Source organism: Chanodichthys erythropterus, chromosome 11 (genome assembly GCF_024489055.1).
Source record: "Chanodichthys erythropterus isolate Z2021 chromosome 11, ASM2448905v1, whole genome shotgun sequence".
Lineage (NCBI taxonomy): Eukaryota > Metazoa > Chordata > Actinopteri > Cypriniformes > Xenocyprididae > Chanodichthys > Chanodichthys erythropterus.
In genome coordinates, this window is record NC_090231.1 from 36969577 (window position 1) to 37257934 (window position 288358).

The window sequence follows — 288358 nt, forward strand, 5'->3', positions numbered from 1 at the left end:
AATTGAGCGGCACTGCACAGCTGCCACCCAGTTCAGATTATCACAGGAACAGTCATAGCTGTGCTGTAATAAATGACTTTGTTAATGTGAAAAGACTAGGCAAAGAACTGTGTGATATAATACAGTCTATTCATTTAGTCTAAAAAATAAGCTATAAACAGCAAAAGTTGGTATTGGACGAATATGAAAATAACTAGTAAGATATTTGAAAGACATTTTGTTAGAATGCAGGGTTTGGCATGGTTAATGATCGAGAGATAATGTGGACAATCTGAACCAAAACACAAGCTTGGACAGAAAAAATGTGGGCCAAAGGTTCTTTTAAACTGTATGTCTCAGCTAGTTGTGCGGGCTGTGGTGTTGGACATGCTGATTCAGTACAGCTGTTTAAACAGCTTCAGTTCAGTCCTTTCCCTTACACTTTCCTTCCTGTTTCTCAAGCATAGTGCGCTTCATGCCCTCACTGGCTAGATACAACATATCAGAGCCCCGTCTACAGTTCAAGAGTCTCATTAGATCAACACATCTTAGATATTGTCTTAGTATGAAGGTGTGCAACAATCAGCAGACATGGATTTAGCTTAAAATATCTTTGAGACAAGATGAATTTGTGATATTGTAATTGCCTAATACCATTGCATCAAACAAAACTGAAGTGCTGTTAGTGATGTAGACACGGTGTAATGCTATTTCATGCATTCTGACTTATTTACACTGTTAAAGAATAGCATTCTCATGCTAAACATGGCCAAAGTTTCAAAACACGAGTTGGACGTATGACAAAGTATTTCTGTGCCAAATACACTACTTCCGGTTTCGGTGAGTTTTTTTTAGAGTATGGCCCTTTATCAAATAATAAAGGGCGGAATTTACAAGCAAGATCATGAGCACGCCCATCAACGCACTTAGTTCGGGTTACGGAGGCCAAGAGATTTTTCAGCAATGTCACCGAAGGAGTGTGTTTTTGGTTGTGAGGGAAAGATTACCTTTTTTCAGCTTCCCAAAGAACCCACCGTTAAGGGAACAGTGGATGAAGTTTGTTTTTCATTTAAAGGTCCCGTTTTTCATGTTTTTTTGAAGCTTTGATTGTGTTTATAGTGTGCAATATAACATGTGTTCATGTTTCGCGTGTAAAAAAACAGTATTTATCACATAATTTACTTATCTGTATACCGCTGTTTCCACTGTCATAAAAAAGGGCTGATAACTTCCTTGTTCTATGAAGTCCCTCCTTCAGAAATACGTAACGAGTTCTGATTGTGCCAGCGGTTCCTGTGTTGTGATTCGACAGCAGCTTAGCGCTCCTTGCCCGGAAAGGTCACGCCTCTTACCATAACGTGCGCTGCACATAGTTTTACATGTGGATTATTGTGGTGTTTTGCCGAATGAACACAAAAGACAAAAATTCCCGAGAGACTGAAATCTTTAATCTCCACAAGCAGCGACAGAAAATGTACAACGTTTGCACTCACTCAGGCTACGTCTACACTAATCCGGATATATTTGAAAACTGAGTTTTCGTCTAAAAACTCTCCGCGTCCACACTATCATTTTCAAACGTTTTCCAAAAGTTGCTCATCCACACAGAAACGTATGAAAACGCTTACATCCCCCTACTGCGCATGAGTAAAGATTCGACCTGCGTCATTCCCGCTAGGCGTTTATTTACTTTAAGGCTCTTTGAAACTTTGAGGCAATGTCGAGGAAAGGCACTGAGTTTTTTTAAATGGACCGACAGTGTGGTGGAATTGTTGCTGCGAGTAACACAGGAGTATAAAGTGGCCAAAGCAAGCGAGAATGTAGACTGGGAGATGTGTCTTGGCTGAATTGGTCATATGACTGCATCACATGACTAAAAATGCATCATCGTATTCAAAAGCCTCCGTTTTCACAGTCCACACTACGACGTGAAGACGGCGTTTTCAAATGTATCCGCTTTGGAGAGTGTTTTCCAAAAGCTATGTTTTCGTTGACTTAAAACGCTGTCTCAGGCCAAAACGGAGAGAAAAATATACGTTTTCAAACGAAAACGTATTAGTGTGGACATGGCCTCAGAAGAGTACCTCATACGGAAAACAGCCATATACATAAACATAGTCCCCACTTGTGGACATTATGTGCACTGCAGTCCAACATTAACTATTGCAGTAAGGTTACCACAATTATAATTTTCGGGAACCGAGTTAAACATAAATTGTAACCATTGATCTCTAAGTACAGTGTCCGTGGGAAGGCCAAACAAAAGTGATTGGAATGCGGGATGAAAATAACACCGTTTCGACGACATGGCGACAAACACACTCTACAAACGCAACTCTTACTCTTCTCCGTGGGAGCGCAACAAGACCACGCCCCCTTTTTTGTGTATTCCTGTGGGCGGAGGTTAGTCAAAAAACTGTTTTAGTGACGTCATTAAAGAAGGAAGTAGAGGGATGTAGTCCAAACTGGCCGTTCGATGTAGGCGACTTCTGTTAAATAAAATATCTCGCTTGGCATTGAACTTTGAGCTTTAAAATTTTACAGATTTTATTTACACTCTAACAACAACATTACACACTAACTAAAGTTTGAAACATGGGATCACGAAGAACGGGACCTTTACGTTTGTGCATGTATGTTTGTTTGTTCCTGGAATTTCGGTGATGAATGTCCCAGATGAAGTCCCAGTTCGAGGCTGGATTTGCAGATCATGGGCGGTGAGTAAAACTGTATTAAATGTCTGTGTTTTGTCGGCAAGTGCATAAAATGTAAACAACACAAATGTTTTTGTTCCCTTTTTATTTATAATGATGTCGCAGCTTGCAGACGATCTCTACACAAAAGCTGTGCGCACTTGTGACTCTTTAGCTCTGCCCACGGCAGGCACACCTCCAGGAGCACGGCTTTTTTCGGAAAGACTCTGTAGAGCGTATCTATCTTTTATAAATATGATAAATCGAAAGACTTTTCAGAGATATGAAGGATGCAGTACTGCTCTACAGGTACTCAAGATTAACATGAGATTGGTAGAAACTGTGTGTGTTATGTACCCTTTACGTTAATAAGAGAACCTTGCCAGAACATTAGCCAAAGTTCTGAGAACTTTCCCTGTTATCTGAGTATATTGATTAATCCTTAAGTTTAATTTATGGTATAATTGGCTTTTATATAAATTGGTGTTATTTTATACTATATCTTTCAGATAGTAGGTTCATTTTCTAAATACAATTTTAAATATCCAAACAGCAATTATAATGTTGAAATACATTATTAATACAACTCTGTTCAGATCTTTGGGTATTTAAATAATGTACTACATAAGATGACTCTGTCTCTATTAGGCTAATCTGTTTAGCTGGACCAGTGTCTTTTTTTCCATAAATGTCCAAACCGATGAGTTCCAGGAAGTCTTCAGCTTGTTAAGATCCAGGACATTCCTCTAAGAAATCAGAAACCCAAACATCTGGCTTTTAACTATAGGAAACAGAATTCCCTGGAATCTTGGAATCTCTGGAAAATTCAAAGGGCCCATTGACAATCATGAAAAGTTCTGTAATCATCTCTACAAGCCTGATAATACAACAAATACCAGCCAAACTGGATCGATATCACAGCAAAAGTAAACTGAAAAATCTACAATCATGTTCATGATCAAATACTGATACCACCCTGTCAGTATTGTGATTACTCAGTTTCTTCTGGAACCTGGTAAGAAAACCCTACAGTAGTTTACAGCACAATGATCCCAATAATATGCATAAGTCAGCAGTCAGTCCCAGTCTGTGAGTCTCCAGCTGCTGCCAAGAACAAGAAAAAGGGTCATGACCTACTGTGTAGGTGACCTCATTCAAAGGGCAAAGGAGTGGCAGGGCATCTTTGGTGCTGATCTCATTGCCGGATATGTTGTGCTGTTTTACTAGGACCAAATCATTTCCAGACAGGAAATTATTGTTATTTCATACATGCAGAGTGGAGGAGGTTATAATTGGTTGGTGGCCTGTCACAGGTTCAGTATTCCATTATTTGAAGGAGGCTGCGCTATCAAAGTAAATGGTATGTTAAAACATGTAGAATTTTTGGGAGAGTATGAAAACCAAGATTGAACACTTGCTGTATTCTGACTGGCAATGTGAGGGGAAAAAACACCTTGAACCTATGGTACATCACATTCCCTTTCCACAGACCATTTAGTTCCCTCAAACCTCCACATGTTTGTCTGTTAGAAAAAACATACCATGAGAACAGTGTTACGCAGCATAACACAGACAAAAGAGCCATGTGCGAAATGAATTGCGTTCATTAACATAAACAGAGGAATAAGCACATGTGTGGTATATGTACTACACTTCAAGGGTATAGCAAAGCTAACAAGGAACGTTCTCAGAACTTTGGCTAACATTCTAGCAAGAGTTATGACCAAATGTTCTTCCTGTAACGTTAATAGAATGTTCATTCAAAGGTCTTTAATAATGTTCTTAAAATGTTAACATAAAAAACATTATTTATACATCATTCATGGAACATTTTTCAATGAAACATTTTAGTTGGATGTTCATCTAACATTTTTTAAATGTTACTAGTTTCAGAATGTAAAGTTCCCATACTGTTTGCAAAATGATAAAAGGGAATGTTCACTTAACGTTTGCATATCGTAATAGCTTGTTCCTTATGTATTTGTATGTGAAATAGTAGATCAACAAAAAACTATGATAAAGTTCACTTTATGGATCAAACACAAGTCTTCTTAGCTCAGTCTACACTGACTACAGTTTACATAGAGAACCTTTGTCTAGATACCTCTGAAATTTCTTTGCTCTTGTGATATTTCCAGCTAAAGGCAAAGGTCCTAACAGGAGAAAAGGGTCCATCTGGCCTGGAGGAGGGGAACCATACACTGGCCTTGGGCCAGCCCAGCTTTATGTCCACCTAGATGAGTGTTCCAGACCTGCCAAGAGCGGTCCTTTACACCATCTTAAGGACATCTCATAGTAATGTATACCATTATAATTTTAGATGAATAACATGAATAACTTTAGAAGCTTAAAGTCACCACAAAATAAAACTGACCATTATTTTTTTTTATGGAATATTGCAGTAGCCTGTTTATTATAAATTATTTATTCGTGCTCATCATTATAATTTTCTATTTTTTTTTTTTATTCATGTGCCCTTTAATCAAAATAACAAAATAACTTCCCCTCCACTTGCAGCACCATCGAAGTTCCTTTAAGGCAAGTAATTTCACTTGGCGGCCATCTTTGAAATGCCTCTCAGGCAAGTGCATCTCCAATCCATTTGAATGGTGAAATATCAAATTCTCCAAAGCTGTTCACCAAGCTTACAATTAAATTTCTTATTTGAAATCATAAATTTAGCTTCTTATGCTCTCAAGTGTTAAAAAAGATTGTTTTTCAGGCTAGGCGAGCTAATGCGCATGTGCAGTCAGAACTCGGTTTCTTTGTTCTCTGTTTTGATAGCAACCAGAGCTTCTAACAACTGCAGTGATGCGATGACTTTACCTATTGGTGATTGGCTCTTTTATTTAGAAGGCAAGACTATTCCGCCATATAGAGTGCAACAATACCCGCAACCTGGTAATACCAGACTCTGCTACTTCACTTTGCTTCGTAGACAGAGTCTGGAATGGCATAATAGAGAAGTGTTTTCTCTATCGCCAGGGGGCGCTTGTCTGAAGTTTAAAATCATTGGTTACCCGTAAGCCAATCAGATACGTTTAGTTATGACGTATGTTATGTGCCTGTACAGCCGCATCGAAGCACAGACATCATGCATCGAACTCAAATCTATGATTGAACTTCCACTGTAAACCTGTTGTAAACACATGATAAAACAAATGTTTATCAAACACTCTTCTTGTTCTGGCTTCAGTTTGAAAAAGAGTTGAATGTTCTCCATAACAAAGCGAATTGCATCCCGTGTCTCGTTTCCCATTTCCACGGTCGTTTCGGTTTTCGATTTCTCTAACCTACAATGTAAAACTCGGCGCTTAGCATCTACGTCACGGCTCTCAGCCCGCCCTCTGTTCGTTGATTGGCCCGGCTGTTTCCAGACCGGTGGCAAACAGAAAGCTCTGACGCTGTATCAGACTGAGTACAGAAGCGAAATGAAATTGAGCGAAAGTAGGAAGTCTGACGTAGTCAGGCTACCAAACAGCTACAAGTTGAATCAAAACACTCTAAACTTACAACACTGTGTACTTGACAGCTTTAGTGATGGAAAGAACTACAATCGCATGAAGCATTGCAAACAGCATACTCGAATAAAAAAATTAAAAAAAACTATAGAAATATAAAAAGCTGAGAGAAATATAAAACTTGTTTACAAATGTTGAATATATATAGTGAGAAAGATAAAATCTATATTTTATTGTTATATAAGTTTATTGCAAAATATGCATAAATATGCAAACATTTAAGTATTTTGAAAGTGTAGAGAGATGATTATGCGTCGTCAGTGCCTCGGGAGTGGGTGGAGCTTAAGAGCTATTTTGGCATGTGTTGGTTTTTTTTTTTACTCTGATTGGTGTAATTTTCTATACAGCATCATGGATAATGTAGTTTTTCCACCAAGAATTCCTCTGTTAAACAATTATTTAAAGTTGCACTTTCTCCCATTCATAAGTAATATAAGTGCACCGTCTTTGTATATCTAAAGTCTTTTGTGAAAAGTATATTTGTAAAGCGCCTCAGGTTACACATATAACCATGGTTCCCTGAGAATAGGGAACGAGATGCTGAGTCCCCTAGAACAGGGGTGTCAAATCCAAACTCAGCAAGCGCCATGCTGAGGGTTGTGAATAAAATCAGAAATATAAGAAATATGAAGAAATATAAGTGTATTAATATATACAATATAGTTATATAATATAGTTATATAATATATATATATATATATATATATATATATATATATATATATATATATATATATATATATATATATATATATATATATATATATATATATATATAATATAGTTATTAATACACATATTTCAATTTTAAAAAATCCTCTAAATATATGTCCGGCCCCAGATTTTATTCACAACCCTCAGCGCATATATATATATATATATATATATATATATATATATATATATATATATATATATATATAACCTCACAAACTACTAACACTCCACACTAAGGTCAGTAGCCTAGGAGGCTCCCAGAGAGCCCAGCAACCTATCATACCACCTACCATCTAGCCAAGCTCTTGGAGCGGAGGTATGATGTCTCTCAGAAACAAGAGAAGACCTAACAATGCACCACGCTCAGGACATCTTGTAAGGAGGCTCACAGAGAGCCTACAACTCACAATTGCTATCCTAGCAGAGCTCTGGGGAGCAGAGACCTCAATAAATATAACTCTCTGAGTGAGAGGAGGCCTGACAACACTCACAGTAGCCTAGGAGGCTCACAGAGAGCCTAACAAATTAGAGAACTGCCTAGCTGAGCTCTAGGAGTGGAGGCTTCAGCATAATGTCTCTCTGAATTGAAAGGAGACCTAACTATGCCCCGTGCTTAGGACAACTAACAAGGAGACTCAAAGAGAGCCTACAATTCACAATTATTATCCTAGCGGAGCTCTAGGGAGCAGAGGCCTCAATGAAGATAACTCTCTGAAGCAAGAGGAGGCCTAGCAATGCTCACAGCAGCCAAGGAGGCAACAACTTAGCAGACAATAGCCGAGCTATAGGAGCAGAAGCCTCAGCATGACAACTCTCTAAAATGAGAGGCCTAACAACGCTTGCAGTAACCAAGAAGGCTCACAGAGAGCCTAAACTTAACAAACCTCCTGGCCGAGCTCTGTGAGCGGAGGTCTCAACATGACAATTCTCTTAATTGAGAGAAGACCTAGCTACACCACATCTTGCAAGGAGGCTCACGGATAATCTACAACTCGCAATTGCTATCCTAGCGGAGCTCTGGGGAGTGGAGGCCTCAATAAAGATAACTCTCTAAGAGAGAGGATGCCTAACCATGCTTTCAGTAGCTAATGGTGCTTACAGAGAGCCTAACAACTCAGCATACTGCCTGGCTGAGCTCAAGAAGTAGTGTCCTCATTCTCAACATAACGACTCTCAAATTTGAGAGGAGACCATAGTACCCCCCACGCTCAGGACATCTTGCAAGGAGGCTCACAGAGATCCTAACGCTCAGAACTTCTGTTGAGAGAAAGAGAACTCGGACTGACTGGCCCGCGAAGCTCTGCAGAGTGGAGAGAAGTAATGAGAGAAGGCCTACTAACACTCCACACTAAGCTCAGTAGCCAAGGAGGCTCACAGAGAGCCTAACAACTTAGCAAACTGTCTAGCTAACCTCTAGGAGCCAAAACAACTCACAAATGCTGCCCTAGCAGAGCTCAAGGGAATAGGCCTATAGCTGAGGTCATAGGAAGAAAACACCACATTCTATGCCTGTTAAAGATGATAAATAACAGGGCTAGCATTCTGACACAATAATGGGTGGAGCTCCGAGGAGCAGAAGCCTCTAATAGAACAACTCTTTAAGCGAGAGGAAGCCTAACAAGGCTCCAGTACAACAGCAGTGACCAAGGAGGCTCACAGAGACCCGACAACTTAGCCCTAGGCTGATCATGGAAGACAGAGGATTCATAATAATGACTCTCTGTAGAGAGGAGGCCTAGCTACATCCATGTTACAACAGCTGGAGCTCAGGGGAGCGAACAAAAATGGTTAAAAGTACTCCCAATCCAGTTACCGTGCGTTCACACCGCCGCCGGCGAGAGCGTCAACATTCGCCTTGGCCGCCCTGCCAACAACGCTGTACTGTTCGTTCAAACCGCCGCCAACGGGAGAGTCAAAGCAGAGCCAAAGTAAATGACAAGTTGCGTCAACCAATCGGAAGCCTCTCAAGCGAGGACCTCTACATTCTAATTGGTTGCCGCCGAGCCGCGTCATAGCTCATTACCATAAAGTTAACCTGATTTCAACTCTCCTCGACGCTCTCACCGTCCAAGACGCGCCGCGCCGCTCTCGCCGGAGCTCGCCGCCGGCTCTCATTGAAAATGAATGACTAGCGTCACTTTGACGCTCTCGCCACCGGCGGTGTGAACACACAGTTACACCAAGGAGGCTGAGAAAAGTAGCCTCAACTCAGTATTACTACCCAGTTCTGCTCTGAGAAAGGAGACCTCAATATGCTGACTCTCTAAAGTGAAAGGAGGACTAGCTACGTTATATATTCAGGGCAACTCCAAGGAGGCTCAAAGAGAGCCTACCACTCTGAACTGTGTCAAAAAGGCGGTGCAAAGAACGGCATAAAATGCTCCATAGAAGGCAGTAACTGAGGAGGCTCACTGAGAGCCTACTACTTGGTAAACTGTCTGACATATACATCACACTCGCAACCAGCCTCTGTCAAACCATTAGTAAGGCAGATGATGGAATAAAAACATGCTGCCGAAAACATCATAGGTCCAGCTTCAGGGTCAGATGTAAAAGCGCGTCAAAAGCCCCACCTGACCCCAGTCAGGGGATGGAAGTGGGGAAGGAGGCTGATGCTATTCAGTCTCTGGGACCCTAGAGCACTCAGAGCGATTACTCTGGATCATTTCCCTAAGATCTTTTCTTCTCCCTCTGTTTTCCACGCCTCGAAGTAGGGGGAGTGCATGAGGCGGTACTTGCCTTCTGGTCCCGCCTCCAGTCCTCAGACTGGAATGGGCTAGCCCCCTTTGTGGCTTGAGCCGTGGACCTGGACCAGCGTGGCATAAAGGTTTTAAAAGCCACAGAGTGCGCCTTCACTTCCCGCAAACCTCCCAATCACCGTCTGAACGGATGTGCCGAAAAGCTCCGGCACATCAAGAAGAACGTTTTTCTCCTTTTCCCCGATGTCGGCCAGGTTTACCTAGAGATGTACCAAGGCTGCCTTAGATCGACCTATTGTGGCAGCAGTTTGTTTTGTAGCATGGAGAGACAAATCTGTAGTATGGCGTAGCTCCTCCACCGCCTCAGGGGTCCAGGTCCTTCAGCAGGTCGGCCTGGTAGGCTTTCAGCACAGCCATCATGTGCAAAGCCATGTCAGCCTGACCCATTGCCGCATATGCTCTGCCATTCAGCCATGATGTAACACGCTGCAGTTGGAGATATCAAAGCATAACCATATTCCTGCATCCCCTCCACATTAATATAGTTTGCCTGTGTATGATGCATACAAGCAGAATATGGCTTTCCTCAAGGTCTCTGCACCTCAGTGTGAAGATCTGGGAGAAAGGGACGACTCATTCGAGCTGGCTGGTTATGTGCTGACAGGAAATGTTCATCTAGGTGGCTACGAGGGAGCTTGCACTTCTCGTGCTTCCATGGCAGATCTTATCTTTCCTGTGACATGAGACATGACATCCAGCAGCTCTTCATTGTGGGGCTGGCAGACTGCAAGTGCTCAGAGACATCCTTGATCTCAACAGCCTCTTCCTGCTCATCTTGATGCTCTTGCCAGACGCTGACGAATGAGAAATATTCATACCTTTCTCGAATTCGTCGGCAAGCTCCATCTGCGAACCCCACGAATGCAGTCTCCTACTCACCTCAGCTGCAGCGGGTTCTGAACCGTGGGGTACAGATGGCTATCCTGATTCCCTCGAGAAAAGGGACAGACAAGAGCGAAGCGTCCTCATGGGAAAGTGCTCACAATGCACACAAACAGCCTGAACAAACAGGACTGAACATGCATGCTTCTCACCCAGGGACACAATGCACATCATGTTATAAGGTATCACAGACACACACTTTCTGAAACTCATAGTAGTCATGCTAGCCATAGTTTGCCTATTTAGACACAGGCTGAAACAGATGGTCTCCTGAAGACAAGAAAGAGGATGACGTATTTCACAGGTGCCCTTTTATACTCACGGTCTCACCAGTGGTGACGTCATAGGCTGCCGCCTGCCAATGTCAAGTTCATTGTCGTGTTTAGACTCTTCATACACTGGTCATGCCCCATAGCACCCTCTTGGAGATGCAGTGCATGTTCCCTTTTGAAAGGGAATCATAATTACAATGCTTTAGTAATTCAGAGCTGATTTGACTTTTTGAACTTCCTTTTGGTTCTCTTATTATAAGTGGACTTTCTCTTCCCCTTCATTAGCCATCTCAGTGAAGTGAAATTAGATTAAATGAGGGTTAGCAGAGTATGACTCGGTCACAAGTGATGGTGTGTGTGTGAATGACAGCTCTGTCTTGTGTATGTGCAGTCATACATGTCTCTGTGGCTTCCTGTCAGCTGCTCTTTCTCATAGTGACCATGTTTGACTGTAAATATTACTTATAAAAAGCAGTTTCAAAATTACTTCATAAAAATGTCAGCATTCTACAGCAGTTTACAGCTACATGATGAAATCATTCTGCTGTCTATGAAAGCTATTACAGCAAATAGCAGCAGCTATTGTTATTGTTTGGCAGACTGGCAGTACATGATCAGAGCAATATTCCAGACTACCTTCTGACAAAAGACAGCTCAGCTCCAATGTCATCTCTACACTATTATAATTACAAGTGTAGCTCTGGAGACCTGGAACAGAGCATTACCGGAAGGATGGGAGAGGAAACCGACATCCTCTTTAAGCTGCATTACCAAAGATCAATGGAGACCCTAAATGCTCAGGTAAAAAAAGAACACACTGTACTGAAGGTTTTCAGCGTGAAAATCTATATGCTGCATTTATGTGGATTTTTTCTCTCTTTTTTTTTTTTTCCACATGTGTGACGCCTTTGCAAGACATAGTCATAGTCTTCTGAAAACAGGATGGGGCTTGGTGGGAAGGCCGGATATGAAGAGGGCGAGCAGGTGGCAATGAACCCTCTACTGTTGAGGGAGAAAGAAGAGTGGGTCATGTCATTTAACACCTCACATAAACAGAGTAACACAGACCACCATGACCCCTTGAGGAAGACCACCATCTGCTGCAGATGTAAACAAAAAGCACAAGCAATGTTAAGATATTTTATTAGTAGATTTTTATAATGCAGTTTACTTAAGTTTTGTTTATGGTGATTTAGTAATACAGGGTATATTTTTATTTACTTGCCTATTATGCAAATCATTCTAAATTATAGGTTGCGAGATGTTGACCACCACTTCCCAGTTCACATTTTTAAGTAGAACAAATGTGCTACTGCCACCTAGTGAGGATCTGGCGAAAGTACATGGTGGATAAAAACAATGAGGACAAATAGTTGTGGTGAGTCATTTATTGTAACACATTCAGCTTGAGAAAGGTACATGTCATTACAACTTTTATAATTACTTGGTAGGGGACTGTATTCCCTATATTAAAAAAAAAAAAAAACTTTTTTTGGAACATTAAAATAGTCAAATAAGTTTGTAACTTTTATTAAGAACTAAAGGTTGTATGTATTCAAAAGAACCATTACAGATGACAAAGAAAACACTGTTAGCATTTTTCCATTTATACTTGTCATAACAAGTATTCAATTAAAGGCATAGCGGTGCCAGAATAAATCAGTTAAATTAGGATCGATGCAATCAAAAATAAAATAAAATCAAGTCTGCAGTCAACTTTGGGGGCTAATCTTCATTTTGGTTCACATCATCAAGGAATAGCTTTATATTGTACTTCCTTACAAATACAGTATGCTCATACAAATATGCTCAACTTAAGCATGTAGAAAAAGACATAAAATTTATCATCTGTACAAAAAAAGGGAACATTTTGACTCCCAAGACTTGTCGAAATCAACATGCAAATGAAAGCTAAAAATATATACACACTAAAAAATATATAAACAAAAGCAACCTGAAACAACACTGATGTACAAACAAATGACAGACAATAAAACAGACAACTTTCTAATTTGGGACATGCCACTAGGGCAAGGTGGAGATTGTGTCAGTCTATGTACTTCAGATATTTAGCATGTGTTCGTTTTGTGGTATAAAGTAAAGTCCCTTGTTTCAACAAAAGCAGGCCTTCGTGGTTTTTCTGTTGTCTATAAAGCATAAACCGAAGTTTAATAGGCTGTTAACTCATACTTTGAGCAACTACAATAAAGAAATATCAAAGCAAATACGTTGTAGACAAGCCTGGGTGTTAAAGAGTGTTGTTGTATAAATAGACAATTGAGGGGCACCAGGACTCGTCATACGGTTTTCATTAAATTATGTGGGCAGCTTTCATGTTATACACTTCAGACTGTCATACAATGGGCTATTCAAACTGGACTAAAAAGATTTGATTATATATCACAGGGGATAGTGTTACTGACAAAGAGTGAAATCTTATGACTAAAAACAACCCTAAAGTTTCTCTTTTGAAAACACTGAATATACTGTAGAAAAAAAGGGAGATCTGTTGTTCCAAGAAAATAAGAAAGGACTGAATACATTTGTGTGTGAGTGTCCGTGTTTCCTCCTCAGTACTTTGGCACTTTGGTGTACTCTTCTTGGTGTACGCTCTTGCAAAGGCCCATAGAAAGTATCATACCAAGGAGCTGTAGGGTGAAAAAAAAGGCACCAAACTGAGTTCAAAATGGAAATGTGTAATCTGTTCAACAGAAAGTTGTCATGTTACATTTCAATGCAGCCTAAAAATACCTTCATTGATAATAAACACCCCACCGTTTCTTAGTAACACAAAGGCGTATTGTTCATGCTGTCCGGAGGACATACAACATACCTCAATGACAGCCACACCAAGGCAGATTCCTAAAATAATGGCATAATTTGTGAAGAGCCAGCTCCCCACATTATCCAGGCAGCCCTGATGAAGACAGAAAAACACCCTGTCATGACTCATGACATTATTCACCTGAACTAGACTTGTTTATTAAAATTATCCACCTTAAAATTAATAAAAATGATGAAAGAAACAGCTATTTTGAGATGCAATGGGTTAGCCATTTACCCTCCCAGGCATGTGTGATGACTTTGCCCTCAGTGTTTAGCAAAAGTATATCTATTTATCTACCATTTTAGACAACCTTAAAGGGATAGTCCACCTAAAAACGAACTTCCTTTTAACAACACAGAATTACATGAAAAAATAGGGAGACGTGGAGAGATTCGCTTAGCATGCAAAAATAACTAATGGATAACCAAAATTTCCCATACCGTCTCATAGATAGGCAAATCATTAGATGAGGACTGACAGAAGCCGCTATCTGCAACACTAAATGGTGGGAGGGAAGCATTGTGGCAGGAGCATGAGTACAAATCAAGTGAACTGTTCTTTATCATAGGGTTTGCTTTCCAGTCCTCACTTCCAAGCCAGCCACAACACTGCATCTGAGACACACAAACAAGAAACAACAGCGCATGAAGCATTTTATAATGTTGGCGTTACGATAAACCAGGATTATTCAACCCTCTAAAATCTCCATCATGAACAGTGAACTGTCATAATGTTGTGAAAGGTTAAACTCAGTCAACCCAACAAGCATTTCTACATTCCAGAGAATTAACCTCCCACAGAAAAAGAGTTTTTCATTGCAATACATTCAAATGACATTTGATACACGTCTCAAGCTTGAATTAAAGACAACATATGAGCTTTGGCCATTCTCAACTCACTGTTCTCTGGAGGTAGTCCCAGGCCTGCTCTGCGGTTTTGTTCTGTCCGGAGTAGTTTGCCACGGCTTGGGACACAATTTCTTGTGTCTCCTTCCTCAACTGCAATGAAAGTTAAAAGGGTCGGTGGTTTATTTTTCTAGACCTAGGTATTTGACATGAAACTCACATTGCTGACGGAGGAAAAAGTTACTAAGCTACTATAATGGAACAGAGTCTCTTGCCATGAGAAAAGCATGTGTTGCACTTGTATTGGAAGCAAATCTCCTGTATGCTGTATGCTCATCTCAGCCTCCAAACTGGTTTGAAATTATGTCCAAAATGAAAGATAAGCAAAAAAAGGCCAATGTCTATCATCTACCTGCTCCAAACACTTTATGATTTATTGCATATCCTGCTCAGATGCTTCCTATGGTGTCCTCAGAGATACTTGCTGCTGGCTGACCTATGTGGAGTGTACAGAAGTGTGATGAACTCTTCGCTCGTCCATATCATGTGATCCACATCATGGGTCATCATGGTGAAGGTCTGTTCAACAACAGTGATCCTCAAATGCCCTGCAAAGACTCTAAGTGTATTTTTTGGTGTGTGCGATAGGGGGCGCTATCTTTTCATTTTCAGCCACTGATTTTCTTGACCTCTTTTCCAGCTGTTCCAGAAATCTAAACAAAACCTTCACAATGAAATCTAGCTGGCAAATAGAACACATGGAATTTTGGCCTCAAGTGTTTTAACTGGACAGCACATGCAAGCCATAAGCGTATTGCACTCCAAAACCATTTTGATGCTAGGCTTTATGAGATCACCCAAAAAATGAAAATTCTGTCATAATTTACTCACCCTTATATTACTCACAACCTATATGACTTGTTTTCTTCTGTGGAACACAAAAGAAGGTATTTACCAAAACTATTTGGTTACCAACATTTTTCTAAATATCTTCTTTGGTTTGAAATGACATGAGGGCGAGTAAATGACGACAGAATTTTCATTTTTGCATGAGCTATCTCTTTACGGCAGCCACATTAGGGCGTTCACTAACTCACCGAATCACGCTGGACGTAGATGAGAATGGCAGCAGCCACTTGACCAAGGAGGATAAGCAATAGACAGGTGAAGTACTGTAGAGAAAGAAAGAAATATCACAGATCCATGTGTGACCCCACCGCATGTGTGACCCTGGACCATAAAACCAGTCATAAGTCGCACGGGTATAGTATTTGTAGCAATAGCCAACAGTACAATTGTATTGGTCAAAATTATTCATTTTTCTTTTATGCCAAAAATCATTAGGTTATTAAGTAAAGATCATGTTCCATGAAGATATTTTGTAAATTTCCTACCGTAAATATATCAAAAATGAGTGGATATGCATTGCTAAGGACTTCATTTTGACAACTTTAAAAGGTGATTTTCTCAATATTTTGCTTTTTTTGCACCCTCAGATTACAGATTTTGAAATAGTTGTATCTCTGCCAAATATTGTCCTATCCTAACAAACCATAAATCAATGGAAAGTTTATTTATTCAGCTTTCAGATTATGTATAAATCTCAATTTCAAAAAAATGACCCTTATGACTGGTTTTGTGGTCCTGGGTCACATGCGTCAGACTTGCGTGCAGTACTTCTGCAGTACATGTGTGCAACAGAAACGCAGCAGCTGGTTTTGTCCAGTCTACTCGGGTTGTGTGACATGAAACTCCTCAACACAGCAAATTTCCACAATAGCAGAAGTTCCACTGAGTTTACATAAAAAACAAAAATGAACATTAAAAAACATGATTTACAAAAAAAGCACCTCAATTAGGATAGAGGGTAAACAGTGCTGAACATTTAGTGCTGGTTCGTTTTTGTGTCTTACCAATCCGAGCAAACAGCGGATCTCATAGATGGCCCCCAGACAGCCCAGAAATCCCAGTACCATGGAGAATGAGCCCACACCAATCAGAATATAAGAGACCACCTTCAGGACCGTAGATGAATCCTCTGTTAGTGAGAAATACAAACACAATCCTGGTTACAAACTAATCATTTCATAATTGTGTTGATGAGCAGTGACTCAGTAAACAGTCCTTATTTTCTACACTTAATTCTACATTTTTCTAAATAACATTGGCTAATGCAAAAGTTACTAACATGAAATAACAATGAAAAATACCATTACAGCATTTATTGATCATAATTTATTTTCATTTCTACATATTAAGCAGTCTAGGGTCAGTACAATTTTTTTTTTTTAAAGAAACAAATAGTTTTATTCAGATTTAATTGAAGAAAAGTTAAGATTTTAAAGTCTTACAAAATAATCTATTTCAAATAAATACTTTTCTTTTGAACTTTCTATTCATCAAAGAATCCTAAAAAAAAAAAAAAAAAAAAAAAAGTTTCCACAAAAATACTTGTTTTAATGTTTTCAATATTAATAATAAAAAATGTTTCTTGAGCACCAACTCAGAATGATTTCTGAAGGATCATGTGACACTGAAGACTGGAGTAATGATGCTGAAAATTAAGCTGTGCCATCACAAGAATAAATTACATTTTAAAATATATTTAAAAATCACAATATTGCAGTTTTGTCTGTAATTAAAATCAAACAAATCAGCCCTTGGTAAGCATAAGAGACATTTTTTGAAAAACATTTTAAAAAAATCTTATCTTACCCACCCTAATCTTTTGAAGGGTAGTTTACATTTTTAACATTTCAAGTCTTATGATGAATAATATATTCATATATAAGTATTAACCAAGAACCTTATGGTAAAGTGTTATCAACACATTTTATATGGTTTGTTGATGTTTCATTTAGTGCGATCACTTCAGCTCTTCCTAATGAAATGCACTACTGCAGTTTAGATTGCACGTAACAAACTAATTTGGGTCTCAAATACTCCAAGCCAGTAAATACAGTCTCGGGTTGTCCTCATGAATATGCATTGTGTAATGTCGAGATGGGTTTGGCAGGTCTTCCTTGCAATCCTGACCAGGTCATGATGGCCTATACCGGGTGATGCTGAAAAGTTGGTTCAGACATTCCGTGGCTTTACCTCAAAGAAGCAGCACATTCTCCAACTGCGTTCTGTTCCTGCTTCAGTCAGGTTTTCATGCGTATTGTCAGAACGCCATACTGAGAAGCCTCAGTCATATCATCCAGCCTCAAAATACCTCAGTGGCTCCCCAGCAAAAACAACATTATCACAGACAGCCTTACAAACAATACCACAGTGTAGAGCAGAGCGCTGTGTGACTGCGGGTGCAGAGGATACAATGGCCTATCATGTGACCTGATGTAATCATCATTACAAAACCAAGCACTTACTAGATGAGATGACCAGCTCAACCCTGATGATTACAGCATGCCTCAAAGCACAAATAACAGAACGAGTTCATCGTTTCACATGGTTGAGAAGGCACAATCTACATCTTACATAATTTAGGCTATTTAATAATTAATGATTAAGAGAGAACTGGATACTGGGAAACCTAGGAGCTGGAAACTGTGAACCAGTGGATTGCAATTAGTTGCAAGCAAACAAATTTAGCAACTTCAGGAACAATGTGGAGTGAGTTACCTCAATTGGAATTCATTTCAGACCATTCTGCTCTTTAAGAAGAAATTCTCACAAGATTCACAGCAGTTGGTTGTTCTGAAATCTTTGACTTAACTATTGGCAAACAGCTGTTAATGCAATAAAAAAAAAAAAATGGCAGAGAGTTTTAAATTGGAAACAGCGAGACAAGGCTCTTTTGTGCCATGTGGTAAATATTATCAAAATTCTCTGTCACCATAACAATCCCACAAACAATAGCAGAATAAAGAACAAGAACTTTTTCCTTTAACAAAGCAAATGCCTTTGTAAGTTCGACCACTGTGCTCAGCAGAAACCAAGTTCAAAGCATTTGGCCGAGGAAACCAGTTGCAATGAACACAACGATTCTGTTTCAATTATTCCATCCAATTCCCAAACCCCAAGAATGGGCATTGACATTACAAATAAAGCATTAAACATGTTTGTCTGCACTTCAGCTTCATATGTGTGGGCCTTTCTAACTTCAGTACTGTAAATCTCAAACCACCCTATGCTGTTGAAGTGCCTAATGGTGTCTAACGGAAACAGGAAAATCCTCTAGGGATCAGTGAGCCGGTGAAGGCCACTGGCATCTGGATTAGAAAAACAATGATGGTCAGAAACCCCTTTTTTTCTTTTCTTTTTTATGATGGGTAAAGGGTTCACTGTGTTACATGCATGGCTAGGAGTCCCAACAAACACCCAGCGACCGCTGTGCACTGCAGGAATGTGTCTGTCAGATGAATTATGACGTAAAAAAGGGGGGTTCGAAAGGTTAACAGATTCACTGCTGTTGGTAAAATCAGTTTTCTGCTCTGAACAATCAATCAAACAAAAAACGTTTTATAGCCACTCAGACTGAGTTCAAGTCTCAGGTCAGACACACCACATTTTACAAGACAACCCTTGAAAACCTTTCCAGAGTCAACTACTGTAATCATTTTGTATATTTGGGGACTGTCAATGTGCTCTGAGCATTGTTCATTTTCAATGTGGTCTTTTCTTGTGGACTAAAATGGCCTCTAATTTTAGTTGATGAGAAAAAGCAAAATTAAGGTAAAGATTTAAGCATTTTATATTAATTTAAACCAGTATACATTCACTGTTCCATTTCAGCTCACACCACTCGAGCAAGTCAATCCACAACATTACTGACAAAGGATTTTTTTTAAACATTCATTCAACATTCAGATTTTTCCTTTTCAAAACATTGCCAGTGTACTATTAGAGGGTTAGTTCACCCAAAAATTAATTAATGTGTCATTCCACACCCGTAAGACCTTCGTTCATCTTCGGAACACAAATTAAGATATTTTCGATGAAATCCGAGGGATTTTTTATCCTGCACTGAAAGCAACGAAATTACCACATTCAATGTCAAGGAAAGTAGTAAAACCATTGTTAAAATATTGCAACGAAAATAGCATAGCAGAATGAAAGGGGAGAGACGAATGACGAATTGTTGAATAAAGTAGTTATTTTTGTTTTGTTTTTGCGCACAAAAAGAATTCGTCGCTTCATAACATTAAAGGTGCCCTAAAATCAGAATTTGAATTTACCTCGGCATAGTTGAATAGCAAGAGTTCAGTACATGGAAAAGATATACATTGAGTTTCAAACTCCATTGTTTCCTCCTTCTTATGTAAATCTCATTTGTTTAAAAGACTTCCGGAAAACACTCGGTTCTCAACATAACACAGACTGTTACGTAACAGTTGGGATCATCAATATGTATGACCCCAATATTTGCATAATGCCAGCCCATTCGACGCATTAGACAAGGAAAGGCAGTATTAACGTCTGGATCTGTGCACAGACAAGGTAAGCAAGCAAGAACAATAGCAAAAAATGGCAGATGGAGCGATAATAACTGACATGATTCATGATAACATGATATTTTTAGTGATATTTGTACATTTTCTTTCTAAATGTTTTGTTAGCATGTTGCTAATGTACTGTTAAATGTGGTTAAAGTTACCATCAATTCTTACTGTATTCACAGAGACGAGAGTCATTGCTATTTTCATTTTTAAACACGTGCAGTCTGTATAATTCATAAACATCTTTATTCTTTATAAATCTCTCCAACAGTGTAGAATTAGACGTTAGCCACAGAGCATAGCCTCAAACTCACACAGAATCAAACGTAACCATCTAAATAAATACTTTACTCACATAATTTGAAGCATGCATGCAGCATGCATGACGAACATCTTGTAAAGATCCATTAGAGGGTTATATTAGCTGTGTGAACTTTGTTTATGCAATGTATAGTCGAGAGCTCGTGGGGCAGAGGGAACGCATCTCTTAAAGGGGCCGTGCTGAAAAAAATCAGTGCATAGTTAATGATGCCCCAAAACAGGCAGTTAAAAAAATTAAAAAAAATCTATGGGGTATTTTGAGCTGAAACTTCACAGACAAATTCAGGGGACACCTAGGACTTATATTACATCTAGTAAAAAAAACTATCTAGGGCACCTTTAAGGTTGAACTACTGTAATCACGTTGACTATTTTAACAATGTCTTTACTACTTCTCTGGACATTGAATGTGGTAATTTTGTTGACTATTCAACAAATTCGTCTCTCCGGTCATTCTGCTACGCTATTTTTGTTGCAGTGCTTCCAGGTTCTACGTCAGAACGCTGGCTCCGTATTGGCCGACGCCCGTTCATGTGAGCTGCACGAGTTATGTGTGCGATGCTGACAAAGGAGCCAGCCAATAATGAGCCGGCGTTCGGACGTAAACACGGAAACTCCAATTGTGTAACAGACTGACAGAGAAGAAGAAAATTTGTTTAATAAAGTCATTATTTTTGTTTTGTTTTTGCGCACAAAAAGTATCTTGTCACTTCATAACATTAAGGTTGAACCACTGTAGTCATGTGGACTATTTTAACAATGTCTTTACTACTTTGAATGTGGTCATTTCATTGCTTTCAATGAAGGATAAAAAAAACTCTCGGATTTCATCAAAATATCATAATTTGTGTTCAGAAGATGAACAAAGTTCTTACGGGTGTGGAACGACAATGAAATTTCATTTTTGGGTGAACTAACCCTTTAACATATTGCAGTGTTATTTTTTTCTTCACCAGTATTTTTTACCTACAAGCATTTATCGATCTTTACAATGTGCATTTTTCTTGATAGAAAAAAACATTTGTTACTGACCAGCAAATCAGCATATTAGAATTATTTCTGAAGAATCATGTGATGATTACCATCGCAGGAATAATTTACATTTTAAAATAGAAAAAATGTAAAATTGTAATATTTCAGTTTTTCAACCTTGGTAAGCATAAGAGACTTCTTTCAAAAAGATTTAAAAAATCTTACCGACCCCAAACTTTTGAACTGAATTGTAGATTAAGACCAGAGGCAGATAGAGGCTCATTCTTTTCCCTCCTTGGATATACTTGCTCACCAGTGTTAATTTGTTCTTTCCAGTGACTAATGCAACGAGAGGCCTGATCTGAGCATTGACGTGATGCATGCTAATGAGGCAGCCGCTAAAAGAGCCCTGTGTGGCAGCGAGGGAGCACCTGCAGACTGCCTCAGACATGCTATGTCACACACAGGCCCTGCCTGGCTCGCGCACAGCGCAGTGAACTCAATAGTTGATCCGGAGCCAGCTGTGAACATGTAGCTCCTGCCTGCTTGACGGAGTCTGTAAGACCCAGACCCGGTGACCCAGAGCTCTCTGCAATGGCCTCTGGGATGGAAAATAGATCAGAAGTGTGTAGGGGGAGGGGTGATGAAAAATACAGAGCCCATCATGGACAATCATGCGCTTTAAGATGAGACTAATGGTTATCATCAAACGAGCAAAACGAGAGACAGATGGCCCTTGTAAAAGTGGGTCTGAGTCACTGGTACACAAGCCCAGGAGGTTTCATTCAAAGGTACGATGGGATAAAACTTCACTAATGAGAGCATAAAAAGACAAGATCAACGATTCTCACCACTTCCTCTGGATTTTACTACAACCAACTAATAGCAAAGGAACTAAATAGCCTTTTAGATTAATGTGAATGCATTTCAAACCATCCTAGAGAAAACGGCTGTGGTTATTAGGAGCATAATTTTCCTGCTTCTTCAACTATATGACATTTTATGGTCTTCTCTTCATTGCACACGTTTTATGCAGACACTTACGCAACACTGCAATGAGGCTCTGATTGTCTAGGAGGATCCACAGTCCAAATCCCATAATCGTAGCTCCGAAGATCTGTAGAGAGACAAAAAAGAAAAGACAGGGGGGCAGAGGAAGAGAGAGGAAAGAAAAAAGGAGGAGAGAATCAATCATATAGTGCAGGACAGGAGGGGAACAAGGGGCCCCACATTTGAGTTTACAAGCTGCAACTTGTTCACTCCAAATCTCTTGGACAGAGCTAAAGATGGAAACTCAAGTATTAATGTGTTCCCTGAAAGACAGGAAGGTTGTGTGCTTGTGTGTGAGAGTATGTAACAAACACACAAATCCTGGCCTGTAGGAAGCTATGAACTGTTGCCTGATCTCTAACTGTGGGGTTCCAGACTCTTTCTCTTTTCTTCTCAGCTCACATCTGGGACTGATTGGGTTGTGCTTCTGCGTGGCAGTGGTTGGAGGGGAGGGAAAGGGGAGCGCAGCGGATGTTGCCAGAGTTCAACAGCACCACAGCCTTTGCTAACAAGCGCTCCATCTTCTCTCCTCATTTCTAACACCAGGGCACATGCTGGTGCACTATAATTTCAAAATGCTGTTTTTAACTGATCTTGACTAAGGTTTAGTCAAGTCAAGTCAAGTCACCTTTATTTATATAGTGCTTTTTACAATGTAGATTGTGTCAAAGTAGCTTTACATTGATAACATTGATTTACATTGTTTACAGATTCATTTCGGCACACAGAAACTCTTTTTTAATAGAATGAAAAAAAATCGAACAAAATGAACAGACAAAAATATTAAAATAGTAAACATTACTTTAAATAACAACAATATTTTAACATTTTATATTATATTTAAAAAATATATATTTTAAATATTATTATTATTATTATTATTATTATTATTTTAAAAATCACATTTATGTGTGACATTGGACCACAAAACCAGTCATACGGGTCAATTTGTTGAAATTGAAATTGAGATTTATAAATAAGCTTTGATGTTGGTTTAGGACAATATTTGGCTGAGATACAACTATTTGAAAATCTGGAATCTGAGGGTGCAAAAAATTAAAACATTGAGAAAATCGCCTTTAAAGTTGTCCAAACGATGTCCTTTACAGTGCATATCCACTCACAAAAATGTTTTTTATATATATTTACGGTAGGAAATTTACAACATATCTTCATGAAACATGATCTTTACTTAATATCCTAATGATTTCTAAGCATTAAAGAAAAATTGATAATTTTGACCCATACAATGTATTGTTGGCTATTGCTACAAATACTATACCCATGCGACTTATGACTGGTTTTGTGGTCCAGGGTCACATATAAAAACAAAATAATTAAAGAAAATCCCTGTTTCTCTTTTCCTCTGCATTTCTAGTCTGTGAAAACTAAATCTAATCTAACATTTATTTAAAACTTTGAGCACTGCAAATTCTGTTGGCTCTTATAATAAATTGCTTATGACGTTCCTCATTTTTAAGTCACTGTGGATAAAAGCATCTTGTAATAGCAATATATTAATGATATTGTAACAAATAATTGAATACATGTAAACGTAATTATGAAAATATTTCAACTATCAATCAGAACACACCAAAACCACCAACCTGAGACCTTCCTCTCTTAATGTTGGTGTCATATTTTGCTTGGCTCATTTAAAAATGTATTTAAGTGTACTGGTTGTGTTCCAAATGGTTAGAATTAATCATTTGACTCTTCCTGTACTCTTTAGGCCTGAGCACCCTGGCCTGCAGAGAATAAACTTGGATCAGAGATTTCTTTTTTCCTACATGGAACAAGTCCAAGGATGACAAAGGAGAACGGGCTGTTTCTCTTTCTGAGATCAAGAAGAGTAAACTGTCTGGGTAACAAATGGCAAACACTTCATCTGGATGTTAACTAGAGTGCATTCCTGCGACACAGAGATTCAAGATTGCTATGATGCACCTACAACTAATAAACATGTGGCTTTGCCCATGAACTGAAAGGCCTTAAACAGTAATGACTTATTTATATTACAGTTAAAGATATCACAGGTTCAGTGAATGTCAGCGTTAAACTAATGTTAAGAAAACTGGGACATCAGCTATGAGTGATCTAAAAAGCATAATTTATAAAAAGAAACAGGCTGGGGAAAAGCTGTCCTTTAGAACATTTGGAAAACATGCCCAGAACAGAGTTCACCCCTAATACAGTAACATGTAACAATAAGGTTTAATTTCATTACTTTTGTTAGGTATTATGAACTATTTTTACTCATTTTTACATATTAGTGTTTTAGAAACTAACAAGTGAACAATAGTATATTTATAAATTAACAGTTCATTGTTAGTTCATAATACATAATGCATTAAATAATGTTAACAAATTATTATAAAATGTTAAATCTAATGCTAACATTCTATTATTAGTTCTAATCAAGGAACAATAAGAAAGCACAAAGCAGTTGACCAATTCAAATGATTCACCTAACTGAACTTTCACTTGTTCTTTAAATACTAGAAAGTGAGACTTACAAAGAAGATTAAGTTGAAGAGAAACAGGAAGTACTTGGTGGCAGTGATGCATCCTTTCCCCATTTTGCTGACCTGTAAATACCCAAAACAGGGAAACAGAAGTAAATTAAGGACCAGTTAATATGATGCATGCCACAGATGAAGAGACATGGCAAATGAGCAACAGAACATAACAGATAAAGAGATTGCTGTAATAACTTTTATTTTTTGCAGGATTAGTGATGTGAGCTAAATACAAAATAGAATGCAAACGTACACTTTCATCATGCACACAGTTTGCTATACATTTAAATATTAAATACTACATCCCCTTGCTTTCAGATACAGAATGCTGTCATCATCAGATCAATCTATGGAGTACACAGAACTAAATTCCACAGGATAAGTCAATATTCTCCTCTGGACTGGCTGTTGCCACACTTTTTTGATGACGACCCACATTCTGGCTATCATTAATAGGTTAGTATTATACAGGCTTCTCATGCTATTTGTGGACCTGTTGGTGTGCTGCATGGCACACTTCTGGTCCAATGACCTCAGAAGGGGCGAAAGAATTGTGAGAAATGATAAGCAGATATAGAGCAACAACACAAAGCCGATCAGGCCACAGATGAAGAAAACAGTATTGTTGGAGCCATTTATAGATAAACACAAGAGCTCATTCAAAGCTTTCTTACAGTGGAGATGAATGGATGGACTTTCATCCCACTCACTCAGAGACACTACAACGGAAGAACCACTTCAACCCTTGGTAAATGTTTTACAGTGATGTAAATTAAACCACTGAACATCACCTTTGACTGGGAGTGTCAATATAGAAGCAGCAGAGCGTTTTATGGTTAGTGTTTTATGCTTTTTCTTTTAAGGCGAGACACCCCAGGTGAATAGGGTAAAAAAATTAACTAATAGATATCACCATACTTCCCCAGCTGATTGATTACAACGTTATCTAATTAAATATGTGCTAATTTGCATACATTTCTAGAAGAAAAATCGGAATATTGGGTGATGTCAAGTTTTTGGACATAATAAATTCAAAAGTTTTTACGCAGGAAATTTTGGATATCTATTTTTATTTCTCCATAAATCTCCATAAAACAGCCACAATTTTTACCATTTTTTTTTAGGAATAAAATGTTGTATGAAATCAGGCAAATTATTTATCAACAAATCCCTCTGTAAAAACCTTCAGAAAATAGATAGGAATAAAACTGTAAAGTTTGGTGTGAATAAGTTCTGCTGAAGTGGAGATTTCTGACTCAGAGCAGGAGAAAAAACTCATTTTGAGAAAACTGCCTTTAAAGATATTTACTGTAATTGAAATCGACAGATGGTAAAAGATAAAGTGCTATAAAATATCCACTTAAAAGTGTATTTTGGATGTTTTCTTTGCACCAGTCTGAAAAAACACTTTATGAAAAGCCAAAAAGTGCAAAATCTCAAAATTGACAGGTGCCTGAAAAAACAGTGTTTTTGCCTGTAGTGTCCCCCCTTAAATAAATTAATAATTTTATTCAGTATTAAAGTAAAGATTTTTATAATGTTAAAAAAAGATTTATATTACAAGTAAATGTTGTTCTTTTGAACTTTCTTTCCATCAACTGTTATCAACATTGGTAATAATCAGAAATGTTTCTCAAGCACCAAATCAAAATATTATCATCATTTCTGAAGGATCATGTGACACTGAAGACTGGAGTAATGATGCTAAAAATTCAGCTTTGCCAACACAGGATCAAATTAAATTTTTAAATATGTTAACAAAGCAAACAATTATCTGTCCTTAGAGCATATTTATCTTTTTAGAAAGTTATGTTACAGTAAAAAAAAAAAACACTTCACAAGCAAACTTACATGAACTAGTTTTTATCAGTTCATGAGTAACTAACCTTGTGAGAAATAACCTTTAAACATACACTACCGTTCAAAAGTTTGGGGTCAGTAAGATTTTTTTAATGTTTTAAAAACAGTAATATTGTGAAATATTATTCCAATTTAAAACAGTTGTTTTCTATGTCAATATACAGTAAAGTGTCATTTATTTCTGTGATGGTAAAGCTGAATTTTCAGCATCGTTACTCCAGTCTTCAGTGTCACATGATCCTTCAGAAATCATTCTAATTTGATGCTCAAGAAACATTCATTATTATTATCAATGTTGAAAACAGTTCAAATTTTTCTCAAAATTCTTCGATGAATAGAAAGTTCAAAAGAACAGCATTTATTTAAAATAGAATATTTTCTAACATTATAATTGTCTTTACTGTAACTTTTGATCAGTTTAACTCATCCTTGATGAATAAAAGTATTGATTCATTTTATTTCAATCCCCCAAAAATAAAATTAAAATTCTTACTGACCCCACATTTTTGAACGGTAATGTTTAATGTTACAAAAGATTTAGATTTCAGACAAATACTGTTTTTTGAACTTTCTATTCATCATAGCATCATGAAATAAAAATGTAAACAACCATTTTCAACATTGATAATAATCATAAATGTTTCTTGAGCATCAAATCATCATATCAGATTGATTTCTGAAGGATCATGTGACACTGAAGACTGGAGTAATGATGCTGAAAATTCAGCTTTGATCACAGGAATAAATTACACTTTACTGTATATTGACATAGAAAACAGCCGTTTTAAATGGGAATAATATTCACAATATTACTGTTTTTGTTTGTATTTTTAATCAAATAAATGCAGGCTTGGTAAGCAGAAGATACTTCTTTTAAAACATTAAAAAATCTTACTGAACCCAAACTTTTAAACGGTTGTGTGTGTTCAACTTGCTTGCTTCAATTTAGTTTTGAAGACAGGAATCGCAGAGCTGCTGAGTTGAGGCCAACCAGCACAATTAAAAATCTCTTATATTTTTCCACCATGGGAGAGATCGTAATGTTTTTTTCAGACGCTGATATGTCCCGTGCGACAAAGTCCATGGAATCAAATTACCTGCACTTCCTCCTCGTTCTCCAGAGTGGAACAAGGCCTTATTTTTTACCTTACGTGAATTTCCCACGTCTTAGACGAGACATAAACATAAGAGGATGTAAACAAATTCAGCCTTGATAAGAGCACTGTTGTGCTTCTGATCAAGGTCAACATTGAGCTGATGTACCACATATGAGGGTCACAGTGCTATTATGCCAACACACATGTAACTTATCCAACTCAGTCAGACAGATTAAAAGTGTGTCACAATGCACTAAAATGTGAATCAGGCCAGCACACTACCACAGGGAGAAATCTGACCATATATTAACAGAAACTGCTTATCAGTAGAAGTTTATCTAGTATCTTTCACGGCAAAATCACCTGAAAAGCAATGCAATGCTTGCAAAATGAGCACAGCCACTCTGAGTAAGTATCCTTTGCAGAGAGGCAGGCTCAGCCCTCATTCTGAAGTTCATCAGCATTCAGCTCATCTACCCAGTGTACACTGAGGCTCTAGTCTAGTTCACACCCCGCTCTCCAACCACCCTCCCCCACGCCCACAGAGACAGGACCAGCTTTGATTTCCCACCACGACAATGGCAGCTTTCAGCCACGCTTTTCAAATCGAACAAAAGGAGAAACTCCACACACTCAGGAGCCCACTGTAGCTTTAAAGTTACCACCAAACCGATGACATCCTTACAGAGGTGGCAACTTTAACATCCAAACTGATATGGAATCTATTAAGAAAAGCACAAACATTTCTGATGACTGAGCAAGTGTGCTTTATATAATGTGACTGAGCTTACTTGCAAGTGACTAGGCAACAAAATGAAGCCTAAAGCTGATGATTCAACCCCTATCTGAAGGCCTTTCAGGCTTGGTCATTTCCACTGAAAATTAATTTAAACTTGCACATGCCAAACAGGTTGCTACTGCAACCATGATGAGGGCTGGCATAAAGGCCTGCACATAGTCCCCCTTCTTGAGAGACTAAACAGTCTCAGAGTCCTCACAGCATGCAGAAAAAAGAAAAGTGAAACCCCAAATAAGGGGAAGCCCAAAGGGGCCAATGTCCTTGTCTCTCCACAGTTACTTCAGCCAGAAACAAGGCTTACATTCATTAGGACGGTTAATCTCTCTCCACCTGAACACAAAGACCAACTTGATGCCACCAGTCATGTTAAATTGGGTACTAAAAGTACATACTAAAATGGCTCAGAGAAGTAATTAAAAGTTTTATGATTAATGATGACTATGGTTTAAAAAAGCAACAGGGAGGGACAGATGTTTCGGTCTGAAACATCACCTATCAATGGAATGCAGGCAAACTAGAAGCGTTTACTCAAAAGAAGGTGTTATTGTTTAGAGTTTACTCTCGCAAAGCTCAGATTCCTTTTGTTTTATTGGATAAACTTAACTCAACTGTCTCAAATGCTTGTCCTACAATTCTGAGAAATTAAAAATGAGACAAACGTTGACATACAGTAAGACCATAGCGCGATAAAAAATAACGTGGATATCACAGACCAGAGCTGTGTTTCCCAAAAGCATCGTAAGCCTAAGTTGATCGTAGAGACCATTGGTGGCAATTGGTCTACGATCAGCCAAGATCATTTGGTTTCAGGACAATTTGATGCAAAATGATTTAATTTAGCAGATTTTAATAGAATGTGTGCAAATGTTGAGAATAATTCTTCATTTGAGCTCCATATATTCTCATTGTTGTCAGGGAGATGCAAATGAGATAGTAAAAAGATCTCAGTTGTGATTTCTCTTTCCTACTGTTATGTTTGCAATCAGCTCATTCAAAAAAAGTCAATTGAATAAAAATGTAATGGATGCACACAGTTTGCTTGTACACAAAAACAGTTGACTAAAAAAATAAAACTTAAGTATAACTTGTTCCTGTTAAAAGACTATGGATGCATTATTTTGTAACTTAGGCTAGTTCAACTTAATCCAGCAATCAACATCTTACAAGTACCTAATTTGTAAGCAAAGACACAGACTCAAACTTCAACTTGTGTCAAATAAATTCCTATTTGCCTACAAACAGATCTTTTTTTTCTTCAACTGATGTGCCAAATCACTTACAGTTGTAAACCGACCTGACCTACATAGGACAGATCTCATATTACAGTTCATAACTAGTGCATTAAACATCCTCACTCAGAAATGAGAGATCCCTAAAAAGACTACTAAAGTGGAAAAAATTCAGACTTTGTGCAGGCAGGGAAAAATGGCTTTTTATAAACCACGAACAAAAATAACAAAAAATTGAGGACTATGAAGAATAGGCTACATTAGCCTACTACTTTATCTTAACTGATAACAGCTCTTCCCAGAATGTCATATTATTATAAAGTGAAAGCAAAAGCAGGACAATATATGGGAGAAACAACTTGACATAATGTTTTATATAAGTAACCTGTGAAGAGAAATTAATTAAATCCAAAAACCTGAAATAGAGTTATTGGACAAAACAATTGAACGGGGGATTGTTGTTAACTCCGTTCACTATTACAGTATTAATACACAAACTACTGACAGAAAAACTACTATACATGACACCAACACATTAAATCTCCCTGTGCTATTAAAACAATTGAAAAGAAATCTAATTTACCAACTCATGACCACTTACTATTTAAACTTTTCATTTCAGTCGCAAATTTTTCCATATTCAATTGTTTGAGATGTAAAGAACTACTAAGTATGAGGTATAAAAACATTTGTTTCACTAAATGTCAAGTTCTGAAAGCATACTCACGTATAGTGTCGGGATGGGAAAATGAGAAAAGCACAATAGATGTCAGCTGCGCGTCTGCTCCAGCGTTAATGAGTCTAGTGCGAGTGAGAAGACTGGAGTTGTAGATCATGAGCTGCTCACAGTCTCCCCCACGTGGACAATCTCCCCCTTGTTCTCAACCAGCGAGACGTAGTCCACTTGGGGGCCTCAGTGAACTGCTAAGAAATACACAAAACATCTTCAAAAATACATTAGGCTACGTTATATTTAAAGGATTAGATCACTTCTGAATGAAAATCCCCTGATATTTTACTCACCCACATGTCATCCAAGATGTTCATGTCTTTCTTTCTTCAGTCGAAAAGAAATTAAGGTTTTTGATGAAAACATTCCTGGATTATTCTCCTTATAGTGGACTTCAATGGTCTTACGCTGTATGTCCTATGCGTTCCCTATTCTACTTACGGAAAAAACGGAACTGGCGTCACGTTCGTACCGTAAGTAGAATAGGGAAGGCGTAGGACATACAGCGTAAGCTTTTTGAAGAATACGGAAAGCGGAATGGTGGAAGCACTGGCAAGGCGATCATTTGTGTTTGTAAAGCATATACAGTTGTTTTTTGTTTTTAGAAAATGACCGATCGTTTCGCTAGATAAGACCCTTATTCCCCGTCTGGTATCGTTTAAAGGCCTTTGAAGCTGCACTGAAACTGTAATTTTGACCTTCAACCGTTTGGAGTCCATTTCGACTGACGAAAGAAAGACATGAACATCTTGAATTACATGGGGATGAGTAAATTATCAGGAAAATTTTATTTGAAAGTGGACTAATCCTTTAAACGTTTAACAAACAAAATTGACAACTTTTTAAATGCTGACCCATGACAAATAGTTATATAGTAATAGCTGATGATTTTATATTTTAAGACCCCACTTAGAGTAAGTTATATTGCAGCATTTATAAAAAAAAAAAAAAAAAAAAAAAAAAGCTATCGAAATCACTTTCGCCTCTGTAGTTTAGCCTAAATCTGCTTTAGGACTTCCTGTTAGGATCAGGGCTATATGGTGCACTGACATAAAAAAAAAAATATGGGGGAAAGAAAAGTGAGAACCCCAACAAGGGAAAATCCACAGACTATAAAGCTGCATTCAGGACAAAAAATAAATCTCACCTCACTCAAAGCTGTCATCAACAGTGAATACTGAAAGTGAAAGCCGCAGTAACTTGAGACAGAATCAAGCGGTACTTTCAGGACAGTTTAATGTGCAGACTGCAGTAAAGCGATTTCTGGTAAATGCTGCTGATATCTGTAAGAAAACAAACACTCCCCAAAAATACCTACACAGTGAAATCTAAATCTAAGTCAACACTGTCTCGTCGTCAATGAGAAAGTGAAAGCAGAATTTATTCTGAATGTCATCTGCTGAAATAGGGATCCAATTATGTTGCAGCCTATAAATAACAGCATGTACATAAGAGAAAAATGAAAGCACCAACAAGGGGAAGCCCACAGTTATTGAACCAAACTATGAGCCGAACACATACCTAACAAAACTGCTCCTCACTCAAAGTCATTATAACACTAAATATTGAAGAGAAAGCAGCATTCACTTTGAGGGTTGATTAACTGAGTGATTTTTATTTATTTATTTTATTTTTTTTCCAGTAGAGTCTTGTTATGAAGATCACCATTGCTTATCAATTTATCATGACCAAGGCTTTGAAGGACTGCACTTCTGTGAGGCCAGTGGACATGTAGCCTACATGTCCTGTGAATGTTCAGACTTTTATGTTCAAACCAGAGTTGGATAATGATGGAGATACTCAAGAAGAAGTGACAACATTTTGAATGCAACAGGACGTTTCTGAATGGTTAGTTGATGAATTTATGTAGCTGATGTGGAGTTAACTATCTTAGGGCCCTATAATATAGTGCCCCAGGGATGACGCGTTTTTGTAGGCCAACCCAGAAGTTAGCAGCGCACGGGTTCCCTGGACTGAAAGCCTATGCACTTTTCCCATAGACTTTTGGAAAATCGCAGAAAATAAGCTCTGTGTTTAACAAAGGGTCATGACACTTACACGTTTTGTCTATCAAGATAATCTTTACAAGTTAACACAACATTTATAGATTTTGAAGCCTAAATAAAGTCGTCAGATATAAAAGGCTAACAGTAGGCTATAAACGGACTACAGCACACCATAGTCGCGGATCAACGTCGTCACCACCAAGCGTCCTCAAACTTTATTTAGAAAACAACTCTATTTAAAAACATGCTCACTGATTATGATCTGCGCTGTGTATGAATACTTATCCACTTTTTCATGAGAAATGCTGTCCAAGTGTGCTGTTTGTCATGATGACGTCTAAAGTCCCCGCCACAAAGGAAGTAGTCCCTTTTAGCAATTTGTTAGCAAACGCCGATTTTAAGACACATTAATTGTTTAAAAAAAATCACAAGTGGGTTATAACTGGTGTGTTTTATGTCATAGATCAAAACGTGAAAGTATTTAGAGGCTTTGTTAACCACAGACCTTATTTCAGGCGATTTAGCAAAAACCCATTCAAAAACCCATAGACTTTACGGCGTTGGAACCGGAAGTCCTAAAATGCTAACTCGTTTCCGGGTTTTGCCTACAAAAACGCGTCATCCCTGGGGCACTCTATTAACAATAGCATGGTTTAGCACTTACTGAATGAGTACAGCAACCGGCCCGTCTCTATGGCCAGACTGTGCTCAGGTAGTTTGCAATAGTGTATTCTCGATTTAGTGCCAAATAACATTCCAGTTTGTGTTGGTTTTTAATGGTGTTTGTCCAATGGGTGATGTACTTGTCTTTTTCAGTGTTTATAATTTGTGTAAGCCGAATGTGTGTGGGTCCTGAGGCTGGCAGATCTCAGCGGGTGTGAGGTCAGTCAGTCTCAGCACCAGCTGGCACAGGGGACTCTTACTTACGCTCAGCTCTTGGTGTTTTAGGGCTTTGTAATGGTATGTGTCGGGGTCACTTGTTTTTAGGTGTTTCCAGAATTTGATGGCTCTTTTTTGGATGTTTAGAAGGAGAGGGTATTGGCCTAATTCTGCCCTGCATCCATTGTTTGGCGTCTTTCTTTGGACTTTCAGTATTCGGATATATCGGATGTTTTTCCCAATTTAAGAAATCAAATTTTATAGAAGGACCCCACACTTCACTGCCATATAAAACAATAGGTTCAATTATAGATTTGAAAAGTTTGAGCCAAATTTGGATTGGGATGTCAATTTTAATTGATCTTTTAATGGCATAGAAAGCCCTTTGAGCTTTCTCTTTGAGTTCATTCACAGTCAAAATAAAGTTACCTGTTGGAGTAATTTTCAGTCCAAGGTAAGTGTATGTTTTTGTGCTTTCAATGGTTCTTTGTGCTAGTGTGAATGTGTGTGTTGGTCCCTGAGATCTGGAGCGTTTCTGGAACATCATGATTCTAGTTTTTTGGAGGTTGACTGTCAGGGCCCAGGACTGACAGTAATCCTCCAGCAGATTCAGGCTGTCCTGAAGCCCCTCTTTAGTGGGCGACAGGAGCACCAGGTCATCTGCATAGAGAAGACACTTTATATCTGTGTCATGTAGAGTGAGACCTTGAAAGGGAGCGTTTTCTATAATATTGGCCAATTGATTGATATAAATGTTAAAGAGGGTGGGGCTTAAACTGCAGCCCTGTCTCACTCCACGCCCCTGGGGGAAAAATTTGGTTCTCGTGTTTCCAATTTTAACCGCACATTGGCTGGCTGTGTACATTTATTTGATCAAATCATAGAATTTTCCCCCTATTCCACTATCAATAAGTTTTAGGTATAATCCTTCATGCCAGATTGAATCGAATGCTTTTTTGAAATCAACGAAACAAGCAAAAATTTGTCTTTTGTTTTGATGTACATATTTATCAATTAGTGTTTGTAATGTAAAAATGTGATCGGATGTGCGACATTTTGGGAGAAAGCCAATTTGACATTTACTCAAGGCATTGTGCTTCATAAGGAAGTCTAGGAGTCTGGTGTTCAAGATGCTGCAGAAAACCTTCCCCAGGTTACTGTTCACACAGATGCCTCGGTAGTTGTTGGGGTCTAATTTGTCGCCATTCTTGTGGATAGGGCTGATGAGGCCCTTGTTCCAGATCTCAGGGAAAAACCTGACACTCAGAACATCATTGAACAGTTTTAGCATGGCCAGTTTGAAGCTTTGGTCTGTGTGTTTCAGCATCTCATTCAGGATGCTGTCAACACCACAGGCTTTCTTGCACTCAAGGACCCGTAATTTGTCTTCCAATTCTTTTATTGTTATGGGGAAATCTAAGGGGTTTTGATTTGCTTTAACAGATCTTTCCAAATTGTCTAGTTTATTTATTATTTCATTTTGATTAGAATTTAGAATTTCAGTGGGGCTATACAATTCTTGGAAGTGGTTTTTCCACTTCTCCCCATCTTGGATTGCCAGAATGTCTTGATTTGGTTTGTATAGTAATCTCCATTTATCCCAAAATTTGTGTGAATTTATAGACTTTTCGATTTCTTCAAACTGGTTTTGCAAAAACTGTGCTTTTTTCCGACGGAGTGTGGCTTTATATTGTTTTAGTGCATCACAGTAATGAAGGCGGATGTCTGGATTATCTGGTTGTCTGTGTTTTTGATTTGATAAATTTCTGAGCCTTACAATCCAAATCAAACCATTTGTCAGTTTCTAAATATTTTTTCTTTGATTTAACAATTGTCAAATTACTTTTTCGTGCTGTTTTGTAGAATATGTTGTTTAGATCTTGTACTTCCTGATTGATGCCGAATTGATTTTTAGGGTATACCTGTATTTGGAATGAATGTAAGAGGGATTGAATTTCTGAAGATTCAACAGCATTGATGTAATTAGTGGCGCTGTTTTCTGTCCATTTAAATGATGTTATTTTGTTCATTTGATATGGTGTTTTAATTGGTTTGGGTGATGTTTCAGATTGCTTTATATTAAGGGTGATTTGGCTGTGGTCTGAGAAAGGTTTTAAGGGTTTGACTGTGAATGCTCTCAAAGAAGAAAGGTCAAGATCTGTGATTGCGTAATCTACAGTGCTGTTACCAAGAGCTGAGCTGTAGGTGTATCGGCCGAGCGAGTCCCCTCGCAGTCTTCCGTTGACGATGTACAGAGCCAGTCCTCGGCAGAGCTGCAGCAGCTGCCGTCCGTGAGCGTTCACTGTGTGATCACAATTTTGTCTGGTGGGGTAACAAGGGAATAGGTTATTACTGCCAGTGATAAATCTTGTACCATGTGATTCTAAGAAATCGAATTCTTCTGCAGTTCTGGCATTCAGATCACCCATAAGCAGCACATTTCCCTGGGCCTGGAAATGGCTGATTTCCCGTTCTATAGTTTGAAAGGTTTCCTCTTGGAAGTACGGAGACTCGAGGGGGGGTATATATGTGGCACAAAGGAAGACAGGCTGAGATGTTGATATTATTCCTTCTTTAATTTTCAGCCACAGGTGATATTGATCTTTTTTGACTGATTCTATGGATAGTTCAGATTTAGTCCAGATTATCATCCCCCCCGAGTCTCTCCCCTGTGTGACTGATGTGAGTTTGACTGATGGTAATATGATCTTTCTGTATCCTGAGGGACAACCAGTGAACACATCTCCTCTACACCAGGTTTCCTGCAAGATTATGACATCTATGTCTTGAATTTCTCTCATAAAGTCAGGATTTCTACTTTTTAGACCAAAGATTGAGGAGTTTAGACCTTGGATATTCCATGTAGAAAAGCTGAGTGATTTCATCACAAACTTTTAAATTAAACAATATGGTTTGTTTGCCATTTTGAGAAAAGAGATTGATAGAAAATATATATATGTGTAGTATATTGAGTGAAAAACAATGAATTGTGGAAAGTAATGTTAGGAACAACAATCAAATCTAGATTCACTTTTTTTTTTTTTTTTTTTACCATTGTCCACTATGTGTTAGTAAGTGAGAGCAGATGATACTCAGCATGTGTTGGATGTCGTGAAGTTCACCGTTAGCTCGGTTTGCTCCTTCGCTGACAGCCTGGGCGTAGCTCAGTCTGCCTGGCTGGGCCGGGCTCTGCTGTGGACGGGCTTCAGCTGTTGGAGCTGTTGGGCTGTTGTAGGACAGTCTCTGTCCGTATGGATCCGGTCTGTGTGTTGAAGCTCTGGGAGGTGCTCTGGCCAGGGCTTTGGATGAGGTGTTGGCTGTGATGTAGTTTCCTGAAGTGAGTCTCGTCGGATTGGCTGGTTTAGGGCTGGTTCTACTCCACCTGGGGATTGTCTGGTCACTCCTGTTCATAGTGACATCTTTGAGTCTCTTTGCAAAAATATGAACCAGGTTCTTGTAAAGGTGGACGTGGTCATATAGACAGTCTCTAGTGTCCAGGTCTGGATGGTGGGCCAAGTGGACGTTAGGCAAAAGGGCACAATGTCTGGAGATGCTGGAATTTATTTTATTGATTGTTTTGGGATGGAAATCTTTTCTTTGAAGTAAAGTGGACAGGATGATTTTTTAGTTAGGGAACGTTTTTCTAGCTTTTTCCATGACGGCTCTGAGGGAGTCAGACACTCTGTCCTGTTGGCTCCGCAGGTCGTTGGTACCCGTGTGGATTATGATGTGACTGGGCCGACCTAGTTGAGATTCTGTCAGGAGCTCCAAGGCTTTGTCAGTGGTGGGACACCAGAATTTAACAGCTTTGTGTCGAGGGAAAAGTTTTTTTGTGTCGATGAATTTGCCGTTTGAATCAATGAGGAGAGCTATTTCAGCTTCCTCTGTGCTGGTTGGTGCTGGTCTGCTGTGAGATGAGGGCTGATGCTGTTGTGCTGGGACAGGGGAGACTGACAGGGGGCGCTGTGATGGCTGTGAGCTGTCTGGATTGGGTCTCTCTGCACAGAGGGGTGGGTGTTGACTCCTTGTGTTAGAAAGCTTTGGGGTGGAGGGCATTGTTTGAGCTCTGTGTGTCTGCTCTGGTTCTTTTCTGGCCAGGAGAAGCTCTCTTAGTTGCTCTTTCAGGGCCTGAATCTCACTGTTCTCCATCTCTCTCTTCTCTTGTATCTCTCTCAGCTGCTCTTTCAGGGTCTGAATCTCATTGCTTTCTGTCTCTCTCTCCTCCTGTATCTCTCTCAGCTGCTCTTTCAGGGTCTGGATCTCAGTGCTTTCTGTCTCTCTCTCCTCCTGTATCTCTCTCAGCTGCTGCCTCATTTCTAGTGTGGACTGTTCTCTGTCCTGTAGCTGAAGTCTCAGTGCAGTCAGCTCACACTGATAACTGTCTTTCTCCTTCTGAAGCTTTCTCATTTGCTGTGTGAGGGCTGTCAGTCTCTGTGTTAAGTGTTCTGTGTTCTGCTTGAGCTCAGTATGACATGAGTCTGACTGCTCCTGTTTAAGCACAGTTTCTCTGAGCTGGACCATCTCCATCTCCAGCTTTGTGAACTGCTCCTGAAGTACAGGTATAGATTTGAGAGGAAGGGTGAGATGTTTTCACTTTTAGCAGTTTCTGCAGGATTGGGCCTGAGATCTGAGGTGTTTTTCTGTGCATTTTGCTCAGATGGCAGACTTTCAGAGAGTAAAGCCTTCTCATACTTCATAGTTCGCCTGGAATAATTTCAGGTTCCCCTGTACCATGACTGTGCCATTTTTTATAAATGTTCACAGTCATCACAGTGTTATCAGGGTCATGTGGTTCTCTAATTTTGACTTTCTAGCCATTACAGATGCCTTCTTTCTTTACAGAGGGGTAATGGTTGATGATGGCCTTATGCCAGGCATTGGGGTGATCAGAGAAGAAAATAAGGTTGCAGATTTCTCCAGTTTAACAAACGTGACTTTTACAGGAGAGAGAGCGGGGGCCGGTGAGAGGACTTTTCACGAGTGAAGATATTACTGCGCCAAGTCAAAGTGCTCCCGAGCACTTGCTATGGTATTCCGCCATACAATATAGTTATCCATTTTACACGCTTAGAAAAGCGCAACGTTTTGTTTTGTGTCACCGTCCTAGGTCGAGTTACACTACTCGAGTAACTGTATTTAAATAGGGAAAACGTGGAGGTGTTTGGTAGCTTCTCTGCTTGGCCCCTATTGAGTGAACAGGGCTAAGCTAAGTGCTAACAAAGTTTCGCCGCAAGACAGAGCGATTTAGTGCACGAACTGAGACGAGAGAGGTATGTATCAACTCGTCTTAGTTAAGGGAATAACGTAGTTTAATATGAAAAAACGGTGGAGTATCCCTTTAAAGTCATTGATTAGCATATACTGTCACTGTCATGATAATCTTTAAATCACTCATGTGGAAACAGGGTTTATGTTGTAAGACTGAACATTTCCAAAGATATTTAAAGATGAACAAAGACATTTGCTTTGCTGTTTCAACCCCCCTTCTCTTGCAACAAGGACATTTGGAAAGTTCAAAGATGTTGATAGTTATCAAGCCGTGTAGGCCAAGATGTGTGTACATCGGGGTCTAGGAATTGTCACACCTTTAGTACAATGGGGGAAGTTATAATCTTCTGATTGGTCAGTTTGAATGTCTCACATTTAGATTTCCATCACATGGTCAAGGAAGGGATAAAAGAAGATTGTGACTATTGCTCTGTCTCTTTTTACTCTCTGCTCTTTTATTCTCGACCTCTTTTCTTGGGCCCTCTCTCTCTAACTATCTTTCAGGTAACTTTTTACATACATGCTGGGTACGATTAATGGTATATGATTTTATCATCTCATCCAACTATTTCAAGTGTAACCATAAACAAATATTGTCATTAAACCCTTTCTATTACAAATGATGTGCTAACTACTTTTGATTTGGCATTAACTTTGAAGTGCTACCTATTGCAATACAATATCGTCACACTACAGCAACGCTCTCCAACATATTTTGCTATTATAACTGCGCTTATTTCCGTCATTGGTATAAGTTGCAGTGGGTGGTAATAAACAAGAAATGTACAGTTTTCTACCGTCTTGCTGATAACGTTTCTTTAGTCATTCGGCAACCCTACAGCCTGAACCCAACCTTACAATGTCAATTTTAGTGTTAGTGATGTCACTAACCCGGGAAGAAGCTTGTTGCAGTCCCTACCAGCTGTTTGTTGTAGTCCTTAAACAGAGAATTCTTTAAAAGAAAATATCTCTTTGCTTTGAACTTTGAGCGTCATAACTTTGCAGATGATATTTCTGCTCCAACAGCAACATCATAAAGTTAAAAAAGGTTGGAATCGTAATCAACCACCCCTTTAAAACTTTAAAAACTGCTTCTGGGCAAAGCTCTCAACACCTTTAGCTATGGAACAGAATCAATGCTCCTGTGGGTAGAAAGCAGACAAGGATTGAAGAATACTTTTTGCATTTGAAAAACTTTACAGATTTATTAATTAAGCACATTCACTGTACAAAAAGATACATAACTTCCAAAGCGTGTATAAGAAACTTAAGCAAAAAGATTCTAAATCTGACATCGTAATCATCCTTGTCCAAAACAAAAACAAAATACAAAAAAGTTGCACATTTACAAATGTTTAAGAAATGTTTCACATTCCTGAATCATTGAAATATTTACAAAAAAGAAAAAAGTGACCTAAAAAATCATTTACTGTGCTTTGACTTGACAATCAAAATATGGTCCATTATCTTGCTTGTTAACAGAGTATTACTAAACAGTTCATTAAAAGAGAGATGCACAATATAAATAAACAAATAGCAGTTTCCTACTGCAGTCAATATCAAATTATGAAATGGGATAATCAGACCACCTTAATAGACATCTAAAATACTACCAAACTTGCTATCTCCAAAGCATTTATTTATATAATCCTTAGATTTCCCTTTGGAACAAAGCCATTTGTGTTTAATGGAAGCAGCATCTGAGATCTATGGAAGGGCAACATGACTGTCTACGTCTCAAATGACAGTTCAGTGATGGAAGCATACTATTAGGAATGACACCCGCTATATCTGATTATAGAATAATCGTTTATATTATTATTAAACAATTCAATTTTGCTGATGTTGGCGCTATGATAAAAGAGCTGCAACAATGTAAATGATGGCTACATTAGAGTGACTATAAGAGGTGAATAAAAGTTCAGCATGCTAACATTGTTTTTAAATAAACACTTTATGTGGAAGTTTTTTAATGACATATTTTGTTTATAAAAGTGCTACATTTTAGAGCTACTGCTGATCTGCATCGTTGACTTCATGCAAGGATGACTAAAGGCATAAAGTATATCTTACTAAATACGGTTCTAATGTACTATTGTTGTGCATAATGGTAGTTTTTAAAAGAAGAGTTCACACAAAAAGTAAATTCTCTGAAGTCAATGACAAGACACACAGAAACCATCATATGAATTCAGACATGGAACACAGTGCACAAGTCGTATGGACTATTTTACGGTACTCCTTTTTTGCTCCACAGATGATAGACAATCATACATTTTGGAACAAAATTAAAATTTGGTGTGAACTGTCTCTTTAATACATACATTTAAGGTGAAAGTTAAACCATGAGTCAAAACATGAGAAAAAAAAACTGACTTGTTCTCTGTAATCTCTTAATCTGTAATATAAGAGGAATTGTCCTAAATTAATAAATTACACTACTTACTTTAGTACCTGTTATGTAAATATAAGTAGGTATATGTAAAGCAGAAAAAGGGTACAAATTAATTACGTATGTCTTACTTAGCAGGGGTAAAGTTTCTTTGTTTGAAGCCACAAATAGCTAGATTTGTCAAAGACAATAATAAATGTTCAACTACAGTTAATAATAAGTTAATAAGGTACTTTCTGAAATATACACTTTAAATACCATTTAATACTACATCCATTATTTTTACCATATCACAAGAAGTACTGTTGAGAGTCTTAATTCAAAAGGAATGTATTTGCAAAGTCTTCACTTTGCAATGTTTATCACTTTGGAATTTTAACTTGCAATTCATGTGAATTATGTAGATAAAACAATGAAATAAATGATTTAGAATGTTGGTAACTACATGTAAATGTAACAATTCTAGTTCTTCAACAATACATTCAAATTTTAATATAGGCCTATTTTAATTTTGTATGTATACTATTCTTTGTTTTACCCTTTGTCTTACATCAGGGGTGTCCAATCCTGCTCCTGGAGGGTCACTGTCCTGCAAAGTTTGGCTCCAACCCCAATTAAACACAACTGAACCAAATAGTAAAATTAATTAAATGAAATGAGTTCATTTCACTCAAATAATAATGCATGTTGATTGTACTTAATAGAAAAAAAGGTTGCGTGAACTCAACTCATTTTGATTGTTGAACTTAATATGATTGAGTTGGGTTGCAGCAGATTTCTAATTCCCAGCATGCTTTGCGTCAGACTGTATAAGGAAAATAAATGTTGAAATTAAGTGTTATTTTGTGTGTATTTGCACAAGATTAACAGGGAAACATAAGTTAGTGTTTATTGTTGTGTTATGTTGGGATTTACATGAGGGTTCTGTTATGTTAGTTTTGTAGAATTACCATTGTGGTGAAGAGTAGCGCCTGTTCAGGTTGAGGATGGACTAGAAAAACTTTTAAGACCACATGTACTGTATGTTGTTTGATTATTTATATATATATATATATATATATATGTATTATATATATTGTGATGAGTGGGGTGAGGCTGAGAACTGTGGGAATGAAGGGATGCCGGTGGCATGATTGTTAATGAGAGAATCTTGCTCCGCTTCCACAGCTCTCGGCCCCGTCCCACTTGTCACAAAATTTTAAGTTCTACTTAATTAAAAAAATGAGTGTGTTTACTTAAATGTTAAGCATTCTGAACTTATTGAGGTTTACAGTGCTCCTGTCATCATTGCTTTGTACCGATGTTAGTTTTTGCTGAGTTTGATAAACTTAAACCATTTGAGGCAATCGGTTTCCTCAAACAATTTAAGTATCTAGATAGTTCTTAAGACTTAGTTAGATTTGTTACCTGAATTGAAACTGAATTGAGTATGATTTACTAAACCAACACTAAAATATAAGTGTATTTAACTTAATGTATATGAGTTTACAGTACTCATACTTATTGGTTTTAATAAGGCAATCAGTTTCCTCAACTGATTTGAGTTATCGTAATTTATCGTGTTTTACATTGTAAGCATACTAGAAACTTCCAGGCAGGAGTGTTGAGGCAAGCTGGGGCTAAACTCTGCAGAATAGTGGCCCTCCAGGACCGACTTAGAACAGCCCTGTCTTACTTTATTGGCGCTTGTACTGAGGTGTTGTTGTACGCCTTTATAAAACTGCATTTTAACATTTGGGAGACAAGATTCCCAGACATGTATAAATGTGCCATAAATCTACCATCCATACAATATATACTCTCAGAAAATCTATTACAAACAGGTAAGCTGTCAAATAATTAAAGCCACTGTAGTGAATTTAATGTAACAAAAGTCATGATCTGATGCCCTGTGGATCTAATGAGAGTGCCGAGATACTATACATACATAAAATGGAAATTGCCCATAAACAGAGGTTGATTTTCAGTCAAGTGTAAATTCATTTGGTCCAGGCAGTGGTGCTACTGTATTCAAAGCATTCTCTGGTGCAAAGCCACCCATCTAACACAAGATTTTGTCAGATTGGTGAACACATTGTAGCTGGCCTCCCTCACATCTTTTTCGAGCGCCGACCAAGGTGATGATAGTAACTCAAGGTGATGAAGAGGAAGAAGGCTTCACTAACAAGAAGAACGATTGCACCGTTGCACAGTGTGCCCATCTCCAAGAGGGTGATGGACGTCACTGGAAAAAAAAATTTATATAGAGACTAATGTGCAAAGTCAGACAAAGAAGAAGTCTTATATAGACATTTATCAAAAGACAAAAGGGTGCCATACAGCATAACTTACAGCACTCAATTCACAAACCTATTTAACTCGTAAATATATGTACTGAGACAATGAAACGCTGCCCTCTTATGCAAATATAGCTTTAGCATAAACAATGCCATGAAGAGTAGGATGGAAAGGACTTAATATCAATCAATCAATTAAAAATATGAAACTAAAACTTACTCAAATTCCAAAATGTACCAGTAGATGAATGTACCATATATGTCACAAACACTGTAATCAGTTCTTTTGTAATTTGGTCTTTAAAAAAAAGGGAAAATAATAATCTTAATACTACTCCAGAATAACTTATTTTCTGGCAACAAATAGAACTGTTAGCTAGTTGTCTACAGGGAAGGCATAAAATTAATGAAAGTCAGACTTAATTACAGCTTCAGGTCAAAAACAAAAAAGAAAAAAAAGACCCAAAAGCAGACATGACCCATTGGCTTTTATTATGAGACAGTCTTAAATACAATAAGTGTAACCACTCTCGTTAACTTTATATATAGCACAAAGTGAGGAGTTTACTGGGTTGATTTGAAGCCTAAGCTTGGATTGTATATTTAAGAAAGCTGGTTGCCATAAGAGGGCAGTACAGCCTTAAGAACTAAGAGTATTCCAGACCTTCTCTGCTAACCAAGACTCAACAATAACAATGGCCTAATGGTCCAGGGCTAATATAAGAGTGTTTCAGAGCAGTTTTATCAGCTTTTGATAGGCTTGGAAGCTTCTGGAGAATGGGTTACAATTATAAACCAATCTGTAATGCTTTGCATTGTTTTTCAGCAAGTGTTTATAATTTGTTTCAGCTATTATGCAGCCACATAATTGCTGTATAATTTAATATTATTCATGCTAAAGAATGTCCTTGCTAAGAAATATAATATAAATACAAATAAAGAAAGCATAAAATATTAAGTAAATATTAAGAAATTTTCTGTCTGGCACATATAAAAAATACATGACATATCAATATACCATATTAAAAACCTTATTGTTGAGCCCTGTTAACCATTCTGAAGTGCCCTAAATCAATTTTCCTCAAGTCTAAATGTCCCTTAATTATGGGCAGAATAAAGATTAAATGTCAGTTTCCATTCTCACGTCCCGTAGCACTGTCTGCCCACTGTTTTCTCTCACCTAGAAATTGTACCCCGAAGTAACATGCTTCCGTAAGTAGCGTCCATTGAATGATGACCTTTTCCGCTGTGTACAAGCCATTCCACAGGATTAATGAGATACCTGTTGGGAAGAGGAAACACTCAGAGTCAGTTCTGAGATTATCCTAAGTCAGGTAGAAATAATAACGGGGGCTCATCAATCTCCTCAAAACAGCCAAGCACTTAGGCTCGGAATTAAAAAGCTTGAAATCTGGCCCAAGATCAGAGGACCGATGCTGCCGTGGGTTCTGATTCTGTTCAGGGAAAAGCGCAGAGAGTCCTTCTGATCTCCTCCCACACTGCGGATATGGATAACAAGGAGGGTAGCTGTTTCTTCAATCCTGCCAAGTGCCATCTGCCAGCACTATTTTTCCAGCCTTGGTTGAATAATTCCCACCACTGAACTGGCCATTGATCTGACAGAAGCACATTCACACCTTGCAACGCCACAGGGGTATGAATTGTTTGTGAGCCAAACCAGGTGTCACACTGTATAAAGACCACTGGAGCTCAATGAGAGGTCTAGACTGCAAAATACAGCCCTTTGCATACTGAAATGTGCATACTAACATCATGTGTACATACAGCAAAGCCTCAGGGGCTCTGCTGCAGCACTCTACTCCTGAGTACTCGGAGATAGATAACGTATGTAATCACATTAGCATAATATTCTATATTGGGGAGGGAAAGCTTGCTGAATTAGAGGTGGTGTTACACTATTATGGAAAAAAGACAAATAGGCTGCTGTTCATAATGAAATAAGGGCATAGGGAGGGAAGGGATTTTATTTCCACAAAACAGTCTCTTTCACACACCCATAAGCCACCCCTGCAATCTTTTATAATACAGGACCTCCTACGGCTGACTGTAAGCTCAAGCACGGGGTGTGCCTGGCATGTGCTGTTGTTGTGAGGTGTCCTGGGACCAGCAGGGGGTCATTACTAGTTCTAGTACAGAAGCACTGCCCAGCACTCTGAAAGCCCTGCCCTATATGTGGCTAAATGGAATTTGTAAGGACTCATCCATTTTTAAAACCAAGGCGTAAAATATTCATACCTCTTGAAATCATACACTAATCTGGCAGTGAAAAGCTCATCTAGTCATGAATATTTCCTGTGAGTGGGAGACAGACTTGCACAAATGTGTTTACATTATGCATTTGCTATGCATAAATTGAGAGCTTAAGTGTAAAGAAGTGCACAGATACGCTACATTGCCAATAGTACGTGGAGAAATGTGCATTTAAATATCCCTTTCCAAGCTGATGGGCATTAACATGGAGGTGGCCCATTTTACAAATTGTCAATATTTTATTTTTATGATAACCGCAATGCTTTTAAAGATGGCATACTTTTTCGGCAAATATTTGTCAAATTTGTCAAATACATTTTTTTACAATTAATTTGTCCTCATTATTTATAGACTTATTATAGTCAGATATTTACACATGTGTAATAGCAAAATTCACTATATGTAAAGGGTGCCTGCTCTCTTGTGGCTCTTGTGTAAGTCAGAACAGGCCACTTTTTAGTTGATATCATCCCTTATAGTGTTAAACGTAGCTTTAACCTTATCTCATTAAAGCTGAACATACATAGAAGGGCTCCGCCGTAGAGTCTGATGGAGATCCTGGTGGTGGTGAGCTCAAATATTAACTCGTAGAGCTGGTTGGGGAAAGCCAGGGCCTACAACACAGTAAAGAAGGTCACATAATGTCTGTAATGTTATGGGACCTCTAGGGAGAGGCATTCAAGCTGCAAAAATTCCCTCAAGATGAAAGCGAAATAAGAAATGTCATTTGTAAACTCAAAAATTAAAAGCATTTCAAACGTGTAGGGTCGGTACTATCACTTTTGATCAATTTAATGCATCCTTACTAAATAAAAGTATTAATTAATTTCTTAAAAATATATATTTTGTACAGTAGCTAATTATACAGAACACAATGAGCATTACTTCATTTTGGAGCATGAACTCTTAGATGAAGGCCAGAGCACCAGCCATTTTGATGTAACTGCTCACCATTAAAGATGTCGATGTGAACAGCACTGCAGAGATGAGGAGCCAAATCCTGCAGTGAGAGAATGAAAGACATTACACATCAAACCAACTAGCCTCTAATAAGACACAAATGAGCCACCATCAAAACTTTCAAGGACTGGCAAAAAAACAACACTGCAAAGAACACTGGAGCAATTAAATTAGTAGGGTGTCTGATGTCACACGTAAAGACAAGCTTGAAGTCTGATGTGAAGAGACTGATCGTGTCTAAAGTCTTACCGGAGACCAGTGGGCTCACGTACAGCAAACTTCATCTCATTACCCAACATCTGACTGATCTGCAAATTGAGAATTTACCAATATTAGCATGTAGCATTTAGTCAGTTTACTAACGTCTTTTTATAAATGTACTAATTATAAGACACATTAAGATTTTACAATCTTTAAGCAGAGCAAGGTGGCGTACTAAAATGCAGGCCCCTGGAAGGAAAATGTCAAATGTAGGAAAACAGGCCTGACTCAGAAAGTGGGATTATCAGATTTGCTGATAGCACAAGCCTGCCAAGACTGAATGGTCCATGCAGAGGGAAGAGGTTTTATTTTGTGAAAATGGAAACTTTTGTGTAGCATCTGGAGGGACTAATAGGAAAGTTTGAGCTTTATTTTGATTTAATAGGTGTATTTTGACAGCAGGCTATGTGGTTTCACAATGATGGCTTTGTGTTCGCAATCCAGGCTGTGGGCCACAGGGGAGCACAGCTCCTTCAGAAAGAATCAGACAAATACAGATAAGGATGTGGAAGGTGGTACAATATAATGCTTTGTTTGGGTAGCCTAACGCTCATCATTCTATAAGAGATTTTGCAAGAGAATCCTCTGTTTAAAAGCTTTAGAGGAAGCAACTCAAAATTATGCTCACCTAGGCTGCATTTATTTGATAGAAAATAAAGTAAAACGGTACTATTGTGAAATGTTATTACAATTTAAAATAACTGTTTTCTATTTTAATATATTTTAAAATGTAATTTATTCTGTGATGGCAAAGCTGAATTTTCAGCAGCCATTAATCCAGTCTACAGTGTCACATGATCCCTCAGAAATAATTTTAATATTCTGATTTGGTGCTCAGGAATTATTCTTATTATATTATCAATGCTGAAAACAGTTGTGCTGCTAAGTTAATGTGCTTGTGGAAACCATGCTAAAAAAAAAAATTCAGGATTCTTTGGAACAGCATTTGAAATCGAAATCTTTAGTAACATCATAAACTCTTTAAATTTTGATCAATTTAAAGGGTTAGTTCACCCAAAAATGAAATTTCTGTCATTAATTACTCACCCTCATGTCATTCCAAACCTGTAAGACCTTCATTCATCTTTACCACTGTGGTTACGTTGACTATTTTAACAATGTCTTTACTACTTTTCTGGACCTTGAATATGGGAACTATGTTGCTTTCTAAGGGGGATAAAAAAAAAAAACCTCTCGGGTTTCATCAAAAATATCTTAAATTGTGTTCCAAAGATGAACGAAGGTCTTATGGGTTTGGAACGACATGAGGGTGAGTAATAAATGACAGAATTTTCATTTTTGGATGAACTAACCCTTTAATGCATCTTTGCTGCATAAAAAGTACTAATTCAATATAAAAAAAAAATAAATCTTTCTGACCCCAACAGTAGTGTACATTTTGTGGGCAAAAAGAAACAGGTGGTTAAGATAAGAAGGGCAACGGACTTGCTGCTAAGCCTTGTCTTAAAGAAGTTAACTAGCCAATCCTACTCTGGAAATGCCATCTGGCATATTTACTAACAAACTTGTACTCTTGTCTAGCTTTAGTTCTGTGTATCTGGATAGTTAGCAGCATATGCCAGATGATGAATCCCGAAAGCAAACTGAAAAATGTTTTGGTAACTATATATAATTGTATATTTAAATTCATGGTTAATATAAATGTTATCAGCAGCAGTGATTGCACTAAAAGGAAATGTTGTCATATCCAGCAATACTGGGTGCAGGCTTAGCAAAGGGTCAAATGTGCAGTAGGAAATTAGTAGGCAAATTTTACAGTAGTAATGTCCATTTACCTATCTTTGAAACATATAAACAGGCATTTCCCTTACTTTGATGTGCTTATTAAATAAGCACAATAATGTTACCTCACTCCTTTCCATTTCCATCTCAAAATTATGTACATGGCTTCCAAGCCTAAAAAAAAAAACACACCCTAATGGCCATTAAACATGCAGGCTCTCTTTCTTCTCCCAACCTAAAAGAGAGAGATCTATCCATCTTCCTCTCTGCCTAAAAGCATCAGCAGCATGGGTAATTTAGTGTTGATGAAAACCTGATCTGTTTCTGATGGGAGGCTGAACTCTTGGCTAAAAGGTAATTTTTATAGGTGGAAGCAAGAAAGTGATGGAAGGTGAGCAGGAGATAATTTTTAAAATGGACTACTGTGGCCTGCAGAACATGGTCCTGATCAGTGCAAAATGTGGACTGCATGTAATTGTAATTTCTATAGTCCTAATGCATGTTTCTTGTTGTGGTAGGCCACTTTAAGGGGAAAAAAAGGAACATATCTGTGAACAGGGGCGTGTGTCACAGCGACTGTTTTAGCCTCTCAGAAGCACATACATAGTAATGGCTTAGAGTAAAACGGATGTCACAGATGAGCCATTTTTGTTTTGTAAAGGTTCCATTCTATAGGTTTCGCTTTTTGTAATATTTAGACCATTTTACACACCAGAACATTTACTACAATTCATTCAAATGAGATTGCCAAAACTGTATACTAGCCTTTGTGTAGACTTGATGAACAAATGCTGCTGTATTTACCCAGTAAACAGCAGTAGATAGTATGGCAGGTCATCGATTACTCTCAGGAGAAAAGTGCTCGCAGAGATATAGTGTTCAGAATGCATGTCACACTGAGAAACAAGAGCATGTCATATCTATTGAGACCACCGCTCAATCGACACCTCGCTCTGGTTGTTTCCGGGGGGATTAACACATCTCGACAACTGCTGGGAACAGGGAGTACTCTGTTTTCTCATAAGACCTGTAATGGCAGATGATACAACAGTAGGGGTGTAGCGGATCGTATTGATCCAGACCTGGCCACGCGTTTGGCACGCATGTGACTCATAGATTAATTGCAAAGTTCAGCCATCATAGAGTAAAAGTTTATCATCTGCACATTTTAAGTCTTGCCAATTTAATCATTCAAGAGATTTCAAACCATTCAAGTGTCAGTCTGGTTTTTAGATGAGAAAAAGATGAAATGTAGATTGAATATTCCAACTGTTTATGCATTTTCTACCCCTGAATGTAAAAACTAAAAGTCAAGCTGTATTCTTGTTTTTTTTGTTTGTTTTTTTCATTTTAAAAAAAGTTACAGTTTTCAGTTTTTTCCATTTTTAATATTACAGTTTTTCACAATTGCTTAGACACATTTCTTGAAACCTTCACCCATTTTCTCACAACATTAAACACAAAGCCAAATCTCCAAACTACATTCACAAAACCACTGACTCTTCTGGCAAAATCAAACAATCGGCTCAAAACCATTTCACCTGTTCTCAAAATCAAACAAAGCTTACACAAATCATATACACAGTCAATATATAAACACCACAAATTATTCATTAGACACTACAAAAAAAACAAAAAAAAAAACAAAACAAAAAAAACACAGCATCCAGAGCATGAGGTTACAGAAAAAAAAATGTAGCCTATATTGGATACAGCATAGGTAAAAAAGTATAGTACTGGTTTAGTAAAGTAAATATATTGTATAATGTATGTATTTTGCAAGTATAGTATTGTATAGAATATTGTATAGTACTGAATGTCTGTATATTCAGCGCTTGCATACTGTAAAAATACAGTAGCACAAATGCAAAAGCCCAAAAGGTTCAATAAAAAGCATGTTACAGTACACTCAAAAAAGTTGTAAATACAAAATCAAGGTCAATGAGAGATTCATTCAACCTCAGCATCACATCTTTGTATTGGGTCCAGCCTGAGGACTTTAAAACGTTGCACCCTTTCTACACAGTGTGTTCATCTGACCACAGGATCGCAGCCACTGCTTGTTTGAGTGACAAACTAATGGAGAAATTAAACAGAGTACTTCTAATACACCACGCCCCACATTAAGTTCTATGATAAACAGAAAAATCAATATCATGAGTGTGCAAGTCTTCAAAAAGTAATGGAAGAGCAAAATCATTTTCTACCACAAATGAATGTTTCAAGTTGTTCAGAAAAATATTACACCCAAAAGATCTACTTTGACTGGTGAAACTACTGATTTATTAATATAAAATCTCTTGAAAGCTAATGTGGAGCTGGATTCATGCATACATCTCCAGCCATTATGGTGCTAGCTGAGCCATCTCTGTTGAAACAGAGGGTGATGTGCGACTGCCCCTTAATGGATGTTCTCTTTGATCTTTCTCTGTGACCCTACCCAAGGTTTGATGCACATTGCAGGGGCGGAAAGGGCAGCTGTGTCTGAGTGCTGCCCATGTTTCATGTGGACTACCTCAAAGCCCCATGAGTTTTAATAGTGCTGAGCGTGAGACAGGCAGTCGTGCCAAAAAGCTCTCATTGTGGGTTATTCATGGTAGGGATGTACAAAACTAGTCGACTAATTGATTAAACAATACTGCTGCAGCTAGTCGACTTGGAAACACAAGTCATTTACGTTTTCTTTTTTCCACATTTAATGTTTTGCTTTATATTTTTACAAAGGCTACGTTTAAATTACCATTATGTTAATATTACATTTTAAAATTAATATATTATTTTAAATAGTGCATTTCTAGAGCAGAAAAAAATAATTAAATGCATTGGTTTTCCCAGTGGCACTCACAGCAGGTTCAGAGAAATATCCACTTATACAAGATAAACAAGGTGAGGGAGTATTTTGGTTTTGGTATTAAGGTTTCTGAGGAAAACATTCCAGGATTTTTCTACATATAGTGGAGCAATGGGTTGAAGGTCCAAATTGCAGTTTCAGTGCAGCTTCAAAGTGCTCTAAACAATCCCAGCCGAGGAATAAGGGACTTATTTAGCAAAATGATCGGTCATTTTCTAAAAAAATAAAAATGGATGTACTTTTTAACCACAAACGCTCATCTTGCACTAGCTCTGCATAATCACACAGGAAAGGTCATGCGTGATGTAGGCGGAAGTACCGCGGTAGGCTGAAAAATTCTGTCATTTTCTCCTCCAATTTCAAAATCGTCCGACATCGTTGTTTTACTTTTTATTGTAAGGGGCATTTGTCTTAGTCTTTGCATGTTCGCTTTTTAAACATTGGGTCGCTACTTCCATAAACATAAACATCTTAGAAGACATGAGGGTGAGTTAATCATCAGGAAATTTTAATTCTTAAGTGAACTAATCCTTTAAGTTTGCTTATAGGCTTGTTATACTAGTGGTTATGAGGGACAATAAAGAATTAAACTTTATATTGGATTAAAGGAGAAACATTACAAATTAAACTTATTTGACACTTGAACAGTTGCAAAATACTAACAAAGAGAATATATTTCAGTTCAGTTCAGTTTCACTTTATTGATTTATAAAGCACTACTAAAACAACAAAGTTTAATGACCAAAGTGCTGTACAATGAAGAAATTCTACATAAAATAAGACATAGCACCAAACAAACCTCTAAAACAGTACACACAAAAGCCGATGCCTCAACACACTGCAGACTCGAAAGCTAAACTAAAAAGATGAGCCTTCAAACGTCTTTTAAAAATGTTTAGAGTGGAAGATACTCTAATATGAGATGGCCCGATCACGCCTCCGCTTGTATCTTGTCCTCTGAAAAATTAAAACAGACTGATCAGAAGATCTGCACCTGTAAAGTCTCTGACAAGTATGAGGGAGCTAATCCATTCAGGCACTTATATACAAAAACCAGGAGCTTAAATTCAATCCTGTACTGGACAGGCAACCAGCCCAGAGAAGATAAAATAGGAGAAATATGGTTCCATTTGCGTGTCCTCGTCAAGAGCCTAGCAGCAGCATTTTGGACTAATTGCAACCGGTTTAATGCCTTTTGACAAACACCTACATAAAGAGAGTAGCAGTAGTCAAGCCGTGTAAACACAAAAGCATGGATCACCTTCTCACAGTCATTAAAAGAAAGAAAAGGTTTAACCTTCGCCAAAAGACGTAAATGAAAAAAACTTGTTTTAACGACTGAATTTATCTGTTTATCGAATTTTAGGGAACTGTCAAACAGTACCCCTAAATTTTTAACCACAGGTTTACAAAAAGGGGTCAGCTCACCTAAATTTGACAGTTCAGGAAGAGTAGGACCACCGGACCAAACAAGCTCCGTTTTTCTCTCATTGAAGTTTAAAAAATTTGCAGACAACCAGACTTTAACCTCCTTTAAACAGTTCACTAGGGAATCCAGAGCTTTTTCATTACTTTTCCTCAAGGGCAAGTAAATTTGCGTGTCATCCGCATAAAAATGAAAGGAAATTCCATACTTAAGAAAAATTGTCCCTAGAGGTAAAATATATAGAGAAAATAAAATAGGGGCAAGAATGGATCCTTGGGGGACACCGCAAGTCAACGGGGCAGAAGATGAATAGGCCTGGCCTATATTAACAGAGAGACTTCTATTCGATAAGAAAGACCTAAACCACTTAAGAGCAGTACCCTGAATACCCGCCACTTCCTCAAGGCGTGAAACGAGGATCCCATGATCAATCGTATCGAAAGCTGCAGTAAGGTCTAAAAGCAAAAGAACCACAGAATGACCAGAATCACTTAACAATAAAATATCATTAAGCACTTTTAGCAATGCAGACTCTGTACTGTGGTGGGCTTTAAACCCGGACTGAAAAACCTCAAACAGCATTTTGGTCCAAAAAACTCTGCAATTGGCTAAGAACAATTTTCTCTAAGACCTTAGATAAAAACGGAAGTTTTGATATTGGTCTAAAATTAGATAAATCAGAGCAATCCAAATTTGGCTTTTTAACAAGAGGTTGCACTACAGCATGTTTCAATGACAACGGGACCATACCAGAAATCAGACTACCATCAACAATAGACAAAATACTAGGGCCAATATGGTCAAAGACCTTTTTAAATAGCCATGACGGGATACTATCCAAAGGACAATTGGAGGGTTTCATCCGGCCTACAATCTCAGTCAATGTCACAATAGATACTGGCTCGAAGTGAGAAAAAGTAGCATATTTAAAAAGTAGAATATTTAAAGTTGACTAGTTGGTTGCAAAATTTCAGTTTAAATGTTAATAAAATTTGTTGTGGTGCACATCCTGAATTCATTGTGGTGCAACATGACTTAGTGCGGGCCACCCAGGTATATTAACGGCCACCCAATTACATTTGGTGGCACATTTTTGCTTTTATTCTTATTATCCTCTTATACTTTTTTTATCCGCCCGAGATAATGAAACCATCCGCGTTCGATTTAGAAGCCGTGTCTAAAAACGTGTGGAAAAAGCCAGCCACGCCACTCTCTCCTCTTTTCAAAAATGCTTGTTGCTGAACAATCATGAGCTGCATTCTCCATGAAGACGAATACGTTTCAGCAAAGGATAAATGGATTTCTAGACCTTGCAGTAGCTCTAATGCTAGATTATACTACTACTTATGGAGATGATAAATAAAAAACCCGCCCTGTACAGGTATGATTAGCTGTTCGTCCACCTTGGCAGAGCTTTTGATCTCGATTTGAGCACATTCGTCCCGCGTCTACATTTAAAATAAGACGCAAAAGACGCAACATGTGAACGGCCCCTAACTATTGGAAAGTCTCCCTTCTCTCTACGCGTTTCGTACCTGCTCATTTATTGTGTGCGAGAACTGTTCACTCCCATTGACAATTCCACATATGAGGCAAAGACCATCAGAGACGCAGTGGATATTTCACAGACAAAGACCTGGTAAACTTGTGCATTTATAAGAGTAGTTGGCCACACCCAGAAAAATGAATGGGTCCTCTGCTGGATGTATATGGTAACTACACTAAAAATTTATTTCCTACAGATTTCTCTATCCAGCAGATGACAGAATTCTGCCTCTAAAACCTAGATCAATATCCAGAAACAACTCCTATTTAATATTGATCTTCATTATCATCATCAACTCATTTCATATCCATACAAATGTTGTAGTTGAGAAATTTTGCGGTAAATGGATAAAAAAGTAGCCTACTTCATATCCCACACACACATATACACACACACACACATATACATATACACACACACACACATATATATATATATATATATATATATATATATATATATATATATATATATATATATATATATATATATAATTTATTTTATTTATTTATTTATATAATTTATTTTATTTATTTATTTATATAATTTATTTTATTTATTTATTTATATAATTTATTTTATTTATTTATTTATTTATTTTTTAAAGACACACATTATTTGTTGTTTGTCACATGTAGTAGATAATTTTTGTACCATAGGATTTTCCACCTGGCTACCACCGCAAGTATATTTCAAAACCTGTGGGAAGCACTGTGACTGCACATTCAGGATGAGTGTGTGGGGCCAATTAGTGTCCTAGAGCCAAGCTGGCGTTTCACACTGTGCCACAACTCATCTAGTCAGCCACCTCTCCCATAGCAGGTGTGTTCCTAATGCACAATGAATTTGTAGATTGTGTGTGATGTATTCTTACCTCCCATAAAGCAAGAGAGCTCTGTATGCAGTGTATTCTATTATTTATGTATTCCTTTCAACAGAAATATATGAATGATAAACAGCAGCTTCTCTATTCGATCAGAAAAAAACATACAGTCAGCTAGAATCTAACCATGCAAAAATAATATTTTTTATAATATTTCATTTATATATTAAGTAATAATAAAACATATTTAATAGAATATTATATTAATTATTATTATTATTATTAATAATAATAACACAATATATATTATTATTATTATTATTATTATTATTATTATTATTAAATGAATAAATCAATCAACCAATAAATTAAATACTTTTGATTGTGGTTGCTGTTGAATGAAGGAATATATGAATAAGTTATATATACAGTCAAACCAAAATTTATTCTGACGCATTTCATTCATTAACACAGTTTATTCACTATAGTTTAAAAAAAAAAAAAATATGAGGTCTCAGAGTTAAACTGTGTCTGAAAAAAATAATCTCAATTATGTCAGATAACTTAAGCCAAACATGGTCAGGTCAAAGTTTCTGGATAATTTTTGGTTCCAAATTTTCATAAATTTTACTGGAAGTCCACTGTATGAAGAATTTTTGGGTATATATATATATATATATATATATATATATATATATATATACCCAATTATTATCTGTTTTATATATATATATATATATATATATATATATATATACACACACACACACACACTTCATGTAGCACTAATAATTTGAAAACCCCTAAAAGGCATATGACTTAGACAACATACAAAAAACAAAACACTGCCTGGAGAAAAAAAAATAGAATTAAAAAGAAGCTTTCTTACATGAATAGCTGGTATTGAGGTCAATTATGAAAAAGACTGATGCAGGCAGGTGAGATTTTACCTTTGACCTGTGCACCTCTCCGTCATCATCCTCCCCGCCGACACCCAGAACCTTACGGGACTTGAGGCGACTCACAAGATCAGTCTGACTGTGCTTCTTCATAAGAGGTGGTGGTGTGGAGGCCATGGCAGCAGAGAAAAGCAGGCACTTGATTGAGCTGGCAGAAGGACTGAAGAAAAGATAAAACATCAGCAGGAGCACTTTGTCAGAACGGTTTGTGCCTAGCATTCCAGTTATGGGCAGAAAAAAAAAATGATCACAACCAGTAATATGCAGGGTTTGTGAAATTTAACAACAGCATGTCATTCTGTTCCACATCTGTGACTACAAGCTATCAGTAAGACTAAAAGAAACAAGACAGCAGTAGGAAAATATATAAACATTGCAATGTGTGACCTGAAACGAGTCTACATCCTCCCACACAGCTGCACACACAAAACATTCAGAGGAAACTGTGTTAGCTGAATAGGGATATACTTAAAACATTTTTAAAGATTGTATTGTATTGTTCTATACACTATCATTCAAAAGTTTGGGGTTGGTAAGAGCTTGTTTTTGGTTTAAAAATGTTTTTAAAATATTTTTTCTATGCTTACTAAGCCTTCATCAGTTTGATTAAAAATACACTAAAACTGCAACATTGTGAAATATTATTATAATTATTATCTGTTTTAATATGTTTAAAAACAATTTATTCCAGTGATGGCAAAGATGAGTTTTCAGCATCATTACTCCGGTCTTCAGTGTCAGGATCCTTCAGAAATCATTCTGATATGCTAATTTAGTGATCAAGTAACATTTATTATATTATCAATGTTGAAAACAGTTGTGCTTCTTAATATTTTTGTGAAAAACTGTAATACATTTTTGGCATTTATTTGAAATAGAAAAAATTTCTTTAATGTATCAATTTTAATGTTGCCTTAATAAATCAACTCCATTTAACACATTTTATCACATAAAAAATTAAATATTCAAACAACGGCCATAAATATAAGGTTATTTTTAGAAGCAAACAATAAAAAATGCAGCGATGACCTTGTGACATGACAGCATAAATGTTTACTGTCAATGAGCTCTGAACAGCTTTAAGGAATCCAGTTTTTAGGTGGGAAAAACAACACATAATATGTGTCATAAGTAATAGGAAATGTTATTATGTATATTTTATTATCCTTCTGTGTGGATAATTTAGACTTGAAATTATCTGACATGCCTCAGGGTAGAGGTCTTCACGGGTCCAAAAATTCATATCCCAACCCGAAGAGACCCGTAAATGTGCTACACCGAACAGACCCGGCCCCGACTATTATTTTGAAAGTTGGACCCGAACCCATGCAGAACCGAGAGATGCTATAAATGTACTACCCGGAACCAATGCGGACCCGTCTATTTGAAAGCTGGACCCGAACCCGACCGAGACCCGATTGGACCCGATCGGCACATGTCTATTCCACAGCAAATTGCTATTAATAAGTCAATAAACAAGTTGCGAAAATAAAACATCTTACCTAATGTTAGTAGGCTAAGTTAGCTTCCTCCCTTGTACCTGACTGTGATGCATTTCATCCGTTATTCTTCTCTTGCCGACTGAAATGCTTAATCCACTCATTAGGCCTATTCCAGCTTTAATAGTCCACTTGCTGTCATGATGACAAATGCGACTTTGCATTATTTTGTTGTATTTCGAGACTCGAGTCAATTCGTAATAAAATAACTTTGACTGTTTGCCCTTTCGAATAATAACGATTGCTTGTTCAGTGACATGGCAGCTGATGTCAGCATTAGCTACTTATTTGCGATCATTTCTGTGCTCTCTAAGCCGAGTCTGACCAAAACTCTATAACAAGATGGTTCATTCATAATATTATTATAAATATAGGAGAAAGAAAGCGTGCTCGCATGAGACTGCACATGCGTGTTAGCTGGAGCAACCTGAAACAAGCTTTTAAGCGTCATAGAAAACATTTGTGTGATAGTTAATCTCAGATTTTGTTAATGATTTGAAATATGTTATTTAAATGTGAGTTGCAAGGCTGCAAGCAGTTTTTGAGATTTAAGTTTGATTACATTACTGCACACAATATAGGAAAAACTCGATGATCACCGTTCGCTTGCTTTAACTCCGCCTGCTCTGCTTCTGATGGCTTCTCTTGTTTTTTCACCTTATTTCCCGGCTCATACTTTGCAAGTTACAAAACACACGCACAGCGCTGACTGACTCTCACGGCCGGGTGATCTCCGAATCAGATCGGCTCGGGTATACACACAATGTTAAACAGACCGGGTCCTCGGGTCCTCTTTGTAGTCCTCTACCTCAGGGCATGGAATACTCTTTCAAAGAGGTTCAAAGACAGCAAATTTTTTGCACAGAAGGGAATAGGACATGTTTCTCTGATATCTTGTGCAGACTGCTTATTGAACATCCCAAAGCCTGTCTAATCCAATTGATTAGCTTTGTGTTAATGAATAGTGCTTGATTCATGACAGCAGCTGCCTCATGTTGATCCTAGGTCTTCAGGCCTCGATCTAATGAGGACAGAAAGCACAAACTAAGGCTGCTCAACTTTATTGTGAGACACTAGACACTGCTTACTGATAAAAGATTAACTTATGTTGCCGAAGGAGAGCAGCCCCAAAGAGTCTGCAGGGTTTGAACTGATGTTCTATTCCATTACTCCACTCATTCCCATAAGACAACTGAGTAAGGCAGCTAATAAAAAAGAGAGAGAAAAACCGCAGGCACTTGCCAAAATGGACAAATTTACTTTATTGAGGCATTTAACCAACAGCTGCCAGTACTAAATAGATTTTTTTTTTAAATACAAAAAGCTAAATGCTGAAATCTAAACAGTGTATTAATGCTTTTTAAACCGTATTAACAAAGTCTCTAAAAAGATATAAAACCTTTAAAATACACTGACATCCTGAAAGTTAAACAGGCTTTTGGCTTTAGCTCTGTGAGAACATTTATACATTCACTCACATAACTGGTTCTAACTACATATTAAACAAAAGTACTATATTTGGTGGCATATTTTAATGTTTTGTAATAAACTTATTAAAAGCTCAATATGTAAGATTTTTGGATTAAAATATCCAAAAAACACCAGAACAGTGTTATATATTTTGTTGCCTGGTGTACTTAAATTATCCCAAATGTTTCCAAGAATGATTAAATCCAGAGAAATAAGCAATTTTAACCAGGACACGGATCATGTCTGCATTATCCTGTATTTCTGGTTTTATTTTGTAGAATCAATGAAAACACCAAGGACGCTTTAATTTATTATGTGTTTTATTAGACAGGTGAGCAACTGTTTGGATACATTTAACAGAAAACTAATCATTGTTATAAAGCTCAACACAGCAAGTCTTATTGTTTAAATCTCTCATCTTTTTTTTTTAATACAGAGAGTACCATGTTTTACCATGACTAATATTGATGTAGCTTACTGCAGTGTGCAGCAAGTGTCTCATAGCAGCCGCCGAACAAACGCACAGAGTAGCATTATAACAACTTACAACACATTCAAATGTATCTAATATGATAAAACAGCACTGCGTTACCCCACATACACATGACCAGAAGACGCGGAAGTAGTCGCCTGTGGCATAATAAAAGCTCCACTGCTCTCGAGCCGTGTCATGTGTCGCGCTTGTCTCTCACTAGCAATCGCTTCAGCTACCTCGTTCCACTCCAATGGTTTTCAGCCACACCCTGCTTCATACTACAGTAATGATAATAAATCTTTAATACATTAGCTTATCCATAAATATGATTTTTGCCAAAGTCCCGTCGGATTCTTTTCCTCTGGCTGTAGACGTGAAGACAACACCTCCCACGATTCCACGAAATCAAGGCGTCATCAAGCTACGCCTTTGTTTTGAATAAGCGACCTCTAGAGGTGAAAACTACATAGTGTGCCTTTAAATGGATCTAGTAAAAGTCTGTAATAGTCTTTCACATAGAATTACAACTCTGCAATGTTCCAGGACAGTACGCTAATACTAAACAATAGAACATAGTCATCAAGTCATCAAGCACACTGAAATATCAAATCATGTTCAGTAAGATACACATAAATGCAAACACGTTAAAGTTAATTCTGAGAACTGTTTCTAAACACATTATAAATATTACAAATTACAAAGTCAAATTACAATTTAGTCATTACAAAGACTGAATTGTGTAGTGCTGAATTGTTAAGTTAGAGCATTAAACAGTTTTTCACCAATTCTCTGTTCAGGATTTTTTGGGCGAAGCTAAAACGGGCGTTCAATGACGCACTGGAGCCCCCGAGCATGGCCCCGCCCCTAACGCTACAGCGGCTCACTCGCTCAATCCAGAGTGTCATTACCGTTAGTTATACACAGCCCTTTGCACATTTAGCTAGTAATGCCTTTGTCACGCAAATGCATATTACATGGTTGTTATAATATACAATAAAGCTTGATCTCCTTATTTAAATTTCCGAAAACGATGATATGAAAAAGGGGTGGATTAATTTTGTCTCTAAAGTGATCGCTCTACACCGGAGAGTTTTAGAAACTTTCATCAGACAACTGGGATTCACTGATAATCCGCTGTTTTTGGTGAATGGGGCTGAACAGACTATAACCCGCCTCGGCCTTCATCCTCCCATCCCACAGACAACCGATGAAACAGGGCCGGACAGAGTCTCTCCCGTCCCAGCCTTTATCCTCCCGTCTCACAGCGCCATCATTTGTCGACTCGACAACAGTCGTCAATATGTGCCCACCAATGAGTGTAAGTGGCCATGTGTGCGCTTATGTTATAATTAGTAGGTAATCCACAGTAACTCTACTAAAATTTGTAACCCTCTAATGTGATTCTTTTTATATGCATCAGTATTTGATACATTAGACAAATTAGTTGAGACGGCAGCTCTCGTGAGTGGGTGTGGTTTCAGCGCCGACATCCGACATGCCTCCAGCATTTAAGAGCAGAGAGCGCTGCCTATTTTTTCGAGATTTTGATGACTTATTTCATTTACTTGCCAATTTTTTTTTGGCTGGGTGGTTAATAAAATGTTTCTGCGGTGTGACAAACTCAGAACACATACTTTAAAATGACTTTACAGGGACTTTAATCATTCATGCCCCAGTGCATGCTGGAAAGAATACAGATGTTACTTAATAACAAGTATTTTTCAGAGTAGGCCATCATAATAGTAAAGCTGCATTATGATGCGATAATAAACCCAAAAACAATAATCATGTAAATCTTTCTTCTAAAAATATTTTTTAAAATGCAGAAATCAATCCACCAAAATATTGTCACAAATTAACACTGCTAGACACTATGCAGATTAATAATATCTGTTTCTCTAACTGTCATCATGCATCATCATTACACACATAATGATGACAATATGTTCATCCTTTCTATCAGTACCCTGTACTGAATCAGTATAGCCAACATTATAGTTCCACCTGCACAAGAAAACCAGAAATTACACCTACATTTCACCACCTGCTTATTTCACAGCAGTTATTATTTTGACATTTGGACCCTTCAGCCTGAGAACCCTAAACAGAGAAACTCAAAAACCCTCCAGGCTATACAACACAGCACTACTATAAATGCAGAACGTAAACTGTCTGCTCCATCCAGTTTTATTCACAATCTGCCATCCATGACAGCTCATCCAATTGTTCTTCAATCTCATATCATTATCTTCACAGCAAACATTAAGTTGCTTCAGTTGCCTAGTAACACAAATGGTACGAACTTTGGGCCATTCATATGATCATAAATATATTCAGGGATCATTCCTCTCTAATCATTAATCAGCTATTTGAGGTTGGCTGTTATTAATAATGTGCTCTCTATTCAAATGTTGAGCATCTCATTTCCTCTGTCATTGTCTTTACGTTCAAAGAGGGTTTTATGAAGTGCACTGAGGGCAAACATTTTAATTCTCCATTAGCCATGCGTTTACAATGTGTTGCTTAATCACGGCAACACATTTGCCAGCACATTAAAACTGTTTAAACTGAAAAAAAGCACTACGATCTTACTTCAATCAGACTGCGAATTTGTCAATTTAGACAAAATTTAGACATTAGAAAGATGATATGTATTTTGACTTATTCACTTGTACAATATGGCCCCACAAATCATTTGGGAAAGGAGATGGATTTGTAAGATAATTGCATAACAGATCTGAATGAGGGAGCAATAAACACTAAAATGTGCCCACAACAAACTTAATTATCTATCTTGCTGACAGCACCAGAATAACAGAAATGATGATGAATCAGCCTGAAGGATGAAGCTTACTGACCTGGTAATTTGGTGCAAAAACAACAAACAACCTCTCCCTAAAAATGAGGCTGCAGATCTTTTGTTTTCAATTAATGTGAGAAATTTAAAGTCTCACAGCAAAACCACAGCAAGCACAACCACAAAGTACATTTCCCATTCATTTTCTCAATAAACATTTTGAATAAAACCACGCACTATCGTTCAAAATTTTTTTAAATAATACATTATAATAGTAAACGGTTATTATAAATAATATTGTAAATTATTATACAATATTTCTTTTCAATGTGCATTGAATTGTTTTCACACTTTGTGTGTTTTGAAGCAGCAGAAATCTTCTAAAAAATAGATGAATTAATCATCAATTTTTGGTTCATGATCAAGTCTGATGATGTCATATGGAAAAATCATATCAGACTGTTCAAACATTCCATGATCCAATAAACTGCATCGAACATTCTGTGCAAAACATGAATAAAGAGCAACCCGTATATAAGCAATAAGGCTGTGCTGAATAAGTCGTGAATCGAATAATCGTCAATAAGTCACAGCTGAAGGGCGTTGTTAGGCATGACGTGAAGCAGAGTGCCTGCAACCCCTTCAGCCGGGTCTTATTTACGATACAGCACTAGCCTCGAGTACCTTATTGCTTTTATAAAATGGTTACCACACAATACAAATATATTAAAGCCAAAAAATATGTATCAATGCAACTTTCATGAAGTAAAATCACTAAAAGCCTTGAGGGAACGGTGCAACGTCTGCCGGCCACACAAACATTATAAAACATAAAAAATTATCCAGGCCTGGTCCTCTCTCGTCCTTCACTGTCGTCGCTCCTCCTTTTATGCTCCCGGAGCTCCTCCTTTGGAGACTCAAGGCCGGTGCGCCTCCCACTTGGAGCTCGCTAACTCTCGCGCCACCGGCCTTGAGTCTCTCAAGGAGGAGTTCCGGGAGCATAAAAGGAGGAGTGACAACAGTGAAGGACGAGAGAGGACCAGGCCTGCATATTATTTTATGTTTTAAACTTTAGCAAATTTATCAGACAAAATGCTGCATGACTGAATAACCATCCATCTCAGCCCTCATCCTCCACTTCCCCCCATGACCAATAAAATGTGTGGATTCTTAATGTACTGCCATTATCAAGAAGCCTTCTACCACTTCCATTACTATCCTCTCTGGAATACTTGAAACCCCATCTGCTCTATAACCTGCCTACACATACATCAATACTACACAACTACACAACTCAGCAACTATGACCAAATATGAATTTATGTCCATTCTATATATTTTTTAGTATTTAAATTAATTTACATCTCACTTTTTGGAATTATCACAGAGATGCAATCATTTAACAATAAAAATGATTCAGTCTACTGCTCCTTTATGAGTAAATATGAAATAATGAAATAAACTTCGGAACCTAATGAATCAGTGTATCGAATCATGATTCAGATCGCATGTCAAACTGCCAAAGACTTTGGCGCTCCGAACAGCAGATTCGATACACTGATTCATTTGTGCTCCGATGCTTCCTGAAGCAGTGTTTTGAAATCGGCCATCACTAAATAAGTCATTATTTAGTTTTTTTTTGGCACTCCAAAAATATTCTCGTCGCTTTATAATATTAATATTGAACCACTGTACTCACATGAACCGATTTAAATATTTTTTTTAGTACATGAATGGATCTTGAGAGAAGAAATGTCATTGCTCCCTATGCAGGCCTCACTGAGCCATCGGATTTCAACATAAATATCTTAATTTGGGTTCCGAAGATTAACAAATGTCTTACGGGTGTGAAACGGCAGTGAGTAATTAATGACAGAATTCTCATTTTTGGGTGAACTAACCCTTTAAAGGAATGGTTTGCCGAAATAATTCAAATTCTGTCATCACATACTGAAACTATTATGTCGTTCCAAACATTTAAGGCTAGAATACACCACGCAAATTTTAAAATCTGAACAGATTTTAAAACAATAAGCATCATACATTTGCCGACTTTGTAAATGGAAATAATATTGTATTGTATAATATTATAAAAACTATAAATCATACACTAAACCAATGAGGATCACAAGCTACCAGACTTTCAGGTCGTTCTAAACACAGCAAACATAATGTCCTAAAATCGTCTCAAAATATCAAACATGTTTGATATCCTCAGACTTGACGGATTAATAATCTGAAGCTAAAAAAAGAATCTGTGCCCATCATACACTGCACAATTTCTGTGAAATCAGTAAATTCCGGGTCCCCAAAATCTGCAGGCTTGGTCTGACTTTTGGTGAATATTGTCGACTCCTCCAGACTGCAAATTGGGGGAAAGATCTTGGAAAAAATTCCAGCATTTATTTTATTTTATGTGACACATAAAAGTAGTGCTGGGCGGTATACCGGTTCATACCGAATACCGGTATTTATTTTTGTTATGATATGAATTTTGATGATACCGCAATACCGGTATGTGTCGCTTAACCAACGTTCGGAATGCGGCGCAGCCCGTCACTGTTTGAGAGCGTCCCGTTTCACTGTTGCACTGTAGTGAGAGCACAGCTGAGATCGCATCACAGCCTATGGTAAGTCCGAAATCACCCCCTAATGCCTCATTCACTATTTCCTACGTTATCCACTTATATTGTTCACTTGAAAGAGTGAATGAAAACGAGTGAGTGAATTCGGACAGCCGTTGTACACTCATTACTGCAGTGCAATATGAGATTGAATGAGTCCACTCAATAACGTCCACTATGGTTTCAGACGCCACTACAAATGGCTGTCGCCTCAAATAATGCCCTTATTTGAGCTAACAGGTGGCGATTTCAGATTCAGCCCTTGACTACAGTGGAGAACTCAATCTACACACGGCGCACGCAAGAGAGTACGTTTCTGTGCGGAGCAACGTGATGAGATGAACAACGTTCTCCACATGGATCATATTAGACGGAGCGGGCGTGTTTAAGTTTTTTATGGACCCATTTATATACTCTAGTGCTCTAAATATGAACAAGCAGCGTATGCGCACATATTTCATCACGTCTTCTTCAAATGAAATGTAACGTTATGCAAAGGACACTGAACTGTACGTCTGATCACGACCGCGATGACACGATGGGTTATTCTGCTACACAGAAGACGATGTAAGTTAATAAATAGACTGACAATTCAAAGAAGAATGGGCAAAAATTTAACGGTTTCATTCTTTCTGTGTTAAACTTACGTGTCATTTGTTCAGAGACTGGTGCTCTTAAATGTACTGAAAATATCCTTAGACAGTTTAAATGTTCTTCCGCATTTATCCCTCGTTTTGGCAGTTTGTTGTTATATAGGGTTAGATTTTTAATTTTTAATTTTTTTTCTATCTCTATGGTCATATTTTAATATTCATGTGTCTGTAATGAGTGTTGCAGGTCTGTGTTTTATTGGTTGTTGTCTCCCCACAGCATAATTTTGTGGGGCTTTGTAAACCTGTATTAACTCTAGTGGGGAATTTTTCTACAATATTCACTCGTCGTTACAGTAAAACAGGGCATTCTAGTCAATCTACTGCAGTATTTCCTGTCTCAATCAGTAGAAAATGTGGTTAACGCCCGGTCATGCATTGGGGGAAAAAATACCGCCATATACCATGAAACCGATATAATTTTGAAATATACCGTGATATAAATTTTTGGTCATACCGCCCAGCACTACAATTTTTTTAGTTCATGAGATCTATGGATTTGAAACATCATGAAGAAGAGTAAATGATCAAACTTAAAGTAAGAGTAAACAAATGTGTTCATTCATAGACATAATAGCATTAAATATTTAAAGTACCAAAAATCGGGAAAATTACATAATTTAACATTATACATTTGAAGTGGTTCATCTTAAATTCTCAAATGGACTACAATAACTAATTTCATTAAAATACATTTTACATGTACATACTATCCAACAATGACAAAACATGTAGCTTTTTGGCCTGTTGCTCAGTAACCTTCTTGTGACAGAGCCCTCTTGATCCTAAACAAACTGCTTGACAGTAATCTAGTCATTAACTGCTTCCTGCTGCTTAAGAAAACATTGCATCCATGAGAAGTATGAAGAGGTTTGCGAAAATATCAGGGTTTAAATGTGGAGGACCCTTCACGACACAGACATTTCAAAGCCCAATCAGCAGAGATGAACATCTTGATCTCATGTCTACACATCAGTCAAGCCTTCACCATGACAACACACTCACATACTCAGCAGAAAAGAAAGGTCAGTGCAGATCTGGGTGGGATTTATAGTCATGCATATTACATGAATTGGGATCTGACAGATTAAACATTTCACCCCAAGCACAAATTTGGAGTGTAAAAGGTTCCTTAAAATGAGAAAAGTGCATCTAGAGTTCAGAGAAATGATGAGATGGAGGTGAAGTTGTGTTAAATATCTAATCTATGTGCTAGGCAATGCTTCACTGCGCTATATTATGTAGGTTCAATTTCAGTTGTCAAGGAAAGAAGTTTTATCACATTATTATGATGCAATGCCTTCAGCATAGTCATTATCTGTGAGCAGAACCAACACCTTTTAAGAGAATCTGAGAGTCTGATGCTTTAAGCTGTCAAGCCTGTTATATTGATTTGAAGAGCTCCGCATGACGCCTTCTGCAGCTGCATGATGTCTATAAGAAACACCTCCAGTATAAAGTTTAAGCACAGTTAAATAGCACACATTGAAATTAGCTGTTTTAAGCTGACTGCATTTATTATTTTGTATTAATGGAGCATAAACAGTTTCTACAATCAGTGCTCAAAATAAAACTGGCACTGCCATGTATTTATTTATCACTTAAAGTGTAATGTTGCATTTTGTGTATGTGTTTTCTTTTCACTCTTTCATTCATTCTTAACATTCATGATTCATAGGTTTTGCTATTGGTTGTTCATCACGTCAATCATTATGTTAGTTAGTAAGTTTAGTTGGCGTTTAGATGCTGAAGATTGTTTATTTTCTTTTTCTTTTCTTTTTTTTTGTTAGTTTAGTGCTTCAAATGATGCAAGTTAGCAGATGTTTTGTTTATTTCTTTACTCCGCTCCGCTCATTTTTTTTTATCATTTGTATATATTTTGCAAATAATTATTCCTTGTTTCACTATTGCACTGTAAAAATGATCAGGAATATTATCTTTAAGATTTTGTCGCTAAAAAGCAGTAATTCATATCTGTCTCTGGCTGATTTATTTCACCACACAAGTCATCAGTCATCACAAGTCATCATAACTGAACCTGTTTTTTATTTTATTTTATAATTCTCTTAATTTATTTAACCTTATAATTTATGTTACACACCCTAATACCCAGTGCTAAAAAATCCAGTGCTACTTTTCTGTAAATTTAGATTTAGAAATAATAATTCTGTGAATTGTGCCTCCTGGCAGCTGGCATGTGAAGGAAAGCTCTGCCTGCTGTGTGCAAGTCCAAGAGCTGCTCTGAGTCACCTAAGTGAAAATAATGTGAACAAGCAGTACAGTCCTGCTGAAGTAAAACAGAGCTGACATAATGCTCATATTCCAAACTAAGAGCTAATACATCAGCAGGAATAAACAATGAACACTTCAATTTCTCCACCAGAACACTAAAACAAAGGGTGAAAGGAAGACTGTTGTACAATATTTTATATTTTTACTTATACATGTATATTTCATACTACAACAATAGAAAATACATTTTTGTAAATGTTCTACATTGATTCTATATTTTAGTTCAAATGAGCACAAATGCAATTTAATATTTATTAAATTAATATTTTCATCTAGAAATTAAATTAAAACATAATACATAATTAATAGTTTTTTACAATCTGTCATGTATTGATCAGGGCTATTATCATTAACTAAAACTAAAACCATTAAAAAACATTTTTATTAACTGAAATAAACATTAACTGAAATAATCTAAAATATAAAAACTACTTTTATTCCAGCTAGTTGCCCAAGAAACTATTTCATTTTTGTTTAGTTTAGTGAATTACTAAAATGACAAACTGAATAAACTAAAAATAAATTAAATATAAAAATTAAAACTTAATAAAAACGAACAAATCAAAAACTACTAAAACGTTTTTTAATGTTTTACTAAAACATTAAATAAACATAAAATTAATATATAAATATATAAATAATATACGTATATAAATTAAATGTGTGTGTGTGTGTGTGTATGTAAGGAATATTTGACAGGCTGTTGAATTCTGCACACCCGAGGTGGTTACAAGAAGTCCAAGAAGCTTTGTGTCGTGCCTACAGCGCCCTTCAGCCATGACTTATTCACGATACAGCGCAGTCTCTTATTGCTTACTTATATGTACTCTGCCTGTGCAAAAAAAAGTTGCTTGGATTTAAATGCAAATACTTTAGGAGTCTATTGGCACTTTTCCACTGCATGTGATGGCTCAGTACGGAACAGTACAGCTTGCTTAAATAGTACCACCTCGGTTGAGGTTCCAAGCAAGCCGTACCGATACTAAATGTGACGTGTGAACACTGCAGATCACTGATTGGTCAGAGAGAATCATCACTACTAGAGTCATTGGATTTGAAACACAAGACACCAAACCCGCTAGATTTAAATAGTCACTAACAGCCACTGCAGTATCATTTGTTTGCGCAACTTTTTTAAACAACTTGCTTCAAACGACCATCACACGCAACTTGAAAAAAGAAATGGCTGTATCGTGGTCAGTAGACGAAGAGCGCATCCACGGCAGTAGAGATCGTCTGATGATTATGTAAAGGACAAAGCATCCGTCAATTGAACTGAAAACAAAATCGCGATATAGTTTAGTGCGCTTATCACACAGCAAAGGCTGATCTAATAAAATCGGTTGCTTGGGTATAAGAATGTTCACACGAGAAGCGCTTGATTCGCTTCACAAAGCTTTACTGCATGTGCTGTGAGTTTAACCTGCATTTTTCTGTAAATTGTATCCAATTTAAGTTCCGGTTCGGTTTAACTGCAGGTCCGGTTCCAGAATCAAATCATTGAGGGTGCCTCTGAAATAAGTGAGCGTGCTATAGTAATGTGTGATCAACGACTCCACCATAATAAGAATAGCAATGTATAGTTAGACATTTAGGATTTTAAGTCATTTTACAAATAATTGGAATAGAATTTAAAAAATATAGACACAAAAATTCTAATATTTTTTCTAGTCTGCATTTACATTTCTAATTATTATTCTTATTATTTCATATTTTTGTCCCATGTTTTGGTTATGGTAGCAATTTTTTGTGTGAGTCCTGCATTTATTTGTAGATATCATATCATTGTAGGTCCTCTCATAGCATGATAAACAAAACTTATATTAAAATTCTGAATGTATTATTTATAAAGCGTGCAAAGAGAGTCAGTGTGAGATATAGACTACATTTGAGTATTGTATCTTTTGATATAGTTTACAAAATAAAAATAAAAAGTTTTGAAATCATAATTGTAGTGCATTGCTTTGTTTTAAACCCCCAACAACCTAACATTCTTCATTAACAGTTATTCAGTTATTAGTAATAAGCTATGTCATTAAAAAAAAACAAAAAAAAACAAAGTAGTTTCAATGTAGCTAGCTACTTTTTGATAGTAACTTGTAGTGTAGCTAACTACTTTTTCAAAAGGGTACCTTGACTGTAGTTTAACTACTTTAATTTATGAGTAGCTTGTCAAACTACAGTTTCAGAGTAGCTTCCCCAACACTGATTATTCTTCATGTTCCCTTCCAACCATTCTTTCACAATTTGAGCCTGATGAATCTTGTCATCCTGGAATATGGCCATGATGTGTCTTTTAACATGGGTGTTTAAGAAATGAAAAGCTACACAATCAATTTTAACATTCATAAAACAACATCACATAGAAATACAATAGCTGTAATATGAAATTAATGACCCATGCCATGAAAACATAAGAACATTGAGTGACATCTCATGATGTTGGCAAAAAAGCTGACCAAACTAGAATTTTCAGTTATTGCAGCAATAATTTGATTCACCCACAATAAATTTGTCTCCCACTCTTCCTCTCTGATGGCTCAGAGCAATAACAAACTACGCCGTTTGCTTACACTAGCTGGATAACTTTAATAACCCATCTTTGAATATAAACAGGTTAACAAAAGAAATTGTTCAACCATTAAATTACAAGTCCGCTCCTCAATCAAATTTTGACAACATCAAAACAATATCAAATCATAGTCTGTGTGACCTTTTTTTCAGTGGTGACTTCAAAGCAAATCATCCTGCCCAATTCAACACATCAGGGCTAAAGTCTCCAGGACCAAAACCCCATGCCCATTTCTAAGCATTGTCCTATACAGTAAAGATTTTGCACACAGCCAACAAGCAACTAATTATCATGCATTCATAATCTTAAACTGATTCTGTGTGAACAGTTTGGCCAGATTCTCTCTTTCAGCGAATGTGTTTATTGTCATAAAGTTAAATAAATAAACACAGAACAGCATTTGCAGTCATTCCTAACTGACTGTAGTCCTTGTGAGAAAAAATACACATTTGAAATGTACTTGCAGCTGTAGAAGAATGCTCAGCATTTAGACAGTCTATGGTTATAAAAAGAAATTAGTACAGCTAAATATTTAAATGCTCTTGCCAAAGAGGTTCCTGACAAAGACGCCCAAAGCTAATTAGGCTGGAGGATGAAAAGCCCTCTTTGGTGGTGTGCAGTCATCGGTGTCAGACAGTGAAAGGGTTGAGGATGTTCTTTCCATGGCCATGTGTGGGGAAAAATCAATTTGGTTTATATTTAAAGGCCACAGCCATTCTGCACTTTGTTTCACAAAGGACTGCTATTATCCTAATTTCACATGGTTTTCCCATGCCAAAAGGAATCTTCATGTCTTATACACTGGAGAACATGTGTGGAGGGTCAATTGGCTATTTACAGAAAGATTAATACTTTATTGATCTGACGGGAAATGTATTAATTCAAATAATTGCCCTTCATAATGTGACAGGTGATCCGCCGATATTGAGAGAAATACTTCACCTTGCTCCTTTAAATGAAAACACACCATCTGCCACATCAAAGTCAAAATTATTTGCAAAACAGGAAGTTAACCGAGAAAAAAGAAAAAAAAAAACCCTCAAAAATGTATCTGTGAAGACTGTCAAAGCCTTTAAAAAAAAAGTAAACACAGGCAAAATGGAAACATTACAAACTAAGAATCGCATAAAACCATCATTTATCATTAACCTTAATCTATCCATCATCTACAACTATATAACTAACTATATACAACTATTACTTTACGATACCGGCCATAACAAACCAAATTTAAACAGATGATGTAACACACATTTTTAAAACTTGTTCAATAAACAAGATGAGTTCTATCTGGAAAGCTTGGATGCTTTTCTCTTTTTGTTTATACTTGTATGTCTTTTTACCAAATAGTCTTATAAGAAAGGTCACATGTTTATGACTACTTTGAGGTTACAATGTTTGAACAAAAACCGTGAGAGGAATTTACAGATTGCGACAGATGAGTGTTTTTATGTGGCGTGATGGGAGTGTTAGTCAGCCAGACAGATGCAGTGCCCTAGCTTGATGGGTGTGGTGGTTGGTTGTGAAGAAGATAAGACTGAATCATTGGCTTTAAACTTTAATCTGATTATGACAGCAATAGGAAGTCAAAAAGTGACACCTTTTATTTGCAGCTTCGGGTGCATTTTGTTCTAATAGTCCTGAAAACCTGCTGCATATTTCCTTCACCAGCAGCAGCCTTGAAATCAAATGACAGGCTGTACAGCACAATAGCAGACGAAAACGAAAATGTGCTCGCTCTACTTTAACAGAAATACAAAGCCTTCACACTCCTACTTTATACCTACAAATTTACAATGGAAACCACCTGGTGATTGGAACAAAGTTTCCTTCTGGCCCTTTTCTGGCCTTGGGTTATTAATGATCGGTCATTTGACTAAGCACAGCCACAGAGCCATTACCTCAATCAGAGCTGTTAATGTTTCACTTCATGAAGCACAGCATGCATCTTCCTCAGTGACTCAGTCCAAGGACTCACATAAGTGCCTTTTTACAGCAAAAGGACACAATGTCTGAAGAGGCTTTAGGAAGCATTTCATCCAATACTGTCTAATGGGTCCTGTTTTTATTGATCCATGTGCCTAAAATTATGGCATGTTAACATACTGCAATTAATTATAATGAAATGAATTAACTAAAACAATTACTACAATTAATCAGGCCCCTGACCTGTATGCCCATTCCATCATAGCAAATCAAGCTTGAAGTACCCCCTTTATGCTTTTGCGTGTTTTTTTTTTATATCAAAATATGGAACAAACACAACTGTAAACTACTTACTTCTTGTCAGTTGAGATGGACGCAGAATTCAGAATCCCACTCTCTGAACATCCAGCGTCTTCCGGTAAATACTCAGATACACATTCCACCATGCATCAGTGATCTGAAGATCAGAGAAAATTATTAATTTATGTGAAGCAGGTCAAACAAAGAAGTCAAACAGAGCACAGGAGACTGACCTCAAATTTTGTGCCAATTTAATTTATAAGCTACTGTAATACTGTTAAAGGTACTGAAAAGGAAATCAAATGAGCAATTTCTATTTTGTCCCTTTAACTGCAACACAGTAAAGCCTTCAGGTTCATGGGTAGGGCTGTTTTATCACTATGATCAGAAACATGTATATTATACTGTAAGAAACATATACTGCATATATAGTATAAACACACACATCACTTCTCAATATACTTGAGATTAAAATAAATAAAAATGAAGTTGCATTTTTACATTAGGGGCCAATACCCATCAGATGGCGCATCGGTGCAAAATGTATTAGAAATAACCCTTATCTTGTACAGCAGTGTTTTTCTATTACAAATCCAAAATTCTATTCTATTAGTTGAACAAAAAGCTCAATATCCTCCGCTTAAATCTTGATCTTGAACTTAATTAAATATGTCACTATGCATTACCTTAGGCCAAGCATTGTGGATGTTTTTAAAGGGATATTTTCACCCAAAAATGAAAATTATTCCATGATTTACTCACCCTCAAGCCATCTTCTTTAAGACAAACACAATCAGAGATATATTTAAAAAATACCCTTAGTCCTCCAAGATTTATAATGGTTGTGAATGGTTAATTCTGAAGACAAAAAAAGCATCCATCCATAAAAAATGAGTCCATACGACTCCAGGGGGTTAATAAAGGCCTTCTGAAGCGAATCGATGCGTTTGTGTAAGACAAGCATCCTTATTTAAAACTTATAATGTAAAATAACGAGCTTCCGGCCATACGCATTCGAAGTACGTTCAAAAAGCGTTAACTTCTGAGACATACACAATGCCATGACGTTCTATGTACAGCCATTTACCATTCACAACCATTATAAACCTTGGAGGACTAAGGAGGACTATTTTTTAAATATATATCTCTGATTGTGTTCGTCTCAAAGATGATAGTCAAATACACATGGCTTGAGAGTGAGTAAATCATGGGATAATTTTCATTTTCCCTTTAACACATTTTTCAACTCAAACTGAAATAAAAAAATATATATATATCAAGACATGCTCTTGTTTATCGTTTAACAGTTAGTGATAGCTATTCTTCGCTAGATGAGAGTGTCATTCAGTCATTAATTTAATTTAGTACAGCTTTTTTGGATCAAATAAAGTCCATTTAAACACAACTACACAATTATGTCAAACCACTGCAAGCAAAATAAAACCTTGTGACTAACGGTTATGCTGAACACTGTCCCTAACCACTGATGCATTGAGTGCTTTAGATACGAATCTCTGCTGCTGAATAATAGATTAGACTCTTAACACTGATTTCTATTGCCATACATAAAATGTAACAGTTAGACTGGATTTCAGTTGTCTGTGATCAACATTAATAGCACAGAAAGTAATTATGCCTGCATAACAGAAATATATACTCTAACCTAAAACACCCCAAAAAACCATGAAACAAAAGGAAAATTCAGTGTACTACACTGTGGAGATTGATAATACTGCAGTAAAAGAGACAGTAAATCCACTAAAAACTATGCTATTGTTAATATAAGATTTTAAAGCACTTTAAGTAACTTATGTACATATATAAAATGTCGATTTTTAGTAAATTTTTAGTAAAGATTTGACATCTCTCGAAGGGGGAGTGGCAACTGCAAGTGCATCTTCGATGTCTGGACTGGTACAATGTATAGCTACTATAGAAATTAATGTAGCCTATACTTAAACGTCAAAAAATGACTTCAACAGACATTTGTCTTCATTTTCGGGGTCCTTGGCTTTCAAAACAACGCCCCAAGACTGACAAACTGTCCATATCCAGTTTACACGATGTATTATGACGGATAACGCGGCGTTTGGATAAAGTTGATTTATTCGCTAACTTTTAAATAACAAACAGTTGTTCTAGTAAGACTAGAGCTAAAAAACACTTTAAGATAGTGTGTAACTTAATTACTCTAAGTTGTTTTCTTGGTTTCCATACGTTAATCGGACCAAAAAGAGAGAATATGACTAACTACTGGCACTTTCGCTGCATTCAAAAAGAAAATTGTCCTAATAACACTTTTGTTCCTTTTGAATAAATCCAACAACGCTCTATAATGCTTGACTTTAAATATAACAAGACACTTAATAGAAAAAGAGATGATTACAAATGTTACCTTTTCTCGCAGACTATCTGTTGTTCGCCGCCTTGAACGCAGTCCACGCGCGTGCTACAGCTGTGTGACAGTTGCAAAACCAACACAAGCCTCACGCTCTTACCGTAACGAACTGAAGAGAATCGCGCCAGCGACGGGAAACTACCGTAATGAACGTAGCTGACTGAACTTCCCTTTAAATTTACAGACTTGTGTCTTAGTTCTTCTATAAGGTAAAAAAGGTTGAAGGTGCCATGAATGTTTTTGTCAATAAAGCAGTCAATATGAGTCTGCTTTTGAGATTGATGACACAACCTTCTAAAATAGATATAAATGCTTAGCAAAAATGAATGATGTTTGTGATGTTCATAGACAGACAACTATATATTTGCTGTTTCTATATATTTGCTGTTTCTTGCCTGAAAAATAAGAGATTTTAGTCTAGAATGTTGAATGATGTCCCTGCTGGGGTGGAAAACAGCTTAAAAGGATAGCTCACCCAAAAAAAAAAAAAAAAAAATTAAAATAAAACAATTGTGCTAGATATTATTCCAAACCTGCATGCATTTCTTTTTCTTCAGTGTAACACAGATAATGACTTAGAGAACAATGACAGAATTTTCATTTTTGGGTGAACTATCCCTTTAAGCTGGTTCTTGGAACATGGGTTTCTGGTCAACGTGATGCATGTTAGTCATGTTCACTGTTTTACCCCTGAGCTATTACAAAAAATATGATGATATTGGAATTTTAGCTTGTGTAATTGAAGACTTCAGATGCAAAAGCCTCCAAGTCTGAAATTTTCTTCTAAAATGAGCATTTTATTAAGCTTGTATGTTTAGGTTCATTAACTTCACTTTAATGTCAATTAAGTCCTATTCAATAAAGTAAAATAACTGAACATAAACATACAAGCTTGATAAAACTGCTCATTTTATAAGAAAATTTCAGATAGCACTTAGAGGCTTTTGCATCTGAAGTCTTCAATTGTACATTTCACTCAAAACATCTCAGTTAATGAGATATAGCCAATCTGACCTGACAGAATTTTCCTCATTATTAAAGACAAAAATTAGACTAAGGCAGCCACCCTAAATCAGGCAACGTGACTCATGGGTCACATAGTTTTTATTGTCTTTTTTGGGGCATAAGAACAATTTTTTTATTAAATCCTTTTATCATTTATCAATGCCTGGTCTGTCTCAAGTATGCTGGTCACATGATTTGCTTCAAGTTTTCAGTGATCTATTAGTAAGCCTGATCTAAATCCAACATGGCTGCCAGTGGTGGAGAACATTCAGATTTTGAAGTAGATAATTATATATTAAACTTACTTTTCTTTTGGAAAAAAAAAATTATATTACTGCTAACATTAATTCTGAACATTGTCTTAGGGTGCTGAAGAAAAAAAAATTGTCATATGTTGTTTATGTTGTTATTTAGCACGTTTTGAAATGTATGTGACTCCTGAGTCACGTTGCCTGTTTTGGGTATAAAAAAGGGATTAACCCTAAGAGTGGAAAAGTCTAAGGTAACCATATTAAAAATGTTGCTCCCTTTTTTGAGAATATACGTAACACTACACTAAATTTAAATGGTTGTAATTTAAGAATGTTTTAGACATAAGTTTGGTCTTGTTTTTTTTTTTTTTAAAGAAAAAGTAACTTCAAAAAATGATTATATTTACTGTAAATCAAATCAAAAACTCTACAGTCCAGTCCAAAAGTTTGGAACCACTAAGATTTTTAATGTTTTTAAAGGAAGTTTCGTCTGCTCACCAAGGCTACATTTATTTAATTAAAAATACAGTAAAAACAGTAATATTGTGAAATATTATCACAATTTAAAATAACTGTTTTCTATTTGAATATATTTGACAAAGTAATTAATTCCTGTGATGCAAAGCTGAATTTTCAGCATCGTTACTCCAGTCTTCAGTGTCACATGATCCTTCAGAAATCATTCTAATAAGCTGATCTGCTGCTCAAGAAACATTTAATGTGTACAATTGTACATAATATTTGTGTACAATATTTTTTTTTCAGGATTATTTGATGAATAGAAAGTTCAAAAGAACAGTGTTTATCTGAAATCTAATCTTTTGTAACATTATAAATGTCTTTACTGCCACTTTTGATTGATTTAATGCATCCTTGCTGAAGGATCTTTAATTTCTTTTCAAAAAAATAAAAATAAAAATTCTTACTGACCCCAAGCTTTTGAACGGTAGTGTATAATGCTACAGAAGCTTTGTATTTCAGATAAATGCTGTTCTTTTGAACTTTCTATTCATCAAGGAATCCTGAAAAAAAGTACACAACTGTTTTCAACATTGAAAATATAAATCATAAATGTTTCTTGAGCAGCAGATCATCATATTAGAATGATTTCTGAAGGATCATGTGACACTGAAGACTGGAGTAATGATGCTGAAAATTCAGCTTTGCATCACAGGAATAAATTACTTTGTCAAATATATTTAAATAGTACAGTTATTTTAACTTGTAATAATATTTCACAATATTACTGTTTTTTACTGTATTTTTAATTAAATAAATGTAGCCTTGGTGAGCAGATGAAACTTCTTTTAAAAACATTAAAAATCTTAGTGGTTCCAAACTTTTGGACTGTACTGTAAATATTTTATATAAAATGTATATTTTACAAAATAATTTTTAGTCTAAAATTACTATCAAATCAAAGTCATATGTCTAACCAATTTGTGTTCTAAATTTTAATTTAATATCACAAAATGTAACTTCCCATGAGATTTTTAGGCGTTGTACCAAAAATAGCCACTGGGTGTTTTTTTAATGCATTCTCCTGTATCAAATTTATAAATTTCAGTCTCAATATCAAAAAACAGTTGGCAGATGGGACCGTGAGACTCAGAACTTTCCAATGATATGTGTTTTGTCAAGATTAGAATTTTTTTTTTTAATAAAGTAGTTCAAATAAATTGTGTAATACAAAACCTGACACCACCCACTAGGTGAGGAGCTTGCTAAAAGAAATTAAAGTACCATTTTTATGGTAAAGCAAGGTCCGATTTCAAAATGGTTTTCACAGGCTGAATCTTGAGTTCGTAAGCTTTTGAATGATATATAATTTGTCAACATTACATCAGGTAAAGTATAGGATATAATTGTTTTAAGCATGCAGTGGCAAGTAGGCCAGTAACAGTTAACAGATTAATGACTTGGTCCTTTTTTTATACCCTAATCAGGCAACGTGACCTGGGAGTCACAACTCATAAAATCCAAAATATATCAAATATTTAAAAAATTCTTTTGGATATGTTTTACTTAAGCTCAGATGATATAAAAAAATATCATGAAAATATTTATTGCTTATTTTCCACTCTTGCCTGTTTAAGGGTTAAACTAGATAGTGAACATGCTGTCCTCAGCATAAGTAGCTTTTGGGTTACTGTATTTTATTTTGAGTATCTATCTTATTGTGAAGGTATAAGCTGAAACACTCAGTCAGTGTATGTAAAATGATGAAGGGTGCTTTAATCTCTCTCATGAACATAAATTCTGCCTGCATCAGGCGAAGCCATTGATCAATGCTGACTGTAGTGAGCTAAATTAATCTGTAGATTTATCAGCACTTGGAAATTTCTCATTGCAGAATCTATTTATAATCTACCACAAGACAGACATTTATTTATATTTATAAAAGCATTTGTTAAGGAATAAAAAGAAAAATAAACCAGTCAGGTCAAACAAGATGTCTGTAAAGACATTTTAATTGATGATTTTATTAATATTAAAGTCATAATGCACGATATACTGTATGCAAATAAGGTTGGGAATGCTTTAAATGGATTACATGTTTATGCTTATATAGTTAAACTTATAGTTAAACTGTTTAAAGTGAAATATACTGCAAGGCAGATCCAGAACATACAGGCATAAATTAATTTCGAAAATCTGTCATTCCACAAATGAGAAAAAGGATGATATCCTTTATATCACAATCAATTCTTGACAACAAGGAGTCACGCCATTGGTTACAATATAAGCCAAAAAAAAAAGCAAAGCAGAGGCATAGAGCTTTTAAACTCATTTATAATTATTCATTCTGTTTGTAGCTAAGAAAACCAAGTGCATACTGTAAAAAAAAAAAAAAAAATCTGTACAAAATACCTGGACATTATGGTAATTTTACAGACATTTCCATTAACCCTAAAACACAACGCAATGAAGTTCAAAATTGAAAATACAGGTAAAATACCTGTAAAAAAAATTAAAATAAAAATAATAAATAAATAAAAACAGAAAATTCCATTAAATGAATACAGTACATTGTGGCCTATATTTACATATTTTCTTTTAGAGTGCAATAAACACTTGATTTTACAGCAGAGCTCAGTGAAAAGGCATGCCAAAAACCTCTCTCGTGGTGTTGAACTGGAGGCGATCATATTCTCACATCCTCAGTCGATTCTTGTCACACACCACAGGTAATATATTTGTTTGTCCAGCACCCCAGTGAAAGTCCTTATCATATTACTGAATGCTAGTTCCTCCATATATTCCTCAAATTTGATCTGCAAAGTAAACCTCACTGTGCCCATGCTCTGAACAGTATAAAAGACTAAACTTGTGCATAAGACCAAGCAATTTAACATTAAAGTAGGCTATGTTTTGTCATGCAGACTACAACTTGGAGCACATCACATACACCTCTGATAAAAGGCTCTTTACATGCTCTCCAACAGAACTGCTTTGGCCATGCTCCTGATTACCTCTGACCCTCATCAAATGCAGTCTGTAACCAGTACGCAATCAGTCTTGTGCATTAGAACATGCCTCTCAGGAAAGAGGAATTCTTTTAAAGATTACTCATGAATGGCATGTGAATATGCCAGAACGAATGATTAAAGGTGCTAAAGAGGATGTTTTGTTTTATACATTTTTGCAATATTACTTGAAACTGTCTTTACTAACTGATAAAAGACTATTTATTAGGTGCACTGAAAGGAATAATATTAATATACATGATCTGTGCACGAGGTAGGGCCTTAAAAACATCAGCCAATCCTTTACGCAATCATCGGTCTGACATAATGAATCCACTAACACGACACAGCGAATGCTGGTGGTAAACACTCCTGTTCCAATACTCGTGCACGAGTTTTGGGAGGCGTTCCCTCGAAATTCTTACGCATGCGCTCATTTCAAAAACTCAGTAACAGTCTTTGGTTTCTCAGTCGACGAAAAGATCCTCTTTAGCACCTTTAATCTGTTAAAGAAAATATAAATATACTACCAAAAGTAAAATGATTGAATGTATTGCATATGACCTCAGTTAAATTCTATAGCCATGAATGGAATCCCAAAGAGGAAAGTGCTCAGCCACTCCTCTAGCTTCCCATAACACTTCTAATGGATCATGATGAAGGCTTGAGATGTTAATATGACCAGAAGAAAAGAAACATCCTGCCACTGAAGGGGAAGGAGAACCACAGTTTATAACAGCAGTTAGTTAAATTGCAAAGCATGAGTAGATAACATGTAAAGTGAGCAAAGGAGAAGTGGCTGGAAAGGAAATAAATATAATTACATTCAGTCGTGACAACAGATGACACTTTAGAGAAGATGTTTAACAGGTTATGAGCTTTGGTTTGATTTCCATATTGTTTTGAATGGTATCTGTAAAAATTAAAAATTGATTCCTTTGTTTGATGTATTTGTTTTTTAATGTTAGTTTTTTACTGCTGGAAAATTCTTGAAAATATGATAAGAATGTTACAATATGTGATCTATCAGTCTTCCACATAACATTCATTAAAACCTTGTTTAGATTAGGTTTACTTTGTATTAAATTGGCAGATTTAAATTGACAGACTAGTGTACTGTAACATGTACACCTAAAGAGAATGAATTAAGAAATGAATTAAAATTTGTTTGTACAATATAATGTATTTAAATGCAGTGGTCATAAGAAACCAAAGGCATCACCATGGCAACAGAAACTCTTGCTGTGCAATTGTAGGGAGATGGGATGGCATAGGATTGGTCTCAACCAGACACTGAATATTTGAGGCCACTTAATAACGACTAAATGTAGATTTAATGTGATTTTTTTGTCATTTGCCGTCATTATAAACCTCATCACAACACTACATTTCCTGCTAGTCCATGTTATAATATCTTCCCTTCCAGGTATTTGAATAAATATTTAATTAAATCTGTGGGCATAATGCATGATGCTCTTTTTTTTTTCTTCATATCAGCTCTCATGCAGACAGACATTAAAGGTGCTAAAGAGGATCTTTTCGTCGACTGAGAAACCAAAGACTGTTACTGAGTTTTTTAAATGAGCGCATGCGTAAGAACAACCCCCCTCCTTCACAGCTCATTTCAAGGGAACGCCTCCCAAAACTCATGCACGAGTATTTGAACACGAGTGTTTACCACCGGCATTCGCTGTGTCGTGTTCGTGGATTCATTATGTCGGACTCACCGCAGGTAACTCATAATCTGCAGTTGTTACTCCTGTCTCCTGACAAAAACATTGCATGCAGCGTCTGTGGAGTGTGGAAAGTTACCGGAGCGCACAGCCGCGCTCGTCTCTCACAAAGAACGTCACGGCAGTGATTGACAAGCCAGAGGGCCAATCGCTTACGTGATGATCACGTAAACGATTGGCTGATGTTTTTAAGGCCCTACCTCGTGCACAGATGATGTATATTAATATTATTCCTTTCAGTGCACCTAATAAATAGTCTTTTAACAGTTAGTAAAGACAGTTTCAAGTAATATTGCAAAAATGTATAAAACAAAACATCCTCTTTAGCACCTTTAAACATCAAATGTAAAGAGTGAAAAGAGATTCCCTTCAAATCTGAAGGATGTGTAATGCTTTAGTATATATGAAGTGTAAAGCAAAAGGCTGAAGACTTTTGACATGTCTGGTTGTTGTTGTGATAAGGGCAAAATCCTGCTTAGAGACAGAGAGAGAAAGAAAGAAAGAAAATGTTCCACTTACAATCCAGAGGGGAAATACACCCCCCAGTTGAGGTATAAAATTACCTCTATCGAGTGTGTTGAGACTTTCAGCTTCGAGACAAAGAAGAAAATCTAATTTCCAACTCTTGAAAAACAACCCCTATTGCCCCTATTGTTGCAGAAACGCAAATATATTATCACAGAGATGCATATAAACATAATAACACCTTGGCAATGAGTATCTTTTGTCTCAGATGTCACAATCAGAAAGACACAAAACACCACATGGATTTACCTGGCTCAGTTTCTTTCTAAAAGAAATTCTGTAATTAAAAAAAAAAAAGGCTTGGGGCTACTTCCTGAAGGTATAATTTAGACAGAATCTTGCAATTAAATTAGCATTTATTGATAGCTAATGGATTCTTCCTGGTCAATTCTAACAATAATGAGACTGAATATACATCTTCAACAAGATTTCAAAGCGATACCACTGTAGGAGAAGATTGTTGGAAAAAATTTTCAATAACAAAATAGCTCCACCAAGTGGACATTACTGGTAATATTCACTCACAAGGCATGTCTTCATAAATTAAGGCTATATATCACATTTATGGCCCATAACTGTGATATACTGTATTGTTGACCTGACGATAGCTAGATAAATTTGATAAAGACACAATAAAGTTTCCAAACGCATAAAACAAATCAACAAATGTAAATGACCTCTAGCTAATAATGAACATTGTAACCTATATGAAATCATTAATTTATTGCAGTAATAAACTGATAAACCACAAACTTAACTTATTATCAGAAAAGATGCTTAATTTATTTCAAGTTTTCAAAACGTTTTTAAAAGACCAGGGCATGTGTTGGACAAGGATGAACATTTAAAATGTCTACATGAATAGAACCCCAAAAATAAAGCTCTCAGCTTCTTATCCAATAAGGCTTAGAGTGAAATGTGCCATTTCTGCACCACTAAACATACTAGAATTTTTTTTTTCAAACACTCGTACTGTCTGCCTTCAAATAGCACCATGTGCTATTTGAAGGAAGGACATTGTTTTTGTGTGATCTGTGCAAGTGTCACATCCACCAGCTGGAGTGTCCTTGATCTCCACCAGAGGGCACTCCTCACTAGTCCTTTGCCATTCCATCACAAACTGACATTCCTTCTAAATGTTGATGCCAGATACTGAGTTTGTCTGTCTTTGGTGTCCTGTAGCTTTTGGGGTTATGGTGAGAGTATGCTAAGATAAAGATAAAAAGATATGTAAATACCTTCTTCTAATAGCACATCTACAGCGGTTTGGCTGATCTGCTCCCATTGACACAATCATAGTAGTTAGCGAAGGTTTGGTCCAGTTAAAGGGTTAGTTCACCCAAAAATGAAAATTCTGTCATTTATTACTCACCCTCATGCCGTTCCACACTCGTAAGACCGTCGTTTATCTTCGGAACACAAATTAAGATATTTTAGTTGAAATCCGATGGCTCCATAGGGAGCAATGACACTTTCTCTCTCAAGATCCATAAAGGTACTAAAAACATATTTAAATCAGATCATGTGAGTACAGTGGTTCAATATTAATATTATAAAGCGACGAGAATATTTTTGGAGCGCCAAGAAAAACAAAATTTTAGTTATTTGGTGATGGCCGATTTCAGCATGGGAGCATAAATGAATCAGCGTGTCGAATCATGATTCAGATCGCGTGTCAAACTGCCAACGGCTGAAATCACGTGACTTTGGCGCTCCGAACAGCAGATTCGACACGCTGATTCATTATGCTCCGATGCTTCCTGAAGCAGTGTTTTGAAATCGGCCATCACTATATAAGTCCTTATTTAGTTGTTGTTTTTTGCGTTTCAAAAATATTCTCATCACTTTATAATATTAATATTGAACCACTGTACTCACATGAACCGATTTAAATATGTTTTTAGTACCTTTATGGATCTTGAGAGAGGAAGTGTCCATTGCTCCCTATGGAGGCCTCAGGGAGCCATCGGATTTCAACTAAAATATCTTAATTTGTGTTCTGAAGATTAATGAAGGTCTTACGGGTGTGGAACGGCATGAGGGTAAGTAATAAATTACAGAATTTTCATTTCCGGGTGAACTAACCCTTTAAAGGCACAATATGTAAATTTTTCACCGCTAGAGGTCGCCTATTCTAAACAAAGGCGTAGCTTGATGATGCCTAGATTAAGCACGGAATCATGAGAGATGTCATCTTTAAATGATGTTATAATGTTACTCTGAGCGTACGTTCGGCGGCTGCTATGAGACACTTAGTAAGGTAGTAACTAGTAAGATAGATCAATATTCGAATATCATTAATAAATGCTGGATGGCTTGTGTTGATAAATGGCATGCAATTAATTATAAAGCAGTTTTTCGACCTTAAAATAATGTCTCTAAAATTATTTCAGTGGTAGAACAACTCGAATTCTACTGCCGCTGCCACCTGAGCAGCCTCTTAGCGGCTACAACCACACTCTGCAAGTTTCATGTTTGGGTCGGTACACACAGACCCACCCATCCCCTGCCAGCAGAAGAATGCGACCTGCTTTACGGCATACATCACATATTTTACTTGTAGCCTGGCTGGAGTTAGCCAACAGCTAAATATAAGACAAATAGTGTAACACGGGCTATTTTACCTGGTCGGAAGACATGGTTTCCAAACGAGGTTTCTGCATCCGCCGGTTCCGTCAGCTTAGTCAACAAATTCACATGTATTGAACTGCCCACAGGGAAGCTTTTACAGTGACAGTATTTATGACACTGGAAACAGACAATTGCGCTTATCAACCACATGGGGGAACCGTGAGCAAATGTTCCATGGTGTTGCTTTAAATTAAAACATATTGTATGACAGAGAGAATGCTGTATTTCCGTTACTAAAATTAAAGCTGCATTTGATTATGCTATGTTAGCCACTTTACAAAATAGTGTTGTCTCTGAGGTATGATAAAAACATGGTTTGGGATATTTTAATCTAAACATATTACATATTGTGCCTTTAACCCCTGCTGGTAGATGTCATAACCACAACATCTTAAATACTTTGTCTATGAAATGCAAATCTATAAAAATAATATTTACACCACATGGCATTATTTAAATTACTTGCTATATGGTATTGGTTTTATAAAAAGACAAGTCCTTCAATACACCCCTGCCTATTTATTTTCTGTTTTAATAGAAAAGAAAAAGGCAATTATCAAGTCATTTCATGGTGTTTTTAATAATCAGCAAAACATGCAGGAACCACATGATTTCCCCCTGTCATTAGAATGAATAAATACAAAAGAAAGTTTTAATATCTGAATCTTTTGTCCAGAAATATAATTGTTACCCCTACAATATGTAATATAGTATGTAATACAGGCAAGCACCATTTTTAATGAATTACTTAAAAAAGAATTAATTCACATTTCATTTAAAAATTCTGATTCTGCAGTAGAAGGTCCTCACTGTGTTCCTTGGCAGTCTGAAATACAGAATAGAAATACGTAAGTCCATAAAAACAGCAACCTAACTAAAATCTACAAGTAAATTAGTTTTTTTGACTATGTATTAATGTGACTTTCTTTATATAGTGTGACACAAGCAGATGAATCCAAATGTAAAATACATGTTCTACTGCATCTTTAAAGGGGCGATAGCAACACCTCCACTTACTAAGATTGTGTTGGTCGTTGCCTTCAAGCTGTTCCAGAGGTTTCAGTGACTTTTATCTCCTCCTCTAACTCCTCCACACCTGCCTGAGTCATGAGATCAGAGATGTTCTTCTCCAGGTCATCGATTCGCGTACTCATCTCATCAAGTATCAGAATTAAGGCAAAATTGTTTTTGAATAACCATCATCTCATAATCAACCTAGGAAGCATGAATTAGGCTTTAACCTTCTACAAAACATAGCCAGTGCATTCCATTCCACACAATTCAGCTACAATTAAAGGATTCGTTCACTTTCAAATGAAAATTTCCTGATAATTTACTCACCCCCATGTCATCCAAGTTTTTTCATGTCTTTCTTTCTTCAGTTGAAAAGAAATTAAGATGATGAAAACATTCCAGGATTTTTCTCCATATAGTGGACTTCAATGGAGCCCAAACAGTTGAAGGTCAAAATTACAGCTTCAGTGCAGCTTCAAAGTGTTCTACATGATCCCAGACGAGGAATAAGGGTCTTATCTAGAGAAACCATCACTCATTTTGTTAAAAAAAAGTTTTAACAATAAATGCTCATCTTGAACTAGCTCTCTTCTTCTTCTCTATTAGAATTCAGGCAGTGTAGACACTGCTAAGTGTATTACTGCCCTCCACAGGTTAAAGTTTGAACTGATTGTTATATACTTGCACTAGCATATTTTATATGACAATTAAGTTCAAACTTTGACCTGAGGAGGGCAGTATTACACTTAGCAGAGTCTACACTGCTGGAATTCAAATAGAGAAGAAGAGAGCTAGTTCAAGATGAGCATTTATGGTTAAAACATATAAAATTAAAAAAAAAAAAATTTAGAAAATGAGTGATGGTTTCTCTAGATAAGACCCTTATTTCTCATCTGGGATCACTGTAAACTGTAATTTTGACCTTCAACCATTTGGGCTCCATTGAAGTCCACTATATGGAGAAAAATGCTGCAATGTTTTCATCAAAAACCCTAACTTCTTTTCGACTGAAAAAAGAAAGACATGAACATCTTGGATGACATGGGGGTGAGTAAATTATCAGGAAATTTTAATTTGAAAGTCAACTAATCCTTTAAGTCTGAGCAATTATTGTATGCAGAAGGATATTTCGCCCAATAATCTGGTCTGACATGGTCTGGAACTTGTCCTGCATCTGCTGCAGCAATGTCTGTACCTGAATTGAATAGAAGAAAAAGAAAAATATTAAAGCAAGCAATCAGATTAAGCCTGAACTGTTTTACAAAAAATTGTGAATGAACAACTTGTTCAACTAGCATAAATGAAATATTTCTAGAATCGTGTGGGTTTTGCGTGGGCTTCCTACACAGGAGTAAAAACAGCAGTTTAAGGGCATGCTCTCCACCCACGCGTCGAACTGAAACCATAGTAACAAGGGAAACCTCTCAACATCGTATAATCACACAAGAGATGCCTAACACTGAAATAAAGAAAGTCCTCATTTTATAACCTTCCTGAAAATAAATTATACCTACATCTAATTTAATTTAACTATAAATCGATGAAGAAAGAAAACATTTGCTTGAGGAACTCACAAGAGTGATGTGTCAGTACAAGTTCAAGACACAAGGATTAATGAATGATGCTGAGTCAGGCGAATCACAGCACTTAACACTCCTCATTAAACACTAATTCACTTTGGCTAGTGAAGTGAGCGTGACTATATACTATGCGACTGTAAGGGCACGACCCAGCATTGTCCCTTGGCGAAAATCAAATACTCACCACAACAGTCAGGTCCTGCGATGTTTTAAGGTCCTTCTCGGACATTGTCTTCTTCAACAATTATACGAGCCTTCGCGTGATCTTAATGGTTGTGTGATCAAGAGCCTTGTCAAGGCAGTACAGTACTGTGTGATGCATTCAAGGTGGAAACCGCCGTGTGGAAGCAGTAGCTGGTTTCGTTGTTAAGGGGTTTGGTCAGCGAACTAAAAATCAATAGAGCGGTTTATGCATTTTTAGTTGTGATCATTTTTATTTCCTACAGAGGGCGCTCGGTGGCTCAGAAAGTCAGAAATAACCATTATGAAGCAAAACAAAGATTAAAAAGAATATTCTGATCAGCTGAAATGTGAATGGTGATTAGGACTGGCGATATAGTTAAAAATAAACAAATAACACCTTGATTTTCAGCCTTTTGATTATATTTTAAAGTAAATGTTTTAAAACAAATTCGATTTTTAATATTAAATGACGTAGGCTAAATAAAATACAGTAAAATAGTCATTACATTAACCAATACATGTAGCGTTTCAATATGATTATTAGAATTGTCTATTTCCATTCAACAAAAGATTTGAGACGTTTTATGCTATTTAAGACCTTTTAACATTATAAGTTTCAATATATTTTTATTACACTTTTAATGTGTTCGCGGACACGCTGCCATCCTGTACTATTTTCTAAAGTCCCTTTAAAGGGTTAGTTCACCCAAAAATGAAAACAATGTCATTTATTACTCACCCTCATGCCGTTCCACACCCGTAAGACCTTCATTAATCTTCGGAACACGAATTAAGATATTTTTGTTGAAATCCGATGGCTCCGTGAGGTCTCAGTCAGCAATTACATTTCCTCTCTCAAGATCCATTAATGTACTAAAAACATATTTAATGAATCAGCGTGTCTGAATCAGTGGTTCGGAGCGCCAAAGTCATGTGAGTTCACTAGTTTCGGCAATTCGAATCATGATCGAATGGGGAAACATCAAATTCTCCAAAGCTGTTTGCCAAGCTTTCGATTAAATTTCATATTTGAAATCACCAATGAAACCTGGCAACAACTGTCTTATAAATTATGTTTCTATGCTCGAATCATGACAAAAAACTGTATTTTTCAGGCTGGATCGAGCTAATGCGCATGTGCAGTCCCAAATGCGCGTTTGGCACGCCTCTGACTGTTTCTATAGAAACCGGAGCTTCTAACTGCCACTGCAGTGAAGCAATGACTTTACCAATTGGCGATTGGTTGTTATTTAGAAGGCGGGACTTATTCTGCCATATTGCGCGTTGTAATTTCTCCATGCAAAGGGACAAAAGAAAATATTACGAGGATAGAAATTAGCGACTGAAAAGAGCTCTTGCCATAGATATTCTTGTTCTAACATGTTACGTTAAAATACCAAGCATTACGTTATTCTCATGATGTCTGAAAATAAAACATGAAAGAAAAATTGACAGCTCATTCAGTCAAACTGATGGCTTTATTTGTAGAGCAACCTTATGATTTGAAACGATTCGTTTCAGTCTTTTTAAATGTAATTTCCTCAAACCGGAAGTGCAACCCATAATTCGAAACGCAGTAGGCTAATCAGGCCCTTCATCTCAATCAGCTCCCTAGGTCGTGAATCAGTATATCATGTAAATGAATGTGGCTGACTCCCTGATCCGGAGCTGATTGAGATCATAGACAGTAAAAGAAATGGACACAGCGACCCCATTGGAACTCAATTGAGTCAAGTGAAGCCCATTTTTAGCGATTTTTAGCACTTCCTTTTCTGACGCGCAGACTCACACTAAGCTTGATGACGTCCGCAACCTGTCTGACAGATGTAAATCTTCTAGTAGCTGTGCGTGCAAACTGCCATCGTTAATCTTGCAGAGACGGCGAGCTTGAGCGGGGAGTTCTTTGGCGTGAGTGAGCAGGAGTAAGTATTCTGATTAATTATTTTGTATAGTATTTTAAAATGTAACGCCAGTACGCCATATTAAGATAATCTCCCCGATTGCCTGCGAGCTTCTCCTCCTGTCTGTACGGTAATTTCGCTACTGTGCGACAGAGAGTCGAGTGTTTATGACGCAATCGTTAGCTTATTTTTATAAAAACTGTTTCTACGGGGCCATAATGTAACATAGAAGATAATGGAGCCCTTTATACATTGTCGTGTATCTTTGGAAATAAATAATGGACAAATGGAGTCTTTAAACGCCTCAGATGTAAAGTTATTCACTGTCAAAGTGACGCCAAAATGAATGGGAGTCAATGGGGATGCTAACGCAAGTGAAGTTCTGCTACAAGATGGCGGCACCCGGCCGACTTCAACTTCCGGTCGACTTCCTTGGGCACTGATTGAGATGCACCCAGGAATATTTCCTAGCGCCATTTAAACAACAGAAGAAGAAGAAGAAGAAGAAGAAGAAGAAGAAGAAGAAGAAGCAATGCTTTCTGAGCCCCCTAGCGCCCCCTTTCAGGGTAGGTGGTACTGTCATAGCAGACAGCTTCTTTGCCAATCCACTGAATTAGGTTCAATGGTAAAACGTCATTGGCAACCGAAATGAACAGTAAAGTAAAACCTGTCTAACTCTTACTTATTGATTGAAATGTCCAAAGATATGCATAGAAGCATAGAAGGATGAAAGTTTATAATTATGCCTCTATGTATTTACAATGTACACTCGGGAGCAAACACAAACCATAAGATTTGGAAGAGATATACTCAATTTCCCATGAATACAGCAGACCAACGGCGAAATGAATCATGGGTATTGTTGTTTATTTGTCGTTGCATTCAGTTCCGTCTGTCGGCAAATCTCTTTGGTTGAACTACATTTCCCATGAACCATTAAAGGGCAAATACTACATCGCAACAGCAATTTCACCGCAAGGGGTTTCTTGAGTCAGTTGACATCGTCGACTTTGGTGAGGCGCGCCGGAGGCGACACGCAGACGTAATTTTTGGAGAACTTTGGTCGTTTTCCCCCTTCTTCAAAAAGGATAATAGCGCGATCGTAGAGTTTATATTACTAACATTCGTTTGCAAAAACATGCTGGATCCCTGGTTTTATTATTGGTTCTTTTTCACTTGGTGGTCCGTTAGGTAATTGAACTGCCAGCTGGATTATTTTTACAACACTACTTGCTGACCAAAATTAAGTTAATTAATCCTTCCAGGGACTCAAGATCCAGCGATATTCCATTGGATCCGTTTGTAAAAAGAAGTAAAATCGTCGTTTAAGTCATTCTGATGCTCAGCTAACTAGATTATAGCTGGTCAGCCGGGGCTTGCTGCGCCCAAGCCGGGCGAAGATTGACGCTGCTCGGTGTCATCCAACTGAAGAGGATCGAGCTTATTAGGCGACAATGCTTGAAATAATGTCCGAGCACCAGGGTAAGGAAAAACCTTGACTTCGATTTTAAATATTTAAACTTTAACCATGTTGTGATAGGCAACACCCATCAACGATCAGTTTTAGCAGAGTCAGCTAGCATGTTAGCCGCTTTAAATACTGCAGTAACCAAACATACTCTTTAGTTTTAAAGACTGATTTCTCGAGTAAACCTGATTTTCTTTTGCCAGTCACTTTGTAATGTTCGAGCGTGGCAATGTTAGTAGTGGACATTTTACTGGCGCTGACGAGCTGGTTCATACAGGGATTGCTATCTTGTGCAATGGAGTGAAATTACTCGAGTTGATTGTAGCTATTTGTTAAGCTGTAACTCATAAATGATTAAAAATCATTCCTGATGTCCAACCACTGCTTTCTGTTAAAATTATTTCATGTGCACGTTTACAAATCCGCAGTTACGCACCGTTGCGCATTTTGTCTTCGCCAAGTAAACTAACGTTAGCTCTGTTTTAAAGTAACGTTAGTTGTTGCTGTTTATCCTTTCAACACGATGTCGGTTGAATAGTTTTTGTTTTATACACAGTTCGGCGTTTTCTCTTTTTATTTTTATATCCTTTCAGACAAAATGTTGCCTGTTTAACACCGGTCACTGTATTGTGCTTAGCGTGGTTGCATTTCGCTGCCTGACTGTAACTCTTTGTTATGCCGCGGTAAATGTATTGTCGACGGTGTATGTTCCTCTTAACACTTAGTGATTTAGTTGTTATAAATTACCCATATAGGGTTGTATAAGTGTTTCCAAACCAGTGAAGTGGTCTTGGCTTGTTTCGACGTCGAGAAAAGGCTTGGGTCACATGCTGCTGCGGCGTCTTTTTACCTTTATCGCCGGTTTAGCTTATGGTGTTTGTCGCTCAAGTAGTTCTCCATAGTTTAAGTGCCTCAAACCGTGTGGATGTTTGGATGTAAAATGGTGTCTTGCGCACTTGAGCGTTGATTTTACGCTTCAATCAACAGGGTGTCGCGAGGAATAGCAGTTAGCCAGTTAGCTTACCGTCGAAAACGCACTTTTTACGATTGAAAACTGCAAGAATTAACTCCCAAGTGCGACGCTCTCTCGGTCAAACCTGTTGTTTTGCCACGAATTAATGTTATTCTTTTCCCTTCTTTTTGCTACATAGATTCATTACTGAAGTGCAAAGCAGAGACTCTGGTAAGTCAAACAAGGAAATAAAATTTTCACCCTACAGAGGGCAGTGCTTGTCCCAATGCTAATGATTGATGTTCATGTCTAGCCATCAGAGAGAAGAAAGAGGACAGTGGAGGACTTCAACAAGTTTTGCAGTTTTGTTCTTGCATATGCCGGTTACATCCCTTCTCCAAAGGAGGTAAGAATAGAGCATTGTTCACCACCTACTCTCTGCCTACTGACCTAATGCTTAAACATGGTAAGCGTGCTAACAAGACGGGATTTAAACTAAAGACCCGGGTATGGTTTGAAGACGAAAAACATACCCAGCATAATGTTCTCCCACCGTTCCTGATTTCTAACATGCATTCACAGCATTCGATGTGGTCTTGCACCTATCAGAGCAGAAACGAAAGCTGATGCTCTTTGTTAGGGCTGGGCGGTATAACTTTATATATCGTTACCACGGTATAAAATGTCTGTCGTTAGAGATTTTGCTATATTGTGTATATCGCTGCATGTAAATATATAGTACTGTTGACACTTCAGAGTGATGAAATGCATGAATAGGAATATAAAGAGCGGGACGTGCTTGATGTTAAAAATAGTTATATGCGCAATATATCCTGAACCGGATCATGGTGCGGTGCTCATGATGACTGGCACACTGCCAAAGTGTGCGCACAGAAACCTGGCGATCGTGAATTTGGGATGTGCTCAATGTTGTGTTAAGCACAATAAGCAGTGAAAAAGAACTCGATGTGGTGCACTCGCTGACTGACACAGAAAACCGCGTCTCTCAGCATGTGATTGCAAATTCAGTTCTCTTTCATGTCTTATTGCGCTTAAATGGTTGACTACACACACAATTATGTCAAAATGGCCATCATATAGATTATTCATGTAATCACAGCTGGTTATGTCTTAAGTGAACAGCTGGGTGTAAACCGGGCGTATATCAGTATAATTAATCCGTGCATTGATCTTAAAGTGACAGCAGCCTAATATACTATCTGCTGCTGTGTCATTTTGTGAATCAAACAAAGGAGCTTGCTGCTCTTGACTGAATAACTTTTAATTAAAATATAATAAAATAATTAATTAAATTACATTTAATTCATGCAGTAAAGACTATGCAATATTTTATTTTTCATTTGATTATTCAATTTCTTAACTAATTTCTTAACTACAATATTTTATTTTTCATTTGATTATTCAATTTCTTAACTACATATTAAATAAACCTGTTGCACCAGAAAAAACGTAATTTGTTAAATTCATATTTTTGTTACATTGTATTTGTTCTGTCGTTTTTGTAATTTGCTTCTTTTTTACTCAGTAACAGAAATGAGAAAAAATAACATGACTATATATATATATATATATATATAATATATATATATATATATATATATATATATATATATATAATATGTGTGTGTGAAATAAAATTTCTCATATCATAAAATAAGAATTTGGTCATATTGCCCACCCCTACTCTCTGTATGTTTTTCCGCTGTCTCCATTAGTGTTCATATGTAAATTTCGCAAGCTTATTTTGTCCGTTAGATCGAAAGATCTGGAAAAAACCCATACATTTATTCGCCCATAGACCCTCCCCTCGAAGAAATCAGGACAGAAGTGGTTGAAAGTGGACAAAAAAGACAGATTAAAACACCAGGTGTAAACGGGTATGTCTACTTGCGTTTTGGTTGATCGGATCACATCTTAATATCAGGTGTAAACAGGGCCTTAGTTCCACTTTGTCAAAACTAGGCTCAATTGTAACTTGCGCACAGTTCGTGTAATCGGCCCCAAGATTGGTAGAAATCAACCTATACTGGATTTTTCAGATAACTATGTTGGAAAATCTAGCAGATAACCGATTAATTGGCTGATAGTTTTTAAAGTCAGGAGTTAAAAATTAACAATGATGACCTTGCAGATCATAACAGTGATAATCTGCAGATTTACCAAGTGTAACACAGGGGTCTCCAGTCCTGCTCCTGGAGGGCCACAGTCTAGCAGAATTTGGCTCCAACCCGAATTAAACGCACCTGAACAAAGGTAATCAACATAAGACAAGCTGGAGCTACACTCTGCAGGATGTTGGTCCTCCATGATCAGGATTGGACACACCTGGTTTACCTGTGCTGTCAATGTACGTTTTCCTTTGAAAGTCCTTTTGAACTTTTGACTGGTCTTTTTTTTTAACCTGCATTTCTAGATGTTTATCCAGATTGAGATTTGTGTGCCTGTTTCTGTTGGCAGGAAAGGCCATGGTCGGCAGCATCCTCCAGTTCTCCAAATAACACTGGTGCTTCAGGAGAAGGCAGCGTTTTAGGTGGAGCGAGTTCTAACATGGCTCCCAGCTGGAGTCACGGCACGTCGGACTTGCACACCATCCACACCTTCGTTCGCAAGGCTCGTGCCAATAAGAGCAACAAGAGTATGCGCCGGCTCTCATCTGACAGCACCCTGATGGACAAAATGTGTTTAAAAGACTCTTTCTACGAGGGCCAAGTGGCCAGCAAAGCTGAACGCAAAAAGGACAAGAAGCTGAAGCGTCTTTCTCTAGGATCAGGCGCTGGCAGTAGCAGTAGCAGTAGCAGCGGTGGCGAGAAACGTGCAAGGATCAAGCGCAGTAAAAACCCCAAACAGTCCAAAGCCCTTAAGAAGCTTAAGAGCTCTGCCCACAGCGAGTCAGACTCTGAGAACGGTCTCGGCCATGGAGAGGAGCATTCGGACCGGGGAGCAATGACCGAGCGCAGACTACAGGCACAGGTGAAAGAGGAGAAGGAAGAGGCCACCAGAGAGGCGGATATGAGCTCCAGTGAAGGCGAGACTTGGATAGCGGATGAAGACATAATGGTAGAGTCAGGTGAGTTTATTAGGGATTGATTTAGATAAATGTGTGTGTGTATAAATGTTTTTTTTTCTAATGTGTAGGACTTGTTTTTTTTGTTTGTTTGTTTTTTATACGTTTTATTTATTTTATGTCTTTTCCTTACAGGGGACGATTCGTGGGACTTGATCACCTGTTACTGCGGTAAACCCTTTGCAGGACGGCCCATGATTGAATGTAGTCAGTGCAGCGTGTGGGTGCACCTCTCTTGTGCCAAAATTAAGAAGTCTAATGTGCCCGACATATTTAACTGCCACAAATGCAGAGACTCTCGGCGGTCAAGTCATAAAAAAGACACTTAGATGAGGGTGTTTATTCCCTCCAAGCTCTGAATGTTCCCGGTTCTCCAGTTTTTGTATCCGACACATTTTTCAGTTTCAAAATCCTTCTTTCTTTCTTTGCAGTTCTAGTTTTGACGACTAGTTACTCCTTATATCTGGCAGTCAAAAGTCTCCATCACAGATGGACTTCACTGAGAAATAATGTTTGAGTCTCTTACCTCCAGAGTTGGTAATTGACCACGAGTAGTGTGAATTCTATTCGGCTCAAATGTGACTTTGTTTGTAACTCTTTGTAAACTATTCTGTCACATCAAATTGACATTTGTTTGCGATCATTGGCTTGCATATTGGGTAATCTGCACTATTTTCCTTTGTGGGAAAAGTTAGAGGCCTCGGTTTCCACCCTACAGTTTCCACAAATGTATACTGTATTGGTACTACAATATAAAAGTCTTCTGGAAAGGAAAAAACTACAAATTACAGGAAAATTGTGTCAAGAATATGCAAAAGAGCTGCTATAAGAGATTGTACACCAGAAATTAGAAATTAATGCTATTAGAAAATGCATTATTTCTTAGTGAACTGTCCAGTTAATCATTTCTTCTTTTTTTTAAGAATAATAGATGTATTGTGTTAGTCTGAATGTCTTTTCCTATAGGTGATCATAAAAGACTGTTTGAACTATACCCTTTCAGTTGATATGTCACACTCAAATGAACTTGACCAGTCAGCTAACATATATTAGATATAAAGAGCTACTATACGAGTCATTTAAGCAGGGAATCCATTCAGTTGCAATTATTCAAACATTCATTTCTTCTAACTCTACTGGTAATGTACAGTATGTTAACCCATGTACTTTGTCGATGAATTTATCAAAACTGTTCAATCTTTAATTATTGCACAACCTAGTGTTCAATGTGTTCAATTGATTTTTTTTTTTTTGGAAGATTTCAGTTTATTAAGACGTGAAGGCTAGATTTAGGAGCTTTGCTGAAGCTGTCCTTAAATGGAATGGTTGTAACTATTGTTTTCAGGAATTGTTTGGGGGTTTTAAACTCTGAGAACTGGTAAAGATTACTCATTTATGCTACAAGCTCTTTCATTTGAATTAGTTTGGAGGTATATATTTTTTTCTTTGGTTTCTTTTTGATTTATTTGTGAAGCAAGGGGGATTGGAAATCCCCATAAGCCAGGTCTCTCTTGCTTCGTGTTGCAGTCTGTAAATATCACAGATTTTGAGAAGTGTACATATGTGAAAGTGAAGAGAAAAGCAAAGCAAATGGTATATTTTTTGCATCTGATATCATTTTCTTTAACTACCTGAGGAAATAAAACTTTTCTTTATTGGGCTTCAAATATCTTATTTTCTTAATCTAGCTCTTATTTTAATTCACAAAAACATTTTGCATCACAATATAAGTTGAAAGAACATTTGACAAGGCTTAATAGTTTATCATTGTACATTTTATTTTGCAGCAACACCAGTGCAGTGTCTGTCAGTTTGCACCTTACTAGAGGGAGTTGGTAAGCTAATATTCGCAAAACATAAATACAAATAAATAAGTCACAGTTCATAATCCTGAGATGCAATGACTTAATAGAAAAGAAAAAGGACCAAAACTACACAACATAATAAATTGTCCTTTTTATCGGTACATATAATCGATCAGCTTGATCACTTTGTGTCATACTCCTTGAAATCTCCAGGTTCCTCCTAAGGGGGGGAAAAAATATTTGAAACATTGATAGGATACGCAGTCTTTACTTCAAATTTATATAGCCAAGCCACCATGGTTTTCTCTGCCTGAAAGTACCTTTCTGTTTCTAGTAGACAAGTGGGAGCTGCCAATGGGGTCCAGAGGAACAGTGATCCTCCTTCTATTTGGGGGTAAAATGTAGGAAATGTGTGTGAGTTTGGGCTTGAAAACCTCATAGATCAGCCTCTATATGTTGAACTAGGAGTTCCCAAAAAATATATTAAAAGTAAGTTAATTTGAAAGTCACTTTACAAATTGTAAAGATTTAAAAGAATTTAATTAATCGTATATAAATATAACAATAAAATGAATTCAAAATGTTACATTTAAATTGAATAAATACATAAAGTAACTGCAAATATTCCCGCTGACCTCTTATCCTTGTTTTTGCGGCGGTTGCTGGTTGCTGGTTGCACATTGATATGTTCCAAAGGAGAAAAGAACGCAGGAGACTTGGCCGGATTGGGATCCCAGTCCCGAGTCATTTCCCCTTCATTTCCTGGGAACAAGTCTGCCAGATCAGAGAGCTCATAGATGTGTGGTGACATCTCCTGATCCGACCTGTGACTGCTCTGCAGGGAATTAGATGTATTTGAATATATCTGATATATTAAAATGCTTCTATTTCAATGCTATATTAAAAACGCATCAACTGTATATGTATATTCTGTTGAGAAGAGAATAAACGAAGCATATAATTAATGTGATATTTACTCTTTTCATTCGCAGTCTGTCTGGTAGCAGGAAAGCACAAAGCTCGTCCATCAAGAAGTAGACAACCAGAATAAGTAGCAAACACCTGGAGCACATCATCTGAGGGTACAACATCACACAAAGTATAATATTTAGAAAAATTGTTTCAAACATTTGCTTTATAAACTGCTCACAGTGAACACAGTGAGCTGATTAGAAATGGTTTCAAACTTCTAGTAGTTTCTGTTTGCTCTCACTGGCCACGTGTTGAGAAAAATGTTGCAAATTCAGCACAGTTATTATAGGACAAAGTTCAGAATTGAATAAAAGTATATTGTGTTTTTGATATTTACCTTCTTGGTGAATTAGTCTGTCCTTTAGAAGTTTCTTCAGGAGTTCTTTGACAATGCTGCTCTGTCCTGCCTTGTATGTGTATGTTGCCTTGCCGTCCTCTCTGTCAAGGGCATCTGTGTTTTGAGTATTTGTAGACCTGAAGCTGGGGTGGGTTTATATAGGATGACCAGGAGATTATGGATAAAGGGAAGTGTGTGTCTAGCATGACTTCACCCACCCTCCAAAAAGATTAGAACATGATAAAAGCTGCATTTTGGTTGTTGTTAAAATGTTCTAGTTCAAACTCAGGTTAACAAGTTGACAATCTACTTTGAGGGCACCCGCAGAATATGAATAAGAAACTGAAACGTTTTTTTATAATGATGTTTTTGGGATATTCTTATGTTTCATAGTATGAACAATACATAGAAAATTCGATAGCGCTTTACAATAAGGTTCATTAGTTAACTACATTAGTTAACATGAACTATTAATGAACTGCACTTCTACAGCATTTATTAATCTTTGTTAATGTTAATTTCAACATTTACTAATACATTATTAAAATCAAGAGCTGTGTTTGTTAACTTTAGTTAATTCACTGTGAGCTAACATGACCAAACAATGAACTGCTGTATTTTTAACTAACTTTAACAAAGTTTAACAAATACAGTAACAAATGTGTTGCTCATAGTTAATGTTAGTTAATACATTTAACTAATGTTAACAAATGAACCTTATTGTAAAGTGTTACCAACAAGTTATATAAAATGTATATACATGTTTACATATTGCCCTGAGATGTGTAAGGCTTTAATTCAGCTATATTGTGTTGACTCCTAATTAAACAATTCTGATTTTTGCATTTTAAAAAAATAATAAAATAATAATAATTCTGACCAATGAAGAAACGTTCTGTATAGAACATTAAAGGTTCTGTCAGGCTTTTAGAGGTTCCAATTATGGAATAATTTTATGGATTTAGTTTTAATTAATTTAAGATTTGATTTCTTTTTTTTTTTTTTATTATTTTAATTACATTTTATGAATCAGCTAATAAACATACTAAAAAAATATCAATTTCAATGAAAATCGAAATAACCCATTAAACATGAAAGTATTGTTCACTCATTTAACGTTTCTCCAATTAACCTTTTTGACATAAAGGGTTCTTCAAAATTGAGTCAAGAACCATAGAGTTCTATATATAATGTTATGATCAAAAACTGATTAATTATTAATAAAAAAAATCATAATTCTACTAAATAAATTAAAAATAAAACATTAAAAATGAAAATTAATTATACACTACAAGTGAATTTAGGCATCGCAACATTAAAATATACATATGAAAATGAATATTCATTTTGAGATTTGCCAAAAATTACATTTAATAGTGCATTAAATTAAAAGCACTTTTAAAGAATGGTATTAGTCATTTTTACAATTTTTGAATTAAATTTATTTAAATTTTTAAGAATGTTAAATGAAATCTAAATGTGAAAATGTGAGAAACTTGTAGAGTTAAACATAACCAACCAATATCAAACGAATCTCTAATATCCGCTAATAACGGTTATGGTTCTAATATATTGTGCATCTCTAGTAATTTTCTTAGACTACATGCAACCCAGTGCATTTTAGCTAGTTGACTGTCGTTCACATTCTGAATGTTCAGTCATTTAGAGACTCTGTGTGTGGCCTCTTCAGGTATCAGATAATCTTGTCTCGCCCAATTTCAGTTTCAAAACACTGGATTCTCATCCACGTACACCACAACGGTCTCTCTCTGTCTCATTAGGGATGGTCGTAGTATTAACAGAGGAAACACACACACACACACAAAAGCAAGTAGAAAAAAGGAGGAGAGGCCTCTGTGGATGGCCTACCAGCAGTCTGACACGTTTTCTCTCTTCCTCTTTTCCCTCCCTATCCTAATTATTGCTATTTCGGGCAACTGGGGCCACCAGACATAGACTAGCTGTTGACAGACAACCCATGGTGAAAATAAACTACCTTTACTAAACAGGGCCGCTGCAATCCGCCAAGATGTCTGTCAACAGAGACTGAGAACAAATTGTTGCCACTGATTACTCTAATTAGTGTAAAATGTGTATTTGTGTGTGTGTGCTCATTTTGGGCAATCCCGCCTTCTCATTTCTCCCCTATAAGTACCTAGAGTTCCAAATTTAGAACAAAAAAATTCTAGAGAGTTCAGTGTCAGCACCAATATAAGCCTTTTTGTGAACATTATTTGCAGAATCAATAACATTTTTTGCTATGTATGTTAATTTAAGTTGTGTATTTTCATTGTATATAACAATTATTGAGGATGCTGTCATTTTTCCAACACGTTTCAGAGCGGGTGACTCATTTGCAGCACTTCATTTGGCGATTCAATAAGATCTTGAGTAATATGAAGAGTGCAGATTGCACTACTCTAATTTCATTCAAGGTATGGATCAGTTTTTCTACAGTACTACTCACTACATTTGCAATTCATTCAATTGAAAATATGTTTGTCTACTGGTTTACAGCCTGCTCTCAGTTTTTGTCTTATGGATGTTGGGCAAGTCAAAAGTGTATGCTCTTTTAGTGACTACTGAGTGTGTACATGCAGTCTAGTTATATTACTGTGAAGTGGCAAAACAAAATGCAGAACATTATACCAAACATTAAATCTAAACCACTGATATGACAGGACTTAGTAGATAGAAACACAGTTGTAAATCTCTATGGAAAATACAGTGTTTTAAAATGAACAAGATTGAAGATTTGGAGCTGTTTTAAAGCTAATTGAAGCTGTTTTACTGCATAGTTCTGTGTAATGCCTGGATAGACGATATCAGTGTTTAGTATTTTGTGGTTAATTTCTGTTTTGTAAAATCTTTCTTTACATTGTTTTCATCTGCATTGTAATTTCATTAGGAGTTGAAGCAGTGTGGCTGTATTTTCCCATATAAAAAAAAAAAAATGTCACTTATAATTCAAGAACTGTAAAGGCTAAAATAAAAATGTCCTTTTCCTCTGAGTCCATTTTCCTTCCATATGCTTACCCATTTCCATCTTTGGGATATTTTCCACCATTTTTAAAGCTTTAAAACATGTGGTAACACTTTACAATAAGGTCTCAGTGGCTAACATTATTTAATAATATATTAATACCATGAACTAACAATGAGCAATACATTTGTTAATATTTATTAAACATTGTTAATGTTAGTCAATATAAATAAGTCATGTTAGTTCACAGTGTATGTACTAATGTTGACAAAAAAAAAATAATTTTAATAATGAACATTAGATTAAAAATGCTGTAGAAGTGCAGTTCATTGTAAGTTTAACTAAGGTTGTTAACTAATGAAACCTTATTGTAAAGCATTACCAAAAGGTTTCTAAAATTGTTCTTGTTTTTTTTTTTATTATCAGTGGCGGCTGGTGCAAAAATCTTTTGGTGGGGCGCAATTTTTTATTTTTTTTTTAATATATAAATGCAGGAATGAATAGGCTAATTGTTAAATAATCATTTAACAAGTGATATTATCATGTATCATTATTGATTATCTAAAAAGTGGAAAATTCAATATTTAAAGCATGCCATAGGGCTGGGATCTAAAAATATATATCTGTATTTAATTTTTTTTTTTTTTTTTTTAATTCACATTCTGCCCAATATTGTCCTAGAAACAATGTTCACATTAAAGGCTATAAAAACCAAACATGAATGTAACTGTGTAGTATATGATATATTATGTGCAAAAAAGGGGGTCAAATCACATTAGGCCTAGGCATGGCCGTATCTACCATTGAGGACACCGAGGTCATGTCCTCGGTATTTTTTCCCTAAATTTCAAATTAGTCAAAGCTGAAATCCAGCAGTGATGATCAATGCCAAACACAGAACCCGGTCCGTGTCCGAATCCATATGTCGTCCGTATTTTCCATGGGCGTCGGAACCATTGTATGTGGGTGGGACAAGACCCACCCACTTTTTAAGACCAATGATATTGGACCCACTCACTTTTACCGTCTCTAATCCCCCCCAGGTGTTGCTACTCCACAAACCACCAACAGAGCATAAAAAATACCAAAAATAAAAATATTTTTTAAAACATCGCCAAGTAAAACGCTGCGTTTTAGAAATGTCTCTTTACGACCACAACAAACGGGACAATTTCAGACGCGCATACTACCTTCGGCTCAGCGCCAGGCGCAAGTCAAACGAGCGCGGAAAATGTAGCTTCATTTTGTCAGGCTATGTCAGTAAAACTCCAATCAGCTGTTAGGCTATAGCCTACTGTGCTCGAAGCGTGAGCTCAAGAATTGCTCGCGTGCTGCATATTACTGCATTATAGTTTAACTAAAGCGCTAAAGAAACTACGGGCATGCACCATCATTATTCTGAGGTAAATGAAGTCATGGAATTACCAAACATGCGATTAAGCTGCCTCAAAACTGCATGCATGTATGTATTTGTTGACATGGTTTTAAAGCTATTGTTATCCAATTTGTTGGCCTTAAAATGCATATATGTACATCAAGGAAATCAAAATTTTCTCGTAAATCTTTACAATCTAAAAACAAAATGTTTTTTAAAGCAGAAGTTAAATACACTAAACTAAAAATGAAAATAAATAAAAACAATAGAACAGACTAATTATTATTATTATGTTGATTACCCTATTAACAGTCACTTTACACAGTTACTGCTATTGTACAAATACACTGCTGTATTTTAGAAATTCTACATATGGCATAATTATGTTCGCCAACAAAAACGAATTTAACAACAAATTTTTTTAGCAAAATGTATTTGACTCAGATTGAACACCGTCTGTTTGGCGCGCATGCTCGCGGCGGCGCTTGTTCCGAAAGTTTGTGCTTGCTGAAGACTCGACCACGCCTGACTGCAAAATGGAAATATTTTCTCGACTTTCTAACATTTGCAGATGGAGAATATACCTGTGAAATGTAAACATGCACTGAGGAAATTATTGGATGTCACTTCAGCTTAAAAAAATATTATTAATAGCGGAATGTTTGTTTGCACCAATCGCCGCACAAGTTAAGGTTACGTATGATGACGAAAGCACGTTAGTGCGAGCCCTCCCGGAACCCATAGAGATTGCATTGCAGTGCCTGCAGTTCGGAAAAAAAAGTTCTTTGAATGGAAGTCTATGGGAGCAGTCGGGGCAAATCTCGACCAGGCTGAAATCTCCCAAAAAGAGGCGGTACTCCACAGAGCGTGACTCGACGCTGATTGGAGTATATCCAGAGGCAGAACAAACAGCCTAGCAGTGACAGTTAGCAACTCTGTGGTTGAATGTGATTGAAAAATCCGTCCCTTTCTCACTTTGGTGGTGCGTCGCCCAATTGCCCTAATGAAGAAACCGCCCCTGATGATTATTATTATTATTAGTCAAATATCGACTGGTAAAAAAGTAATTTCAGTTGACGTGTATAGTAGGGATTTCCACAAGGTGGTACTATAACAAAAATATTTCTCAAAAATAATCTGCAAACATTTGAGATTATATTTGGAATCAGTTTAAATGACTTGAATTCTCTCGTCAACAAGCAAAAATAATTATTGTTCCTCACTGAAAACAGGCGTTATTGTTATTTTTTGCAAAATATAATTTATTATTTTGATCATTTTTTGTATTATTTTTTTAAAATATGTTTTGATTTTCAATTTTTATTTTACACAAACGCAAAAAAAAAAAAAAAAAACATGATAATATAATAATATAACAATTAGACAAAAAGGAGGGGGAGGGGGGAATTCAGCTCACATAAAAGGGAAAAAAAATACATATTAGATTTCAAGTGTATGTTTATATATATATATATATATATATATATATATATATATATATATATATATATATATATATATATATATATGTAAGGAAAGAAAAGTGATAATAATGAACAAACATTAAATAATACTGAGAATATACTAACAAAATCAACCAGGACACCCATTAGCTTTCCTTACAACAATCATCTCATCAAGATAGAGGCAATGTCACCATCAATATTTGCCAGAAAAGGTTCCCAAATTTTATGAAATACACCACTCTTATCATGTAATATACAAGTCAGGTAATCCAGTGACACATATTCAAGAATAGTTCGATGTGTATTAATTTTATTATTTTACAGTGACCGGACATACTTTTGAGTCTTGACATTCACATATACAAATTCACAGCACTTTATTTTATAAATGATGGGTCTATTGTGGGAGAAATTATTAAAAACAGCTAGTAATATTTCCAGAAGGGGTGAGTAAATTATCAGGAAATTTTAATTTGAAAGTGAACTAATCCTTTAAGATACCTCAGAGGGAGAAAGATTTGGCTGTGGACAAATTATTCCACATCTCTACTGTGAAAAATCGTTTAACTTTGTAGTATTTTTCATAGCAATAACCACAAATAAATCCTATGACTATCTAGGTAATATTCAGACCATCCACAACATATTACAAAAGTCTATAGAACCAGCAAATGTTTAGTTAATTGAGACAAGTGCATCTGATGCTTTAATTGAGAATGACTGAGGTTATTGTTTACCTAAAGCATAGGATATCTCTAACCCTCAATGTCTCATTACATCTGTGTAAAATAAATTCAAAGACAGATAACACACATAAATTTCAGAGATCACAGTGTTGCTGGTTTCTGTTTTCAAATACCGGAATATTGAAAAATATATAAGAATTTAAATATATAAGAATTTATATTCATGGTCATGGTCATGAATTATATGAACATGCAAACATGATTTAAATATCCCAAGTGTTCTCCAAACATGATAAAGTTGCATACATCATATTTCTATTATAATAAGGAGAGCTGAGGTTGTAGGTGCTGTGTTTTACAACCCTGGGAAGAGGTAGAATCTTTTAGATAACGTTGTTCTTTCTTTGCATGGCATCTGATCTGGATGTTTCTCCTTAAACTTCTTAAGGACCTGTTTCAAAAACAAAGGTAAATATTACAATAAAACTAACCACACATAATAACCTTAAATGTTTAACTAAAAGGTTTCTTTATTCTAGGCCTGTCTGTATTGGACTGAGTAGTTCAACACAAACTGACATACAAAGTTATAAAACACTAAAAAAAAAAAAAACAATACAAGGAAGTAAACATCAACCATTTAAAAATGACATATCGCAATTGACGTCTATAGATTTTATGTCTGTCTTGATAAAGAATGTGACTTTGCCTTTCTGAAGAGCTCCTCGATGTGGTCCTGGCAGGCATGCTTATTAAATATTTCCACAATATCTTGGATGAAATGTGAGCCATTCTCTTTGTTTCTATAGGACACCGTGTCTGTATAAAAAATACAAATTATGATAAACATTGTGTGACTGATCCTCACTGCTTGCAAAACAAATAAAACATATAATTTTAACACATATTTAAAACAATATACCCAGGAGTCAGCATTAATTTGTTACTCCAAAAAGCATTTGTGTGCGTTTCATGTAATGTTATATAGTAAATATTAGAGCTGCACCCATGCATTTTTATTTCTAAATGACAATGATTCTCCTATGTCTATTAAAACTTTAACAAGTACAATCACAGCGAACAATCAAATCTGCATTGGCACATTTTTTTAACCACACAGCATTGTTATTTCTGTTACAAACGTTAAAATGTTGGGATAAAAGTTTATAGTTCAAATATAAACACTGATGTCTACAGTAGCGACAGTGTGCTTGAAGTGGAAAAATAAAAGTGCTGGTATTCCCAATGCTTGGTTCAAAATGCGTTCTTGAAGAAGGGAGGGTGCAGCGGACTTGCGTACGTGCAACATGTCGGAAGTGTCAGTACATAAGGAAAACTGGCGGTATGCTAAAGGTAAAAATAGAGAAGTACTGCGTACCGGTGCGTACCGGCCCACTTCGAGCACTGAGTAGTGTTCAAAATCGAGTAAATCACCATTTGAAAGTAACTTGATGCTTCAAATAAAGATTGTATAAATTACATTATAGGTGGTGACAAGTGACTTTTATTTGTCACTTTATTTGTTTAAAAGCACTGATTCTAGCAATGAAGCAAGTGAAGTCTTTATGAGTGAATCACTGAATCATTCATTCAAACCAATAAAAAAAAATTAAATTAATTAGATATTTTTAAATAGACTGCAGCAATAACATTTTGTTAGAATCTCTAGTAAGTTACATTACATAAATTATACAAATTACATGATATTTTGCTTAGTTGTCCATTCAGAATTGTGTGAGAATCGTGATCTCCATTTTTTTTTTTTAAAATGTGATTCTTAATTTCTCCAAAATCGTGAAGCTCTAGTAAACACAGTACAGTATAGTGCAATTGTGTATGGAAATATTATTTACCTGGAGTACAGGACCTCAGGCAGCAGAAGTCTTTTTCACGGTGCTCTTTTCCTCTGTTGTGTCTTGGCTTACTATCTTGGACATCTACACTGCCTTCTTTATCTATAACATAAGGGAAACATTAGTCAATGCTTGTTTCTGTTAGTGCTCAGTACTAGATGGGTCTCGAACCAATCAAAAATTTTGACATTTTGATTAGTAGAGTTTAACACTGTGACGAGCAGGGCGGGCGAGAGCCGTGAGCGTGAGGGAACGGCGCGAGGCCGGTGATGCGAGTGATAATGAGCATCGAGTCTCTCACGGAGGAGCTCCGGAGGCATAAAAGGAGGAGCGACGTCAGTGAAGGACGAGAGAGGACCAGGCCTGGAACTGAACTTTATGTTATGTTTTATTATGTTTGTGTGGCCGGCAGACCCTCGCGGACGTTACTTTCGTTTTGTTCTTTGTTTATTTTGAATTAAACTTTTGTTGAACGTTCGCCGGTTCCCGCCTCCTTCTTCCCGTATATACGAACGGTGTTACAAACACCCATTTACTTTATTTTCTAATATAATGTGTAACTCACCACCCCTACACGCCTGGATGAGGATGATTTTTGGCTTGTCCCGCAATCCAGCACAGTTTGGAGTGTTCAAGCAATTAAAGATTTCATCTGCTAGGAAAATGTCCTCTTCATCATCACTGCTGAGGGAATCAAAAACTCCACAGATTCCAGTGGCATCTCCATGGGACATCAACACCACAAAGCAACTGTCCGACTGGACATGTTCCTCTCGCTGGGCGAAGTCTCGCAAGGCAGCAAGCATGCCCTGAACATCAGATCATCAATATCTTTAATATTTTTTTTTTAAAAATGACACAGTTTTGTTCCTTGTCTCAAGTAGACTGGCCTATTTGGCTTAAAGGGTTAGTTCACCCAAAAATGAAAATTATGTCATTAATGAATCTCCCTCATGTCGTTCCACATCCGTAAGACCTTCGGAACACAGTTTAAGATATTTTAGATTTAGTCTGAGAGCTTTCAGTCCCTCCATTGAAAATGTATGTGCGGTATACTGTCCATGTCCAGAAACGTAATAAAAACATCAAAGTAGTCCATGTGACATCTGTGGCTTTGTTATAAGTTTTAGAAGCATCGAAAATATAATTTGGTCCAAAAATAACAAAAACTACGACTTTATTCAGCATTGTCTTCTCTTCCGGAATCCTTTCCATTGAATTGACTCCACTGAATACTTTCATCTGTCGGTGTTGGTAATGCACTTTTACGTCGTTGTTTTTGGCGATTAGGACATCCGCGACATGCACACTTACACACCAAGTTAAAAAATATAGCAATACCAAAATACAAACAATGTAGAATATAGCTTGAATACAGCGTGCGTCTCCCTCAGACTGTAAACGAAGCTCGGGCGCACCGGATAACACGTCAGCAGCGTCTTACATCAGCAGCGCCACTGCGGAGTCGTGAACCCGGATTGACAACAGACCCGGAAGAGAATACAATGCTGAATAAAGTCAGTTTTTGTTATTTTTGGACCAAAATGTATTTTCGATGCTTCAAAAACTTCTAACTAACCCTCTGATGTCACATGGACTACTTTGATGATGTTTTTATTACGTTTCTGGACATGGACAGTCTACCGTACATACACTTTCAATGGAGGGACAGAAAGCTCTCGGACTAAATCTAAAATATCTTCATTTGTGTTCTGAAGATGAATGGAGGTCTTACGGGTTTGGAACGACATGAGGCATGAGTCATTAATGACATAATTTTCATTTTTGGGTGAACTAACCCTTTAAACACACTTGTACGCACCTGTGCAGTGAGGTCTCTGAGTGTCACCACAGTGTAACCCAGACCATTAAGCAGCATCTCCATTTTCAGCTCATCCTTTTCTGCCCCAGTCCTGTCATCTATGTATTTAAACTCGACATTGTTGATGAGCAGTGCCAGACGTTTTCTGTCAGGGGATTTGTCTTTTATTGGGTAAATCTTGTCAGAGAAGGGGAATAAGAATTCACAAACACATTTTCTTAATTTGCACATAACATAAAGAATAATACAATAAAGAAATACAAAAATATAAAGTACATTCCCACATCCTTAGGACAATTACCATAGTATTATTTGTTTCTTAATTGTTTCAATGCTTCTATTTAATGGTAAAGGAAAAAAAAAATTATTATACTAGCCATTTTTAGTTTTTGTGATATGTACAACCTAACTTACATCTTCTCCCTCTTGTGCAAGGATTTCCCTTTTAAACTCAGGTTTGCATGGCGTAAGAGGATCTGAAGTTCTCTGTTCAAATGCAACAAAATGTTAATATTAGATTAAATAAAATCATTTTATATTTCATAAAACCACTCTCATATTTACCACTCTCTGTCCACAGCCATTGTTGTCACACCGCACAGCATTATTGGCCGGGCCCTTCCATTCCCTCCGGCAGCTCCAGCAGAAGTAGTAAGTCCGTTTCAAGTTGGCTGTGCAGATAGTGCAGTGTACACACAAGTTATTTCGATCTTGTCTTTCCACATGAGACTGACATCCTGGACACTGCAGTAAAGACAAACAGATGCATCTGGACTGTTGCGTAAGACAGGGGTTTTCAATCTTTTATATGCCACGGACCCCCAAATATGATCATCCTCATGCAAGGGACCCCATCCTAAAATTTAAAAGGCAGTGTAATACTAATTATTTTAATCAATTTATTACTTTAATCAAATATATTTGTTTATTTAGTTAATTAGTCTTTTTATTATTAAGCCTATTTATTTATTTTTTTCACCTCTTTTCTCTAAACTTTACCACAAATCCCCCATCACTCCCTTGTCGCCCTTCTAGTCTGTCACTTTAAATGCTCAAACTCTTTAAAGGAGGATGGATTGGCTGTTTCTTAGTGGTGAGGTTGCAAATTGCAATATAGAGAAGCTACGGTGGCCAACACAGGACAAATATGTCGTCGGAGACAGCAGAAAAGCAGAGAGTAGCCAGTCAAGCAAATGCGCTGTGTGGAGCAGTTTGTCCGTTTACTGTACTGTAGAAACATGTCGGCGCAAAATGGCGACTTAACATGAAAGGGGACCCGTAGTGTATGTAGATAGAAATGGCTCATTCTAAGGTAATAAAAGGTCTTTATACACCACTGAAAACATAGTTATGTATATTATATTGCATTTCTGTCAATAGATCCTCCTAAAATCTACACATTGCACTTTTAAGATATGCATGCAATCAGCAGACACATTGAATTATCTTACAGCTTTGAAGTCAAACAGCCTTCTAGCAACAAGTGCAGCGAGGTTCTCCTCTAAGTATTCCCGTTGTTTGTCTGTCAGTGGTATCAGCTGACAGATGTCCTGATAAGAGAGCTTTGAGCCACAGGTTTTCCTCTGAATCTCATTAAAACCAGGGCAGGAAAATTCAGTTTTTTTCTAAAAGACAAGAACCATTTGAACATAAAAATGTAGCATAGGTGTCAGTAAATAAACAATATTAAGAGTGTAATAGGGACTGACCTGTTTAAGATAATACTTGAACCAAGCAACAACATAGTCTGCTGGCATTTGATGACCACAGGGCAATGGAACTGTTATAAAATAATAATTTACTACAAAACACATTTGATGAAGAACATACATAAACTAAATGCAGAATGCTGATGTATTTGATTAAAGGTAACAGGTGGTCAACTCACCAGAGTCCACTCTTTCAGTTGATGGCCGTACTTCGAAATTACAGTGTTGTTTATGTATATCTGGATTTAAAAAAATAATAATAAAAACAATATTAGCATTTTTTTTCTGTTTTGTTTCCCCTCCCCCCTAAAACTATCTTTTAAAATCGACCCTGGTCCGTTTCACTTTCGGTTTTTATATTATTTTTTTTAAATATTATTATATTATTTAATCAAATAATCTTAATTTTATCATCATGTATCACACATTGGGAAAAGTCTAAAATGGGAAAAACAAATGTGATAAAAAAAAATTCAGATTAGCCTACTCAAGTATTTGATGACGTTTGCTACCGCGGCGTCTTCTTCCAAATCTTCATCCCAGTTATCCTCTTCTTTCGTCATTTTTTACGTTTAAAATGTAGTTATATCTTTTTTCCTATGCTAACCTTTCAGGGTGAAAGAAAAGCTCCCCTGAACAAGGCTGAAGTACCCAGTATAGATTCACTACTCCACAGATGGGCGGTTTTATTTGAAAGGGGGCGGAGCGAAAACGCGCTGTCCCTTTGCGCTCACCGTACAATGTGTTTGTTCAATCCAAGATGGCTGCGCTCAGGGGCAGAGTGGTCACAGAATGTCTTACAACATGTATGTTTCGACAAACAAGCACATCGAGCCTTTCCACTCTTCCTATTGTTATGACTGGGAATAAGGTGAGTGGCATTTTGTACTTTGTCAGTTCGCTCCCCAAAGTCAGCAAAAACGTAGTACTTCACATGACATGACTTTGACAGAAGCTAAATAGCATAGCTGAGGTTGTGTAGTGTAGAGCGGGTATACATGTCACTTAACATCTTCAAAACACTTCACAACAAAGCGGTTAAGACATCAGGATCAATGATCACATTTAAACCATTTCCCTAATTGTTGGTTGGTTGATAAATTGATATATTGCCTGGTAACATGGTGTCATGATCAGAGATTTGGTGAGATTAATAATTACATTTCCCACATTATGCATTTTTGTGCTATAATTTGTATTGCTATCTACATTTAATGTAGACTAACAGCATCATGTGACTGATTACTCATTTTCTTAACAATTTGTCTTTATAGTTTAGATCAGTGGTTCTTAACCAGGGGGCCGGGGATTCGATACTGAACTCACGATACGATATTATTTCAATACTCTCTAGGCTAATGGTGTTTGGGGGGCGGTAAAGGACCTGGATAATGGATAGGGGGGCGTTGGCCCAAAAAAGGTTGAGAACCACTGCTCTAAGACATGTTAAAAGGATAACAAAAATGTACTGTTGATTAAAATGCTAAATTGGTATTACATTGGGAGTGGAAATGAATAGGCTTGGACTTGGTGCTGGTAACTCAAAGCACAGGACAATGGTAACACAAGAACAAAAATATTCATGGTTCTAATGCCAAAACAGATTTATTTTAGATGAATATGTTTGCACTGACTAGATTTATTTAAAATAATATACTCCACTTTTAACTGGTCTCATTAGGCATTTGGCATTATCAAGATCCATATATATTACCCCACAAAATATTGTTACACCCCTAGTAAATTCGTATAATTACTATAATATTTAATTTCATTAAAATATTTTTAAATTTTAATGATCAAGCTGAATCAAAATGCAAAAAAATATTTATTTTTTCCACCCTCAATAACTATTGTTTTTATTGAAGTACATAGAGTTCTTGAAACTTCTAGAATGACAAAATAAATTGTGGTTAATTAACCTGTACTGACACTTCTATTAAAGGTGCCATCGAACATTTTTTTACAAGATGTAATATAAGTCTAAGGAGTCCCCTGAATGTGTCTGTGAAGTTTCAGCTCAAAATACCTCATAGATTTTTTGTAATTAATTTTTTTTAACTGCCTATTTTGGGGCATCATTAACTATGCACCGATTCAGGGGCTGCTGGCCCTTTAAATCTCATGCTACCTGCCCATCGAGCTCGTGACTCTATAATACAGGGCATTTACAAAGTTCACACAGCTAATATAACCCTCAAATGGATCTTTACAAGATGTTCGTCATGTATGCTGCATGCATACATCGGGTCATGTGAGTATAGTATTTATTTGGGTGTTTACATTTTATTCTGAATGAGTTTGATGCTGTGCTCCTTGGCTAAAGCTAACATTACACACTGTTGGAGAGATTTATAAAGAATGAAGTTGTGTTTATGAATTATACAGACTGCAAGTGTTTAAAAATGAAAATAACAACGGCTCGTCTCCGTGAATACAGTAAGAAACGATGGTAACTTTAACCACATTTAACAGTACATTATCAACATGTTAACGAAACATTTAGAAAGACAATTTACAAATATCACTAAAAATATCATGGATTATGTCAGTTATTATTGCTCCATCTGCCATTTTTGCTGTTATTATTGCTTGCTTACCTAGTCTGATGATTCGGCTGTGCACATCCAGACATTAATACTGGCTGCCCTTGTCTAATGCCTTTCATAATGTTGGGAACATGGGCTGGCATATACAAATATTGGGGCGTACACCCCGACTGTTACGTAACAGTCGGTGTTATGTTGAGATTCACCTGTTCTTTGGAGATCTTTTAAACAAATGAGATTTATATAAGAAGGAGGAAACAATGGAGTTTGAGACTCACTGTATGTCATTTCCATGTACTGAACTCTTGTTATTCAACTATGCCGAGGTAAATTCAATTTTTAATTCTAGGGCACCTTTAAGTGAAAGTTTCTATTAATATTAAATCATAGTTATAGTTATGTTAATATGTTATGTAGGGTCTTTGAATATTGTGTTGGAAAGTGGGGGGCTTTTAATTCAGTAAGGTTAAGAACCACTGGCTTAGATATTAACGCAGTTGTTCTTATTCGTAACTCTGTTTGTTTGTTAATTTATTTATCCATCAATTATTTTTCTCTTTTGCATTTCGCCTTTGTGCTAATCTAGTTTGCTGGATTATACTATGTGTACTATAAATAATGTTCACTCTTGCATCAAAATAATTGTGATGTTCTTCATTTGTAAGTTGGATTATAAAAGTGTAATAAACATCCTGAACAGCCGGTTTGTAGTTTATTGCATTTTTAAAAAGGTCTGTGTTTGACAGTGATCTGACTTTTTCCTGAATTCCTTCTTGTTGCAGTGGTTTGTACAGAGATCGCATCTTCACACTGGCAGAGGAAGTAGGAGTCCTTTAGTTAGGGCACTTCTTGGGTGTCCCAATCATGGCCAGTTCCTGCTGGTCAGTGCTGTGGCAGTCAGACACAACAGCTCACAGGTGGGTTGCTCAAGGCATTTTCATTCCATAGCAGAGCGTTTCTACTACTGCCATAGGCCTATACTTAAACCCAAAGTATACCTTTTTTATGCATACATGAGAGTGCGCATACAGTGCACAATGCAAATTTTGTCACCAGAATAGTACGCACACCCCCTGATTTGTGCACACTCTATACGCAAGCCTATGCATACAGTTGAAGTATACTTTGGGCTTTATGCATTAAGTATTGTATATTTATGTACTCTTCCCCCTCATTAATCTCAATTAGATAAAATAGATCTTTTTGTGAATTGACTTTTGTGATAGATTTCAACTGCTCAAGTATTTTGTTTATTTTACAGACAACAGAAGCAGTTCAGAGCGTGTCAACTTTAAGTGAAACGGCAGAGGCTGCTGTATCTGTCCCAGTGTCCATTCCAAGTCCTGCTGCTGACCTCGTCCCCGCAGTCACACCACCAATCACAGAGCAAGTGGCCGAGGCTCCTCTCACTGCATTGGATGTTCTGCAGGGGGTTGGAGCTGAAGCCAGCCTGTCAGAGCTCGGCCTGTGCAGTTACACACCTGTGGGTCTGATCCAGAATCTGCTTGAGTTTATGCATGTTGGCATTGGGCTGCCATGGTGGGGGGCCATTGTTGCAGGTAAAAAAGTGTTTATAGTGAGTGCTGTTTATTGCTGTAAACTGCCTAATTCATTAATAAAGATGCTGTCGGATGGATTAAAAATATATTTATCAATCAAAGAATCAGCATTTAGTTTTGTGCATCTTTGATAATCATTTAGGCAGTTTTACAGCAACACAGACCACTTAGTCAATCTTCAGAGATGACAAGAAACTGACAAAGAGAAATCAGCACATTATTAAAGTAATATTTCCATTCTATTTATTTGGTTACATGTAGAATGGTACTTGAATATGAATAGCCACAAGGTTTTTCGATTCATATTCTCATTTTATTACTTGTAATTTTATTTTTGTAATTGTATCTGTCTGTCTGTTGGTTTCATTTTAATTTTCTTTTACCATAACTTTGTCTGTTTTACCTCAGGCACCATTGTTGCTCGGTGTGCTGTGTTCCCGGTCATTGTAAAGGGACAGAGAGAAGCAGCCAAACTGAACAACGTCCTGCCGGAAATGACAAAACTCACCAACCGCATGAATGAAGCCAAGCAGAGCGGTAACAAATTTGAATGTAAGTGTCTCATCTTTTCCATACCATATTTTCTCTTCATATAATTTTTCTTTCTCTCTTTTTTAAACTTTGTGTTATATTGTCAGTGTGTGTAAATTATCTTATGTGTTCTTTCATTCTAGTCCTGAACTTTTCAATAGTGGATTATAATGTTTTTTTTAATGCTTTTTAATTAAGAAGAATTCATATTATTTCTTCAGTTTCAAAGGCATATACTGACTTGATGATGTTTCAGAAGAAACATGATGTGAACCCTTTGCGAGGGTTCCTAGTGCCCTTGGTACAGGTCAGTTACTTCTAATGCTTTTATTCTTATGAGCATCTGATCGCTATTTAGGTTTCAATGTCAAGTTACTTGGATAATCAGCTGCTGTTTAGTAGTCATATTTACCTTTTTATCACCTTCTTCAGGCTCCAATCTTCGTCTCTTTCTTCATTGCCTTGCGTAAGATGGCTGATCTCCCTGTACCAAGTTTGCAGACTGGCGGCCTCTGGTGGTTCACAGATCTAACCGCATGTGATCCATTTTACATTCTCCCCATTGCCGTGACTGGCACTATGTTTGCCATCTTAGAGGTAAATTAGTTAGTAACAAGAAATGAAAATTGTGATAAATTAATCATTTACTCACTGTAAAATAATTCGAAAACCATTTCTTTCTGTTACGGAACAAATATTTTTGAGAAGCTCTTTTTGATAGTTAAAGCATACAGGTGCTGGTCATATAATTAGAATATCGTGAAAAAGTTCATTTTTTTTATTGTCAGTTATTTTTAAAAATGAAACTTTTATATATTCTAGATTCCCTACATGTAAAGTAAAACATATCAATTTTTTATTTTTTTTTATTTTGATGATTAGAGCTCATGAAACTCCAAAATCCAGTATCTCAAAATATTAGAAAATTTCCTAAGATCAATCAAAAAATGGATTTTCAAAACAGAAAAGTTCTTTAAAGTATGTTCATTTGTGCACTCAATGCTTGGTCGGCAGCACATAATACAGCAAATGACTTGCTCTTAGCACAAATTACAGCATCAGTGAAGTGTGGCATGGAAGTGATCAGCCTGTGGCACTGCTGAGGCACTATTGAGCCTTCAGATCATCTGTATATTGTTGGATCGACTGTTTCTCATCTTTCTCTTGAAAATATCCCATAGATTCAGGTCAGGCATGTTGGCTGGCCAATAAAGCACAGTAATATCATGGTCAGCAAACCACTTGGAAGTGTTTTTTGCACTGTGGGCACGTGCTAAAGTCCTGCTGGAAAAAGAAACCAGCATCTCCATAAAGCTTGTCAGCAGATGGAAGCATAAAGTGCTCCAAAATCTCCTGGAAGATGGCTGCATTGACTTTGCACTTGATAAAACACAATGGACCAACACCAGCAGACGTCACGGCCCCCCAAATCATTACTAACTTCAGAAACTTCCCACTAGACTTCAAGCAGCTTGGATTCTGTGCCTCTCCAGTCTTCCTTCAGACTCTGGGACCATGATTTCAACATGAAATGCAAAATTTACTTTAACTGAAAAGAGGACTTTCGGCCACTGTTCACTGTCCAGTTTTTTTTCTCCTTAGCCCAGGTAAGATGCTTCTGATTTTGTTTCTGTTTCAGAAGTGGCTTGGTAGTCCTTTTCCTGAATATGTCTGAGTGTGGTGACTCTTTATGCGCTGACTCCGGCTTCATTTGACTCATTGTAAAGCTCTCCTAAGTGTTTGAATCGGCTTTACTCAACAGTATTCTCAAGCTTGTGGTCATCCCTGTTGCTTGTGCACCTTTGCCTACCCAATTTCTTCCTTCTAGTCAACTTAGCATTCAGTATGCTTTGATACATCACTCTGTAAACAGCCAAACATTCAGTAATGACCATCTGTGACTTATTCTCTTTGTGGAGGCTGTCAATGATTGTCTCCTGGACCATTGCCAGGTCAGCAGTCTTCCCCATTAGTGTGGTTTCAAAGAACAAGAGATACCCGGAATTTATACTGTAGGGATGGTCATTTAATGAAACTCAGATGTAAATATTCTAATATTTTCAGATACTGGATTTTGGACTTTCATGAGCTGTACGCTCTAATCAACAAATTAAAAGGGAATCTAGTATAAATTAAAGTTTCATTTTTTAAAATAATTTACAATAAAAAAAAAAAATTAACTTTTTCACGATATTCTAATTATATGACCAGCACCTGTATTGTGACCTAGGATAAAAGTCACCATATGACCACTTTTGAATGTTCTATTTTTAAAACTTTTATATTTGTTTTGTATCTTACATAAAGCTATTGTATGGCTTTGAGACTTGGAATTTAGCCATGTGTTGTATGGACAATATTGACTTGTGGCTGTGTATCCTTTTTGGAGCTTGACAGCTACATTTTTGAAGTATTGCAACAATTTCAAATGTGCTTTTAGTTGGGAGCTGAATCTGGTGTAGACAACCCCAATCTGAGGGCCATGAAGACCGTCTTCAGGATCATGCCCTTTGTTATCCTGCCTCTAACGATTAATTTCCCCACGGTTAGTCTGTCGCACTCTCTTGCCACACAGTATTTGTGATGGGATCGGTCTTCTATTGTTATGCTGTTATGATTTCCCTCAGTGTCATGTGATCTGTGTGTTTTACAGGCGGTGTTTACCTACTGGATGACCTCTAACCTCTTCTCACTGGGTCAGGTGGCCCTGCTGAGGCACCCGGCAGTGAGACAGAAGTTCCGCATCCCAGAACGCATCGCACACCCACCTTCAGCACTACCTAAGAATGAAGGCTTCATAGAAAGTGTCAAGAAAGGTTTGGATGAATTTTAAATTTAAGGATTTTTTGGAAATCATAGTATTTATTATTAATATTGTAAATTAGCTTTTATCTTTATATTCAGATTTCATTGTTATTTTAGTTTAAGTTTTAGTAATTTTGATATGTGTACTGCATTTTATATAATATATATATTAGGGCTGGGCGATATCAGTGAACTACGGCTCTGTTTATTAAATGCCGCTAAAAGCAGGTGATGGCGATTTAGCGGTAATCAGGGAACCGGCTTTACTGACGAAATGCGCGTGACAATCGCATGCGATATATCGCCCAGCCCTAATATATATATATATATATATTATTAAATATTATTTATTTATATAGCACTTTATACAATACAGATTGTTTCAAAGCAGCTTTACAGTGATAACAGGAAAATGATTTCATGATGCGAACAGAGTTCATTTCGGGTGTACAGCAGCGCTAAAAGAATATCGTGCCATTGTTCAGCCGAAGTCAGTGTTGATTCAGTTCGGTTATAAAGATCTATTATTAAATTAGTTAATTTCATCTATAAAGCAGTTCTGCAGAAAAGTGATGTCAGCTCAGTGTATTTCTCATCCAAAAGTGTCAGTCAGTCAAATCAATAATATTGTTGAATATCAAGTGTCCCCAACTAAGCAAGACAGAGGTGACAGTAGCAAGGAACCCAAACTCTATCAGGTGACAGAATGGAGAAAAAACCTTGGGAGAAACCAAGCTCAGTCAGGTGGTCAGTTATTTTCTGTCCAATGAACGAACACGGTGTGATTATGATTCAGGCTGCATCACAAGTTAGAAATCAGATTGTGGGTCGGTAGCTTTCAAATATTTCATCCAGTTCCTTTTGCTTAAAGATCGAATTCATCATGCCAGTATGGATACGAAGCTGGTTATAGGTCTGTGCTGAGGACTTGTCTGGTTCTTGTGGTCTTTGCTGAGGCCTTCTCAGGGGATTGTCTAGTTGACACAGTCTCTGCTGACATTCAGGTCTGCGTTGTGGTCATGTCTAGGTGCAGGTCCACCATCTGATTATGGATACGGGCCAGATACGACTGACTACGGTAACCTTGGGATTTAACAGAGAGACTAATATTAGCATAGATGCCATTCTTTTTACGATGTAACAAATACATCGGGTGTTATGGGAAGTGTTCCCGGTTCCGGTTGACCTAATTTATGCAGCCTAACAATCCTTGCAGATGTGAATTATATAAATGTGATCATGTGTTGTGTGTGCCAGGTTAAAGAGACGTGTTTTTTGTCTAGATTTTAACAGAGTCTGTCTGCTTCCCGAACAAGGCTAGGAAGACTGTTATAGAGTTTGGGTGCTAATTTTTATATAAAATAAATGCCTCTCGGAGCTGATATGCAAGGGGAAAACGAGTTCAGAAAAAGGTGGATTTGAACTTGGGTCCCTCGCATCAAAAACTAACGCCACCCACCTTAAAGGTGCTCTAAGTGATCCTGGGTGGAGTAACTTCCTGTTGATGTTCGAAGAGTTGTCAAACAAAACAGAGGCTAGCTAGACCCTCCCTCCTCCTCCTCCTCCCCCTCCCCTCCGTGCTTCCTGAAACAGTCATGAACGCGCATTTAAAATCATTCTTGTCGTTTATTGGCTGAAGTATGTTTATTATGATTCGTGGTCCAGGCTGCACCAGTTTGTTTTTATTGCCGTTTTCGGAGCTTGTGGCAACTACAGAGAACGCATTTTTTGCAGTGTGTTCAGGGAACAGGCAGCTAGCAGATAGTGAGGAGATGTTTGCTGTATGTGACAAAAAATGTTTTGGCCTAAAAACGCGTGACATCACTTAGAGGACCTTTAATGTCCACACCACTGATCCTGTTATCAGCGGCATTTCTTTTGTAATTTTGTCTGGCTCAATCATACAATGATGGGTGGAGTTAGTATAAATAAGGCTTTTTACCAACAACGTGAGCTTTTTGCTTTTGGTGTAAATAGATTCTCTGTATTTATTTCCGTTTACTGCCAAGGCAACAATTATCATTTTCATTTATTTATTTTTTAATTGAATATTTCTATTTTATGTTATTTCAGCCTGAATTCAATTACCAAAAATGCTGTTTCATAGTTTTTGGCCATTTCATAGTTTTCCACCTGGTATTAAGAAGCATTTTAGTCAATCTGATCGGCGTGGTCTTGCGGCTATCACAGCAGAAATGAAAGCTGCTGCTCTCCTTATGTTTTTCCTTCGTTTTTATACATTTACCCACCTATAGACCCTCCCCTCAAAGAAATCAGGACTGAAGTGTTTGAAAATGGACAAAGGAGAACACCAGGTGTAAACAGGAATGTGTCTCCCTCATCTACTTGGGATGCAGTCGATCAAAACGCATCTTAATACCAGGTGTAAACAGGGCCTTAGTTGCTATTAACAAGAACAGCACTGTTCTGTATCTGAATATTTTCTCCTTGTCTTACTGTTTTGCCTGTCTTATACTCTCTATATAATGTTTCTGTATCTGTTCACGTCAGGATGGAAGAATGCCCAATTGGCTCAGCAGCTAGAGGAGAGAGAAAGGAGAATTAAAGGACACCTGGATATGGCAGCCAAAGGTGAGGGTTCGTTCTCTATATCTCTGTTTCAAAACCTACTGAACTGTATATGCTCTCTACTGCCTACACTACCTTTCAAATATTTGTTTTTAATGCTTTTGAAAGATGTATCTTATGTTCACCAAAAGGGCATTTATTTGATCAAAAGTACAGTAAAAAGTAATATTTTTAAAATATCAATTCAAAATAATTTTTCTATTTTAACATATTTAAAATGTAATATGTTCCTGTGATGCAAAGCTGAATTTTCAGCATCATTACTCCAGTCTTCAGTGTCACATGATCCTTCAGAAATCATTCTAATATGCTGATTTGGTGCTCAAGAAACATTTCTGATTATTATCAATGTTGAAAACTCTTGTGCTGCATAAAGATAGAATAGGCAATGTTTTTCATAATCACTTTTTTGTTTTACTGGTTAATATGCTTCATATCCTGATAACAATAATAGAACTGGTCTAAAAATTAATAAAATGTGTATAATATAATATAATATAATATAATATAATATAATATAATATAATATAATATAATATAATATAATATATCAGTACAGTCCAAAAGTTTGGAACCACTAAGATTTTCAATGTTTTTAAAAGAAGTTTCGTCTGCTCACCAAGGCTACATTTATTTAATTAATAAATACAGTAAAAAACAGTAATATTGTGAAATATTATTACAATTTAAAACTGTTTTCTATTTGAATTTATTTCACAAAGTAATTTATTCCTGTGATCAAAGCTGAATTTTCAGCATCATTACTCCAGTCTTCAGTGTCACATGATCCTTCAGAAATCATTCTAATATGCTGATTTGGTGCTCAAGAAACATTTCTGATTATTATCAATGTTGAAAACTCTTGTGCTGCTTAAAGATAGAATAGGCAATGTTTTTCATAAACACTTTTTTGTTTTACTGGTTAATATGCTTCATATCCTGATAACAATAATAGAACTGGTCTAAAAATTAATAAAATGTGTATAATAAATATAATATAATATAATATAATATAATATAATATAATATAATATAATATAATATAATATAATATAATATAATATAATATATCAGTACAGTCCAAAAGTTTGGAACCACTAAGATTTTTAATGTTTTTAAAAGAAGTTTCGTCTGCTCACCAAGGCTACATTTATTTAATTAAAAATACAGTAAAAACAGTAATATTGTGAAATATTATTACAATTTAAAACTGTTTTCTATTTGAATTTATTTCACAAAGTAATTTATTCCTGTGATCAAAGCTGAATTTTCAGCATCATTACTCCAGTCTTCAGTGTCACATGATCCTTCAGAAATCATTCTAATAAGCTGATCTGTTGCTCAAGAAACATTTATGATTATTTTCAATGTTGAAAACAGTTGTGTACTTTTTTTTCAGGATTCCTTGATGAATAGAAAGTTCAAAAGAACAGCATTTATCTGAAATACAAAGCTTTTGTAAAATTATACACTACCGTTCAAAAGTTTGGGGTCAGTAAGAATTTTTATTTTTATTTTTTTGAAAAGAAATGAAAGAAATTAATACTTTTATTCAGCAAGGATGCATTATATCAATCAAAAGTGGCGGTAAAGACATTTATAATGTTACAAAAGATTAGATTTCAGATAAACACTGTTCTTTTGAACTTTCTATTCATCAAATAATCCTGAAAAAAAACATATTGTACACAAATATTTTGTACAATTGTACACATTGATGTTTTGTACACACAGAATGTTTCTTGAGCAGCAGATCAGCATATTAGAATGATTTCTGAAGGATCATGTGACACTGAAGACTGGAGTGATGATGATGAAAATTCAGCTTTGATCACAGGAATAAATTACTTTGTCAAATATATTTAAATAGTACAGAGTTATTTTAAATTGTAATAATATTTCACAATATTACTGTTTTTTTTTTACTGTATTTTTAATTAAATAAATGTAGCCTTGGTGAGCAGATGAAACTTCTTTTAAAAACCAAAATCTTTCCAAACTTTTGGACTGTACTAATATATATATCCAATTATTGTATTCGGTTCGCCTCCATTTGTATACTGTGAATGTGTATGCACTTGTGAAGCTATATTAGGTTTTACAGATGATGCTTGCTGTTCACATTTTCATTTATTCTGCACTTTCCAAGGTCCCCTGAGGCAGACTTTTACCCATAACCCCCTTCAGCAATCAGCAGCACCAATGTCAACAGGAAAATCGAGTAGTCCAAAGCAAGACAAGAAGAGGCCCTGGGAAGAGACGATTGGCTAACACCTTGATGGAGAATTGTGTGATTACTTTGTACATATATGTATTGAGAAGGACTAAGGGATGGGTGGTAATATTTAGACTAAATAAGACATTTGATGAAAAGGTAATGTGCTGTCTTCTTGCCATTAAAGAGCAATCTTATTGCCTTACCACCCTCTCCATTCATTTAGTCTGCTGAAGAGCTGTTTTTATTCATGCACACACACAAATGTGTCTCCTTCTTATAGTTTGCCATCCAAAGCACATAAATAGAATGACAGAAAATATTATGATCCTCATTATATGTCCTCATGATTAGCACACATAGGTTTTGCATTGTCTGTCCTTTATTTATTTTTTGTCTTATTCAAATAGTTATTTATCACAAATCCATAATAACACTGCCTTTGTCTTTACAAAAAAAAATGAAAATACTGCTTTTGATATTTAGATATAAACCTGTAAAGATAAAACATGCTGTAGTGGCAATTCCTTTCTTCAAAATACAAGATATTTCATTAGACTTTCAGTGTACAAGCATCTAAATTTATGTTCAATTAACATGTGCAAGATTTAGGTTTATAGCTGTCTCAAAGCAATGGTACAAATGTCTCTAAATAATACCTTTGTTATCAGTGCTATCATTTCATCATTACCAAACCCTGCAACAATCTCCAAGTCCAAAGGTAGTTTCTTCGCACGTTATTGCCCCGTTTCACAGACAAGGCTTAAGCCTAGTCCCAGATGAGCTGTCTTAACTGAAAGCAATTTGCACTGACATATTTTAAAATATCAGTGCCACTGTTTTGTCTCAAGATGAACACCAGTAATGTTTTTTTAAGGCATGTTTATAAAAGCTACTTAAATGTCCTAATTGAACTAAGGCTTAATCCTGGCTTAATCCGGTCTGTAAAGGAGTTAGTTTACTGTTCCCCATAAAACCAGCATTTAACCGATCAAAATGCAGTTAATCTACATAAATATTTCCAATAAATATACAGGACTTGCTTTGATTTGCGGGGAAGTTTTCACATGATATCTGATCAATCTAAAATGATAATTGTGTAAACCAGTGTAAAACGAGCAGCTTGTGTATTGCATGTCCAGATTTATTCCAGATATAGCACAGTTTTCTTGTCAGTGCATCGTCCTCTTCTACTCTGCCTTTTCATCCTCGATGTCCATCTCAGTAAGAACACAGAAACACACTTTCTGAATGAGTATACCTGCAGATGCTGGTGAAAAGGGTATGAAAATAGATGCGTTAATATTAGCAATTTGTTCTGACCCTGTCAACTACAACCACTATTAGAAGACATACCAATTAACTTGCGGAGCCACATTGGCCTACGTGTGGCAGGTAGATGACAGCACAGGAAGTAGACTGGAACTCCCGATAAGGCAATACCAATTCCGATTAACGAGTTGATGGTGTCGCTGTATAAAGGCACCACCACGAGAAATACAGTGCAGAGGCAGAATATAATTGGGAAGAACAGGCTGAGCTGGAAAAAAAGAAAAGAAAAAAGGTCAGATGAATGAGAGTTTAGACTGTGCGAATTATTATTCAGTGACTTCCGGTGCGCAAACTTTTTCAAGGAATTTTTTGTCTTGCACAAAGCAAATAGTATTTCAATGCTCATAACGTAGTAACTAACTGTCAACTAATTAAACCACGTTTGAGACAAAAAACATGATTTTGTGATATATTTGTGAAGCCTAAATCTAAAATAAAGTGATAAATACTGATAATAGCCTACTTATGGTTTGTCGATACTGTATGAACCCGATCTTAACAAAAAGTATAATAATTGGTAACTTTTGGGTACTAAATGCTTTAAGCACCGAAATTAATATATACTTATTTTTAAAAGCGTATTTTTCACCCCATCTGCCCATGCTTTTGTTTTGACCTCCTTTTACGGGTATGACACTTGAAAAAAAAATGACGACTCTAATGCATTGCATAAACAAAGTTCACACAGCTAATATAAGCCTCAAAATGGATCTTTACAAAATGTTCGTCATGCATACTCAGTCATGCTTCGGATCATGTGAATATAGTGTTTATTTGGGTGTTTATATTTGATTCTGAATGAGTTTGATGGTGCTCCGTGACTAAAGCTAACATTACACACTGTTGGAGAGATTTATAAAGAATGAAGTTGTGTTTATGAATTATACAGACTGCAAGTATTTAAAAAAAGAAAATAGCGACGGCTCTTGTCTCTGTGTATATAGTAATAAACGATGGTAACTTTAACCACATTTAACAGTGCATTAGCAACATGCTAACGAAACATTTAGAAAGACAATTTAGAAAGACATATATCACTAAAAATATGATATCATGGATTTCATTTATTTAATCATTATTTCACAAAGAGCTACCTGTTTAAATTTTGATTTTTACTCTGAGACACAAACAGGCTTCCACAAGGAACACTTTAATGTTGCAGTGGTTTGGTATGAATAGAAATATCCCTTCAACAAGTGTTGGATTTAGCTTCCTCACTTATTTACAGATGCTGGTTTGTGTGGTTACCTTTAGTGGTCGCACTCTGTCTGGTTGTTTCCATCGCAGGTACAGCTGTCCCAGAATAGACAGACCCACAAAGAACCAGTAGCTGAAGCTGTAGTAGTTGATCAGTTTAAAGACATCCTCCACACACAGATACACTAGAGCCATAGCACCCTGTCACACAAAAAGACATTTGAGAATACTACACTTAGATTTATAGACACAATGACTTATGGACTATATCGATGAAAAGGATTGAAACAGAACACAAGTACATATATAAAACAGCGAATTGTGACACACGAATGGAGATGATGGGAACTGACATTGAAGAGTAGGGCAGGGATGGGGGTGTAGCGGGTGACGTGAATCATGCACAGGTAGTCTGGTAGGTGGCCCTCTCTGGAGCCCACGAAGAACAGCCTGAGAGGAGATACGTGAATGAGAAATGAGCGGAGATTGAAGTTAAGAAGGAAAATGGTGCCTGAGAGGGAATAATGTGGTGGATCAGATGGCAATAATGACACTGATTATGCTACATGTGATAGTACTCACCTTGATGCAGCCACTATTGATGCATTTAATCCTCCAAAGCAGGAGAAGGCGACAGCGACCGGTATTGTCCAGTTAAAATACCCAAATACCTGGTCTGCAAATGTCTGTGAAAAAAACTTTAATTAGCTCAGGAACTCGGTAGAATAGGCAAAGCATGATTCAAGCTTATCGCAGCTTAGAACCGCTGTCATTTTTTTTCTCTCTTTTATTTTTTGTACTGTACTGTTCAAACGTTTTGGGTCAGTTAAGTTTTTTTTTTTTTTAAATAACACTTTTATTCAGCAAGGATGCATTATATTGATCAAAGGTGACAGTAAAGATATTTATAATATTTTAAAGGTGCCCTAGAATTAAAAATTGAATTTATATTGGCATAGTTAAATAACAAGAGTTCAGTACATGGAAATGACATACAGTGAGTCTCAAACTCCATTGTTTCCTCCTTCTTATATAAATCTCAGTTGTTTAAAAGACCTTCGAAGAACAGGCGAATCTCTCTGTTACGTAACAGTCGGGGTGTACGCCCCCAATATTTGCATATGCCAGCCCATGTTCAAGGCATTACACAAGGGCAGCCAGTTAACGTCTGGATGTGCACAGCTGAATCATCAGACTAGGTAAGCAAGCAAGAACAACAGTGAAAAATGGCAGATGGAGCAATAATAACTGACATGATCCATGATAACATGATATTTTTAGTGATATTTGTAAATTGTCTTTCTAAATGTTTCGTTAACATGTTGCTAATGTACTGTTAAATGTGGTTAAAGTTACCATAGTTTATTACTGTATTCACGGAGACAAGAGAGCCGTCGCTATTTTCATTTTTAAACACTTGCAGTCTGTATAATTCATAAACACAACTTCATTCTTTAAAAATTTCTCTCCAACAGTGTTAGCCAGTTAGCCACAGAGCATAGCCACAAACTCATTCAGAATCAAATGTAAACACCCAAATAAATACAATACTCACATAATCCGACGCATGCATTCAGTATGCATGACGAACACTTTGTAAAGATCCATTTTGAGGGTTATATTAGCTGTGTAAACTTTGTTTATGCAATGATAGATTTGAGAGCTTGGGAGGGGGGCAGAGAGCGCGCGATTTAAAGGGGCCACAGCCTGAAATCGTCTCGTTTCTAATTATGCCCTAAAATAGGCAGTTAAAAAAATTTATTTAAAAAAATCTATGGGGTATTTTGAGCTGAAACTTCACAGACACATTTAGGGGACACCTTAAACTTATATTACATCTTTTAAAAAAAAAGTTCTAGGGCACCTTTAATATACAAAAATATTAAGCAGCACAACTGTTTTAAACTTTGATAATAATAAGAAATGTTTCTTGAGCAGCAAATCATCATATTCTGAAGGATCGTGTGACACTGCAGACTGGTTTATTGGCTGCTGTGTCTTCACAGGAATAAATTATATTTAAAAAAAAAATGTAAATAGAAAACGATTAATTTAAAGTTGTAATAATATTTCACAATTTTACTATATTTTTGATCAAATAAATGCAGCCGTGGTGAGCATAAGAGACTTCTTTCAAAAGCATAAAAAATCTTACTACTAAATCTAATAAAAACAATTAAAAAATGTTCTCAACAATATTGACTACCACCAGAAATGAATACTCACCACAGCCACAGCGTCACTGTCCAGGATGGCAGGGATTGGCAGGATTGTATAGTATGCCAGATTGGTAAGAATGTAAATCACTGTGACAATGGGCATGGAAATTGCAATGGCCAGTGGGAGATTTCTGAAAAGAAAAGGAAAAAAAATTCAACCACCAGAGGGCAGCAGAAGGTATTAATGTGCATATAATACCTGGCCTGTAAACAGTCTACAACTCTCCAAGCTCTGTAACCCCCACCCCACCCCAAAATGCTATGTCTATTTATGACAAATGTTTTTTTTGTTTGTTTGTTTGTTTTTTACATGTCCACATGTTAAAAAAAGAGAGAAAAAAAGAAGAAAATAAGCATACTACAAGGCATACTAGAAACTTGCAGGCAGGTGTGTTGAGGCAAGTTGGAGTTAAACTCTGCTGGACAGTGGCAGAAGATGGTTCTATATTCTTTGTATATTGGTGATGATTATCTTCTTTTCTTTTTTTTGTAATAATGACAGCTCATCTGGCCTTAATAACACAGAATAGTTACTTCTACCCAGATGCCCAAATGGAGAAGTGCTTGGATAGTTTGTAGGAAGGAGGGTTTAAGAGTAGCTCTTGTCACATGACAGACCAGAACATCCCACAAAAAAGCATGTGACAAAATCACATGTTTGCTGTGTTCAATTAGACATTAGAAAATTGTGTTAATCAAAAAACAGGTAAACTCAGCTATCTATTTTTTATTTGATAGATATATAGATTTTTTTAATTTGACATTATTTTGTGTGTATTTTAGTAAGTGTAATTTAGTACTGAGAGGACGCTTTATGTGCGCACACTTTGGGTATGAGCACAAAATGTGCGGGAATTAGTAAAATTATCCCATGCTGAAATTCAAGTCTTGTAACACCAACAATATTCATCCGGAGCAAATGAAACTAGTGAGTGATGGGAGGCGGCTGTGTGTGTGTCGGATGAGAGAGCGAGAAAGCACAGCTGATACTGTGTATCTATTCTGCGGAAATTGAGTATTGGAAGCATTTCAGATATGCATGTATCAAAAAATCTATATTTTTGACAACACTACATACTATATATACATATATATATATATATATATATATATATATATATATATATATATATATATATATATATATATATATAGTAGGCATTTAGCAGGTAGGCAGGTGAGCATGTCATGGATGGATGGATGGATACCTCTCTGGGTTTTTGATCTCCTCAGTGACAAAGTTCAGCGTGTCCCATCCAGAGTAGGAGAACAAAGCAGAATATAATGCCAGAGCCACATCACCAGGATCCCGAGATGAACCTGAGAACAGCCCCTCAAAATTCTGCGTGTAACCTGGAACAAACACACACATAAACCAGCATGATTTAATTATATTGTGTACATACAGACACAAGTAGTTACAAACATTATACAGGTGTAAAAAGTCTCTTGTAGTGTCTTTACCTTGGAATATCTTGACCAGGCCAGTGATGATGACGGCGATGAGAGCGAGGACCTTTACATAGGTGAAGATGTCCTGAACGCGTGTTCCATACTTCACATAGGCACAGTTCACAAAGGTCAGCAAGCCTACAGAACAAACACAGGTCAAGATGAAACGCTCATTCTCATCACACTATAATGTATTCTGTTAGGGAGCTCAGGTGACTTGCACAGGTTTTTTGTGCATTAGGTCGATATCTTCTAGGCTTTAAAGGGATAGTTCACCCAAAAATTCTGTCATCATTTACTCCCCCTTCATGTTGTTCCAAACATGTATGCTGTTCTTTCTTCTGCTGAACACAAAAGAAGAATGCTGATAACCTAACAGTTTCATTTGACTGCTATTTTATTTTTGTCAATGAAAGTCAATGGGAATGGAACTGAGAGTCCATAAATGATTTTTGGGTGGACTATCCCTTTAAGGTGCCACATGGGTGTTCTTGTGAGTCAGTCTAGTCACAACATCATTGCAATAACATGAAATAGATATGGTCTTCCCCTGTTTTCCAAAAGGATCAATGATCTTCAGGGGTCAGTTTGTTTTGACCCTGAAATGTCTTGATTTGTGTGGGAGGTTCAGACAAAGGGAATGTGTGAGCAAGTGTTTGTGTGTGTGTGTGATAATGTGTGTGTCTTTTGTAAGGTAGTCTTCCTGGCTTGAGGAAGCAGGGCTGCTGACTCTAGCACTCCTGCTGGTTGTTTTGCAAGGAGCGAAAGAGCTTAGGACAGCACTAAAGTTTGCGTGTGTGAGTGGGGCATTTTTTCTGTCATACAGAAAATCCAGCTGTAAGCACCTGTGCTTTGATATTGCATTCAGAATGAAAGCAAATTTGTATTACTTTATACTGCAAATACCCCTTGATGGTGCATTCATACAAGAAAATAAACCAGTGGAAAGTGAACTGAAATTGAGAGTCAGAGTGGGCAGTTTGTGTTAACACCAAAGAGGAAGTAGCAATGTGTCACATGACTAACTCCTACAAGATACAGTCACAGTCTGATCTATTAAACAATGAGGGAAACTGGGGAATATATATATATATATATATATATATATATATATATATATATATATATATATATATAAAGATAGATATATAGATATATATATAGATATATATATATATATAGATATAGATGTTACAATTCTACAATACACAATCCCTTCCTGTGTCCTTTGCCTTTGGCTCACATTTCTGAAAAAAATATTTTTTTAGTTTTACTCTGACTTCATCTTATCTGTTATGGCTGCTATCAATGTTGCCTCAAGTTCATAAACTGCTCGCACGCCCGTTTCTAATCTACAGTCTCACTCTGCTTACGATAGGCAGATATGCGTCTCATTCCTGTATGTTTAGTTCATCTTTTACAATGAATGTACAATGGAAAACAACTTGAGTAATTGATAAAAGAATGTTCATTTTTTAAGGTGAATATCCTCCTGGAACCCAGGAATAGACTTTTGTCCTCTGTAGTGGACATTATATTTTAGTGATTTTCTCTGACATCATACATGTCAGTTTTAAGCACATTCAGGGCTTTTCAGAGATACCAAACATTCTGAGGTTTCACCATGACCACTCCCTCTGCTTGGTCTTTAAATATGGCTGACATTAATTTAGTGATCAAATTTAACACGCTTATGGAAATATAATATTTTGTTATTATCACATCTGACTAATTTTCAAATTGTTTGTCATAAATCAACATCTCAGTAAAATGTTATGGGGTTTCAAATTAAAATATTACTTTCTGTTACGAAACAGGACATTGATTTAATGCATGTCCACTGTAGAGGACACCAGGACTTAAATCATGTTTATCAGGCATTTTGGGAGACACAACAAGTGAATAGAGAAATAAATTATATATCAATATTCCTATTAATTATTAGGTATTATTATAAAAAAATGTTGCCAATTATTACTCCCATTATTACACTTCTTTTTTCATCACGTTTCCCCAAGAATACATTAATATGCAAATTAGATACAGTGTATAAATGCATTGTATTGAATGGGAAAACACATGTATGTCTATTTTAGCCACATATTGCATAAAGTAAAATGGTATATCAATTAATTCCATTATATCTTTCATAACATAGTTGAGAATCATCTTTAAACAAAGTTTGGTAAAAATAAATAAATAATAAAGCGTAAATCCTGAAGCGTAAAAATTGATTGGTGAATAAAAAAAATCCTATTGTTTTTGCCTATACATGTCATTTTATTTTTTAAACAACTTAGTCCTGGTGTCCACTACAGAGGACATAGCATAATATATGAATACAATATAATTTTTCAAAAAAAAAAAAAAAAAAAATTGTTTCTTATGCTCTAAACAACGTAATGACGTGAAAAAGATACTAAAACTTTTTTTTTTCTGGATCTCAGGAAGATATTTCTTTTTTTTGTAGAATATGTCCATGTTATTATGTCATTAAATTTTATTTCAGATGGGCTTGATGATTGAATGTAAATATTTAGTATACCTAAAGGCATAGTTCACCCAAAAATGAACATTCTGTCATCATTTACTCACCCAGAGTAGACTGGTCTGACATTCCTGTGGAACATAAAAAAAAAGATATTTTGAGAAATGTCAAAGTGTTTTTTTTTGTTTGTTGTTTGTTTTGTTCATACAATGGAAGTCAATGGTCACCAAAACTGCTTAGTTACCAATATTCTTCAAAATATCTTCTTTTGTGTTCTGCAGAAGAAAGTAAGTGATACAGGTTTGGAAATACATGGGCAAATGATGACAGAATTTTCATTTTTGGGTGAACTATTACTATAGGACAAATACCAGTAATATTAACATTGTATTATTGTCCCTTAGAAAAGAAATAAACACGGAAGAAAGTACACATTGTATTTGTAAGGAAAGAGATCAAAAGATTCCACATGTGTCTACTGTAACAACTATTGTTCTCGCTCTCTCTCAATGTCCTTTTGGCTCGATGCCATACTGAGCTGTCATTAGCTATTAGTCATATGGGCAAGATTGGTAATCAGGAGGACTTTACCTTCCAGAAATCAGCAAGTTCTTGGCAATGCTTCTTATCTCTCAATGAAGCGTGCTCTCTCTCAATGAAATGTGTGTTGCACTCTGATGAACTTAATTTAGATTTGCGGGTGTAATATGTATATGAAAGTCAATCATTTTTACTCCGCTTCTAAGATTTTAAATGTCTCCTTTGTCTGACACACCTATTTCAGGTCATGAAGTCTCTGTAATAAGCTGATGACCTGAATCAGGTGTGGTTGATTAGGGGGGCATAAAAAAGCATGTCCCAATTCAGAGGCTGTATGCTTCAAAGAACGTGGACTTCAAAAGCCAGACAAAGCAAATTTCGAACCAAGCATTGTTGAATGGGATGGTCTAGCCTATGGAGGACTGCTCTTGCCTAGCAACTGTGACATGTGCTGTTGATGAGCAGCAGTAATGTTTGTACTGGACTATTTTGAAAGTTTTATTCAACTGTCTGAAAACAAAACAGGGTTCAGTCTAAAAATACCTTGTGCCTTTTTGGTTTTAACACATTACGAGTAACGTGAGTTACGTAATCAGATTACTTTTTTCATGTAACGCACAGCAAAATATCTGAGTTACTTTTTCAAACAAGTAACTCAAGTTCCTTGTTTTTCCATGTATTGACTGACGCCTCTCCAGTCCCCTTGCACAAAAACATTCAGTATTCCTCAAAATGAATAAAAACCATGAAATGCAAACTCAGAATATTATGCAAAACTGCAATATTTAAAGGATTAGTTCACTTTCAAATGAAAATTACCCCAAGCTTTACTCACCATCAAGTCATCCTAGGTGAATATGACTTTCTTCTTTCTGATGAACACAATCAGAGTTATATTAAGAAATATCCAAGCTTTATAATGGCAGTGAATGGGAAACAACGAGTATGAAGCTCAAGAATGTGTTTTCACCCACATCCATCCATTATAAACGTACGTACTCCACATGGTTAATAAAGGCCTTCTGAATTGAAGCGATGTGTTTGTGTAAGAAAAATATCCATATCTGAGTTATATTAATAAATATCCTGATGCATCAGCTTTATAATGGCAGTGAATGGGAAACAACGAGTATGAAGCTCAAGAAAGTGCATCCATCCACATCCATCCATCATAAACATACTCCACATAGCTCTGGGGGGTTAATAAAGGCCCTCTAAAGCAAAGCAATGCGTTTGTGTAAGAAAAACATCCATATTTAACATGTTATAAAGTAAAAAGTACGCCTTCCGTATTCAACTTACGAAAAAAAGCATAACTGACGCGACGGCAGTTTACACTTTCTTCCTAAGTTGTATATGGAAGGTGTAGGACGTAGCGTAAGCGCTTTGAATTGTGAGAGTTTTACACTTTTTTCGTAAGTTGAATACGGAAGGCGGTCTGGCGGAAGCTAGATATTTTACTTTATAATGCGTTAAATATGGATGTTTTTCTTACACAAACGCATTGCTTTGCTTTAGAGGGCCTTTATTAACCCCCCAGAGCTATGTGGAGTATGTTTATGATGGATGGATGGATGTGGATGGATGCACTTTCTTGAGCTTCATACTTGTTGTTTCCCATTCACTGCCATTATAAAGCTGATGCGTCAGGATATTTTTTAATATAACTCAGATTGTGTTCATCAGAAAGAAGAAAGTCATATACACCTAGGATGGCTTGAGGGTGAGTAAAGCTTGGGCTAATTTTAATTTTAAAGGGAACTAATCTCTTAAATATGATAAACACAAATATACTTTCCCCCGGGTGCAAGCCTTGGTCTAGTCCCAGACTAAAATGCAGGATTGAGCTGTTTTAACTGAAAGCAACCTGTACTGACATATCTTAAAATATGTCAGTGCCATTGTTTTGTCTCAAAATGAAAAACAGTAATGTTCTAAGGCACGTTTATAAAAGCTACTTATATATCCCAACTGAACTAAGGCCTAATCCTGGATAAATCTAAGCCCTGTCTGTGAAACCGGGCCCATTTAATCTTACTTTATTAACCAATGTCTTTGCTGCTGACCTTCGATGATCCAATTCAACCGTACTAATAAACAAAAAATGACTTTAGTTAAACATCACATTTGTTTTTTGATTTCTCAAAACAACATTTCTCAAAGTAACTTTCCCCAACACTGGTCCATTTATGTACATAATAAAGAGCATAAACTATCAATAAAATTGCATCTTTGTAAAATCAAGTCAAAATTTGAACTGCTTTATAAAGTTTGTTTTTAAAAAAACAAAACAAAAAAAAACATTTGTATTGTTAGATATTCGGGTAAGATGAAACCCAAAACTTTCAAAACAACTCTCTCGAAAAATCCAGTTGTCATTGGCGCACAATGAATCTTGGGATAGACTAGGTTGCGAAGGATCCACTCTTTCTATCCTTCATGGCCCAGGGAAAGAAGAACGCATTTGTAGGCCGCATTCAAAGGATGCAGCCTCTGAATTGGGACGCAGCTAAAATGTGTGTTGTTCGGGGGCCACAGGACCAGGGTTGATCTAGATGAACCACTGATCTACATTATGTGATGTGTTGATTATTTGAAGTGATACAACATTTTTTTCTCAGATTTCAAAATTCCGGAGCATTTGAAGAACTGCCAGTTCAATTGTCACTTTCTGTATCAGCTTGCAGTTTTTGTGCTATTGTGCATGTCTGTGCTGAGCGAGACTAATCACGTGAAATAAACCCTCAACATCAGCAGCACTTGCCTGACTCATTATTTTCTTCTTCCCTTTTCCATTTAACATTAAATACTGACAGGGTTTCATTACTTCTCATGATGTCATATTTCTCTTGTGCCGTTTTCTCCCCTTACAAAAAAGTAGGCTAATGTGATAGTAAAGTGATGGTATCAGATACCATACAGCATTTTTTGTGAGTGTCTTTTGAACTCAACATATGTTTTATGCCACTTCATTCTCTCTTTACTCTTCCTGTCTATGGAAAATGTAGCAACTGTGTTTATGTTTGTGTAATGTTAACCCACTACCCACTTCCTTCTGTTCACACACTCTTTCAAATTGAAGTGCAACCAACATACATTCAGTCGATGCAGAAATACGGACTGAAATATAAATTGATTCAGAGTGGCAAAGCACATGATTGTTCAAAAGTTTGGGATCAGTAAGGTTTGTTTAATGCTTTTGAAAGTTATAACAAGAATGTTATGCTCACCAAAATGCTGAAATTTTTAAAAGAAAAAAAGAAAAAAACAGTAATATTCTGAAATATTAAATGGTTAGTTCACCCAAAAATGAAAATTGTTTATTACTCACCCTCATGTCGTTCCACATCCGTAAGACCTTCGTTCATCTTCGGAACACAAATTAAGATATATTTGATGAAATCCGATGGCTCAGTGAGGCCTCTATTGCCAGCAAGACAATTAAAACTTTCAATGCCCAGAAAGCTACTAAAGACATATTTAAAACAGTTCATGTGACTGAAACAATATCTAGTAATGGGCGATTTCAAAACACTGCTTCATGAAGCTTCAGTCACATGGTTATACCATGAGTGTTTCATAATTTCAATAGTTCATGTGACTTTGGCAGTTTGATACGCGATCGGAACCACTGATTCGAAACAAAAGATAGACGAAACAAAAGATTCGTAAAGCTTCGAAGCTTCATGAAGCAGTGTTTTGAAATTGCCCATCACTAGATATTGTTGGAAAGTCATTATTTTGTTTTTTTGGTGCACAAAAAGTATTCTCGTCGCTTCATAACATTAAGGTTGAACCACTGTAGTCACATGAATTGTTAGTCACATTAGTAGCTTTCTGTAGCCTGACTTCGTCATACTCATATTCTAGGCAGAATGTGAGTCTGATACTGCTCCATTGCACTTGAATTATGGGGCGTGTCTTAACCGAACCAGTAAAAAAAAAAAACCTCTGCACTCAATTGGATAGACCTACAACCAATCAGAGCAACGCAGTAAGTGACGTATGTTGAACTTGTACTTAAACTTTTGCCGAATCGCGTTGGAAGGACGGCAAACACATCTTTCCCATCGACAAATGCCTTGATTGCGGATCTTTGTTCGTCTTTTAAAATTAATGCGCTGTCGATTTCTTTTATTACAGACGTGATAGCGGAATCTAAACATCTTACTTCTCCAGCTGCAGTCATCGTTGGTGAAAACCCAAGCGCTGTTTGATGACGTGAGTGGTTACGTAACCGCAGATAGCCTGTCCATCCTCGATTAAAGCCCGCCCTGGCAATTTGATTGGCTCGGCCTTCTGGAAGCCGAGCATAATTACTCCACAATGGATCGAGTCCAGACCGAACTTCCCGTCCAAAAAATGTTGTGGGCGGGGTTCGGGCTGGCACCCAGGCTAAGCTTTCTGGGCATTGAAAGTGTTAATTGTCTTGCTGTCAATGCAGTCCTCACTGAGCCATCGTATTTCATCAAAAATATCTTAATTTGTGTTCCAAAGATGAATGAATGTCATGAGGGTGAGTAATTTTTGGGTGAACTAACCTTTTAAAGCTTCAAATAACTGTTTTTCTATTTTAAAATGTAATTTATTCCTGTGATCAAAGCTGAATTTTCAGCATCATTACTCCAGTCTTCAGTGTCACATGATCCTTCAGAAATCATTCTAATTTGTTGATTTGTTGATCAATAAATATTTCTGATTATTATCAATGTTGAAAACAGTTGTGCTGTTTACTATTTTTGTGGAAACCGTGATACATTTTTTCAGGATTCTTTTATGAATAGAAAGTTCATAAGAACCGCATTAATGATCAATTTAATGCATCCTTGCTGAATAAAAGTATTATTTTCTTAAAAAAAAAAAAAAATCTTACTGACACCACAGAAGCAATTAAATTAATCAAATTAAAGGTTTTGTAATGGTGGGTAAATGATTCTGGGTGAACTATTCCTTTTATCTCTCATAGATCAATTTATGTTCTTGAGGTACACAAACCTTCACAGATAATCTACAAAAGCACCTCCCAAATACAGCCACACAAATCCACACACACCAACTCACAGATGCAGGCTGCGGCCAGCAGACGATTGGCTATGTAGGGCGCTATACACGTCGGGAAGATGGGCTGCACCATGTAGTTGGAGAAAGTGATGGCTATCACAGCCTGACTGGTGGGCTCGATGATCAGAAGTGAAGTCCATAGACGGATGAATGCCAAAAAGCCCCCAAAGGCCTCCAGGATGTAGGCGTAGCTGGCGCCAGACTTGGTGATGGTAGTTCCGAGCTCGGCATAGCAGAGCGCACCAAACACCGAGAAGATCCCACCGATTGTCCACACTACCAGAGATAACCCGTAGGAGCCGCTATACATCAGTACGCCTTTGGGTGAGACGAAGATCCCAGAGCCGATCATGTTTCCCACAATGAGACACACGCCATTGAGCAAAGATATTTCTTTTTTCAGTTTCATGGACTCCTGCGAGCCCCCTGCCTTCAGGTCTCCATTCGATACCTCTGGGGACGGCTCTTCTGTCGGTGCAGGACTGTAGGATGCCATCGAAATAATAGATTGTATGATACAAATAAGACTGTCTAAACGTACAGTCGGTTACAAGAGTTTCAAGAAGATCTGAAAAGTTCCCAGCTAGTTCTTGAGATCTTCAGGTGTCATCTGGGGAAGATAGAAGGAGTGTGTTCAGTATTTATGCAAACACACACATGCACGCACATATAATAATCTCCAAAGAAACAGGGCAATCATAAAGAGCTTACATACACACTCTTGCTTTTCAAATGTACATATGGCTATTACTGATCCATTAGACGTCTTGGCAAATGGCTTTTTAAAGGTGTGTAAACACAGAGCTGGAGAAAGAGGTCTACATGTAAGAAAAACATCATTCCTTACTGCGAGAGACAGGATTGTGTGTCTAAGCCAACCGCTTACTCAGTCACCATCTCTGACGTGGACATTGAACTGACCTGATCTCTAGTCAACCAAGACCAAGTGGAGGGATTTTTAATATGTCAAGTCCAATTCATCTCTCTCTCTCTCTCTCTCTCTCACTTTTAGCATGGAGACTTCATGGCGAGTCAGCATGCTGATCTGTCACATGCTCCTCAAGGTTCAATGGACTCAAAAGAGCTCTGCTCAAGAACACATGCTGCGAAACATTTTCACGTGATATAAAAATGCACCTGCAGAGACATGTCTAGTTAATTGACAGCTTGTATATTTGAAGCTCAAAGTTGAGAGCTATTGATGCTGACTTTGACAAACTATATCCTGACAAGGCATGATTTTTGGCATAGGTTATCTAATAAGACTTAATGACATCCTGAAATCTGAAATGGAAGCAAATGGGAATTTTACACATTAGAGCTGCAGAATTCTTGACTGTTTCAATTCAAATTTGAAATTTTGTAAAAAGATTTAGAAATGCAAATAGTTGCACATCCACTAAGAGACCTTAGAATCATTCCCACCTTTCACACACTAACTCAGCAGATCTGATTAATTGCCCTGTGTAATGGTGAGGAAGGTCTTATCACAAAAGAAGAAAGTTGCATTCAGGAAAAAAAAAAAAAAAGAGAGAGAGAGCGGATGATTAAAGAGCAGAACTGAGTGGGTGGACAGTAGGCAATTACTGCACGTGATAATTAAAAAGCCTCTCCAATGCAAGATCTTTAGGGACAGGAGAGCAAGGTTCAGGACGTGCTGATAAGCCCTCTGATAAAAAACAACTATAAAACAAAATCACTCAAGGTTACAGCCTAAGCCTAAAATTATTTTCATCAGAAACTAACTGTAGTATAATACTTAACATTGTAAGAATAAACGGTTTACATTGATAATGCATTCATGTGAACTTACATCTTTCCCATATAAAACCTGTAACTATACAATATGCGTTTTATATGTGAATCAAAGCGTGTTGAAATAATTCTGACGGCAATGACCTCAGTCAGTACAGAAGAGCTGGGAAGAATGGTTCTGCATTACCTTTTCCTCCAGGTGCTGAAGTGGCATCGGGATGCAGCTTGTACTGGGGCTTTATCTGCCGTTCATTTTCGTAGACACGATTCAAGTCAACGTGAGTTCATGTTATTTGGTCTTATGGTCTTCTGTCACGGCTCACGCTCGAGTTCCCTTCCGTTCAGCTCGTGCGTTGTTCGAGGCGTTTGGAGTGGATTGATGAACTCCTGCTCTCAGTCAAACAGAGATACAAACACACAGCGAGTAAGGGGAGGAGAAAAGGGATGGATCGCAGCTCTCTAAACTGTTGAACCATTAATGTGTGTCTGGCTGAACATTTGATAAATACCAGCTAAACCGATCTCATAATGAAAGATATTTGTAGTCGAGACATTATGGTAAGCTAGGCTAGTTGTTGTTAACTAAAACTATTAAAATAGTTCTCGGTAATTGAAATTGAAAGCTGAAATACAATAAAATACTAGCCTATATGAAAAACGTAGAAACCTAAATGAAAATTAGAAATGTTGCCTTCGCAACTAACTGTAATATGTTTAATTTGAAGTACTGAAGTAGGCTAGGCTAATGCAATATTAAATAAAGCTATAAAAATATTTTTAAAAACTAGTACAATTTAAAAATAATAATAATAATAATTTAAAAATGAAAGCTAATTCAACATATTAATAAATAAGCTAATAGCCGAGTATAAAAATTATACTAAAACAACACTGATTTATAGAAACTGTTTTAAAAAAAAAAATAAACATACCCTCAAAAATAGGCTAGACCAAATGGTGTAAAAACGTGTGACAAGAGGCAGCGGTGTCATCTACATGAATTAATAAATAAATTAATGAAAAAAAAATCATAAAATACGATGATCTCACTGTTTTAAAAGCGGGACATTGAATTTGGATAATTTACGGCACATCTGTACATGTATCGCCATCGTGCGGTCAAAATGGGATATTACACCACATCTGTTTTTCCTGACTTGCAAAGGAAACACTTTGCCATTGTTGCTGTTTTTACTTCTACTTTAGTACTTTCATTACACTTTAAAATTATCTATGTTATGATTGCAACTATATTTTTAAATACATTTTAGCTAGTATTTAGCTATTTTTGGAACTTGTTTACAAGATGTTTTCTAACAATCAACATATTAAAAGTTAAAATAAATATAGGCTATATATATATATATATATATATATATATATATATATATATATTATCAAACAGAATTTAGTTGTACAATTATTAACTGGTTTATGTGCCACATGCACTGTTGAGTCTAAGTGAAAAGCAGCTTTACTTTTCATCCATTGATTTACAGTTTTACAGTTTTTCTCCATTGGTTTGGCTCATTTCTTGAAACAGAAATTACATTTTCAAAACAACATGGACAAACCTCCAAACCACTTGGCAATTGTTCACAACAGAACTGATTTTCTCTTTCATTTCATCAAATTGCAAATGTCTAAGTACATGTCTCAATGTCTCAGTACATCTTTGCAAATGATTAAGTACAGGTAGCCTACATTTACCACAATTTCCAAGTGAATAGATCTTGTTGATCTAAACTGACTGTTGATCAGTCTAATGGTTGTTTGCTCCAAAACGTGTCAGCGACATTTCATTGTATAAGTCATCACATGCACAATAGTCTGTTCAATTGTCAAAAATAGTCAAGGACATAATACCATGAATACCATATATGAATCCTTGAAATATTTGATAAATTTATTACAGCAATTGACAGCCAGGTGAAACTAGAACTTGACTAACATCTAACATGTAAGTCAGTTACTGGTTGTCCATCATTATAACCTTTTTACAATTACAGTTTTTCTCAGTCGCTTTGGTGCATTTCTCACATCACTATTCACATTTGCACAACAGTTAATGCAGTTCTCAAAACAATTAGTACAAACTGCAAAACCTAGTTGATAACCTGCAAAAGTGTGTCACTTGCTCAAAATGGATAGGTCATTCCTCAAAAGCAAGTATTTATGTCAATGAAAGTGTCAGTGTCATCAAGATGAAAAGTCCTGACACCATTGTTTATGAACAAGATAGTCAAATGGCTTTGTCATGTTTTCATTATGACAGTTTACTCTGTCAGTGTTTTCCAATGCAAAAAAGTCAGATCTTGGTGACACTACCTGAAAATGCTCAAGACAGCACTATATACTATTTGCACAGCCATTTGAAAAGTACAGTTACTGTATTTAGTGAGGTAACTGAGTGTATAAGACACTGAATATGTATGTTTCACATTTTTACTGCATATGCTCTTTGCAATTCTAATTTGTTCACAGCATTGTGCAAAAGAAAAAAATACACCCTTATTTGCAACAAACATAAACTCCCTTTGGGTAGAGCTGTGCAAACTGTAAACAATATTACAGTACATATGGCCAATCTTTACTGTAACACTACTGTACACTACAATACACTAAATGTGTGATGCAGTAAAGCTGTACGTCTAAATGTAAAATGTACAGTGACAAGTTCTTGTCCCACTGCAAGCTTCATGTATGACATGATGACAGTAGTGCAGTGCAGATTGTTTAGTGCTGAATTACTGTCCATTTATACACACCTGTTCTCCCGACGAAATGTTTGAATAATTGAATTTACAGTGGTTCTCCCAACATTTGGCTGCACACTTCGACCAGCCTCAGCCATTGTGAGGCCGTGATTGACAACATGATCTACAATTGTGATTTCATCAGGGATCTGCCTTGGCCTCTTCTTCCTCTTCCCCTGTTTTGTCCCCTTCCCCTTCCTCCCCGCACCCTTACCCCTCTTCCACGAGGCTGACCTTCCATTTCTGTGTCACAGTATTGTATAAATGGTACACACTATGTTCTGCTTGCTTCATATATGTTTGTAAAGTAGGGGTTTATGCAATTCAGCTCTGACAGTGATTGTAGAGAAGTGGCTTATCATTGGTTGCAACTAATGATTCACACACCCCTTCTTATCAGTGAAAGTTGAGATTCACTTGAGAGAAATTGTTCAATTTAGGAGACATTTTCAGGAAAAAAAGATTTAAAAAAAATGTGTAAAATTTGCTTGACAGATTTTGACAACTAGTTCAACATTTTTGTATGTAATGACTCAAGCAATGAAATGAGGACTATTAGTTTTATATGGAATTCAGCATTCACAAGTATAGTTAATTTTGACTGACATGACATAAGCAAATGATAATGTTATAAAACAGCAGAGAGTTGTATGAAAGCAATTGATGCATGTTAAAAGCATTTGCAATTTGTTGCAGGAATGAGAAACTGCTACTATGATGTGCACAAATGACTAAATATTGTGGAAGTTGAACTAACTGTTGTGCAAATGTAAATAGTGATGTGAGAAATGCACCAAAGCGACTGAGAAAAACTGTAATTGAGAAGGAAATTGAGTTTTGACACATGAGTGAACTGTTTTGGAAGAGATATGAGCTTTTGCAAGTGAGCTATAGTGTTGTGCTGAACTGTAAGACTGTTTTGCCAAATGATCTTAGAGTTTTGAGAATGTAATTTCTGTTTCAAGAAATGAGCCAAACCAATTGAGAAAAACTGTAATAAATTAGCAATCTTTTAAATATCTTTGACAACTGTTCATTGAAGAACTATTCATCAATCCTGCTGCAAGGTACTACATTCTGGCATATTTGGCATTGTCTTTGGAAGATTTCCTTGTTTTTGATTGAGACATGTCTTTATCCCTTCCTGAATGCATGTGGACAAACTTCTACCACATGCCTCGTTTCTGGCTCATTGTTCGTCTCCCTCTCAACCTCAAAATTTCTCTCCTTGGTTACAGGTTGTCATGGTTTCAAGGGCCTGGCAGAGGCAGGATTAGGAGCCATTTTAGGGACAGCTGGCCGGGTCGGTCTCCACCTCCCCTTCATCCCGCGCAGAGACGCTCGGGGGGATGAGGGGGGACATTGTGCGAGGATTAGAGCTTCCTGTGTGTCAGCCGCATTACACAGGGAGGGGGGGGGGGATCGAAAGAGAGTGAAAGAGGCAAAGAATGAAAGAGAAAATGAAAGAGCGAGCATATGAAAGAGAGCATGACACAGAAAGCGAGAGGGTGTTTGAGGGGAGGGAGGGAGTGAAGTCTGTACAGCTGCACACTCAATCACATTACACAAGTATATGTGTATGTGTGTGTGTGTGTGTGTGAACAAACACACACAAACAGCATACACACATACAGCCATCAACATGCACACCATCAAACTGGGGAACTAAACATATTAAAAGAAACAGACTTTTCAGAAAAGGGGTGTGAATGAAGACAACTGCTCAGGAATATAGAACCTAATGGAACAAAAACAAAAAGATGCATCACGGGATGCTGAAAATAGCTTTACAAGTGGAAATTTTGTGTTCAATGCAATTAAAATAACAGAAAAAAGTAAAAACTAATTGTGAAACATTCATTCTGACTTTATTTCTCTCTTTGACAAGTTAGGACCACATTACATCCAATAAATTTACAAAACAGTGTTCAACAGGGCCAACAACCTTCAAGATAACAGAAAATAATGCATAAATGTTTGCAAATTTTGAGCCGCTTTTTCCTCATCTACAGCATTGTGAAAACTGATCTGATTTGCTGTTTTTCATAATCAAAATAAAATAAAATAAAAAAACTCAATACTTACAAACCACTACATCAAGAAGGTTGAAGAACAGCCATTGATTGGGCAGAAGAAAAATATGACTCTCAGCATTTCTATTCCATCATTGTTATTATAAACCTCCCTTGTCAATAAGAGTTTCAGCAGTCACAGATATAGTGCAGCTATTTAGAGAAACACCTACAAAGAACAGCAGCATGAAAGAAGATAAAAACAGGGTACATAAAGCAAAAAGGATATTTACATTCAGCTGCACATCGGATTTGGTATGATCCCACATCCTCTCTCATATCACACATCAGATCAGTCCCTTTTTTCCTCGAGTTTGCACATTTTTTAATGTTTTAAAAGTATTTGTATGTATATCCTGGAATTCCAAATTGATTTCTGAAATTGCACTTAGACACATAATTAATTTGCTTGTCATTTGTTATACACAAATACTATTTTCAAGATCCAATTTCGGTGCATCCTGATATTTGAAGTCGAAAGACTTACGAAGTCTTTATCAATATGATTTAATTGTCTTCATGAAAAGGCACTACTATTACATATGGACTGATTCACTACCATTCTACAATATCAAACAATTAAAAACTACTCCTAACCACAAATTTGAAAAAAAGTTCTCATAGAAATCAGTAAACAAGAATAGTGCTAAAACCTAACTAATCACATTCTTTTAAGCAGTGTCTTCAGTTCTGTCATCTCTGTCAGCCACTGGATGCTCAGTCAAGGACAGTTTATCTGTACTCTCCTCTGACAAGTTTTTAGCATCCTCTCCTCTCAGTTTTCGATGGGTTGACTCCTCTGTACGCTCCATGACTTTTCCCTCAGAGGACTGTGAGGATGCAGTACTGGCCAACTGATTCATACTCCCGCTGTGGATTTTCATATGCCCCTGTTGAAACACACAACAATTAGAAATCTTGTTTCTCACATAAACAATATCACAAGAAGTTCATAAGTATTTAATGGATAAAATGTCATCTAACATAATCCATCTTTTTAAAATACACATTAATCTCTGTACCTTCAATCCACTGCGGCTAGCATACTCTTTTCCACACTCTGTGCAGCTGTAAGGTTTCTCAGAGCGCGGTGGTTGTGGAAGGGGCACAGGAGTCTCTGATGATGTAATTTCGGTCTTTTCTCTCTCTCTCTTTTGATCCTCTTCTGCAGACTCCTCCATTTTGGATTCTTGTGCATCCTCAGCTTTTAGCTTCTGCTCTACGGCTCTGTCAGGAATTTTAGAGTGCAAAGAAGCATTCTCTGTGGCTGAGTGAGAGTCACCATCATTGGGTTCAAGAACATGGTCAATTCCATTCACATGAAGTGTTATCTGCTCACTGCTTTGGTCTGATTTTGACTCAGTGGACAACCCTGGGCTGGAGGGTGGAGTTAGGGCAGGTGACAGATTGAGAGCTTCAGAGCTTAAACTAGGATTTGGCCCACTGATCACTGTGTGATGCGAAGGCCCATTGTGCCATTTTTTATCAAACAAGGTGTCTTGGGAGTTGGTCCTGGTACAGAGGGATAAAGGTGTGTCTTCATCCTCCTCTGCAGAGCCATGGACAACTTGAGACTTGCTGTGATGGACTGTGCCATAATGGTTCTCATCTGAGACTATGGAATTGTCAGGTGGGCTGTTTTCTCTGGAGGGGTCCTGCTTCTCCAGGGTGAGGGTTGGGCTAGTCTCAGGTGTGTTGTCATAGGGATCTTGATCTGACTCCATGATCTGGTCTGCATCACCTGATGTAGCATTTCTTAGGCTAGCACCAGACTCCAGTAAGCTGGCAGAGGAAGACATGCTCATATTGAGAGGAAGAGACTGAAGGGTTTTGGGCAAGGAAACTCCATCCATTTGACCAGAGTCTTCCTCTGACTGCAGGTCCCCATTACCTTCTGGAGGTAATTGGCCCCCCAGATGCATGCGAATGTGGTGCTGCAGTACTACGGCATTGGTAAACTTGCGCTGACAGAGTGGGCATGAGTTCTGGCCACGTGCATTGGCTGGACGTGCTCTGTGAGTGGCTAAATGAGCCCTTAGACTTCCCTTTGTGGAGAAGGAGCGGCCACAGAGTTTGCAGGGGAATGGACGTTCACCTAAGTGTGTGGCCTGGTGGAGACGTAAGGCCCTTGGGCAGCTGAGGACACGGAAGCACACCCCACACTGATTAGGGACCAAAGAAGAGGCAGTTGACCCTTGGAGCTCTTGGCTAGTCGGCTCACTGCTGGGATTCGGGTTCAGACCTAAAGCTGCCATCATCTCCCTCCTGTAAGCTGAGATAGCATTAGTGTTGGAGGTTGTGGATATGTCATTAGCCTGAGTATTGCAGTTCACCTGGCCTTCATTGGTGCTTTTTGGGAGAGGCTGCTTCTCTAACTTCTGCGCCAGTCTCTGCAGCTTGGAGGTGTCAGAGGTGGCAGAGGATGAAGATGGAGAGGAGGATGGAGAAGAGGAGTTTTGAGGTTTGGGGTAAGAGGAGAAAGGGAAGGTAAGTGGGAGGTGTGGGGAGGGAAGGTGAGGAGGGCGAAGAAGGGCAAGGCTAGGATGATGAGCAGAGGGACCTGATGGGAAGAGAATCTTCGGAAGATGTGCCAGCTGGGAATATGGAGAACCAGGATGTAAGGTGGAGTGTGGTGGTGTATTCTCATCAAACCTCTGCTGCTTTGCACCTTTAAATTGACTGTTCATGGCAGAGGAGGTGATGGATGAAGATGACGACTGCACACTTGTGGAAACGGAGGCTGCGGCTGCAGCCGAGGCGCGGTTAAGCTGTAGTAAAGAGTGGGCGGTGGAAAGCAGAGCCAGATCAACACTGGGTGGCAATGGTAGGGAGGAGGGAGATGGATGAGATGACCCAGATAGGAAACTCAGGGCTAAACTGTCTGGCACACCTACACTACCCTTAACCCCAAAAGGTTCCTCATCCTCAGCTCGACGTTTTCTGCGCCTCTGTGATGGCCCTGAGCCAGATCCTGATTGGCTCTGCTCGGACAGAGCAGGTGGCAGGAGCGAAAGTGACAGCTCAGGATTTTGCTCACGGTGACGAAGGAAGTGGGCTTTGAGGTTGCCGCGGGTAGTGAAGCGACTGAGGCAGACTGGACACTGGTACGGGCGCTCACCGGTGTGGGATCTCAGATGGATCTGTAGGGAAGAGTCGCTGCTTAGAACCTTCCCACAGAAACGGCAGATGTGCTGTTGGCGGCCTGAAGAGGAGCTTGAAGATCCATTTGATGTACTAATAGTGGAACTGAGAGATAGCTGGTCCTGGGAGAGGCTGACCGTGGGCAAGGGAGGAGTTGAGAAATTCACACCATTGCCATGACTGATTGAGGTGTTGGGAGACTTTTCATTGAGGTAACGAGGTGGAAGTCCAAGCGTTAGAGAGAGAGGGTGCATAGAGGCTGAAGAGGTGACTAAAGATGAGGAAGATGAGGAAGATATTGAAGATGAAGTTGTGGAATAAGGAGCTCTAGTTCCATTAGTGTGAGATAGGTTGGGCTTGGATGCAGGAGCTTGAGGAATTAAAGAGGCACCAGAGACAGTATTAAGTGGGGAGCTAGAGCCTGTATCTCTCTGTTGACCCTCCACAGATCCCTGAGGTGCATCTTGGGCACTGACCATACCACCTAGACGCAGCACCTGCCTGCAGATCTCTTCTGTAATCTGCATTTGGTGAATCTGTCTTTGCTGCAGGACCCTAAGCTCCTCCAATAGTACAGCGAGGGTCGGAGGCACCTGAAGTTGCTCTGAAGGTGACGAAGGAGTTTGGTGGATGGGACTAGGGCTTCCTTGATGTGGTGGGGCCCCCAGCGATGATGAAGATGATAAAGAGGAGGAAGAGGAGGTAGTGGTGGTTGCAGAAATACCCATTGGTGGGGACGTCACAGTGGACAGGGGCTGATGAGATGGAATATGAGTGGATTTCTGCTGGCCAGGAGGAGGAGAGTGAGTCTGGGAGGACAGAGAAGGGTGTGGGAAGTCCGGAGAGAGAGAGGAGTGTGCATTAGGCAGTGATGTGGAATATGAGGCAATGTGATTTGGCCAGTGGGGAGGAGATGAGCTCTCGTTGGGGAGCGAGGGAGCATGAAGGCCACCAGGAGACGGTCTTGGGGCCAAAGGAGGCTGACAGTCCTGAAGGGATGTAGGAGAGGAAGAGGAAGATGATGAGGTAGCTTCAGAGGCAAGAGAGGTGGATGGAGATTTCACTGGAAGCTGGTCGTCTGGAAAAAAGAGAAAATTAAGAATGAGTTAATACAAATATAGTATTTATCCTCAGACAATTACAGTTTTTTAAAACATTATATTGCTATATCATTGTTGTATTATTTCATAATTTAGTTTATATATTAATTGTTTACAATTGAGTTCTATAACAGTGAGTTATGAGAAAGCCTTCATATTATAGGCCAACTCCTTTGTCAACGGTTTTCTTTCACAAAGCACTGAATACCTATCCACTCGTCATCCCGCATTCTTGATGATCTTTCACCCTTAAATCACAACCTTCATATACCATGCTCACGTCTTCTGTCGTCACTATTGCCACAACTCACTAACCACCTTGCAGCTATTGCAACGCTTTTTAAAGGACAATAGATATCACCACAACAACCCACAACCCCTCTTAACCCAACCCTCTGTCCATCAACTACATCTTTCATCTCTCTATTCACCCTTCCCCCTGACCCTACACAAGGTCAGAGGTTAGGGCATTGAAAAGGTTTTGGGCACTGTCCATGTGCTCTGATTGGCTAGATGACCTAACCTCATGAGCTCTAAGGTCAAATTCTTTTAGAATCTTGAGCGGAGAAAAAGAACTAGAAGGGGGTTGGGAAAATAGTGGATTGACTGACAGACAAACTATTTTAACTCTCTGTGGCATACTGATACCCTAAATGACTGTACACAGACCTGTGGAATCAGACCTACTGAAATGCCCAGAAATGCTAAACCCTGATAAAATGCCCTCACAACATATTACCTGTTTTTGCCAAAAGCTATAGAAATCAAATCACAAAGGTGCTGTATCTTTAAGATTCCTTAGCTAACTTTTTTCCTCCCATGCATGCACGCAACGGTGCATTCTTTCTCCTCTCTGTATTCTAACAGTGGAACCCCCAACTGAGCAGAGGTACAAAGTGAATAGAGGCAAGGGAGTGGGAAGGGGGGAACACGGTAGGAGCAGAAAAGAGGAGCACATGGAAACATGAGAGAGAGAATAAGGGAGAAGAGGACAGAATAGAGCGAGAAGAGATTAATCTTTACCCAAACACCCCCTTTGTCCCCTCCCCCTTGCCTGCACCTTATTCAGACTGAATAGGAGACTCATCTAAATGCATAAAAGACCCCCAGCAATCAAACTGACTATGCTGCAAGTTTCTTAATGGATTGACGTTACTGAAAAGCTAAAGCAGTTATGGCCCCTGAGTGATTCATGTCAATATAATGACCGGCCATACGGCTGAACACCTTCAGACCAGCCCTCTGGCTATGTCTTTAAGAGCCTTCTTTCAATACAACACATTTTGCAGACATTTTTAGCGGGAAATGTCAGTAAACTAGGCCTACTTATTTTTAAAAAAAAAGTTAGGTCATGGTAGAAATGTGAGCTGTGTGCTGAAGCTCTTAAACAATGGCTCACTGAGTAGAGGGCCAAACACTCTAGTGCATTTTAACCTGTATCATAACACTTCAGGTGATAGTAGAGCCCATTTTAAGCAATGAATAAAACTTGTATATAAAATTTTATTCGGGTAACAGGTGCTCTATGTAAAATTGTTCAGCAAAAACCTTTTTATTAACCCATAGTTTTTAAACATTAAACACAACTATCAATTAGTCTAGGGTAACAAATAATTAACAAAGGAATGATTTCCTCACCTTGCAGCATCAAGCGCGTGCCCCCGGGGTCCGCGTTAACAAGCTGTTGGGGCCGTTTCTGTTTCCGGCGTGACATGATTCACGAGCAGACGGTGAGAGTTAAGGGCATCAACCAACAAGTTGTAAGTTATGGGAAGACTGGTTGTGAATAAATAAAAACCGAACCCCCTTGTTCGCCAATAATCCACCTTGCAGGACGCGTTAAAACAGCACCGACATCTGTTAAAAGAGTTAGTTAAAAAAAAAAAAAAAAACTTAAACTTCGCGTGGACTGCTGAAGCGGACCGTGACGTCGTCCGCTGTTGCTGTGTGAACTGGCGAGTGCGTGTGTGGCTGTTTTTCCTCAACAAGTCCCTTCTTTCTCAAACTTGTCCACTCTGCGGACCCCCCTCCCCTCCTCTCCAAAGACACACACACACACTCACACAAAAATACAATCTCTCCTTGTTCTTACATTTGCATTTCAATGGTGCGGAACACCGTCTCTTTTTCTTTCTTTCTCCTTTTGCGTTTCTCTTAATGCTAAAGCAGCTCTCTAGTAATTTAGACAGCTGAGTTTTATCAATATGCGTCAATATGAAATTTCCTGACGTTTAATATCTACATATACACTCGTAATTTATGCAAAAAAACAATTTAATACCCCTCAATGATCTTACATCATCTGTCTGTTTTAAACAACTTAATGACTGCACTTCATTTAGCAATGAGACCTTTTGTATTGGTATGGTCTACTAAGATTTATGGGAAATTTAAATAGGTTAGGTGACATTGCAAATTTTCAGATTCTCAAAAAGGTACATAAATAAATACATAAATAAATAAAGATTTTAACTTTGATCAGGCTACCTAAATAAAATAGGCTATTATTGAGAAAGTAGGCTGTTTATGGTACTGTAGGTTAATGTAAAAATATGCTAGATGAGAAAGTTGTTAAAAAAATGTATAGCCTAATAATAATCATAAACAAATCAATCTAAATAAAAAAGATAATAGTAAAGACTTGAGGGAGATGATGAGGAAGGGGATGAGATGCGTCAAGCGGCTTATAGACTATAACTGCACGGGCTACTGGAGTAAAGACCCCCTGCGGCTCGCTCACTTTGTCGGTGCGTCCGAATATTCGGAGCTCTATTTAAAATGCATTGAATGGGAAGGGAATTTCCAACAATGGCGACCTGGACACAGTTGAGTGGGCATCTCTTTCTCTCTCCTCACCCCCAGGATCCATTGCCGCTCCGCACAATACCCCCCTTTCACCCCCGCCTCTGTTCCCATACACCACGTGGAGGAGGGATGAAGTGAAAAGCCATTTTTAATTAGATGTATCAAAAACAAGCACCCGACCTGCACCGTATCTCATACAAGGCCAAGCTGTCCACTAACCATAAAGTAGGCTATCTGTGCGTGCATTGGACCTATAGCCTATTTAAAATTAACAACATATCATTTAAGAAAATAAATAAATAAACTTATACTGTAGGCTATATTTAAATGTAGCCTATAGGCCTACTGTAAATTTGGCTGAATTGTGCAGGGGAAATGTGCTTGGTTGGGTGTACCAGCTAGGCTGATTTGCAACGATTTGGCCATTTAAAAAAAAAAAATAAGATTTTGATTTGCTTAACTATGCAACTAAAATTAAGAAAATTTCTCGTCTAATTTAATCATTTATTCAATTCAGCAGAACACTGACTTACATATTCAATCTTGCCAAGTTTCCACACAACGATTTTTTTCAAATATAAATTCAAATGTGTTTGCTCATAGCAAAAATAAATATCAAAATAGGATGCAAAATAGAAAATGCCAAGAATGGAGAAATGCTGTAAATTCAGCTTTGCCATCACAGGAACAAATTATGCCTATTTTAAAATATACTAAAGTAGGCTATATATTTAAAATTGTAATAATATTTCACAATATTACCTTTCTGGCTGTGTTTTATTTCTAATAAGTACAGTTTTGGTGAGCATAAAAGATGAAATTTAGCCTACTGTTTAAGTGCAACATACTTGATTTATGGGAAATTTAAATAGGCTATAGGCGACATTGTTCTCATCAAATGTTCAGATTCACAAAAAGGTAGGTAAATAAATAAATAAAGATTGTAACTTTTATCAGGTTACCTAAGAAAATATAAAAGCTAAGTCTATTATTAAGAAAGTGATAGGCTATATCAGATTATGCTAATGTAAAAATATGCCAGATGAGAAAGTTGTTAAAAATGTATATGTAAAAAAAAAAAAAAAAAAAATGTAAAATTTGTCTGAATTGTGCAGGGAAAATGTGCTTGGCTGGGTGTACCAGCTGGCTGATTTGCAACGATTTGGCCATTTTAAAAAACAAAATTTTGATTTGCTTGATTTCCACAGAACGATTTTTTCAAATCAATTCAAATGTGTTTGCTCATAGCAAAAATACATATAAAAATATAGGGGGGAAAATATTACAGCTCAACTGTTCAACATTGATAATAATATAAAATATTACTTGAGTATTTTAATGGCTGTTGAAAAGTCAGCTTTGCCATCACAGGAATAAATTATATTTTAAAATATATGAAAGTATAGGCTGTATATTTAAAATTGTAATAATATTTCACAATAGCCTACCTTGGCTGTATTTTAATCCAAGTAAGTACAGTTTGGGTGAGCATAAAAGATTAAATTTTTTGGTAAGTGCAACATACTTGACCAATGAACGTCAATTCTTCATATTAAGTAAACATTATTTATGACATTATTTAGAGTATGTTTACCCTCAGGAAAAACAGTGCATCATAATGGCGCATTTGTAATTATTTGCGTTAGCTCAGTCAGCAACCAATCAGATGAGGCCAACTGCGCCGCGCGACGGCCTACCTGTGACTGACTGTAAATAATGAACAACAACAACAACACAGTTGCAAAATCTCGGTAACTATTATGAGCTTATCAATCTACATATGTATGAAGAGCGATATACATTTTATAACAGCATTATTTAACGTTTTAGTATCTTAGAGATATGAGAGGGGAATATTTTTCCCGCTCTTTGCTATTATCTTATAACGTTGCGTAAAGCGCACGCATAATCTTTGTCATTGTTCGTTAGCTTAATCATAAAAACCTCATACATACAGAATCATTGCTTTTAACTGTTGTTGTCTGTTTTCTTCCATAAGAACCGCCATGTTGGCATCTAAATACACCTTGCAGTGTAATTCGCATAAATGCCGGGCAAAGCTGAGTGGCTTCGCGTGGGTCACGGCCTGCTCTCATGTCTTCTGTGATCACCACGGCTCGGAAGCGTTCAGCCGCGCACCTTCCAGCTGTCCTGTGTGCTCCACCATGCTTTCAGGCAAACTGGACGCGCTGCGAACAGAGTTGGCACCATCAGAGCAATACAAGTCTATGGTTTTGGTCGGACTACAGCCTGAAACGGTTTTGGAAATCAGTCATAACGCACTTGTCTTTTGGACCTACCAGGTTTGATGTCTGCATGGTTGCAATCTCACATACACAAACAGAAGAGGCTGGGATTGATGAAACATCCATACTTTTCTCTATTATTTGTGGTTATCTTCAGGTAAACCAGGAAAGGTTGCTGATGGAGTATAATTTGTCCAGAGCTGGGGGTCAAGTGCTTCAGATGGAGAAGTTTATGACCCAGCAGAACCAGAGCAGAGAGCTGGAGTTAAATGCATTAAGAGGGGAGATCGCATCACTGAAAAGGGTCTCAAACATGATCATGCCAATACTCGCTGTTTATTTACAGCACTGTTACAGAAATGTTATCAAAACTATGAAGTGACGAAATTGCTACCAAAACTGTAAAGTATATAAAAGCATATTTATGGTTCTCATAGTAATTTCATTAAATTAATGCATTAAATTGAACAAAAGTGACATTAAAGACTTTAATATTGTTATAAAAATATGTATTTCAAATAAATGCTGTTCTTTTGGGGGAAAAATTGTTAAGCAGCATAATTGTTTTCAACATCGATAATATTAAGATATATAATAGGATTTCTGAAGAATCATGTGATGACTAGAGTAATGATGCTGAAAATTCAGCTTTGCCATCACAGGAATAAGTTACATTTTAAAATATATTAAAATTAAAAGAATATCATTAATAACATTTTATAATATCACCATCAATATCACAAGTCATCCCCACCCTTAAAAAACTGGTTTGTGGTTTCAGTCATTGAAGCAAGTACCTTTAGCTCAAATAGTAAAGTTAGAAATGGCAAGAAACATTTAATTATGACTGGTACCATTTATATATATATATATATATATATATATATATATATATATATATATATATATATATATTAGAAGCATGGGATGTTTTTTGTAATTCTTTGAAACATCTGTTAACAGCCATGAATGTCCATTTCCAACTTTTACATTCTCTAGGTGCTGGAGGAATACAAGCTGAAGTACAACGAAGTTTTGGAGCGACTGAATGAACGCAACAGGCAGTATCAGAAGCTGCAGAGACTTCTCGACTCACTTCGAATGCACACTCTGGGAATGGAAGAGAAAGATCCCACACCCCCTACTTTCCCTACAGGTTAGGGGTAAAAGCAAAAAGTAGAAACAAGAATAATATATTAAATGAATTATAGCAATCGTCTACTTTTACACTGCATGAGTCCATTTCTATTGCATTCAAATCAGGTAAAGTGATCTTTATCCCATTGAGAATTAAACTGTTCAAATGTGATCGAGTGTTGTAAAGCATAGCATACAAAATGTCCTTTGCAATTATTGTCATCAGGGTTGGTCAAACAGCGCTCTCCCCATAGCAGTCCTTCATTCCTGGGACCAGAAGTTGACAGGTTTTTCTCATTGGGACCAGACAATACTAAAACTTTCTTCCAGTTCAGCACACCCACCCGAGACAGAACCCACTCTTTCATCAAGAAAAACTGAGATGGACTTGAGTTTTACCAGGATGCATTAGCCGTATCAGTCTTTTTGATCCTTTCGATTTCAGTTCTGACTGCCAAGTATGGTTGTTTCCTCTTTAGTTTTTCATGTTCTTTCAAATGTGTTATTTATTGATAAAGCTGTTGCTCAGTTACTCCCAAAATGTTTCTGCTGATGTAATGACTTTATTCAAAAAAAGAAGTCAATTAAAATATATGTGAAAACCCCTATGTAAATTAAATTCTGTAAGACTTGACAGATCAGTAAGACTTGAGTACACTTCTGGGTTTTTTTATTTTTATTTTCACAACTATGAAGCAGACCACAGAACAATCTTAACAATGATACCAATCAACAACCAAGAGGAAAATTAAAAAGGGAAATGATTTGAAAAATATGTACAAAGAGTTTTCCTGTACTCACAAACAGGAACAGAACAAAATATATACAAAAGGAAAAAACACTAGCCTCATTGCTCTCAATGTTCTCACTGTAAATCCTTTCTCTGGGTTTTCATTCACTCTGTGGTTTGTAAGTAACAAAGGCTGCACTTTGACTTTTCATCACCTGTCTTTTCCCATTGACTATGAGGAGCAAGGGAGAGTCCACACGTATACTTCGGAAGTCATATGACTGTATAGGAAGAAGCAAAGAAGAAACGTATTACAAAGACATCAATATTTATTACACCTATCATAATGCAAAAACAAAGCACTTACAATTGGGTTATCACACCTGTGGCCACTAATAATGGCTGCAAACTTGTTTAACCCTCTAGTGCACTTCGGTCATTTCTGACACAAAAATATTATGTTTTGGTATTCTAGAACTTTTAACTTCATCGGGATGTTAGGAAAATTGCTATGTGAACAACAAAAACAAATCATGGACATTATTTGAAAAGGGTGAAATGGTCCTAATAGTCACACTTGTACAAAAATGACAGCATTGGAAATGGATGGGAAACTAATTTTGGCTAGTGGAAGCATTTGGTACTGCACCCAAAAGCCCAAAGCTCTTTTTTTATTTAGGTGTCAGCCTCAAATTTGGAAAAACTTGTTTAGATTAATGGCTTTGATTTTCTCTCAGTTTTAGAGTAAAACATGTTTTTGAAAATATATTTTATATAAAAAATATTGAGCAAAAACATATATATATATATATATATAACACTTTTTTTTTTTTTCAGCAATAATCTGCTAGGTGCATTCTTTAAAAAATCATTTTGACAGTTTTAAGTTGGAAATTTAATTTTCAGGTCTAAGCTCAACAAGTGGTTAACATGTAAAAAAACAACAGTAAAGTAATAATTTAGTAACATAAAATCCCCTAAAAATACACATTTTTAATAATATAAACATAATTTTAATAATAAAAACATAGTATTAATTTCATTGAAATAATAATAATTATAAAAAAATAAAATTAAATTAAAAAAAAAACACACAAGGAGCACCAGAGGGTTAAATTAGCTGAATTTTGTAAATCTATACACTACTGTTCAAAAGTTTGGGATTAGTAAGATTTTTTTTTTTTTTTTTTTTTTTTTTTCCAATGAAATTAAACACAGCACATCAAATTGATCAAAAGTTGTTACAAAAGGTTTCTACTTATAAATAAATGCTGTTGAACTTTCTATTTATTAAAGAATCCTAAAAAATTAATGATTTCTGAAGGACCATGTGACACTAGAGTAATGATGCTGAAAATTCAGCTTTGCTATCACAGGAATATTTTAAAATATATTGAAAATTTAAAATATAAAATTGGAATTTAAAACCATCATGGTGATCATAAGAGATGTCAAAAACATTTAACATTTTTACAGACCTCAAACTTTGATCGGTAGTGTAAGTGTGGAGATATAAACCTTTAAAGTTTCGTACACAAACCTTATCTTTATGTGTTACACTGTGCCGTTTGACCTGTGGTTCGGGAATGACTACAGTATCTCCTATTAAAACACCCCAGCTGTCTGCTGTATTGTATACCATGACTAGACAACAGGTCTCATCACTGTCCACCATGCCAAATGTGCTGCAAGACAACAACAGGAAACCATTTAAAAAGTAAAACACAATGCTAAAAGCAAACATTTAAAGGTGCAGCAAGCGACTTCTGAGAAGCGCTGTTGAAAGTGGATTGGACTGAGCAGCACATCACACTTGTATCCAATGAGCACTAGGGAGCGTGTCCACACATGATGGGGGAGGCATCCACTCTTACATTGCATGTTTGTGCATTTTGGAGGTGGAGCAATGAAAGGATGAAGGGGTGTGTTTGTTTGGGTTGACTTCAAATATCAACAGTGTTACTCATAAATTGCTTACTGCACTTTTAAAGGGTTAGTTCACCCAAAAATGAAAATTCTGTCATTTATTACTCACCCTCATGCCGTTCCACACCCGTAAGACCTTCTTTAATCTTCGGAACGCAAATTAAGATATTTTAGTTGAAATCCGATGGCTCCGTGAGGCCTCTATAGCCAGCAATGACATTTCCTCTCTCAAGATCCATAAAGGCACTAAAAACATATTTAAATCGGTTCATGTGAGTACAGTGGTTCAATATTAATATTATAAAGCAACGAGAATATTTTTGGAGTGCCAAAATAACGACTTATATAGTGATGGCCGATTTCAAAACACTGCTTCAGGAAGCATTGGAGCACAGTGAATCAGTGTGTCGAATCTGCTGTTCGGAGCACCAAAGTCACATGATTTCAGCCGTTGGCAGTTTGACACGCGATCTGAATCATGATTCGACACACTGATTCACTGTGCTCCGATGCTTCCTGAAGCAGTGTTTTGAAATCGGCCATCACTATATAAGTCGTTATTTTGTTTTTTTGGCACTCCAAAAAAATTCTAATTGCTTTATAATAATATTGAACCACTGTACTCACATGAACTGATTTAAATATGTTTATGGATTTATGGATTTTTATGGATTTTGAGAGAGGAAGTGTCATTGCTCCCTATGGAGGCCTCAGACCCATCAGATTTCAACTAAAATATCTTAATTTGCATTCCGAAGATTAATGAAGGTCTTACGGGTGTGAAACGGCATGAGGGTGAGTAATAAATGACAGAATTTTCATTTTTGGGTGAACTAACCCTTTAAATATATCCAGTATCTGACTGCTAATATAGATGTATGCATACATATTGAGAAATATTTATTAAATATTCATTAAATGTACAGGGGGTAGCAGAGGCATTCAAACTCACAAGGCCATACGGCCCTCTGAGGCCAGACTGAAGACAACTTTTCCCAGTGATGCCACCCCACCGTTGTGGCCATGAGTGAGGGCCGATAAGCTGAGGGGTTCAAGGGTTCCCACGCGGCCTGAGGGGGACCGGAACTGAGGGGAAGAGCACGGGCCCAAGGAGGAGGTACTGAGGGAAGAGAGCATGTTACGAAGACGCCGCGCTTTTACTTTTCCCTGAAACACAGAGAGAGTGAGGTTATTGTGATTGCTTATGGAAGTCTGGAATATTGTTTGACTGTACTCCACTGCCATCTGCTGGAAACAACCCAAATTAACAACCAACTAACGTTTTGATGAGCTTTTATGGCATCAACTGAACTAAATAAAGATTCTCCATAAGGGTGTGTGTACACTGCACTGGCAAAACTCTGCTTAGTGCCACTCAAAACACTACAATGATGGCTCCGCTTTGGGCTTTTTTTTTTTTTTTCTTTCTTTTTTTTACAGTTCAAAGTAAAGATATAGTACATACAATTTAATTAACTTTTGTAAACCCAGCGATTTAATTCACAAAGCATTAAAACATGTAACAAGTGCAACGCATGTAAATAATATTATGTAGACACTAAATTCAACAGAAACTCCAGTACGATACTCGGATTTTGAAACACTCATGACAGACCTGCACCTGATAGCGATTGGCTGTGACCTGCCATTTTTCACTTGATATTTGCATAAAGTTGAGCCTTTCTGAACTTTCAAAGTTCTTGGATGCTCTCAAAATATTTTCTGATCTGTTATCAATCCCACAATAGCTCAGGTCCCATAGGAATTAATTGAAAACACCCTCTCTGCGCCAGTGTATTTCTCTCACCTTGGTCTCTAGTAACATTGTAATCTGGTCTAGGTATTTCAGTAGCTGTTTTTCCCTCTCCTGTGCATCTTCCCAGCCAGGGTCTAGGGCTGCAGCACGGCTGTATCCATCCAGAGCTGAACTGTACATCTCCTCATACTGGAACAACTGGTGACAGAAAGGACATGTTGGTTTCCTAGGCTTGACTGGTACCCAAAATCAGTGTTTTGTCTGGTACCAAAATTATATTAACAGTCTTCCATCAGCCAATAGGTTGACTGAGAAAGCCAGAGAAGAGCAGAAAGCAGGAAACAAAGTAATGATAATAAAAATGAGCGTTGAATAATCTTTTACTGTGACACATTTGCTGGTGCATACCTGTGTTTGAGAAAGCAAGTGTCAAAGAAAATGAAAGAATCGTTACCGTAGCTCTGTTGAAGTGGAGGTCAGGATTCATGGAGGATGCTTTGTCAATTTTCTCCTGTAAATATGGATAGATAAAAATCAAAAGTTAAGATGATGTCAACCACCATATTTATGGTTAAGTGATACATGAGACAGATACTCACAGCCTGTGCATAGGCACTGAGGGCCTGTTGAGAGAGCTGTGGGTTCTGTCCACTGGTGAAAAACATGGAGATATATGCGTTCCCTAAAATATCTGTTGGGTCAAAGCAAAACAATATAAGATTCATTTATTCCAATTTTTCTCGTTATACTAACATTATAATAGGTCTGTATTCAGAGATGCTAAATGAAATTCAACCACGGTTTCCTCAGTGAGTCTATGGAAACTCTTATGTTCATTGGTACATCCAATAACAGAAGATTTGTAATGTTTTTTGGTGCACACATTATATCTTCAGCTGCTACAGCGAGGAAACAGAACAGGTGGACTGATGCGGTATCTATGATAATAGGGCAGATCGTCACCAGTCATGCGCAGGGTTTCCCTACTCTTACGCAAGAGTAGAGGGAAATCTGGAGCCATGCGTTTTGAGAGACTGTTTATGATTGGATGGATTTTTACCATTATACCATATTACCCTTTAAAATGCTGTAGCATTGTGCAAATTTCCCTCTCCCCTTCCTGTGTAGTGATGTATCGACATTCCTTATACCTTTCTCAGTGCCCTTCCAACTGAAAACGTTTGCTCCCTTCTGACTGGAATCTCATTTAAGACTGCAGAATACCCTGTGAAGTCAACCTCGCATGGCATTTAAGGTCAAAAGGAACGCACCTAATGTGTCCTTTTCTACATCATCAGAGTAATTCACTCACACCACGAAGTCCCATCAGTGACGTCGAGTTGCACAGCCTGCCTGGCCATCTCTACACTCTCCACAATGCGCTTGCTCTGCTCCTGTGTGTCCCCTTCTGGTGGCAGCTGTCGCAGCACCATAGACAGGCTTCTTAGAGACACTTTGTTCCTACTCTGAATGAAGATAAGACACCAAGGGTTAATCTGTGCACTTCATGAGCAGTACCATATCAAAAGAGGCAGATATCATAAAAGACATTGGCTCTCATTCACTAAAACTGCATGGATTACTTCATATTTATACATACAGGTGAACTTGCCACGGAAAATTAAGCTTAATTCACAACACGTGCGTTTTTAAAATCCTTATGAAACAAAAGTTGTGATAGTCTTTTCTATCCTATTGTAACATATATCCTAGTGAAATGGTTTCTCGAAAAAGAAAAAAAAAATGTAGGAAGAGACTTGATTTTGTCTATCAGGAATTGATTGGATCGTTGGATGGATTGTCCAATCTGTCCGTGCTGTTATATCCACTTTATTTTGTAATGTGGAAGTAAGCTATTTTATATAAATGTGCAAGATTATGATTCATTAGCCATTATAGGTAAATAGCTAAAAGTACAACAAAATGCAGTCAACGCCAACAGTAATAAAAGTGTGTTTATGATTACAATAATATATTAAAGTAATATGATAACAAATACCAGTTTGCAATCTCAAGCAGCATTACTGCACAGCTTAAAAAAACTGTAAGCAGATGACACAGAAACCTCACACATTCAAGTTACAAATGGCGGCACCAGCTAGCAGCTCAAGCTATAATGCAGCTTTTCTTCCTCTTTCACTGTATATTTATGTAATATATTTATTTCATTATAACACAATTATAAGGCCATCTAGAGTATGTGATTTATGCATACATATGGTTTCAGTTGTTCCTACATTTTTAAATTTAGAATAAATTTTAGTACAAAAGTTTTTAGTGAATCATGATTTGTTGGTGAAAACATTCATACGCATCACATATGACGTAAATGTCTATTAATTCATTGTTTAAATACATAGTTCTAATTTATTATTAAAAAAACCCTATTTAAGTAAACTTCACATGAGTTTGTAGAAGTGGCTGTTTATAATAAACTTGCATAAGTGAGCAGAAAAATCTAGACAAGTATCTTACTCTTACATGACAGCGATATTAAAGGTGCCCTAGAATTAAAAATTGAATGTATCTTGGCATAGTTGAATAACAAGAGTTCAGTACATGTAAAATGACATACAGTGAGTCTCAAACTCCATTGTTTCCTCCTTTTTATATAAATCTCATTTGTTTAAAAGACCTCTGAAGAACAGGCGAATCTGAACATAACACCGACTGTTATGTAACGGGATCATTAATATGTACGCCCCCAATATTTGCATATGCCAGCTCATGTTCAAGGCATTTGACAAGGGCAGCCAGTATTAACGTCTGGATCTGTGCACAGCTGAATCGTCAGACTAGGTAAGCAAGCAAGGACAACAGCGAAAAATGGCAGATGGAGCAATAATAACTGACATGATTCATGATAACATGATATTTTTAGTGATATTTGTAAATTGTCTTTCTAAATGTTTCGTTAGCGTGCTGCTAATGTACTGTTAAATGTGGTTAAAGTTACCATCATTTATTACTATATACACAGAGACAAGAGCCGTCATTATTTTCATTATTAAACACTTGCAGTCTGTATAATTCATAAACACAAATTCATTCTTTATAAATCTCTCCAACAGTGTAGCATTAGCCGTTAGCTACGGAGCACTATCAAACTCATTCAGAATCAAATGTAAACATCCAAATAAATACTGTACTTATGCGATTAGACACGCTGCATGACGAATACTTTGTAAAGATCCATTTTGAGGGTTATATTAGCTGTGTGAACTGTGTTTATGCTGGTTAAAGCAAGCGCGAGCTCCGTGGGCGGGGAGCACGAGAATTAAAGGGGCCGCAACCTATATATCGGTGCATAGTTAATGATGCCCCGAAATAGGCAGTTAAAAAAATTAATAAAAAAAAAATCTATGGGGTATTTTGAGCTGAAACTTCACAGACACATTCAGGTGACACCTTAGACTTATATTACATCTTGTAAAAAAACGTTCGATGGCACCTTTAAAATAGACAATCTTAGCCATTTCCATGATTTGGCTCCATTTATTAATTTTAATTTTTCCTTAAATACTTAAATACTTCCTTAATAAATGAAATGAAAGTATGCAAAAGGTTGGTGTGCAAATGGTAGCTCAGGAAAGTCAAAAAACACGAGTAATAGAGTTAGGATAATACAACATCAGCAATAACAGACATTAGCATTCAGATGGGATTACATTTCTCAGAGAACCGTTAAGTTTGCCAAAAGAGAGAAGGTGATCGACCCTGGAATTTATACTGAGGTTATGTGAGAAAAACACAAACTTGGCAGATTCGGATGGGATTAAAATCACAAAGTACGCCTGCGAAACACAAATTTCTCTGACGTCCTCTGGAGAAACTAATCCTGTCTCAATACAGCTTTAATGAAAGAGACCCATTGTTTTTTTGCTATTATAATACTTACCTGCTGTAGTGCACCTGTGAAGCAGGTCTTGGCCGCCGTCAGGTCTCCTTTTTTCCAGTACTGCTCTCCCAGTGTGTTCCAGCCTTCCACCAAACCCGGTTCCAGTTTAACAGCCCGGGACAGACACTCCTCTGCAGTCTGACTGAATCCTGAAGCAACGTTCAGACACCGACCCCGTAGCAGCAAGAACTGGGCGCTGTGTTTGTACAAGTCTGTTGAAAGAGAGGGCAGTGCATATTAATAATAATAAAAATTATAACATTTTAACTTACCCAAGAGTCAATAATGAAAGATTTTGCTATATTTTTTAGCAACACTCTTAATTGTAAGAATAAATTTTTATTAAACATTAAGACTTCTTTACAAGAAAATGAAGACCTAATGCCCACCTTCCTTTTCCTCCAGCCTCTCAAGTGTCTTTTCCATCTCTTGAGCAACATCATTCTGTTTCCTACCAGCATCTTCAACACTGTGTGTCTCAAAGTAACGGTCCCTGAAGGAGTACAGATCATCAACCAGCTCCTGTGAGAGAAACGTGCTATTATTAAACAACTGCACATTTGAAATTCCTCAAGAAATCAAAGAGATTTCATGCATTAAAGGAATAATTCAGCCAAAAATAAATTTGTCTCCCTGTGAAAGACAAAGGCAGGACTTTGAAAGCCCCAGTCACCACTCACTTGCATTGCATTCGTTTTCAATAAAATGAACGCAATAGGTGGGTGAGTGAGTTTGTCAGAAGATCTGCTTTTGCATTCATGGAATGTTTTTACAAACATTACTATTGTACATACAGCTTCTATTAACATATTAAATGCAGTTATGAAAAACTGTGGCATAATAGTATTTGTCATAAAAAAGAGATCATAGTAAAAGAGAGTTATCTTAAAACGACTAAAAAGGGTTCAGGTAGCTTCTTACATTACTTAAAAAGAACTCAAATTAGTTTAATATGGATTTACAGTATTACAATAAGTGTCTCCTTGCAAACAGAGGTGAATGATGGGTCACACAAGCATTACACGACACGTCCGTCGACACTACAGAGATTTTAATCAAAAAGATGCAGATGCTGCTTGTCTTGTAAGCTGTTCGTTCAATATTGTTTCAGTGCAGTGTATCAGTTGTTATAGTGACAGGCGGTGCAGCAGCCGTGTGTACATTATACATCATCGACAACATCATCTGAATGCGGTGATGCCTATTTGTTTGAGCTCACGAAAAGACAGGAGGAAATGAAATGGTCAGTTCAAACCTTTAACGTTTGCAAATCATCTTTGTCTGTAGTTTTCTCCCCATCGTTGTCAACCTCGGCCATCTTTAGTATGTAAAGCAGTAGCCGACGAGTAAGCGTGATAATCATAGACGGGTGTGTATGGGCGCCCCCTAATGATCAGGAGACGACAGTTTTGACCACAGACTAAAAACAATGATTTTGACCAAAAGAAAGAGACGAGATAATGGATATTTACACATATAAGTTTGTAGCATTTATACATCATTTTATAAATCATTTTAGGTTTGTATGAAATACTTTGTAAACAGGAAAATAAATAATGCTTTGAGGTTGGATTTTTTTTTTTGTTTTGTTTTAATCATATCCACGCAAACAAACGAGCAATAGATACATAAATGTACATATATTTAAATAAATAACTTTGTGTGTGTGTGTGTGTGTGTGTGTGTGTGTGTGTGTGTGTGTGTGTGTGTGTGTGTGTGTGTGTGTGTGTGTGTGTGTAAATGGTGAAAAAAATAGACCAGCGAATGAAATGGGAAGTAAAAGTGCGCATGCGCATGTGATCACAGGCAGTCATGAGACTGATATTATGATGTTCCGATGATCTTGTAGTGGCGAATGGCGATGATGTTTGTATCTTTCTTTCTTGGTTTACTGTTCATGACAGTCTCTGAAAACGATGCGGTGGAGAAGATTAAAGCTTTCGTCATTCCTCACAGTCACATGGATGTTGGCTGGGTGTACACCGTCCAGGTAAAACTCAGTTTTGTAATGACTGCTCTCTTCCCAGTAAGTGGAGCTATCATCAGTGTTGTCTGTCAAACTTTTCTGTCGTAGGAGAGCATGCATGCGTATGCCAGCAATGTGTACAGCAGTGTAGTTGAAGAGCTGTCAAGAGTCAAAAGCCGCAAATTCATCGCAGTCGAACAGGAGTTTTTCCGACTCTGGTGGGTGAATGTGGCATCAGATTGGCACAAGAAACAGGTAAGGACTGATTGATGTCTTTTGTATTACATAATGTAGGTAAATCAGTAGGTAAATCAGTTTACCTTAAAACTCAAGGGTGGAGTTTTCGAACTTGGCTCCATGAACCCCCAGGGTTCCACAAGGGAGCAATAGGGGGTTCCTTGGAAAAGTTTAAAGACACAAACTGTGAAAGAAAAATATAAATATATAAATAGCAAAAATAAAACTAAACTAAATAAATGAATTGATTAAAAATAAATTAATAAAAATAAATAATTCAGGGGTCGACTTTTTATGCGCTTTGTTGATTTACATGATAACTGCATTTTAAGGACCTGAAAATGCAAACTTTGAAAACGTGTTTCAAAGTGCAAGTTTTTGAAAACAATAGTCTACGTATAAACTACAAAAAAACGAATTTGTGAAAAAAGTGACATCATGCACATGCGTATAATGTGTTCAAGTAGTGTTTCTTTACATTGTGACATCGCCAACTACTGGCCTGGCAGCATAATACAGCGGTTTTAGTCGTTTTCGCAGATCAGTGTGATCGGGGTTCGTTTTGACAAGGCTGTTGTCTATACATAAAAACCGCGAAGGAAAAACTTTTCTGTTTTTAGTACATTGTTGATGTGTAAACATGGGATAAATATTTTCCAAATACCATTTTACACATATTTACAATAATAAAAATAAATTTTTTGGAGTATTGGACCTTTATACCTGAAAATAGAGCTCCCTTTTAAAGGTGCCATCGAACGTTTTTTTTACAAGATGTAATATAAGTCTAAGGTGTCCCCTGAATGTGTCTGTGAAGTTGCAGCTCAAAATAACCCATAGATTTTTTTTTTTAATTAATTTTTTTCAATTGCCTTTTTTGAGGCATAATTAGAAATGCGTCGATTCATGCTGCGGCCCCTTTAAATCGCGCGCTCTCCGCCCCCTCCCAAGCTCTCGACTCTATCATTGCATAAACAAAGTTCACACCGCTAATATAACCCTCAAAATGGATCTTTACAAAGTGTTCGTCATGCAGCGTGTCTAATCGTGTAAGTATGGTATTTATTTGGATGTTTACATTTGATTCTGAATGAGTTTGATAGTGCTCCGTGGCTAACGGCTAACATTACACACTGTTGGAGAGATTTATCAAGAATGAAGTTGTGTTTATGAATTATACAGACTGCAAGTGTTTAATAATGAAAATAGTGACGGCTCTCTTGTCTCCGTGAATACAGTAATAAACGATGGTAACTTTAACCACATTTAACAGTACATTAGCAACATGCTAACGAAACATTTTGAAAGACAATTTACAAATATCACTAAAAATATCATGTTATCATGGATCATGTCAGTTATTATTGCTCCATCTGCCGTTTTTCGCTATTGTCCTTGCTTGCTTACCTAGTCTGATGATTCAGCTGTGCACATCCAGACGTTTTGCCCTTGTGTAATGTCTTGAACATGGGTTGGCATATGCAAATATTGTGGGAGTACATATTAATGATCCCGACTGTTTATATAAGGAGGAGGAAACAATGGAGTTTGAGACTCACTGTATGCCATTTCCATGTACTGAACTCTTGTTATTTAACTATGCCGAGGTAAATTCAACTTTCAATTCGATGGCACCTTTAAATTTTAGGATGGTTGTCCCTTGCATGAGGATAATTTTATTTGAGGGTCCATGGTAAGATTAAAAACTCCTGGTTTAATATCCTGGTTTAATAACCAAGCCGATGCCGACGAACTAGTGGTGATGAAAGCAGACTGCAGGGTTGGCTCACGTCGGCAGCGTCTGGGTCCAAAAATGCCTTGACACACCAAACCGATGTTCGACACCCGACGGTCAAGTAGCGCATCCGTTCTGCATCTGCGTAAGATGAATTGCCTTTCCGTACCAGCAGGTGGCAGTAGCTGAACAGCCAATCAGAATGATCAGATTACCTGACGGACCAACGAGCTCCGACGCCGATTCAGCAGCCGACGAGGACCAACTTCGACGGTGCAGAACACACTGAGAAAACTTAGTCGGCCGACAAACAAAAACTGCCCGACGGCCAACCATCAGCTTGGTGTGTTCCTGCCTTTATATATTTCGTTGACTTGTGTACTTACATTATCCCAAATGTTTTCAACAATGTTTAAATCCAGAGAAATCAGCAATTTTAACCAGGAAACAGACCGTGTCATTGCGTCGCCTGTCAATGACGTCATATGTGCACTACCTTCGATTTCCAGTTTTAATAATATATATCTAGATTACTGCAAAGTGCAACAACTCTCTCATAGCAGCCACTGATGCAACGCAAAGAGTAACATTATATTATAACTTTCAGCACACTCAAATGTATTTAGTATGTTTGTTTTAACCATGTGAAACGGCGCTGCATTATCCCACATACGCAATGAAAAGAGCATAAGTGGCCAACTGATAAAAGTTCCACTGGATTCGAGATCGGTGTGCATCACAGGTGTCTATCATTAGCATTCGCTCCAGCGGCCTCGTTCCACTCCCACGGCTCTCGACCAGTCCTGCTTCATACCACCGTAACGTTAGTAAAACTTTAATACATTAGCTCATCCATGAACATGATTTCTTCCCAAGTCCATCGGATTCCTTTCCATCGACTGTGGAGCTAAAGACGACAATGCCCATAATTCTGCGCTTTCACGGCATCATCAAGCTACGCCTTTGTTTTGAATGAGCGACCTCTAGTGGCGAAAATTACATATTGTGCCTTTAACGTGACTTGTTTTCATATGTCAGGTGAGACAGCTGTTGCACGAGGGTCGTCTGGAGTTTATAATTGGTGGTCAGGTGATGCATGATGAGGCAGTGACAGATGTAGATGATGCCATTCTTCAACTCACAGGTGTGTGAACCTGTAGAGAATGTGATACAGATGGTCTTTACTGTATGATTACCATATTTATGTAACATCATGGTATTAACAGAGTACTTAAAAATACTATGATTTGAGTGTTGGTAAAGTTATTGTATATAGTTATATCTCTTCTCACCTCCCTACCCCCCTCTGTCTGGCTTCTAGAGGGTCATGGCTTCTTGTATGAGACTTTTGGTGTTCGGCCACGTTTTGCATGGCATGTTGATCCATTTGGTGCATCAGCCACCACCCCCATCCTCTTTGCCCTGGCGGGGTTTGACGCTCACCTCATCTCTCGCATCGACTACGACCTTAAAGATGACATGCAGAAAAACAAGGTTGTACTTTTGCACCAATGGTTTAGTCTGTATTTATAGTGGGAAATGTGTTTTTTATATGAATGCAGCTCTGCATATTTAGTTTTCAGAGTGCCGCTTAAATTATGATACATTGGTACATGTGATAATACTGTAGGCCTGCAACGATTAATCGCGATTAATCGTTTGCAAAATAAAAGTCTGTGTTTACGTAATATATATGTATGTGTTCTGTGTATAATAATTATGTATATATAAATACACACACATACAGGTATAAAGTTTAGAAATATATGCATGTATTATAAATATATATATATTTATATATATTTTATATTACATATAAACATAAATATTTTATATATAAATATAACATTTTTCTTAAATATATACATGAATGTGTGTGTATTTATATATAAATAATTATTATACACAGAACGCACACATATATATTACGTAAACACAGACTTTTATTTTGCAAACGATTAATCGCGATTAATCGTTGCAGCCCTATAATACTGCAACTGTATTTGTAGAAATTGCAGTTTGTGTGGAGAGGTTCTCCCTCCTTAAAGGAAAAACAAGAGATATTCACACACACCATGGACCAGTTCAGCTACTGCACACCATCATACCTACCCTTCTCGAACAGGTAAGGTTCAGTAATATTTTTATTTTTTATTTTTTTGTAACACCTCTACTGTGACTTCAGCCATTTTTTATGTTTCGCGTTTGGGGTCAGTAACATTTTTTTCTTTAAAAGAAATTCAGCAAAGATGCATCAAAATTGACCATAAATATAAAAGACTTCTATTTCAAATTAATGCTGTTCTTAAAAAGGTGTCACAGTTTCCGCAAAAATAATAAGCAGCACAGTCATTTTCAATCATTCTCAAACCACATATTAGAATGATTTCTGAAGGATCATGTCACATGTGACACTGAAGACTAATGGTAAAGCTGAATTTTCAGCATCATTACTCCAAAGGAATAAATTAAAATTTCAAAAATATTAAATTAGAATACATTGATTTTAAATTGTAATAATATTTTACAATATTACTATTTTTCTGAGCAGAAGAGACTTAAAGGTGCCATTGAACGTTTTTTTACAAGATGTAATATAAGTCTAAGGTGTCCCCTGAATGTGTCTGTGAAGTGTCAGCTCAAAATACCCCATAGATTTTTTTAATTAATTTTTTTAACTGCCTTTTTTGGGGCATAATTAGAAATGCGCCGATTCAGGCTATGGCCCCTTTAATTGCTTGCGCTCTCCGCCCCCTCCCGAGCTCTCGACTCTATCATTGCATAAACAAAGTTCACACAGCTAATATAACCCTCAAAATGGATCTTTAAAAAGTGTTCGTCATTCATGCTGCTTGCATATATCGGATTATGTGAGTATGGTATTTATTTGGATGTTTACATTTGATTCTGAATGAGTTTGATAGTGCTCCATGGATAACGGCTAATGCTACACTTTTGGAGAGATTTATAAAGAATGAAGTTGTGTTTATGAATTATACAGACTGCAAGTGTTTAATAAGGAAAATAGCGATGGCTCTTGTCTCTGTGAATACAGTAAGAAACGATGGTAACTTTAACCACATTTAACAGTACATTAGAAACATTTAGAAAGACAGTTTACAAATATCACTAAAAATATCATGTTATCATGGATCAAGTCAGTTATTATTGCTCCATCTGCCATTTTTCGCTATTGTCCTGGCTTGCTTACCTAGTCTGATGATTCAGCTGTGCACAGATCCATTAATACTGCCTGTTAATTAATACTGCCTGCCCTTGTCTAATGGGCAGGGCAGTATTAATGAACATGGGCTGGCATATGCAAATATTGGGGTTGTACATGTTAATGAGCCCGACTGTTACGTAACAGGTGAATCTCAACATAACACCAACTGTTTTTCGAAGGTCTTTTAAACAAATGAGATTTATATAAGAAGGAGGAAACAATGGAGTTTGAGACTCACTGTATGTCTTTTCCATGTACTGAACTCAATTCAGTAAATTCAATTTTTAATTCTAGGGCACCTTTAATTCCTAAATAGTAAAAAATCTTAACAACTCCAAACTTTCCCACTGTAGTATATCGTCGCTGTCGGGCGGAAACTGTGTATTTCCAAAAACGCTACTTTTTGGGAAATGGAAAAAACATTTATATGAATAATTAAACACTGCATTGGTAAAGTTGATATTCTGGCTTTATATACAGTATGGTCAGACACTTGCATGTGTTATTTTAAAAGTTTTACCAAAATCAAGTTCATTGATTTTTTTCATTGATTTAAATATTTGCAAAACCCACAGAGAGACCTAAAGGGTGACCAGTATTAATGATTTTTGAAAAAAATTAAATATGGATATACAAGGTTTCCTCCCAGCGGCATTATAAAAATGTAATGCTTTATTGCTTTAATGATTTAATGCATGCTTTTAATATTGATGGTGGTTGTGTCCAGGTCTGGGTTTTACTGGAATGGTGTTGCCTTGTTTCCAGACCCTCCTAAAGATGGCATATACCCTAACATGAGTCTGCCAGTGACCAAGGAAACTGTAGAGCTTTATGCACAAACCATGGTGGACAACATCAGAATGAGGGCCCAGTGGTTCAGAACCAGCCATGTTCTCTGGCCTTGGGTCAGTTTAACTCTATCATCCTGCAGACTAACTTACGCATTGTTTCTTTTATACATTCACTCATTAGGATTACAATTTAAAATGATATTGTATTTACAGGGTTGTGACAAGCAGTTCTACAATGCATCAGTGCAATTCATGAACATGGATGTTTTAATGAACTACATTAATGCACACAGTGACAAGTATGGAGTTGCAGTTCAGTATGCCACGCTAAAGGACTATTTCCAGATGTTGCACCAAACAAATCTGTCCTGGGATGTGAGGGAAAACCAAGACTTCCTTCCTTACTCAACAGGTTTTCTCAATAGCCACTTCTATAATTGTGATTTCTGCATTTCTGAATGGTCCTGAATGATCTTTTATTGCGGTTTCCCAGAACCGTTTCAGGCATGGACGGGGTTCTATGGTTCCAGAAATGTTCTGAAAGGAGTGGCCAGACGAGCGAGTTCCCTCTTGTATGCAGCAGAGTCTCTCTTCACTAGATACCGCATCAACTACCCAGAAGGCCCAGTTCAGAGAGAGTGGGCTCTAGACAAACTCAAGGCCCTGCGATGGGCTGTCTCTGAGGTGCCTGGTTTTAAACGTATCTTGTTATGCCATAATCAGTTCCATGTGGGCAACTTTCGGTACAATGTCATTCATAATTTACTTTTAATAAGTTGCATTGACTTTTTATAATAAATGTATTTCATTAAAGGTGCAGTAAGTGATTTCTGTGAAACACTGTTGATATTTAAAAATCAACCCAAACAAACACACCACCCTCTCTTTATTGCTCCGCCTCCAAAATGCACAAACACGCAATGCAAGAGTGGAAGTCTCTTTATCATAGATGAAGCAAAGCAAAATAATGCTTCATAAAATTAAAGTGAATATGATGAACAAACGACAAGGAAGAACAAAAAAAAAACATACAGTACACAGGATTATATACAAACAAGAGTTGGTTGTTAGTCGCCAGCAGCACACAAGCTTCAGACAAACATTGACACTCAAACTGTCCTGTTACTGTAATTAACATTACAACAACAGCATATCTTGGTTCTGTGAAACAGCAAAACCGATGTTACTCACATATGGAGCAAAAACAACGCAACCTCAGCATGTGTTTTCAGGCCTTTCCGCTTAGGTCTCTCCAGCACTGGAAAGCTATTCTAAAATTAACACGGGTCCTAAAGCTCTTTTCTGATCGTAACCCTTCTTTTCCCAGTGATATTCCTCTGACCTTTTCTCTTTTGTAATGTCTCTCAGCCATCTCTGTTTCTACAGACTTCAAATCTTCCTCATGCTCTCTCTCCTCCCCCATCATGAGTGGACACGCCCCCTCATGCTGATTGGCTATAAGTGTGTTTTCGTGCTCAGTCCGATCCGCTTTCAACAGCGCTTCTCATAAATCACTTACTGCACCTTTAAAGGTGCTCTAAGCAATCCTGGGCGGAGTAACTTCCTGTTGATGTTCAAAGTGTCGTCAAACAAAACAGAGGCTAGCTAGACCCTCCCTCCTCCTCCTCCTCCCCCTCCCCTTCCTGAAACAGTCATGAACGCGCATTTAAAATCATTCTTGTCGGTTATTGGCTGGAGCGTATTTATTATGATTCGTGGTCCAGGCTGCACCAGTTTGTTTTTATTGCCGTTTTCGGAGCTTGTGGCGAGTACAGAGACCGCGTTTTTTTACAGTGTGTTCAGGGGACAAGCAGCTAGCGGATAGTGAGGAGATGTTTGCTGTATGTGACAAATGTTTTAGCCTTAAAATGCGTGACATCGCTTAAAGCACCTTTAATGTCCACCTAGTACTAAAATCCATTTATTAATCACGCCCAAATCAAACAGTAATTTATATAATTTATAATTTATATAGTATAATGATGGTTTGCGTATGACAAGACATGATTGACTACCATTATCTGGTCTGACACACCAGGTTCAGCATCATGATGGCATCACAGGGACAGAATCGCCCAAAGTGGCTGATATGTACATGGAGCATCTCATGCAAGGCATGATGGGAGCTGAGGAACTCTTGGCAGCCATTTTCTTGCTTCCACAGACCATCGAACCTTCCAATGACATCCATCACCCATCCCAAACCAGACCCACCACAGTGAAGACTGGTATATTTATTTGTTTAGATTCCCTGAATCTTTCTTTCTAGACCTATATTCTCTGTCCAAAGGCATCTTTATCTTTTCCTGTTAATTGATCAGTGATATGTGTTTTTTATATTTGATTTTAATTTATATATAATTTAAATTTAAATTAATTAAATATACCAGCAATAACCACAAGATACAAGTAAACGCTATAAAGATAACCATAATAGCAGCAATAATATAGTTATATTTCTCTTTATCTGTTTATACGGTAAGCACACAGTGCAGGTATGTCATCTGCCGCTTTAAATGCTCGAGCTCTTCAAAGCAGGATGGATGCTTATTGGCTGTTTTTATTGTTTTTTCAGTTGGAAAAAATTGTTCTGAAAGTGATTCCAATGAAATCATTCCTCTGTGTCGTTATCGTTATAGCCGTGGTGTTAGAACGATTAAAACTTTATAGTTCTCAAACTTTGTTTAATACTTAATACTGAATAATCTTGTTCTAATATTCTTCTTTACTGATAGATACATAATATGTGACTGTAGTCTTTTGTCTCTTCTCTTTGCTCATGATTTCTGTTATTTGACACCTGTTCACAATCAATTGAAAAGACAGATTTGACAATTTAGTGGATTTTGTAATTAAATTGTCATGGTCTATTTTCCAGCACTAATATCAATGTTAATAGTCATCATTATTAAAATCATATTGATCATGAGTTGCACTGTCTAAGACATTTTCTGTTGTATTTTCAGACTCAGGAAATGTTCATGAACAGCATATCATCGTGTACAACCCCCTAGCCTGGAACATTTCAACTTATATTAATATTTCTGTGCCATATGCAATGGCAGTTGTGCTTGACGATGATGGAAAAGCAGTACCTGCTCAGGTACCAAACATAATTTGTTTTTAGACATTGTGCATATATTCGGTTCTCAATATGTATACATTGATATGTTAGTTCAGTATTTTGTCTTTTAATATTCAGATTTCATATTCTTTCTGTTTAACCCAATCATTACCTTATGTTGATAACAAACTCAATAATTCACTGCAGATCCAGCAATCGATGGAGTCTTCCACTGACTACGAACTCTTCTTTGTTGTTGAGCTGGGTGGACTGCAGTACAGAAAGTACATTGTGCAGTTCCCACAATCCCACTGTGACACTGGCTCTGCTTGTGGGGCGACTCATGTGGCCAGAGTAGTGAAATTTAAGAAGAAGAATGTGAGCCAGTGGACGAGGACAGGTAGGAAGTTGTTGCCAGTGCTGAATGAGTGCTACAAACTGATGTTTGACCAAGAGACAAACCTTCTGCACAGCATCACAGACCGGCAAGTTCTTCTTCAGTGTGTTCCATGTGTCCAGATCTCCACAGTTTTGTTCAATGGGACATTTAAAATTGAATTTTGAACCTTGCCTATCCATTACAGGTGCAAAAAGATGAGAGTTAGAGTACACCAGGACTTCTGGGAGTATGAGGCCAACGGGGACATCCACTCTGGGCCGATCTCAGACAACTACATCTTTACAGCCAATGGCTCTGCTATTCCTGCATACAAATCTGTGGCCATGGAGATTGTGCCGGGGAAGATAGTTTCAGAGATACGTCAGTATTTCTACAGGTGAAAGAAAAGATGTTCTTTGATATCCTTAATGTATTATGTCTGTTTTTAAGGCAGTTGTTCTCTCTAAAATATAAGTAAATAATCTGCCTTTATTTGATGTAGCAATGTGACATTAAAGGTGCCGTAGAACGTTTTTTCAAAAGATGTAATATAAGTCTAAGGTGTCCCCTGAATGTGTCTGTGAAGTTTCAGCTCAAAATACCCCACAGATTTTGGGACATCGTTAAATATGCGCCGATTTAGGCTGCGCGGCCCCTTTAAATCTTGTGCTCCCCACCCCCGAGTTCGCGCTTGCCTTAACCAGCATAAACAAAGTTCACACAGCTAATATAACCCTCAAAATGGATCTTTACAAAGTGTTCGTCATGCAGCGTGTCTAATCGCGTAAGTGCAGTATTTATTTGGATGTTTACATTTGATTCTGAATGAATTTGAGGCTGTGCTCCGTGGCTAAAGCTAACATTACACACTGTTGGAGAGATTTATAAAGAATGAAGTTGTGTTTATGAATTATACATACTGCAAGTATTTAAAAATGAAAATAGCGACGGCTCTTGTCTCCGTGAATACAGTAATAAACTATGGTAACTTTAACCACATTTAACAGTACATTAGCAACATGCATTTAGAAAGACAATTTACAAATATCACAAAAAATATCATGTTATCATGGATCATGTCAGTTATTATTGCTCCATCTGCCATTTTTCGCTATTGTTCTTGCTTGCTTACCTAGCCTGATGATTCAGCTGTGCACGGATCCAGACGTTAATACTGGCTACCCTTGTGTAATGCCTTGAACATGAGCTGGCATATGCAAATATTGGGGGCGTACACCCTGACTGTTACGTAACAGTCGGTGTTATGTTGTGATTCGCCTGTTCTTCGAAGGTCTTTTAAACAAATGAGATTTATATAAGGAGGAAACAATGGAGTTTGAGACTCACTGTATGTCATTTCCATGTACTGAAGTCTTGTTATTTAACTACACCAATATAAATTCCATTTTTAATTCTAGGGCACCTTTAAAATTCTAGTCAATACAATAAAATAATAATTATTTTCATGTTATGGCTGATATAATGGCCGATACTTAAAATTTGATACTATTTTGTCTAAATAAATTAAAAGTAAAACAATAAAAACTACAATTAGTTGTTTTAAATGCTACAGAGTGAATTTGGGTATAACAACATTATAATTTTACAGTATGAAAAATGGATATTTATGTTTGCTTTTTGATGTGATGTAATGCCTGCATCAGGTGTAAACAAGTGTCAGCCGTTAAGCGAATGAATGCCAGTGGGCGGGGCCTGTGGTGTGATGATTCATTGATGTCTTGCTTTGGAGGCAGTCATATGCAAATGTATTTGCCCATGTGACATCACAGATCCCACAAAATTAAAATGTTTTTGGATCCTCATTAAATAAATAGTTTATAATGAGGAGGATGTTTTAAGCTCTGAAACTTGCAGGATGTTTTAATAGCACAAAGACCTCTTGTATGTCAAGAGATCAAGGCAAATTTTATGTCATGACCCCTTTAAACACCACTCACATTTTCTCCAGAAATGTAAAAATCTAGTAGTAGTTCTTCTAGGTAAAGTGTGACTGTTCTCTTTGCAGGGAGGAGGAAGACAAGAACCACACTTACTCCGTGGTCACCAGAGTGCCGGTAGGGTTTCAGGGTCGGCTGGCGTGCTTCAGACTGGAGCAGAGCTATAAAGTGGGCCCCCTAGAGGTGAACCGAGAGACTGTGTTCAGAACCCGCACAAGTTTGCAGAATAACAAAACACTGTTTACTGACAACAATGGCTATCAGATGATGAAAAGGACATTCAAGAGCTTTGTCAACAACACAGTCTCTCGTGTAAGGATGCTTGACAATTAAGATTTAAAATTATACCAGCTTGTCAGATGTGAATAGATGTAAGATGTGCATCAAAAGTGCATCTTTTTTTTACACATTCTTCTGTTGTGTGTTTACGTTCACAGAATTACTACCCAATGGTACGAGCGGCCTACATAGAAGATGATTCCAGCAGACTTGTGTTCCTCAGTGAAAGAGCTCATGGAGTGGCCAGTCTGAGTCAAGGTCAACTAGAAGTGAGGGCTCGCATTTGCCATTCACACTTACTTGGCACTGTTGTGTCAGTCTCTTAGGCCTTTCCCAGCCATTTACAATCTAAAAGTACCATTTGTATTCTGTGCATTCTATGTCTGTGTATCAGGTTATGCTTCATAGACGGCTTTGGAACAACCAGGAGTGGAATCTGGGTTATAACCTGACTCTCAATGACTCCTCTGTGGTGCGGCCTGTTCTTTGGATGATGCTGGGCTCCCCGGCTGCAATATCATCCATTTACCAACAGGAGGCACTAGAGCTGCAGCACAGACCAGTGGTTATGCCTATTGACCAACCCCGTGAGTTTGCAGACATAAGCATTTCATCTCAGCCCCTGTAATCTGAGGTCATTTCAGTCTGAATGTAAAATTAATTAAATTCAGTATTACCCCTTTTAATGAGTAAAATACCCAGTATTTGTTTAAAAACATTTTCCCTTAAAGTTCGAGTTATAATTTTTTTATAATAACATTTATTATAAACATGACGAGGCTGTGAAAGTGGACTAGTGAGTAGATGAGTTTAGCTGTTCGGTTGATGACATTTCATGTCCCCGACAACCTCTGAAGTCCCATTTAGCCACTTGTTAGCAATCGCCTTTTACAAGAAAAGTAAAAGCTTTTAAAAAAAACACAAGAGGGTTTTCCGCTTGATTTCAGGACGATGGAACCGGAAGTGCAAAAATGCAAACTCATTTCCAGGTTTTGGCCTACATTAACATGTCATCCCTGCAGCACTTTTGTGTGCCCTCCACTTACCTTTCATCCAAACACTGTCCTTTACAGCGAAATCACAAAATGATATACATTCAGATAATCACCATTACTAATGTATAACTACTGACAAACTATGGAATAAAAAATGGAAAATGTAATTGCGAGTTTTTACCTCACAGTTCTCACTTTTTTTCTCACAAATGCGAGTTTAGATCTTGCAATTCAAACTTTATAACTTGCAATTATAGTGAACTAAACCATAAAAGCTTTGTTACTTTACACAAAATAAACTTTAACTGAAAATATTTAGTTTAATTTAATGTACTAAAATAACCAAAAATAAACTATATTGGCATTTAAACAAAAAAAAGTGCAAGTAAATGACTAAATCTAACTAAAAACTAAAACTGAACTTTTAAATGAAAACAGAAAATATTAAAATAAAAATTCTAAATATTAATAAAAACCAGTACATCTTTCCTTTTAAATTTAGAAGCCTTTTTTAGCATACAAACACACAACTCAATTTGGATTTTCCATCCTAAGCACAGAATATTAAACGTTTGCTTCATCATCCAGTTGATATATGTATAGAATTTAGTTTTGTACTTATTGTTTTATCTATGTTTGTAGATTTCAGTGCTTTACCTTAATATATGAATTAATATTTTATTAGATTTTTATCATTACCTCCCTTTTGTCAGAATTATTTTTCCTTATTGTTTTTTTTTTCTTTTCCCACCTGGTATGTATCATAAAAAAAATGTAAAAAAAAAATAAAAAAGTTGTCAGTTGAGCAAAATGATCAACTTTAGATAAAGTGCACTGAACAACAACAAAACATTTTCAATATCATGTTTTGTCCATTTTGTTAAACAAACAGAGACAAAGTGTAAAATTTTCTCTTTCACAGAAAAGCCATTGATTCAGAGAGAGAAATTTAATGGGCCGTCTGTTCAGCCAGTTGTTCTTCCCCAGAACCTCCACATGCAGACCCTCAGCATCCCTGGCTGGAACTACAGTCCTGATCACACTCAGCACATCCACAATCTCAGCGCAGGTAGGCCACAATATACAGTAGAGTACAGTACAGTACAGTACTCAATACGCAGTAAAACAGCCAACATGTATCATAACAGTTACCTGAATCAGAATTTGATGGAGTTTTCTGTGGTGTGTGGAGTGATTTATTTTTTTAAATTTTTTTTCAGAGTGCAATATAAAGTCTACTTAAAGCCAGATGCTAAATTCAAAATGTATATGTTGTTTTCCAAGGTGGAGAGAGAAAAATAGACTTTGACCGCATTCTGTTGAGGATTACACACCTGTATGAATTAGGAGAAGACCCAGTCTTATCGCAACCCATCACTATTAACCTGAAGGTACATGAAATCTATCCATTTTGGCATTTGTATTGCTAGAATATTAGTGGATTAATGTTTTACTTATTAAGCAGTGCCATTAACAGTAAATTAATTTATTAATTTGTTAATAGGCAGTTATGCGGGGCATAGGAGAGGTAACTGAAGTGCAGGAGCGTTCACTTACTGGAACATGGGATATATCAGACCTCCAGAGGTGGAGCTGGAAAACCAATGAAAGAGTACTAAAAGAAGGTGAGTTTTCCACCTTGATTGATAACTACAATGCTTGATCTGGCAAGTAATTGAATCAGATTGAATAGACGTCAGTTGTAATTGTCATTGTTATTTTTCTCCTCTTTTTATAGAGGAAGCAGATGTTTTCAGTGGCGTAACCCAGGACTTCAATGTGACCATTCACCCGAAGGAGATCAGAACCTTTTTCATTTACTTTAAATAGACTGTTTCGCAGAAGCTGATGATTATCTTCTGTGAAGATTCTTTATTAAGATTATTTCTAATTTGTCCGTAATGATTTTAAGATGTGCACAATTTGAATCATTGAAACTTTTAAAACATTTTCTTTGTGTTTTTCTTAGAATAAATGTCATAAGTGTTATGCTTCTTTTTTTTATTATTTAGTTCAATCACAGAGAAGTACAATTAAAAAGTACAAGGCAAAAATAAGGCATTGTGATACAGTTCAGGACTTGTGAAACAGAGAATAACAGCATATAAAACATAAAATTAATTTATATGTAAAAAAAAAAAAAAAAAAAAAAAAAATATTTATATATATATATATATATATATATATATATATATATATATATATATATATATATATGAACTAATATATATAATTAGGGGTGTAACGATACGCGTATTCGTATCGAACCGTTCGGTACGAGGCTTTCGGTTCGGTACGCGGTACGCATTATGTACCGAACGGTTCGTTGGACTAATTAATTACATTTGGAAAATAAAAAAGTTTGTGAAATATAATGTTATGCGTTCAACAAGGTAGCTCAATAACCCAAACGACGTAACAGGCAACGCCCCTGACACCCCCGAAGAAAAAAAAAAAACACCAACTTACACGTTTATGTTATTCTGCGTTCAAACCATAGACTGTAAAAAAAAACCGAACGCGTCTGGAGCGTCTGATTTAACGTTACATGTGGCTACTCAAGCTGGCGCTCGCTCACTCAGTACGCGCTGAAGGCTCTTTGCAAAATGGCTAATGTGTTTAACACATAACGTTAGACTGTAAAGGTTTAACAGACCAGAAATAGAAGATTGTCCAAATAACCAACAGGTCTGGTGTTTGGGTGCACTTTGGATTCCATGTAAGCTATATAACATTTTCATTTTTTTTATAAGGAGCTGTTTTTGTTTTATCTCTTTCGAGCGTGAGTTTAAAATATTCTAATCTCCCCCAGAGTGAGTTTTTTTTAATGCAACCATTATTTTAGAACGTTTGCCTTTAATGTTTCCATAGCGACGCGTCTTGCGTGTCACTAGCGCTGAGCGCAGCAACAATAACACTGTATGACAGATGGATCGCTATTATTTTGTTTTTCCTTGTTTATTTAAAATATTCACAAACTTGCTTACCATGTTATCAATTATCTGATATTCCGATACTCAAATATGTGTAAGTGAGTGTGTTTTGTCGTTTAAAAGCCTTTATAAATGATCTTTATCTTGATCTATAACGCGAGATAGGCGCCGCCATCTTAGTTTGCGCTGCAGTTCATAGAGTTCTGTCAGTCGGATTTACAGCAGGTGAATTCATCATTTTCTCCCGAAATATATGCAAGTAAGTGGCTGGTGAACTGGAAGAATAATAGAGTAAACTTTATAGTTACTTAGGCCCATTATGTGTGTCTGATATGAATAAATATCGGCAAATTGTATATGAATGGATTGTTATTGCTCCTTCCACTGATGTCTGACATCAGTGTGCATTTTATAATCTCTAAATATATTGTTTTAATTGTGCTTATGCGTATATAAATGTCTGAAATCTTAAAAGAATGAACGTTAAAGAACGTTATGTGGCTGAAAACACTGCATAGTTGTGATAAAACGTACCGAACCGAACCGTGACACCAGTGTATCGTATCGAACCGAACCGTGAATTTTGTGAACCGTTACACCCCTATATATAATATATATAATATGTATATATAAAATAAACAAAAAACAAAAAAATACTGGGATAAAAAGTGCTATATGATATTAGGGCATAATACATGAATTTGAAAAACTTTAAAATTTTAATTGTTTTTATAAGTTTTTTGTTTTTTGATCTCATGTTTGAAAGTGTTTTAAAGCATGTTGTGAGGTTAGTTTTACAAAGGGTGATATATGAGGGTTTATTTAGAGCTATTTCTGTCTTATGAATATAAAACTTAAATATTTTGGCAAAGATTAATCGCGTGATTTTGTTTTTCAGAAAAATACGGGTTTTGAAAACAAAGCTTTCTCCTTTTTGAAAGTTTTTTTTTTTTATTTTTATTTATTTATTATTGATTTTTTTTGTTATGTCTATTTTAAAGTCAATCCAAAAAGAAATAGAAAAAGGCCAATTAAAAAATAAATATCTAATATCTTCCAATGATGTCTTAAAGTACATTTATCACAAACAGTATGAATGTTAAGCAGCACAGTGGATTTTTGGGACATGTTTGTATCCTTTGCTTATTTAGAAAGAACAAATATAATCTCGACTTCAGGTCAGTGAGTAAATGTAAACTTTGTTTAAATTCAATTCAAAAACTTCATCATCATTAGCTATGTTTGCGATTTTACCTTATGCACAAAATTCGAATATCACATAAAATTTGCGAATAAAGCAGCCTTTCCATCCCATGTATTCAGGAGAACAAAATCAGCACTTCCTGGGAAACTGCCGCAAAATATCCATAAAAAAAATGGATATTGCTGCAACCAGAGAAGGAAGTAGGCCTGAGGATCTGTGGCTCTTTTTTTCTACATCATAAATGACTTGTGTCAGGGCGCGCAGACGAAACACAATAAACACTGTCATCTTATCTTGCGTTAACTGTGATGCTGGTGTTTGTGAACGCAATCATGTGAGTCACTTCTGGGAGGAAATTAAACCAAATCATTCTGATGACGGACTTTGGCTCAGGCATTTCAAAACAATCTAACTAACATTTGAGATGCTGTGCAATTGAATTGATTAGTCCAGTTATCCAATCACATCAACTGTTGAGGCAAAGTCACATGAGTGTTTTATTGTGTATCAAGGGACTTACTTAAATGTGTTTTTATGCACATTTTTAGAATTTATGCACATCTTGCCGTTTCCATCCAGCGTTTTTTTTATACATTTTCCCAAAATATGCATAAAATATGTAGTGTGAAACATGGTTATTGATACATTAATAGCTTTTTTGTCATGCGTTTATGCTAGAAGAGGGCTGTCTACACAGAAAATCATTAGTAATAATTTTTAAGTATTAAATTTTAATAACCTCTTGAGTATTGACACTGTCCATATAGTGACTGATTCTTACAGTATATGTTGTGCAAAAGGTCCTTTTCTACACGTTTTACATTTTGCATTGTAAAGATATTAATTCACATTAATTCATAGTAGCTATTATACGACTTTGTGTTCAGAAATAATTCTGCACTTGGGTTAATGTTTTCATGCTCTTAAAACATATGTACAGAAATAATGGTATTATGTCTATGATATATTCAGTTTTATATTCTTATTGTTATATTATTATATCTTGTTAGATGCACACACTCTCACTTTCACTGTGGAGCTGTGGGTGGCGCCATGATGATGACAGGCTGAAAAAGACGGAAATAGTTTAATTGGGAACTCTGCATCCTATTTCACTTCATTCATACTGCTCGCCAGCATCGACAGGTTTATGAAATGAGCGTTGCTTACCACATTGGATCTGGGTGTGCAGCATGGAATCACCTTGCAGCAGTATGCAGCTAGAGTGGCGGACAGAGCAATCTGAGAAGCCTCCATGAGTTGATCCAATAAACTCAGATGACTAAATCCCTCCTGTGAGTAAAGAGGGTAAACAATATATAAATCAACATGTAATGGCAAATATTTCATCATCATGTAATAGCTGTTTTGCCAAGCCCCAAGCCCTAGGGCTCCTAAAAGTGTGAAATGGACAGATTTTTTTCCCTGTCTGCCTCCTTTCACCTCAGAGCTAATAAGCATTATCATTGGTTGGTTGCACTTTACAATCAGGTTCATCACTTAAAGGGTTAGTTCAGCCAAAAATGAAAATTCTGTCATTTATTACTCACCCTCATGTCGTTCCACACCCGTAAGACCTTCGTTGATCTTCGGAACACAAATTAAGATATTTTGGTTGAAATCCGATGGCTCCGTGAGGCCTTAATAGGGAGCGATGACATTTCCTCTCTCAAGATCCATAAAGGTACTAAAAACATATTTAAATCAGTTCATGTGAGTACAGTGGTTCAATATTAATATTATAAAGTGACGAGAATATTTTTGGTGCGGCAAAAAAAAAAAAAAAACTTATTTAGTGATGGCCGATTTCAAAACACTGCTTCAGGAAGCATCGGAGCACAAATGAATCAGTGTGTCGAATCATGATTCAGATCGCGTGTCAAACTGCCAACTGCTGAAATCACGTGACTTTGGCACTCCGAACAGCAGATTCAACACACTGATTCATCTGTGCTCCAATGCTTCCTGAAGCAGTGTTTTGAAATCGGCCATCACTATATAAGTCGTTATTTTGTTATTTTTGACACTCCAAAAATATTCTTGTCGCTTTATAATATTAATATTGAACCACTGTACTCACATGAAACGATTTAAATATGTTTTTAGTACCTTTATGGATCTTGAGAGAGGAAGTGTCATTGCTGTCTATGAAGGCCTCACGGAGCCATCGGATTTCAACTAAAATATCTTAATTTGTGTTCCGAGGATTAACAAAGGTCTTATGGGTGTGGAACAACATGAGGCTAAGTAATGAATGACATCATTTTCATTTTTGGGTGAACTAACCCTTTAAAGAAATAACTCGGCATTTATTAACTCGGTTAATATTAATTTCTACATTTAGAAACCATGTCAGTAGTCTATGAAAGTTTTTACTTTCCCACATCCTAGTATACAGAGCATTTTTTTTAAAGGAGTACAACATACAGTGACAATAATACCATTGAAATTTTATCTTTAAAATGATTTAGCTTACCTGTAAAAGTAGACATGTGTGGTTTTCATTTATTATCTCACTATCATTGTGAAAATACCAGCAGGAACCAGGGTTTTCATGTTGATTAAGTGTGATGAGAAGACAGAAAGTATATGCCAAACATGTGACTACTTGCATTCCCAAACATGCCTTGAGCTGTTAAGAAATAAAATGGCACACAGTGTCAGAAATGCTTATTTCCTGACACATTCTGAGTGGACACATTCTACATTTTTTTTTTTTTTTAATGAAATGTCCTTGTTGCTATGTGTCCAGTCTTACTGTCGGTAGGTGGAGTTTCTGCGCTGCTATCGCCACACTGCCAGCAATTATGCCCTGTTTAAGGGAAACATAGTGTTACATCAGTGATGGGCAACTTCGGTCTTGCAGAGTTCTTCTACTTCCCTACTAGTGAGTGAAAAACAGTAGGCTACATGACAAAAGAATTCGAATTCACATTACTCAGAAGAGTAGTCAAAAAGTATGCGGATGACCTACTTCTGGCGAGATACTGAAGTGTACATAGATTTTATTTCATACTACGGTACACACACACTCATACTAGCCTACATAGAACATAGTTTTGCTCAATGTTACATCATTGTGAATGGTATTTTTTCTAAAGCGCTGCTGAAATGCTGGAACATTTAAACTATCAGAAATTCTGCCTTTATAGCCTAAATTTAATTTATATATACTAGTGTTAATTTCGTCAGACGAGACGAGACGAGACGAAATATGTTCGTCAACGACCTTTTTTTTCATGACTAAGACGAGACGATGACAAGACTGCACCAATGTCCAAAAACGCTGACTAAGACTAAATTAACATGCATTATTGTTGACGAAAAAAGACGAGACGAAAATGTTTTGTATAAAATAAAAACTAAGATAAAATCTCTCTTCATTTTCGTCTACAATCGTCTCTGCTTTTTCATCAGTTGTTACGCCTTTAAAATAATCAGAACGAGTTCGCGGCTTCGCGCTGTTGCTCTAGTTAAGCCTCGTTGAAGCCTTGTTTACACTGCATGCGTGTGCGGCTGGTTATGGCTCTGGCAAGGTGTTGTTCCGTCCTCTGCGCGATGTCAGCTCAAAGAAATTTCAAGTTTTTCAACTTCGAATCTCTTGTCGTCAGTTTCTAGTGATGTAAAATATGAGCGGGAGTTTACACAGGGTGATTATTTTGACTTTGTTTTGTATTTGAGCTGCGCGTCTTGGGCGCCTATCTTTAGCGAATCGGCGCGTCGAGCCGCTTCTCAAACGCACCGCGGCGCGGCTGGTGTAAACACAAGCATTGACTAGAGTGACCGTGTATCAGTATGGCGTTCGGACGAGCTCATTAATATGACGTTGCAACATGCACTCGTCTCACTGAACGTCACGTCTGCGTCTGCCGAACGTGACGTCTGCGTCTGCCGAACGTGACGTCTGCGTCTGCCACATTACAGTTCGACTGCCTGGACGTGACGTCTACGTGACGTCTGCTTTGCTGCAAGGGTTTCCAGCACATTCCATACACTAATTAGAGCTTTATTATACCTATTCATTCTCTATTATTGTTTACACTTATCCTCAATTATGTTTAATTAGCAATTAAGTGCTTTTTACCTTTCTTATGTATAGCTTTTTATTCCAAAAAGTAAACATTTATACAAATGATATAAACAATTCTGTATGCAATTGCTTCTTCCACATATCCACGACTTCGGTAAAGTTGGTTTTATATTCGCACATTCGCACATCCGTATTCAATAGCCTTGTTAATCACACTATATTGGACATTCAGTGGACATTCACAAGTAAATATGCCATTAAAACAATGCTTGCCTATTTTGATCGACTGTGAAAAAAATGTTGTAAGTTGACAATCGTTGGTTGTCAATATCATGTCGCTGCTTAAAATTTGCAAACATTAATTTATTGCACATTTATTGGAAAGTCTGAATTTATCAGAAGTCTGAATGTGCGAATATAAAACCAACTTTACCGAAGTATATCCACGGATGTTTTGAAGAAATCATAAAAAAGTTGTTCTAGCATGTATTCACCACTAGGAGTCTCTAGACCAACACCAAAAGAACGAATGTTTAAACACTGCTATATTATGGGCTAATTTTACTAAAATAAACAATATTTGCAATCTTTTATTTTGGAGTTGTAATATTTAGATTTATAGTTTCGCCAAAGTGATTGACAGGCGATCTGTTAGAATACTATAAAACATTTACACCTCAAAAGACAAAAGCGAGCACATTTTATTATTATTTTTTGTTTTTATTTATTTATTTTAATCAGTAGTGCACATTTATCTAGGGTAATTTTTTTTTAATTAGTATGGTAAAATGCATGACATGTTTTTTTTTTCTTTTTTTCTCATCCATAAATATTATTTTATGCAAGTCGTGTTGATTTGTGAAGAAGGCTAAATTGATCAAACATATGCTCATTGCGCTTCCTGCGGCTGGCCGCTCATTGTTCCTTAAAAAAAAAAAACTTGATTTTAACAAACATAGAATGTTCCCAAAATATTTCTAAATTAACTAAAGAAACGAAAAGAAATTGACCACCTTGCCATTAAAAACAAAACTGAAATATTGTAATGGCTGCACATCAGCTGTGTTTGGGAAAGAGAGAGAGAAAGACAGACTCAGCTAAAATATAGTCTGATTATGGTTATGGCTAAAAATCCCAGAAAATATCGAGATATCATTTTTGTCTCTATCGGACACCTTTATATAGCCTATTCAATTAATCTTTTCTTGTTTGGTACACAATCCACTGATCATAAAGCTTAAAAAAACTTATCTTTTCTCAACGATATCTGGTTGTCCTGCATCTTCAATAAACAAGTTAAAGTTAGTCCATAATGCAGCTGCTAGAATTCTTTCCAGTAGTTTTTACTTCTATTCATGACTTCTTTGTTAACTTATCTGTTTTCTTTTCTTCTTGTGGCTACTGAAACTATTTATTTATTTACATACTTGTATGAGCACCCAATCATTTATTTCTGTTGTCGGATAAAATGAATTAAACATGGGCCAACGACGCCATCTATTGGTGAGCGAGTGCCAGCGTCGTTGTTTAGCTCTATTTTCATTTCACGCAACGATAAGGATCGAGGACACGACAAATAAATAAATAAACAAACAAATAAAATTGGTGAATCATTTATATAAGGTTTTATTTATTTATATATTGAAGAGGCGGGGTCTGGTTTATAGTGTTATTATAATATTGTTACAATTTAAAATAATGGTTTTCTATTTTAATATACTTTATATTTATTTCTGAGATGCAAAGCTGAGTTCTCAGCATCATACTCCAGTCGTCTTTGACGCATGATCCTTCAATGTCAACGTCGGAAAAAATCGTGCTGCTTAATATTTTTCTGTGATATTTTTACAGGATTGATTGATGAATACTGGCAGATTATTATTCAAAATATAGAAATCTTATCAATTTAACATTATTGCTGAATAAAAGCTAACATTTTCTTTTTAAAAAAGAAAGGAAAACATGATAAAATAATATTAGAATCCTAATTTATATTTTAAATGTAAAATATAAGAAGAGAGGTGCTTGAAAAACTGAACATTAATCAGGCATAATGCATTTTTCCATGTATTTTATTATTATTTACAGCAACAGTCTCAGATCTAGCAGCTGATTGCGATCGATGGGTTGGCCATCAAGCATGTAGGCTATATTAAAAATGTAAAAAGATAAAAAAAACAATAACCCCCAAATGTAAAAAATTTCAAAACGGATTTCATTAAACTAAACGACATGAGTATACCTAAGAGCAACACAAACTTCGCTTTTAGGCTTTATACTTTTTATGTTATCTTTATACTTTTACAATTTAAAAAAGTAAAAAAAAAAAAAAGTCTAAATTGTTATATATTAATATATGTATATTTAATATGCACGTAATTAATGTATATTGAGTTTGCCGGGGAAAAGTTGCACTAAAAACTGACAAAAAAAATTAAAAAAAAGTCAGACGCAGACGTCACGTTACAATTCAGACTGAGATGTCACGTCCATTGAGAGCAGTGAATGAAGTGCAGGTAAATTGTGCATTGGCTCACACACTGCACTGAGCCGTGTGAGGACCGTGTTCTGATACGTGTTAGCGAAAAAATAAATAAATAACTTCACTGCTACACGTGAATCACGCGTGAACGTCTGACTCGACACTTCACTGCCACACGTGATTTACGTGACGTCTGCGTGACGTCTACGCCTCGTCTGCGTCTTAAAATGAATGGATTTAATAGCAAAAAATTAAGACGTCAGTGAGACGTTCAGTGAGACGAGTGCAAGTTGCAACGTCATATTAATGAGCTCGTCCGAACGCCATATATCAGCTCCGGTAGCTGCGTCGCAGCCGTAACGAGCCGCACACGCGTGCACTGTAAACGAGGCTTTACAGGTTTTATACGCCTGTGGCTGCAACACGAAACTGCTGAACACACAACACCCAAAGCGTACACGAGTGACGAGCGACGACGACATAATAGCTTTTGAATTGTGTTGGTTAAAATAAAATAGTCTTCAGAACAGGTTAATCATTTGTGAATGTGTCTCCTAAATCAGAAATTGAAAACCAGACACGTTTAACATTTGCATTCAACAAAAATCTTTCAACAAGTGTATTTTGTCAGGTAATTATGACATTTAACCAATGTTTGAGATATGCGAAACACTTTTTTTTTACTGAAATGTTTAATAATCTCAGTAATAATGTGTTATTTAAAAAAAAAAAAGACTAAAATTTTTTGACTAAAACTAGACTAAAATTAAAAGACTTTTAGTCGACTAAAACTTGACACCTTGAGTTTTCTTTTGACTAAAACTAGACTAAAATGACCAGACCTTTAGTCGACTAAAACTTGACTAACAAAAAAAGATATGTGAATGACTAAATATGACTAAAACTAACAAGGACATTTGGCACAAGACTAAGACTAAGACTAAATTAAAAATAGGTGACGAAATTAACACTAATATATACACTGCGTTCCAAATTATTATGCAAGAGACAAATCAGTAAGATTTCTGTACAATAAACATTCAGATTTTAGTTTTTCTAAGAAAATGTTTGTTCGTTTATTTATCCATGTCTTTTTAGATAACTGGTATCAACCTCAGACAAAATAATTTGCCAGATCTATGGAAACCCTACTTAGAGGTTGTTCCACATTATTAAGCAAGTCACAGTTCTCATGCAATATGGGGAGGAAGAAAGATCTTTTTGAAGATGAAAAGCATGAAATGTGGCAATGTTGTGCAAAAGGCATGAAAACAACTAATACTGTGTGAAACTGAATGGAGATTATCGAATTATCATAAGATTTGTGAGTGATTTAGAGCACAGCAGAACTCGGTCAGATAAAGGCTTATTAATGAAAGTTCCTGTCAAAAAATTAATTATATTAAAAGGGCAGCTATAAAAAAAAGCCAGTGTTGAGCAGCAAACAGGTATTTGAAGCTGTTGGTGTCTCTGGAGTCTCAAGAAGCTCTCCCTGCAGGCTGGCAGTTGTGCGTAAAGATGCATTTCAGCCACTCCAAACCAAAGCTCACAAAGAGAAACATTTACAGTGGGTTTAGAAATACATGAAGACTCATTTTTAAATAGTTTTATTCACTGAATAATGCCGTACTACTACTGGATGGTCTAAATGGATGGATTCCTGGATGGTTGGTGAATGGCCACCACGCTCCAACAAGACTGTGACGTCAGCAAGGAGCTGGTGGGTGATGATTTGGGCTAGAATACTGGGAAAAGAGATGGAGGGTATTAAAATAACTTTTGCAAGATATGTGGAGTTCATAACTGGCCATTTTCAGCTATGGTATAAAAAGGAGGATAGTGCATAGTACAATACACTATTGTGCAATGCACTATGCACTATCCCATGCTGCAAAAAAACACCACAGCAATAAAACTGTTTGTATTTCTACACCCACTGTAAATGTTTCTCTTTGTTAGGTTTGGTTTGTGGTGTCTAAAATGCATCTTTACGCACAACTGCCAGCCTGCATGGTGAGCTTCTTGAGACTCCAGAGACACCAGCAGCTTCAAATACCTGTTTGCTGCCCAACACTGGCTTTTTTTATAGCTGCCCTTTTAATACAATACATTTTTTTGACAGGAACTTTAATTAATAAGCCTTTATCTGACCGAGTTCTGCTGTGCTCTAAATCACTCACAAATCTTATAATTCGATAATCTCCATTCAGTTTCACACAATATTAGTTGTTTTTATGCCTTTTGCACAACATTTCATGCTTTTCATCTTCAGAAAGATCTTTCTTCCTCCCCATATTGCATGAGAACCATAACTTGCTTAATAATGTGGAACAACCACTAAGTAGGGTTTCCATAGATCTGGGCAAATTATTTTGTCTGAGATTGATACCAGTTGTCTAAAAAGACATGGCTAAACAGACAAACAAACATTTTCTTAGAAAAACTAAAATCTGAACGTTTATTGTACTGAAATCTTACTGATATGTCACTTACATAATAATTTGGAACGCAGTGTAGATGTACACTGTGTTCCAAATTATTATGTAAGTGACATATCAGTAGGATTTTAGTTCAATAAACTTTCCGATGTTAGTTTTTCAAAAAAGTGTTTGTTTTACATCTCACGTCTTTTTAGATAACTGTATCAATCTCAGGCAGGTTTGTTTAGTAGTTTGCCAGGTCTTCTTAGGTAAATGGAAAACTTTGAAGAGGTTGTTCCACTTTATTAAAGGTGCCCTTGATTAAAAAATTTAATTTACCTTGGCATAGTTAAATAACAAGAGTTCAGTACATGGAAAAGACATACACTGAGTTTCAAACACCATTGTTTCCTCCTTCTTATATAAATCTCATTTGTTTAATAGACCTCCGAAGAACAGGCGAATCTCAGCATAAACACCAGCTGTTACGTAACAGTCAGGGTCATTAATATGTACACCCCCAATATTTGCATATGCCAGCCCATGTTCCCAACATTATTAAAGGCATAAGACAAGGGCAGCCAGTATTAACATCTGGATGTGCACAGCTGAATCATCAGACTAGGTAAGCAAGCAAGAAAAACAGTGAAAAATGGCAGATGGAGCAATAATAACTGACATGATTCATGATAACATGATATTTTTAGTGATATTTGTAAATTGTCTTTCTAAATGTTTTGTTAGCATGTTGCTAATGTACTGTTAAATGTGGTTAAAGTTACCATCGTTTATTACTGTATTCACGGAGACAAGAGAGCCGTCACTATTTTCATTATTAAACACTTGCAGTCTGTATAATTCATAAACACAACTTCATTCTTTATAAATCTCTCCAACAGTGTGTAATGTTACCTTTAGCCACGGAGCACTATCAAACTCGTTCAGAATCAAATGTAAACATTCAAATAAATACTGTACTTACGTGATTAGACATGCTGCATGACGAACACTTTGTAAAGATCCATTTTGAGGGTTATATTAGCTGTTTGAACTTTGTTTATGTTGTTTAAGGCAAGCGCAAGCTCCGTGGGCGGAGAGCGTGAGCAATTAAAGGGCCAGCAGCCCTGAATCGGCTCATTTATAATGATGCCCCAAAATAGGCAGTTAAAAAAATGAATTAAAAAACATCTATGGGGTATTTTGAGCTGAAACTTCACAGACACATTCAGGTGACACCTTAGACTTATATTACATCTTTTTAAAAAAAGTTCTAGGGCACCTTTAACCTCTTATGCTCGGGGCCTATCCGAATTGAAAAGCTTCCCATACCCACATACAGTGCTCTAAATACCGAATTATGGTGTCATTTTACAGGAAACCTTTGAAGTTACATAAAAAAAAACTGCTGAAAGTGATAAAAAAAATTTATAGTATATGTAAACCCCCCAAAAAAGTGGCGCTTTTTGATTTTTTTTATAAATTCCTTTTTGAAAGTGTATAACTCAGGCACTGAGTGCTTCAGTACCTGCAGACAGTTCTGGTTGTTTCCTCTAGATTTCAGCAAACACTGGAAAAAGTCATTTCATTTTTATGTAATTTCCGCCTACCCAAATCTAAAGTCTTTCCATACCCATATACAGTGGTATAAATGCAATATCCGGGTATCATTTTACAGAAAACCCTTTAAAATGACATGAAATTGATAAATATTATAGTATAAATTGTCTACCTGTAGCTGTTTGTGACTGGTTGAAGCAGTCATCAGAGTTGGAATGTGGTGCTTGTCTTTGGATCATATTTTCACTGTGTGATTCTTTGGAAGATTATTCAATCTATGATTGTCACACAATGAAATAACATGGGCAAATTCCTTAGAATGAGAGCTTTCTTGTGATATATGACTTAACTGTTTTGTGAACAATATTTAAAAAAAAAAATTTAGAAAATTTTCTTTGCAATCATCACACGAAAATTTGTGTCTGGGACCAATTCATATTTAAGCTCAATTTTACTGCTTTATGTATCAATAAAACAGAAGTTATGGTATTCAATGTAAAGTTTAGATTTTAAGCTTTCAAATTATACCAAATATGGGCTGATACCATATGGGAAGCCTTTATAATGGATGTGTAAACATTAAAATATGAATTATGACATATTTTCAGACCCGTATAAGGGTCCGTGGAGTTGAAGAATTTTATTAAGCAAGTCAGTTGCCATGCAATATGAAGAAGAAGAAAGCTCTTTTTGAAGAACCTCGGGAACCTCTCCATGCAGCTGGCAGTTGTGCATAAAGTTGCATTTCTGCCACCCTTAACCAAAGCTCACAAAGAGAAATGTTTACAGTGGGTGTAGAAATACATTGTCAAACAGTTTTACAGTTTTTTGCAGCATGGGATAGCATGTTGTCCTGCATGAAAATCATTTTATATCAGACTCCAACTTGCCTTATCACACCTGTCTGAAGTTTCTAATTAGCCTAATTAGGCCTTGGTTAGCTGGTTCAGGTGGGTTTAATTGGGGTTGGAGCTAAACTCTGCAGGATAGTGGCCCTCCAGGACCGAGTTTGGAGACCCCTGCTCTAATCATCACTATTCCAGCCCAAATCATCACCCACCACCTCCTTGCTGATGTCACAATCTTGTTGTAATGGGGTGGGCTGGCCATACTAACCATCCAGAAATACATAGACACCAGGGTTTTCATTTTCAAACTGTGGGTTGCGCAATTGGTCACTTGGCTGCAGCTAAATTTGCGTTTGAGTAAATGCGACACACACACACACACACACAAACAGGACCAGCTAAATTGAACCAGTAGTGGAACAGTTCACATTTGTTAATAGGCTACCAGCTCACCAACTTATGATCAGGCTTATATGGTACACTAGGTATAAAGAATTCATTACAGTTAAAACATACAGAATGGACACTTACAACACAGGAAAACGCTAGCAAGACGACGTTTGTAATCCGTTCAACAGACAGTCCCGTATAAAACTGAATTCTGCAACCAATGAAGAAGACAGTGAGCGCGATCTCCGTCACCTGTGGATGAGACATAAAACTCTTCAGTAGACGTGTTTCAGAATACATTGTATACTACTTTGACGCGGACTTAACGTGTACCCCTAAAATCTTCGGTTCTGCCTCCAGGTATTTGTATTTTTGACGGGGGTTCCTCTGGAAAGTAACTTCCAGTAACGTTCCCGCCGCCGCGTCTCCTGAATCGCTCGCGCTCTGGGCTGCAGCAGTCGCCGGAGCAACATCCGAAACCTCTGCCTCGGGTTCGCCTGTTGAACAGCGGTAGAAGTTTTGGATCAGTCCAGGTCCGGTTGTTACAAATAATTAACAATTTATAAAATACGCATTACATATAAGATAGCTTACTCGTCATTTTCTTCGGCTGCTCCTTAATATACACACAATCACGATTATTGCGGCCAAAATCCCTGAAAAGGGTCCTTTATGGGGTTTTCGGAATGTTTCCGCCCTTCTCCCTTCTCCCATCTGGAGCATGAGGATTTCATACAGACGTCTATGGCAAGCCGTTTTAACATTGGGTAAGATGCCACGGGGGCAAGACGACCCCCCACACCTTATTTTTTTCTCCTAGTCTTTTCTGTCTCACCTTAAAGTTGTCTTTGGAGGTTAAAGGTAGGTTAGGCAATTTCCCAGCAAACACGAACGTTCCCCTAACGTTCCCATATGGTTCCCTTTTGGTTATTTGAACCAAATAAGAATGTTCTGGGAAAGTTCTCTATTGGTTATTTTTTGCAACCTAAAGAGAATTTTCTCAGAACGTTTCCTGCAGGTTATTTTTATTTTTAGATTTTATTTTTTTAACCAAAGTTAATGTTGCAGATAGACATATATTATACTAATGCTGAAATGTGTAATTTATTCATAAACATACTATATTTTGCATAATTATGTCTGAATCAAATTTAATGCAGCTTTTAATAAATTAGTCAAAACACAATACAGTTTTCAGAGCTAAAAATATTAAAGGTGCCGTAGAATGAAAAATTGAATTTACCTTGGCATAGTTGAATAATAAGAGTTTAGTACATGGAAATGACATACAGTGAGTCTCAAACTCCATTGTTTCCTCCTTCTTATGTAAATTTGATTTGTTTAAAACACCTCCAAAGAACAGGCGAATCTCAACATAACACCGACTGTTACGTAACAGTCGGGATCATTAATATGTGCGCCCCCAATATTTGCATTTGCCAGCTCATGTTCAAGGCATTAGACAAGGACAGGCAGTATTAACGTCTGGATGTGCACAGCTGAATCAACAGACTAGGTAAGCAAGCAAGGACAATAGCGAAAAATGGCAGATGGAGCAATAATAACTGACATGATCCATGATATCATGATATTTTTAGTGATATTTGTAAATTGTCTTTCTAAATGTTTTGTTAGCATGTTGCTAATGTACTGTTAAATGTGGTTAAAGTTACCATCGTTTATTACTGTATTCACGGAGGCAAGAGCCGTCGCTATTTTCATTTTTAAACACTTGCAGCCTGTATAATGCATAAACACAACTTCATTCTTTATAAATCTCTCCAACAGTGTGTAATGTTAGCTTTAGCCACGGAGCACTATCAAACTCATTCAGAATCAAATGTAAACATCCAAATAAATACTATACTTACATGATTAGACATGCTGCATGACGAACACTTTGTAAAGATCCATTTTGAGGGTTATATTAGCTGTGTGAACTTTGTTTATGCTGTTAATGGCAAGCGCGAGCTCGGGGACGGGTAGCACGGGATTTAAAGGGGCCGCAGCCTGAATCGGCGCATATTTAATGATGCCCCAAAATAGGCAGTTAAAAAATTGAATAATAAAAAATCTATGAAACTTCACAGACACACTCAGGGGACACTTTAGACTTATATTACATTTTTTGAAAACGCATTCTATGGCACCTTTAAGCCACTGTTAAAGTGTGAAAAAAAATATTTTTTTATATTTTTTATATTTTAGTTTGTTTTTATCTTTACTGGGCGCCTCTGACCACGTGCTTCTCCAGCACATGCTTTCTTCTGTCTTCCACAGAAAGCCGCGCACTCAGCACTTGCGTAATTTAAAAATTAACGGTCATTTCGTTTTACTGACTGACTATAACATTTGTGTATATATATATATATATATATATATATATATATATATATATATATATATATATACAAATGTTATAGTCAGTAACTAAATCAGTAACTAACATTCCCAGAACGTTCTGGGAACCAAAAATTCACACTTATGCACTGTTGCTAATAAACTGGATGTAATTTAAGTTCTGTTTTATATGAAAATAAATATGATGAACAAGACACCCGAAGTACTTATTTAATTCCATTTGAAAGACATGTTTATCAATCATTTTTACTTTAATACAGATGTTTTTTGTATATTTTTTAGAAATATGACAACAATCACATAACCCATTGGGAAACTGCACTGTCAGAGAGTTTGGGAATATTCACACATAATTTATACACATTAATACATGATATCAGTTTTAAAATCAAACATTTTAAAAGAGAACACATCACAGTTGTTCAAACCAATGAGCATTAAGCTATGTCATCAGCAAGTCGTTTCCCATCGTGCTTTTCATCAGTGCAGTCGGTGGAGACTGCAGAGTCCAACATGGCCGCCTCGCTGCTGTAAGTGTCATGATCACCAGTGAGAGTGCCCTTTCAGCCACTAAAGGGCACTCCATTCCGGACTCTCGTTTCCACCCATTGCATTCACTACATTACCCATAACGCACTCCCTGGACTCACATCATTAGTGTCTGTCTATTTATACCTGGTTTGTTTCTGCCTTTGTTTGTGGTTCTTTGTTTAATGTCACATACTTTTGTTCCCTGGTTTTCTGTTTTTGCTTGTTTACTGTTTTTGTATGGACTGACCTTCTGGATTTGGACATTTACCTGTTTTTGGACTTTGAGTTGGATAACCCATTAAAACGCCGCTGCAATTGGATCCGTCTGTTGTTTCTGTGTGTACCGTGACAGAAAGAACCACCACCATGCAAGGATCCAGCAGCAGGAGACTCTGGTCATCAGTGGGGGCTGAGGAGGCTCAGGCCCTGTTGTCCACCCTTCGTCAGAGGAGAATAGGAGTGCGGGCATTCGTCCAGAAGTTCTGGTCGCGGGCGGAGGGGTATAGTCTCTCTGATGCGTTCCTCAAGGACACAGTTAATAACTGTCTGAATGATCCTCTGCCGCAGTGTGAGATAGAGCTGGCGGGGAAGTTAAATTTTTGGAATTTCGCCAGTTACCTGTATCTGCGTAGGGATGGGCAGATTCAGAGACCTCCAGTACCCGTTCCAGCCCGTGACTCCGCTCCAGCCCGTGTGTCCTTTCCAAGGCCTGCTCCAGCCCATGAGTGTGTTCCAGCCCGTGAATCCGCTCCAGAGGCCTCAGAGGAGGTTGGCACTGAGTCTCCGCTTCACACTCGTAAAAGGAGGAGGAGGAAGGCTTTAGTTATCCCTCAAGGCCTGGAGGCCTTCCCGGAGGCCGCTCCAGCCGGTGAGTCCACTCCAGAGCCCGCTCCAGCGAGTGAGTCCACTCAAGAGCCCGCTCCAGCCAATGAGTCCACTCCAGAGCCTGCTCCAGCCAGTGAGTCCACTCCAGAGCCCGCTCCAGTCAGTGAGTCCATTCCAGAGCCCACTCCAGTCAGGGAGTCCGTTCCATCCAGCGAGTCCACTCCAGAGCCCGCTCCATCCAGTGAGTCCAGTACAGAGCCCACTCCAGTCAGGGAGTCCGCTCCATCCAGTGAGTCCACTCCAGAGCCTGCTCCAGCCAGTGAGTCCACTCCAGACCCCGCTCTAGCCAGTGAGTCCACTCCAGTCCCGCATGCTCTTCCTGTCAGTCCTATGATGGCCAAGAGGACTGTCTTCACTTTTTATGTTTTGGCGGCCTTGCGTGCCTGGAAGATGCACTCGGAGCGGCCCGAGCCCGCTTCAGCCAGTGTGCCCGCTGCAGCCAGTGTGCCCGCTGCAGCCAGTGTGCCCGCTCCAGCCAGTGTGCCCGCTCCAGAGCCCGCTCCAGCCAGTGTGCCCGCTCCAGCCAGTGAGTCCGCTCCAGAGCCCACTCCAGCCAGTGTGCCCGCTCCAGAGCCCGCTCCAGCCAGTGAGTCTGCTCCAGAGCCCGCTCCAGCCAGGGAGTCCGCTCCAGAGCCCGCTCCAGCCAGTGAGTCCGCTCCAGCCAGGGAGTCCGCTCCAGAGCCCGCTCCAGCCAGGGAGTCCGCTCCAGAGCCCGCTCCAGCCAGTGAGTCCGCTCCAGCCAGTGAGTCCGCTCCAGAATCCGCTCCAGCCAGTGAGTCCGCTCCAGCCAGTGTGCCCGCTCCAGCCAGTGTGCCCCGCTCCAGCCAGTGTGCCCGCTCCAGCCAGTGTGCCCCGCTCCAGCCAGTGTGCCCGCTCCAGCCAGTGTGCCCGCTCCAGAGTCCGCTCCAGCCAGTGAGTCCGCTCCAGAGCCCGCTCCAGCCAGTGAGTCCGCTCCAGCCAGTGTGCCCGCTCCAGAGCCCGCTCCAGCCAGTGAGTCCGCTCCAGCCAGTGTGCCCGCTCCAGAGTCCGCTCCAGCCAGTTTGTCCGCTCCAGAGCCCGCTCCAGCCAGTGAGTCCGCTCCAGCCAGTGAGTCCGCTCCAGAGCCCGCTCCAGCCAGTGAGTCCGCTGCCCGCTCTCCCCGATACGCCCACGGAGGCCGTCACCGAGCTGCCCGCTCTCCCCGATACGGCCACGGAGCAACCTTGGTCTGCCCTGCCGCTGCCGTCCAAGCCTTCTGCCCTGCCGCCACCGCCCAGATCTTCTGTCCTGCCACCGTCACCCAAGCCTTCTGCCCTGCCGCTGCCGCCCAGGCTTTCTGCCCTGCCGCCACTGCCCAGGCCGTCTGAACCGTTGGAATCTGCCTGGTCCGTTCCTCCGGCACCACCCTGGCAATCAGCCAGGATTCCAGACCCACTGGAACCAGCCTGGTCAGTTTCTCCGGCACCACCCTGGCAATCAGCCAGGATTCCAGACCTGCTGGAACCAGCTTGGTCAGTTCCTCCAGCACCACCCAGGCGTTCAGTGGGGCGCCCTGGATCTGGCCCGCCATCCCTCCCCCTGATCCTCCTCCGGTCCACCTCCCTCCTGAGTTTTTTGTGTTTTTGTGTTTTGGCTGGTGGAGCGTCTGGTAGCCGCTCCTTTGAGGGGGGGTAATGTCATGATCACCAGTGAGAGTGCCCTTTCAGCCACTAGAGGGCACTCCATTCCGGACTCTCGTTTCCACCCATTGCATTCACTACATTACCCATAACGCACTCCTTGGACTCATTATCCCATGTTCATTGCACCAGCTGTTTTGTATCACATCATTAGTGTCTGTCTATTTATACCTGGTTTGTTTCTGCCTTTGTTTGTGGTTCTTTGTTTAATGTCACGTACTTTTGTTCCCTGGTTTTCTGTTTTTGCTTGTTTACTGTTTTTGTATGGACTGACCTTCTGGATTTGGACATTTGCCTGTTTTTGGACTTTGAGTTGGATAACCCATTAAAACACAGCTGCAATTGGATCCGTCTGTTGTTTCTGTGTGTACCGTGACAGTAAGTGTTTTTTAACATATGTCAGAATGACATCAGAGCAAGTTGGACCACATTCGGACACATTTCTAACCGACATGCATCTCATGGTGATCGGGTCTGAGCAGATTTTGCTCTTCTCAAACAAACTTAACTGAACATAAACAACTTACAGAGCTCTTATTTGTACTACCTGACTGCTGCAGATTAATTTCAGCATTGATAGTGTTGACATAGAAACGCATAAATCCGAGTCTGAGGACGTGAACAGCTCTGGGTAAAAGTCACAGGTTGCCATCTCATAATTATGATTATGTCATGGCGTGAACACAGCATAAGCTTGTTGTTTATGTTCAGGAGGAACTGTAAAAGACAGCTGCTGTTTGTTTGTTGCACACGGTGACTGTTTGTCTGCAACTGTGCATTTAACTGATGTTAAATGTTAAAGCGGCTTGCCGAAGGTCTTTCGACAATACAGATGGAAAGGTTGAACTGAGGGCTGAAGTGCGGGTTTCTGATGATCAGGGAAAATAGTGATAGATTGCAATAGAGATGTCAACGAACACTACTGAGCTGCACAGACATAAGAATATACAAGGTTAAATGTATTGAAAGAGAAAGACAACTTAAAGATGAGGCAGAAAAGACTAGTGTATCTGGTTTCAAATTTCCTAACAATTCCCAAGGTAAAGATGCACCCACGCTGCACAAGCTCTTGAGCGCCACCTCGATTGCACAGTTTGAAAATGGCACAAAAAATACTCTCAATTTTTAACCTTATAGCATGAATAAAGGCATAAAAAGGTTAAAAATAGTTGATTCTGTCAAGAAGGACTTACTAAATTTGTATCAAAAAGAATTTTGAAGAAAAAAAATCCAGAATTTGGAGGGTGATTTTATCTATATTGCTTTAAATATTTTTAGTGAAAGTGTGGACTCATACTTGGGTGAAATCAATAAAAAAACCTGTTATAAAAACACTTTGAGTGATTCTGCATCTGCATTGCCAAAAATAATGCTTGCGTTTTCCCCTGTTCCTCTTCCATTTCTACAGAATTAGCAGCCAAGTGAACAAAAATCTTTAGGTTTATTTTGTTGTTTGTGTTTTTTGCACTAATATACAAAAGGTAATCCACATGAAATTAAATAAAGCGAGTAAAATACAAATACTCACGCAAAGCAGGGTAAAGACGACAAATCAAGACCAACTCTAAACATGTTACCATGACGTTATTTATTATTTGTCTCCAAAATTACACATTATTTAGTGCATAAATGCAGCTCGAGTTAAAGGATCTGGCCACAATACAGTATAGTAAAGCACATCAGAAAGAAAACCAGGATGCAGAAAAATCTATTATTAATTACAAAACACAGTGTAGGCCTATTTATATTCCAACATAAACGTAAGCAACTTAATTCCCTTTTATGCAGCCCTTTAGGTTTAAAAATGAATTTGGACATGTTTATCAGATTAACATTGGCTTATCAGCCTATCACAGAAAATGTAAATGCATGTGACAAGCAGTGAAGAGCACCTATAGAAAAGAACACACACAATCTGGAGCAAGAGTACATTTTGCACATCCTTCTGTCATGTCAGTATTAGGTTAGGTTCTTTTAAAAAGGTGATTCTTTTATGAAGGTATGGTAAATAAGGCATGCACTTGTTGTATCATGATCTTATAGTGATGTAGAAATTGTGCAGTCAACTGCAGCTTGTGTTAGGATGAGGCACACAGTCTCTGTATAGTAAACATTTTTTGGACAGATCCCAAGCCATCCATGTTCATCGGTGCATAAGTAACATTCACTTTTAACAGCATTAAAATTCCTTTAAACTGGAATCGCTGATATACTCATAAATCAGGATTTATAGGCCTCTATAGTGACTGGTACCCATCAGTTCTTCGTTTCCTGCTGATAAGATAGGCAATGACTACAATGACGATGAGAATGATGAGGATTATGCCCACGGCGATAGGAACACGGTAGTCAGGTTTATCAGCCTTGCACAGATCCGCTGTTGTACAAACACAAACAGAGCACAGTCAGCTTTGTAATCTCATTGTAAGAAACAAAAGCAGAGTCAATTTTACTGGCAAAAATTAAACGCTGGGATACCCCACACGGCATTTCGAATCTGAACAGATTTTAAAACACTAGGCATCATAAACTTGCCGACTTTGTAAATAGATTGAGATCTGAGGACCACAATATCAAACATGTTTGATTCTCTGACTGGAAAGAATCATTGTCTTTCCAGCCTAAAAATAGCAATAATTCAGTAGATACAAGTATAATTAAACAGGTGGCCAAAAACTGCAGACACAACTGCTCATTTACAGTTGTATTTCAGATAATATTTTAATTTGCATGACTTTTAAAGCTAACAAGAGTTCGTCAAATAATAATAAAAATATAAATATTAAAAAAAGTAGTAGACTTTCACATGATTTAAAAAAGCATGCAGAGATCAAGATCCACATTAGTTAACAATATGTTAAGCAGCCTTTGGACTTTATAACAGGCATACCTTTTCTAAGCACCAGTTGTTTAGAGTTATCTGGCCGGTCTAACCAGCTCTTTTGCATTGCCACATTTGCAACAATGTTTGAAAACAAGCTGTACGAAGTATGTATGACATAAGGGTGAACTTGATTTCGCCAAGTGCAACATCTTTGTTGATCCTTGTACAACATTCCAATCAACCAAGCAGATTTGAGCCAAGTTTAGACCTAAAACCAGGGTTATGTTGCTTCTACATCAGTGTTATTCACTTATCATTTCCCTCTGACATTAGAGATAAGTTATGGGTAGGGTTAGGTTTAGGGGTAGGGTTAAAATGTTGTTCCAGGATCAGCAAAACATGTTGATCCAGGAACGTGTCTTGTCAAAATTACAGTGACAACACATAAAAAAGGCAAGAGTATAGTCCAAATAGCAACATAACTTGATGTCGAGTGTCATTCACTACAAGGATGGGGTGCTTTAAGATATTGAAGTGCCATTACTCTATACTTACGTGCACCGAATTTGTCGTTTTTGATGTTGAAGGCCTGGAGTCGGTAATTGCTCAGGTCTAGACTCACACCGTTCCCCATATACACAGTCTCAGCAGTGCAGGAGTAAGAGTCACCTTGAGCCGCGGCAAACAGCTCAAGAGACTTGTTTTTCCCACTGTACGTTTTTAAATCTTTGTAGACAAAAATAAAAATCATTTGATCAATCACACAAACATAATTGTAATGGTGATATAGTCATAATTATAGTCAAAACTCTACACCACTACCACTCATGTTTGAAATAGGGAAAATTTATTCACGTGGACATAAAAACTAAATATCTTTATGTCTTTATGCAAGGTCATATTGTTTTTTTAATTCAAAATGAAATGCATTCACATACATGGATTTTTCACAGTGAGGGAAAGACAACATTTACTGTAACCAAAATGACAGTAATACTTCCTTATTCTTCCTTATCAGCATGTGACATTAATTGTCGCCAAACTGGTTGACCTGCCTAGTGTTTATTTGTTTTATTGAAGCTTGGCTATTTTGAGGCAAGAATTCTGTTTTCAGTAGATTTTTGAGGAACCAATAGCTTATTAAAGTTAAAAGAGGCCAATACTAATATTTAACCTCTTTGCAAAAACTGTATACAGGTAAAAGTTAAAAGTCCTGTGAATAAATTGCTAAAATTGAGGATATGTGTTATTGAGTGTTTTTACAAGGCAAATGGTACTAGTCATATGGCAGGGAATTTACCTCCTTTTTTGAAAGCATAAGTCAAGCTATACTCCACATCATCGACATAGACCTTTTTTGCCGTTTCACTCTGGAAAAGATCATTAGAATATTAACCAAAAATATACAAACACAATAGAATAAGAACCATAATGAAGTATAAAACCATCACACAATTTACAAATCACAAGAACAGTCCTCTAAAAATAAATAAACCTGACCCTTAATGAGTAACAAACATCATCTTCATAACTGCAGCATACAGATATAATGTGGGTCACCATATCATAATCAATCTTCTGAGAAAACCTGGTGCCTCCCTGCGAGCTCATTGGTTTATTTGTTGCTGGGAGGCAGCTCAGGTTGCTATTAGGTAGAGAATAAATAAAACTAGTCTTTTATACTTCCCCCTAAAGTGCCTTAAAGTTCCCATTTTCAGACAACACAAACTCAGGTTGTACTGAAAGATACTTGAGTTCTTATTGCCAATAAAGACCACTAGCCTGATAAAAAAGGTTTATGGAATCTTTTGTTGCCACGTTGGAAGTAATGAACATTTTGACTGAATTCCATCATACATGACAACATTATTTAGAATAGGCTATTTTTGAAAATCCATAAGCAGACTTACATTATTAAATTTTAGGGTTAAACTGCCTTCTTTGAACGTGAGAGTGATAGATGCTGTATTAGTCTCACATTTTCCACTGGGAGTAGTCATGTTTGGCTGAACAATGAACGTGTCATTAACCTAGAAAGACAGAAATGTTTCAGAATAATGGATAATATTTATATGGAATATAGAAAAATGACAAGGTAGACATTGCGAGGGATACAAGTGGTTTAGATTTATTAAGCAGGAATCACATTTGGATGTACCGTAGATCTATGACTCCAACAGGAAACATCTTACCTCACTGGTGTTCACACGGATCCCGATTTCCAATTTAGCCAGAATACATATGTTGCCTTTTCCATCAGTAACATTATAGTTCCCCACTGTCAATTTGGTGGGTGGCGTTGGTGATGGTGGAGGGGTCGGAGCTTGAGTTGTTGTGTTTGGAGCGTGAGTTGTTGTGTTTGGAGCGTGAGTTGTTGTGTTCGGAGCCTGAGTTGTTGTGTTCGGAGCGAGAGTTGTTGTGTTCGGGGCGAGAGTTGTTGTGTTCGGAGCCTGAGTTGTTGTGTTCGGGGCGAGAGTTGTTGTGTTCGGAGCCTGAGTTGTTGTGTTCGGAGCGAGAGTTGTTGTGTTCGGAGCCTGAGTTGTTGTGTTTGGAGCCTGAGTTGTTGTGTTTGGGGTAGGACTAGGGTTTGGACTGACTGACTTGGCCATAAAAGCTGAACTATAGGTGAGAGCTGAGGAAAAAGATGCAGACATGTGAGAAAATGTGAGAAAAATTGTTCTCAAAGGGAAGCTAAATCTGACAAAAGAATTCAGTAACATACTCAATTAGAAAAATTCATAATTTAATAATAATAATAACCTGTACAAAAATTATTTAGCTAGTTAGACATTTTGGTGAGGAAGTAAGAAAAATACACACTGTTTTGCACATGGTGTTTACATACATTCGCTTCCTCCCAAGTGCGCGCGCGCTGTCACAAGTACACACACGTTAAAATTTCCCAACAAGGAAATGTGATAATTCACATCAGCCAATTTCACGTGATGTTTGATTGTTAGATTAGCCGCATAACAGAAAATGCTGACAAAGTAACTGACACTTTCATTGCTTTAAGGAAAGTTCAGTTTACCACGAGACAAAAATGTACACTTGGGTACACTTGTGACTTGTGAACTGGACTAGTCAGCCCATTTAAATATTCATTTAAGAAAACTACATTGTGCCAACTTCACCAAAAACATTAAAGGGATAGTTCACCCAAAAATGAAAATTCTGTCATCATTTACTCACCCTCACGTTCTTCCAAACATGTATACATTTCTTTGTTCTGTTGAACACAATTGAAGATATTTTAAAGAATGTGAGAAACTGAACAGTTTTGGGGCAACATTGACTTCCATAGTAATTTTTTTTCCTACTATAGAAGTCAATGGTGCCCCAAAGCAGCCTGATTACAAACTTTCTTCAAAATATATTTCTTCAACAGAACAAAGACATTTTTACAGGTTTGGAACAACCTGAGGGTGGGTAAATGATGACAGCATTTTCATTTTTGGGTGAACTATCCCTTTAAGGCTACTGATATTTACTCTTTATAATGTTTTGACGAGCAACTACAAAATGTGACCTATTTTCTCTTCATATGAAATCGAAACTAGTTTCCGAAAAGTATATCAAATAATACATTTCTGCACTGTCATTTAAAAAAAAAAAACCCAGTCACAAAAGTTAATTATTAATAATTGAATTAGGCTATAGTTTACAGTTGTATGTTGCAGCACCGCCACTTCCTTATTGTTGAAAGCAGTCAGTTTTATATTGGTTTGCACTTTTTTGGACATTAAAATACCATATGTTAGTATTCTTTAAAATTTCATATAGTGCAGTGCGATTCAGTAGCCTAATATTTCAGTACCAAGTAGACTAGCCTACATCACACAGTATTTAATTAATGGTGGACACACGGTAAACGCACAAGTCAACATTTCCTTTCAAAGCGATTAATAAAGTAAAATGGTGTCCTTTACCTGTTACAGCAATAAAAATCGAGATGAATAATAATCCGCGTCCCATTTTTACGTCTTTATTCCGGTGGAACCTGACAAACAAACTGTCTGTCAGCTGTAATGCTGCGAAAGTAACTGGTGTCGGAAGCCTTTAGCACACTGCACTTATTCGCCTGAAACGAAACCACAGATAAAGTAAAGGAAGTTCAGCCTCACCACACTCGCTTTGAGTGTTTGTCCAATCACAGTCAGTGAGACAAGCGTCCCAGAAATTCAATACAGTGACCGTGTTCGCTTGCTTTGTAGAAAACGAAAATTAACAGACGATGAGATTTTGTCACTGTCTCGCTGTTGTAACATTCAGAAGTACCTTTTAATGATACATTTATATCGTGGCTATCATCTTTAAAACAGATAATCCTTGAGAATCGTGTTTACTTGATTTCATCATACTTATATAATGTGGCAACCGAGCAGTTCTTAGTTGTTACAAACTATTGTTTTTCTCAGTAAAACGTTTTATATGTAAAGAAATGTACTTGTGAAAAATAAAATTAAAATCACAGACATTCCTGTGAGATATAAATATGAATAAAAGAGGTTTTATTTCAAATGGGTTGCCTCAAGGGGGCCGTCGTGTTGAAATCACATCTTTGCCTCAGTGACCCACCTATTATTTGGTCAGTTTCGTTTTTCTGAATCAATAAATCTTGTTTTTACTGCAAATTTCTAATTTCTACAGCGCCATTAATAACTGAACACTTAAGAGCCATATCAGCCAGTGCAAACTAAACAAATTGGGCCAGGTACTGATCTCTTATCAGTCCTACTAGCAAATAATAAAGAAAGAAAGCTCTAAAATAAATCAGTAATTACAAAGGAAATGAAAAAATGTCATCAGCTACTTTTATTTGTCTTGATAAGGCAAACTCCTTATAAAGAATGAGTAAAGCAGGAAGTGTTTTGCTCATCATTCATGTGACAGAAATGCAGGAAGTGAAAATTTGACTCATGCTCACCATGCATGACAGCTACAGAAGATGAGTCTGTTTTAGCATGTCTTACTATACACTTGAAACTGGACTGTCAAAGTATGCACACATGTTATTACATCTGTTCTGTTTATATACATACATCTGAAGTTCAGGAAAATACTGAGATAATGTAAAGTGAGAACACAGGCTTGTTGAGATTTGTTTTATCATAAACCTCTGGATCTCATGACTCTTCTAAGGGTAAGACGGGGAAGTTCTGTAAATTCATAGTATGTGGAAAAACAAGCACTGGAAATGCTGATCGGAATACCTCACATTTCTCATGAAGACAGAAGTCACATGTCTACCTTTCACACTGTGCTTTTTTCCAAATGTACGAGTAAAATTTTCCCTTAAATCCATAAGATCAATACAAAGTGAATGCCAGAGATTATAACGCCCCATATTTCCATTCAGACTGAATTCAGTCTGAAACTATATTATACAATACATTTAATTGGCCCAATGCTCTTCCAATCAGTTCTTGTTTGTTTCTTCATCGTCTTCACTACTGCTGGATTCCCCAAACAGGTCTTTCCCACAAGCAGAGCTGGATTTTGTGTGTGCATTTTGTTGGCTGACCGTCATGGTGATTAGAGTAGAAATGTCACTAAAGCCCAAAAGCAATGTGCCGTTGTCGGGTCCAAGTAGAGAGATGGTCTGGATCTTAGAGTCAGGTGTGAAGACAGACAACAGCGTCCCATTGTCCAGGTCCCACATGCTCACCGCATCTGTTGAACAAATCATTTAAAGTATTGAAATATAAGGCATGGTCGCAAATGTTGGCATTTTTTTCAGAATTGTGGAAAAAAAAAAAATCTCTTTCTAGTGTCTCAAACTTAAACACAGAAAAAAAATGTTTAATCCTATTGTGAAGATGTAAAAATCCTATCCAATCCTCTCGCCACCAAACTAGACTACCAAAGTTTGAATCTTTTTCTTGACCTAGATTAGCATCAAGAGCAAGCCAAAACAAGTATGATCAAAGGTCTACTGTACCTGATAATAAAAAAGCTTTTGATTGTCCTTCAGTGATAAAGAGCAAGCTGGACCAGTTAAGATTTAAACTTCCGTAACCAGAGATGGTTTTATGTTTCCTCCGGAAGGGCTCCCATACTTTCAGCCTGTGTTTTAGCAAAGAAAAATAAGTTTTTCTTTTTCTAAAGAAAACCAATGATAAATGCAACAATAACCAATGTTCTTTTATTTTAAGAGCTGCATGTATGTAAACACTGAAATAGACTACGCACACTAAATGTCTGACATAAGTGTGCATTAGAAACTTCTTTCAAAAACATTAAAAAATCCAAACTTTTGACTGGTAGTGTATATTAAAAAAAGCTATGATACAGATGAACAGGTTTTGAACATTGCGACTGGAGTGCCACATACTTGTTGAATCCTGAAATGCCGAAAACCACTCTGCAGGCATCGCTGCTTATAGCGATGCAACAGATTCCAGGTTCATTTTTCAATCTCTTCCGCACCTTTATGGTTAAAAGGAATATTCAGCTTACAGAATCTCACAGCAAATACTTATTAAATGAAAAGATTTTACCGTTGGACCTTAAGTTAGCAATGTGTCCACTTTAATTTGAATAAAGAAAACACAGCTGAAAAGAAAGTAAGATTATTAAACAGATTGGCCCCTGATGATTAAGCATACCCTGCCCTGTTGTGTGTCCCAGAGGGTGAGGTATGGAGCATGTTGGGCTTCACTGTAGTTAGAGACCACCAAGTACCCTCCTGTGTGAGTGATTGCAGCAGTACGGAGGCTCAAAAGGGACCAACGGTCCTCAAGGGTGTGCAAATGCTCCTCAGAAACCACACTGAAGACGTTGAGATGATGGGCAAAATATGAGCATATGACCACCTGAAGTGATAAACAGAGAAAAGTGAGAGAAGAAGACAGATTCAAAGATGGAAAACCAACAAACAACACTGTTTATTCGACACTGATATTGCTTTGTACATCCATAACAGTTATATTAATATATTTTCATTATCTTAGTGTATTATGTATATGCTACATATTTGTATTTAATTGAGCTATATAGGCGGTTTTCTGTATTGTACACTGTAACGAGGTCAGTAGACGTGGGAAGAAGGAGGCGGGAACCGGCGAACATTCAACAAAACTTTAATCTCAAAATAAACAAAACGAAAGTAATGCCGGCAGACCCTCGCAGACGTCTGCCGGCCACACAAACATAATAAACCATAAAATAAAGTCCAGGCCTGGTCCTCTCTCGTCCTTCATGGTAGTCGCTCCTCCTTTTATGCTCCCGGAGCTCCTCCGTGAGGGACTCAAGGCCGGTGCGCCTCCCAGGTGAAGCTCATTAACCCTCACGGCCCTCGCCCGCCCTGGTCGCCACATACACTTTTTTTCTCTTTCTCTCTGTCTTTTCCGTTTTGTGCCTAATAACATCAGGCAAAAGGGATTGCTGATGAAAACTTTCTTTAACTTTAAATTTACATTTTTAACATTCACCTTTGTTTGAGTGTTAATTGATGTACATTGTCCCTTTTTTAATGAACGGATGGACAAAACGATAGACAGAACGATAAACGATAGAACGAACAAACAAAAGAATGATAGATAGACAGAATGATAGATAGATCAATAGAACGATAGATCGGTAGAACGATATATTAGAACAATAGATCAATAGAAAGATAGATCGATAGAACGATATAGAATGAACGATAGATAGAACAACGATAGAATGATAGTAGAACAAGAATGATAGATAAAATGAATGATAGAATGATAGATAGAACGAACAAATGAAAGATCGATAGAACGACAGATCGATAGAATGATAGATAGAATGAACGATAGAATGATAGAACGATAGATATAGATAGAACAGTTTGATAGATTGATAGAATGACAGATAGAACAGAACGATAGATAGAATGAATGACAGAACGAACGATAGGTAGAGATAGAACGAACGAACAATAGATCGATAGCAAGATAGAATGAATGACAGAACGAACGATAGATAGAATGAACGACAGAACGATAGATAGAACGAACGATAGAATGAGGGAATGATAGATAAAACAAATGATAGAACGATAGAACGAACGATAGAACGAATGATAGAACGAGAGAATGATAGAGCGATAGAACGAACGAACGAACGAACGAACGATAGAACGATAGATAGATAGATAGATAAAACTAATGATAGATAGATGTGTACCTTGAATGCAAGATAAAAGCATCTGACATAATGCATAAATGTAAATGTATTTCATAATTCAGTTTAGTGTATTGGTGGCTTGGTTGTCTCTCTACCCGCTCATCTCCACTGAGAAGATACTGGTCTATAGAGTTGAACTTCTCTCTTTCGAGGCGCTGCTGTTCATCTTTTTCTCTTTTGACCTCACGCTCCTGTCGCCTCCTTTTTGCTGTCTGGGTTTCGGTGCGCCTGTCCCATGGCATCACTAGACCTGTGCAACAAGTTCAAAATTTAAAGGGATAGTTCACCCAAAAATGAAAATTCTGTCATCATTTACTCACACTGGTTTACATCGGTAATCAAACAATTGATAGACCTCACTGAATTCCATGGTATTTTTTTCTATAATATGAAAGACAATGGGGCCTGTATGGTTACTGACATTCTTCAAAATATCTTCTTTTGTGTTCAGCAGAGGAAAGAAATTCATACAGGTTTGGAACAAATTGAGGGTGAGTATAAATTCTGGGTGAACTATCCCTATAAGAATGTATCTTTTATGTTGAATATATTGTGGGACTGAGATGTTGTATAAATGCACTGGTAAACACAAGCATCACAAGGTTAATGTACTGTTTTAATACCTGTCTTCTCTTTTGAGGATATAATCTGTGAATCTCTGTCCATGCTGGAGAGCAGGGTTTCTTTGTAGGATGTCTTGATACGTCCTTTAATATAGCCAGAATCCAGATCCCACAATATCAGATGATCCCTACATACCATATCCAAGCAACCCCATGATTATTACTCAAGCTAGACTAAGCAATACAGTAATTTTCTGTTTCTGCTGAAAGAGGAAGTGACAAATTGTTGGTGTTCTTACCGTGTTTCTGAAAGGCCCAACAGAATTTCACCCTCCAAGAGCCTATAGTCTTGCCAAGGACAGGGCACGATGAACAGTCCAGTCTGTTTCTTAATATAGCTCTTTTTAAGAAGGTCATACACCAGCAATGTCTACAAAATATACAGAAAAACACTTTATTTTACAGTGTCCTTATTACACACTAAATGTAGTTAGTGTAGTAATAACAATACATTATGCATAATTACGTGCAACTAATTCTAATCCAAAGAGCATGCAGAACACGAAATGCAATAAATGCTGTCATGTTATCTTGCATTCGGATGCTGGTGTTTGTGAACGCAATCATGTGGGATGCTTATGGAAGGAAATTACCAAATCATTCTGATGACTTTGACTCAGACATTTCAGAATGATCAAACTAATATTTGAGATGCTGTGCAATGAAACTGATCCCAAAATGGACCAAAATGACCATTGAGGATGATCAGTCTATAAACAGATTCGATTTTAGGTGACAGATCTCAGGACAGGGGTTTCAGATCAGCATAACTGTAAGTCCTGTATAAAATCTTCAGCCTGTGTAGTGCACAAAAGTACCTGGTAGACAGATGTAGGTGCATCAGTGAAGTTGGTGGTACCGCGGTCAGACAGTATATAGAGTTTCAGGTCTCGTACCAGAGCAATGTCTGAACTTGAGAACAGACCGTGCTCCACTTGCACAGGATGGCCCTTGAATCGAGTCCGTGCCACATTCCATATTCTCACAGTACCGGGACGAGTGCTTCGACATACCACATACCTGATTCAGAGGGAAATTGTAAAACTTCACACCAAAAACAGTACATATAACATATAGATTCGTGGCATTTAGGTATAAAATATTTAGGCCTAAATTTAAGATTTATGTATTTAAATTGCATATAAAATTCATAAACATAAACTAATAAACTTAAACTTAAAGTGATGCAAATCTGTCAGTCATACATAAATGAAACTGGTAAGAAAAAGGTTTTTAGTGTGCAAAATTTTATTAACCATTTACATATATTTGTTTTTATTTAAATAATCATTTTCAAAATGCATTCATCAGAGTAAGCATACAGTATATCTGTTTATACTGAAAAGAATGTAAAAAGTATGAATATGGTTAAAATATAGCTAGCTGTAGAACAAGCTGTTAAAGTAGTACTGTTAAAGAAATCTATCCCATTTAATTTATGCATGACTGACCAATACGTAAGCAATAAGATACGAGAGGCAGTGCTGTATCGTGAATAAGTCACGGCTGAAGGGCGCTGTTAGGCATGATGCGAAGCGGAGTAAGCCGTGACTTATTCACGATACAGCACGAGCCTCAAGTACTTTATTGCTTTTGTAAAACGGTTACCACACAATACAAATATTAAAAGCCAAAAATATGTTTTAATGCAGCTTTCATGAAGTAAACTTTCACTAAAAGCCTTCCTTACGCCAGATAAAATAGTCTCTGACTGTGAACAGCAACAGAAGTTACATTATTACACCATTAGATGGCGACAAAGACTGTCTTTATGAGTGTGTCAGTCAGTAGCGAAGACTTTTACATTGAAAAGACTGAGTTGTTGTGCATACAGAACAAGATGCAACTGACAAATGCTTTGACTAGTGCTGTCAGTCACGGGAAAACCCCTAAATGTTAAAAGGACAGGATAATACATCGGATATTTAAATAAAATTTTTTATTATGAACACTGACCTGAAGGAAAATGCTAAATCTGAATGCAGGTAATAAACTAGCTCACTCGACCTTTTTCTCACAATACTCTTCTACATAATGCAGTAATCTTCAATGAACAATATCAATTGAGAACATACAGTTTACGTTGCTAAGAGTGGTTGCTAAGGGTGTTGGGTAGTGATACACAGAACCGTTGAGTTAAGCGATTATAGCTGTGTTTTATTGTGAGTACATGACTCTTGACCACATGACTATTGACCAATCAGAATCAAGGACAGGAACTAACCGTTTTATAAATATGCATCACAGTAACTTTATTAGTTTGCCATGATAAAACTTCACTAGGTGGTCTGTACAACAACAGTAAGTGTGGCTTTCATAGTTGCATTATGCACAGAAAAAAGGCTACAAATGTCTGTTCCTGAAATAGGTCTCCTGCTGGCTCATTGTTTTTTTATAGTTATAAACTGTGGCCATATGTATGCGAGCTCTTCGGTGGACTTTGTACCTAGGATATCTCTGCATGGTTACAATCTCCGCTGTGCCATCACTGTGAGCTTTGTGCACGTTGTATGTGAGCGTTTGATCATTTATCCTGGATCCCAGGTTCCACATGCGCAAGAATTGCTCCCCGGCACAAAACCCCACACAGTACTGCAGATCAGAACACACACCTACAACATGGTGAAGAAAAAGTGACAGATACGGACAAATAAATGTCACTGCTTACAGATGAATTTAAAAAAAAAATACATAAACAATAAACATGACTAAAACTGTTAAATGTGTCACGTGTCTCAAAGCAGTAAAAGAGCTTTTAAAGCATAATGCTGTTTGCTTTAGAGGAATGATTTGTCTTAATTGCATGTGTTAATTGCACATGAGCTATTAGAGTAAATATATTTATGAAGTGTATCTACTGAAAACATGTCACAGTCATAGAGAAGTGGCCAAAAGCGATGTTCAGAGCGGATATTTGTTTTTAATAACATGGCAAGTTCAATTAAACCATCAAAATATGAGGATATTTGTTAAATATTTTAAATATGAGGGAAGAACAAAACACTAAACTTGATTAAAGTGCGTATCTGACAAAATTATTTGGCAAAAAAGCAAACTACAGCTACAGGTTTTATTTTACTGTAGAAAAAGCATACATTGAATACAATATAATCAGTTATCATTAATATTTCGCTTTATTGTTTTTGCATGTGTTGATCATTTCTTTGATTGATAGCCTAGCCAAAAATTGTTTCTGCACAATCTGACATGTTTCATTGTGTTATCACAAATAAAATAATTGACTCCAAGCATTGTGCATACAAAATCTTTAACAAATGTTTAATAATATTTGAATAAAGGGTGAAGATGTCAATTTTCTTAGGCCAGACATCACTTTCTACTGTATTTCACCATAAAAACCAAAGACAAAAAGCAAGAATTAAGCCTATTTTAGGATAATTTATATATATATATATATATATATATATATATATATATATATATATATATATATATATATATATATATATATATATATATATAAATTGTTTAGTATTTAAATAATATATCAGTTTTTTGTGCATTACAGTAATAAGACTGAACTCAAACCATGTGTGTTTGTTTTGACAAAAGAGTCATAATGCTGGCTATAATATTCAAAAGGTTTATTGACTAACCATAAACCAGCAGGCCTGGAAACCGTGCAATGTGTTTATGATCTTCAGTCTCAAGGTTCCAGATAATAATCTCTGTGGTGGCGCTATGCGGGATGGGACAAAAGGCCACAATGTGGGACCCGCCCCCTGCAATAGTGACCTGGGAAATGTAGTCCTGACTGCAGCCCAAGATCGAGCGCAGGTACTGGAAGGATGCTGTACTGAATAGTTCAATATGAATGATTTCACTGTGTCTTTTATAGGGGTATCTGTAAAAATCAAAGAGACAGATATAATGTATATTAAAGTCTCACGGATGCACCTTTGTAATTTTCTCGTTTGGGTGAATTATTATTTTACATTACCTGCAAAAGAGTAGTAAATACTGAGAGCTGATCTCTACAGCTTGTATAGATGCTGCAGGGTGCTGAGCTTTCAAAGTGGAGGACACAATTCCACCTTTTGCATTGAATATTGCCGCTTCTCCTCCATCCCTATAAAATTAGAATTGAAGCAAGAAAGAAACAAGAAATAGCATGAAAGTGTGGCTCAGTGTGGCAGGACTATTAGCAGTCTAGCAACACTTGAGTTGCCACAGCACTTCACAACATTGAAACAAGTCCACCTGGTTTTCTCTTGCTTTCACTTCAGTACTGTAGGTGTATTTGTTCTTTACACATCATGGCTCATGCATAACAATAGTATATATATATATATATATATATATATATATATATATATATATATATATTGCAATGTTTGCTCCTTCAATAATAATTAAAATATATATACACGGTACCATTCAAAAGTTTTGTGTCAGTAAGACTTTTTTTTTAAAGAAATTAATACTTTTATTTAAATTGCAATAATATTTGACTATATTCCTGTTTTACTGTAATTGCCTTGATGAGCATAAGAGACTTTTTTTTTAAATTACCATCCTCACTTTTGAATTGTATTAACATGTGACATGAGTAAAAGTGCTTTGCTTCAATAGAGTTGTGCAGGGATGACATATTTTTGTAGACCAAAACCTGGAAACGAGTTCGTATTTTAGAACTTTCGGATCCATCGTCCTGAAGTCAATGGGATTTTTTGAATGGATTTTTGGTTAAATGCTTAAAAAAGATCTGTGGTGAACACAAGCTCAAGATAATTTCAAGTTTTATTCTACCATATAAAATACATCAGTAAAACCCTCTTGTGATTTAAAAAAAAAAAGATTTTACTTGTCTTGTAAAAGGTGGCTGCTAACAAGTGGCTAGTTTGTCAGGGACATTAAACGTCATCAGCCGAATGGGTAAACTCATCTACTCCCTACTCTTTCACAGCCTCTTTGTGTTTCTAATCACACTCTTGCAAACAACTATAACTCTAACTTTCAGGGAAAATGTTGTCCGAAGCTTGGTGATGGTGACGTTAAAGTTGTGCGACTGTGGTATTGTCAGTTTATAGACTTCTTTTAGCTTTTTCCATCCGCAGATTGAATTTAGGCTTAAAATTCATAAAAGTTGTGTTCATATTTGAACATTATCACGATTATCATGATGAAAAAAACATGTAAGTATCATAAGCCTTTGTTTGGCACAGACCTTATTTTCTGCAATAATCCAAAAACCAACTGAAAAATCCTATTGGTTTTTTGTTGAGGGAACCAGGATGCTGCAAACTCCAGGTGGGCCTAAAAAATACATCATCCCTGCATCACTCTATTGCGCACAAGCTGTATATTTGCTGTTGAGCCCAAAATAGATTTAAACAGTCCCATCTTTTAATAACAGCTTCTTAATCAAAACCTGTATTACATTACTGCATGTTCACAAAATAATCTGCACTTAAATCGGCTAGAGAAATGTCAAGTTCAGACTGAAATGATCAGGGACAGTTAAAAATGAACTTCAGCCACTTCCTCCAAAAGGTGCGGTCAATGCTACACTTTTCATTCCACTGACTGGCATTCAAACGCATGCAAATGCAGGGACCAGAAATGCAAGATCATGCAGAGAAGTTTCGGACTTCTCTGTGTTCCAAAGTTCAAGTTTGGTGAACTTGACCTGCGAATTTGTATCACGAGAAGACATGTGACCAGTAGAAGATCGATAAGTCAAGGCAACACCTCTTAGCTGATTTAAAAGAGTGCAAACTTTTTCAGTAGCCCCTCACTGCGTAACACACGAGATCCAGAGGGCGGAGATGGGTAGTTTAAGGGATATGTAAAGTGGGAAGAGTTGGATCCAGATCCAGGGGGTGGAGACAGGTAGGTTTAGGGATATGTAAAGTGGAAAGAGTTGGATTCAGATCCAGGGGTGGAGACCGGTAGGTCTAGGGATATGTAAAGTGGGAAGAGTTGGATCCAGATCCAGGGGTGGAGATGGGTAGGTTTAGATCCAGGGGGTGGAGACAGGAAGGTTTAGGGATATGTAAAGTGGGAAGAGTTGGATCCAGATCCAGGGGGGTGGAGACGTGTAGGTTAAGGGATATGTAAAGTGGGAAGAGTTGGATCCAGATCCAGGGGGGTGGAGACGTGTAGGTTAAGGGATATGTAAAGTGGGAAGAGTTGGATCCAGATCCAGGGGGTGGAGACAGGTAGGTTAAGGGAAATGTAAAGTGGGAAGAGTTGGATCCAGATCCAGGGGGTGGAGACAGGTAGGTTAAGGGATATGTAAAGTGGGAAGAGTTGGATCCAGATCCAGGGGTGGAGATGGGTAGGTTTAGATCCAGGGGGTGGAGACAGGAAGGTTTAGGGATATGTAAAGTGGGAAGAGTTGGATCCAAATCCAGGGGGGTGGAGACGGGTAGGTTAAGGGATATGTAAAGTGGGAAGAGTTGGATCCAGATCCAGGGGGTGGAGACAGGTAGGTTAAGGGATATGTAAAGTGGGAAGAGTTGGATCCAGATCCAGGGGGTGGAGACAGGTAGGTTTAGGGATATGCAAAGTGGGAAGAGTTGGATTCAGATCCAGGGGGTGGAGACCGGTAGGTTTAGGGATATGTAAAGTGGGAAGAGTTGGATCCAGATCCAGGGGGTGGAGACAGGTAGGTTTAGGGATATGTAAAGTGGGAAGAGTTGGATTCAGATCCAGGGGGTGGAGACCGGTAGGTTTAGGGATATGAAAAGTGGGAAGAGTTGGATCCAGATCCAGGGGGTGGAGACAGGTAGGTTTAGGGATATGTAAAGTGGGAAGAGTTGGATCCAGATCCAGGGGGTGGAGACAGGTAGGTTTAGGGATATGTAAAGTGGGAAGAGTTGGATCCAGATCCAGGGGTGGAGATGGGTAGGTTTAGAACCAGGGGGTGGAGACAGGTAGGTTTAGGGATTTGTAAAGTGGGAAGAGTTGGATCCAGATCCAGGGGTGGAGATGGGTAGGTTTAGAACCAGGGGGTGGAGACAGGTAGGTTTAGGGATATGTAAAGTGGGAAGAGTTGGATCCAGATCCAGGGGGTGGAGACAGGTAGGTTTAGGGATATGTAAAGTGGGAAGAGTTGGATCCAGATCCAGGGGGTGGAGACGGGTAGGTTTAGGGATATGTAAAGTGGGAGGAGTTGGATCCAGATCCAGGGGGTGGAGACGGGTAGGTTTAAGGATAATCAAAGGAGTTGGATCTAGCGTTCTGCAGTATGGACCATCTCAACTTTTTTGTATTAAAGAGGAGTAGATTGTTATGTAATTATTTTTACATTTTGGATTTATTATTATTTGTTATATGTTGAATTTGTGGTTTTTTTTTAAAAGACGCTACAGAGTGTGACGGTATATTATGACCGTTACAGTGTAGAAATCTTGTGTCTAGAAAGTCTATTGTGACCACAACTTAAAATTGAGATCCTTAGGAGGAGAAGTGGCATGTGCCACATACATCTGGAACCAGAATAAATTTTGGCAAACTTTCCCACATCTTTATCTTACCATTACTTCTTTCTGAATACACAACAGGAGTCATTGAAGTGTAAATGTGTTCATCTATCTGCGGTCAGAAAGCTGCTGAAGTATGACAAAGCCATTTTGCAGCTTAGTTTCAATATCAGGCAATTTTAAGCTGGGGAGGAAGTTTTGGGTTCTGGTGGTATTTTTTCACAGTAGAATGAACTATTTTATCACAAAGTATTTGATTCCTTATGACATGACCCCTTTTATAGCTACTGCCATTTTAGGAGCTTTTTAGCCACTTTTTGACAGAGACAGTAGAGGACATAGGAAATCATTAGGGAGGGGAAAAAAGAAAAAGGTATTGGGACACATCACGGGTCATATTCTGACCTTTTGTTCCTCATATGAATGTTGCATGTGTCCATAGCTCTAACAACAACTGTTCAAACTCTGTCTGTTTCATATTACTAGTCAACACAGTTGTGTGTGTATGTGCATGCATGTGCAACAATGTTGCTTTTAACTTAATAACAGTAAAAGCAAAGGTTCATTACTCCCTTCAATCATCTCTGTTGGAAAATCCATGCTTCTTAATAGTGTAATGAAATACGAGAAAGATAAACAGCTTCTGGGAAAGCCTTTACACATTTTTTTTTTAGCTACAGAGTTACATGAAACCATTGATGAGAAAGGTAATCAGTAATGCAAACACACGCATACACTCGAGCTGCGCGAGAAGCAGATTCTTAAATAATACATTGTGCGATCAGACAATATAAATCAGTCCGGGAACAGCGGTATTGTTTTCACACATGGCTGGAAATTGGATATGTAATGTATTATAATGTAAGAACGCATTTTGTTATTTAAGAACAAAATACTGTGATGGTTAATTAATCTGAATGTGCATCATGCGTTTGTGTGCAGTAATATACTAATTACCTGTAGGCGAAGAGAACAAAGTCTTTAACAGAGTGACGAGAGACTAAGATGGACTGGTCTTTGTGGATGGGCTCAAACTCAAGGGTGAGGTTCACACAACACAACAGCGAACAGGACACCACAAGATCAAACACCTAGGAACATAATAAAAGAGAAAAAATGAGTGGAAGTTAGATATGAACCGATAACTGGTCATTTGCTCTTATCAATGACTGTTAAATGGCTATTCTCTAAGTTACCTTACCACATGCTTTATAGCTGATTCGATTTTATTTCATAATCAACTAATTTTGCAACATTGTCACTGTTATTGAACTGAACATCAACATTATAATCTTCTGTAGAGCTGCTTATTTCATAACTGAACTCATTTCCTAATTTATGAACTTTACAGTTATTGATCTGACTGATTCATCATTATTTTCCCATTTCTCCCTGTGACTCTGCTTTGAAACAATCGGTATTGTATATAGCGCTATAAATGTGACTTGACTTGACATACACAATAAAAAACTGTAAATGTAGTATGTAAAATATTGTCAAATTTATGTTTTTTGCAAGTAAAATCTATGAAACACTAGGACATTTCCAGGCGTCCTTATTTGTGACATCACGCTTATATTTTATTTAAATAATTTTGCCTCTTTACATAATTTGTTACATTTTCTGCTTTTAAATTCATGTTTATTTTATTATGTTGGTGTAGTGTGTTACTTTGAAGGTGTTATGTCTTTGTGTGTATGACCCTGTGCACCTTCTATATATGTGTAATGGCCATGTTTTATGTACAGGCTACTTTAAAATGAACTCCTATTCATTACTTTATTCATCATGTAGTTATCAGTACATTTTAAACGTGCAGTAAGTGATTTCTGAGAAGTGCTGTTGAAAGTGGATTGGACTGAGCAGCACAACACTCTTGTAGCCAATCAGCAGTAGGGGGCGTGTCCACTCATGAGTGAGGAGGAGAGAGAGTGAGCAAGAGGGAGATTTGAAGAAAGACTGTTGAAAGAGAGATGGCTGAGAGACATTACAAAAGAGAAAAGATCAGAGGAATATCACTGGAAAAAGAAGGGTTACAATCAGGCAAGAGCTTTAGGTCCCGCATTAATAATATAAAATCTTACTAGCGCTGGAGAGACCTAAGCAGGAAGACCTGAGAATTGATGCCAAGGTTGCGTTGTTTCTGCTCCATTTGTGAGTAACATTGGTTTTGCCATGTTTTACAGAACCAAGATATGCTGTTGTTGTAATGTTAACTACAGTAACAGCACAATTTTTAGTATAATTTTTTTCTGGTGTGCTGCTGGAGACTAACAAGCAACTATATACTCTTGTGTACTGTATGTTCAATTTTTGTTCTTCCTTCTTGATTGTTTGTCATCTCCACTTTATTTTTCGTGAAGTATTATTTTGCTTTCACTATAATAAAGAGACATCCACTCTATATTGCGTGTTTGTACATTGTGGGGGCGGAACAATGAAGGGAGGGATGTGTTTGTTTGGGTTGATTTCATATATCAACTGTGTTTTTCAGAACTCACTTACTGCACCTTTAAGCAGGGTTGCCTGGTCCTAGAAAAATTTCCAGCCCTAAACTTACTCAAAACCAACCCAAAAGGAGTGAAAACTGACCCAATTTTTCCGTCTCCAATCACGGTTTTTGCCCTAAAAGCCGATTTTGGCAGTTTAAAAAGATTGGAATATTAACATTATATCTTTCTAATGACATATATAGCTATATGTTGGGAAAAATACAGACACAAATATGCCATTCTGTAATAAATGAAACATTTTCATTGTATTTTTTTTACAATTAATTTCTGGCAACCACACCGGAAGTTTTTTTTTACGTAAATTTAACAGGTTATTTTTCCAGTGTCCAAGGTCTCACCTTAACCATGTGACTTCCATCATAAAAAACCACCAGCAACCGTCCATCACAGGCAGATGTGACAACAGGAACATCCAAAGACTCTTTCTCCATGTACAGCACCTTCCCAGTATCCACCTCTCTCACCTGCAGGCAGTGGCCCATCTGTAGGACAAGCACACTGTCATCTAGACAGAGGGTGAGGGAGTCGGCAGCCCAGTCTGCTGCAGATCCATGAGCCCTCGGTAAGGACCTAACGGGCCTTGTTTGCTCATCCAGACGCCACATATTCAACATTCCATCAGAGGAACAGGAAACGATGTGATGCCGACCATGAGCCAGGGCTGTCACAACACTCATATGACCTAGTTAGATATGGGTCAGGGTGTTAAGAACAGTTCATTCAGTCATTATGTGATAAAGAATCTTATTTTAGAGTTAAATGTTTTGGTTATAAACCACTAGATTATAGAGCTGTTCACTTAGTTTGTAGGCCAATCCAGTAGGCCAACTAATTCACTGTGGACTAGGTTCCGTCTGGAGTTTCCTATGGGTTTTCAGAGTGACAGCTTTTGGTGGTTGAAATGATTTCAATAGACTTGTTCTGTAACATTCAGTAAGTTCCACACAGCCAAACCTCAAACATGAATTTTGAAACCACTGTGCATGTTAAAAATCCAACTTGCTAACAAGTTGCTACACAAGAACTACAACAGCTGTGTGCTTAATTCCACGTGACACATCATTAATTCGTCAAACCACATAAACTCACTTCCCTCTTCTGCGTGCAAAAAGAGGGCAATAGTGTTGCCGCTATTTGAATAAATACATATTAGCAATCCATGTATTTAAGAATTGCAAGAAGTAAAAAAAAAAAAATGAAGGAATAAAAATAAAATAAGGTAGCTTATAATAAAAAAGTGAATCTCTGGCATCATCTGAGATGAGATTTGTAGAGTTTCACCCCTCATAACACTCTTTTTGTTGTTTTTGAAGAATTAAGTCATATGTAGTGTTATTTTATTATGTATGTACTATAGTATTTATTAATATTTTTAATTAGCTTTTATTTTTACATTTTAATTTGAGTATTTTTAGTAATTTAGTAATTTTTTATATTATATTATATTTTATTTTTCTATTTAGCTTTAATTTCTTGTTATTTAAGTTAGTTGCCAACGCAACCATTCTAATATACGTTGAAGTTTTGAATCTAATATTTATATTTTATTTAAGATTTTTTTTCAGTTACTGAAAACTATTTTTAATAGTTTATTTTTAGTTAACAATAACTATGCCCAAAACTATTGCCCACTTTTTGTGTACAGTACCAGAATGCTTCTGTATTTGGTAACTTATCAACTTGCATTTTAAAAGCATACAGTGAATTCAAAATTCACAGAACTGTGTGTAATTTATGTCTCTTCGAGTAATGTTAACCATAGACCTTAATTTACTCATAATGCCAAACCAGCATTCCAAACTCCCATAGGAAATTTCCAAGGATACCCACGACTCCAAGATTTTTCCAGGACATAGGTTAAGGCAAAATCACTGCCTGTAAGGTGATGTTGGGAAAATGAGCCCTTAAGAAGTTGTCAAGAAATGTAAAATGTGTACCTGAAAGGAGTGTGTGTACGAGTCCACCTGGAGGAAGCAGGCAGGTGTAAGAGGGCACAAGAACAGGCAAAGATGAGCTCTTGCATTGTGCTAACAGATCATGCAGAAAAGAGTATCGTCTTGGGTCACCTGGAACAACATACACTGAGATATGAGTTTTGGCTTGACATTAAAACATGTCTACAGGTGTTTTAGGTTTATGTGTGAGTGTGTGTGTGTGTGTGTGTGTGTGTGTGTGTGTGTGTGTGTGTGTGTGTGTGTGTGTGTGTGTGTGTGTGTGTGTGTGTGTGTGTGTACCTGAAGCAACAGGTTTATCTTGGGAAATGATCCGCTCCAAACGGCCCAAGAGTTGGGATGCCAGTTGACAAGGATCATTCAAGAGCAATGAATGAGAAAGACGCAAAACCTGACCCAACACCTTCACGTCCAGAAGCTCTCTGTAACACACACACACACACACACACACACACACACACACACACACACACACACAGAGTCTCAGCATTTTTTGAAACTTCAAAATATACAATTAGACATTTGAGCTGACGTTAATCCCCATAATATTAAAAAAGCTATTTTTAAAATGTATTTAATTATTTATTTATATATTTTATTGTTGTATATTTATTTTTAGATAAAACAATTATACTAATATTGTCAAAGAATATATATATATATATATATATATATATATATATATATATATATATATATATATATATTTTTTTTTTTTTTTTTTTTATGTGTGAGTTGCACTTTATGTCAAAATTTTATGAAGCGTTCAAGTTTTCCTGGGAAGTTTGTATTTATGAGTTAGGAAGTTGTGTTTAAAACGTCAGGTGCATTCAAGTCACTTTCGGAAGACCATGATGGCTGTGTACCTTCTCTTAAAGGTGCCCTAGATTAAAATGAATAGATGAATAACAAGAGTTCAGTACATGGAAATGATATACAGTGAGTCTCAAACCCCATTGTTTCCTCCTTCTTATATAAATCTCATTTGTTTAAAAGACCTCCGAAGAACAGGCGAATCTCAACATAATACCGACTGTTATGTAACAGTCGGGATCATTAATATGTACGCCCCCAATATTTGCATATGCCAGCTCATGTTCCCAACATTATGACAGCCATTTGACAAGGGCAGCCAGTATTAACGTCTGGATCTGTGCCAGTATTAACAGCTGAATCATCAGACTAGGTAAGCAAGCAAGAACAACAGTGAAAAATGGCAGATGGAGCAATAATAACTGACATGATCCATGATTACATGATATTTTTAGTGATATTTGTAAATTGTCTTTCTAAATGTTTCGTTAGCATGTTGCTAATGTACTGTTAAATGTGGTTAAAGTTACCATCATTTCTTACTGTATTCACGGAGACAAGAGCCGTTGTTATTTTCATTTTTAAACACATGCAGTCTGTATAATTCATAAACACAACTTCATTCTTTATAAATCTCTCCAACAGTGTGTAATGTTAGCTTTAGCCACGGAGCACCATCAAACTCATTCAGAATCAAATGTAAACATCCAAATAAACACTGTACTTACGCGATTAGACATGCTGCATGACGAACACTTTGTAAAGATCCATTTTGAAGGTTATATTAGCTGTGTGAACTTTTTTTATGTTTTTTTATGTTAAAGCAAGCGCGAGCTCTTGGGGCATTAGAATTAAAGGGGCCGAACACCCTGAATCGGTGCATTTATAATGATGCCCCAAAATAGGCAGTTAAAAAAATTAATTTAAAAAAAACTATGGGGTATTTTGAGCTGAAACTTCACAGACACATTCAGGGGACTCCTTAGACTTACATTACATCTTTTAAAAACATGTTCTTCGGCACCTTTAACTCTACTTCTAGAAATGAAGAACAATTCATGTGCATCAGGTGTGTTTTGCTTTTTTATGTTTATAATTAATTATGAAGCCACTGTAAACTTTATTAATATATATTATTATATTGTTGTATAATTACAATGCCATCATATTTTGTGCAGGCAATTTGCTTATTTTGTTGTAAACAAAAAAGCCTGACAATATCACTGCTAGATACCTGCAAGTATTGTTATATTCCGTCACATTTCTCACTGACCCCAGCTACTAAAGATCAAGGCTCAAAGAAAATCCAGATATTCCCGTTAGTATTTACCACTTTATGGTATCGTTCATGTGCATTCAACTCATAAATATGATCCGACATGACATGAATGCACCATTTGACTGTTCTATCTCAATAATGGCCCTGTCCCAAATGGCACCCTGAACACTCACGGTCTTCCTACAAGTCCACACTTTCGTGACGCAACTCTCTGAAGTCTGCTACGGAGCTCACTTCAGTGCAAGCTTAGCAAAAGTGAGCATCAAGGGCGCATATCGACCACAAAGGGGGTGCTAGCGAGCTCCCTTCTGAAACCTAAAATGACAAACGTGACACCCTACAGTCTCATGAACTGAGACTCATGATTTTGAAGCCCAAAAAAGCACATCCATACATCATAAAAGTAATCCACACGGCTCCAGGGGGTTAAAAAAATCCTTCTGTAGTGAAGCGATGTGTTTTTGTAAGAAAAATATACACATTTACAACTTTTTAAACCATAATAACCAGCTCTTCTGCAGTAAGTCTACTTACTGTGGAAGCGCAACCTCTAATGCGACACATGACGTATTGACAAACGTGGATGCTTAGAGGATAGAGCAAAATCATGGGATAATTTTCATTTTTGGGTGATCTATCCTTTAAAGGACATGCACATGTGGCAGCCAATTGTAAGTCCACAAGACCAAAGCGCATATGAAGTGTGCCATTTGGGACAGGACCATAACCAAACACATATGCCTGCAAAACACACTTGTTTGGTGATCATATCGTCGTACTTATCCGGTATGACAGCAGCTTTAAGGTCCTCCTCGACATGATGGACGGACAGACCCCACAGTTTATGCAGCAGGAACTCGTAGTTAAACAGACATTGAGTGAGTAAGGGAATAATTTGCCCTGAATGGATGTAATGATACGGCAAACAGCGGAGTTTGCGCAAATTGAATTCATAGCACCTCCTTCCCTTCTCCTTCCTGATCCAAGCTAGCGGCTGAAAAACTTGGCTATTCGGGACGTTCCCGTTAAAGTAATCTGCAAAGTCTGCATGAACAGCTTTTATTGAGTCTTCGTTTGGTGAGTATCGCTGCAGGATGACGTAGCCGAACTCTGCATGAGTCCAGCGCAGCACCCATGTGCCGTCACTTTCCACTTCCTTAACGTAATCCTTCAGAATGTGCAGCAGTCGTGCCACAAACACATAAGGCACTGGGGAGTATTCGGAAACAGGAAGTGTCTGATGATGCAAAACAGCCATCTCACGTGTGACATTATCATCGCGTCCCAAAAGCACTAAAAGTTCCTCCTCGGTCACGCCAGAACAGGACAGCGATATAAGCAAAACCATACGTCGCACCAAACACGGCCCATGCTCTCGCTCCAAACTAACAAGGATGCTCATGAAAAGTTGGTTTGGATCCGTAGAGATGTTCAGACTCTCTTTTGGTGTAAATGAACTCCATTGCCTGGTCTCAGAATAGGCTAAATTGAGATAGAGAGGGGATGGACAGGATAGACAGGACTGGAATAAAAGGCTCCACTGGTTTTCAGTTAGTTGGCGATAATCTGAAGCTAGCCTGGAAGCCAGTCCTGATGCGATCTCCTGATGGTCAAGAGCAGGTAGGGACAGGACAGTGACCTTAACCTGGGACTGAAAGAGATGAAGAGAAAAGAAATTCAAACTGAAAACCATTGCTTTGATTATCATATTCACTAATGATCAGTGAATGTCTAGAGTAGAAATTCCCATTGCTTTACTAACTTGTATGATTTAAATAAAAGAATATTTATTTTTATATTATTATAAAATAATATTCAAAAAAAAAATTTAGAACTTAAATTTAGAACTTTGTTTAAATTTAACTGCACCACACTAGGCCTCATTCAGAACTACACTACTGGACAAAAACATATTTTTAAGACTGTCTTTGGTACACTGCAGTTTTAAGGAGAAAATACTCAGCAATGATGTTGACTGAAAACATGAAAACGTGCAAATTTTCAGTCAACATCATTCACATAGAAACAACACTGAAAACTTGATTTTCACCACAGGGGGTCTTTAAAAAAAATTACCGACCCCAAACTTTTGAATGATAGTGTACTGTAAGTCCTCTATGAGCCATCTGCTCACCTGTAGAATCTGAGCACATTTAGACTGTGTGCCGGCAGACAGGACAGTGAAGACGTTTGGCAGTAGAATATTATTAAGCCAGGAAAGGTCAGCCTCATGTTCCTCACTCAGATTATCCAGACCATCCAGCACCAGGGTCAAGGGCCGGTCTTCTGTCACCATCCCCAACAACGAGCACAGCTCACTGGACAACTCTGACAGTGACTGTGAGGAAAAAACATAGACTGTATTTCATAGTGCAACACTATCTGTGTGATAGATATGAGATAAGCAATCTCATAATATCGTGTATCCATTACGGTGTAAAAGACCTTATGAATTTTTGATTGATCTTTAAAGTGTTTACGTACCTCAGATATCTCTGTTTTGAGGCTATAGATGTTGGCTATCTGCAGACACAGGGTCTGTAGGAGCAGACGCACGTTTCTGCTGTCAGATGTCAGACCCACAAAGCAGGTCAGCGCTCCGCCATCCCTAAGAATTAACCACAATAATCCAGATTAAGCAGTATAGTCCACTATTAAGCAGTATAGCTATGAACATTACTACTATTATTAATAAAATTAGCATTAAATTAATTTTTAAATAAGGATTTTATTACTATTAGAATGTTAAAGCACATCAGATCCACATTATTTATACTTACATTTTTGTTCAAAAGTTTGGGGTCAGTAAGTTTTTTTTTAAGAAATTAATATTTTTATTAATGATAATAATGTCAGCATATAAAAATGATTTCAGAATGATCATGTGACATTGAGGACTGGAGTACTGATGCTGAAAAATCAGCTTTGCATCACAGGAATAAACTATATTTTAAAATATACTTAAAAAGAAAACTTTTTTTTAAATTGTAATAATATTTCATAATATTACTGTATATTTGATCAAATAAATGCAGCCTTAGTGAGACATCTTACAAAATCTTACAGACTTTAAACTTTTGAGCAGTAGTGTATTTTTTAAAACGACTTGTTTAAACTCAGATTCCCTTTGTTTGCCTACCCAGATATCCAAGTAGGTATGAGTTGTGCCAGTTTGGCGAGTGTCGTGCTCTTTCCAGACCCCAGATCCCCCAGTAAGAGCACAGCATTCTGGGAGGACAGTGGTGCTTGAAGCGCATGCTTCACTTCCATCAGGAAGTCCTGCCTGAACACATAGCCCTGTGCTCTAACAAGGAAAAAGAAAGAATATTTATGTTGGAATTCAAACAGTCAAACAAAATTCAATCATGTTTAAAATCTGTGACTTACAGTGTTCTCCCAAATCTGACATGACGCTGAATCTCTTCTTCAACTCTAAGTTTGGAAACCTCTTTCCTCTGCGTGTCGAAGGAGCCTTTAGCTTGACGGACCTGCATAAGTCTGAAGCAACACTTTGAGAACAACTTGACAGACAGTGATAAAGTAAAGTGAGATGACAGGAACAGAAGGACGAATGTGTCATCTTACCTGTTGAGGGATGCAGTGACCGTGCGCTGGAAGTGTGAGCAGAGCCGTTCAACATAGAACTGATGAGATCTGTTGTGTTTGGCACTCAGACCTTTCCTTCCCCAGCTGACGTTTGTCTCATGGATATTAGTGTGTCGCAGCTTGACAATAATAAAAATACATTTTTTTTTTACATTTTTCACGTTTACAACAATGTTTTATACATTCAGATTTACATATAAGGTAGAATAATTATGCAATACTACCATATGACTAATTTTCAAATATCTCTGAAAGGATTTAAAAAAAAAGACAGATAGACAGATAAACAGATGATAGATAGATAGATAGATAGATAGATAGATAGATAGATAGATAGATAGATAGATAGATAAACATAGATAAATAAACATAAAAGACAGACATATATGTTGTTAGATAGATAGATAGATAGATAGATAAACATAAAAAGACAGATATATATGTTGTTTAAATAGATAGATAGATAGATAGATAGATAGATAGATAGATAGATAGATAGATAGATAGATAGATAGATAGATAGATAGATAGATAGATAGATAGATAGATAGATAGATAGATAGATAGATAGATAGATAGATAGATAAACATAAAAAGACAGATATATATGTTGTTTAAATAGATAGATAGATAGATAGATAGATAGATAGATAGATAGATAGATAGATAGATAGATAGATAGATAGATAGATAGATAGATAGATAGATAGATAGATAGATAGATAGATAGATAGATAGATAGATAGATAGATAGATAGATAAACATAAAAGACAGACAGATATATGTTGTTAAATAGATAGATAGATAGATAGATAGATAGATAGATAGATAGATAGATAGATAGATAGATAGATAGATAGATAGATAGATAGATAGATAGATAGATAGATAGATAGATAGATAGATAGATAGATAGATAGATAGATACCTTGAGGTGGATGTTGCGTATAAAGCGCTGCTGAGCTTGATGTAAGGTTTGGTTGATTTCAGGTCTTCCTTTGTGTAGGTCTATAAACTGTGATGCGTATTCATTTTTCAGGTTGTACAGAAGGTCAGTGATGATCCTCTTATAACAGTGACTGTACTCCTCTGGTGGCTGTTTCCCTCCGAGACCCTGTTCCACTTCCCAGTCCAACACTGAAACATATGCAACATTTGGATTAGTGATTTCAATTAGGCTTCTTTACATCCATTTTCAGGACTGAATCAAGTAAGACGAGTGCAGGCTTTATTTGCATCTGACACAAAACTTCTATTCAACTTTATTATGTCTGCAAAACACCTGTTTTAAGCAGATGGCAGGTAGCTTCTTCTCCAATGGCCTCAGGTCCAGACCGCCACAGCACGTTCCACAGTTTCACACAGGAAGAGCGCCATGCCTTCCTTCCCAGCTTCCTGCGGTGCCCATCCCGGCTGAGGAAGTCAGGGTGATGTTTGCTATTATAAAATAAAAGGAAAAAGCTTGATGAAAAACAAAAGGCATCTAAATAAAATGATCCCTAGGGAGAAATCAGAGAGGACGACTGGCCAAGTTGCCATGAAATGAAAGTTGTGATAGTCTTTTCTTCCCTATTGTGATGAATATCAAAGTAAAATAGCTTCTCGGACAAGAAAACAATGTAAGGCGGGACTTGATTTTGACCATCAGGAATTGATTGGATTGTTGTTATTTGCTATTGCTGTTGCTATTGTCCCGTATTCAGAGAAGAGAAAAGATATTGCTATGAGAGGAAGGGTAAGTTAAAGCGGACCTACTATGCTTTTTTCATTTTCAGCTTTATTTAGTGTGTAATGTTGCTGTTTGAGCATAAAAAAAGTTTTGCAAAGTTACAAAGCACAAAGTCACTCCAAAGATAGTTGTTCTCTATATCAGTGCGCACTGTTTCTGAACTCCCTGAAATGCCTCCATTGTAGTCTTGAGTCTTCCTCCAGGAACGAACACGACACTATATTCCTTATTTAAATAATGTCCACCCAAGGAATTCACAAAATAAATAAATAAAACTCAAAAAGGTTGACCAATCAATCACAACACACTGATCCAGCTGACCAATCAAAGCACATTGCACGTTTTGGAAGGAGGGGCTTCATAGAGACAGTAACTAAACAGAGCGTTACTGACAGACTGGGAAGAGAGGTGCTGCAACTATGTCAAATATGTGAAAAATAATGTGTTTTTTGAACATTCAAATATGAAAACGTATTCAAGTAGACCCCAAAAACAAAATCAAGACTTTGTAATGCAGACTTTGATGCAATTAGACATGACAACTGCATCAGTACAAGTTGTATTGTGTCTACCATCACTATTCTCTGCCATGGGAACCAAACAAAGAGAGTTGCATATATCTATTGAAAGCTCAGTAACAATAGTAGCAATTATCCATTGTTTTCAACTTGTTCAGCAAGTGCTTCCTGATTCATAGAAATAAATATATCAGTGACTTGTGCTGTTCATTTTCAATAAATTGAACTGGAACTGATGAAACTATATGTTTTCACTATTTTAGTTTTGCAAGTAATATACAATAGAGTCAGACTGAAAAGATACTTATGTGATATGCAGGATTACGTCACTAAGGCATACACTTACCTGACAGGAAGCAAGCGGTACACAGCAGGAATTGTGTTTTTATCCAGCTTATACCATGTCTGCAAGAGAGTCGAATCCTGGTCATAGTCAAGCCAGCTTCTGGCCAGCTGTGTCTCGTCTCCATCTGACATGGAACTGCTGGAGATGGAGTTCTCACTCATGACGGCAGAACTTTGCGAAGGTTCCTTCTCCTCGGATAAAATAGGTTCCTTATCAAGGACAAAACTCCTACTGTCACCAGTGCCAATACTGGTTTGTGACTCAACAGCCATCTCTGACTGTCTCCTGGACAGCTTCTTCTTGCTTCTCTCTACCAATTTTAAAATTGCTTCAAAATCTGCTTGGGGAATGGTATTGGGCAGTGACCGCATCTCATGCTTCTGTCCAGTGAACACCTACAAGACAAGGAAAAAGACTCAATTTTCCAACATGAGACTCTCTTGGAATGTAAATAAACTATGTACAATTAATTAATCTTACAAAAAAGTTTGGCCCCTCGGTCTCCTGACAACGCCTAAGTGTCTCCATGTGCATCTCTGCCAAATCATGATGGTCTGAAACAGGATCTCCGACTCCTGCACGCAGGTCTATCATCCTGAAATCATATCCTCTCTGCTTACAGTGTAGATACAGCCGAGGATACACGCTCTCCATCAGTGCACTGCGCTCTGGGACGGTATCTACACACAGAATAATGATGATAATAATAAGAATCAGCATATTAGAATGATTTCTGAAGGACCATGTGACACTGAAGACTGGAGTAATGATGCTGAAAATACAGCTTTACCGTCACAGGAATAAATTACATTTGGAAATATATTAAAATAAAAAGTTGTAATATTTCACAATCACAATATTACTGTATTTACTGTCTTTTTGATAGCCTTGGAGAGACTTCAATAACATTAAAAAAATCTTACAGACACCAATTTATTTTATACCTTTATATCCACCACACAGATAGATCATGAATCTCCTCTGTTTAAAATGCAACGATGAAATACTTTCATCATACAAGGTGTTTGGAGAAGAATGATGTTGCAGATTTGGATCTCTTTGTTTGTTGTCAATATCAGCAGCTCTAAATGGTCCATCAGAGAGGGATCCCTGGCCATCCGGGGCCTCGTCCGTACATGAAGATGCATTTTGAACAATTACTGCTCCCTCTTTTTTTTCTTTTTCCTCCTCGTCCTCTTTTTCCTCCTTCTCTTTCTCCTCAAATGGCACAAGACTCTGCAGGAGATGAGGAGGACTGTCTGATGAAACCTGGTCCTTTAACCGCCCAAAAAGAGTCATGAATGACTATAAGATCACATCATGGCTACATAACACTCTGTAATAATAATAAATGCTTAAAACATTAACACTTAATACTAACCTTAAACAAAACTGTTTTTGTTTTCTGAAACACTACAGAAGCTTTCTCCTCAAGAGATGGATTCTTTGAGTGACGCTGATGCAAATGGTACTGGACAGAGAAAAGTTGGCATAATACAAATTACTCATAATTATTTGCATTATTTACAGTTTTGTTGGAATTTCTCAAACTCAGATGATCCTTTGAAAATAGTTTTTTGGCCTTGTGCATACAAAAATCTCACTGGATTATTGCAATTAATGGCAAAAGAAATGTTTGGACATGTAAAGTGATATTTCCTACTGACACATTACAGCAAAAGATATAGATAACTGGCTTAAAACCTTTTTTTTGGGGTGAAAATACTAACATGTCTAAGACTTTTGCACAGTACTGTATATTGTTCATGGAATGTTTGTGTACGTTTTTTAAATGTTGCTGGTAACGTTCCCCTAATGTTTGAAGAATTATAAAATGGAATGTTCATTCATATATAAACAAGAAAAATATGCATGTTTCTAATGTTCAGAGAACATTCAGAAATAACGTTTTCATAACTTAGTGGGAATGCTGGCAAAACGTTCTTAAAATATATTTTTGTAAACTGGGAACTAGTTTCTGAAACATTTTCCAAACTTACTTTAAGGTGAGCTGTGATTTCCAGCTCTGTTTCCACACTCACTCTGGATAACGGAACAACCTGGTGGCCTAAAGTGTTTTTCTATTACATATTTAAGGGAATCACATAATATATTAGCACATAAGTCTTATAACATACAAATATATGATGTATTTATTTGCATAGAGTTAAATCTGAAATCTCTCATTTCACTTGCACCTTCTTCCTGACAGTTCTGTGCAGGGGGCCGTGATGATCCCTCGGCCCCTGGGAGAAGAACAGCTCCTGTAGTCGTTGGGCTGTGGTTTGGCCTTTGGTGTGGTGATCCTGAACAAGTCATGCATCTTAAATGACGGAGCAACAAAGTGTGGTACACAAACAGCTCAAATGATTGGCTTCCCCAAGTAACATAAGAAGCCAAATTAGCAACACTAAATTAATAGATTGTGTTACAGCTGATGCAAAGCCTTCCACTGCGAAAGAAAAAACTGTCACAACTGCTTAAAAAAAAAAAAAAAATGGAAACATTAATCAATGAAAAGGTTACCAGTATTGCTGACTTTGAGGGAATCACGTTGGAAATGGGAGGAAGGTTGACAACCTCATTTTCCTGTTCAGTTAACACATGATTATTATATGAGAGTATACTTGTAATTATGAAATTATGAGAGTTGACTGTGTTTATTCATTTTAATAAGTAAATCATGCACTTTTAATGCTTTTTAGTCAAAGTTGAGCTATCAAACAAATAAAATATCCGTTTTGAAGTATTGCAATACTCATTTACAACACATTTATTTATAGGGAGAAGACTTCTCTATTGATAAATACACTGCAAAAGTATAAAATATATTGAATTGAAAATGCAGTCTTACCGGTTTCTGCTTATTTCTTTTCGGTACAACTCCATTTCTGTAGTATGTCCACATGGCACCGGACAGCAGGCTTCAAACACTGGACTTCTTCTGTTCTGAACTTCATATAAAAAGAACAGCTAATCGGTCTAAGTTGCATCCATAAATACACTAATATGTCTTCTTTAAACTCCGCTTATATGGCGTGCATACCTAACCCGGAGTCAAGAGAGTCTGAGGAGATGCGCGTTCTTTCTCTCAGCGAAAGATAAGGGTGCATTATTCAATGATGCACAATCACCGCTAGGTGGCGTTCTGCATGTGTTATTTACCCACTGCCATGGGAACGTCAGCAGATCACGGTCAATTTCAAACTGCTGCCAAACTTTATATATTTGGCTTTTGTATCTATATATTTGACTTTTTGTATTTTTATCTTTTTACATGCATTTTATTTTCTATCATATTTATTTCAAAAAAATTGTATATATATATATTTTTTTTTTATTTTTATATCAAATTCAAATTCAAAATTGTTTTATTGGCATGACTGTAAATAATACAATATTGCCAAAGCATATATATATATATATATATATATATATATATATATATATATATATATATATATATATATATATATATGATTTTTCTTATTATTTATATGTTTTGGTCTATATAAACACATATTTTATTTTCTTCTATTATATTTATTTCAGTATTTGATGAATTATTTAATCTTTCTTTAATTGTAATTATGTCATTATTGCAATATTTTCTTCAGATATAATTTATATATATGAATTGAATACTTTTTTCTATTTTTCTATTATATATTATTATTATATATTATATTATTTTTATTTGTTCTATTTTTCCCTCTGTCAGTATTCTACTTTGTTTCTTTATTTGTCTTTTTATTATTTAATTTTTTTCTTTTAGTCATGGTTTTTAACTTTTTGCCATTGAGATGACTGGGAAAAAGTGTCCCAATCAACCTGAATTTACCGTTCAAAAGTTTGGTTTTTTTTAATGTTTTAAAAGAAGTATCTTCTGCTCACTAAGGCTGCATTTATTCGATTAAAAATACAAACAAAATAATAATGAATGTTTCTTGAGCATCAAATCAGCATATTAGAATGATTTCTGAAGGATCATGTGACACTGAAGACTGAAGTAATGATGCTGAAAATTCAGCTTTGATCACAGGAATAAATTACACTTTACTGTATATTGACATAGCAAACAGCTGTTTTAAATTGGAATAATATTTCACAATATTACTGTTTTTGTTTGTATTTTTAATCAAATAAATGCAGGCTTGGTGAGCAGAAGATACTTCTTTTAAAACATTAAAAAATCTTACTAACCCCAAACTTTTGAGCGGTAGTGTATATATATATATTCGTTTTCTTTCTATGGTTCTGTGCTGAACTCAATGTCCCACAATACTTTGTGGTGTTGTTATTGTGTCGCGCAGACATGGCCGCCCTGTCAGGCAGTTCCTCCGAGTGCTGCACGCTCAAAAAGACTCTAAAAAGGTTAATATCTAACACGTCTGCTTCCCCACGAGCACGAACCCACTCGGAACCGCTTTACGTGATCTCTCTGGAGCGCTACGGCAGAGACGCAGACTTCGGGATCCGTTTCCCGGACAGTATTTCGATGTCAGAGAGTCTGTTTGACGCCACTATCACGGACGGAGACTGTAAGATCCGCGTGTCTCTGGATCCCGTTGTAAACAGACTCATTAGCGTGAATAAACTTCACTGCGGCTCCGTCATACGGAATGTGGAGTTCAGCCGCGGGGAGGACAGCGACGGAGACGGCGGGTCTTTTCATGTGTGCAGTCTGGAGGTGGACAGACTCTCCGGCGGTGATGCGGCTCTTCGGGCGCTCTCATCCGTCAACGTGAGGTCAATACCGTGGATGGGAGCAGAGCCGAGCGCAAGCCCGCTCAGAGCCCGCAGGAGCTCCTACCTGCCGCTGTGGAACAATCACGACTTCTATGGAGAGATGTGGCGGGAAACGACCCCCTCTGAACCCGACGCAGAGGACTCTGGAGATGAAATAGATGGTGTGTTCACAGGCTGGAAGCTGCCTACTTAGGCAGCATTTAAGGGAAGGGAATCGATCAGAAACGTTTCATTTGGGCACCATAGTTTTCACCCAAGTACCTGCTACCCTCTCAAACACTTAAATCTTGTATTACTTTCAAATTCCCTAATTGGATTCAATAAAATTCACTGAAAATCACACTAGGGATTGTAGGCAAAAAAAGAGTAATATTTCTCACACATTTAAAAAAAAAAAAAAGAGAGAGAAAGAAATAATAATAAACACGAGAACATAGGAATTTTTAAAAACTGTATATTGGTTTTAATACATTAATATATCGAAAGAAATATTATTTGTGACAACTGAAAAATAAAATTGACCCACAGCAAAATATAAGGCGATGGTTCACTCAAATAAATAAATTCTGCTATTATTTATTCACCCTCAACCTGTATTTCTTTATCTCTTCTGTGAAGCACAAAAGAAGATACTTTGAAGAATGTTGGTCACAAAACAGTTTTGTAACCATTGACTTTCATTGTATGAACAAAAAGACACTGAGACATTTCTCAAGAAATGTTCCACAGAATAAAGAAAGAAATGCATAAAGGTTTGAAACAGCACAAGGGTGAGTAAATGATGACAGAATTTTCATTTTTAGGTAAACTATTCCTTTAAATTCAGCCTAACACCACATACCATGATGCATCCTTTGTGAATGCACAAAAATGCTGTCCAGGTAGGAATCTCAACGTCTTGTATGACCAAATAGGAGTAGGTGTTTCTGAAAACAGTAAGATGAGTGCTACGTATTAATGTGTTGCTGTTCATGCATGCGCTTTTGTTTCTGGTGGTAGATGTCGGGTCCACGGTTTCACTCGCAGAAGTACGCAGGCGTTTCTTGAGTGGGTCTCGCCGTTATCGGGGCGCCCTATGTGTGCGGATCCTTCACAAATCCAGACTGATCTATTATGGGAAAGCAGATCAGCAATGTGAATGTCCCTATAAGGTCAGACTTTCTTTTCCATGCTAATCTTTGGTACCTATAGGAACTTGGTTTATAGATATTGTTTTTCCTTTAGTATGTTGCAACACACTTTTTGTATTTTTATATTTCACGTATTGACAGATTTTGTTTGCACTTGCTCACACCTGTTTTGTTTTTTAGATTTTAGATTGTTTACCAACAAATATTTAACTATATTTCTTTACTACTTTCTCATCCTAACCATTCAACTTTCATTTCAACCATTTTTCTCAAAATGAATAGTTATCTGTATGTCATAGTGAAAAATGCCTAAAATCACTTAAGTGTGACAACATTGGTCTGACATTCAAAGTAACGTCTTCCATCAATCTGTGTTTCTCAGGCAGAGTTGCAGGTCGGTGATGGCTCATCCAGTGCTTGTGTTGTGCTGTGGAACACAGTCTGTCTGGAATGGTACCGAATCCTGCATCCGGGTCATGTTGTACGATTGTGTCACTACAGAGTCAAGGAGAGTTACAGCAGCCGCACGGGGCAGGAATCAGAGCCACACATCGGTACAAAATCTAACATTTCAAGTTATGACATATATACTACTGTTCAAATGTCAAAAGTTTTTAAAAGAAGTCTCTTATGCTCACCAAGGCTGCATTTATTTGATCAAAAATATAGTAAAATCTGTAATACTGCGAAATATTATTACAATTTAATAAAACTGTTTTCTATTTTAATATATTTATTATTACTCCAGTCCTCAGTGTCACATGATCCTTCAGAAATCATTATAATATGATGATTTGCTGCTCAAGAAATATTTCTTATTATTCTCAGTGTTGAAACAGTTGTGCTGCTTCATATTTTTGTGGAAACTGTGATACGTTTTCTTTAGGATTATTTAATGAACAGAAAGAGCATAATTTATATGAAATAGAATGTTATGTAATATTATAAATGTATTTACTATCACTTTTGTTCAGTTTAATGCCTCCATGCTGAATACATGTATTCATTTCTTTAAAAAAAATCTTTGACCACAAACTTTTGAACAGTGTGTGACTCTGTTTACACCTAGTATTAAGATGCGTTTTGGTCGATCGGATCACAAGTAGTCGAGGGAGACACATTCCTGTTTACCTGATGTTTTCATTTGTCCATTTTCAACCACTTCTGTCCTGATTTCTTCAAGGGGATTGTCTAAGGCTGGGTAAATGTATGAAGATGAAGGAAAAACATATGGAGAGCATCAGCTTTTGTTTCTGCTGTGACAGCCAGAAGACCACGCCGATAGCTGTGAGTGTGTGTTAGAAATCAGGAATGATGAGAGAACTATCTGAGCTGGCAGAGTTTAAATCCCATCTGGCTAGTGCGCTTCCTATAAAGGCATTAAGTCAGTTGGTGGAGAGTAGGCAGTCTTTAGTGATGGTTTTTGACCACATGAGCGTCTACACTAGGAAAGCAGGCCGGTTGAATGTGTTTTTGACTACCTCTGTAAGTGGTCGAAAGTGGACAAACTCAAAACATTTTAGACCCCGTTTACACCTGTATTTAGCGTCATCCACTTGTGATCCGTTGGACCAAAACGCTCTTAATACCAGGTGGAAACCGGGCCCATGTTGCAGTATATGAATTGGATGTAAATATTTGTTCTCATTTATAACATTTTGTATTCTACCTTCTTCTGTTCATACTTTAGAGATCAGTCTTAATTCCAGGAACCCCACTGCTCAAATTACTATAATCCCCAAGAACCAGATTTCTCCAGATTGGGTTTTGCCAAACCTGCCTCATTCATTCATCTGCAGGTATGGATACAAAATCACAATCTCAATATCCTCTAGAGCCTTACACTGAAATCGAAGACTTGTACAGCTCAGAGAAATGTTTTATGTGATTATTTTACAGGCAGGAGCTTCCTAGTTGTCCACAAGGCCACATCTGCGATGTCATTGGTGTGGTGATCTTTGTTGGTCGACCAGAACGTGTCAGAAAGAAAGGTGAGATGTTTGGTACACACAAAAAATATTATTTCTCTTAAGCCAGTAGACTGCAATATTTCTCTTTGTAGATGGGCAAAGGTCAGAGATCGAGGAGTATCGGTGGCTCCAACTGGCAGATAGAACATCAGACAAGCAAATCACAATCAAGCTTTTCTCTACATCACAGCCTGACATTCAAAGCCGTGTCTATCCAAGTACCACATCACTGTATTTTCTCATTGTTATTCTCTGTCTCTGTGCTGTTATTACAGACAAACTGTATTTTTTTTCTTTTTTTTTTCAATACAGTGGCACTGGTTGTCTGCACTAGACTAAAGCTTATCAGAAGTGCGGTTGACAGAGCTACAACTTTTGAATATCTCACCAACACATCACTGACCCAGATTTACTGCACAGGTAAATAACACACACCTTCATAGATCAGACATATAATATACACTACCGTTCAAATGTTTGGGATCAGAAAATGTTTTTGTTTTTTAAGAGAATAAAAATTAAAAAATAAATTAGAATTATTCAGCTATTCAGCAAGGATGCGTCAAATTGATCAGAAATGACAGTAAAGACATTTAGAAAGTTACAAAAGATTTCTATTTCAAATAAATGCTGTTCTTTTGAACTTTCTATTCATCAAACAATCCTGAAAAAAAAACTTTTCAAATCACAATTTACACAAAAATATTGATAATAATAATAAGAAATGTTTCTTGAGCAGCAAATCAGCATATTAGAATGATTTCTGAAGGATCATGTGACACTGAAGGCTGGAGTAATGATGCTGAAAATTCAGCTTTACACAGGAATAAATTATATTTTAAAATATATACAAATAGAAAACAGTTCTTTTAAATTGTAATAATATTTCATTTGTATTTACTGTATTTTTGAAATATGAGATTTTCAGCTCAAATTTGTGCGTACGCATGCTTAGTGAATGAGAACCACTGTTACTCACACTTAAGTGTTGCAACAACATTATCAGATTCAATATAGACGGCACTGCATCATCTTTTATTTTCAGTCTCTCTGAAAAGCCTGCTTTGAACTGTGTCTTGTTTAAAGACAAATCTGCAGGAAAATGAACCAAACAAAGAGTGTCTTACTGAGGTGATCTGGGACTTTGTTAAAAATAAAGCTCATCCATGCGTTCTTAATGTTAGGATTACAAGGAAGGCAATGCAAAGACTGTTTTGCAGTGCCAAGTTGTAGAAAAACACAGAGGCATCTCTTATTGTTTTATTTCTGTAGTAATCCTGTGTTTTCGTTTCTCTCGTATTTACTTTTACATGACATGCGTGAATCGGTGGGCAGGCTTAAGAGGCTATGATGTAGAAGTAGTCGTTGATCATCTTCTGCAGAAGCGGTCTTTCGTCATACATACTATCACAAAATCTGTTTCAATAAAAGCTGGGAAGCTAGGAAGCTTTGAGTTCTGAAACTTACAGGAGGTTTTTTATAGTACAATGATGTCTTATATGTCCGACGATCAAGGAAAATTGGATTTCTTAAATCATGACTCCTTTAAAGGTGCCCTAGAATTAAAAATTGGATTTACCTTGGCATAATTGAATAACAAGAGTTCAGTACATGGAAATGACATACACTGAGTTTCAAACTCCATTGTTTCCTCCTTCTTATATAAATCTCATTTATTTAAAAGACTTTAGAAGAACAGGCGAATCTCAACATAACACTGACTGTTACGTAACAGTCGGGGTGTACGCCCCCAATATTTGCATATGCCAGCTCATGTTCCCAACATTATGAAAGGCATTAGACAAGGGCAGCCAGTATTAACATCTGGATCTGTGCACAGCTGAATCATCAGACTAGGTAAGCAAGCAAGAACAATAGTGAAAAATGGCAGATGGAGCAATAATAACTGACATGATCCATGATAACATGATATTTTTAGTGATATTTGTAAATTATCTTTCTAAATGTTTCGTTAGCATGTTGCTAATGTACTGTTAAATGTGGTTAAAGTTACCATAATTTCTTACTGTATTCATGGAGACGAGAGCCGTCGCTATTTTCATTTTTAAACACTTGCAGTCTGTATAATTCATAAACACAGCTTCATTCTTTATAAATCTCTCCAACGGTGTGTAATGTTAGCTTTAGCCAAACTCATTCAGAATCAAATATAAACACCCAAATAAATACTATACTCACATGACCTGAAGCATGCATTGAGCATACATGACGAACATCTTGTAAAGATCCATTTGAGGGTTATATTAGCTGTGTGAACTTTGTAAATGCACTGTATTATAGTCGCGAGCTCGATGGGCAGGGAGCATGAGATTTAAAGGGCCAGCAGCCCCTGAATCGGTGCATACTTAATGATGGCCCAAAATAGGGAGTTACAAAAATTAATTTAAAAACATCTATGGGGTATTTTGAGCTGAAACTTCACAGACACATTCAGGGGACACCTTAGACTTATATTACATCTTGTAAAAAAAACGTTCGATGGCACCTTTAAATAATGGTAAAATAATTTGAACGGTAGTGAATGTAAACTTATTTATTTGCATAATTAGTAGAATCCACTGCCATCATTTGCAAACATGAAAACAGGCACAGGGGCTCACCCCGTGATGCCATACAGAGGTGTACGGCCCATCCGCCAGTTCCTCCACTGGCTGAAGCAGGTAGATGAGAGCAGCCTGCTGGAAAAAGCTGTGATTGGAGGATATTTCAGCTACCCACCACTTCCAGTTTCACTGAATAGCTTCATGGAAAACAGACAAGGTAAGAAACAGAAAACGACTTGAGGATGTTTGTAGAGTTTGCCAGTGTTTATACAAAGATATATATTTTTTAATGTAACCAAGCATAGAAAAATGCTCTCTAACGGTATCCTTTTGAGTTTAGTATAGAACGTGGTGCTCTACCTCTTCATGTCTTCCTGTGGCTAATTTTAGTGTGTGTGCGCAGGGGGAGCTGGTCTCATCAGTGGAGGAGAGATGAAATTAGAGTGTGAGAAGTTGAATTATAGAGAGAAACGACAGTTTGCTGTTCAGTGTGTCGTCACTGCTGCCTGCTACCACCACAGAGAGGTACAGACATAGACAGAAACAAATAACCCACAATGTTATACAACCAACAACATACACTGATATAATACAGTACCGTTCAAAAGTTTGGAGTTGTATGTTTTTGAAAAAAGTCTCTTATGCTCACCAAGGCTGCATTTATTTGTTCAGAAATACAATAAAAACAATAATATTGTGAAATACTATTACAGGTTCAAATAATTATTTTCTATGTAAATGTATTTTAACTATAATTTATTCCTGTGATGGCAAAGCTTAATTCTCAGTGTCACATGATCCTTCAGAAATCATTCTAATATGCTGATTTGATGCTTAAGAAACATTTCTTAGTATTATCAATTATCAGTGGTATTAAATATTACAATATTATCAAATATTATGATATTTATTCAGGATTCTTTGATGAATAGAAAGTAAAAAATAAACCGCATTGTCTTTACTGTCACTTTTGATCAATTTGATGCATCCTTACTGAATAAGAGTATTTATTTCTTTAAATAAAAAAATCTTACTAACTCCAAACTTTTGAGTCATAGTGTACCTCTGTTATATCTCTATTTTCTATTCTTTTATAGAACAATGGGCGAACACAGTATTCAGATCTTCCATCAGCTCCACTCAGCCCTAGAGTGCCACGGCAAAGAGAGGGGTATGTGTGTTATTTTAGGTTCTGATATAAGTATTAAATAGTTCATCCAGAAATGATCAAAAATGTTCTTTTACTCGCATTTATGTTGTTCGAAACCCGTAAGACTTTCGTTCATCTTCAGAACACGAATTAAGATATTTTTGATGAATTCCACAAGCTTTTTGGCCTCCGATGGACTGCAACGTTATTACCACTTTCAAGGTCCAGAAAGGTAGTAAAGACATCGTTAAAATAGTCCATGTGCTACAGTGGTTCAACCTTAATGTTATGAATCAATGAGAATACTTTTTGTGTGCAAAAAAACAAAACAAAATTACTACCTTTCTTGGCCTTGAAAATAATAATAATGTTGCAGTCCATCAAAAATATCTTAATTTGTGTTCCGAAGATGAACGAAGGGCTTACGGGTGACGTGAGGGTGAGTAATTAATAATAGAAATTTCATTTTTGCTTGAACTAACCTTTCAACACAGAAGCAGAAGTGTGAATGCGATTTGATATCTGTCAGATGACAGCATCTGTTCCCCTTCACTGTCATTGCATGCAAAAGAACAACTAAACCCCTGCCTTTGATTTTCTAAGAAAAACAAGAATATGAGAGACCTTTATTACATTTTCATTACTAGGTGAACTGTCCCTTAATGTTCATTTTTTATAACTGTTTTTACCACAGGTCTGAACCTCACAGGACACCCGTGAAGCGGAAACTTTTCAGCAGTACTAGCCCTAGAAAGAGGTAAGAATGTGTTTCTGTCCGATACAGAAGTACTGCTGTTATTCAGTGGAGAATAATAATTCACTCTTTCTCAGGTTGGCACCACCTCTGCAACCATTTGCAACAGAGGATGACGCAGAGAGGGGTAAGAGAATGCAGTGGTGTTGTTAGCCAATTACACAAACCATACAAATTCACGGGTATTCTTGGGTGTAAGTTAACAGATTTTCAACCCGCTTTGTATTGTGACAGTGTCGGTAGTAAATGAACAATGTTTACTTGTTCTCCATGTTACCTGGACTGAAAAAGTTCTATTTATTTGTCAGCAAAAGTCTTTTGACAGCTCCATTGCTTTTGTGAAAACAACTTATTGTACTTCCACATTTTTGTATCCCCTGCAAATTTGCATTGAATTTCTAGTGAAAGATCTGTGTGTCTTTGTGCCCTGTAGATTTTTCTCTGTTTGATGGTGCCATGGAGTTTCTAGTCGGACAACAGGACGAAGATAGTAATGATGAAGATGATGAGGAAGAGTTCTCGACGCCGCCCACTAGTCCCATGACCTCACGCCTGGGACTGACACGTGTTGCCATTGAAACTCTGCCACGGGTTTTTTGTTACGAACGTCGACATGTTCAGGCTGTTGCTGTGGGGATGCAGGTTAACAACTTTCACAAGCTCCTCCCACAGAGAGAGCTGGAGTCATTTAGCGCCGCCTCCTGCTATACCGGCTACTTCACTCTGACAATGAGAGGTGCACATTTAAAACACAATTTTGTTTGTTTTTTGCATGAACAGTGTGAAGTCAAAGTGTCAGTCACAGCGTGTTTATAGTATTTTGATTTTTTTTTTTTTTTTTCTTGTTTGCATAGCTTTATCAGATGGAGTGATGCTTGATGTTCTTTTTCTGCCTGCTGCCCCGGGAAACTTGCACTGGATGCCCCTCCCTCTTTCACATGATAACTCCTGGGAGTCTGTCCTATCACACGGAGGGTTTTCACCACATGCCCTGCCCCCAAGCCCTGGTAAATATGTATATATTTATTCTGAATGAATTTCAATGTAAAAACACATCGTTCGTAAAAACTTTTAACACAAAAATTTTCATATTTTAGCTAATTTGTTAATGCTTTCAGATAACAAAAGTAGTAGTATGCTCTTAGAAAAAATGGTTTAGTGGGGTTCTATGTAGAGCCCTAGAGTTCTTGACTCAATTTTATGCCAAAAGATTCTATATAAGGAGAGTTTCTCTTAAATAATTGCATGTTCATTTAACTGGTTATATAATTATTTAATCCATATATAAGCATTTTATTTTATTTATCATTTTTATTTCCTGTGTGTAATAAAATAGCTAAAAATTTAAATCTGGTTTCTCTTTCTTCTCCAACAGCTGACATGATCGCCACTGCAAATCAGTTGACCAATCAAAGACTACTGTGTGTGTTAGATGCATGTGCACTAGGAGCAGAGAAGTTGGAATTGGTACTAAACCGTGCATTTCCTTTACGATGATAGAAGCATTCTGGAGATGGAAGGACACATTGATATAAAACAAGTTTGTATTTATATATTTTATATTGATTTCATATTGATTTTATATAGCTGTTGTAAACAGAATCACCCTTGATTTTTTTATATATATATACATACACACACACACACATTATTTATATATTTATTTATTTATTTATTTAAACAACAAAATATGTTTTTTAATTTTTTGAGTATGGTTCCATGAGGTTTACTATTCATGGTAATAAAATTTTACCACACAATCTTGTGTTGCTTCATTGAAGGTCTGGCTGTGGTGCATGATACTCAAAGGTTCAAGACTTTGTCATTTTCATAAACAATCTCGCCTTTGATTATGACATATCTGATGAGCTCCTGATGGCCCCCGAATTGGTAGACCAGATGTTCCCACCTGCAGCAGAGGGAAAGAGAACTCAAATTATAACAACCTCCTTAACAACTCCCATCAAGCACCAGTCATAATCTGAATTTCAATAACTGATTTCATATATCAAACCATATTTATGCCTTATTCAAACAACTTAGGGAAACACTGTTACTTTTAAAAGTAATGCATTACAATATTGCATTACTCTCTGAAAAGTTACTTAGTTACTTTTTATGGGAAGTAATGTGTTATGTTACTTTTGCATTACTTTTTCTCACCTGACCTGGGCTTGCCTGTTTGTTTTATAACAAAAAACAAAAGTTGTGTTTTGGGCAAATGCAATGGCCCTTTCACACCAAAAGTGAAATGATGCAAGAGAAGAAAGTCCAACATTTACATCAGAAATAAAAAATAAAAACAAATGTGATGTGTATCTGAAGTAATTTTTGCTTATTCATGTGGTTGAATTGGATCATCAAAGGACAGCAGCAAAGACATTGGTTGATAAAAGTGAGATTAAATACATAAAGTATATTCGTGTTATTTAACATTTAATTACTGCAGGTTTGTGTAATATTGGGTATATATATTGTATAGTTTGCATTTCACTGTTTTATTTATTTTGAGAAAAACTGAATCTGTTTTTGTGCAAGTGAGATGAGTAAATGCCTGCTCACATTTAGTCTGGAGCAGGGGCCTTAGAGAAATCATGAGTGCAGAGGTGCCCTGTATAAACATGATGGTTATTGTAGCTCTAGACAGTAGCACAGTTCCTCAACAGACCGTCCATACCGGCGTGATGAATACAATCCTCAACTGGATGGAACTGAAATAAATACTTTGATTGTTGCGATCCTATCAGACTTATGATAGCAACCTGATTGTAACAAAGCACTGTTCGCCAGAGGAGAACTGGCCCCCTGACTAAGCCTGGTTTCTCCCAAGGTTTTTTTTTTCTCCATTTTAACACCTATTTGCCACCTGATGTCACCTGTTGGAGTTTGGGTTCCTTGCCGCTGTCGCCTTTGGCTTGCTTAGTTGGGGACACTTGACATTTGATATTCAATAGTATTCTTGACATTTATTCAACAGTGCTTCTGATCTGCCTGCATTGACACTATTATTTACGAGCTGCTGTGCAGCCAAATTATATACCAGTTATCAATGTAAAGCTGCTTTGACACAATCTGCATTGTAAAAAGCGCTATATAAATAAAGGTGACTTGACTAGACAAGGGGTACTCAACTCTGGACCTTGAGATCCTCTTTCCTGCAGAGTTTAGCTCCAACCCTAATCAAACACACCTGGACAAGCTAATCAAAGTCTTCAGGTATAATATAAAGCTGCAGGTAGGTGTGTTTAATCCAGGTTGGAGCTAAACTCTGCAGGAAAGTGGATCTTGAGGTCCAGAGCTAGAGCTACAATAACCATCATGCTTATACAGGGCACCTCTGCACTTACTCATGATTTCTTTAAACATGGGGACAGGAGAGGTGTCAGTCAATAAATAGGACTCGGATATTTTGTTGTAATATGAAAGTAATGTGTTACTTGTTATTCGAAAAAAGTAATCTGATTACGTAACTCGTGTTACTTGTAATGCGTTACCCCCAACACTGCTTATGACCATAAGAATTCAGCAGTTGCCCATTTAGATCTGTATGCATGTGATCTAACCGTGGTGCATTGATGATCACAAGGTCTCCCTGTTTCCCGATTTCAAGCGACCCATGTGTATGTGAACAGTTGAGAGCGTAGGCTGCGTTTATAGTGCTTGCAGCCAAAGCTTCTGGCATAGACATCTTCATCATCACACAGGCCAAGTGCATCACCATAGGCTAATGAACAAACAGACAAAATGGAAAGTGATCAGGTCAAATTTCTACATGCAAAATTTGTTCAGTATACGAAAGTTTGTGTGTTATGGTCACCATTGAGCAGCAGTAGGCATTGGGGTTGAAGTCACTGCCTAGGGCCACTATGACTCCCGCATCAAGCATATCTCTCGCACGTGGTGGAGAAAGCCTTTAACAGACACAAGGAGAATCAAATCCGTGATCTCTTTTATTTATAATTATTGCATTTATAATTGACAGGACAGTGAAGTAAAAGGAAAGGTAAGGTGAGAACATCAACGTTGTGGGTATTTACCTTAATATATAGGCAGTGGTGGGTAGGAGGACCGCTGATGTTTTAGCTGTTGCCATGGCAGCGATTCCATCATCTGTCACTTCTTCTAAATGGCTGATGGCTAAAGCGCCAAGTTCTGCCCCGAGCTATTAGATTGGAAGACAAAAAGAAGATACAGATGATGTAAGAATTTGAATGTTTAAGCATGTATGCAAGAAACTACGTGAATATGCCAACATACATGTGCCGAGTTCATGGGATGGAGTTCATCGCCATGAAAATTGATGTTGAGGCCCATGTCTTTGCCAGCCTGAAGTATGCAACGCGTAGAGTTCAGATCGAACACACCTTTCTCACAAAATACATCAATGTTGTCCACCTGCAGATCACCTGAAGCAGTTAGCTTTTTTATCTTGGGCAAATGCACTGCCACAATGTCCTGAGTGGCTTCTTCCATAGTTTTACCTCTGAACACACAAAGAAAATATAAGATATGCAAATTAAGAGTTGTTTTTCAAAAGTTTTGGGTTCGTTAAAGGGTTAGTTTACCCAAAAATGAAAATTCTGTCATTTATTACTCACCCTCATGCCCTTCGTTAATCTTCGGAACACAAATTAAGATATTTTAGTTGAAATCCGATGGCTCAGTGAGGCCTCCATAGCCAGCAATGACATTTCCTCTCTCAAGATCCATTAATGAACTAAAAACATATGTAAATCAGTTCATGTGAGTACAGTGGTTCAATATTAATATTATAGAGCGACGAGAATATTTTTGGTGCACCAAAAAAACTAAAGAACGACTTATATAGTGATGGCCGATTTCAAAACACTGCTTAAGGAAGATTCGGAGTGTTATGATTCTTCTGTGTCGAATTATGATTCAGATTGCATGTCAAATCGTCAAACTGCTGAAATCACATGACTTGGCGCTCCGAACCGCTGATTCGACACGCTGATTCATTTATGCTCCGAAGCTTCATGAAGCATTGTTTTGAAATCGGCCATCACTATATAAGTCGTTATTTTGTTTTTTTGGGGCACCAAAAGTATTCTCGTCGCTTTATAATATTAATATTGAACCACTGTACTCACATGAACTGATTTAAATATGTTTTTAGTACCTTTATGGATCTTGAGAGAGGAAATGTCATTGCTGGCTATGCAGGCCTCATGGAGCCATCAGATTTCAACAAAAATATCCTAATTTGTGTTCTGAAGGTTAACGAAGGTCTTACGTGTGTGGAATAGCATGAGGGTGAGTAATTAATGACAGAATTTTCATTTTTGGGTGAACTAACTCTTTAAGAAAGTCTCTTGCTCTCCAAGGCTACATTTATTTGATCAATAAAAAAGGTAATACATCATTACTCCAGTCTTCAGAGTCACATGATCCTTCAGAAATCATTCTAATATACTGATTCGATGCTCAAGAAACATTTCTTATCTATCTATGTGTCTAACTATCTATCTATCTATCTATCTATCTATGTGTCTAACTATCTATCTATCTATCTGTCTAACTATCTATCTATCTATCTATCTATCTATCTATCTATGTATCAAATGCCAATTTCTGTTTATTTAGAAATTTTAGGATTGGCAAGAATCAATTTAAGGACTACAATAAACTACATGTAGATTTTTGTATTACAAAGAAAAAAACTCTGAATGATAAAATCTTTTTTTAAAGAGTATGTACTTGGGTACTGCGTGGGCTCCGCAGTATGTTGCTGATATCCCGATTGGCAGTGACTTTCTCGCTGAATTGATCACCCTCAGCATCTTGAGTTCAGTGTCCAGCTCAAGTCCATATCCGCTCTTACACTCCACCAGCGTGGTTCCTGCTCTCATCATGCGCTCCAGACGGCTCTTTAACCCATCTAATAGATGTTGTTCGGTTGCTGAGCGAGTGTGCGTCACTGTGAAATGAATTCCACCTCCTGCTTCATGCACTTCCATGTATGTGGCACCAGCCAGCTGTACACAGAACAAGATGCTTTGATATAAGATACTTGTTCAGATCTCTTCTCTAACACACTAAGACTTAAAGATACAGTATATCCATACAAAATGCAAGGGGAGAGATAGATTGAACTAAATGAGAGAAAAACCTTCATGGCAAACTCATGCACTCTGTCTCCAGCCCACACTGGATGTGTGTGTGCATCTACCAGACCTGAAAAATTAAGATTCCCTTAAAAAAAAAAATTGTCAAAAGAAGGGGTCACACTGTTTATTTTGGGTGGAAGATGTAACACTTACCAGGGAGAACACACATGCCGGAAGCATCCAGGACATTGTCAAACTTTGCTCCTTTGAACTGAGACTCAATGATGTCTGCCGATCCAACAGCTTTGATAAGACCATCACTACACACACACACACACACACACACACACACACACACACACACACACACAGCTAAATAAGCACATACCATGAACTTAAATTGTTATTTTAAAAAGTTATTTATAATTACTAGTGACTAACCCAAACCATAACAAAATATATTTTTAGAATTAAAAACACTGGTTACAATTTACAATGAGGAGTTATTATGCATTAGCTAACATGAACTAAAAATTATAAATATTTTAAAGCATTTATTAATATTTGTTAACATTAGTTGGTAAAGATCTAATTATTAATGGTTTGTTCATGTTAGTTCACAGTGCATTTATCAATGTCAACAAATGTAACTTTGGATTTAAAAAGGTATTAGTAAACGTTGTAATTACCATTGACTAACATTAATAAATGCAATAGAAGTCTTCATGTTAACTGCATAGTAATGTTAATAAATGAAACCTTAACAAAACTTTAGATTTACTATATCCATTTGACATTTGTGGACATTATTTCTTTTCTGTGGACATTTTTGTACCTAAAGTATTTTTAATACAAAAACTGTGATGTATTTAGATTTTTGCACCATGCAAAATTGTATCTATTAAGGGAGCCATGAATCCTATATTGTTTTTTTTTTTGTTTTTTTATTGTAAATATTAATTTGAAAATAAAAAATGGCTGTTTACAAAGGGACAATAAATATCACATATATTATCTTCTACGTTTTGCAAACGTTTATTTACATGTTGAATTCAGCAAGCACAATAAATAAGAGAGACCATCAGTAATATAAAGAATTAATCTTACTTACTGTCCAATCACCACACTGCCATTCTCAACGACAGCCAGAGTCTGCATCCCGTTCCTGGTGAGATACTTTTCACCATTTCTACAAACTAAGACCACTTGTGTTGCATTCTTGACCAAAAGTCTAAAACTGCTTTGCGACATTGTTAGTATAACTTTGCTGCTAGTGTTTTAGAGAAGAGCTTAGGGATGAAAGAGTGGGTAAATATTTAGCAAAGCCAAAATTAGATAACGTGGCCGAAGGTCGGAAGGGAAACAAACAGGTAGATAAATTACCAATGGTCAGTCAGTGAGGGAGGAGATCATGTTAAGATTCAGCCGATTCTGTATAAGGAAAACAAATGTTGGCGAAGCAAATATTTAATTATTACAGTAGTAATTACAGTAGTAATTTCTCGATAGAACTGATATCAAAATTGAAATATGTTGATCAAAATCGTACATTTATACACAAACTGAGCAGCAAACGCAACTTTCGGACGCCATCTTTATTTTTCTAGCTCAACTGTCACAGAATGGAAAGCACCGGATTGTGGGATATCAAAGGCAGCTAAGGATATGTAGCTGACGCTGATGGATCAGCTGTGGGTTATGTATGACTTTATTAATTTTTCAAAAGGTTGTTTACTCTTTATGATTTGGTAATTATGTATTTCACTTATGTATTGTACTTTATAATTATGTATTGTATTTTATTATTGTTAAATTCGGTTGTCTACCAGCTGAATGTGTCATGTGACTCTTCCTGATTTATTTCACCTGGAAGTATTGGCGCCAATAGTAAGGCGATGCATGAATTCAGATAAGCATGTTAGTGCTCCTGACTATTCTACTGCTGGTTACCAGGCATACACGGTAAAAAATTATATTTTGTATATTCTTTATTTGATTTGTGGTTTAGTGGTGTTATGTGTAAGACTGTGTCTGTTGTTTTTGTTTGTGTCTAGTTTTCACGGTGTTCCATAACAAATAAAACGCATGGACATCAGTACTTTGGAATCGTGGACTGTTTAATAACCAGCCAGTAGTTACAGGATACATCTATGCTTCCTTCAAAACCCGATCAGATGAAGGTATCTCATGAGAAAGGAAGTGAAGCTAACATTGGATTCGGACGTGCCTTGATGCCTTACTACCTTGAACTGTGTCCTCGGAAGGGAGCATTTTCCAGTTTTCGGACGCAGCCGTTATCTTCGTTATGCTTCTTACTTCGAACCGACTGCAATGATATCCGATTCATTAAATTCATTAGGATTAGTTGACTTTCAAATTAAATTTAGCCCAAGCTTTACTCACCCTCAAGCCATCAAGGTGAAGAAAATATAGAAACCCCTTTTATTTCCCTAAACAATCTAACAAAATCCCCCTCTCCTCAAAGCAATTAGTGTATTCGTAGAGTATTTTTTAAGAGAGAGAGAGAGAGAGAGAGAGAGAGAGCGTATGATTACCTGCATCTGTTAGAGCTTCTATTCTCTAGGTCAAGTCAATGTATCCTGCACTGAAGTTGTTGAAAAATCCCCAGACCGTTTCTCAATACCAGATACACCAATATTATGTATATAAAAAATAATTTATTAAACAATAATATTTAATGAACAAAAACTGATAGCACACGTACATCTCGGAGACGTCTATTTGATGTGTGTGTTTACGTCTGGAAGATTATTTAGGGTGTTCGCTCATCTGGAATACGTCTATAGGACGTATCCTGTCAGATGTCAAATAGACGTTTAGAAGACGTCTTTAAGATGTTTATGATTTAGAATGTATGTAAAACTGACATCTTAAAGACGTCTATTAGATGTTTGTAAACAGCAGATGCTTTCCAGATGTAGTGATCTTTAACAGACGTCTTGCAGACGTACGTGTGCTATCTGGTTTGGATCCTTTGGAGTGGTCCGTGGCAGGAGCAGCTTTCACATGAACTTCTGGAGCGGCCAAGAGAGGAATTCTGACCAAGACATGCAGCTCTGCCTAAAGTCGGCTGTGTGACGGGGGTATCTGTACTGTTATAGGCAAGTAAGCCAAGAGTCACCAGCCAAGGCATGGAGGGAGGGATGCCACTGTCTTGTATCAGGTCACCAGATGATATGTTGACGTCTACAATCAGAAGACATTTTATTTTCACAATACAAAAACAAACATGCACAAATACATAGGCAACATTCTTAAAGAATATAAATTGTTAGGGGGGGGGAAATAGGGAAAACATTTTTAAAATCTTTAAAACGAAAAGTGAATATATCTTCAAAAATCATTTGTAGCTGATCTTAGGCTCAATACCATAAACCATTCGTGGAAAATGATTTTCTTCAAATCAATCCGCCAGCTTGGGTTTTTCTGCAGGAGGGATCGAATCAGGTGGCAGCATTCTGTGCAGAACGATGGAAGAAAGTCAGATTATTACTTTAAACTTTACACCTTCTGTCTTTATATTAAGCTGTAATATTTTACTATTTTATACTTTATGTTCAGAAAATCAGGAATCATCTATCTTTTATAAAGCCACTTGGCTCTGTGTTACTTTTTCCTTGTTTCTTTGTTTGGTATGATTTAAATTACAGTTGGTCTTCTTTGTTGTGATGAATGCCATCTTACCATTTGACAAGCCAGGCTCAAACCAGACGTCATCATCAATCCTCTGCAAATCTCTGCGTTTTGGAAAGCGTCCACAGACCAGCAAGAATAAGAGCACTCCCAGAGACCACACAGTAGCTGGTTTACCGTGGTACTTGCCCTCTGTCAAGTACTCAGGTGGACGGTACTTTCGAGTGCCTGAAGGAAAGAGATTGTTTAATGGGTAAGCTTGAAATCCCACAGGATGTTTGCTTTGTAAAATGTTTTTAAAAAAATGCTTCTTCAAAAATGAGATATGGTTTATATGATACCAATTTAACTAGAACTTCTAAAACTAGAAGTCTAAAACTACAGGTTTGATGCATAATACATACCACAGAAGACGTCATAGGCGGATTCTTGCAGGAGATCCCCGCAGCCGAAGTCGATCAGTTTGACCTCAAGTGTTTCTGTGTTTATTAGCAGGTTCTCCAACTTAATGTCTCGGTGAAAAACTCCACGGGAAAAGCAGATGTGAGCAGCCATTGTTGCCTGCGTTATTATATACCGTGCTGTGTCCTCATTGAGGGTGCCTCCATGACTGTTCAAAAAATCCCAGAGATCTTGGCAGGGTGAGGGACGCTCCAAGATCATGATGTATTGGTCAGGTTGGTCCTGCCAGTCCAGCAACTCAATGATTTCTTGAACTCTGGGACCCCTGTTAGCAAGGATCAACAGGCCGACCTCTAATGGAAGGGGTGCGGGATGACCAGGCTAGAAGAAAGATCATGAAGAAAGAAGGTGCTGTCAGTGTGTTTACACATTTTAATCTGAAAACAGTGGAAGAAGTTTAGAGAGTGTCGCATACTTACTAGTGTTGCACGATATACCGATACTAGAAAGGTATCGCGATACCCTGCTTTTAGAAACGGTACGGTTCTTCATTTTATTAGTACCGGTACTTTAAGTGCCAGCTGTATTTCCTAATGTGCGACAGCAGGGAGCAGTGTGTGTGCAGCGCGCTGCTTCTGAGGCACATTGAGTGCGTGTTTATTCCTTTGTGCATCTGCGCAACCGCAGATGCACAAAGCAAAATATGGCATTATTTTGCTTACATTGCCGACAGTCAGGGCAAGCCCACGGACACCACAAAGCCCGTCTGCAAAATACGTTACAAAATAACGCAAGCGAAGGGAGCATCCAACTTGCCAAACATCCCGATTTGTACAGAGAATTTAAAGACAGGTTAGTGAATGTGATACCAGCGTTATGTTTATGCTCTCAAAAATTAAATGAGTGTTATTTATATTACTCATGCAAGCAGACATCCGCAAAGAGGTGTATTATTGAGTCTAATAAGTGATATCTGGTTGCTAAAATAAAATTAATTTTAAAAAACAAATATGTGAAGGGACTATACAATTATATTAAACCAATTTATGCTTTAATAACATTGCTCTAATTATTTACAGTAATCAATATTCTCACTGTCAAAACACTTACATGCAGGGCTTGATGACAGCCACTCCCACTAGCCACTTTGGCGAGTTGAATATAATTTAAGTTTACAGCCAAATGGTCGTCGAAGATCGTCGTAGCACAAAATTACAATCCAATCACACAATTCGTTATTTACATGCAGTTAGTGAAGGAGGGATAGGCGGAATTGCGCTGAATGACACACAACAGAAGCGCTCTCTCGCGTGCGCTCTCTCTCTCTCTCTCTCTCTCTCTCTCTCTGTCTGTCGCGCGCGCGATCAGTTTTCCTCGCGTCTGAATAGTCAAATACACGTGCACACAGATGTCTAAATGTCCATCATGTGGAGTATCTCGCGTGAATACAGTCGGTTATGGCTTAAGTGGACGTAAACAGGTGGGTAATAACTGGATATTTGTCAGTTACGTCCATGCATTCAGCAGCCCAATTAAATAGGCCTGTCCATCATTAATGTTAATCAAACAACAAAAGCTGTTAAATATGTTAAATAAACCTAGTGTATCTGAAAAAAGATTATTTTTAATTTACTACTGTTTTTGTAATTTGCTTCTTTGTTCTTTTATATAGCATAACACAAATAACTTGTTCTCATACTAGCTCATGCTCATACATTGTCCACCTCTTGCCCACCTGTACATACCAGCTGATATAAAATGTAATCTTGATTTGGGTGGTCAGTCTGCATTTAAAAGTTTGAAAGTGTTTTAAATCTTCTAAATCAAGTAAAATGACTAATGAGTAATTTAAGCATAAAAAAGTCAGCTTTAATCATATAAAATGTAATTTACCAACATCAAAATTGTGGCCAATAAAAATGCTGAGTGGCTAGTTACTTTGGGAAACCACTAGCCACAGTTCTGTCATATGTTATTTATTTACTTTTCCTACTGTTTTAGGTTTTTGCCATAGTATCGTTTAAGTATCGGTATCGTGATACTGAAGTTGGGTATCGTATCGAAGTCAAAATTTTGGTATCGTGACAACACTAATACTTACAATGTTGATGTATTTCATGTTCCGTGACTTTCTGGCGATTTTCACAGCCACCTGATCAACCAAAAACAATTATTACATTTCCAACATGTCAAGTGCACTAAATAGTGAAAATAATAAACTCTAAAAGGACTTGAAATGGATATAGTGAGACAAAACAATTTGTTAGCTAAATATTGTAAGGAAATGACTATACCTCAAGGTCATCCTCCAATCGTTTCCCTTCATAAACAGATCCGAATCCTCCTTTACCAAGCATTCTGCCGATTTCATACCGGCTCAGAATGTCGTCTGTTAAAAGATGAATCTTTTAGTTGATATGAAATTTCTAGCATGGACAGCAGTGAGTGAAATGTTTGAGGTTATGGCCGTAAACTCACCCTCAGTCGTCACGTCCCCTCTGTTGTGAACTGGTTCTGGACTGACTGGACTGAGGAGGACTGGAGCTGGAGGGGTTTGAACCTGTTGATCTGCAGGAGGAAGGACTTCAAGTCCACTTGAAAGAGGTTCCTGAAGACCATGATCCTCTAGAGCACAGGCGATGTACTGTAGAGAATTCTGATCTAAAGCAGGGAATGTTAAACATTAAAGTTCCCATTAATGGATACTGACTGAACATTATGTAGACTTTATGATGTACAGAGCTCTAGTAAACAGAAAACAGTTACACATTTTCAAATGGTCATTTGATTTACCCTCAGCACTTCTCTCTTGATCTGAGAGAATCTTGATCTTCTCAAAACTATCCGTCCTCCTCCTCTTTCTCACTGGCATCTCAGTGTCCTGACCGACACTAACGGGCTGATGGATTTCAGCCGCATTGGTGCTGGATGTTGTACTCTGATGGGAGTCGTACACCTGAGCGCTGTGAGAACTTCGTTTTCTTTTTCGGCCATTGTTAAAAGATGTCCGCTTGGGTTCATCTGTGTTTAAAGATATATAAAATGTGCTGGAATAAATATCCAATCATGGCTTTGATCTAACTTCAAATGATTTTTGATAAAGCGTGTGATGGTGTGGATTTTTAACATATGTAATGAATGACACTTCATCCTAAAGAACAGAAAAATTCACCCTAATTTATGAATTTCCATTAATGGACACTTATATCTAGCAGAAAATGATGTACAGATCCTCAAATGGTCTCTGGATTTACCCTCAGCGTGTCTCTCACTAACGGCTGCAGTGGTCTGATCCTCCACTTTCTGACCCTGACCTGAACTGCAGCTCCAGTGAAGAGTGAGCAGCTCTCCAAAACTACTCTTCCTCCTCTGGCTCTGCTCACTATCACTTCCCTCACTAACAGGCTGATGATACGCAATGAACAAAAACAGCAATCAGGGTAGGTGCTGACATACATTAGAAGAGATTTGACCTCAAATTTCTTCTCATATCACAAAGAACATAAAACAAATGCACAAAAAAAAGATGTAAAAATCTTCCAAATATTATATGTTATTCAGAGTCATTTGTAGCTTCTTAGACTTGATACCTCAAACCAATTCTTAGTTGTCACATCCACCCTGTTGTGATCTAGTTCTGGACTGAGGTGGACTGGAGCTGGAGGGGTTTGAACCAGTTGATCTGCAGGAGGAAGGACATCGAGACCGCTGAAAAGAGGTTCCTGAAGACCATGATCCTCTAGAGCACAGGCGCTGTACCGTAGAGAAATCTGATCTAAAGCAGGGAATATTGAAGAAAAGCATGTTTTAATCAATAATAATAATTAAACATTGCATACTCAAATTATAGTGATTCTTCAGTTAAAATGTTTTATTTTTTAACATAATATAGTCTAGTTTTTTACAAGCTTTGTTTAAATATTTATGACATGTCTTGGAAAAAATCTGCTCATTGCCTTGATCAAACTCCAGTTTTGATAGAATGTGTTTGGTGTGGATTTGTAACATATAATGACACTTCAATGACATTCTCAAATGTTCATTTGATTTACCATCAGTACTTCTCTCATTCGCAGCGGTATCTTGATCTGAGCTGCCGCTCCAGTCACAGAAATGAAGAAACGGCAGCTTCTCGAAACTCTCCGTCCTCCTCCTCTTTCTCACTGGCATCTCATGTTCCTCACCAACACTAACGGGCTGATGGATTTTAGCCGCATCGGTGCTGAATGAGGATGTGCCGCTGTAAGAGTCGCACACCTGAGCGCAAAAACTACGTTTTCGCTTCAACATTGCCATGATAGCAAAACTCGGGTAAACTCAATACGAACAGCAGAAGAGACAGCAACGAGAAGACTGAGAAAACTGAGGAAATGTTTCTCAAATCAGCAACACAACGCTCTATTTCATTATGACGTGATTCTGAGTGAAGCTTTCGAACGCGCGTGAGACTGAACTCTTCTCACAGCTGAGAAATGACTGCTTTCCTATCCTTGCTAAAATTATGTTATAGGTATACTTACCACAAGGGTCTCACTTTAACCTTTTGACTTCACAATAAAAACAATATTTTACCCTATTTAAATGAATTCCTGCGTCCATTAACGAATAGGGTCTATCAAAACTTACAAAAATGAATTCACAGATCACTATTATCCTGTGATAAAATAATTGCTTTGATATAATTTTTAATACATAGTATCACTTATTTAAGCATTGTGCATCCAAAGTGATGCATACAATAGCTTTGTTTTAAATTTTAGGGGGTTAAATCGTGTATGAAATACTTGACTTCTATTCTTTCAATGATTTCAAGTAGAGGACCTGAATACAACATTTATGAATTGTGTGTGGCACAAACATGTTCATTTCCAGAATCTCTGCTTGGAGATAATTACTTGTTTAATTTCAGACAAATTAGACACATTGTGTAGAAATCTATATAACACACAATCTTTTTAAAACATTTGTCCTCAGGTTAAATGTTTTGGATGGCTGCCTCTCAGTTTTAATGCTTTGAAAATCAACAATTATTAAACGCATTTAAAGTTGAATCCAGTTTTAAGGGAAGCTAATGTGCATGCTAACAATAAAAACACTTTGGATAATGTATCTAATAATACTGACTCATACCTTTTATCAAACAGTTAAAAGTGTTGAAATGTGATCTCATTTTACAAAACTCCCACTACTTTATTTTTAAATAGAGATGACAATTCTGAATAAACAACTACATAAAATAATGTAATTTACTAGAAGTTGTGACAAAATGTTAACTGTTGCAGTCTATTTACAAGAAATGTATAACTTTTAATGCATTTTTTAAATTGTTATGCATGGTTCAATGACTCACTCACACCTGTTTTTCATTACTGGATTTTGAATGAATTTCATGATAAATTCATTGACACATTTTTCAAACAATCACTTTAACTATGTAATTGATCCAATCTTTATTTGAAAATTACTTTCAAATATGATTTTGTTTTTTTGATCACTACCATAGACATCAAGACGTAGGACCTGGAAGCTCTGCAATGTGTTTTCAACAAACCGCATAGGAGAACGGCAGGGTAGAGAAGATATTGTTGAATAAAGCCGTTATTTATTTTGGCGCACAAAAAGTATTCTTGTCACTTCATAACATTACAGTTGAGCCACTGTAGTCACGTTGACTATTTTAACAATGTCTTTACTACTTTTCTGGACCTTGAATGTGGTCATTTTGTTGCTTTCTTTGGGAGATAAACTCAGATTTCATCAAAAAATATCTTAATATCTTACTTATGGAATGACATGAGGGTGAGTAATGAAAGCAATTTTGTTTTTGGGAGAACTAACCCTTTAAGTATAGGGTCATTTTTGATTTTATGTTGACTTTAAATTTTAAAGAAATGACAACTTAAACATACAAAAGTGCACAATTTATTACTCATTGTGCCACCAACAGCTTTTACAGTGTAAAAAATAAACTAACAAATTTTACAAGGAAAAAAACTTTCACATAAAACCGATACAAACTGCAAATTAACCAATAAATCTTCCAATCTATTAGAAAAAGAAATCGATTCACTCTTCATTCTCTCATCTCTCCATCTTCTTCCTCTTCTTCTACTCCTCTTATGTACAAAACATTATTACACCTGAAGAAAAAAAAAAAAAAAAAAACCAAAACATTATTAGTAGAACACAAAATATGCATTTCCTGTTAACGCAGAGTCATGAATTGAGTGGTCCAGGAATGATGTCAAAACCCAGAAGAGTAATTTGCCACTAATTCCCTCAAGATTTTGCTGTGGAGTTTTATAATGGGGGTTTTTCCCATTTAAAAAAAAAAAGTCAAATAAAGCCTGTCGTAAACAAAACTTGACAATATTAGGACATTTTGTTCCACAACAAATACATTCACCATCTAGTTGCTTATTAGAAACATGTTTTTAAAAATAAATAAACATAGCTTCAAAATTCACGTTTTTGATATGATTCTGTAATTTATATTGTAGAATAAAATGTCCAAGTATTGTCAATACTGTTTACCATGGACCTTATTTTACTCAAAGTCAAAACCCCCAAACAGGAAAATCTCAAGGAAACCACTGGTAAATTAGTCTTCCAGGTTTTCACATCATCTCTGCACCACTGTGTTGACTTTCAATCCAAAACCTTACCTGATGAGCACCTCACCAAGATGACCTGCTAATGCTCCATCCACATACTCTTCTGTGTTGGCCAGCTAGATACATAAGAAGGAAAGAGCTCAATTAACCTATAAGGACTATTTATGTTCGGCTGAACCTATCGCAATCAATATAAAATCAAATGTGAGTGGGGATTTCAATTACACTGGATATTGCGCCTGTAAAGACAGCTAATTTGTTAAAGACATTGTATGTAGCAGATCAAAACATTAATGTAAATGACTAATGCATTCATAAATGGTTTATTATATTCAGACTTACCTGCATGTTCATGTAGCCGTCCACGGACACCAGGTACCCCTTGTACTCCATCCCCCACTTCAGCTTCACCATCACAGGCTTTCCCGTGAGACCGTTCAGAAAGGGCTTGGGGTTCAATGGCAAACTCTGCAGAAAAGTTCAGTGTCAGATATTAAAGGGATAGTTCACCCAAAATGAAAATTTGATGTTTATCTGCTTACCCCCAGGGCATCCAAGATGTAGGTGACTTTGTTTCTTCAGTAGAACACAAATGATGATTTTTAACTCCAACCGTCGCCGTCTGTCAGTCGTATAATGCGTGTCCATCTATAAGAGTCAAAAAACATGCACAGACAAATCCAAATTAAACCCTGCGGCTCGTGACGACACATTGATGTCCTAAGACACGAAACCAAACAGTATTTGTATAATTTTTTACCTCTAAAACACCACTATGTCCAACTGCCTTGAGCATCCGGTGTGTGAGGTCTGAAAACACGTCCTGATGACGGAAGTGATCTTTCACGCTTTGTTTCAATGAGTGCGAGAGATCACGTCCGTTGTCAGAGCGCATTCAGACCTCACTAACCGGATGTGGAGGGCAGTTGGACATAGTGGTGTTTTAGAGGTAAAAAACGATATAAATTCTGTTGTTTCTCGCACAAACCGATCGTTTTGTGTCTTAGGACATCAACGTGTCGTCACGAACCGCAGAGTTTAATTTGGATTTGTCTGTTGTGTTTTTTTGACTCTTATAGATGGAGTTCCCATTGACGCATTATACAACTGACAAACGGCGACGGTGGGAGTTAAAAATCATCATTTGTGTTCTACTGAAGAAACAAAGTCACCTACATCTTGGACGCCCTGGGGGTAAGCAGATAAACATCAAATTCTCATTTTTGTGTGAACTATCCCTTTAACTTTGAAAAAATCTGCATCATAATATGGAACCTAAAATATCACAATAAGAATACATTCATAGAATTCCAACAAAAAAGTAAGACTAGGGTCAAATGCTTCTGTTGGATATCACAAGAAACGGAATGATTTTTTGGTATAAACATTGCTGTAACTGCTCAGTAGAAAGACATTATTCCAATGAAATGCGATGCATGATCAAACTATATGTAATATAGCTTTATTCTAAAAAGAAAAAAAAGTAGGAACTCAAGTTTAATCAAGTGTTATGGTATTCTTATTAAACTAACTTATTAAACGAGCTTTTTTTACACAGAGAGCATTTTTACTAGCTATTTTCGGAGAGCATATGATTAGATTGTGATAAGTGGAAATTTTAGGAATAATAGGAGATCAATGTTTTTAAAGAAACATTAAAAATGACTGGAGACAACGTCCAGTCTGCGTTGCAGATGCTAACACGCAGCCGCATTGTTAGCTCATTCATGAATGAAAACCACCTCGTTCCTCTAAACAAAACTTCAAATATTGAGCCAAAGGAAAAGATTCTGGTGAACTTACCATGACTGGACTACTAAAGTAGCACTGCGGCAGAAAAAATTGTTTATTCAAATAGCATAAGCTACTGCAACACACTCGCACGCCTTGCCGCCGAAAGAGGGAAGGACTACGAGCGCCCTCTGACCGCACGACGGGAGAGAAGAGCTCGTTCGCCCACAGCGCCACACGCAGCACTGGCGTGGAATAGGGCCATTGAATCACATTTAGGCTAGCCTCATAAAAAGGCGTTACATTTTTGTATAATGGGTTACGAGAATTTCTCAGTACCTAGTGCACGTTTTCAAAGCTCTTTTAAAAGACTGCCAGCACAGCAGCAGTGTCTGTGGATCATTTTACCATTGTTTTGATTCACAATGCATTCACTGTGTACAACACTTTTCAGTCATAGCAGAACTTTATATAGGCTACTACTGTTACATGTTACAATTATGTTTGAAAACGACTGTAAAGTAATCTAAATCGCACAGCAGTGTCCTTTATTTGCACAGTAATCCTGTCTCAAATAAATAAATAAAATGAAATTAGATCTTCCAGAGTTGTTTTATGCTCTGAAGACTTATCCAGCATTTTTTGTTTGCATTTCATTACCATATATTCAAAAGAGGACACAGACTCTCTGTAATGTCATGTAAACATGGCAACAGATTTGCTGTATCTCCAGAGAGGATGTATATAGATAGATCCTGCACAAAATAAACTCTGAGATATATTTGCAAATAGTAGATTCTGATGAATTGTTCTAAACTCCAGTGATGTGTTGGGTACTTTGTGAATGAATCAAAGATTAGAAAAGCTGCCTGAAAGCCAACAGTAGCGGATTAGAGCGGAAATCTTTTGCAGATCCGCATTCCAGACAAGCATTTTTTCAATATTTCAGAAAGTGGTCCGTCTTTCATCTTTTTTTATACCTTCCTGTTGACCAATCTTAAAACAAGACTTTTCTGCCTTGATCAGATCAATAAACACTCTTTTTTGTCAGCTGATTTCACATGATTTAAATCTCAAAACATCCGTAATGCTTTGATTTCTTTTACAGTATATTTAACATAATTTGGAACCAAATCCCAATGAGATCAAAGAAGAGTCATCCAAGAATTTTCTGAGGATCAAATAAGATTCTTTGATGAACTGGAAAAAATAACATTGTGAAACAGTGTCATCATAATGTTGAATGGAACCGTGTTTCTGCAGTGAGATTATGCTGAATTACATGTATATTCTTCATTGAATTACTTTTGCTAATGAAAATACATATGAATAATCATTTAAATGTATTTAACCTCACCATAATTAGTTGACAGTGCATTACCATTAAATCACAGCTTGCGATATACTTTCTTAGATATTAAATATAAATCTGAACATGATATTCATCATTGCCATTATACAATTACATATGAAGAATATAGCTGCGAGCAGCAATTATAAGGGTTCAAGCGCTTTAAGGCGTTTAAGCACGTGCGTAAAAAGGTATTATGTTTTAATTAGCAAGCCTGTAACCATCTCGATCCTAGATGGAAAGGACCATTTACAGCCAATACAGGCAGTTTACTATAGGAAATATATGGTTTATAAAGCCTTTTAACAGTTATCAAATAAATAATCTCAAATATTTAACAAGCGATTTAATGGAGTGAGTTTCGTTCCGATCGGCATCCATTAACTTTGTCTGATAGCTGCTCAAACTTCATTAGCTGCTGCCGACCACATTTTTCGATATACGAGAATATCCTCAAAGCAGGACGTAACCACCATAGACATAATAAGAAATGACCAAATTGTCCAGCCAATATTTCAAATTCTTGCACTGCTCTGCTGGACATCATTACACAGCACTCTGTCTGATAGGATGACAAAAAGGTTTAAAAGTTAAATTTTTAGTCTGGACTGGTCTAGCGCCACCAAGTGGCCAGTCTCTGTGTCCTTTTACACACAACAACAGAATGTCTAGCGCCACCAAGTGGCCAGTCTCTGTGTCATCTTACACACGACAACAGAATGAGCTCTTACATAAGTGTGCTGAGTTTGGTGAAAATATCTCATTCCGTTCATGAGTTATAACCATTTTAGTAAAAGTGGCTCCGCCCACTTCAAGCATTTTGGCGGCTCTTAGAGATTGTGAATCCAAATTTGACCTTTGTTTTTTTTTTTTGATAATTATTGTCAATCAGACTCCGGAGAATCTTGCTGCACTGGTTTGGTTCAGGTCGGGATCATCGAATTTTGTCCATCTTGAGCCAAGAATTGAGCCTACGCCTAAAGCTCGGATCACACCAAGCCGACGCCGACGAACTAGTGGCGATGAAAGCAGACAGGTTGGCTCACGTCGGTAGCGTCTGGGTCCAAAGTTGCCCTAACACACCAAACCAACGCTCGACACCCGACGGCCAAGTAGCACGTCTGTTCTGCACCTGCGTAAGAAGAAATGCCTTTCCGTACCTTCAGGTGGCAGAACAGCCAATCAGAATGATAAGATGGCCCGACGGACCGACGAGCTCCAACGCCGATTCAACAGCCGACGAGGATAAACTTACTGAGAAACACACTGAGAAAACCTAGTCGGCCGACGAACAAAAACTGCCCGACAGCCGACCGTCGGCTTGGTGCGTTCTGGGTTTAACGGTTCAGAAGTTATGAACGATTTCGTACTTTTCACCGCTGTAGCGCCCCCATCAGGCCGATCAGGATGAGCCTTTGATAATTAAGGTTTTTGATGAAAACATTCCAGGATCAGTGCAGCTTCACAGGGCTTTAAACGATACCAGACGAGGAATAAGGGTCTTATCTAGCGAAACGAATCGTAATTTTAGAAAAAAAAATTGAAATGTATATGCTTTATTTAAACAAATGATCGCCTTCCGAGTGGTTCCGCCAAAACCGAGTAGAATAGGGAAGGCGTAGGACATATTTGGTTGTTAAGTCTGACGTCACGCGGCAGCGCTTCCAAGTCCTAACGCTCTATCTCATACCACAAGAAAACAACAAATGGTGCTAATATACACACATGATGTGGTGTAATACTACAAAAAATATATAATTATAACCTTTATCTCCATACCAGTATTCCAAATGACCAGACAATGATTCATCTTTTATAAATCGTTAAAATATTAATGTCTGTGACGCTGTGAGCACGGAGACTGTTGTGTAGACTCTAAGTATTTTAAATGTTTAACTTTTTTAAATGATTGATGTTTAATATGAATAAATTATGCACCTAAACGGCTGTCGATGGCATTCTCAAGTGAAACGAATCGAGGCTTGGACCCGGAAACGGCGTTCCTTACGTCACGACTTAACAAGCGGATAGCGTAAGCTTTTTGAAGAATACGAAAGTGCAGTTTTGGCGGAACCACTCGGAAGGCGATCATTTGTTTATATAAAGCATATACATTTAATTTTTTTTTCGAAAATGACGATTTGTTTCGCTAGATAAGACCCTTATTCCTCTTCTGGTATCGTTTAAAGCCCTGTGAAGCTGCACTGAAACTGTAATTTTGACCTTCAACCGTTTGGAATCTATTGAAGTCAACTGTAAGGAGAATAATCCTGGAATGTTTTAATCAAAAACCTTAATTTCTTTTCGGCTGAAGAAAGAAAGACATGAACATCTTGGATGACATGGGGGTGAGTAAATTATCAGGAACATTTTATTTGAAAGTGAACTAATCCTTTAATTCAAAAGAAAGTGCATATTTAGATAGCTGGGCAAAGTGAGAGAGCTGGAAAGCGAGAGCACATCCTGCAAGATCTGACGTTGAATGACTCAGATGACTCATGCCAGGAATGCTCCATTAAATCGAGAAAAATGCTGGGTGAAGGGGCGTGGCCTCTGTTCTTCAAAGGTCCTGTCACTCACAGGGGCTCCAGATTCCAGCTCAGGTGTTACAGAGCTGCACGCGCAGCCCTACGAGTCGCGCTCAGAGCAAAACACACGCATAATTCACTTTTATACGAACAGCGCGAGCGGACAGCTGTCACCGGGGACAGAAGTGACTCAGATAGACGCATATTAATGGTTACCCACCAATGGCGCTGTCGCGAGAGATTTTTGTCCTTTTTCAGGTGAATAGTTTCTGTTTGTTATGGGGGCATATCACCTCAGCTCAGCGTTTGCGCACCTGGCCAACCCACGCCAATGAAGTCGTGCTCCTACATGCAATCTGAAAGGCTCTGGAGCGGAATCAGGTTCCTGTGCGTATTGTGGATTAAAACCCTCGCGGGGTTCGATACGTGTAATTTGTGGATTTTTCCCCCCTGGATTAATGACTAATATGGAGCTTCCAGGGAGATGTATGTTGTTCGCAGCGCTCGTGATGAGCGTTCCTCACCCTGCGTGTTCAGGTCAGTGTTTAAACTATTCACCCGCACGTGCTATCAAAACAAGCTGGCTGGTTGTCAACCAAACAGACGCATGTTGTCAGACGAACTGATTGATATGGAGGGATGGGGATGATTTGAATATGTAAAACAAAACCAAACTTTGCATGTGCATACACACCCAGCAAGATGTTGCTGAATCCAGCCAAAATGCGTTCAGATTGATTCTGCAGTTGTAGAATATTAAAGCACGTTAAATGTGCGTTTACTTTGTTAGGGTAATACTTTTGAATTGTATTAATAAAAAACGACGTTTATATGATTGTCAGTGTGGGAATTACACAATGACTTTAAAACGCCTGCTACATATAAATATAGTCTATAAACCGAGCTGGGTAGTAACTGATTACATGTAATCTGGAGTACTTGTAATTGGATTATATTACATTTTAAAATGCTCATATCAGACTACAGTTACTTTTTTATTGATTACATGATTACATGTTATTCCCACAATGGCAGTAAATTATCAAAATTCATTGATTCTTCCCACTACTTTTTAAAAAATTTTTTTTTTACATTTTTTCTTTCTATAAAAGTCTACTGCTTTATATACGTTCAGACTTGTGGAATTGTACAGACAGATCAGATACTAGTCATGTGAATATCACTGAAAACTGAGCAGAACACAGCATTTGATCACTGGATTTACAGAAATCATTTCACTTTTAAGAAGTGTTTTCTCAACATGGCAGCATTGCATGTCTAATCAACTTCTGACAAACATTTTAATTATTATTTGAATTAATCACTCATTAAGTCATTTAACCATGTGTTACTATCTTTGGAAGTCTTTTTTTCATTAAAAGACATTAAAATGTACAAATTTACATCATATTAACAAGCAATGCAGGGATTCCCCAACTTTTTTTGTCAGCTGAACCTCCTGAGATTTTAAGTTAGGCCAATAATAAAATTAAAATAATAATAATAAAATTAAGTTCACGGTTTTCTGATAATGGTCACAGGTAAATGAAGGAAAAAATAAAAAATAAAAAAATAAAAAAATAAATAAAATAAATATATATATATATATATATATATATATATATATATATATATATATATATATATATAATATATTATATATATATATATATATATATAATATTTTTTTAATATGTTTTATTTTGATTGCTTCTTATTTTTAATTATTTATTTTAAATGATTTAACTACGTATTAGCTTTTTATTAAACTCACGAACCCCCTGCAGTTCCTTCTTGATCCCCAGTCTGGGAAACCCTGACTTAATGTAATATTTAACACACTTCATGTTGTTGACAAGGAATTGAATATATTTTCTTTTTCTTTGTATTTTTATATCAATATGGTACAAGATTATCTTATTCAAATCAATGTGATAAATGAGTTTGGTCAAAAGTAATCTAAAAGTAATCACAAAGTAGTCCGATTACATTACGTTAAATGTGTAATGTAATGGATTACGTTACCAACTACAATTTTTGTCATGTAATTTTTTTGGAATCAGTAACTGATTACAGTTTGTAAGTAATCTACCCAGCTCTGCCTATAAAATAATTTTCTGATGCAATCCTGTTGATGTTAGTCTCGCACAATGCAAATTTTATTGATTTGTAAAAAATCTGACTTGTAATCTGGCTTTAATCAGTACTGAAACGCTGCGAAACTCAGCTAGTATGAAAAAAATAAGTACTTTTGCCTACTTTAATATGTATGAATTTCATTGCATTATTTGACTTATCTATCGAACAAGTGATCTGGAAATATTATCTGCAAACATCTCAAAACTACATGTTTTTGAAATTACTTAGTTTTTTTTGTTTGTATTTTTTTTATTTTTTTCTTCTGCAGTGTGCAAAGTCTTTTTGGGGCAAGTGTATCTTCTAATCATAAAGTTTTTTTTCACATTCAGGCAATTTGTTTGTGTAATGTAGTGCTGTATTTAAAGTATGTGTTTGTTTATATGTACCAGGATGTGAGAATCAGGTTTGTAATCCACGCATGGGGAACCTGGCAGTCGGGCGTCCTGTACAGACAATTTCCCAGTGTGGCTCAACCTCTCCAGAACGCTACTGTGACTACAAAATGGGTAGTTGTGTGTTGCACTGTGAGGTGTGTGATGCTTCAGTAACGCATCGTGCGCACCCACCCGCCTCCATGACAGACTCGCCCTTCAAACACCCGCCGACCTGGTGGCAGTCCGCTCAGGAGGTTACAACAGAAACTCTACAGTTGGATTTAGAGGTGGAATTTTACTTCACCCATCTTATTATCATATTCCGGTCTCCACGACCTGCTGCCATGGCAATAGAGCGCTCACAGGACTTCGGGCACACATGGAGCCCTCTGATGCTGTACGCACACAACTGCAGTGAAGTATTCGACCTGGAGGATGGACGCAGATGCACTCAGAAATACTCCACATCATGGCCTTGCAGCAATGGAGAGGTGAGTGTGCACAGAATCTCACATTTTAGAGAAGATGCATTTGCGTGATACATTTTTGGGTGCATTTTTTTTTTTTTTTTTTTTCTCGACCCTTTAACATATCTGAATCATGTCCATGATTTTTTTGTGTGTGTTCACATAGCTACTGTGACAAGTCACCAAGCGTCATCTCATTCTAATGGAGCAAAAAAAACTTTAAATTTCGAAACGTAAATTTTTTTTCAGTCAATGGAAGTCTATGCAATGTCCTCACTAATATAGTGAAACAGACGTGTGTGTGTGTGTGTGTGAGCAGGTCATTTACCGTGCTCTGTCACCTTGGGACAAAATGGATCCGTACAGCATTAATGCCCGTGCCCTCCTCGGCATCACTAACATACGGATGCGTCTACTTCAACCGCAGTCCTGCCCCTGCCAGCCTAAACTTCCTGATGCCAAAGGGCCTACTGCCCGCTATGCCATCTATGACCTCATTTTAAAGGGAGGCTGTTTGTGCCATGGACATGCAGACCAGTGTGTGCCTGCTGGTGACCAACAGATCACACACCCTCCTAGCAAACACATGGTAAGTGTATAAGTGTAATGCAGAGTCATTATTTTTTAGGTCTGTGCATACTGTATTCTTACACAATGTGGTATCACAAAGGCCTAAGTGTTAGTTTTGACAGAAACAAATAATTAAATTCCTTTCCTTTCCTTTTTTTTTTTTTTTTTTTTTTTTTTAATTTACAATGGAAGTCAATGGGATCCAGTGTTGTTTTGGACCAGAGGTTTAGTATTTTTAAACTATTTATATATTGTACATATTAATATTTTGAATGAGTTTGTTTTATATTTTTCATTAAAATTAGTTTTTCCCATTTTTATTAGAATTTCTTAATATTTCTATTTAGCTTTATTTTTGTTTAGTTTTATAATTTTAGTATGGAACCACACAATATCTATATCTATATCTATCTATATATATATATAATTTTTTTTGTAAGAATCATTTTAGTTAAATCATGGCCTAGAATTAAGAATGAATTAATTCCCTCAATTTATTAATTTGTTCCCTCATTTTAATAACTCATGGCCTCTTTGAACTATGTAATGAACCCAGACTCAGTCAGGTTAGAATCCATTTTGCATAAATTTAATGAAAAAATTCAAAACAATAGGCACAAATGTGGTCAGGAAGGCATGCAGTGATCGAATACCCGGTAAACAGGCGATGAAGGCAGAAACGGTAATCCAAAAATATAAATCCAATAAACAGGCTGAAGATCATAACATGAGGCAAGACAATGACACAGCGGGGAAACGCTCGGTGAGGCAGGTGAACTGGCAATACTTCACAATGGGCATAGTCAAAGTCCCTTTCAAGGAAAGTCTGTTCACTCTGCTGCTATATTTGGGAAGCAATTTTTTCGGGCACCCATAACCCATTTGAATGGGGAAATCCTGAAATCTCAAACTGCTTGAAGAACTTACAATTCATATCAGCAACAAAATCTAATATGAACTGCCCCATAAATGTTCTTATGCTCAAATAGTGTTAAAAAAAGCTTATTTGTCAGACTAGACCAGCCAATGGTGGCGGTCGTGACCTAATGGTTAGAGAGTCAGACTGGTAACCTGAAGGTTATGGGTTCGATTCTCAATACTGGCAGGAAATTACTGAGGTGCCCTTGAGAAAGGTACCTAACCCCCAATTGACCCTTCGCAAAGACCCCCCCCCCCCTTTAGTTACTGTTGCTTTGTCTGACAAGCCATGGTGCTGTCATGCCACACAGAGGGAAAAATACATTGCGGAGCAAAGAGGACACTGACAACACGTCGACTGACAGGACAGAGCAGGTTACTTATGATATTGAACAAAGTCCCAGCTTTCAAACTGTGCAGTTTTTTTTCATAAAGAAAATCAAACAATAAAAAACGGTTTGGTGCTCATTAATGTGTCGTGACCATGGTCGTGACAGATTGCTGTAGTGCCTCAGCTCAAGAGGCTCGTAAACCGATCATCTCTTACTACGAGTCCATTTATAGCGTAAAGTAAACATCAATGAACATGAGAATCAATGTTGTTTCAAACGCGGAAAGATGTCAATATACACAATTTTTCAAGTTTAACTCCACCGAGGTTAATCTTCTAACTCCTGACTGCTTTGTCGGATAAAATGACGGATTTGGCGTTCTGATTGGTTAGATCGCTTGTCAATCAAACTCCCGGCGAAGGGTCAATTGCTCCCTAGGCGCCAAAGCAAAAATGGCTTCCCACTGCTCTGGGTGTGTGTGTTCACTACTCACTACTACTAAATGCAGAGGACAAATTCCAAGTATGGGTTACCATACTTGGCCTTCACGTGTCACTTTCACAGAACTTGATTCATCCACCTAACTAAAAAAGTCAAGTCAATGTGCATGTGAAGTCCTAAGCGCGAGTCTCAGGTTTCGGTGTGAACCGGAGCTTCTATCGACAGCTTCAATGACTTCACCAACTGGCTCTTTTATTTAGAAGGCGGGAATATTCCGCCATATTGCTCTTTGTAGTTTCTCCCATCCATAAGTAATAGAATTGAACTGTCTTAGGCTCTGTCCCAAATGGCACACTTCATAGAACTTTTGAGCTGCGTCCGAAAACTGTAAAATGCTGCTTTCTGAGGACACATTTCAAGGTAGGAAGGCATCAAGGCACGTCCGAATCCAATGTTAGCTCCACTTCCTGTTTCCTGAGATACCTTCATCTGATCAATTTTTGAAGGAAGCATAGATGTATCCTCAGCTGCCTTTGATATCCCACAATCCTGTGCTTTCCTGTGCTTAAAGATGGCATCCGAAAGTTGCATTTGCTGCTCAGTTTGTGTATAAATGTACGATGTTGACCAACATATTTCAATTTTGTTATCATTTCTATTGAGAAATTACTACTGTAATAATTAAATATTTGTTTAGTTCTCACCAAAGCTCACACTATATTGCTGTAGATCATTAAACTGTTATGCTGCCTCAGAAGTCTGTCTGTTTCGTGAGGTGCCTTCATGCACAAACGCTGCCATACAAGGCATTCTCTTATAAGAAAGCGAGGCAGCAAGACAGCTACCTAGGTTTTCGGACGCAGATATTGTCTTGTGGACGTACAATGGCTGCCGCTCCACGAGACCGAAGGGTGTCTCAATTGTCAATTTTAGGTTTCAGACGGGTGCTCACGAGTCCCACCTTTGCTGTCGATATGCGCCCTTGATGCACACTGCTCCTCAGCAGAAATCTTCCCGACAGTCAAAGCGGCATTACGTCATAAATGTGCTGACTTGTAGGCCCACATGGCTTATAAACCTACAAACAGGAAGTCCCTGTAGAGGGAAGCTTCATTATTCTGTAAAACGGGTCACATTTGTATGTACTTTGGTAATGCTCATCTTTAATCTCTTCTTCAAAGGAGTAAAATCTTGAGTAAAACGGCTATATATTTAACAATGTTTATCACACATGCAGATTGATATCTAAGTTATTTATTTGTTGTCTTCTCACTAACATTTAAAGGTGCCCTAGAACTTTTTTTTAAAAGATGTAATATAAGTCTAAGGTGTCCCCTGAATGTGTCTGTGAAGTTTCAGTTCAAAATACCCCATAGATTTTTTTTTATTCATTTTTTTAACTGCCTATTTTGGGGCATAATTAGAAATGCGTCGATTCAGGCTGCGGCCCCTTTAAATCTCGTGCTCCACGCCCCAAGAGCTGGTGCTTGTGTTAAACAACATAAAAAAGTTCAAACCGCTAATATAACCCTCAAAATGGATCTTTACAAAGTGTTTGTCATGCAGCATGTCTAATCCGTAAGTACAGTGTTTATTTGGATGTTTACATTTGATTCTGAATGAGTTTGAGGCTGTGTTCCATGGCTAAAGGTAACATTACACACTGTTGGAGAGATTTATAAAGAATGAAGTTGTTTATGAATTATACAGACTGCAAGTGTTTAAAAATGAAAATAGCGATGGCTCTTGTCTCTGTGAATACAGTAAGAAACGATGGTAACTTTAACCACATTTAACAGTACATTAGCAACATGTTAACGAAACATTTAGAAAGACAATTTACAAATATCACTAAAAATATCATGTAATCATGGATCATGTCAGTTATTATTGCTCCATCTGCCATTTTTCGCTGTTGTCCTTGCTTGCTTACCTAGTCTTTTGATTCAGCTGTGCACATCCAGATGTTAATACTGGCTGCCCTTGTCAAATGCCTTTCATAATGCCTTGAACATGAGCTGGCATATGCAAATATTGGGGGTGTACATATTAATGATCCCGGCTGTTACGTAACAGTCGGTGTTATGATGAGATTCGCCTGTTCTTCAGAGGTCTTTTAAACAAATAAGATTTATATAAGAAGGAGGAAACAACGGAGTTTGAGACTCACGGTATGTCATTTCCATGTACTGAACTCTTGTTATTTAACTATGCCGAGGTAATTAAAATTTTTGAATCTAGGGCACCTTTAAATATTTAAATCAAATAAATTTGACAACAATAAAAAGAACTAGCTAGGTTAGCTGATTACCTTAAAAGTCCATAGATCACTGTCAGTTTGTATTGCTGTTAACACTTTCTCCGACAGCGGATGTTTTCCTATTTGTTCATGTAACATTCTGTGTAAAGCCTTTTCGTTCCCTCATTTTGATTTAACTAAAACAAGGGAACGAGTCATTACGTGGCCATGATTTAGTAAATCGAGGGAATTAATTATTATATCATGCACATGATTTACTTAAAACAAGGGAACAAATTAGTAAAATGTGCTGACTTATTAGTAATTTGTGGGAACAAATTGTTAATTCGTGCTCATGATATACATTTTTTTCCCCTCCGCATTTCAACTAGTATTTAAAATTTTCAGTTAGTTGCCAAGGAAATATTTGTAGTTTTATTTGTTTAATTTCAGCATATTTTAATTAAGGCAAATTCTTTTTAATATTTTGAGTTTTAGTTAATAACAACACAGTTTTGGACCCAATTGGTTTTGATTGTGTGGCAAAAACAATTTAAGCATTCTTCAAAATTTAGACATTTTTTATGATGTAAATCATGACAGAATTTTCAACAGTGGCAATGTAAAGCAAAAATGGCAAACAACTTTGCATTGTTTATAGTTATCCACATTCCCAGAGAACACGTTTCCCGTATGATTACATAAACGGTTCCCCCGTCTTTCACCCATTCGTTCTCTTTCCCCCTTTCACTCTCACTGTCTTTATTCAGATTATATAAGCCGTGTACTTGCTGTTCATTTGGCTCTCTCTGCAGAGAGATAAAACTCTGATAGCAACTGAAGGGTAAAAAGACAAACTCAGACAGGAAAACAACGGAGGGAGGAATACCGATAAGTGCTGAGACAAAAACGAGGGGCTGTGTTGCTCGCCCCTTTTCCTAATTGAGTTGTTGTTTGCATGCTGTGATCAGACAATAATAGCAATTAGTCTCACTCGCTCAAACACGTCTTATCAAAGGTCAGATCGTTTGATCTAGCAGCCCAGACAAAACACAAACCCAGTGCCAATCGACAAGCATGCACATTCAGACGTACACGCTACCCACCCAGACATGCAGACAAACACGGTCGCATTGACATGCTTTGTCCATCCACACTCATAATAGGAACACGTGCTCACACGCAACCCTTGTGTGCCCCTGCAGGAATGTTTTGGTTAGCAGGGAGAGTGTGTGCGTCTGAGTGCGTTTCCTCCCATATTATGATGATAAACATGTGAAAGTGTTTCAGATGCCAAATAGATGGTGTGCTGCCAGTTCACCCCCCCCCCCCCCCCCTCTGAAGCGCTAATTTGTCCTTCTTTTTTTTCTCCTGAAATATTTTCAAAATTCTTCTCTCACTTGTTTGTTTTCACTGCTCTATTTTCATTCCACATGAGAGTGACCGATAATATTTATCTGTGCTTTCATTGAAAACTCATGGAGGAGAGGACATCTCGATGGATGGCTGAGTCTGAGATATTGAGGAGAATCATTAGGTCATCAGGGACGTTACAGACGAGGAGGATGTTTTTATACAGGACTATTGAGTGAGAGATGTTGAGTGCATAACTAATTTAAAAGGGATGTAGGAGAGAATGAGGGTCTGATTATGGGTAGATTTATTTTTTTCTTTTTCTTTTTCATTTTATCATCTCCCAGGCAAAATTGTGCTAGCTTAGAAAAGAAATAGCACAACTCCACACAAGAAGATACATGGTTTGATGTAACATTCATGTCTGTTGCACAAATCCATTAAAAAGTTCAAATATTTAGAGAGATAAACCAAAAAAGTAAAAATGTTATCAATTACACTTCTGTTTGAATGTTTAAAATGTTTTTAAAGTCTCTTATGCTCACTAAGGCTGCATTTATTTGATCAAAATACTATTAAACACAGTATTAGTGTTTTAATAAGTTATATTGTGAAATATTATTACAATTTAAAATAACTGTTTTCTATTCAAATATATTTTAAAATGTAATTTATTCCTGTGATGCAAAGCTGAATTTTCAGCATCAGTCTTCAGTGTCAAATGATCCTTCAGAAATCATTCTAATATGCTGATTTGCTGCTCAAGAAACATTTCTTATTATTATCAATGTTGAAAACAGTTTTTACTGCTTTATAATTTTGTGGAAACCATGATACATATTTTAAGGAGTCTTTGATGAATAGAAACCAATGTAACCTTTTTTTAACTTTTATAACAATGTAAAAGTCTTTACTGTCATGATTGATCAATTTAATGCATCCTTGCTGAATAAAAGTATTAATTTTACTTAAAGTAAACTTTTGAATGGTAGTGTACCTAGTGAATCTAATAATCAGTTTTGGCAATAAATGTCAATTGGAAAAAGTCCAGTGAATCTAATGTAGCAAACAAGCTAAGTGTAGGTTCTGGTAAGAACAAAAAGTATTGGGTGTTGGCCTATCCCATTTGGTTTAGTTTGGCAAAGCATGTGGTATCATAAAATATTTGGCATCTGAATGAACACCGTGGACGCTGGAGCATGTTGACGATCGGCTTAGTAAATCTTTGCTTGTAAGATTTTTAACAAGCATTTGGATGGAGGTCCTCTAAGGTGAATTTGTAACAATATGTCATTGTATTGTGAATTGTGTTTTTCTGACCTCTGCCACAGGTGCATGGTAAATGTCTATGTCGGCATCACACGGCTGGGGATCACTGTGAACGCTGTGATCTCCTTTACAATGACCAACCATGGCAACCAGCTAACGGTTTAACCGGGGAAGCTCATCAGTGTGCTAGTAAGTTTATATATAAAACTAAGCAGTAACATGGAATGAAAAACACATTTTTTTTGATGATAGGTTACTTTCAATATCTTTGGGTTGGTAAGATTTTTTTAATGTTTTTGAAAGAAATTATTGATATACATCAAGTCTGAATTTATTTGATGAAACAGTAAAAACAGTAATATTGTGAAATATTATTACAATTTAAAATAACTGCTTTCTATTGTAGTGTATTTTAAAATGTAATTTATTCCTGTGATGGTAAAGCTGAATTTTCAGCATCATTACTCAAGTCTTCAGTGTCACATGATCCTTCAGAAATCATTCTACACTGTAAACCAGAATATATGATGCTTCCAATTTTAAGTAAGCAGAACTATCAAGTTTTGAGTTTGTAGTACTCATGCATGTTAATTGCTCCTAACTTGAAGTACTGAACTAGCTAACTCATACATTTTGATAACAATTAACATAAAATATTTAGTTAATTAACTTTTTTATTTTGATTTCTTGCAAATCAAATGAGTTATTTACTTCACTGTAAACCCTAAGAAAATACAGAAAATGCCAACTTGTTAATTTGCTAATATATAGAGTGCCCCAGGGATGACGCGTTTTTGTAGGCCAACCCGGAAGTTAGCGGCGCACGGGTTCCCTCGACTGAAAGCCTATGCATTTTTCCCATAGACTTTTGGAAAATCGCAGAAAATAAGCTCTGTGTTTAACAAAGGGTTATGACACTTACACGTTTTGTCTATCAAGATAATCTTTACAAGTTAACACTACATTTATAGATTTTGAAGCCTAAATAAAGTCGTCAGATATAAAAGGCTAACAGTAGGCTATAAACGGACTACAGCACACCATAGTCGCGGATCAACGTCGTCACCACCAAGCGTCCTCAAACTTTATTTAGAAAACAACTTTATTTATAAACATGCTCGCTGATTATGATCTGCGCTGTGTAATGAATACTTATCCACTTTTTCGTGAGAAATGCTGTCCAAATGTCCCGTTTGTCATGATGACGTCTAAAGTCCCCGCCAAAGGAAGTAGTCCCTTTTAGCAATTTGTTAGCAACCGCCGAATTTAAGAGACAGTAAAAGTTTAAAAAATCACAAGTGGGTTATAACTGGTGTGTTTTATGTCATGGATCAAAACGTGAAAGTATTTAGAGGCTTTGTTAACCACAGACCTTATTTTAGGCGATTTAGTAAAAACCCATTCAAAAAACCCATAGACTTTACGGCGTTGGAACCGGAAGTCCTAAAATGCTAACTCGCTTCCGGGTTTTGCCTACAAAACCGCGTCATCCCTGGGGCACTCTATTAACAATAGCATGGTTTAGCACTTACTGAATGAGTACAGCAACTTAGAACATAACTTACCTGCTCTCATACCAAGCCGTATGCACTTCTTGTCACCATGATGGTAACTCTCCAAAAACATAAATATAAACAGAAACTCTTCTAAATTAGCATAACAAAACATTAATTACTACTGAATCTTACGCAAAAAACATTATATAACACTCCATTTTAGCATTTACTCTCCCTTTCGAATGCCATGGGCAAAGCATGCTGGGAAATATAAATCCCAGTCTAGTTTCAGTTAAACTTAAGTTAATCTAAATTAAAAGAAATTAGTTCATACAACTCAAAACAATAAAACAGTTCAATTTACTTAAAATATATCAGTTGAACTCAAAAGAAAAAGTTCTAAATACTGTTCATTTAACTGAACTAATTTGTTCAATTTAAGTTTGTCCTACTCAAACCAGTTAAGTATTTTGAACATTGGGGTTTACAGTGATTTGGTGCCTAAGAAACATTTCTTATTTTTATCAATGTTGAAAACTGTTTTTACTGCATGGAAACCGTGATACATTTTCTTCAGGATACTGTGATGAATAGAAAATTAGAAAGAAAAGCATTTAATTGAAATATATTTACATATATAATACATTTTTTTTTTTTTTTTTAATGTAGATATGTCTCTGGTTCCCAAACCTATAGCAAGGTTGCCAGGTCTGTTAATGACAGACCAGTGATAAATTATAACTATTAATACCTAAGTTATAACTCTAGTCTAAAACCGGCCTATTATCTAAATTATCAAAATATGGATTTTAGAGTTCAGTAGTTATGGTAAGCATTTGGAATTTGAGCTGCACTCTGAATTATTCAGCATCTGTTGTTTGGTCAAAAACATTTAGATTAAAGGGATAGTTCACCCAAAAATGAAAATTCTGTCATCATTTACTCACCCTCAAGTTGTTCCAAACCTGTATGAAATTCTTTGTTCTACTGAACACAAAGGAAGATATATGGAAGAATGTCAGTAACCAAACAGATATCACCCCCCATTTACTACAATAGTAGGAAAAATAAACTCTATGGTAGTCAATGGGGGGCGAGATCTGGGTGAGTAAATGATGACAGAATTTTCATTTTTGGGTGAACTTTCCCTTTAAGTTCAAAAGTAGCCCAAATCTTCAGGAAATCTGGCAACCCTGGTCTATGAAAATGATCCATGCCTGTAATAACCCAATACTTGTGTATGCCTGTGTCATTGTGTAGAGTGTAAATGTAATGGTCACGCAGAGAGCTGTCACTTTGATGAAACCATATGGCTACGCTCGGGTCAGCGGAGTGGTGGCGTGTGTGACTGCCTTCACAACACCAGCGGCCGTCACTGCCAACACTGTCAGAGCGGCTTCTACAGAGACCCAGAGAGACCCTTCACCGCCCCGGATTCCTGCAGACGTAAGACGCAATCATGTGTCATTGTGTAAATGCACATTCAATCCATGTTCACACATTAATCGTTCAACATTGGCACATTTATATATTTTTATTCTACAGTCAGTCTGAATACTAAATTCTGATTGGCTGGAAGGTGTGTATGTTATGAGAAAGTTATGAGAAAGAACCATATTCATCCGCACAGTCGTGCAGAGCTGAAGCACAACCAAAACAATGTTCTTCCACAAAATGCATTCAAATTTTGTTTTTTAACTGCCAGAGGACCAAAAATTACATGTACCTTTTTAAAGCGAATAGAATGCTAGATCTAATGAGTCGTAATTGACGAAAATAAGTAATTTTTACTCTTCCAGTCAAATATTGTGCTGCAAACATCAATAACAGCTTTAACTTGTCAATGCTGGCAAATGACCATGGTATAAGCGGGATAATCCACGTCTAGCTGTGCTTTAAACTACAGTAGTCAACATTTGAAGTCCTAAAACCTTCTTCTTAGGACAACTTTGATTAACTTTTTTGATCCACTTCAAATGTTGACTACTATATTTTAATGCACTCAATTTTGCATTTTTTTTTTGCCTCCATGTCGTGCATTAAAATAATTTAATGCACAGCTAGCCATGGATTATCCCTTACTTAAACACAGTATTTAAACTATAACAAAATGACTATCCAAGTGGGGAATACTTCTATAAACATTGGATGCAATGTTCCTTTATAATTAGTAATAATTTTTGTTAGTGTGTGAATGTATGTATGTGTGTGTATTTGTGTCTTGGACAAAGATGAAAGCCATTAATCTCAGATTTTGAAAAGCTGCTTAAAATGGAATGTGGAGTATCTGTGATTTTCCCGCTGCACACTTCCTTTCCTGATCTCCGTCTTTCTTCAGCATGTGCGTGAAAATGTGAGTGAGTGTTTAAGTATCTGTTTACGTGGCCTAGATGATGTCAAAATTCAAGAACTCGTCAGATCAGCGAACATGTCCAATATTGTAGAACACACACGCATGCACACATTGAGGGGATGTTTGGTATTGAATGTTGTTCCTGCTCGGAATGCTAATGGCTCTTACGACAAGTTTAGACCTGTAGAATAACAAGAACATTGATGGGATCTCTGCCGTGTGTGTGTGCATATTGTGTATGAGGAGGCAGATAGATTAATCATCAGATGACACCAGTCTCATAATAATTAACTGCGCATGGTAAGCATCTGTCTGGTCTGTATAGCTCTATGTGTTCGTTCTTATGGTGCGAGTCATCGAGATACTCATTGCTTAGAGCAAAGCATATTATTAAATTAGTTTAGAGCCTCAGGAAACACCAAAATTTTGCAGTCTGTATTTTGTGTAACTTTCTTTCTTTCTGAATTACAGCTTGCATGTGTTACCATGTTGGTTCCACATATTGCAACCCTGAGAATGGAGACTGCATCTGTAAGCCAGGGGTGGCTGGGCCACACTGCGACCAGTGCATGCTGGGATATTGGGGTTTTGATGAATATGGATGCAAGCCCTGCCAGTGTGCTGGTGATTGTGACCCGTACACAGGAGACTGTATGTTTAGGTGAATATGAACCGTTTTGATTACCTTTAAAGGATTAGTTCACTTTCAAATGAAAATTAGCCCAAGCTTTGCTCACCCTCAACCCATTCTTGGTATATATGACTTTCTTCTTTTTGATGGACACAATCTGAGATATTTTAATAAATATCCTGACTCATCCGAGCTTTAGAATGGCAGTGAACCATCCACATCCATCCATCAACTTGTTAAATATGGATATTTTTTTACACAAATGCATTGTTTCTCTTCAGAAGGTTTTTATTAACCCCCCCCGGAGCCATGTGGAGTACACGTTTATGATGGATGGATGCACTTTCTTCAGCTCCTACTCATTGATCCCTGTTCACTGCCATTATAAAGCATGGATGCATCAGGATATTTATAAAAATCTATCCAATTGTGTTCATCAGAAAGAAGAAAGTCATATACACCTAGGATGAATTTTGTAAATGTTTCTCTTTGTGAGCTTTGGTTTGGAGTGGCTAAAATGCATCTTTACGCACAACTGCCAGCCTGCAGGGAGAGCTTCTTGAGACTCCAGAGACACCAGCAGCTTCAAATACCTGTTTGCTGCTCAACACTGGCTTTTTTATAGCTGCCCTTTTAATACAATTAATGTTTTTGACAGGAACTTTAATAAGCCTTTATCTGCTGTGCTCTAAATCACTCACAAATCTTATGATAATTCGATAACCTCCATTCAGTTTTCACAAAATATTGTTTTCGTGCCTTTTGCACAACATTGCACCATTTCATGCTTTTCATCTTCAGAAAGATCTTTCTTCCTCCCCATGTGAAACAACCTCTAAGTAGGGTTTCCATAGATCTGGGAAAGTATTTTGTCTGAGATTGATACCAGTTATCTAAAAAGACATGGATAAATAAACAAACAAACATTTTCTTAGAAAAACTAAAATCTGAATGTTTATTGTACTGAAATCTTACTGATATGCCACTTGCATAATTTGGAACGCAGTGTATATATATATATTTTAACATATTATACTATAAATTTCATATATAGATAGTAACATAGATATATAATCATGCATGTGTATGCTTTTTGTGTTTTTGTTTGTGTGTGTGTGTGTGTGTGTGTGTGTGTGTGTGTGTGTGTGTGTGTGTGTGTGATTCTTGTCTAGGTCTGAATCATCTCACAACACCACGGCAGAAAGTCATCTTTTTCGAACAGAAGAGCTTTTCTCCGCCCTTAGTCATCCAGGTATTAAATGGAAATCTTAGAGCTGATAACAGCACTGTCTTGTTCCTATGAAAAGTTTATTGTCTCGTCTGAGTTAAAGGCATGTACTGTTGTAAAGTCATGCATGTTTTTAAGTTGTCGTAGCAACAGAAAGAAACTGACAGCCAATACTTTAATTGCTGGGTATTTCTTTTCTTGACAGACAAATGTGTATGCAAACAGCAAGCTCTTGGAAACAGCAAAGTATTCTGCAACGTAAAATATGCCTATGGTAAGCAGCATATAAAACAATCCTGGACCAGAGCACGCTTGCTGTGCACTCACCTCACCTCAGTGCTCTGTTCACTTTATATAATTAATGTGTGTTTGCTTGTGTGTTTGTAGCAGTGAAGGTGAAAGTGCTCAGTGCTCATGATAAGGGGACTCATGCAGAGGTGGATGTTAAGGTTCTCAAGGTGTTGTGGGATAACTCGCGCCTCGGGCTCTCTCGTGGAAATCAAATTCTTTATCCCGAGTCTTGGACCTCACGAGGCTGCACCTGTCCTGTACTTTTCCCAGGTTAGCAAACATGCGCACAGATTCATGGTTTGTTATGATGGGGAAAATACGCAAGCCCGTATGGAGCCGGCACATTTGCCTCCACATCTGTGGAGGTCTGTGGAATGGATTAAAATATGATCAAATGTGTTAAATGAGCCTTGGAGAACAGAATTTAACAGAGTTATCATCAAATCAAATGCAGTGTAAATTAAGTGTAAATTCTGTAGAAATCTGCAGTGCTTTCTGCTTATTTTTTGTGAGCGTCAAATAATGCCATATCAGACACAATCTGAAAACTACGGTGACCGGGAGGCGACATGTTGGGTTCGGTTAACTCATGGGAACGTGATGATATGTGGTGGCCACAAGGTCATTTTGTCGAGGTATCAACATCCTTATCCGTATCTACGCAATGTGAAGTCTCGGCCTCGAGATCCTATGTTGAGGAAATGACATCTGTTTCTCTTTTAACAAACCCGAGTTTAAGAATGACACAAAAGTGCAAGATTAAGAAATTATTATATTAACCTATGCCTACCATTATATTATACTATATCGTGCCTATAGACAGCTTTTGACAGCATTGTTATCATCAATAAAAATATATGCAAGTACACAAAATAATGTAGGCCTACAAGAAAACATTTTTATCCATCCCATCCCACAGCCATTTAAATTTCACTGATCGAGTCTTAATTAAAAATAAAATATTAATTTATTAATATTCATTTGTGATAATCGCAGGTTGCCATGGTCATGCGTGTTTGTTGACGCGTTAAACAAGAAACAGATGTCATTTTCACATTGCATAGCCACGACACGAGGATGTTGTGACCTCGTGGCCATGACATATTTTCACATACCTACGAGTTAATATATCGTGGCTACGACAAAACTAAGTGAACCAAACGTATCCCTTGCCGGTCACCGTGGATAATAGTAGTTTTTGCTGCATTATTTTTCTGAATGCGCAACTTATTCACCAAACTCTTCAACTCTTCAACAAATTTTTATACACTTATTTTACTCTTATACTAAAAAAAAAAAAAAAAAAATTATACTTGGCAAAAATCACGAAGAATGAAGATTTTTATAATTCACATTTACATTTAAATGCATTTATTTTAATTTGACTGTGTTATTGTTAGTTAGGATGGCATAATCTTAAGTCTTGTTATTGTTAACAGCAATTGAAATAAAGCTGAAATAAAATTAAAAAACTAAATAGAAATTAAAAAACGAATAAAAATGACAAAAACACAAGAAAATTTGACACAAGTAGCAATACAGTCTTACAACTTTCTTGTCAAGGATAACGCAATAAAGTTGCATTAACTTATTTCTATTGTGGTCCTTGATTTAAAAACCTCATATCAATGACTACAGTTCATTTGGCTTGCATCTCCACCCTAATTACATACAAACATATATCCACTTACATAAATCCATATACATTTTAAGATATCGTATATAAAAACAGTCTCTTCACTCTTATACTGAAACATCACAGTCTGTTAGTACCTAGATATCCAAAGGTAACTTATTCCACTCCTTTGCACCTGAATATTTAAATGAACTTTGACCATACAAAGTCTTAAACCTACATAGATTAAGATCTATAATACTTTGTCTGGTAAAAGTGCCTATGTCTTACATTAACCCAAAGGAAATAAGAGTTAAAATATACTTGAGCTCTATTACTAGTAATTTTATATACCATTTTTAACTTCTGAAATGATCTTCTTTCAATTCGTAACAACCAGGCTGCTGAAGTTTTGTTAGCTAGTACATAACCATCAACTTTGACTGCCAAGTCATCTACCTTATATAAATTAAATTTAGACTCAAAAAGATAAGATTCTGTTTTACCTACATGTAATAAAAGCTTATTTTTAGAAGGCCACTCCTTCACCTTAACAAGCTCCTCACCTAACTAAAACATATTACACTCACACACAGCTTGGATTTATTTTATATATAATAAAAACAAAAGAGGGCCAAGTACAATACCCTGTGGAACTCTGTTATATATACAGTTTTAATCTCAGAAAGTATCCTTCCAACTTCTACCCTTTGTTCTCTCCCTGATAAATACAAGGCCAATCATGGTTTAAATCCTGTATTCACAGCACATACTTTATCCAATAACATTGAATGGTTCACTGTATCAAAAGCTTTTTGAAGATAACATTCCACACAAATTTCCTCCATCAATCTCTTTCCTAATAAAATCTGTCAAATATAATAAACAAGTGTCTGTTGAATAAGACCTTCTAAAACCAGACTGAAAAATCCATAAATTAATCTATTATTGCATAATATACAGTAGTCAACATTTGAAGTGGATCATAAAAGTTAATCAAAGTTGTCCTAAGAACTAAGTTGTCCTAAGAGAAAAGTTTTGGGACAACTTTGATGAAAGGTTTTGATCCACTTCAAATGTTGACTACAATATATAAATAAATATAAGAATAAAAGCTAGTTCAAATATACATAAATACTTTAATAATACTAAATAATACCAAATTATTAAATTTTTAACCCTGTCTGTTTTTTAAATGTGTTTAGTGAAATTGCTAATGTGATAATTTTACAAACCGTTTTCCTCTTGCTATAGGGATGGAATATCTTGTAGTTGGACATGAGGATGTGAGAAAAGGCCGTCCCATGGTTAACATGAAGAGTATAGTGAAGCCGTGGAGACCGAGCTTCAGCCGAAAAGTCCATCAGCTTCGGAAAACCGAATGTAGCTCAAAGACCTAGAGACACTGAGAGATATTTAAAATGTATCTTCCATGCCACTTGTCAACTTAGCCTTTATTTTATAATGATCATTTTCACCCTCTGAATCATACTAATTCTTTAAAACGGTGGTTCTCAACCGTTTTGACTTTTAAGGCCCCCTTTTGTCCAAGACAAAATTTGGAAACCCTCCTAACTAAGCTGATATGCACCCCTGGTAGTCTGTTGTAATAAAATAAAAAATAAACTTAATTTAATAAGTTTAATGTTTTTAAATGCTGAGTTTTTTTGTGAATATAATTAGATTGATATCTTTTTAAGATCTACTAGGGCCCCCTGGTTGAGAACCACTGCTTTAAAACCTGCTGTTTGGATGCATTTGCTAGCTGTCAGGTGAATGTTAGCACTGTACAGAATGTATAATATATATATGTATGTATGTGTATATATAAGATAATATATGTAGTTTTTTTTTTTATTTCTATAACTAACCCTGTATATAGCATGCATTTTGTACACAAAAATACAATGCATATATGCAATGTTATTGTCCTATGTTTAATTCCCTCACAATTGTAAATCTAAAAACTATTTTATGATGTGATTATGAGTTTTTGCATTATTGCATTAAAGGGATAGTTCACCCAAAAATGAAAATTCTGTCATCATTTACTCACCCTCATGTTATTCCAAACCTGTATACATTTCTGTGTTCTGTTGAACACAAAGGAAGATATTTTGAAGAATGTGTTAAACTGAACAGTTTTGGGGCACCATTGACTTCCATAGTAGTTTTTTTCCTACTATGGAAGTCAATGGTGCCCCATAGTTGCCAGTTACAAACGTTTATCAAAATAACTTACTTTGTGCTCAACAGAACTAAGAAATTTATACAATTTTGGACTTGAGGGTGAGTAAATGATGACAGAATTTTCATTTTTGGGTGAACTATCCCTTTAATATATACATATTAATACAGGCCACGACCACAAGGTGTCAGTCTATGATCATATGTATGAGTATGTTGAATCATAGTCATAAGAACTCGTATTAATGTTTGCAACATGATGATTTTCTGCTGAAGAGAAGGTAGGACAAGGCTATCTTAAAAAGTCTTATTACAAAAGCGATATGGCTAAAGCTCACGCTTATTAGTGCTTTGGAGACTTTAAAATGATATTTCTAAAGCAGGGATTGCTGAATATCAGGCAACCCCTCGTGATGGGCGGAGCTAACGCTGGTCCATGAGGCCCCCGCCCGCATCCGTACCTCTGTCAGACTCGCAGATTGGAGTGCCGCGATGTCGCTTTCCGCTTTGAGAACCCTGATGGAATTACAGTCAAACTAAAGAAGGAAAGAACCATGTCCGAAGTACGAAAATTCACCAAAAGGTTGAGCAAACCTGGGACGGCTGCGGAGCTCAGACAAAGTGTGTCAGAGGCGGTGAGGACGTCCATTGCTGTGGTTAGTAACTCAAGAATCTCTCTCTTTGGGGTGTGCATCTGTAGGCTGTGTCTCAACACGTAGTAAGCTACCTATGTAGGCGGCGTTTTTGACATCACAGGCACGAGCATGCTGTCTAGGTAGGCAGCTCACTAGATTGTGAAACAGTCCTAGTTTATTATTTGACCTCGTATATGTATATAAGCTGTCAAGTATTGCTTATACTCGTTTTTTTATTTTTATAACGGCGTTTGTAGGTATTATTGATACACGTGCCGGACTGCTGAGGCATAACGTCTAGTTTTGTGCCTTCAAGGCAGTTATAGCAGCACAGCTTTAACATCTGTCTTACACATCACATAGACGGCAGTAGTAACCTTGTGCATTAATATAGCCTACTGAGTTATGTGTTGATTTAAATAAAAAAATGAGGGATTACTCTACTAAACGGTTTGGTATTTAGGTGATCCTGACCGTTTCTTAATGGGAAAAGACATTGTTCTGTAGCTCCTTCTGGAACCACATGGAGCATCCTTATGCCTTTGTGTAAAGAGACATGTGTTCATGCACCAGTCCAAGAGCAGAGCCCATGCTCTCTTTGTGCCTTTATTGAACCATTGGGAAATGAATTATCAGAAGATATATGCCATTAATGTTTTTTAAGGAGGATATAGATTGTTGCAGCATTCATTAGATGCATGCTCAGAAATTATATTTTCAGCCAGACATGTCATGAGGCTGAGATTTTTCTATGTTGCATGAGAAGGTCTATAATGTCATGATTGTCAGTTTGATTGTGGTTTCCAAAGAGACAGAAAACAAATGGCACTCTATGGAGATTGCAGAGCCCTTGTGTTTCCCTTGAGAATACCCTCTGGCTGCTCAGCTATGCTTCCTGTGTCATCTGCATGCACTGAATAAAGCACTTGTCTCAGCTCTTCTCTTTTGTGCCTCTTTTGCACACTTGTGCATTTGCACAAATTCGACCAAAAGATGAAACAAGTGACCACTTTTATTATTGTAGCTCATTTATTTACTTAAAAACCCAATGAAATTGATAAACAAGCACAGTTTTATTTGTGTTGACTTATTTCTCATTGGAAGTTTCCTGATTTTGTCTTGTATTTTTTTTAAAATGGGCAATTATAAATCGTTTTATAGCCATGAACATGATTTTCTACTTGTTACTTGGTTTCAGGTGGTATAAGGGGGCGGGACATTGTAAAAAGCTGACTATACCACAGTTGCACAACTTCAGTGTCACCATCACTAAGCTTCTGACAACTTTAAAGGTGCCATCGAATGTTTTTTTACAAGATGTAATATGATGTAAGATGTACAAGATGTAAAATAAGTCTAAAGTGTCCCCTAAATGTGTCTGTGAAGTTTAAGCTCAAAATACCCCATAGATTTTTAAAAAAAATTTTAACTGCCTATTTTGGGGCATAATAAGAAATGTTACGATTCAGGTTGCGGTCCCTCTAAATAGCGCACTCTCCACCAATAATATAATATTGCTAATATAAACCTCAAAATGGATGTTTACAAAGTGTTCATCATGCATACTGCATGCATGCGTCGGATTATGTGAGTATTGTATACTGTTATATTGTTTACATTGATTCTGAATGAGTTTGAGGCTGTGCTCCATGGCTAACGGTTAATGCTACACTGTTGGAGAGATTTATAAAGAATGAAGATGTGTTTATGCATTATACAGACTGCAAGTGTTTAAAAATGAAAATGACGACGGCTCTTGTCTCCATGAATACAGTAAGAAACAATGGTAACTTTAACCACATTTAACAGTAAATTAGCAACATGCTAACAAAACATTTAGAAAGACAATTTACAAATATCACTAAAAATATCATGTTATCATGGATCATGTCAGTTATTATTGCTCCATCTGCCATTTTTCGCTGTTTTCCTTGCTTGCTTACCTAGTCTGATGATGCAGCTGTGCACAGATCCAGACGTTCTGCCCTTGTCTAATGCCTTGAACATGGGCTGGCATATGCAAATATTGGGGGCATACATATTAATGATCCCGACTGTTACATAACAGTCGGTGTTATGTTGAGATTCGCCTGTTCTTTGGAGGTCTTTTAAACAAATGAGATTTATATAAAGAGGAGGAAACAATGGAGTTTGAGACTCACTGTATGTCATTTCCATGTACTGAACTCTTATTCAAATGCCAAGATAAATTCAATTTTTAATTCTAGGGCACCTTTAAGCTTTTGCTTTAAAACCTTTCCATTGAAAGTTCAAGTTATAGTAGTTTGCAGGAGCTTGATTATAAACACACCGAGGCTGTGAAAGCGGATTAGTTGAGTAGATGAGTTTACCTGTTCGGTTGATGACGTTTAATGTCCCAGACAACCTCTGTAGTCACATTTAGCCCCTTGTTAGCAACCGCTTTTAACAAGACAAGTAAAAGCTTAGTTCACCCAAAAATGAAAATTCTGTCATTATTTACTTACACTCGTCATGTCGTTCCACACCCATAAGACCTTAATTCATCTTCAGGACACAAATTAAGATATTTTTTAATATCCGATGGCTCAGTGGGGCCTGCATTGATAGCAAGATAATAAACACATTCAGATGCCCAGAAAGCTACTAAAAACGTATTTAAAACAGTTCATGTGACTACAGTGGTTCAACCTTAATTTTATGAAGCGACGAGAATACTTTTTGTGCACCAAAAAAACAAAATAACAACTTTTTTCAACAATATCTAGTGATGGGTGATTTCAAAACACTGCTTCATGAAGCTTTACGAATCTTTTGTTTCGAATCAGTGGTTTGGAGCGCCAGAGTTAAGTGATTTCAATAAACGAGGCTTCGTTATGTCATAAGGGTTTTGAAATTTCAATAGTTCACGTGACTTTGGCAGTTTGATACGTGCTCCGAACCACTGATTCGAAACAAAAGATTCGTAAAGCTTCGACGCTTCATGAAGCAGTGTTTTGAAACTCCTTTTGAAACATCACTAGATATGGTTAAATAAAGTCATTATTTTGTTATTTTTGGCACACAAAGTATTCTTGTCACTTCATAACATTAAGGTTGAACCACAGTAGTCACATGAACTGTATTAAATATGTCTTTAGTAGCTTTCTGGGTGTTTGAAAGTGTAAATTAACTTGCTTTCAATGCAGGCCTCACTGAGCCATCGGATTTTAACAAAAATATTTTAAATTGTGTTCCGAAGATGAACGAAGGTCTTACGGGTGTAGAACGACATGAGGGTGAGTAATAAATGACAGAATTTTAATTTCTGGGTGAACACACCCTTTAAATATCAAAAGAGGGTATTACTGATGTATTTTATATCATGCAATAAAACGTGATGATATCTTGAGCATGTGTTCACCACAGACATTATTTCAAGAATTTAACCAAAAACCCATTCAAAAAACCCATTGACTTCAGGACGATGGAAACGGAAGTGCTAAAGTGCAAACTCGTTTCTAGGTTTTGGCCTACAAAAATATGTCATCCCTACACAACTCTATTTCAGGCATTTAACCAAAAACCCATTCAAACAGAGAGGCACGCTATAGACAGACATT

The 288358-nt window shown here is 37.1% G+C and overlaps 21 protein-coding genes and 1 long non-coding RNA gene across 48 annotated transcripts in view; 8 read left to right on the forward strand and 14 right to left on the reverse strand.

Annotated features, from left to right (window-relative positions):
- Positions 1-12203: 12203 nt before the first annotated feature.
- Positions 12204-31763, reverse strand: cd82a (CD82 molecule a). Its single transcript, XM_067400914.1, has 10 exons — positions 31661-31763; positions 30511-30707; positions 24796-24867; positions 22274-22346; positions 16409-16533; positions 15593-15667; positions 14550-14648; positions 14091-14264; positions 13657-13740; positions 12204-13471 (listed from the first exon to the last, which is right to left on the reverse strand). Exons 3-10 carry the CDS (start codon positions 24856-24858, stop codon positions 13394-13396), a joined length of 771 nt encoding a protein of 256 aa, XP_067257015.1. The 5' UTR covers positions 24859-24867; positions 30511-30707; positions 31661-31763; the 3' UTR covers positions 12204-13393.
- A 5259-nt stretch (positions 31764-37022) lies between these two features.
- Positions 37023-37925, reverse strand: LOC137030728 (tropomyosin-2-like). Its single transcript, XM_067401166.1, has one exon. The coding sequence runs from the start codon at positions 37923-37925 to the stop codon at positions 37023-37025; it is 903 nt and encodes a 300-aa protein (XP_067257267.1).
- A 1961-nt stretch (positions 37926-39886) lies between these two features.
- Positions 39887-75245, reverse strand: tp53i11a (tumor protein p53 inducible protein 11a). Of its 2 annotated transcripts, XM_067399646.1 has the most exons (8): positions 75175-75245; positions 72834-72936; positions 56166-56334; positions 46815-46873; positions 46557-46605; positions 46129-46219; positions 44515-44616; positions 39887-43282 (listed from the first exon to the last, which is right to left on the reverse strand). In XM_067399646.1, exons 2-8 carry the CDS (start codon positions 72923-72925, stop codon positions 43149-43151), a joined length of 696 nt encoding a protein of 231 aa, XP_067255747.1. In that variant the 5' UTR covers positions 72926-72936; positions 75175-75245; the 3' UTR covers positions 39887-43148. The 2 variants fall into 2 exon arrangements, with proteins under 2 accessions (XP_067255747.1, XP_067255748.1); XM_067399647.1 differs by lacking the exons at positions 56166-56334; positions 72834-72936; positions 75175-75245 and having other exon boundaries at positions 46491-46605; positions 46815-46829.
- Positions 75246-85361: 10116 nt separating this feature from the next.
- On the reverse strand, positions 85362-92076 carry hsbp1a (heat shock factor binding protein 1a). 2 transcript variants are annotated; one of them, XM_067399668.1, is made up of 6 exons: positions 91786-92076; positions 88306-88439; positions 87568-87770; positions 86932-86998; positions 85807-85951; positions 85362-85615 (listed from the first exon to the last, which is right to left on the reverse strand). In XM_067399668.1, the coding sequence occupies exons 3-5, from the start codon at positions 87610-87612 to the stop codon at positions 85830-85832; spliced, it is 234 nt and encodes a 77-aa protein (XP_067255769.1). In that variant the 5' UTR covers positions 87613-87770; positions 88306-88439; positions 91786-92076; the 3' UTR covers positions 85362-85615; positions 85807-85829. The 2 variants fall into 2 exon arrangements, with proteins under 2 accessions (XP_067255769.1, XP_067255768.1); XM_067399667.1 differs by lacking the exon at positions 88306-88439.
- Positions 90327-109717, forward strand: phf23b (PHD finger protein 23b). 15 transcript variants are annotated; one of them, XR_010896348.1, is made up of 11 exons: positions 90327-90949; positions 92087-92118; positions 92201-92293; positions 94366-94975; positions 95108-95143; positions 96760-96807; positions 97112-97171; positions 97474-97628; positions 97770-97859; positions 100427-100521; positions 100604-101108. XR_010896348.1 is itself a non-coding variant. In XM_067399659.1 (9 exons), the coding sequence occupies exons 1-8, from the start codon at positions 90922-90924 to the stop codon at positions 97826-97828; spliced, it is 966 nt and encodes a 321-aa protein (XP_067255760.1). In that variant the 5' UTR covers positions 90332-90921; the 3' UTR covers positions 97829-97876; positions 100427-101106. The 15 variants fall into 15 exon arrangements, 8 of the variants coding, with proteins under 8 accessions (XP_067255758.1, XP_067255760.1, XP_067255761.1 ...); XR_010896346.1 differs by lacking the exon at positions 100604-101108 and adding an exon at positions 108852-109717 and having other exon boundaries at positions 97770-100521; XR_010896347.1 differs by having other exon boundaries at positions 97770-100521; positions 100604-101114.
- Positions 104109-110588, reverse strand: casp23 (caspase 23, apoptosis-related cysteine peptidase). 2 transcript variants are annotated; one of them, XM_067399654.1, is made up of 11 exons: positions 110468-110588; positions 110160-110219; positions 109981-110051; positions 109723-109896; positions 108836-109015; positions 108686-108757; positions 108272-108448; positions 107015-107258; positions 106450-106551; positions 105306-105415; positions 104109-105047 (listed from the first exon to the last, which is right to left on the reverse strand). In XM_067399654.1, the coding sequence occupies exons 1-11, from the start codon at positions 110541-110543 to the stop codon at positions 104952-104954; spliced, it is 1362 nt and encodes a 453-aa protein (XP_067255755.1). In that variant the 5' UTR covers positions 110544-110588; the 3' UTR covers positions 104109-104951. The 2 variants fall into 2 exon arrangements, with proteins under 2 accessions (XP_067255755.1, XP_067255756.1); XM_067399655.1 differs by lacking the exon at positions 106450-106551.
- Positions 110589-110693: 105 nt separating this feature from the next.
- oxa1l (OXA1L mitochondrial inner membrane protein) lies at positions 110694-122429 on the forward strand. The gene is made up of 10 exons (XM_067399653.1): positions 110694-110851; positions 113312-113446; positions 113791-114088; positions 114497-114640; positions 114841-114926; positions 115052-115216; positions 117060-117164; positions 117273-117435; positions 119936-120016; positions 122163-122429. The coding sequence occupies exons 1-10, from the start codon at positions 110741-110743 to the stop codon at positions 122282-122284; spliced, it is 1410 nt and encodes a 469-aa protein (XP_067255754.1). The 5' UTR covers positions 110694-110740; the 3' UTR covers positions 122285-122429.
- A 149-nt stretch (positions 122430-122578) lies between these two features.
- On the reverse strand, positions 122579-138678 carry slc7a7 (solute carrier family 7 member 7). Of its 4 annotated transcripts, none has more exons than XM_067399649.1 (10): positions 138460-138678; positions 136518-137127; positions 128441-128566; positions 128185-128329; positions 126984-127107; positions 125340-125443; positions 125111-125207; positions 124809-124958; positions 123585-123768; positions 122579-123498 (listed from the first exon to the last, which is right to left on the reverse strand). In XM_067399649.1, the coding sequence occupies exons 2-10, from the start codon at positions 137011-137013 to the stop codon at positions 123419-123421; spliced, it is 1506 nt and encodes a 501-aa protein (XP_067255750.1). In that variant the 5' UTR covers positions 137014-137127; positions 138460-138678; the 3' UTR covers positions 122579-123418. The 4 variants fall into 4 exon arrangements, with proteins under 4 accessions (XP_067255750.1, XP_067255751.1, XP_067255752.1 ...); XM_067399650.1 differs by lacking the exon at positions 138460-138678 and adding an exon at positions 137365-137471; XM_067399651.1 differs by lacking the exon at positions 138460-138678 and adding an exon at positions 137233-137372.
- Positions 138679-143771: 5093 nt separating this feature from the next.
- On the reverse strand, positions 143772-149057 carry si:ch211-212k18.5 (sal-like protein 2). The gene is made up of 3 exons (XM_067399648.1): positions 148980-149057; positions 144123-147319; positions 143772-143990 (listed from the first exon to the last, which is right to left on the reverse strand). Exons 1-3 carry the CDS (start codon positions 149053-149055, stop codon positions 143772-143774), a joined length of 3492 nt encoding a protein of 1163 aa, XP_067255749.1. The 5' UTR covers positions 149056-149057.
- Positions 149058-152089: 3032 nt separating this feature from the next.
- LOC137030900 (E3 ubiquitin-protein ligase CCNB1IP1) lies at positions 152090-154059 on the forward strand. The gene is made up of 4 exons (XM_067401415.1): positions 152090-152449; positions 152550-152696; positions 153392-153548; positions 153756-154059. Exons 1-4 carry the CDS (start codon positions 152153-152155, stop codon positions 153908-153910), a joined length of 756 nt encoding a protein of 251 aa, XP_067257516.1. The 5' UTR covers positions 152090-152152; the 3' UTR covers positions 153911-154059.
- Positions 154060-154192: 133 nt separating this feature from the next.
- On the reverse strand, positions 154193-163191 carry ttc5 (tetratricopeptide repeat domain 5). Its single transcript, XM_067400918.1, has 10 exons — positions 163095-163191; positions 162229-162361; positions 161840-162051; positions 159254-159407; positions 158541-158632; positions 158396-158452; positions 157993-158139; positions 157138-157352; positions 155800-155944; positions 154193-154540 (listed from the first exon to the last, which is right to left on the reverse strand). The coding sequence occupies exons 1-10, from the start codon at positions 163155-163157 to the stop codon at positions 154421-154423; spliced, it is 1338 nt and encodes a 445-aa protein (XP_067257019.1). The 5' UTR covers positions 163158-163191; the 3' UTR covers positions 154193-154420.
- Positions 163192-163636: 445 nt separating this feature from the next.
- On the forward strand, positions 163637-178522 carry man2b2 (mannosidase, alpha, class 2B, member 2). Its single transcript, XM_067400919.1, has 19 exons — positions 163637-163829; positions 163914-164060; positions 166816-166921; positions 167099-167271; positions 167787-167902; positions 169731-169908; positions 170008-170206; positions 170288-170478; positions 171833-172022; positions 172761-172897; positions 173066-173343; positions 173443-173634; positions 175264-175507; positions 175633-175743; positions 175869-176061; positions 177392-177538; positions 177754-177860; positions 177974-178094; positions 178208-178522. The coding sequence occupies exons 1-19, from the start codon at positions 163695-163697 to the stop codon at positions 178297-178299; spliced, it is 3057 nt and encodes a 1018-aa protein (XP_067257020.1). The 5' UTR covers positions 163637-163694; the 3' UTR covers positions 178300-178522.
- A 195-nt stretch (positions 178523-178717) lies between these two features.
- Positions 178718-193065, reverse strand: LOC137029891 (membrane-spanning 4-domains subfamily A member 4A-like). Its single transcript, XM_067399669.1, has 7 exons — positions 192928-193065; positions 192667-192830; positions 192475-192585; positions 183365-183418; positions 183083-183238; positions 181777-181899; positions 178718-181673 (listed from the first exon to the last, which is right to left on the reverse strand). The coding sequence occupies exons 1-7, from the start codon at positions 192932-192934 to the stop codon at positions 181635-181637; spliced, it is 654 nt and encodes a 217-aa protein (XP_067255770.1). The 5' UTR covers positions 192935-193065; the 3' UTR covers positions 178718-181634.
- A 6251-nt stretch (positions 193066-199316) lies between these two features.
- Positions 199317-204742, reverse strand: cd68 (CD68 molecule). Its single transcript, XM_067399672.1, has 6 exons — positions 204522-204742; positions 202785-203224; positions 202503-202622; positions 201893-201962; positions 201148-201318; positions 199317-200145 (listed from the first exon to the last, which is right to left on the reverse strand). Exons 1-6 carry the CDS (start codon positions 204565-204567, stop codon positions 200006-200008), a joined length of 987 nt encoding a protein of 328 aa, XP_067255773.1. The 5' UTR covers positions 204568-204742; the 3' UTR covers positions 199317-200005.
- Positions 204743-205400: 658 nt separating this feature from the next.
- On the reverse strand, positions 205401-230640 carry LOC137029892 (NACHT domain- and WD repeat-containing protein 1). Of its 2 annotated transcripts, XM_067399670.1 has the most exons (26): positions 230519-230640; positions 230055-230254; positions 229575-229969; positions 228264-228418; positions 227910-228118; positions 226960-227099; positions 226762-226872; positions 226514-226678; positions 225859-225982; positions 225509-225712; positions 224154-225025; positions 221565-221704; positions 221268-221396; positions 219669-220012; positions 217775-217908; positions 213331-213459; positions 212987-213234; positions 211816-211981; positions 210188-210389; positions 209609-209739; positions 209370-209497; positions 208842-208996; positions 207201-207407; positions 206927-207021; positions 206534-206658; positions 205401-206265 (listed from the first exon to the last, which is right to left on the reverse strand). In XM_067399670.1, the coding sequence occupies exons 1-26, from the start codon at positions 230544-230546 to the stop codon at positions 206012-206014; spliced, it is 5190 nt and encodes a 1729-aa protein (XP_067255771.1). In that variant the 5' UTR covers positions 230547-230640; the 3' UTR covers positions 205401-206011. The 2 variants fall into 2 exon arrangements, with proteins under 2 accessions (XP_067255771.1, XP_067255772.1); XM_067399671.1 differs by lacking the exon at positions 206534-206658 and having other exon boundaries at positions 206081-206265.
- Positions 230641-233797: 3157 nt separating this feature from the next.
- Positions 233798-244167, forward strand: si:ch73-71d17.2 (RPA-related protein RADX). Its single transcript, XM_067399673.1, has 16 exons — positions 233798-234484; positions 235323-235474; positions 235836-236007; positions 237144-237252; positions 237353-237444; positions 237516-237641; positions 237736-237843; positions 240031-240204; positions 240391-240512; positions 241085-241158; positions 241832-241894; positions 241969-242018; positions 242325-242627; positions 242746-242898; positions 243267-243431; positions 243673-244167. The coding sequence occupies exons 1-15, from the start codon at positions 233890-233892 to the stop codon at positions 243386-243388; spliced, it is 2415 nt and encodes an 804-aa protein (XP_067255774.1). The 5' UTR covers positions 233798-233889; the 3' UTR covers positions 243389-243431; positions 243673-244167.
- On the reverse strand, positions 243406-249560 carry amdhd1 (amidohydrolase domain containing 1). The gene is made up of 10 exons (XM_067399676.1): positions 249509-249560; positions 249071-249390; positions 248173-248279; positions 248022-248086; positions 247610-247887; positions 246149-246374; positions 245929-246053; positions 245709-245802; positions 245455-245615; positions 243406-243800 (listed from the first exon to the last, which is right to left on the reverse strand). Exons 2-10 carry the CDS (start codon positions 249208-249210, stop codon positions 243695-243697), a joined length of 1302 nt encoding a protein of 433 aa, XP_067255777.1. The 5' UTR covers positions 249211-249390; positions 249509-249560; the 3' UTR covers positions 243406-243694.
- A 917-nt stretch (positions 249561-250477) lies between these two features.
- Positions 250478-256104, reverse strand: LOC137029898 (serine/threonine-protein kinase pim-2-like). 2 transcript variants are annotated; one of them, XM_067399677.1, is made up of 8 exons: positions 255606-256104; positions 254809-255036; positions 254494-254676; positions 254310-254404; positions 254117-254167; positions 252018-252396; positions 251665-251841; positions 250478-251438 (listed from the first exon to the last, which is right to left on the reverse strand). In XM_067399677.1, exons 2-8 carry the CDS (start codon positions 254885-254887, stop codon positions 251314-251316), a joined length of 1089 nt encoding a protein of 362 aa, XP_067255778.1. In that variant the 5' UTR covers positions 254888-255036; positions 255606-256104; the 3' UTR covers positions 250478-251313. The 2 variants fall into 2 exon arrangements, with proteins under 2 accessions (XP_067255778.1, XP_067255779.1); XM_067399678.1 differs by lacking the exon at positions 255606-256104 and having other exon boundaries at positions 250478-251166; positions 251350-251438; positions 254809-254916.
- On the forward strand, positions 254302-256229 carry LOC137029900 (uncharacterized). Its single transcript, XR_010896351.1, has 4 exons — positions 254302-254980; positions 255276-255455; positions 255651-255733; positions 256092-256229. It is a non-coding gene; the product is annotated as an uncharacterized lncRNA (long non-coding RNA).
- A 1695-nt stretch (positions 256230-257924) lies between these two features.
- Positions 257925-260558, reverse strand: snrpf (small nuclear ribonucleoprotein polypeptide F). Its single transcript, XM_067399680.1, has 4 exons — positions 260433-260558; positions 258972-259097; positions 258681-258745; positions 257925-258155 (listed from the first exon to the last, which is right to left on the reverse strand). Exons 1-4 carry the CDS (start codon positions 260433-260435, stop codon positions 258089-258091), a joined length of 261 nt encoding a protein of 86 aa, XP_067255781.1. The 5' UTR covers positions 260436-260558; the 3' UTR covers positions 257925-258088.
- Positions 259182-283823, forward strand: ntn4 (netrin 4). Of its 2 annotated transcripts, XM_067399675.1 has the most exons (11): positions 259182-259578; positions 259709-259823; positions 266768-267243; positions 267539-267808; positions 274404-274530; positions 277098-277283; positions 278662-278851; positions 279994-280073; positions 280255-280323; positions 280437-280610; positions 283210-283823. In XM_067399675.1, exons 1-11 carry the CDS (start codon positions 259543-259545, stop codon positions 283353-283355), a joined length of 1869 nt encoding a protein of 622 aa, XP_067255776.1. In that variant the 5' UTR covers positions 259182-259542; the 3' UTR covers positions 283356-283823. The 2 variants fall into 2 exon arrangements, with proteins under 2 accessions (XP_067255776.1, XP_067255775.1); XM_067399674.1 differs by lacking the exons at positions 259182-259578; positions 259709-259823 and adding an exon at positions 264260-264776.
- A 675-nt stretch (positions 283824-284498) lies between these two features.
- The window catches only part of dock11 (dedicator of cytokinesis 11), a 132143-nt gene continuing 128283 nt past the window's right edge, over positions 284499-288358 (forward strand). For all 4 annotated transcript variants that reach the window (XM_067399681.1, XM_067399683.1, XM_067399682.1 and 1 more), the window contains exon 1: positions 284499-284798. In XM_067399681.1, the coding sequence (XP_067255782.1) occupies positions 284697-284798 (102 nt within the window). In that variant the 5' untranslated portion in view covers positions 284499-284696. The remainder of the gene's footprint in view (positions 284799-288358) is intronic.

Coding starts and splice junctions, on each gene's coding strand:
- cd82a (XM_067400914.1), bottom strand. CDS start 24,858: ATGGGGAAAGGATGCATCACTGCCACCAAGTACTTCCTGTTTCTCTTC. Junction 22,347..24,795: donor TCTTCAACTTAATCTTCTTT/GTAAGTCTCACT, acceptor GTCTCTCTACAG/ATCTTCGGAGCTACGATTAT. Junction 14,265..14,549: donor GGGACTACCTCCAGAGAACA/GTGAGTTGAGAA, acceptor TGTGTGTCTCAG/ATGCAGTGTTGTGGCTGGCT.
- casp23 (XM_067399654.1), bottom strand. CDS start 110,543: ATGACGAAAGAAGAGGATAACTGGGATGAAGATTTGGAAGAAGACGCC. Junction 110,220..110,467: donor AAACGTCATCAAATACTTGA/GTAGGCTAATCT, acceptor TTTTAAATCCAG/ATATACATAAACAACACTGT. Junction 108,758..108,835: donor ATGGCTGTGGACAGAGAGTG/GTAAATATGAGA, acceptor GCATTTGAACAG/AGAACTTCAGATCCTCTTAC.
- LOC137030900 (XM_067401415.1), top strand. CDS start 152,153: ATGTTGGCATCTAAATACACCTTGCAGTGTAATTCGCATAAATGCCGG. Junction 152,450..152,549: donor TTGTCTTTTGGACCTACCAG/GTTTGATGTCTG, acceptor GGTTATCTTCAG/GTAAACCAGGAAAGGTTGCT. Junction 152,697..153,391: donor AGATCGCATCACTGAAAAGG/GTCTCAAACATG, acceptor TACATTCTCTAG/GTGCTGGAGGAATACAAGCT.
- LOC137029892 (XM_067399670.1), bottom strand. CDS start 230,546: ATGATCTATCTGTGTGGTGGATATAAAG. Junction 229,970..230,054: donor CCGAGGGGCCAAACTTTTTT/GTAAGATTAATT, acceptor CTTGTCTTGTAG/GTGTTCACTGGACAGAAGCA. Junction 213,235..213,330: donor TATTTACTACTCTTTTGCAG/GTAATGTAAAAT, acceptor TGATTTTTACAG/ATACCCCTATAAAAGACACA.
- slc7a7 (XM_067399649.1), bottom strand. CDS start 137,013: ATGGCATCCTACAGTCCTGCACCGACAGAAGAGCCGTCCCCAGAGGTA. Junction 128,567..136,517: donor GCTGGCCGCAGCCTGCATCT/GTGAGTTGGTGT, acceptor TTTGTTCTGTAG/GCTTGCTGACCTTTGTGAAC. Junction 125,444..126,983: donor ACAGTGACGCTGTGGCTGTG/GTGAGTATTCAT, acceptor TTTTTTTCACAG/ACATTTGCAGACCAGGTATT.
- ttc5 (XM_067400918.1), bottom strand. CDS start 163,157: ATGGCCGAGGTTGACAACGATGGGGAGAAAACTACAGACAAAGATGAT. Junction 158,633..159,253: donor CACTGATGGGACTTCGTGGT/GTGAGTGAATTA, acceptor TTGACCCAACAG/ATATTTTAGGGAACGCATAT. Junction 155,945..157,137: donor TCAGAGGGCCGTATGGCCTT/GTGAGTTTGAAT, acceptor GTTGTCTTGCAG/CACATTTGGCATGGTGGACA.
- cd68 (XM_067399672.1), bottom strand. CDS start 204,567: ATGGGACGCGGATTATTATTCATCTCGATTTTTATTGCTGTAACAG. Junction 202,623..202,784: donor TCCGTGTGAACACCAGTGAG/GTAAGATGTTTC, acceptor CTGTCTTTCTAG/GTTAATGACACGTTCATTGT. Junction 201,963..202,502: donor TAACCCTAAAATTTAATAAT/GTAAGTCTGCTT, acceptor GATCTTTTCCAG/AGTGAAACGGCAAAAAAGGT.
- LOC137029891 (XM_067399669.1), bottom strand. Junction 192,586..192,666: donor CAGAACCGAAGATTTTAGGG/GTACACGTTAAG, acceptor TCTCATCCACAG/GTGACGGAGATCGCGCTCAC. Junction 181,900..183,082: donor ACACATGTCTACTTTTACAG/GTAAGCTAAATC, acceptor CTTTACTCACAG/GAGGGATTTAGTCATCTGAG.
- si:ch211-212k18.5 (XM_067399648.1), bottom strand. CDS start 149,055: ATGTCACGCCGGAAACAGAAACGGCCCCAACAGCTTGTTAACGCGGAC. Junction 147,320..148,979: donor CACGCGCTTGATGCTGCAAG/GTGAGGAAATCA, acceptor TCTTTTTTCCAG/ACGACCAGCTTCCAGTGAAA. Junction 143,991..144,122: donor CTAGCCGCAGTGGATTGAAG/GTACAGAGATTA, acceptor GTGTTTCAACAG/GGGCATATGAAAATCCACAG.
- LOC137030728 (XM_067401166.1), bottom strand. CDS start 37,925: ATGGAGATGGTCCAGCTCAGAGAAACTGTGCTTAAACAGGAGCAGTCA.
- man2b2 (XM_067400919.1), top strand. CDS start 163,695: ATGGCGATGATGTTTGTATCTTTCTTTCTTGGTTTACTGTTCATGACA. Junction 166,922..167,098: donor TGCCATTCTTCAACTCACAG/GTGTGTGAACCT, acceptor TCTGGCTTCTAG/AGGGTCATGGCTTCTTGTAT. Junction 173,344..173,442: donor CTGCACAGCATCACAGACCG/GCAAGTTCTTCT, acceptor TATCCATTACAG/GTGCAAAAAGATGAGAGTTA.
- hsbp1a (XM_067399667.1), bottom strand. CDS start 87,612: ATGTCCGAGAAGGACCTTAAAACATCGCAGGACCTGACTGTTGTG. Junction 86,999..87,567: donor CGCAGGACCTGACTGTTGTG/GTGAGTATTTGA, acceptor TATTCAATTCAG/GTACAGACATTGCTGCAGCA. Junction 85,952..86,931: donor AGACCAGATTATTGGGCGAA/ATATCCTTCTGC, acceptor TAATTCTGATAC/TTGATGAGATGAGTACGCGA.
- tp53i11a (XM_067399646.1), bottom strand. CDS start 72,925: ATGGTGGAATGTGTATCTGAGTATTTACCGGAAGACGCTGGATGTTCA. Junction 56,335..72,833: donor TCCATCTCAACTGACAAGAA/GTAAGTAGTTTA, acceptor TCTTTTCTTCAG/TCCTTCTGCCAGCTCAATCA. Junction 46,220..46,556: donor TCACATCGACATCTTTAATG/GTGAGCAGTTAC, acceptor ACTGTGTTGTAG/GCCCTGGCTTTCCCCAACCA.
- LOC137029898 (XM_067399677.1), bottom strand. CDS start 254,887: ATGCCAGTGAGAAAGAGGAGGAGGACGGATAGTTTTGAGAAGATCAAG. Junction 254,168..254,309: donor GATTGGAGGATGACCTTGAG/GTATAGTCATTT, acceptor TTGGTTGATCAG/GTGGCTGTGAAAATCGCCAG. Junction 251,439..251,664: donor TGAGCCTGGCTTGTCAAATG/GTAAGATGGCAT, acceptor CGTTCTGCACAG/AATGCTGCCACCTGATTCGA.
- si:ch73-71d17.2 (XM_067399673.1), top strand. CDS start 233,890: ATGGCCGCCCTGTCAGGCAGTTCCTCCGAGTGCTGCACGCTCAAAAAG. Junction 235,475..235,835: donor AATGTGAATGTCCCTATAAG/GTCAGACTTTCT, acceptor TGTGTTTCTCAG/GCAGAGTTGCAGGTCGGTGA. Junction 242,019..242,324: donor AGAGGATGACGCAGAGAGGG/GTAAGAGAATGC, acceptor TGTGCCCTGTAG/ATTTTTCTCTGTTTGATGGT.
- oxa1l (XM_067399653.1), top strand. CDS start 110,741: ATGGCTGCGCTCAGGGGCAGAGTGGTCACAGAATGTCTTACAACATGT. Junction 114,089..114,496: donor GTGGGGGGCCATTGTTGCAG/GTAAAAAAGTGT, acceptor GTTTTACCTCAG/GCACCATTGTTGCTCGGTGT. Junction 115,217..117,059: donor CTATGTTTGCCATCTTAGAG/GTAAATTAGTTA, acceptor ATGTGCTTTTAG/TTGGGAGCTGAATCTGGTGT.
- snrpf (XM_067399680.1), bottom strand. Junction 258,746..258,971: donor ACGGCTACATGAACATGCAG/GTAAGTCTGAAT, acceptor TTATGTATCTAG/CTGGCCAACACAGAAGAGTA. Junction 258,156..258,680: donor CTTGGTGAGGTGCTCATCAG/GTAAGGTTTTGG, acceptor TTTTTTCTTCAG/GTGTAATAATGTTTTGTACA.
- phf23b (XM_067399657.1), top strand. CDS start 90,922: ATGCTTGAAATAATGTCCGAGCACCAGG. Junction 92,119..92,200: donor AGTGCAAAGCAGAGACTCTG/GTAAGTCAAACA, acceptor GTTCATGTCTAG/CCATCAGAGAGAAGAAAGAG. Junction 97,172..97,473: donor GATCCTCCTTCTATTTGGGG/GTAAAATGTAGG, acceptor TATGTTCCAAAG/GAGAAAAGAACGCAGGAGAC.
- ntn4 (XM_067399675.1), top strand. CDS start 259,543: ATGTGGAGGGCAGTTGGACATAGTGGTGTTTTAGAG. Junction 259,579..259,708: donor GACATAGTGGTGTTTTAGAG/GTAAAAAACGAT, acceptor TGACTCTTATAG/ATGGAGTTCCCATTGACGCA. Junction 280,074..280,254: donor CTCCGCCCTTAGTCATCCAG/GTATTAAATGGA, acceptor TTTTCTTGACAG/ACAAATGTGTATGCAAACAG.
- amdhd1 (XM_067399676.1), bottom strand. CDS start 249,210: ATGTCGCAAAGCAGTTTTAGACTTTTGGTCAAGAATGCAACACAAGTG. Junction 248,087..248,172: donor CGGCATGTGTGTTCTCCCTG/GTAAGTGTTACA, acceptor TTAATTTTTCAG/GTCTGGTAGATGCACACACA. Junction 247,888..248,021: donor TGCATGAGTTTGCCATGAAG/GTTTTTCTCTCA, acceptor TTCTGTGTACAG/CTGGCTGGTGCCACATACAT.